Genomic DNA, 288358 nt, shown 5'->3' with positions numbered 1-288358 from the left:
TCCAGTCTTTGAGAGTTTCTGAGTCTTGCTTTTATGATTTTGATAGTTTGGGGCACCTTAGTCAGCTGTTTTGTAGAATATCCTTCAGTTTGTCCTTTTCTGGTATTTTGCTCATAATTATACCATTTTTGTTGTTGTTGTTTGGTTGTTTGGTTTTTGGTGTTTGGGTGGTGTTGTTTTGCTTTGTTTTTCAAGATAGGGTTTCCTCTGTGTAATAGCCCTGGATGTCCTGGACTCACTTTGTAGACCAGGCTGGCCTCGAACTCACAGAGATCCACCTGCCTCTGTCTCCTGAGTGCTGGGATTAAAGGCGTAGCCACCACGCCCGGCTGTAATTATACCATTTTGAGGTCACAAGGGCTGAGCGCAGTTTTGCCCATCACTTCTGTTAGAGCATGCCTACTGTCCATATGACTTGGCAATGGTGGTGCTAACCTTGGCTAACGTGGAGCTTGCCTGCCTTCTCCACTGTGGCATCATTTTTCCTCCCTGTTCTTTAGAAGCAAGTCACTAAGGCCAGCCCAGGCTCAAAGGGAAAATAAGCAGGCTCTACTTCCTAGAGCAGGAAATGTCTACAAATAGGACTTTAAACTTTCTGTGAGGAACTTCTGGTCCATTTCTTTACATATATGTGTTTATTCACTCTATCTTTTGTTTAATAAATATTTTTATACGATGTATACTTATTATTTGATTTAAAACAACATTATTCTTAAATACTTTGGCACTGGAATCATTAAGTTGGCCATGGAGAGCTCTCCTGAGCCACTTCCTGTGGCTTCTCATTGCAGAAACGTATTTAGTAAGTGAGGTTCGCTGCTGAATATTCACTTTGACAGACCGACTCCGTCCATGCAGAGAGCCAGCAAACGCATGTGTGCGTGTGTCGGCATGGCTCTACTGTTGCATACAGAATTGTTCTGTTCATTCCTCAGCAATAAATTCAGAACTTCTCACTCTGATAGAAGCTTGGTTCCAAGTTTAGATTTTTCTACCCTGTGTGAAGGATGGTGTCCATAAACACTTTTTAAAAAATACCTTTGTCTTGGAAAGGTTCAATTAAAACAGTTCTCCTAAGTTACTCAAATATCTCCTGCCCCATTCTCCACCTTCTCTTGGAGGGTGTTTTATATGTTTGAAATAAATGGATTCATTTGTCACTGTTTGAAGTGCATGCTGGAATCCCTAGGCATTCTAACTTGTCTCTTTAGAACCTGCATGCAGAAATGTTCACTATCTGTGATATAGTGCATGTCTGGATTTTGATGAACGTCTAAGTCATGATATTTTATCATGCAGAATAGTTACATTGTCCTAGAAATGTCCTTGCCAATTCCCCTTAGAGTCTGAAACTGCCTTTAAAATACAGTTTCCCGTGCCCCTTTAATTAATTCAGCCATTTACACTGCACAGCTGTTGGGCCAGTGAGATGGCTCAGTGGGTAAAGGCAGTTGCTGCTAAACTGATGACAGCAGGAATTTGATCAGCAGGACTCAGCAGTGGAAAGAGAGAAGTGACTCCCAGAAATGGTCCTCCACTCCATATACGAGCAATGGCATATATTTTACACAAATAAAAACATACACACACACACACACACATAGAACTTTTGGAAAAATGCACAGCTGTTTCTAAATCTTAAGAGATACTTACCGACTTCTCACATGCTCAAGATTCTGTGTAGTCTGTTTTCCAATTTCTAAAAATTTGGAAAGCATACCAATGCTGGTCACTGCCATGTATTAACTAAATAGCTCTCACATGAGAGAAACAAAACAAAACAAAACAGCACTCGGGAGGCAAAGGTAGTAGATCCCTGTGAGTCTGAGGCCAACCTGGTCTACAAAACGAGTCCAGGACAACTAAGGCTACACAGAGAAACCCTGTCTCAAAAAACAAACAAACAAACAAAACCAACTGGAAAAAAACTACAGGGACAAAAATGTTGCCTGAATGTTCTATTTCTGCTGTCACAATTAACAGGAGCTTAGTGACCTAAAGCAATACATATATGTTTTTTTTATAGTTCTGGGGGTCAAGTCTAAGATGGCGTCAGTAGGGCCACATTGCTTCTGGAGCACTAGGAAATGATACCAATCATTGCCAGTAAATGTGTTAGCTGCCGACAAGTTTAATGGCTGAAGGTGTTGCCAGATGCTGTGAAAGTCCCCTTGTGAGGCAACGTGACTCTCAAATGAAATTCCTGTCACCAAGAAATCATGACCGTCCAGTTTTGCTTCATCAGTGACTTATGGCCCTAGCAACACTAAAGTTGTTGTGTAAACACTGGATGTGCTACTGTGAAAAGGAATACTCTGAGGATATTTCCTCCTTCCAAATCGAAGGCTGAAGGACCAGGTCCTCCTAGTCTTTCACTCGCTGCTCGGGGTGGTGGAGTGCGGACTTGGCTTCCCGTCTATGAAGGCTTCCTGATTGGCAGCAGCGAGGATGAGTCAACGCTACTGATTCCCCAAGGTCTTCCTTGTTCAGTTATTTAGCAGATTACCGCTTCCCTGAGAGCCCAGCGCACCAGGGAGTAAGTAATCCCTGAGCCTGGTCAGCGCTGCTTCTAGGGCAATAAAACCCTAGGCCAAAGCTTTGCAGAATGTGCCCTGCTCACCAAGCTAAGCACCCTGGGGCTGGGGTACAGAAGAAACCACCCTTTAGATGCAATGAAATCCCAACTACTCTCGAAATAGCTTTTGCTTCTTTAGAATCTTCTCAAAATACCTGCAAGAAGCAGCGCGCATGGTCTGACTGATGGAGAACTAGCGGACAGGATAGCATCTGGGCTCAGCTGCTCAGGTCTTGATTCTTCAATCCAAAGCGTGAAAGAGTAGGAAGGTGGGAAGAGCCCGGGTTCCTGATGGTAAAAGGTAAACTGTTCAGTCAGCCTTGAAACTGACCATATCTGCAAACTGATTTTCTGAGACTGTCTTCACTATATTAAAAAAAAACAAAAAACAAAAAACAAAGATTTTATTATTCATAACCCAAATCACCCTGATAGGATCAATCACATGATAAAGATATTAAATATTTATTTTTAAATGTATTAAATGTTTTTTTCTCCCCATACCATACCCAAGTGGTACAGGTTTCAAATATTTAAAAAAATAAATCCATTTAAGTCTACAAAATACTATGCACCATCAGTATTGAAGAACAAAAGAAAATGCACATAGATTTATTTATTTATTTTTTGGCATAAGGAAAATTGAGTTATAGCAATTTAACAAAGCAAGATTTCAGATACCAGATAAAAACAACATCAGTAGCTGCGGAGAGCGAGGAAGTAGAGTTAAGGAAACAATTGGAGGGCCAAAATAACACTTTCTTCCAATAAGTTGTGAAACACCTAGCAGAGGATAGCACAACTGAAGATAATTTCCTCTTCCTGCCCACACCCTGTCCTTCCTTCCTTTCTTCTTCTTTGCTGTATATTTATCTTTCCTTCCTTTTTTGGGGGAGGGGGTTTGTTTGGTTTTGGTTTTTTGTTTGTTTGTTTGTTTGATTATTTGAGACAAGGTCTTACATTGTAGCACAAGCTAACCTAGAACTCCCTACATAGCCCAGGCTAACCTCAAACTTTTCATTAACCTTTGCTCATCCTGCCCTTCTGGATGCGGAAGGTGACTTACACAATGGTCTGCGAAGAACCAGAAACCAGGGTGCAGTGATTTAAATGAGAATGCCCCCCATGGTATGGAACATTTGACTACTCAGTCTCCAAACAGGTGGTAATGCTGTTTGGGGGGCAGAGAGTAGGGGGAGGGGCAGAGGGTGGGGAGAGGGAGCTGGGGGGTGTTAAAAGGTGTGGCCTTAGCACTGAAGGTGAGCCACTGGCCTTTGCCATGCCTGCTGCCATGAGGGCCACTACCCTGCAGTGATGAACCTTACGTTTCTGGAATCATAGGCCCAGATAACCCCTCCTTCTACAAATTGCCTTGGCATGGTGTTTCGTTACGGCAATAAGACACAGGGCCAAGCACTCTACCAACTGAGTATAGACCCAGCCTCAAAATAAGATTTGCAACAGTATAGTGACCAGAAAAGAATACTTCTATTAAAGCAATTAGAAATTAGTCATCACAGAGGACAAATAGAAGATTCACTATTGTATTGAAGGAGCAAAAGTAAAGAAGTAGAGAAGGAAAAAATGCATTAAAAGGAGTCAGATGTGAAAATTAAAGGGTCGGTCTTAATCCAGGAAAAAAAAAAGGTGATTGAGTGGAAATGAGACCAAATTAAGGTAAAATTTGAAGATGAATGAATATTATTCAGGCATCTGCACAAAAAAATAATCATTAAGAAGAGAAGCCAGGCATGGTGGAACATGTCTGCAATCCCAGAACCCGGAGAACGGTTGCCATGAGTTCAGAATCAGCCTAGGATACAGCATGAGACCACACACACACACATACACAGAGAGAGAGAGAGAGAGAGAGAGAGAGAGAGAGAGAGAGAGGGAGGGAGGGAGGGAAGGAGAGAGAGAGGGTGGGACAGAGCAGAAGCAAACTGGATTATTCTCTCACTTCTTTCCCCAGCTATATTTAGTGCCAGAAAGAAAAAAAAACCCACAGAGCAATATCTAGGCTAAAAATTTGATACAAGTCTTTCACATCTAAAAGAAATGTAGCCACATCCCTAAGTAATTAGTAAGTCAAGAGTCACAGTAACTAAAAGTCTAGAACAGACGCCTTGAATAATATCCATGAGGTTTCAGTGAAGACAAAGTAAGGTTTAGAATTAATGGTTAATAATAAATACATTCAAATATAGACTCAAACAGCTATGGTAGAGATCTCAAGCAGGGTTTACCAAATATTTATATGATAATGGTGGGTGGTAGTATTTTGACTATTTGTTTTCTCATTAAAATGTTTTATTTCTTCAATGAGTTTCCAGGAATATGCTATATTTCCATGGTTGCAAACATAATAAGAGTAAATTGTGGTATAGCTTAAGTATAAGTAGAAATTTTTAAGGACAGGATTTGGAGAGAGAGAGAGAGAGAGAGAGAGAGAGAGAGAGAGAGAGAGAGAGAGGAGAGAGGAGGAGAGGAGAGAGAGAGGAGGAGGAGAGAGGAGAGAGAGAGAGAGAGAAAGTGCCCGGAGAATGTCACGTGTGCCCTCTATTGTTCTTACTCTTCCTTTGAGGCAGAGTCTCTCCCTGCACATGAGGCTCACTGTTTTCAGGCAGATTAGTAAACCTCAACAGCTCTCTTGTCTCCACCCTCACATCTGTAGTTCTGAGGTTACAGACGTGCACAGGCATGCTCTACTTCTTCTGTGGGGCTGGGCATCTGAACTCAGATCCTTATACTTCCATAGTGAGCACTTTTACCCACAAATCATCTCCCCAGCCTCTTCGCTTGATTTGTGTCTCTTAAATATACAGTGCCTTTTCCTATAAGAACTTCCCCTAGGCCTGGTGTGGTGGTGCACATCTTTAATCCCAGCACTTGGGAGGCAGAGGCAGGCAGATCTCTGTGAGTTCAAGGTCACCCTGGTCTACAAAGTGGGTTCAGGACAGCCAAAGGCTACACAGAGAAACCCTGTTTCAAAAAACCAAAAAGAAAAAAAGAAGAACTTACCTTTTTATATAATAATTTTTTTGAGACAGAGCCTCACTATGTGGCCTAAGCAAGCTCTGAGTTTAAAGTGCTGTGCCAGCCAGACATGGTGGCACACGCCTTTAACCCCAGCACTCGGGAGGCAGAGGCAGGCAGATCGCTGTGAGTTTGAGGCCAGCCTGGTCTACAAAACGAGTCCAGGACAGCCAAGGCTACACAGAGAAACCCTGTCTTGAAAAATAAAATAAAATAAATTAAGTGCTGTGCCTCAGCCTTCTGAGAACTAGGATTAAGCTTGGACAACATATCTCACAACACACACAGCAATTTCCAGACAACTGGAATTACTCAGCAAAAACTGGAATCTCTCATTTTCGTGGCTTTGGTAATATTTCTAAAATTCTTTCCAAATATTTGAAAAGATACAAGGAGAGGACAGACATTATAACCTCTTCTAGGAAGCTGGTATAAACCTGATATCAAAAGGATTTGAAGGGTAAAAGCTATAGGCCAATACTCTTTACAAGTATAGTCCCAGAAATCCTCAACTAGGTCTTAACTGTATGTTGTTGGATATTTAATACAAATCCAGAAGTTCATACAAGACTTACACTCTATGCAAGATTGGTTTAACATAGTAAAATGAAACAATTCAATAAATTACTGATGTAGGAAAGTGAAGAAAACTAAGAAACCATCTCAGTATTTTTGATTAAAGCAGTCAATAAACTATGAATTTAAGGAATTTATTAAGGAGCATCTATTAGGAAAGCTACAAGAACTATCATACTTACTGAAAAACTTGAAGATGTTACTTTAAATGCCAAACAAAGGCAAATAGGTGGCTTCTAAAACTTATACTCAACGTTATCCTGGAAAGTGTGGTCAGGACAAATAAGCAAGAAACAAATGTAAGTGACATACGAATTAACAAGAACAAATAAAACCTACTCTGCTAACAACTTAATCTACTAGGTGTAAAATCTCAAGCAATATATTTAAAAACCACCCAGACTGATGAATTAATTTGTCAAGGTTGCTAGATATTAGCTAAATAGACAAATACCAATTATATTTCTTTCTTTTTGTTTTTTTTGTTTGTTTGGTTTTTGTTTTTTGAGACAGTGTTTCTCTATGTAGCTCTGGCTGTCCTGGAACTCACTTTACAGACCAGGTTGGCCTCGAACTAACAGCGATCCTCTTGCCTCAGCTTCCAGAGTACGGGGATCAAAGGTGTGCACCACCACACCAGGCTCTAATTATATTTCTATAAACCAGTAATGGATTATCTGAAAATAGAACAATGAAAACAATGTGTTTGTAATAACATCCAGAGTAAAATACTTAGACTTAATTTTAAAACTTCAATGGAGAGGACTCCCTGGCCCGGTGGTGGTCAGGTGGCTCGGGCCATCCATGCCATGGGTGTAGCTACCAGGCAAAAGAGGGGCTGCAACAATAGAAGTGTAACAGCAAGTAGAGGGGCCTTCCTGGCCCAGACTTCTGCTCCCTTCCTTGAGCCTCAGAGGCTTTCCAGAGAGGCTCAGAAGCCATATTTCAACAATCTAAAGCCAATTGCACACCTATGTAATGTGACAAGGAAGGTCAGGAAACACCAGCAAATAGAATAGTGGAGCCTGCAAAACAAGACAAGCATCTTGGAAGCAGTTGTGAAAGCCCCAGCTCTGCAGATGTACCCAGTGACATCAAATGACTCTGGACAAACCCAAGCATCAGGATAAGGAAGCACAAGACAAGAACAACAATATTTATTCTAAGAATCTAAAATCTGGACCAAAAAAAAAACAAAAACAAAAACAAAAAACAAAAAACCCCTGAACTTCAGAAAGCATCCACATGGAATTTCTTTTTCTTCACTATTATGTTAACAATCTGTCAAGAAAAGGAAAAAGGGGGGGAAAAGCCCATAACCCTTTAAACAGTTCTGTCCTGTCGAACTGCAGTCAGATGATTCAGAGTTTCAGTATCTGCTGACCTGGGGCCTGTACCCTGTAAAGTTACAAGCTACAAAGAAAACAAACAAAACAAAACCAGGCAAATGTTGTATCTCTTAGTACACGTTGTAACTATAAAAGAAAATCTTTAAGGAAACCATTAAAAAAAAGAAGAAGCCCTTGTAACTTCAGCGGATGAGTGTCCTGTCCCTCGGGACAAGCCGAGCAAGTTCTCTGAAAGAGGGAGTGGGGATTGAAAGGGGGAAGGAGACGGGAAGACGTGGAGCCAAGACAAGAAGTCGTGATCAAGGCTCTACTTTATTTTAGCAGACACGGCTTATATAGCAAAGACACCACAAGCACCTGTACAGACTCACTTCCTCCCCAGCCCCTCAGGCAGGTGGAAAAGAATACACTCCTCTGAATAGTTCTCTGCCGGAACCTCCTCTCAGCGGTAGGCAATCCAACGATCAACAACTCAAAGGGTCGCAGGCATGCAGCCTGAGCACACCGGCCTCTTCCAGCACAGGTCAACAACTCAAAGATCACAGCATGTAGCTTAAGCACAGATCTCCACAGCTGTTTAAAAAAAAAAAAATTGGAAATGATGGGTAACTACACTTCACACCTCAAAAACCTCCATGACACCCAGCTAGTGCTCAACATCCTCAACAGTTCAGGGCTGAGGACCATGATCCCAGCCTCAGGGAGAAGTCATAAGCAGAAAACACATGGACAACTTCTGCGTGGTTACCCCCTGGCCTGTATGTAGGCCAAAGCTGAGTCCTGGTGAGGTAATGTTAGCTATTCCTCAGAGGCACCCCTAAGGATGGCGAGGATGGCCCTGGCCCCCTGTCCAGTTCTCCTCTGAAGCCCTGAGGGACTGGATGAAGCACTCTGAGGTCTGCCAGGAAGATGCGGCTGGCCTTTTCAAAGACAATTGCAAGAAAATTGTCCTTAATCTTTCTAGGCAGCTGTTTGGGGATTGGAAACGCCTGACAAACTGACATTGAGGTCTGGTGCCAAGTTGAACAGTTTCTAAATAAGAGTAGCCTGGGCTGCTACCTAAGGCCATACTGATGTGTGTGCTGCCACTGAGGACCATGTCTGGGTTGGTGGTCTTGCTGAAGCCTGGTCTGTGTTGATGTCTGTGGCCTGTGTTGCGGATGCCTGAGGTCTATGCTGAGGCCTAAAGTCAGGCCATGTTGATGTCAGTGAGAGGGCCTATCGGAGTCTGTGGCCCTACTGCAACCAGGAGCCTGGTTCGTGTCTATGCTGAGGCCACAAACCACATGGAAGCTAACGGTCTGTGCTCTATGGACCCTAAAGAGCAAAAACGCTACTCTGGCAGTTGTATCAATGACTGCAGATACACAGTTGAGAAAAAGAAATATGGAAGGCTTCCATGATACCCCTTACCTGCACCCTAGCCTCCCCCCTCCCCAAAACAGTAACAGCCTAAACAGGAGGTCATGGAAGAGAACTCTTAATTAACTATGGTAGGATGCTGAAGGGTCACTCTCCACCAGCGGGTGTGGAAGGGGAAGGACTCAGCTCTATTTAAGGCGCAGGCCACTGAGAGGTTGACCGTGCTCCAGTGAGTACAGAGATAACACAAATCGGACTTTTTTTTCCCTTCCTGATGAGCAGAGGTCACAAGGGCAGGGGTTTGGGGATTGTGGACGGAAAGACTGGCAAGTGAATACGATACGGGTGTAAGATGTAAAATCCCCTAAGAATCAGTAAAACTATTATGTTGGGGGAAAAGAAAAAAAAAGCCAGTTTCTTTCTTTCCTTCCCTCTGCCCTTTCTTAAGAATAAACTGGCCAGGCATGGTGGCACAAGCCTTTAATCCCAGGACTCGGGAGGCAGAGGCAGGCAGATTGCTGTGAGTTCGAGGCCAGCCTGGTCTACAAAGCAAGTCTAAGACAGCCAAGGCTACACAGAGAAACCCTGTCTCAAAAACAAAAAAACAAAAAAAGAGTAAACTGTAGGTTTTGTATTTAAGAAAGAAAGAAAGAAAGAGGAAGCTGGGCACAGTGGCACACACCTGTAATCCTAACATTTGGGGAGGCAGAGGCAGGTGGATCTCTGTGAGTTTGAGGCCAGGCTGCTCAACAAAGTGAATCCAGGACAGCCAAGGTACACAGAGAAACCTTGAAGAAAGAGGAGAGGGAGGGAGGGAGGGAGGGAGAGAGAGAGAGGGAATTTGAAAGAGAGACATCCACATGCCAAGCAGATACACCACCACTGACCTGACTTCCCAACTTATAATCTGTTTTTTTTTTTAATTTATTTTTATTTTCTGTGCGTTATATGTCTGTGGGTGTCAGATTTTGGAGTTACAGACAGTTGTTAGGTGCCATGTGGGTGCTGGGAGTTGAACCCGGTCCTCCAGAAGAACAGTCAGTGCTTCCAACTGCTGAGCCATCTCTCCAGCCCTTATAATCTGTTTTTATGAGTTGTTTTTACTTCATTCCTTAAAGATCCCCTATTGTTTGCTTTGAGATCTTTATGAAGCATTTTCAGAGATTCTATGTCTGCCAAGTGACACTGTCTTCCCTCATGTGGTCTAGCATTTATTTAATAAAGGTAGCATTTCTAATCTTTGCTATCTTATTGTATGCTTTTCACACTTATTTCACACATCAATAGGTTACAAACATTATACTGTTATCACTCCTGCCTTATGCAACTATGTTTCACATAAATTAAGAGAAATAGTCCATATTTGTCCATTCTTACATATCTTGTTTCCTTCAGGTGGCACCAGATTTCTCGTCTGTATCATTTTTCTTCTGTATAAACATATGTCATCACAATTTCTTTCAAGGGAGATTTATTAGCAATGACTTTCCTAAGAATTCTTTCATATATTTGTTCTCTCGTTTTTTAAACATCCTTATTGTAGTATAATTCATGTCAAATTCAGCCTTTAAATTGAACAATTTCGGGGACATTTTTGGTAAAAAGTTTTATATCAGTCACCAATGTTAAAATACAGCATATTAGCTGGGCAGTGGTGGCGCATGTCTTTAATCCCAGCACTTGGGAAACAGAGGCAGATGGATCCCTGTGAGTTCAAGGCCAGCCTGGTCTACAAAGCGAGTCCAAGACAGCCAAGGCTACACAGAGAAACCCTGTCTCAAAAAACCAAAAAAAAAAAAAAAAAAAAAAAAACCCAAAAAACCAAAAACCAAAAACAACAACAAAAACGAGCATACTTTCATTACACACACACACACACACACACACACACACACACACACACACATACATACACACACACCTCTATGCCGCCTTTGAACGAAATTTTATAGACAAAGATTTGTAATAAGAGTCCCCCACCCCCCCCAATTCCATTTTCTTCTTCATGAATGACTTCTTTTTAAAAAAGAGGACTGAATAAAAGATGAACTGTGGGAGAGGGGGCAGGGATCGGGACAGGGTTTCTCTGTATATCCTTGCCTGTCCTGGGCTTGCTTGGTAGAGCAGGCGGCCTCGAACTCACAGAGATCCACCTACATCTGCCTCCTGAGTGTTGGGACCACAGTAGTGAGCCACTGCACCCGGCTCTAAAAGGTGAATTTTAAAGTTATTCATTGTTATGTGGCTATATGCTAATGGGCCTTGAAATGAGCTTTGTGTACACGAGCGTGTTGTGTGATGGTCTTATCAGAGTGCCTGGCATGTTTACCATCTCAGGCACTCACATTGTACCCAGTTGCAAAAGCCTCTCCTGTAGCGTGTTATTTCCTCCTCAGGATCTGGGAGCTACTCTTCCACTTGCGTGTTCCTTGATGTTGGCTCTTCATAGTCCACATATAAAGGCGTGTCACACCACTCATGCATTCACTTGAGTGGCTTATTTTGGCCGTATTGTGTCCTCCAGTTCTATCCACTGTATGCATGTGTGTATTTAAATCTTGTTCTTTTTTTGACTCCACAAATCTTAATTCAAATAAAAGTATTAATTTAGTTCACATAGTCTTCCCCGTCCTCAGAGAAGCACACATAATGAAGAACTCACATGCGATTGGTCACCTGCCAAACCATTAGCTGAACTTGGGTCTAATGCCTCCTCTCATTATACTGGCGTATAGTCGAGGCAATGTGGTGTCACATGCTATTAGTGTATAATTTATGCGCAAAGAATTATTTACAACAGAAAAAAACAAAAAACAAACAAAAAAAAAAAACCTTCAATGGATCCAGGCGTAGCAGCGCACACCTTTACTCCCAGCACTTGGGAGGCAGAGGCAGCAGGTCTCTGTGAGTTTGAAGCCAGCCAGGTCACATGGTAAGACCCTGTCTAGAAAAACAAGCTTCGATGGAAAATAAAAAATAAGCCAAATAAGAGCTTGTGCTCACAGCCTGGGAGATGGTACCAGTAGTTCTAAGATGGCATTGCTCCTCTACTTGGTCTGCATTGGTAACACAACTGGCCACACCTCCCATCCCAATCCAGCTGCTCTTCTTTTGCAGAAAGCGGTAAGTGGAGAAAACAAACAAACAAAAACAAAAAACAAAAACCAAAACACCATGCACAGGAGGTGACAAGAGTCTAAGAGTACCAAAACAATTGTGAGAAGAATAACATTTTGTTCATGCAAACACGTTTTAAAATGACTTTATTTTGTGTGTATATTTACTTTATGTTTTGGCTGCACACACGCCTGAGCACCATGTGCATGCCTAGTGCCCAGGAAGCCAGAAGAAAGCTGCAGAGCCCCCCAGAACTGGAATTATAGACAACTGTGAGCCACCATGTGGATGTTGGTAGAATTCCACCAAAGTCCAGCTTGAAGAAACAATAAACATATGGGTATGGAATTTAGAATTTGCTTACACAGCACAGATGACGGGTTCCTTACAGGAGCGTGGGTGGCCCTAAAACAGCCCTCACAGTTGCAGAGTCACCCTCAAATTGGTGATTTCTCTATAGTTTTGCCAATGGAGTTTCACTTTTACTAACCTTTCACAGTCTGCACATGCAGGCACCTCCTAAGACCACCAGGCCACACCCTGTAGGGCTACACTATGGGAAATTAGGGCAGAATTGCATACAGATGACTGGCATCTGCAGGAAGGCGTGGCTGGGATGTGAGTCCAGTGACCCTCTCTACCCTTTTCTTCCATGCAAGATTGTCAACAGTCTCCCTCATCTTGGGAGTCTCTTGAAAATCACAGGCTCTCAGATGAAGGTGAGAGCTGTTCTGCTCAGGGCACCGCACTCCGCAAGAGCAGTGGTTAATAAGTATACTCATGGCCACCCTTTTAAAGGGCGAACTTTATGGTATGTGAGTTGCATCTGAGGGTGCATATATTGTCCCCTGTTTGAGCTGTTTCTCTGAGCCACACCAGGCTAAAACATTAACTAAGAAAGTAAATAGGTACAATACAAACCCTTCCCTTTGTACATGGAAAATGCTCCCCATGAGAACGCTAGCCAATAAATCCAAGTATGGTGGTATATGACTGTGGTACAGCACTTGAAAGGCTGAGGCAGTAGGAGTTAAAGGCTAGCCTGACTCATTGAAGACCAAACTTGCTAAGACTATGCCACAAAGCTTTCTTGATTAAAAAAACAAAAACAAAAACAAAATCAGTAAAACCAATGCTACTCAAGAAACCTATTTAGAGGAGGGACTTGTTAATAATTACAAATAAATAAATAAAATGCACCAAAATAAACAAACACACCAAAAGCACTTTTTTTCCTTTAGCAGTCTTCATCAGATTTTTTTGGGGGGGATGGAAGAAACACCATCACCCAAGTAACAGGGAATAACTGGACTGTGGATACCTACAGAAACCAAAAGACAAGAATCACGTTCATATCGGAATGCCTATGAAAACTCAGAAAAGGACCCAAAACCATAATATTCAATTGCTTGGCCAGTTCTTAGTTTAGCTTCCTGATAGTGAACTACCCCCACTTTTTAGCACTCAGTTCATTCAGAATCAAATGCAGCTCTCGGGGTCAGAGAGATGTCTCAGGGGTTAAAAGTGTGTTCTGAGGGACAGACAAGATAGCCCAGTGGTTAGAGCTAAGATACTAATTAATAAAGCAATGGGCTTTTTGGGTTGGCTTGGTTTTTTCCAGAGTTTCTCCGTGTAGCCTTGATAGTCCTGAACTAGCTTTGTTGACCAAGTTAGCCTCAAACTAACAGAGATCTACCTGCCCTGCCTCTCTGAGTGCTGGGATAACAGGCATGAACCACCACGTCGTCGGACAGCCACAGTTTTCTTTAACCCCTCTAGCTCCCAAAATAATTGACCAGGGAGACTGTGCTTTATCTTACACGCTTAAAGCACTAGAGCTGGGCTGACATCAAACCTCTAAGCTATGTAGCTGTCTCTCAGCCACACAACCCAAGTTGTTTTTCAATAAGCCAGGGTTAGGGTTGGGGGTCCTTTCTGGGCTGAATCTGCTCGGTCAGGCCACATCTTCTTTCTCCATCTTCTCTTCATCCTCCCACCTTGTGAGAGGACCCCCTTGCTGATAACAACCCACCAGACCCAAATGCGTTAAAAAAGATAGCTCCTTGCAGACCCTAACCCACACAAAAGGTGTCAAAAGCTGGCTCTTTGAAGAAAAACATATCAAAGGTGCCCTGGAGACAACCCCTCACCCCCAAGTGTCCTGGGAGTGTCTCCTGCTATTCAAGTTTAAAAGTCCAGAGGCTGGAAGGTTTGGGAGCGCAACCTCCATTTCTCCCTGTAGCTCTCTGTCCTTCTCTTTCTTTTATCATTAAGCTTAGTGAATTAAAATCTAGTTCTTTGACTCCTGACTGTCTTTAATTTAATCAAGTGCAGTCTGGCCTTTCACAAGCCAGAGGCCCCCTTGCCCCTCTGGAAGGGACAGAGATTTTTGTTGTCTCAACCCTGGCTGAGCGTGGCTGCCCTGTGCTCCCTCCCTGCCCAGAACGCCTTCTTTGTGACCGGTTCTCAGGACAGAGCCTTCTTCAGCTAGCCTCCAGAAGGCTGAAGAAAACTGTGACCAGATTCTCAGCCCAGTCTCCCCGAGAAAGGAACCCACAGACCCCCAACCTCTGGGAAACTAAACTCTACTACTTCCCTTCTGCCCAGCCAGGCTGTCAGTCTTTATTAGCCAATCAGGGATGATTGGAGAGGGAAGTGACACAGCATCACTTGGTGTAGTGACAATATGCTCCTCTATGGTGTAACCAGATGGGGGGGGGGGGGAGTAATTAGCATTAGAATACATAGCACCAGACCAACCTCCAACAGTTGGGAGTGCTGGCTGATTTTCCAATGAACCTAGGTTCGATTCCCAGCACCACAGGGTGGTTCATAACTCCAGTCCCAGGGGATCTGACACCCTATTCTGGTGTCCTTGGGTACCAAGCATATACATGCATAGACAGAGACAGCACCTATACACATAAATAAAATACATTGAATTTCTTTTTAAGGAGCACATATTACTCTTGCAGAAGTTCAAATACCATTCCCAGTATCCACACCAGGTGGTTCACAACAGCCTGTAACTATCTCCGGGGCATCTGATTCTCTCTTTTGTACTCGATAGACACTGAGTTCATAGATTCACACTTCCACACACAGAGGTGCTCATATGTGCATGCGCGCATGCACACACACACACACACACACACACACACACACACACACACACACACACACTCACTCTGTAAAAATTAAAAATATATATTTTACAAGCAGCTCTAAAGATCCACAGCAGCAAAAACTCAAGAATCATTTCTCTCAATATGTTTTTTTCTTTCTTTTTTCCTTTCTTTTCCTTAATTTATTTGTTTATTCTCTTTACATCCTGATCGCAGCCCCCTCCTTCCTCTCCTCCCAGTCTCACCTTCCCACCCTCTTTCCCCTTCCCACCTCCTCTTCTCCTCAGAAAAGGGGAGCACCCCCACCCTACAAACCCACTCCAGAACATTAGGTCACATCAGCACTAAGCACATCCTCTTCCACTGAGGCCAGACAGCTAAGGGAAAGTGATTCAAAAGCAGGCAACAGATCCATGTCAGAGACAGCCCCTGCTCCACTCTTCAGGGGACCCACGTGAAGACCAAGCTGCCCGTCAGCTACATATATGTAGGGGGCCTACGTCCAGTCCATGCATGCTCTTTGGTTGGTGGTTCATTATTGTCCCTGTGGCCCTGCATTAATTGACTCTGTTGGTCTTCTTCTAAAGTTCTTGTCCCCTCTGTGTCCCTCTTTCCTTCCCCTAACTCTTCCACAAGACTCCGGGAGCTCCACCCAGTGTTTGGCTATGGATCTCTGCATCTTTTTTGCTCTGCTGCTGGGTGGAGCTTCTCAGAGGACAGTTACACTAGTCTACTGTCTGCAAGCATAGCAGACTATCGTTAATCATATCGGGGGATGGCTCTCTCCCAACCGATGGGTCTCCAGTTGGGACAGTCACCGTTTGGCCCTTCCCCCAATCTCTGCCCCATCATAATCCCTGCATAACTTGTAGGCAGGGTAAATTTCCAGCAGAAAGTTTTGTGGGTGGCTTGGTGTCCTTCTCCCTCCACTGAAAGACCTGCCTGGCTATAGGAAGTGGTCACTTCAGTCTCCATATCTCCCACTGCTAGGAGTCTCAGGTAGAGTCACCCCCATATCCTTCCAGGAGCCTACCCTGTGGCAGATCTCCAGCTTGCCTCAGAGACACCATCCACCAGTTTCTCTTCCCTCTCCCCACCCTCTCACATTCCACCCCCACTCTCGCCCACACCCGATTCCCATCCCTTCCCCCCTTCCCACTTCCTCTCCTACACAGTTCTCTCTCCTCGTCCACTTCTGATGTCTATTCTATTTCCCCTTCTGAGGGAGATTCAAACATCCTCCTTTGGGCCCTTTTTGTTACTTAGCTTCCTTGGGTCTGTGCAGTATAGAATGGTTATCCTATATAATATGGATAATATACGTACCATGCGTACACACTGTGTGTTTCTTTCTGGGCCTGGGTTACTTCACTCAGGATAATATTTTCTACTTTCATCCATTTGCCTGAAAATTTCATGATTTACTTGTTAACAACACAGGAGTATTCCATTGTGTAAATATACGACATTTTTCTTATTCTTCAGGTGAGGGACATCTAGGCTGTTCCTAGTTTCTGGCTATTATGAATAAAGCTTCTGTGAACACAGTTGAATAAGTGTCCTTGTAGTAAGATGGACCATCTTTTGGGTACATGCCTAGGAGTGTTACAGCTAGGTCCTGAGGTAGAACTATTCCCAATTTTCTGAGAAACCTCCAGATTGATTTCCAACGTGTCTGTATATGTTTGCATTCCCACCAGCAATGGCGGAGTGTTCCTCTTGTTCCACATCCTCGACAGCGTGTGATGTCACTGGAGTTTTTTATCTTAGCCATTCTGATGGGTGTAAGATGGAATCTCAGAGTTGTTCTGATTTGCATTTCCCTGATGGCTAAGGATGTTGATCATTTCTTTATGTGCTTCTCATCCATTAGAAATTTCTCCATTAAGAATTTTCAGTTTAGTGCCATACCCTATTTTTAATTGTATTGTTTGGTTTGTTGGTGTTTCTTGAGTTCTCTATATATTTTGGATATTAGTCCTCTGTCAGATATAGGGTTGGTGAAGATCTTTTCCCAATCTGTAAGTTGTTGTTTTGTTCTATTGACAGTGTCCTTTGCCTTACAGAAGCTTTTCAGTTTCTTGAGGACTCATTTAATTTTTGTTGATTTTAGTGCCTGCGCTATTGGTGTTCTGTTCATGAAATTGTCTTCTGTACCAATGAGTTTAAGACTCTTCCTCACTCTTCTATCTGATTTATGTTTTATGTTGAAGTCGTTGGTCCACTTGGACTTAAGGTTTGTGCAGATTGATAAATATGGATCTGTTTTCATACTTCCAAATTCAGATATCTAGTTAGACCAGCAGCATTTGTTAAAGATGCTTTCTTTTCTCCACTGTATGGATTTTGCTTCTTTGTCAGAAATCAAGTGTCTGTAGGTGTGTGGGTTTATTTTTAGCTCTTCCATTTGGTTCCATTAATCAAGTGTTTTGTGCCAATATCATTCAGTTTTATTAGTATTGCTTCAGAACACAACTTGAAATCAGGAAAGGTGATCTTTGATTATACAGGACTGTGCTGGCTGTCGTGGATATTTTCATTTTTCCATATGAGTTTGAGAATTGTTCTTTCAATGTCTGTAAAAAATTGTGTTGGTATTTTTATGACTCTGTAGATTGCTTTTAGTAAGATGGCCATTTTAACTATGTTGATCCTACAAATCCATGAGCATGGGAAATCTTTCCACCTTCTGATATCTTCTTTAATTTCTTTCTTCAGAGATTTGAAGTTTTTGTCTTACAGATCTTTCACTTGCTTGGTTAGAGTTATGACAAGGTATTTTACATGTTTTTGGCTATTGTGAAGGGTGTAGTTTCCTGATTTCTTCCTCTGCGCGATTGTCATTTGTATATAGGAAGGCTACTGAAGTTTTTTTGGTTAATTTTGTATCCAGCCACTTTGCTGAAGGTATTTATCAGCTGTAGGAGTTTTCTAGTAGAGTTTTGGGGGTCACTTATGTATATTATCATACCATTTGGGAATAGTGATACTTTGACTTCTTCCTTTCCAATTTGTATCCCCTTAATCACTTTTAGTTGTCTTATTGCACTAGCTAGAACTTCAAGTGCTATGTTGAATAGATAGGAGAAAGTGGACAGCCTTATCTTGTCCCTAATTTTAATGGAATTGCTTTAAGTTTCTCTCCATTTAATTTGATATACGCTATTGGCTTGCAGTATATAGCCTTTATTATGTTTAGGTATGGGCCTTGTATCCCTGATCTCTCCAAGACTTTTATCATAAAAGGGTGTTTGATTTTTCAGCATCTAATGAGATGATCATGTTTATTTTTTTTCTTTTAGTTTGTTTATATGGTGGATTACATTGATGGATTTTCATATGTTGAGTCATCCCTGCATCCCTAGGATGAATACTACTTGACCATGGCGGATGATCTTTTAAATGTGTTCTTGGAATTCAGTTTGTGGGTATTTCATTGAGTATTTTGCATTGGGTCTTTGTGTGATTTAGGTATCAAGGTGATTGTGGCTTCCTAGAATGAGTTTGGCAATGCTCTTTCTGTTTCTGTTTTGCGGAATAGTTTAAGAAGTATTGGTATTAGCTCTTCTTTGAAAGTCTGGTAGAATTCTACACTAACACCACCCTGCCCTGGGATTTATTTATTTGTTTTGGCTGGGAGACTTTTGGTGACTGCTTCTATTTCCTTAGGGATTAGAGGGCTGTTTAAACTGATTGCCTGATCTTGATTTAAGTTTAGTAAGTAAAATCTATCAAGAAAGTCATCCATTTCCTTTAGATTTTCCAATTTTGTGGAATACAGGCTTTTGAACCAAGACCTAATGATTCTTTGGATTTCTTCTGTGTCTTTTGTTATGTCCCCTTTTCATTCCTGATTTTGTTAATTTGGATACTGTCTCTCTGCCTTTAAGTAAATTTGGCTAAGAGTTTGTCTATCTTGTTGATTTTCTCAAAGAATCAGCTCTTTGTCTTATTGATTGCTTGTATTGTTCTCTTTGCTTCTAATTTATAGATCTTAGCCCTAAATTTGATTATTTCCTGCCACCTACTCCTCTAAGGTGTGTTTCCCCCCCCCCCCTCTCTCTCTCTTAATCTAAAGCTTTCAGGTGAGCTGTTAAGTTGCTGGTATGGGATCTCTCCAGTTTCTTTATAAAGGCATTTAGTGCTATGAACTTTGCTCTTAGCACTGCTTCCTTGGTATTCCATAAGTTTAGATATGTTGTACTTTCATTTTCACTGAATTTTAGGAAGGCTTTAATTTATTTATTTCCTCTCTGACCCAGTGATCATTGAACAGGAAGTTGTTCAGTTTCCATGAGTGTGTAGGCCTTTTTTTACTTCTGTTTTTGTTGAAGTACAGCTTTAATCCATGGTGATCTAATAAAGAACAATGGGTTAATTCTCTTTTCTGATATCGGTTGAGGGTTGTTTTGTGAACAACTATAAGGTTGATCTTGGAGAACATTCCATGTGGTGCTGAGAAGAAACTATAGTCATTTGTATTTGGGTGAAAAGTTCTGTAGATATCTATTATGTCCACTTGATTCATGACATCTGTTAGCTTTATTATTTCTGTATTCAGTTTCTGTCTACTAATCATCTCTCCATTCGTGAGAATGGAGTGTTGAAGACTCCCACTATTAATATGTGGGGATCAATGTATGATTTATGCTTTAATAATGTTTTTTTACAAATGTGGGTACCCTTGTATTTGGGGCATAGATGTTCAGGATTGAGATGTCCTCTTGGTGGATTTTTCTTTTGATGAGAATGAAGTGTCCTTACCCATTTTTTAAAATTAATTTTGGTTCAAAGTATATTTTATTAGATATTAGGATTGCTACTCCAACATTTTTCTTGGGTGTGTTTGCTTGGAAAATCTTTTCCCAGCCCTTTACTCTGCGGTAATGTCTGTCTTTGTTGCTGAGGTGTATTTCTTGCATGTAGCAGAATGTTGGTTCTTGTTTATGCATCCATTCTGTTAGCCTGTGTCTTTTTATTGAAGAATTGAGTCCATTGATGTTGAGAGATATTAGTGACCAATGATTGTGATGTTCATTTTGGTAGTCTTCTTTTGATTTTGCCATTGTGAAATTATTTATATCCTGTGTTTTCTTGGATGTAGTTGACCTTGTTGGGTTGGAGTTTTCCTTCTAGTATCTTTTGTAAAACTGAGTTTGTATATAGATATTGTTTAAATTTGGTTTTGTCATGGAATATTTTGCTTTCTCCCTCTATGGAGATTGAAAGCTTTGCTGAGTATAGTAGTCTGAGATGGCATCTGTGTCTCTTAGGGTCTGCATGGCATCTGCGCAGGCCCTTCTGGCTTTCATCATCTCTGTTGAGAAAGCAGATGTGATTCTGATGGGTCTGCCTTTGTATGTTATTGGGCCTTATTCCATTACCAATTTTAGTATTTTTCTTTGTTCTATAGATATAGTGTTTTGATTATTATGTGGCAGTGTTTTGATTATTGTGTGTTTATTATTTCTTTTCTGATCTAGTCTATTTATTGGTCTGTAAGCCTCTGGTATGTTTACTGTCATCTCTTTCTTTAGGTCAAGGAAATTTTCTTGAAAATATTTTCTGATCCTTAGAACTCAGATTCTTCTCCTTCTTATATTTCTATTATTATTAAGTATTTGTCTTTTCATGATGTCCTTGCTTTCTTGGATGTTTTGGGTCAGGAATCTTTTTTATTTAATATTTTCTTTGACAGACGTATTGATTTCTTCAATTGTATCTTTTGTGCCTGAGATTCTTTCCTCTATCTCTTGTATTCTGTTGATGATGCTTACCTCTTTGGTGCCTGTTCTCTTCTCCAAATTTTCCATCTCTGGGATTTCTTCTGTTTGTTTTTCCTTTATTAATTCTACTGTAAGGACCAGAGAAACTCCATTTAGAAAAAGAAACCCCATTTTGTGTTAAACCTAGCCAAGGGCTGAACCCAGATTCCAGAAAAGCCACAAACTAGTCTAAACAGAAAAATATTCCCTAGCAACACAATCAGCTCACCTTGGGAAAGTCCATATATACTCTCTGCTGGTCAAGCTGACCAGCAGGTGATCTGGCCCTATAGCAACAACCAATTAGGAGAAGCCAGGCCAAAGTTCCTAAGGCCCCCATGACTGCTTCAATCAATCTTTTCTGTAGGTCAACTTGCCCCTACACCTATTACCCAACCATGACACATCAAGGCTTGTAACTTCCTCCTTGCAGCTTTTCTGCCTAAATGCCATCCAATCATATACTGTAAAACCTATTTCTTTGTCTAAAACCTATAAAAACTCCTCTCACGTGAGACCCGGGGCTGCTTCCCTGCATCTGCTGTGTCAGTGCATTGGAGGGTGGCCCGGGTTCAAACCTGCATTAAAGACTTCCTTGCCATTGCATTTTGACTCAGCTCTTGGGTGATCTGTTTGGGGAGTCTCTCAAAATTTGGGCACAACACTACTTTCATTTTCAGGTCTTGAATGGTTTTATTCATTTCCTTCACCTCTTTGATTGCATTTTTCTGTATGTCTTTAAAGGCCTGTATCTGTTTGATTGTATTTTCCTGTTTTTTGTTTTTGTTTTTGTTTTTTTTTAGGGATTTGCTCATTTCCTCTTTAAAGCTTCTAATATCTTCATAAGCATAGATGTTTTGTTGTGTTTCAGTTGCATCAGGATATCCAATGTTTTCCGGGGCTTCTAATGAAGCCATATTGCCTTGTTGTTGTTGTCGTTGACTATGTTCTTACACTGGCCTTTAACCATCTGGTTGTCCGTGGCATTGCCTAGTTGTTTCCATACTGGTGGCTTTCTTGGGCATTCAGGAAGAGCCCTAGGTCATGGGCTGAGGGCTTAATCTCCTTCCAAAACCTATAGCTCTGCTCTGCTGGCTGTGTCCCAGTTGGACATATAGTCAGGGAATTGGAGTGTAGTTTTATAACCCATGGGATCCAGTGAGGTCCTGCAGGTCTCCTATGGACAGCCAGTAGAGCCATGAACCCCAAGTTGGATCTGCATATCTCTGGAGCCCAGAGTCATCCCCAGGATGGCATGGGTAGTCAAGAAGTCTGAGGTGGCAATGTTCCTGTCTAGCAGCTGTGATCCCCTCCTCTCTAGGGGAACATGAAAGGATGCTGTTGCTTTGGAACCCACAGCACAGTGGCTTGCTTACCCAGCAGACATTGGGTGCCGCCATCTTGGAATGGGGACCCTGTATGCTCCTATTGTCCAGCCAGTCTCTGCAGGAAAAGGAGTAGAACCACGGACTAGAGACCGTGACCCTGTCACTAGTATCTAGGAGTTCAAGGCAGAAGGAATCTTGGGTCTGGTCACTGGAGCTGTGCATTTCTGGAATTTAGGAGCCATGCCTGAGTAGGCAGAAGGGGCCAGAGGCCACAAGCTCTGGACCATGGGCCAACCCTTGAACCTGAGAGCTATTCATCCCCAATCCCTGAGATGCCTCCTCCTGTCCAAGAAACAGACACTGGTGTTCTGGAATCAGCAGCCAGGTCACTTGCTCAATCTGCAGTCTCTGAGCTTCTGCTACTCAGATATAATATGCACTGGACACTGCCATCTTCTAAATCCCTGATCTCCTGATTTAAATGTCATCTCAGAAGCTTACTACCTCTGTGTGCAAACCTAGGCCTAGTTCTGGAAGCTTCTAGCCTCCATACAATCTTATTTATGCCTGGAATGTTTTCAGCCCTCGGACTTACTGCTGAATAAACTCATCCTTTCTTTCTAAATTCTGGCTGGCTGGTTCAACTCAGCTATCTGGCTCAAAACTCCTCTCCAAGCTGACTGATCTGACTCAAACTGGCTTCTTTCTGCTTGACCTCGAACTAGCTTTGGAAATATATTCTAATCTTTTGGCTCCTTCTCATTCTCTGGCTCATTCTGTCTTCACCTGTGTCTGGCTTATTCTCTCTCTTTTTCTGCAACCTGTTTCTGTACAACTGCCCTGGTAAACTGCCTCTAATTTCTCTCTCTCTCTCTCTCTCTCTCTCTCTCTCTCTCTCTCTCTCTCTCTCTCTCTCTCTTTCTCTCTCTCTCTCTGTGTGTGTGTGTGTGTGTCTCTGTCTCTGTGTGTGTCTCTCTGTGTGTGTCTCTCTCTGTGTCTCTCTGTCTCTCTCTGTCTCTGTCTCTCTCTGTCTCTGTCTCTCTCTCTCTCTGTCTCTCTCTGTCTCTCTCTCTCTCTCTTTCTCTCTCTCTCTCTCTGTCTCTCTCTCTCTCTCTCTCTCTCTCTCTCTCTCTCTTTCTCTCTGAATTGCTTCCTTCCCTAAGTCCTCTTTTTCATGTCTTTTCTGGTGAGAGTTGGGCATAACCTATCCTGACTCATGTCAAATCTTTCTCTGACTCTTCACTTTGTCTCAGTTAGAAATCACTTTCAAAACACCAGTGCTTTCTTCTATAAACTAACTTTACCTTCATTGTTTGTGGTTGAAGATATGTTCTAATGGCATGTCTGCATTGATTTCTTTCCAGAGCAGCCAAATTTCTGGATTAGAATTTTTCCACATAAGAGAGACACTATCAAGGAATAATTGAGATGACAGTTCTGGAATGAGTTGGACTTGGTTTAAGGTGAATCTTCACACAAAAATTGGTAAGTAACCTTTACTTCTCCATGTTTCAGTAAGAGGCACTCATAATGCCCCTTTATATGCAGAACTGAAAATTTTTTTAAATGTTAATTTTTTAAGACTCCATTTAGCATATACCAACCAACCATAAACTGTTGGCTCCCTGAGTATGGTGACTCACACTTTTAATCCCAGCACTTGGGTGACAAAGGCAGGAGGATCTTTGTGAGTTCAAGACCAGCCTGGTCTACAAAGTGAATCTAGGACAGCCAAGGCTACACAGAGAAACCTGTCTCAAAAAACCAAAACAAGCAAACAAACCTGTTAGCTTTTTATTAACCTGCTAGTCTCTTTATCTTCTTGGGTCAAATGGCAACTAAGTGGATCCTTTCTGGAGCTAAGTGAAAGAAGAAATTTATTCCTCTGCTCTTTTTTTTTTTGTTTTGTCTTGTTTTGTTTTGTTTTTCAAAACAAGGTCTCTCTGTCCAGAAACCAGGTCTGTCTGCCCTGGCTGTCCTGAACTCACTTTATAGACATTCCTCAGCTCTTGTGGCTGGACTTTTAATTTATTTTAAAAGGAGGGGGGAAGATATCTTAGTCAATAAAGTGATTGCTTCATAAGCATGAGGGCCTGGGTTCAGTTCCCAGAAGCCAGCTATAAAAGCCAGCTATAAAAGGCAGCTATAAAAGCCATATGTTTGGGATTCATGGTTGTAACCCCAGGATTCAGAAACATAAGGATCCTGAAGGCTTGCTTACCAGGTGGCCTCACCTAATCAGAGAGTTCAGGCCAGTGAGAGACCCTGTCTCAAAACACAAGGTGTTCAGCTTCCTGAGGAATGGGGGCTTCTGAATATATGTGCATGCACACACATGTTCCCAAACACACACAAAGAAAGACAGAAAAATAGACAGGTTGACCTCTAGCCTCTGAATACAAGTGCACACACACACATGTACCCAAGCAAACACACACACACACCGAGAAAGAGATTCAGACATACACACACACACACACATACAAAGACAGACAGACACAGGCACATACAGACACATGGGCAGACAGACAGACAGACAGACAGATACACACACACAGACACACACACACAGACACACACACACCAAAGAAAAGAACACATTCAATTTCCTCACTCCACCCAGAGGCAGTCAGACTTTTCAGTACCTGTAAAGCTAGTTGTTCTTGGACTCCTCACCCAAGGTAAGTTGAAATCTGATTATAACATCCGTGTTGGCAATAATCCCAAGCTAGTCTTAGCATACCCAACTATCATTACCCATTCTCATAAAATGATGATAATGACCTTGACCACAGCCATATTTTACTAGATATGATTAGGCAAGGCATTAACCATATACTAGGTGTAATTACAGTGCTTTTTTGTGTAAGCTCATGTAATCATTAAAAAAGAGTTCTGTAAGGAAACTGAGCTAAAGGAAAGTTGAATAATTTAGGCAAAGCTCAAACATCACTATCAAATAACAGTGTCTGCATTCCTAAACATGCACTGTCTTGAAACAAATTAGGCTTCCCTTATAAGAATATTAGTTATAGCTTTTAGAAATCAAATAACAAGCAGGATCATAGAAAATATAAGGTTAAAGGTCCTTCAGCTAGAGTATGCCATTGGTAGGGGGCAGAACATACATTGGTATAACTATTATGGGTTAAAAACCCAGCATTATCTATTAAAGTTGAGTCTAATCCATGCCTCATGACCTAGTAAATGTGGAAGGTTTCCATCACCATCATGAAGTATTAAAGGTAATTAAGCTGGAAATGAGGAGCATATTTTGGCTCATGGGTTTAGCTTCTTGTGTACAGTTGCTGGACCCACTGCTTTTAGGCCCCTAGAGTAGCCATGGCCAGAAAACAGACTCTGGCATCCCCGTAACATAGTCTCAGTCACCCATCCTCAATAGGCCAACTAAACAAACAAGTTAATAGTGAAATCTACAGATGCAGATTTCTTCAAAGTGAACACACTGGGAGGAGGAGCAAAGATGTTCAGAGTCAGTCATCCCCAAATCACCTTTAGGATCCTGGCATGAGGTTTAAAATAGAAAGAGGAAGGTCTGACTTACCAAGTTGTCTCTGTCAGAGTGAGGCCCTGCCTAGCATGATGTTCTTGGCTCCAGTCACTCTTGAAAGGTGGTCTGGCAATGGTCAGAACTGTGTGGGACCTCTTTCTGCAGGCAGGTCTGCCCCTCTGGATGACATGGGGCCTTTTTCACTCTCCTGTCCTGAGATGCCTAGAGAAATTCCAGTCTCTTGAGCACTCACTGTTTCTCTAGTCTGCTACTCAAAGGGTGAGGATGTCGTGTCACAGTTTCCTCGAAGGTAAAACCATCTCTCTTGGAGGGAAGTACCTGAAGACATAGGGTGTTCTAAAGGGATGTAAAACAACAGGAAACTCTAAGAAGAGATGACACGTTCCATCCTGCAGGGAAGCTCCCGAAACCAGGAAGTTAACAACTCAAAGTCTTCATGAAGTCCCCAAACTGAACACATTCACTAGGTGCTTTTCTCCAGAAGCATATATAAGCAGCAGAATTTCCCATCTCACCTCTTGATAGACACTCTCATACAAGCTTAGAGTTATGGCTGCCCCTTTTAGCACCCACTTGCTCATACTCCTGTAAGTAATCTCAATAAAATGTTGGTTCACCAAGTTGGGTTTTCGCGGTATCCATACTCTGGTCTATTGTTACTTTCCTGTCTGGGAAGAGTTGACATTTACTCATGTCTCCCCAGGTGTGGTGTGGGATAACGTGACGTGGACAGACAGAGAAGCTGGATGAGTTTGGGCAAAGTGAATGCACCACTCTGACTGTGGGTAGCAAGGCAACAAACTGAGGCTGAGCAGCCTGAGGGCAGAGCCTCTGAGGGGCTGAGTGTGGGTGATCCTGGCGTGGCTATCTTTCTCTGCATTGTCTGAGATAGTGCTCTTTCTGTGTTATGTCAGCAGGTCCATAGTCCCTGCAATAGGTACCAAGACAAGCATCCAAGGCTGACTGACTTCTCTACCGAGAGGAAAAATCTGGGTGGGTAGTCCTTGGGGGAAATGCTGATATGGCTACCTCCCCCTACATGGTATACAAGACAGTGCTAGCAGGCCGGTATAGAGTTGCATGGCTATTACTAAGAATACTAGGAGATGTGTCTAAGGTCAAGGTTCAGTGGGCATTTCCTTACATAAGAGAAGGTGAGTCTCTGCATCTGTTTTCATCAGCTGCTGGGTGAAGCCTCAGATGACAGTTATTCTAGTCTCCTGTCTGCAAGTATAGACAGAAACAGATGCAGAGACCCACAGCCAAACATTAGGCGGAGCTTGGGGAATCTTGTGGAAGAGTGGGAGGAAGGATTGAAAGAGCCAGAGAGGTCGAGGACACCACAAGAAAACCCACTGAATCAACTAACCTGGGCCCATAGGGACTCACAGAGACTGAGCCACCAACCAGAGAGCATGCATGGGACGGACCTCGAGCCTCCCTACACAGTGTAACAGATGTACAGCTCCATCCTCATGTGGGACCTCAAACAGCAAGAGTGGGGCTGTCTCTGGCTCTTTTACCTGCCTTTGGGTGCCTTCCCTCTGACTGGATGGTCTTGTCTAGCCTCAATAAAAGAAGGTGTTCCCAGTTCTCCTACAGCTTGATGTGCCAAGAGGATTGCTATCCATGGGAGGGCTCCACTTCTCTGAAGAGAAAAAGAGGAGGGCACAGGGGAGGGGAGAGGGGGAAACTGGGAAGAAAGGAGGGAGGGCAAGCTCCCAATCAGGACATATAGCAAATTAATTAATGAATGAAAAAAGAGAAGGTAAGACAGAAATTCTGTCTTGCTGTTTCTTAAAATTAGCAAGGTATAAGGAAGAAGAGAGATTCAAGAATCAAAACAAGCTTCTTCCTCGGGAAAACACCAAATGGTGGATGACGCCGGTGCAGCCGGAGGGCCCGCAGGACCCGGGGGCCCAGGATTAGGAGGGCAAGGCGGCTTCCGCGGAGGATTCGGCAGCAGTCTTAGGGGCCGCGGTCGTGGCCGAGGCCGTGGCCGTGGCCGAGGCCGTGGTCGAGGCCGCGGGGCTCGTGGAGGAAAAGCCGAAGACAAGGAGTGGATCCCCGTCACCAAGCTTGGCCGCCTGGTTAAGGATATGAAGATCAAGTCCTTGGAGGAGATTTATCTGTTCTCTCTGCCCATTAAGGAATCCGAGATTATTGATTTTTTTCCTGGGCATCCCTAAAGGATGAGGTTCTCAAGATCATGCCAGTGCAGAAGCAGTCACGGGCTGGCCAGCGGACCAGGTTCAAGGCTTTTGTCGCTATTGGGGACTACAATGGTCACGTTGGTCTTGGTGTTAAGTGCTCCAAGGAGGTAGCCACTGCTATCTGAGGGGCCATCATCTTGGCCAAGCTTTCCATCGTCCCTGTGCGGAGAGGCTACTGGGGGAACAAGATTGGCAAGCCACACACTGTTCCATGCAAGGTGACAGGCCGCTGTGGCTCTGTTTTGGTGCGTCTCATCCCTGCCCCCAGAGGCACTGGCATTGTCTCAGCTCCTGTGCCCAAGAAGCTACTGATGATGGCCGGTATTGATGACTGCTACACATCAGCCATGGCTGTACTGCCACCCTGGGCAACTTTGCCAAGGCCACTTTTGATGCCATTTCCAAGACCTACAGCTACCTGGCACCCGATCTCTGGAAAGCAACTGTGTTCACCAAGTCTCCTTATCAGGAATTCACTGATCATCTTGTGAAAACCCACACCAGAGTGTCTGTTCAGAGGACCCAGGCTCCAGCTGTGGCTACCACATAAGGGTTTTTACAAGAAAAATAAAGTGGATTAATTCTGGGGGGGGGGGGGGAAGAAGAACCAAAACAAAAGTTTAACCAAGGTTAAATCTGTGCTAAAGAGCCTTACATAGATTAATCCTTTGATAAGATTTAAACACTTGGGACCCATGGGAAGCACTGAATAGATTTTTAAGTGATAACTGGTGCCTAGTTCACTGGGCCACATGAGATTCTTTTTATTTAACAGTCAAGGACCTTGGGACTGGGAGGGAGCCTTAGTGGCTTTGCTGAGTTCTATGTTAGGCCCTGATCTTTGTAAAATAGAAGAGGTTTTGGCAGACACAAATTATTAGGCCAGCATGATCTTTAAGGTGTTAAAACAAATAAAAACAGATACAAAGAGGGGAAAAAAGCCAAACAAAGGGACCACACCATATCACTTGGAGGCAAATATGGGTAGATTTCTATCAGGCCAGAGTCCCTAGGGAAAAAACTGGTGAGCCTTGGGGAGGCCTTCAGGCCTCACCCCCAGCTTCCCAGCAAGCTCAAAGAACCTGTGAGGATTTCCTGGTGTGATGTGCCTTGCAGGTTCCTCATCCTCTGGGAATTGCTTCTGTCCCTGCTACACCTTTCCCTTGTGCTAGTTAGCTTCTAGACAGTGTCCAAAATAGCGGCGACAAACGGCTTCAGAGAAGAAGGGTTAATTTGGGCCCGTGGATTAGAGAGTTAGCCTATGCTTTGAGCTTGGGATGAGGCAGAAGATCGTGGCATGAACAGCATGGAGGAGAGGCGCTGCCTGCTCACTTCCACCGCAACCAGGAAGCATTGACAAGATCAGAGCCCTCACGATCCAGTTGCTTCCTCAAAAGTCCACCTCTGAAGGGTGCTCTTGGGCACCAAGCCTTCCTCACATAAGCCCTTTGAGGGGACATTTCATCATCCAGCCCATAATAGTCATCACAGTAGTGCTCGCCTCTGGGTTGGGTTATACCTTAGTTATCCTCTCCTTGACTTCACCCCCTGTTTAATTCGTTGTATTAAGCCCCAGCTGTACTGTGACTGCCCAAGCCTGTTTACACTCAGCTCCGTGTGTGCTGGAAGCCAGGCATACCCTATCCTGGGCCACTGGAAGGGGCTGCAGTCCAGCCAAGCTGCCCAGGAACAGCAATGGCGTCGGAGGCAGTGCTTCCGCTTCTGGCAAGAGGGAGGAGTCTACGGACCCTTGGTTAGCACTCAGGACTCAGTCATTCTGCATATGACTGTTTCCTTGTGGATGACGCCCTTCTCTTCCTTTATACGTCCTTGACATAGCTTTTCATTTTGGCACGCCCATGGCTTGTTTTGTTTTTCTAGTCACTTTGTTTTTGTTTCATTCATGTTTTATTGTGGCTCTGTTAACTTCTATCTTTATCTCCTAAAGATCTCATTGACAACATAAGACTATACAGTAGAGCTTGCTTCAGTGAGTGAAACCTTGTTATTGAAGCTCATGTTTTTCATAGCAGATAAGGTCGTTTGTTGTGGTCTATGTTTGGTGGTGTTATTTATAATGAGTCTTAAAACTGCCTTATTTATCTGCTAAGTGTCTCTGTGTGATGGTTTTGATTTTAAATGTTCCAAGGAATCTTGTGTGTTGAAGTTTTTTGTTGTTGTTATTGTTTGGGGTTTTTGTTTGTTTGTTTGTTTGTTGTCCCTAGTTCAGTACTATTCAAAGTTTGGGCCCTTGAAAGACAGACAATGTGGATTGATCTGTTGATGGGTTAATAAGTTAACAGGTTGTTGAGAGGTATTAGCAAAGTAAAGGGCAGAGCCTAGTTGGAACAAGCAGGTCATTCGCCTTTCTATTTCTTTGCTTCCTGGCTTCTGTGAGGTAACAACTTTGCTCCAATTACTTCTGCCACGAGACACTCTTTCACCATAGACCTAAAAGCCACCAAAGCAAGTGATGATGAACACCAACCTCTGAAGCCAGGCCAGAACAAACACGCCCTTCTTTATGTTGATTTCTATCCATCCGTTCGTCACAATGACAGAAAGCTGATGAATGCATTATTGGTCCAGATTCAGAAAGAGCGCCGTCATGTCCAGAAGACAACCTTTGCTGTGTGTACACCTCTCCAACCTCTGACTCTTGCATTCTCTCTGCCTTCTCTTCCACAATTTCCCTGAGCATTGGAGGGGTGATGCAGATGTACCACTTGGGGCCAAGCACTCCGGCATCACTCGTTCTCATTACTTTGGCCACTTGTGTTCCTGAACTAACAACTGCCCACTATAGTGAGATGCTTCTCTGAGGAACGCTGAACGCAGCAATAATTTTAAAGGAATCCCCTGTCCCCACCCGCAAGCTCTGACTCTGTTCCTTAGTGTCCCAGTCTTGCTAATTGATGTACAGAGTAACTTTATGTACTCTGATGCCATCATTGCTTTTATTGGGCTGAGTGGTGGCACATGCCTTTAATACCAACACTCAAAAGCCCAAGATGAGTAGATATTTATGAGATCAAACCCAGCCTGGTCTCCACAGTAAGACCCTTCCTCAAAACAAAACACAATTGTTATTCTCATTATATTTTAACCAATGAGAGTTTTCAAAATTACAAACTTGATAACACTAAGAAAATTATCATTGAGCTATTATCTCCACTGCTAGTTTTTAGTTCTTTATGTATATTTGAATATTTGTAATAACTTTAGTTTTAAAAAAGAAATGATAGTGAAAATATTTTATGTTAAAATTGGGAAGTTCACCAAAAAATGGTAATTAAATGGAAATGTGTGGTCTTGGATGCATCATAAAGTTTGGATGTGCTGAGTTGTGGGGGCGGGGGGTTGCTTTGTAGACCTTACTAACCTGAACTCAAAATCCTTCTGACTTAGCCTCCAAAAGTCTGAGATTATCAGACTCACCAATGTTTTTGATATTTAGGTAAGAATAGAAAATGTATAGAAAAATATTTAACAAAAAGCCTAGAAATCAGAAAACTGATGTAGCTATTAAAGAAATTGAACCTATAATTAAAAACCTTTCTTAGTGAATTCTTCCAGATACTTAAGGAAGAAATTATACCAATCTCACACAAATATGTACACAATATTGGAAGAGGGAGGATGTCTCAAGTCATTTATAAACCTAAGAGTCTCTTAATATCAAAGATATTACATGGAAGAAAGTTGCAGGCCACTTTCATCCATGAACATTTAGGCAAATATCCTAAACAAACTATTAGAAAACTCAGTCTAGAGCTATTTGTGTGAACTAGTAATAAACAAGTAAATAAAAACTTTATGTTGCCGAGCACAGTGGTGCACACTTGTCATCTCAACAGAGGCAGAGGCAGGTAGACCTCTGTGAGTTTGAGGCCATTGAGGCCAGCCTGGTCTACAGAGCAAGTGCAGGCGAGGCAAGACTACACAGAGACACCCTGTCTTGGAAAACAAAAACAAACAAAACAGGAAAACTGTATGTCATATGTTTTTATTTTTAAGTTATAGCCACAGAATACCTAAGAATAAATCTAGCAAACAAGGCACAACAGCATTCTATCACAAACCACAAAACAGGGAGAAAAGCTAATTAAAGCTCAGTCACCCCAGGCTGGAGTAGAGCACAGTGGCAGGGCACTTGTCTTATATGCAAGGTCCTGGGTTAATCCCCAGTACCTCAAAGACAAAAACCCAAATATGCACAGATTGCCATATAAAACATTTTAAAAATATAATTTTCTCCTAAGTGTAATTAATTCAGTTGTAATTAACATGCCAGCATATACATGTGTGCTTGCAGAAATTGACTAGATGAGCCGGGCATGGGGGCACATGCCTATAATCCCAGCACTTAGGGAGGCAGAGGCAGGTGGATCTCTGTGAGTTCGAAGCCAACCTGGTCTACAAAAGGGAGTCCAGGATAGCCAGGACTACACAGAGAAACCCTGTCTCAAAAAAACAACAACAACAAAACAAAAAAAAAAAAAAAAAAGAAAGAAAGAAAGAAAGAAAAGAAATTGACTCATACTGATTTAGATTTTAAAAACATAGTATGAAAGCACACATTACACACATAAAATCCTCTTCTTCTGTAGAGTAGTTAGCTTCTTATAATGTTATAGTAATTCACACCATGCTGAATTATTACAAAAATAGACAAATAGATCAGAGGGATGGAATGAAAGACCCAGGTAGACATAACAATGTGGAATCTTGATATGCAAAGATATTACTGTGGTTAATTAAAAATTGGCCAATTAAATATCAATATCTAATATGTATATGTATTTTGAACTCTAACTTACATGGCACATAAAATAAATTCCAAGTGGCCTGATGATCTGCCTACATGTAGCAAGTAACACTGTAAAGTTTACAGGAGGAAATATTTCTATTATTTTGGAGTTTGCCAATATGTTTGATGAACTGGACTAAAGTTTAAGAACATATATATATATATGACAATATATATGACAAATATATATGTCACAAAAGGACAAGTAAGATAAATGGTCTAGAGCAGGTATTTATAAGTTGTGAAACCCAGAAGCAAGGACTGAAATTCCCTAGAACATGCCCTGGGGGGATGGGAGGCTGGAGAGAGGCCAGTCCAGAACACATCCCAAGCCAGGTGGCCAAGTGTCAGCTAAGATGGAGATAATAGACTCCCAGACACACTCCAAAAGACTGAGTTCTCAGTGTGGGCAGTAGACCACTGTGTCTGCGGAAGTGGAGCACTTAAATGAGGCAAAGGGAAAATGGGTCAATGGATGTGGTAATTTGGATGTGCTTGGCAAAAAACCAGTGTGAGGACGGTGCAAGGGAGGAACCTTTCAACAATTAAGAAATACTCTATCTGGGTTAGATCAAAGGAATTAGTGCAGATGCTAACAACATTGCACAGTGAAGAGAAGTTGGATATACAAGGAGTGCTCAGGATATGTTTCATACTTTGAAAAAGGTCTATTGGACACAGGGCATTTTTGAGGGGGGAGCATGTGAGAGCCCCTCAATGAACTATAGTATCAGTGACAAATGAGTTGAGAAAGATCATCAAATCTGGCTGGTGAGATGGCCCAGTAGATAAAAGTGCTTCCCACTCAAGCCTGATGACTTGAATTTGAATCCCAGAACCCACACAAAAGTCGGACACAGTAGCTTCAGCCTCTGTAATCCCAGACCGCCTACAGGAAGCAGATGTGAAGAAAGGTGAATCCGGAGGCGTGTACAGCTGTGAAGACCCCGTCTTAAACGAGGTGAAAAGGCAGGGACTGTCACCCAAGGGCTGTCCTCTGACCTCCACATGCAAGCTGTGGCACCACCACCCCAGACCACAGTTATTTTAGAAAACATATTTATTTAACTATTATTATTTAAAACCTCTAAGTTTCAGAGAGTCAGAAATTTCCATTGTGACTTTCACGAGTGTCACAACACACATTAAGAGTATTCATAAACAAGTGCATGGCCAGGCGGGCTGGCATACACACGTAGCTCCAGCACTCAGGAGGGAGAGTTCAAGGTCAGTCTGGTCTAGAGAGCTAGTGCCAGGATAGCAGGGCTACACAGAGAAACCATGTCTTGAAAAACAAAACAGAAAACAAGTGTATGCTTTCCAACATCCATGTGCAGGTGCTGTGCTGTACATCTTCACGGAGGGTACCACAAGTAATCCGCTATAAGGAAAAGCTGAGCTCCAAATTCAACTATGGGAAATCAGGGGGTCCAAACAGTCAATGCAAAACAAGCACAAAAAGGAGACTCGATCTGTAGAACTCAGCCTTGCAAACTTTTGAGTCCTGGGTATTGAACTTGGGGCCTTGCACTTACCAGACAAGCTCTCTCCCACTAAGCTCTATCCCAGACCCACCCTTGCCAGTTTCAAAACTTACTAAAAAACTACAGTAATGATGACTTTGGGGTATCAGCATAAAAAGGTGTCGTATAAAGGCATGGGCCAGGGAAGTAGAGTAAGGAGTCCAGGACTAAACCCTTGTGTTTTATAGTCACTATATTTTGTTTCAAATGTTTTTGGACTTATTGTATGTGTGTGTTTTCCCTGCATATGTGTATGTGCACTGCGTGAGTGCCTGGTTCCGCCAGGGTTGAACAGAAGGCGTTAGATCCTCTGGAACTGAGGTAACCGATGGTTGTTAGGCAACATGTGGGTGCTGGAAACCAAAGTTGGGTCCTCTGTGAGAGCAGCCAGTGCTCTTCACCACGGAGACATCTCTAACTCCCAGGCAAAATATTTTTACCAAGCCAAGTTGCTTGAAAAAGAGTAGTCTTTTCAATGTGGTGCTCTGAAACTATGTGCAGAAAACAGCGAATTTGCACAAGATTCATTCATCCGATATTGTTTTTAAATTAGCTGTGTTATCAGTAGGGCCGGCTTGCAATCAATTAAGACACAGACACTTATTATATTTTAAAATAGCCTTAGTTAACCTGGGGCAGGGCAGACATTAATCCTCTAAACTACCTCCCATAGTGGGGCAGGCATGGGATCCCTGCCTCAATCTCATGTCATCTGCGTCTAATAACATCTACCAAGCTACCTCCCATCCATAATCTCAAATTCTTGCTAATGTTCTTCATCTGGGCCAGATTCTCCATCCACACCAGCCATGTGCTTCTCCTCCATCTAACCCATGACAGCCTTCCTCTCTTCCCTTCAGGTCTCTCTCCTTCCTCTTTGTGGCAGTCTTTTTTTTTTTTTTTTTTTTTTTTTTTTTTCTCCCAGAATTCCTCTCTCTCTCTCTCCAAGCCCCACCTATCTCCTTTGCCCTGCCCAGGTGGGATGGCTTTTTATTAAGCAAAAAAAGCAAAAGGTGGGTCACAGAGACTGCAAGCAGTAATTAGCATCAAAATACATCAGACCATCCCCCGGCATCCCAACTTATGCTGGATAAGAGACAAGGCTCCGTAATGAATGAAATATTCTTGCCATTCATCATAAAAGGACAAATAACTCAATTAAAATATAGGCAAAGCATCTAAATAGGCATTTCTCCTTCAGAACATGAACGATTTCGACAAAATAATAGAATATGTGAAATGAATAAGAACAGGTGACTAGCAGTTGGTGAGATGGCTTAGTGGTTAAGAGCACTGACTGCTCTTCCAAAGGGCTCAGGTTCAAATCCCAGCACCCACATGGAAGCTTACCTCTCTGTAACTCCACGATCTGACACCCTCACATAGACACACATGCAGGCAAAATACCAATGCACATAAAATAAAAAATAAATGAATGTGTTTTTGTTTTTGTTTTTTTAAAGAATAGGTGACCAGTCAAGACAAAGAAATCCATAGTCTAAAATAACCTCAGTGGCCTCCTGTATAATCAAGGAGGCTAGGGGAGCTTTCTGTGGAATGCAGATGAGCCATGGAGTCCAGAGTTGGCTGATAGTACTAAGACCAAGACTAAGAATTGCTGCTAACAACAGGGAATTGATCTCTTGTCTAAATACATGAGCAAAGGTGACAGGACATGTCATACCTAAGTGGTCTATTGTGACCTGACCTGTCCCTAGCATCATCGTCAGGAGCTGTGGTGAGGAGTCTGCTCTGAATCCTCTCACCTCCGGGGAACAGCGCTGGCAGCCTGTGCTCTCTGCACCCTTGGCACACCCTCCCAGCCCTGCCTGGGTGTTAGATTTCTGGGGAAGAGCTCCCATGGTCCAGTTCTCCCTGCACTATTTCATCTTGTATTGAGTAGCCTAGGAGTATCTAGGGAAACAAAGTAGCATCTCGGGAAAATCTTACTGGAAGTCAGAAAGACCCAGGGAAAATGTCTCAGCATCCTGCCTTCAGGACAATCATCAGGCCCACTTTATATGGATCTTTAGATCGTCTTGAGGAAGATTGACTATATTTGCCCATGGTGTCCATTAATAATATGTTCATTAGCAGCTAAATTGTCTCCATTTTCTACTCCTGTTTCCTAGGATCATCTTCTGCACCCAAGACCTTGTTTCAGACTTTGTTTTGTGGCAAACTTGAGGGACAGAAAGAAACCTCAGCTTCTCGGGTAGCTAAATTAACTTTTGCGCAAGCTAGGAGCAATGTTTAACAACAGTGGATGCTGATCTAGTTAAAAAGTGAACTGTCCGAAGGCACTCGTGCAAGGATGAATCCGGGCTGCCTCAAGTGAACGGATACCTGCGGGTTTCTATTATCAGAGCAGGTGCCAGTAACCACACATTTTATTCAATCTTCCTTGTGTCAAATTAAATCCTGTGCCAAGGTCAGTGATAAGTCTGTTATCAGACATTCTTCCTAGCTTCCTTATTTTTCTTTATCAGGGTTCTGGGGCTTATTGGCTCCTGCATAAATAGTGTCTGTCATAGTCAGTGCTGGGGACAAGCTCCAGAGCCAGCCTTATTCAGGCTATGAATAGCCACAGGACCGCAGGTCGTTAGAGCTCATTAGAGAGATAACTGGCCTGTGTCCATCAGTCACGACAGCCTTTGCCTTAGATACCCAAAGTACAAGGCTCAGGAGTGTGCCCTGCATTCCTGCAGCCACCTTAAGCTCTGCAAATTCACTGTGCTGGATATTTTTCATTTCTATCACTTAAACTGCTATTTCTCCACTTTCCCACTAGCCTGCTCCAGTTTTTTCCCCAATCAAATTCTCCAGTGATTTGTAGTTTTTATTCTTCCAATATCTCAATCTTTGTTTTTTGGTTTTTTTTAAGGCCACATATGTATACAATATTTTTTTTTATCATATTCGCCACCAGCACTCGGTTTCCTTTCCTATCTCCCTCCCCATCCTCAGATTTCGCTCTTTCCAACACTTTTGCCTCCTGCTTTACTTTCACGTCTTTTTGTTTTGCTTTGTTTTTACTATAACCCATTAAGTTTAGTAACGGCTGCTGGCCGTGGGTATGATGTTATTTACTGGATCAAGGTAACAGTGATCACATCCTTGAAGAAAGATGCCTGTCCTCTCCCAGTAGCCATCCATTGAGAATAATTCCTCGCCAGGGCTGGGATGCTGACAGCTCAGTCTTGCGCAGGTCTCACAGGGACACCTGCAGTGGCTGTGAGCTCACACACACAGGTGCCGTGTCAAGTCCAGAGGACAGTGTTTCACAGTGCCCTCTCCACCCTCCAGCTCTCACACTCTTCCCATCTGAGCCCTCCGTCTCCTGTTCTCAGCACTTCGGCCAGGTCTCTGCACTCACTACTGTCCAGGGCACAAAGAAAGCTGAGCCCGAGGCTGAGAGCCACGCGCTCGTCTGTCTGCTCATCTACAGGTGCAAACATAAAAATATTCAGAAGGCAGTTTGACAACGTGGCCATTCAGCAAAACATCTGTAGTAGGTTCAACCTAGGAGTCAAAACCTCCCCAGCCAAGGGCTTTTGACCAGGTTCACGTTATCAGGCATGAACTCCCTGTTCACTAATTAGCTTACAAAGTGATGGGTTTCCATAAAGCTTTCCATGCATCCTTAGTACTGGTTAACATCCTCTGTCCCCTGCTCTCCACTGTCTCCTTACAGACTTCCTACTACCACAGACTCGTGGAAGGCCGCGTACTGACACCCTCTTCCCTCCTCCCCTGCCCAGTCACATGGTCTCTTTCCAGCTTCCTGATCTCTACAAATCTAATCATGAAAAGCTAGAATCCACATATGAGAAGAGAAAGTATGCATTTGTTTCTGAATTTGGCTGCCTCATTTAATACAATATTTTCCAGTTCCAACCATTTTCTTATTTTCCCTCCATTTTTGTTTTGTTTTGTTTTGTTTCTTGGGGCGGGGGAGTCAGACAGAGGTCAACTTTCTGGTGTTCATCCTTTTACCACTGTGGTTTCAGAAACTAAACTTAAGTCATCAGTCTTGGCAGCAAGAGCCATATCACCAGGCCAGCTCCACCCATTTTCCTGAGAGTTTCGTAATAACTTTCCTTTATAGATGAATGAAATACCATTTTGTGAGTACTACACTCTCGTTATCCATTCATTAGCGAACAGGCATCTAAGCTGACTCCGTTTTTAGCTACTGTGAACAGATCAGCACTGAGCACAGACACGCAAATATCTCTACAGTAGGAAATAGAGTCTGGGATTGTGCTTAAAAGTGGTATAGCTGAGCCAGGAGTAGTGAGTGTCGCATGCCTGTAATCCCAGCACTCAGGGAGGCAGAGGCAGGGGGATCTGAGTTCGAGGCCAGCCTCATCTACAAAGCAAGTCCAAGATAGTCAAGGCTACACAGAAAACCTTGTCTCAAAAACAAAAACAAACAAACAAAAATAAGTGGTATAACCGGAGCCCTAGTTTTCTTTCCACTCTGTCTTTCCTAATGGTTCGACCATGCATTAAAGGCTCTGGGTGTTTGAAATAATGAGAACCCAGCCTTCACACCATAAGAAAAACCATTTTCTGGGAATAAGGTGTCTTTAGAAAATCACCAATAGTCTCCATGCTAAGCCACGTTATTAATTCCATAGCTTGTTCCATTTGATTCTCCACAACATGTTCTGTCTCACTTTTCTCAGTCTAAGTGGCAAAGTTAGTGTTTCCTGGCTAATCCTTCCTCTGTTTCTCCTTGAGAGCAGAAAAGTAACAAGAAGTGGCACCGACCAAGTGAACCTCACATGTTTGCATATGGTACCTCAGTAAACCTAGAAATTCAGAGAGGTCTGGGGAAACAACCTGGCAGAAACTCTCTTCCCTTCCAAATAACTGTCCTACAAGGTTCAGATGACTCCTACTTAGAATTCCCAAGGAAAGACAACTGAGCCTGGCCCAGCCCCAAAGCTCACATAAGTCAAGGACAAGAAAAAATTGAACACAGACATATGGATAATGCTGGCCTGGCAACTCCAGTGCAGTCCCAGCAGAAAAGGTTAGACAAAATCATGTTCTGCCATAAGACCACACTTTGTCAGGCCTCTGCTTTGAGACAGTCAAGGGGAGAATTGCTAAACCCCTGTGGAGAAAGCTTTCAGAAACTTATTTACTGAGATGTGAGATTAAATGTGTAAATAGAAGCTGGGGAAGGTAGCTCAATGGATGAAGCCATCACTGTGCAGGCAGGAGGGCCTGAGTTCAGATTCCAGAACTCACAGGAAGCTGGATGTGGTAGCACACTTGTGTGACCCCCCCCCACCCCTGTGGGGGAGGAAGTGGAGACAGAAAGATCCCCAAAAGCTGTGAGCCAGCCATCCTGGTCTACAGAGCGATAACAACAAGAGCTGTCATGGAAATTGAGGACCAACACCCCAGGTTGTTCTCTGACCTCCACATGAACAGTAGGGAGCACCAATGCCCCTGCCTCATACGTTTAAGAAGTTGAAATGGGATTTATTATTGTAGACTAACGGGGACCAGGGATGATGGAGGGGGAACATCAGAGCAATGGCAGAATTGCAGTATTGGGGGCAGTGTCAGTGCAGGAAGCTACAAGTGTGACTGGGAATGCAGCAGTCCTACAGTGAGAGGGCAGGATGTCCTCCTGCTCTGTGTCAGGTACAGCGTTGGGCTTGGAGAAGCATGACCAGGCCTAGTCAACTATACGAAAATGAAGATTGATTCCAAGATAGGTACAGATCAGAGACAAGCAGATGAACTCAAATAGAAAGTGTTACACATGGCTATGACCTTGCTGTGATTGGCTACCACAAGAGAAAGCAGACACAAAGAGTGGAGAGACATCTTCCCACCTTTGACCTCCTAGGCTCATCCTAAAAGAAATCCAATGAGGGGAAGTAGACTCTGTGGCAGAATTTTCTGAAAGAAATTTCCTGTTTCTTTAACCTTGTTCTGCTGACTGGCTTTATTAACAACCTATTGTTGATGTTATAATTAATATTTTCTTATTTAAAATTTGTCATGACCATTTTCAGAAACCAGGAAAACAATAAATGCAAAAGGTGAGTGCAGAAACTCTCAGAATAGCTCTTTGGAGTTAACTAGTGTTGGTCACATGTGACATCGAAAATGTTTTCTCTTAATAAAATGGAGACACTTGCCGGGCCTCGTGGCACACAGTTTTAATCCCAGCACTTGGAGGCAGAGGCAGGTGAATCTCTGTGCGTTCGAGGCCAGCCTGGTCTACAAAGGGAGTCCAGGATGGCAAAGGCCACACAGAGAAATCCTGTCTCAAAGAAAGAGAGAGAGAGAGAGAGAGAGAGAGAGAGAGAGAGAGAGACTCATCTAGGCATACTTACCAGATCCAGTACAATAAAATGACACCATCTAACATCATCCATTTATTCAGTAATGGACACCTTGATTGATCTCATAGCCTAGCTACTGTAGTCTGAACACACATTTGTCCAAAGAAGACATAGAAATGATCAGTGCATGTTTTGTCCTTTTTTGTTTTTTGTTTTTTAATGCTCAATCCTTTTGATCAGGAAACTACAAACCAAAACCTCAAGAGATTTCTCCTTGCCCCAGTTAGAATGAATATTATCAAAATGACCAAAAAAAAAGTTAGTGAGGCTGCAAGAGAAAGTCAGACATTTTTGGTAGCTGTTGGGGGAGTGGAGGCCAGGTTTCACACTGTACATACTTTTGTGATTTGGCAGTCCTGAAGAACTGGGTTAAGACAAAGCAAATTAAAAAACAAAACTATAAACCAGGCTTCTTATAGTCACAGCAAAGACTCTGATGTTATTTGAAAAACCTCAGTAATCTGGACTGAGTTCTTTGAAGGGCTCCGAAGAATTGACTGTGAATCCAGACTGTTTTTAAGCTCTGTTCTGAGATCAATAAATGAAGTCTCCCAAAAACTCTAGCTTTGAGGAGCTGCATCATAAAATGCAGCTCCCAGCACTCATCACTTTCACAGAGTTCCAGAAGACGGTGCCCAGAGAAGAACAGAGTCGAGGGTCGCCAAGACCAGCAAACCGCTGCTCTGACTACGCCCGCCTGGCTGTTTCCCCACCATGCTGCTTTCTCTCCAGCCTGGTTCCTTTGCTTACTATTATTTCTCTGTGTGTGATGTAGACAGGCTCCCCACCATCCGATTTAATTCTTTGCCTATTCCAGGACTAATCTGCTATAGATTCCCTGTGAGGGCGGGAAGAAAGCTCTGAAACTGCAATGTAGGAAGCTCGGGCCACCGTAAAGCAGTTGCGAGGCCTGATGCCCTGGATGCTGTTTGGCAGAAAAAGGGATGGCAGGGTGGTTCAGTGTGTGGCTTCTGTGGTTCAGAGTGTGGCTTCCGTGGTTCAGAGTGTGGCTTCTGGAGCTGAAGTTGTCCTGGGGCCTCCTTTCTGTTCTGTTGTGTACTGTGTGAACCAGGGCGACCTGTCAACGGGAGAGTTGCTTCACCTCTGTCTGCTTTATTTCCTCATTCAATAAATACAGGTGACTCAGATGATCACTTGCTTCATTCTGCCATTCATGAGGCTTAAATGGACTTGTAGGAGTACTTGGAATATGGCTTGGTCTCAGTGAGCTCTCAATTTTGAGGGTCGCCTATTTCTATTACCTTAAGCACTCTCAGTCGCTCACTGTCCCCCACTCACTGAGGACTTTCCTCTCAAACCCTTTGTCTTCTCCACTCTTCTGCCGTCACAATCGAAACACGCATGCATTTATGTTTCGGTGTGAAAGACAAAAGGACATTTGATCCGCCACAGACCTTAAGACAGTGATGAAACTCTGAGAACCTGCCTCCCACAGAATCGTTCTCAACACCAAGTCTTTAGACCACTTGAAAGAAGGGCCTCTTTCTTAACAGTGACAAAATCTGATGACAGTCTACCTTACTAACCCAGAAGGTAAAGGTGCTCGCCACTGCCGCTGAGGACCTGAGTTCAATCCCCCAGGGCCCATAAGGTGAAAAGTGAGAACTGACTCCTGCAAGTTGCCCTCTGACCTCCACGCGTGGTGATGGTGTAAGATTCTAGATGGCCTGAACTCAGCAGTGGCATTATTAGCTAAGAAAATGGTGTTTCATTAGTAGCTAAGGAAATATAAGATCCCAGGTGGCCTGGACTTAGCCACCATGACAATAGCGTTGTCAGCTGAGCAAACAAGTTAAGAATTGCTGGCCGATTACAAGAACAAAGTAACAGCGAACTGAGAGGGACAAGTTAAAAATTCTCTACTACCCTGCCCCTGGAATTTACTGCCCCTATCTTACCCTACTTAGAGTTTACTACCTTAGACCTCCTATTGTTAGGCCAGCATTCTTTAACTAGCCATTGTCACTAAGTTATGCTTCTGTAAAAGATATTTAAACCCTGAGTTTTTACAAGACAGGCTCTTCCATCTCCTCTGAGCTTGGTGGATCCCAGCACGTCTGCTTAATAAAATTCCTTTGCTTTTGCATCAACTCTGGACTCTGTCTCTCAATTGGGCTTCCAGGAATAGACTCTGACGACCTGAGTCTAGCAATGGCAACTTCTGAACGAATGCTTTTAAAACCCCAGGAGGAACTGGAGAGATGCCTCAGCAGTTGGCTCACAGCCATGTGTAACTCTAGTTCCAGAGGATCCAACGCCCTCTTTGGGCCTCTGCAGGCACCTGCATCCACTTGCACATACACACAAACGTGCCCGTATACACATGAATTCTTTAAGAATAATTTTTTTTTAAATCTCAAGATTCATGCTTCAGCATGTCAAGAATTAGAATTTAGGGCTGGAGAAGTGTGGCTCAGAGGTTAAGATCGCTGCCTGTTCTTCCAGAAGATCCGGATTCAATTCTCAGCACCTACATGGCAGCTAACAGCTGTCTGTCATTCTAGTTCCAAGGGATTACAATACAACACCCCCACAGATATGTATGCAAGCAGAACACCACTGTACATTAAAAAAAATTAATTAAGGAAACAAAGAATTAGAATTTATAGTTTAATTTTTCAGAAACTTCTCTCCAGAAAGTTTTTTTTAGAGGAGGTTTTCCTGTGCTGACCTGCCTGACCTGGAGCTCAATCTCCCTGCCTCTGGCTCCCAAGCGCAGAGATTACAGGCATAAGCCACCACACTGACCTTTGGAAGGAAAACTTTCTGCAGTACCTCAGACATCACTGACCTTTGGATTCCTTCACAAAGAAGTGCCAGTGCTGTTCTAGACAGTGTTCTTCAAGACCAGAGTGTATCCTACATCTTCAGGACCACGCCTCCACTCTAGAAAGAAGAGATACCATTCTAAGTCTTATAGGACACACCGAAAATCTCCCAGGAGGGATGGTATTTGTTAAAGAGATTATCGCCAAGATTACAGACGTCATAGAGGAATGAGGTGGTCTTGTGGTGACAGACGAAGGAGGACAGAGAGGGCACGCAGTGGTTTGAATGAAGATAGTAGCCCCAGAGTCTCACCATTTGAATGTTTTGTCATAAGGGCACTAGTTGAGAAGGATTTGGGGGCGTGGTCTTCTTGGAGTGGGTGTGGCTTTGTTGGAGAAAGTGTTTCATTTGGGGTATGTTTTGAGGTTTCAGAGAGCCTATGCCAGGTCCAGTCCCTCACCCCCTGCCTGTGGGTCAAAACGTAGCTCTCAAGTACTTCTCAACCACCATGCCTGCTGCCATGCTTCCCATCTTGATGGTAATGGACTGAGCCTGTGAAACTGTAAACAAGACCACAGTGAAATGGTTTCTATTATAAAAGCTGCCTTGGAGTCTTGTGGTGTCTTTCTCTCCACAGCAGCAGAACAGAGATTAAGACAGAAGTTGGTAGCAGGGAATGTTCATTGCTGTGGTGGGTCTGGCCATGGTGTTTCTTGGAGGATCATGGAAGACTGGGATTTTGAACTAGAAAAGCAGTTGGACCCTTTGTGCAGGGCTTAATGGGCCATCATAGTCGGTATATGGAAGACAGTGCTTAAGAAGTTTCAGAAGAGAAGAATATTAGTAAGTGGCCTAGAGACAATTCTTGTGAGATCCTGGTGACAAATGTGGCTGTTTGTTTGGGGGTTTTTTTTGGTGGGTTTTTTTTTGTTTTTTGTTTTTGTTTTTTTGTTTTTTTTTTGGTTTTTTCGAGACAGAATCTCTCTGTGTAGCCTTGGCTGTCCTGGACTCACTTTGTAGACCAGGCTGGCCTCGAACGCACAGCAATCCACCAGCCTTTTTTGCCCTCATCCTAAAAATCTGCCTGAGACTAAATTGAAGAGTTTTTGTTGTTGTTGTTGTTTTGTTTTTTACTAATAGCGAATTGTCAAGGGAGATTTCAAGACAGCCTAGTATTGACTGTGTCACGAGGTTATTAGTGGTCACTCTTATGCAGATCTTTAATGAAAAGAAGGTTGGACAAAGAGAAATACAAAATCTACACTTTGAGGTGGAAAGAACTGCTTGCAAGTGTAATGGAGCTAAGTCCAGTGCTCAGGGTATAAAAGCTTTAAAGAAAAGCCCAATGACAGATGGAATAAAGGGAGTGGCGACCTTCTCCAGCTAAGCTTACAATGTTTAAGCAGTCAAGGAGACCAGCAACAGCAGAAAGCTGAGGTAAATGTAACTGAAAGAAGGACAAATGTCCAGCTCCACCAAGCAGTAGAAGTTGGCAGCTTTGGTCACACGGTTCTAGCTTTAGAGTCAAGGACACTAGACAGGGCTTGTAGAATCTCCCCTCATGGCTAAGGAAAGGCTCTGAGGCCAGGTATGTGGCAGGGATGTTCCTGCACAGAGGCCCAGAAAGTCACTGTCTGAAACTGTAAGGGTGAAACTTGGATTGCATGGAAGGTACCACAATGGTAGAGGTGCCAGGGTTGCGGGATACCTGCCAAGAAGAGCTACTGACAGGGTTTGGAACAAGCCCAGGAGAGAGAAGAGTGTTGCAGCCAACAAAGCTACAAGGAGCTGCATATCTGTAAGGTGCTTTGACTTCAGACATGGAGATGCAGAATTTGGAGTTCTCAGTCTCATTTTGGTCTAGTTTTTACTCGCTATGCTCTGTCCCATCCCTTTTGGAATGGTAAATGTCTATCCTGTGCCACCGTATGTTGACAGCGTGTGATGTGCTTTTTGGTTCTGATTTTACAAGGGGTTATGGTCAAGAGATTGTCATGGGTCCCAAAGACTTTGAACTGTTAAACAGTGTTGAGACTGTAATAGATTATAGGGACTTTTGAAGCCAAGACTGAACGCAGTTTTGCATTATGATATGGATACAAGCCTGTGGAGACCACGGAGTGGAATACGGTCATTTGAGTAAGAGTAGCCCCCATAGTCTCATATATTGGAATGGTTATTTACCAGGGAGGCCATTATTTTAGAAGGCTTAGGAGATGTGGCCTTGTAGGAGGAAGTGTCACTGGGGGGTAGGTTTTGAGGTTTCAAAAGCCCATGTCAAACCCAATTTCTCCCCCTCCCTCTCTCTCCCTGCCTACAGGTCAAGATGTAGCTCTCACCCTTTCTCCCTGCCTACAGAATAGGATGTAGCTCTCACCTTCTCTCCCTGCCTACAGGTCAGGACATAGCTCTCACCCTCTCTCCCTGCCTATAGGTCAGGATGTAGCTCTCACCCTCTCTCCCTGCCTACAAGTCAGGATGTAGTTCTCACCCTCTCTCCCTGTCTACAGGTCAGGATGCAGTTCTCACTCTCTGTCCCTGCCTACAGGTCAGGATGTAGCTCTCACCCTCTCTCCCTGCCTACAGAATAGGATGTAGCTCTCACCCTCTCTCCCTGCCTACAGGTCAGGATGTAGCTCTCACCCTCTCTCCCTGCATACAGAATAGGATGTAGCTCTCACCCTCTCTCCCTGCCTACAGGTCAGGATGTAGCTCTCACCCTCTCTCCCTGCATACAGAATAGGATGTAGGTCTCACCCTCTCTTCCTGCCTACAGGTCAGGATGTAGCTCTCACCCTCTCTCCCTGCATACAGAATAGGATGTAGCTCTCACCCTCTCTTCCTGCCTACAGGTCAGGATGTAGCTCTCACCCTCTCTCCCTGCCTACAGGTCAGGATGTAGCTCTCACCCTCTCTCCCTGCCTACAGGTCAGGGTGTAGCTCTCAGCTACTTTCTAGCACTGTGCCTCCTGTGTGCGCTGCCATGCTCCCTAGCCATGATCACAATGGACTAAGCCTCTGAAACTGTCAGACAGCCCATGATGAAATGAAAGTTGTCTCACGGTGTCTCTTCACAGGCATAGAACAGTGACTAACACTGGGTATCAAAGGAGGAAGAGGTAGCCATCGAGGTGATTATAGACTCCTGTACAAGGTCATTTGTGTTCCAGGAGTCTAAGGAGACCCGTGTTTTTTCCCTAAGATCCTGGAGGAGGCTCCCTCAGATCTCCAACTCTATCCTTTTCTGGTTACTTGTCCTTGGAAAGAGGGAAAACAAATCTGAGGGGGACATTGAAAAAACTTAAATTACAGTAGCAAGTGAAAGACATATTTGAGCACCCACAGATGATTTTTAACAAAGCAGCCACATCTGGTGACATTTGACCTGATCTTTCAGGTCTCCTCCTTGTCCATCATCTGTTGCCCACGTGATCAGTGCAGTTCGGTCTGCGTTGACAGCAGTCACATGCTGTTCTGCACAGCCCTGAAAGGATTGGGTCTGGGAAGGACTGCTGGAAATGGATCAAGTCAGCCCAGTTCCTCCTAGAAGAGTTCAGCTCCTCATATAACTTCATGAAGAAGCCCCGTGGTGGCAAAGCACACCACCAACTACTCAGAGAGGCGAGTCTGAGGGACAGTCTTCATTTTATCCCAGTGAAAGAGATCAGGAATCTGTGACATCTGGGAAACTGCAAAAGGCTGTTGAGAGTCTGAAGTGTTCCTACTTGACAGGGATAACGTGAGGGACAAGGAGCCTCCGTGGGAGGAGGGGTAGAGAGAAGGAGGGCAGAGGATGGGCAGAGAGAGCAGGAAACTCTAGGTTACTTCCGTGACAGAGCCTGGACAACAAGCGTAATGACTGATAAGAGAACAGACGCAGAGGATGACAGGCAGGGCAGCTCTCACACTGGGCACAGACTTGGCTTCTGCATATCACAGAACGTAAGACAAAGCATCCAAGTACAAATCCAAAGTTTTACTGAAAAGCAAGAGTAGGTAGACTTCGAGAAGAAAAGGACTTATGAATCGGAAGAGACAAGACATGGAGTAGAAAAAAGGCACTAAAAAAAGAAATGCTAAAACAACACCCAGACACGCCTGTAACCCCAGCACTCGGGAGGCAGAGGCAGGTGGATCGCTGTGAGTTCGAGGCCATCCTGGTCTACAGAGTGAGTCCAGGACAGCCAAGGCTACACAGAGAAACCCTGCCTCAAAAAACCAAAACAAAACAACACTTGCTGCTCTTGCAAAGGGCCTAGATTCAAGTCCCAGCACCCACAGGGCAGCTCACAACCATCTGTAACTCCAGTTCCTGGGAATCTTCTGACTTCTGCAGGTACAAGGCATGTGTGTAGTGTACATACATACATGCAGGCAAAAAAAAAATCATATGTGCAAAAGTAAAGTAAATCTTTTAAAATAAAATAATTCACCGTATGTTAAAATCATACTAAAATAAACTAGGAAATTATGATATACCATATTTGTAACTCCCAACTTAAAAAAAATTTTGTCATGAGTTGTGATTTTCATCTATAGGTTCTAATTCTTCTCTCCACATTTGTTATTGTGTTATTATAAAATAAGCATTAGGGGCTTAGGAGATGGCTCAGAGGTTAGGAGCACTGTCTGTTCTTCCAAAGGTTCTGAGCTCAATTCCCAGCAACCACATGGTGGCTCACAGCCATCTATAATGGTATCTGGTGCCCTCTTCTGGAGTCTAGGTATACATGCAGGCAGAATACTATATGTATAAATAAATAAATAAATATTAAAAAATAAAATAAACATTTGATTTACACACATAAATGTACATACAAATATAGATACACACAAGAATCAAAAATTAATAAACACCTGGAGGAGTATCTGTAATTAGTGTCATAAGCCAAGAGTTAATACCCCTAGAAAGGAGAGGTTCCAAGACATTTGAGAAAACCAGTGTCCACTGTACTAGATAGACAAAGATGGAAATGGATAAGGGTTTATGATGGGACACAGGGTTTATGATGAAAGAAACTCACCTTGCTTTTAACCCTTTGAAAATATGTTCAACACCTTTCACAATTAGGTAAGCACAAAATAAAGTTAAAGCACTAGCATCCACAACTAGACTCCAAAATATGCCAAGATGTGACAGCATTTTATGTTGTGGAGGCTACAGGGGAAAGCCCTGCCTGAAACACCCATTGGAGAGCTAAGCAGCATAAACTCTATGGATGGCAGTTTGCCGTGACTGGCAGCATCAAATGCACATTGTCCAGAAACGGCACTTCTCCAGGGGGCTGAAGAGATTGGTGCGTGGTAGCGTGCATGCCCAGCTTACACAAGCCCCAGGGTCCAACTCACCTCTAGCACCATATGAGGAAAAAACAAAAGGAAGACGCAGCCATCCAACTATACACTGACAGATGTGTCAATTAAAATTCAGACACAGATCCAAAAAGCATAGAAACTTGGAAAAAGGATCAGTGAATTACAGCAAAATCTGCTGCAAGATTTCACCCTAAAAATGTACCCATGCATCAGTGAGTTCGCGTGTGTACAAGATGTTCGGGGAAAGCAGTGTGCAGAGGGCTGGGATTGTGCATAATCTGGAGAGAGGCATGCTCTATAGTTAAGGGCAAAAAGAAAAGCAAGTAGGCTATTTTGTAAGAGAGAAAGAACGTGTGCCGGGCGGTGGTTCCAGCCTTTAGTTCCAGCACTTGGGAGGCAGAGGCAAGCGGATCGCTGTGAGTTTGAGGCCAGCCTAGTCTACATAGCAAGTCCAGAACAGCCAAGGCTCCACAGAGAAACCCTGTCCGGAAAAACCAAAGAGGGAGAGAGAGGGGGTGGGGGGGAAGAACATGGACTAATAGTTCAGTATATCTGTTTAAAGATATTTAAAGAAAACACTAAATGGTGGCCATATATAGGGATGAAGGAAAGGAACTCATATGGCTTCTTTTCATTGCTGTTGTTTTGTTTTTTGTTTGTTTGTAGTCCTGGCTGTCCTAGAGCTCACTATGTAGGCCAGGCTGGCTTCAAACTTACAGAGATCTGACTGCCTGCTCCATCATCACACAGCTCTGAGTACAGCTTCTTTTCTTTTTTTAATTTATTCAGGCTACAACTCAGTTGTTATCCCATCACTTGTATCCTCCCATTCCTCCCTCCCTCCCCCTTTCACCCTATTCCCCTCCCCTAGGTCTATGACCGAGGGGACCTCCTCCCCCACTATATGGTCATAGGCTATCAAGTCTCATCTTGGTAGCCCGCTTATTCTTTGAGTGCCACCAGGCCTCCCCACCAAGGGGAGGGGAGGTGGTCAATGTGTGTGTGTGTGTGTGTGTGTGTGTGTGTGTGTGTGTGTGTGTGTGTGTATTTTATTTTTTTATTTTTTTATTTTTTTTTTAGATCTTTGAGCCAAGTGAATATACTACTTACCTAAAGGACATTAAGCTGCACTTGGGACGTGGCTCAGTTGAGAGAGTGCTTGCCTAGCATGCATGAAGCCCTGGCTTCCATTCCCAGCACCACACACACTGGACATGATGGTGATTCATGCCTGTAACCCCTGCTCTCAGTGGTAGAGGGGGGAGGAACAGACGCTTAAGGTCATCCTCAGCTGCACAACCAGTTTGAAGCTAGCTCACAACATGTGAGATGTTATCTCAAAGTAAAGTTTAGACTAGAGATGGCTCTAAGGCTTACAGTTCCCAGTGGTTTGCAGAGGATCCCAGCTAGGTTCCTGGTACCCACGTTCAGGGGTTCACAAATGTTTGTAACTCTAGGGAATCCAATGCCCTCTTCTGGCCACTATGTGCACTGGACACAAGCCTACACATAACTAAACCATATTTTTTTAAAGTCATCACAATTAAGTTTGTAAAATTTTGTCTGCAGATCCAGGCAGCAGCCGCAGCACTGTTCTCTGTGCCTCTGATTCGCGCTCCCGTTTCTCGTCTGCAGCCTGCTGTGTCCCCTTTTATTCACTCCTCGTTGCAAGGAGATTTCTGCCCACATTATGCAATGAAATCGTTCTTACCTTACGGCCCAGTGACCTCAGCATTGCTAACCCTGATAACGCGGTTCTTACATCACATCACAGCAATGCTTGGCAAAGTCACATCTCCTCCTCTGACTTCACTGCAGCCTCAGTTTCCCTTCCACACACTCACCCGTAGATCCCCGTGTTTCCCTTATCTGTTCCTACTCACCTTCCCTCTTTCCTTCCTCCTCTACCTGATGATTAAACAGTGGGTTTCCCTCAAAACTGTGGTAAATGTATTGTTCTTCAAAAATTTGTTCTGAATACACTCAACACAGAACTACAGACTCAGTTGATAATAGTGACCTCGACACTTACGTTTTCCCAAAGCCATCTAAGGCTGAGGGTTTGATTCCCTGGAATCTCACTCTGGCAGAACAGTGTGTAGACAGAAACTCGACAGCGGAGTTTTAGCAACCCAAACTCCTGAGAATTGTGAGGGGTTGATCTGGAAGGAGCCCCATCGCGAGGAGGTGTGTTACAGATATTTTCTTTCCGTGTGTTCATACCTGCTCATTTTCTTCTTCGTCTCTTGATAATCGATATTTTTAAGTTTTATCAATGCTAATATTTTTCCTTATGTTTACTAAAGATTGAAAATTAATTTTATTATGTAGTGACTACATAAGTTCCGTCTGTGTTAGATAATCATTATTGACTGAATCAGGATGTAATCTCATTTTTCCCACCTTATGCCCTAGCCTAAGAATTGTCATGCTGTTTTCCACAGCAGTGGCAGCATCGTGTAATGTTACCAAGAAGGTACAAGGTTGGCAATTCTACAAGACCTCTGAATACGCCTGTAAGGATATTTACAGAGATTTAGTTGAAGAAGGAAATGCTCACTCTTAACGTGGACAGCACCATTCCATGGTCTGGGGGCCCCAAGTGAATTAAAAGGAGACAAAATAAGCCGGGCGTGGTGGTGCACACCTTTATGCCCAGGCAGAGGCAGGCAGATTTCCATGAGTTTGAGGCCAGCCTGGTCTACAAAGCGAATCCAGGACAGCCAAGGTTACACAGAGAGACCTTGTCTCAAAAAACAAAACAAAAGAGACAAAGTAGAAAGTGACCTGGATGCCAGCAGCCTTTCTCTCCTTCCTGTGGACACAATGTGACAGGCTATCTTATGTCCCTGACTCCACAGCTAGAGAGCCACTTCCACCACCATGCCTTTCCCCACCAGGAGAGTCTGTGCCCTCAAACAGTGAACTAAAATAAACCATTTCTTCCTCAAGTTGATTTTCTCAGGTGTTTTTTTTTAATCCGGCAACAAAATAAATAACTAATAAATGTCCAAGTGCACACTACAAATTACCATCTTTATTTCGTGCATGCATTTGAGGAAAACACTCCAATTTCAGAAATATTAAGCTGTGGAAAAGAACATGCATTCAGAATTGAGAAAATAAGTACTTCTTTTGGTTTCTTATAGCTTCTAACACAACATAGTTTTGTCACATACAGAGTTTTTGAGGTTTAGAAAGGTTGAGCAATTTAACCAAGATTGCAGTTGAATAGGGACAGTGTGACTCCATGCTCACTTTCCTAATCATAAATAATGATGCTGCCTAGCAACCTATGGAGTTAAATCTTACTCCATTTAAAGGTCTTCAGTTCTGCCTACGTGGGGTCAAATTCATCCAATTGTGCGATTCCACACAAACTGAAAACTCATTGTGAAGGCAGACTTTAAACTAGGAGGAAGAGAGTTAGTGCGATGGCTGAACACCTGAATTAAATCCCTAGAACCCAGACTGTGGAATGAGAGAACTGACTCTCTAAAGTTATCATCAGCCAGGCAGGGTGGCGCACATCTATAATCTCCCCTTTGGGGAGGCAGAGGCAGACGGAGCTCAGTGAGTTCGTGGCCAGCCTGGTCACTTACAAAGCAAGTCCAGGACAGCCAAGGCTACACAGAAAAACCCTGTCTTGAAAAAAAAAAAACTGTTGTCTGACCTCCACATTGGGGTAAATGTGCTCCCTCACACTAAATAAACAAATAAACAAAGGTAATTTAGCGAAGCAATAGAATATCGCCTTCTCTGTAATAAGGATGTGCTGTCTTCATGGCCTCCTGAGATCGCCTCACCGGAGTTTCCGGACACCGGGGCACAGGTGTCACTGTGGATGAAGGAACGGAGACTTGGGGTTTCCAAATAGAGATCTATAGCACTCTTGGCTGTAAGGACACAGGGACCTTCACTCAGAATACTCTACATTAAGGAAACTCGTTCTCCCATGTGCCAAATCTACAGAAGCGCCTCTGTGTGCTCTAAACAGTTAATCTTATTTAAACTCCAGAACACAAAAACATACGGATTGTTTCAGATGAAAGGCTCTCTGGCAGAAAGACAGGTAACTTTTCCAAATGAAAGATTTGCAATGTTTCAGGCTGCGAGGGCCGGATAACATCACCCAAACTGCGTTAAAACAATAGGGAAGTGTGTTGTACCTGTCACCTGTACGCTTGACTCTGCAACTCTCCCATTGCTTTACTCAACAATAGATTGCCTTAAATAAGAAGAGGCTGGGGTGGTTCCAGGGCCCGGGCAAGCAGGACAGAGAACATTTTGTTTACCTATCAACTTTAACAATCAAAGTTGTTCAGGAGCTCCCTCTATGGTGACTTTTCATGTTTTGCTGCCAGGATTGCCCCAGTCATATTCTGATTACTAGGAAATGGACAGGCGTTGGAACATCGGATGCATTGCCACATCCACAACACTGATACATCACATAGGAACTTCAGACGCAGTCTATAACTTATAGAACTTTCCTCGTCCTCAAACTGTATAAAACAAACTGAAGATCTCCTCTGTCCCCTAACTAGACCTCTCTCAGGATCCCCTTGAACTGAGAAGTGGAACTACTAGTTCACAAGACACTATTTCTAAAGATGAGCTCAGAGCCATAACAAGCATCAGGTTTATTAAATTTATTTTATTTACGTTTGGGTTTTTTTGAGGAAGGGTTTCTTTCTACAGCCTTGGCTGTCCTGAAAATCACTTTGTAGACCAGGCTGGCCTGGAACTCACAGAGATCATCCTGTCTCTGCCTCTCGAATGCTGGGATTAAAGGCGTGTGTTACCACCTCCCAGCAAAAGTTTGATTTTTTTTTTTTTTTTTTTTTTTTTTTTACTTTGCATGTGATTGTGGGTTTGCACATGCCACAAAGACTGTGTGAAGGTCAGATGACATATTTTAGGACTCAGTTCTTGCTTTCCATGTTGTTTTTGTTTCTTTTAAAAATATTGAATGCTTCTTTTATTTGTTATTATTGTGTGTATGATACGTGTACGCATGGACACTGAGTGGGCATAGGTGGGCCTTGGTACATGTGTGGAGGTCACACGACAACTTTGTGGCGTTGGTTCTTTCTTTCTACCTTATGTAGGTTCTAAGAACTGAACTCAGGTCATCAAGCTTAGGCAGTCCCAGTTTTATTTCTGTTGCTGTAATAGAAAACCCAGACAAAAGCAATATAGGGCGGAGAAGAATTTTAACCCAGCAACATGGCTGCTCTGGCTAGAATACAATCACAGCTATAATCCGAGGAAATACAGGCAAGCAGAGCTCTGAGTTGGCAGTGCTGTTTAGGAAGTTATGGACTATTTAGGAGGTAGAAAATTGCCAGAGGGAGTACATCTCTGGAGGCAGGCTTTGAGCTCAGCCCCACTTGCTGCTTTCTTTCTCAGCTTCCTACATGTGTTTAAGATGTGACCAGCCAGCTTCCTCCTCCAGCCACCTGCTGCGATGGCTTCTCTGCCATTAGAAACTCTCCCTCTGAAACCATAAGCTGAATGAAACTCTTTCTCCTATAAGTGAGTCTAGTCATGGCATTTCATCACAGCAACAGCAAAGGTGATTTTAGGCCATGTGAACTTGACAATTTAAACATCACACCAGACTTCTTCTTTCTTTTTCCCCCTCTGAGGAAGGGTCTCTCTCAGTTCTGCCACTTCACAGCTCGCTGCAACTGACTTAAGGATGTGGAGTACATAAGATTCAGATGATGAGAGAAAGGTGAAACTGCACTGACAAGACACGAGGTACGTGATGACAAGTCATAAGGACTGGACCTGGGAAACAGGTAGACTCGGGTTACAAAGGGCCTCTGTGACATGGAGGGAGTTTGGCTTTCTCTTAGGTTTTTTTTTTTTTTTTATTAATTTTTGTGTGCATTGGTGTTTTGCCTTTATGCACAAGAATGTCAGATTCCCTGGAACTAGAGCTGCAGAGAGTTGTGAGCTGCTATGTGGATGGGGAATTGGAACCCGTCTTCTTTGGAAGAGCAGGTGGTGGTGCTCTTAACCACTGAGCCATCTCTCCATCCTAGGAGCTTGACGTCTCAATGTCTCTGTTCCGTTGCTTGCAAAAGAAACAGAGCAATATTTTAAGAAGGTAACTCGAGAGCTCATGAGGAAGCAAGAAGATTAAGATCTCAGAGTCATCTTTGGATATCTAGCAGGTTTGAGGCCATCCCAGGCTACCCAAAACAACAACAACAAAACCAAAGTTATATTCAACAGGACTAGATGTAGAGTGTTTGTGTGGCATATACAAGGTCCTGGGTTCAATATTGAGCAAGCACATACATAAATCTAATAGTGTAAAAGTAAATTTATAACATCTGTTGATTTATAGATTTCAACAAAATCCATAATGCCTACAACTGAATTTAGATGCCTTCGACATTTTGCAAATTGATCTTGTTTGTAGTCACACATATTGCTGAAAAAGCACTACGAATACAAAAGCATGATTTCCTATATCCATCTCTGTTACATCAAAGAACAGTAGAGTCACAGAATAAGGTGCTTTGCACACACTTATTGTGCCAAATACATGAATCATTCATTTCATGATTATGTAAGAATGATATTCATTTAGTGGTGAAAGATAGTTTTATTAATTCGAAAACCATAAGAGAGTTCCCAGGAAGTTCCAAAGAAAAAAATCTAGTTATCCTTTCTATAAAATAAACAACACAGGCCAGGCGTGGTGGCGCACGCCTTTAATCCCAGCACTTGGGAGGCAGAGGCAGGCAGATCTCTGTGAGTTCAAGGCCAGCCTAGTCTACAGAGTGAGTCCAGGACAGCCAGGGCTAAACAGAGAAAACCTGTCTCGAAAACCTAAAAAATAAAAAATAAAAATAGCCAGGCGGTGGTGGCGCACGCCTTTAATCCCAGCACTTGGGAGGCAGAGGCAGGCGGATCACTGTGAGTTCGAGGCCAGCCTGGTCTACAAAGTGAGTCTAGGACAGCCAAGGCTACACAGAGAGACCCTGTCTCGAAAAACCAAAATAAATAAATAAATAAATAAATAAAATTAAAAAATAAAAATAAAAATAAATAAATAAGCAACACGAGTGCAGTGGATGTAAACATGTTTTTGTTTTGATCCCAAGTGTGGGATGGGAAACAGACTTGTGAGAGAACAGGTGATGTTTATCCACTAGAAGACGAACCACCTCTCCTTCGGGGGCTTTGGTCTTTGCCAGCTGGTAAACACCCTAGTGCTCTGAGAGCCCATATAGATGAGCCCAAAACAAGAATATGGGTCTTTTGGTCTTGGCATCGTTTCCTGTCAGTTGACTGTTCATCACTCCTAGACACTCCTAGAGTGAGACACTCCTAGAGAAAACCACTACAGAGAACGCTTCAAGGTTCCAGGTTCCGGTTGCTACTCTGGTTCCAGCTGCTTCGGTTGCATCCCCTTTGCTGAATTGCTGGTTTGCCGTTTGACGGGTCTTCTGGAATCCTCCCGACTATGCCAGTGGGATTGCTTCCAGGAACTGAGTCTAAGAAAATCTACTTCTCTTGTTCCCATTAACCTCATATCTCTCCTATCTAGGGTAGGTGGGTAAGCACTAAAGAACCCCAAATAAATAGATTTGAAAAAAGTTCCAGTTACACACGAGCAATCCCAGTCCGTCTTCTTAAGTGTAAACTATGAAAGTTTCACCTGTGTTAATATATACACACATGAACTGTTCCAGGATAGAAACAAGTGTAGAAACTAGTTGACACTACTGATCCAGAGTTGGTTTAGTTTGTTTGAATGGGCTTAGAAGGTGTTACCACGGAACTCCTGTTATAAATGAATAGTTACTTATAATTTATAGATAAGCCAAAGTATTCACTCTGGCCATTGTATTCAAATCTACTTCTGAAAAGAATCTACAGAAACAACACATAGACCAGCTATGGTAACACATGCCTATAATCCCTGCACTGGAGAGGCTGAGACAGGGGGATTGCACACAAGTTTGAGACTAGGTTTCTGGTATAGGCAGTGAGTCCCAGGCCAGTCATAAGTATACAGCATGACTCTGGCTTAAAAAAAAAAAAAAAAAGTAAGAATTAATAGGTGCACATTAAGATAAACTAAAAAAACAAAACAAATCTTCCTACACTCTATGACCAAAATACAAAGGCACTCTTGTAGAGGGACACATTGATTTTGTGTGTTTGATATTAATTACTATGAGCACAAATAGGCACATCATAAAACAAGTTCCGAAGATATTTCTAGCTATGCTACAGTGTCTAACATCAAATTGAAGAAAATATTTTAAATTTGATATGAAAAAACTTGAAGTGGAAAAAGAACTCTAACCTCCTATGTTGCATATGTACTAAATGCTAAACTATTCAGGGTCATGAAGGCTTGGGTTGCCAGGCTGGAAGGACAGCTTAGCAATTGTGGTTTGAGTAAGAATGGCCCCCATAGGCCCCTACATCTGAACGCTGTGTCATTAGGGACTGGCAGTGTTTGAGGAGAACTGGCAGGCGTGGCCTTGTTGGAGGGAGTGTATCACCAGGGGTGGGCTTGGAGGTTTCAAAAGCCCACACTAGGCCCAGTATTGCTCTGTCTGCGGATCCGGACGTAACTGTGAACAGGCCCACAGTTAACGTTTCTTTTTTATAAGCGTTGGCTGCCTTGCTCACGCAGTCTCTTCCCAGCACAGAACAGTGCTAAGACAGTGGGCAAGAGCTCCTACTGCTCCTGCAGAGCCAAGTTTGCGTCCCAGCATTCATGGTGAAGGTCTCACAAAAGCCTACAACTCCAGATCCAGGGGGCTCCAAGAATCTCTTCTGGATTCTGTAGTCACCTGCACTCATGTGCACATATCCATACCCAGACATAATGTATACACATACTTAAAAATAATAAAATTAAATCTAGAATAAAAAGGGAAAAAATGTCTCAGCTTGTTTCTTGGGGAACAGAAGACTTTCTGCTGAGGAAATCTGACTCTCCCCAGTTGTGTATCTTCAAAACTCCGTCCCAAGACATGAAGTAGCCATAGTCATTAAATTCTTCCTGTCTGCCACTTTGTACCTGGTACAACCATACGACCTGGGACCTTGTAGTGTCATGCACATGAAAATTGCCTCAACCATTTTGCTCCAGAAGGGCAGGGGACACACAGGTAAAGTCTTCAGGACTGAACAAGCAATGAATACTAATAGAAGGGTTTTGGTTTGGGTTTTTTTTTTTTCTCTCTCTGAGACAAGGTTTCTCTTTCTGTAGCCCTGGCTGTCCTAGAACTCACTTTGTAAACCAGCCTGGCCTTGAACTCACAGAAATCCACCTGCCTCTGCTTCCTGAGAAATGGTACTAAAGATGTGCACCATAAAGCTCAGTTTAGCAGAAGATCTTTTTCTATTTTATTTTTTATTTTTATTTATTTAGGTTTTTCGAGACAGGGTTTCTCTGTGTAGCCTTGGCTGTCCTGGACTCACTTTGTATACCAGGCTGGCCTCATACTCACATTGATCCACCTGCCTCTGCCTCCCAAGTGCTGGGATTAAAGGTGTGTGCCACCATGCCCAGCTAGAAGATTCTTTTAAGAAAAGAAAAAAAAAAAAAAAAGATTTATTTATAGCCGGGTGTGGTGGTGCATGCCTTCAATTGCAGCACTTGGGAGGCAGAGGCAGGCCGATCTCTGTGAGGTCGAGGCCAACCTAGTCTACAGAAAGAGTCTAGGACAGCCAGAACTATTATACAGAGAAACTCTGTCTCGAAAAAGGAATAAAAAAATGTATTTCTTATGCATACAGTGTTTTTGTCTGCATGCAGGCCAGAAGGGGGCATCAGATCTCACTGCAGATGGTTTTAGCTACCATGCGGTTGCTGGGAGTGGAACGCAGGGCCTTGGGAAGAACAGCAGTGCTCTTAGCCTCTGACCCATCTCTGCAGCCCAGCAGAAGAGTCTTACTATAACCCCACAAGAGTTCTATTAACCTAGTGAGCCTTCCGGACTCAAACACTCAGTGGCTTTGTCTTCATCACTGTGGGTTTAACCAGGGTACGCCAGTTATTAGTTTATTTGTAACATTCTTCACTGGACAAGAGTCATGTGGCAAAAGAATTGTCACACAGAAGTAATAAAATCACTGCTAGAGAGTTCACAAAAAAGGGAGAGAACAGTGCTCTGACTACAGGGAGTAAATGGGCGTCTGGTTTTGGACGTTTGGGTTTATTAGGTGTCTTCTCTTTGGTATCAAATAATGAGATGTCTTCAGTGTCATTACTGCCCAATAGTGACATGGCAACCTAGCCCCTTTGAGAGTTGATTCACCATTCCTAGGAAGTACTTTTTGTACCCCTATCATAGTTGGGGTGCTCCGTTGCTCTCCTGAATTCCTTTTGTATTATAGTTATTTTACACATGTATAGTGAACACCACAATTCTCAACTTTATTTCTACGTTTTAAAGATTTATTTATTTGTATGTGCATTGATGTTTTGCCTGCATATATGTCTGTGTGAGGGTGCCAGATCCTCTGGAACTGGAGTTACAGGCAGGGGTGAGCTGCCATGTGGGTGGCCTTTGGAAGAGCAGCCAGTGCTTTTAACCCCTGATCTCCATCCCTATTTCTTCTTTTTAAATTTGGCCAAAAGGGGGCTGGAGAGATGGCTCAGAGGTTAAGAGCACTGACTGCTCTTCCAGAGGTCCTGAGTTCAATTCCCAGCAACCACAAGATGGCTCACAGCAATCTATAAGGAGATGTGGTGCCCTCTTCTGGTGGGCAGGTGTACATGCAGACAAAGCACTGTATGCATAATAACAAATAACTCTTAAATTTGGCCCCCAAAAAAGTGCTTATGAAAACAGCTTGGGCAAAATCTGCATTTATGAGTTTATGTTTCCTCATCTTTAAGATAATAATAGGGGGATGAAGAGATGGCTCAGTGGTTAAGAGCACTGTCTGCTCTTCCTGAGGTCCTGAGTTCAATTCCAGGCCACTACATGGTGGCTCATAGCCATCTATACTGGGATCTGATGCCCTCTTCTGGCCTGCAGGTGTACATGCAAATAGAGCACTCATATACAATAAATAAATAAATCTTAAAAAAAAAAATCCAGGCAGTAGTGGCGCATGCCTTTAATCCCAGCACTCAGGAGGCAGAGGCAGGTGGATCAATGTGAGTTAGAGACCAGCTTGGTCTACAAAGCGAGTCCAGGACAGCCAAGGCTACACAGAGAAACCCTGTCTCAAAAAAAGAGATAATAATACCTACTTATAAATCAAACTGAATAATTTGCATAAAAAGCCCCTGCAAGCCTGACCTTTGTGCAACATTTACTTTTTTACTCTAGAGGGACCTGTTTTCAAACACCTGTTTTTGTGTATCATTCTAGCATGCAGAGAACAGCAGACCTGGAGAGTGCTTGCTGGATTTCATCCAAACTGAACAGATTCTTTATTACACGATCCAGTTGCTGTCTTAAACACAAAAGGTGCAGGCATTTGAGTGGACGAAACATCAAAATAGTCCTTTTATTTGTCGCTGCTGCCACAGAGTTCTCTTTGTCCACTTGATGGCGGCATTGCCCGAGTCACTAACAAGAAGCCACACAAGAAAGCTCCCTTGTTTTTCACAAAGGACACCTTCAAGAACCAGACCGCATCTAAATTCAAATATTTATTCTTGTACAGCACAACGCAAAAAGAGATGAAGAGATGATGCAGTCACAAGCCTGGAAGCATCTTTCGCTTGTCACCTCACTGGCTAAAACTAACTTTTTCAGTCTTTTTTTTTCTTCTTCTTTTTTAATGGAAAGTATTAACTCTCTTGTACTAGAAATTTAAAACCAAAAGACACCTTGTCAGTCAACTGAGGATTCGTAGTATATTATTGATGACAAAGAGGTCATGCTAAGCAGAAAACAAACTTGAGAAGGTAAAAATGTCATTACCAACCAGGAGGTGGTGGTGCACCCCTTAATCCCAGCACTTGGGAGGCAGAGGCAGAAGCAGAGGCGGCTGGATCTTTGTGAGTTCAAGGCCAGCCTGTTCTACAGAGCAAGCTCCAGGACATCCAGGGCTACACAAAGAAACCCTGTGTTCAAAAACCAAAAACCAAGCTCCCCATCCCCCCATCTAAAAAGTAATTACCATGTTCCTGCAGGGACCTGACCTGTCCCAGGCAAGGTGCATTGTGTGACTGAGCACAGTGTGGCACTCCCAACTCTTGAATTGGTCAGGAAGGCAGCCGCACATCAGCAGGTAATATCTTCGCCCCCGCCCTGTGGAGCCAAGCCACCTTTCCACCACCACCATCAGTCCCACCAACAGTTTTGAGGGACAGCAAAGTAATGAGCAGAAACTGCCATCTTTCTGCAGCCAACAATGTTATTATTTCAAACATTATTTTTTAGTCTTTTTAAAAATAAGTCTTGCTATGGAGCAATCTTCATGCCTGTAGGGAGTGGAGGAAGCCCTAAATGAGTGAATTCTGGAATGTGTTACAGGGGTCTTCGGGGGTCCTGCTTGGGGTTTAATTAAAAAGAAAAAAAAAGGCACGAGGAAAGGCATAGTATAAGCTGATTAGGCTTCTTGCTGGGGGCAGTCCCTCAGCTAGCATCTAGACTTGCCTGGACTCCACTGGCACAAGGCTCTCTCTGCCCTACCTCCCTACTTCCCGCCCATTGCCCCACCCCACCCCGCCCCACTCCACCCCAGCACCAGCCTCCAGCTCTTTATTCATCCAAAGCCCTCTCCTTTCTGATACAAAAAAGGTTTATTGGCATAGTGAGAGAGGTTCCACCCCTTACTCTCCCTGAACCAGTCAGCAGCCCGGTCTGCCTTTGAGTGTTGCCTTTTGCCCAGACTGACGGCTCCAAGACCTTCAACTCGGCAGCTTGTTTTTTAACATGATGATCTCAGAGAATTGTTCATCACTCTGTTTGCTTCTTTTTGGGCAGGTGAGGAAGCGACAAACATTTACATATAGAAAGCAGGTCTTGTAAGCTATAGAAATGGTGATACCACATGTCGTGCCAGCAACTGCAGGCACAGCAATTAACAGTTGAAAAACCAGGGGCACACATTTAAAAAACCAGGGGCACACATTTATAGCCAGTCGATACAATATGTGTTGGGGATAAGTGTTGTTAACACAAGCACAGCCGTGTCGAGGACTCCAACACCCCATGGGACTAGCAAAACCTTATCTGGAGAGACACAAGAAGGATGGCAAAGCTTCCCTTGGGAGTAGGCCAGTCAACAGGAGGGACCAGTGTGTGCAAAGACTAGTGACTCCAATTCTTCTTCTCCCCAAATGTCCACAGCCTGAGACTGCTCAGCCCCTGTGCTGTAGCTAATGAACACACTGAGATTCTGGGTTGCTGGAGGTCATAGGTGTGGCTCAACAGTGCTCACGCCCACCAGACCCCAGCTTTTCTGCACATGTGTGTGCTCTTCGTTCCATTATTTCCCCCAGTAAGGGTTACAAGGACCCAAGTCAACTGGTAGCTCCTGATGACAGGTGTGCACTGTCGTGACATATAATGCAGTGAGGGGCTACCTTTGGAGGGCCATGCCAAGGTATGCCCCTGAGAAATTACACCAGGTGACAGATCTGGGGTCAAAGGGGCTTCTGGGAGAGGGGAGAGGAGCAAAGGCCTGGGAAATGGGTAAAGGCAGACAAGTGGGCATGTGGTCAGGCAGGGAAGACAGCCATGAGGGATTTAACTAACTGTGTGAATATGTCCATGTAACTTGAATGCAACACTCGTGTGTGTGTGTGTGTGTGTGTGTGTGTGTGTGTGTGTGTAAATAGCAATCATGTTGGCCACATGGCTTGCAACCTACAGGTGGCTTCACCATCTTAAAATGACCATGCGGGCCCAGCGTGGTGGCATTGCCTTCAATCCCAGGGCTCAGGAGGTAGAGACAGGCAGATCTTTGTGAGTTCTACAAAGTAAGTCCAGGATATAAAACTTCTTAGTCCTAATGAACTTTTTATTTTTATATCCCCTTTTAGACTACAAAAGCAACAACAAGCCAGGCATGGTGGGGCACGCCTTTAATCCTAGCACTTGGGAGGCAGAGGCAGGTGGATCTCTGATTTTGAGGCCAGCCTGGTCTATAAAGTGAGTCCAAAACAGCCAATGCTAAATGCTACATGTACAGACAAACCCTGTCTCAAAAAAAAACATGTCTCAAATATATATATGGTACCAGGCAGCAGATATTATGTTGTAGAGGAGTTTATTAAATGAGCATGGGGGGAGAAGAAAAGGGGGAAGGGGTATCCCAGAGAGAGAGAGAGAGAAGAGAGGGGGGTAAAGGGAGGGAGGGAGAGAGAAAGAGCGGAGGGTCTGCCTTTCATATGGCCCTGGGCAGGGCCATGACCCTGCGGCAGGTAAGTGATGACATCATGGGTAGGCAGACTGAAGCAGAATCCTAACATTCCTACCTTTTCCTATAATTAAAAAATAAGGGCCGGGTGTGGTGGCACACACCTTTAATCCCAGCACTTGTGAGGCAGAGGCAGACAGATCGTTATGAGTTCGAGGCCAGCCTAGTCTACAAAGCTAATCCAAGACAACCAAATATAACAACAGAGAGACTCTGTCTCGAAAAACCAAAAAAATAAAAATTAAATAAAAAATAAAAGCAAGGAACAGTAGATTGTTATTTATTTATTAAATATAGTGTTTTGCCTGCACATACTCCTGCACACCAGAAAAGGGCACCAGATCTCATTTTAAATGGTTGTGAACCACCATGTGGTTGCTGGGAATTGAACTCAAGACCTTTCGAAGAAAAGGCAGTGTTCTTAACCTCTGGGCCATCTCTCCAGCTCTCAGATTGTTTTATATAAGGTAAGTTAACATATATAAATGCAGGTTCATTGGAAGCAGCTTTTGTCTGCCATGTAAAGGGAAATGAGAGAGAGAGAAAAAAGCAATAGCAACAAAATGTCCAGATTATATAGTGAAGGGGAAGGAAAAGTTTTGCCCTGAAAGTTCAAGGCAGAGGGCAGGGCGAGTCAACCATGTCCTGCAGCACACAGGGACCAAAGAGTGCTGGGGGAACCTGGAATTGTCTGTCTTGGGCCTGGAGCACACCATTTCAGCCTTTTGCAAATGGATAAAGGGTGAAGTAATCATCGTCTTAACTACTTCCTGCTGACACTGACAGTAGGGCGGCCATAGGGGATTTAAAAGGCTGAAATGTTGGCCAGGTTCAGGAAGAAAAGGCTGTTGCATTTGCTGTCCAGGGTCTGAGAACGTTGGCAGCTGGGAAGGGCAGTGCAGGTCCAGCTAGGAGGAACAATGCAGGTCCGGCTGGCATGGTTTCTGAGGTTGGACGGGAGCACTTGTGGGTAGCTGCTTTGATGATGTAGGAGGTCTGGCAGGATACTGGAACATGTATGTGGCAGAAGACAAAGTTAGTAGGTTAGGGAGAAAATTCCCTTTAGGTGTACATTTGAAACTCTTGGGAGAGCAAAGAGAAAAGGCTTGAGACAGTGTTGACAATTTGTGAAAATTTTGGGAGAGCAAAGAAAAGGTCTGGATATGGGAGCTTCCTTCCATTTACACAATTGCTTGGATCCATCCAAGGCATGTAAGCTTAGAAGCCCTTAATGTGGGCGTAGAGATTTGAGATTCTCGGAAGGCAACCCAAAGGCATGTTAGGAAGAACGGATGACTGGACATTTCCCATGGGGAGTTAAAGTCAGTAAGCCATTAGGGTGTCCCCCAAAACAGGTAGTGACTCAAGGGACAGGCACGGACAGGTTAGTAGCTCATCAGCACTGACCAGCGACCAACAGTGTAGCTCAACAGATGAGCTAGCCTCAAGTATGCAGCTTCCTGGTGCACCAGGATTTCAAATAAGACAGCAGCTGCCACAGAGCAGTGGAAAAAGCTACGTCAGAAAACTTACCCGATGGGAAGGAGCCCAGCTGGAGGTCAGCAAAGAGGTCGGGCACCTCCGCCACCAGTGAACCAGAGAGATGCCAGCAGTCTCTTGGACAAAGGGAAGCATTTATGCAACTAGGAAGGGGGAATGTAGCTGGTGTTGGGTGCAGAAAGGTGGAAATCAGGGTGTTAGGGAGAGGGGAGCCCCAAAACCAGTGGAAAGGGGGAAGAATCCACCCTTAGAGATAGGTGATAGGTGAGAAACTTAGGCCTGCTTCACAGAAAAGTCTGTGAACTCTTCTGGGCCAGATGGTTGAAGATGGATCCCCACTGACCACAGAGGAGCCTTGGATGACTGTCCAGGCAGTTGGTAAGTCTGTGTCACTTTTAATAAACTCGGAAGCTGCTTGTTCCGCACTTCCTGTTTACTCAGGTGAAATTTATCCTTCTCAGGTCTCTGATGGGTTTGAACACTAGGTTAGTAAAAGATATATCAGTTTAAGCTGGGCAGTGGTGGCACATGCCTTTACTCTCAGCACTGGGGAAGCAGAAGCAGGCAGAGCTCTGAGGTCGAGACCAACCTAGTGTACAGAGTGAGTTCTAGGACAGCCAGGACTACACAGACTTATCATTTTTAACAGCAGAAACCAAGATTTCAGATTCGTTCTCAGTTCTCTTCACATGTGAAATTTAGGCTTCAAGGCCTGGTCTCCTAGAGCTGCCGCTTGTAGGTCTAGACACAGTCTCCCTCCTTGCCAGACTCAGAAAACAGGTTCCAAGGAACCTTCTACAGCTTCTTTAGCTGAAGGAACTCACGTGACAGTGATCAACCACCTGGGTCTAACTAACTAATTGTGCTAACTAACTGAAGAGGGGGAAAAAAGTGTAAAATTGATGTAAGTTCTGAGGATACAGAAGCTTACGTTGTGAGGATCTAAGAAGGTGGTTTTGTTGTTATTGTTGTTGTTGTTGTTTATTTGTTTTTAAAGTTGTTAAATGCAAGCTATGGAAGTTTGAAAATGTGAGCCAGGTGTGGTGGCCTGTCATCCCAGCACTCAGGTCCAGAACAGCCAAGACTACGCACAGAAACCCTGAAAAAAAAAAAAAAAAGAAAGAAAGAAAGTTTGAAAATGTGAATGCTTGGTGAGGCGTGGTAACGCACACCTTTAATGCCAGCACCCAGGAGGCAGAGGCAGGTGGATTGCTGTCCAGGACAGCCAAGGCCACACAGAGAAAACCCTGTCTCAAAAAAAAACAAAAAACAAAACAAAGCAACAACAACAACAACAACAACAAAAGAATGAAAGAAAATGTGAATGCTTAAATAGTGATAAGTGATTTAAGGTATATAAATGAAACTAAAAATGCTTCAGACTTCTTCCTCTTAATATGCTACTGTGATATTAAGACTTCAAAAGTGCAGAGCTTTCATATTAATCAATGGAGTTTTGATCAATTATTAGAGTGACTCTGGTAAAACCTTCCACTATCTGATCCACTGTTATCATTGTCACAAGCTCAAGGTTTTAAATTTCTTTCTGTTGTCTTCTGAGTATAGACTTAAAGTGCTTCTCCTTGAGCTAAATGTATCTGGATAAAAGGGAGGAGTCCTTCCTTCCTGGTTTGTATTCTGCTGAAAATGAAAACCAGGTGACCTTTTGCCCTTCTGCTCCCCGGAAGGTCTCTGTGCTCCCTGAGCTCCGTTTGACAGGTGTACCGCCCCACCCCAACTCCTCACTTGTCACTGTCCCTAGTCCCTGGGCTTTCCTCAGAGAGCTCAGGCTTTTAACCCAAAGCCTCTACAGTGACACAAAGGTGTGAGTCTACTGCCTTCTCCACAACGTGGGTTTCAGTACAGACCGCCAACAGTGCTGTGCCAGCATCTCAGAAACCTCATCTCTTTGTAAACTTAAGTAGATTCTTATAGGCCTCAGGGTAATCCACACGCATCCATCTCTCACAGGTCAGAGGGGCTCCAGACAGATACTGTCAATCAACAGCCTGCTTCCCCACCTGCCTGTTCCAGAGGGTGGGATTCCCTTGACTTTCCCTGGTTTTGGAACTCCCCTCCTCCAACTACCAAGCCCATGGCACATGCTGTACAAAAAAACATATATATGTGTATATTACTTCGTCGTTTCAAAAAGCCCAAGGTGGTTCTGCAAGCTTGTTCGTTAAGTAGTTCTGCTCGCTGGCGTCTGTGTGTTCCAGTTACCCGGGATGCAGCGCGCTTCTTGTCTCCTTAGACGTGGGAAAAGAGGGTCAGAAAGGTTGGTAACTCGCCAGGCAGGCCTGAGGTGGGCTCGGATACAGTTCTGTTAACTCCTGACGTCGGTGCTTCACTACAAGGAGGCTGGCAGGTTGGTTCCTGTGGGGCAGGTCTCATGCTGTCTGACCTTGGGGAGGCGCGGTGCTCCTGGGTAGGTTCTGTCTGACCTTGGGGAGGCGCAGTGCTCCTAGGTAGAGTGAGGAGAAGGCTGGGCACTGGATTCCACAGCCTCGCCTAGGTGGCAGACTATGTAATCATTTACTCTTTTTAAAAATGTATAGATTTGTTTTTTTAACTTATGCGTGGAAGGAAGAAGTGATTTCGTTCCCGGAGCTAGGATTGAGGAAAGCTGTAAGGCGCCACCTGGCGCGAGTGATGGGCATCAAATCCAGGTCCTCTGCAAGAGCAGTTCGTGTTTCTAACCACTGAGCTACCTCTCCAACCAGCAATCATTTAGTCTTTAAAGAGTCATTTATAAAGAGTGTGCTCAGCCCATTACTTAAAAATTTCAGCTTAATAGCAATTACCCATCCTCTTTCCTGTGCAGGTAAATTATTTTCCTACTGAATGTAATAATTTTTCCCAGAATTAGTAATAATTTTATTAATAATGAATAAATATTATATTTATTAGATTTACAAAAAAAGAGTGTGCTTACTGTGCACCAATAGTTATGGCATAATCAATACTAGACAGTGTTATTGTTTATAATGTTCACTTTCTTGTACAAAAGGCATAAAATAAGGAACACCGCCCCCCCACACACACACCTACAAGCAGGCATGTTGAATGTGCAACCAATGGCTCACAGGTTTCCCATGATAACTGCAGTGCAAGCCCAAAACATTTGTGCATGGGAATGTCACGTTACAATGCCAAAAGGCTGGAAGCCCCAATAGTAATTAACTTCTCTAAAGAGATGAAAAAGGCCTCATTATTAAGTGACCAGAAACAGCTACTTTAGATGGCTGCTTTTGAAGTGGTCAAGTTTAATCAAGATGCAAATAACAAAAACCTAATCCTCATCCCAGCCTGGTCTACAAAGCGAGACCAGGGTAGCCAAGGCTACACATAGAAACCCTGTCTCAAAAAAAACAAAAACAGAGCCGGGCGTGGTGGCGCACGTCTTTAATCCCAGCACTCAGGAGGCAGAGGCAGGCGGATCGCTGTGAGTTCGAGGCCAGCCTGGTCTACAAAGTGAGTCCAGGATGGCCAAGGCTACACAGAGAAACCCTGTCTCGAAAAAACAAAAAACAAAAACAGCCACACCTTTAATCCCAGCACTTGGGAGGCTGAGGCAGGTGGATCTCCATGAGTTCAAGGGCAGCCTGGACTACAGAGCAAGTCCCAGGACACAGAGAAACCCTGTCTCAAAAACAAAAACAAGCTAATCCTCATCAAAAGCATTCTAAGCACACATCAAAGTCCCTGAAGCAGAAAGAGACCCCGTGTCTATCCCTCAATCTGACAGAAAGCTGGTGTGACTTGAGTGTCCTGAAAGAAAGGGCAGATGAGCAAGAGCTAGGCCCCAGAATCTGAAGAGCTTTGTCCAAACCACAGTGAGCAGCCATCCAAAGATGCTAAGGCAAAGAGTGTACTGATTTGACTTATCGTTCCTAGAGCTCACTCCGGCTGATGTGTGCAGAATAGACAAAGTAAAAGCAGGACGTTCAGGTAGGAATCAAAGAAAGATGTGTTAGGGTGCGCAGACATCAGTGGAGATAAACAGACAAGTAAACCGGAAATGTATTTTTTGGAAGTGAAAATAACAGGCTGACATTCAAGTTTCTTGCTTCAATAACTCACTGACATGTATGAGCGCACATGCGCACGCATATGCACACACACACACACACAATTAAAAATCATAAAAACAACTTTTTAAAAATAAAAGACATGAACTTGAAGAAAAAAGAAAAGCCGGGCAGTGGTGGCGCATGCCTTTAATTCCAGTACAGAGGCAGAGGCAGGTGGATCCCTGTGAGTTCGAGGCCAGCCTGGTCTACAAAGCAAGTCCAGGACAGCCAAGGCTACACAGAGAAACCCTGTCTTAAAAAAAGAAAGAAAGAAAGAAAGAAAGGCCAGGCGTGGTGACGCACACCTCTAATCCCAGCACTTGGGAGGGAGAGGCAGGCAGTCGTTGTGAGTTCAAAGCCAGGCTGGTCCACAAAGTGACTTCAGGACAGCCAAGGCTACACAGAGAAACCTTGTCTCGAGAGAGAAAGAAAGAAAGAAAGAAAGAAAGAAAGAAAGAAAGAAAGAAAGAAAGAAAAGAAGATAAAGGTTAAAGTCCAGTGACTGCTCTGGTCTAACCTTGTTAGGTGGTTGGAAAGATGAGTGCAGTAACTCATGTAAGCAAGTCTGGTTACACAAATGCAGGTGTGTATCACACATTTGGGCTATATCATGAGTGATCAAATGCGTGGTACTGGGTAATACTGCCTTGCTGACAACTTGTAGTAGCTATGGTTTCTCCTGCACAGGCCAGATCTTGCATCGCTCGGGTAAAGCTGACCGGAGACGAGTGACAGGAAGGACACTGACATGTGTACACTGGGCTCCTGTGTGGGGGAAGCAGCATTCCTCAGAAAGCCCGAGCCTCAGCAGATCCTAACCACGATTATACGTCTGAAGCTAATGGCCACGGCTTGGTTGCGCCGGCTGCAGTTTCTCTGCCATTGAATCCCGGACATATCCGCGCCATCTGTACGTCTTGTACCCTTCGCAGGAAGTTACCTGTCAGCGTTAACCCAAAACCTCAGCAATCCACACCAGGGCTGCTCTGCATTCTCGTGTTATCACACAGACTTGCCACTTCAACAAAATCAGCATTTTTTTTTTCACTCCTTTGCTGCCCTTTTTAGGACAACTCAAATCCTCTCAAGTACCATGTACTTTTGAGTTATCAAACTTTTGTTTCTACAAAGGGTTCTTTGGTCTAGAACATCCCTTCTACCCACCTTCCTGCTTATCTATCATTTATATTATAGGTACAAATAAAATACACATTTTCATTTCTCAAAACAGTAGCTATATGCCAGGTGTGGTGGCGCACACCTTTAATCCCAGAGGCAGGTGGATCTCTGTGAGTTCGAGGCCAGCCTGGTCTACAAAGTTAGTCCAGGACAGCCAAGGCTACACAGAGAAACCCTGTCTCAGGAAAAAAACAAAAACAAACAAGCAAAAAAGTCAGAGAGAGAGAGAGAGAGAGAGAGAGAGAGAGAGAGAGAGAGAGAGAGAGAAATAGCTAGAATTCATTCCATCCTCACTACATTCCCAGTTTACTCTATGTACAAATCAATATACTCACTCAACAAACGTTTATAGAATGACACTAGATAGCTAAACCCTTAGTACGTAAATGACAGAAGCACAAATCCAAGTAGCTGAAACTAGTAAGGCATGATAGATGGTTGTGAGCAATCGTGTGGTTGCTGGGAATTGAACTCAGGACTTCTGGAAGAGCAGATAGATGGTGCTCCTAACCTCTGAGCCATCTCCCCAGTTGTCCTCTGATCTGCACGTGTGTACCATGGCATGGGCACACACACAGAGACACACAGACACACACTAAATAAGTATAATTTAAATTCTAGAAATAAGATTAATGGTTCAAAATGTAGCCAAACCCTTCTTCAAAATCAGTTTTGGATGGTACTTTCTGTTTCCCTGGAAAAGTTAAAAAGAGAAGAATCAGAGTCGGGCATGGTGGCGCATGCTTTTAATCCCAGCACTTGGGAGGCAGAGGCAGGCAGATCTCTGTGAGTTCAAGGCCAGCCTGGTCTACAAGAGTGAGTTCAGGACAGCCAGGGCTACGGAGAGAGACCTTGTCTCAAAACAAAACAAAACAAAACAAAACAAAAACAAAAACAAAAAAGAAAGAAAAGGTAGAGTTTTCAGGACTTTGTTGAGGCCCACTAAGAGAAAGTTATTTCTTTCTGGCTAAAAGATCAGAAAGAATCTGAGTTTTACTTCAGGTCCCCGAATGGAGAGGTAACAGTCTAAATTGTCTCAAACTCTCCATATATTGTCTCCTTCCCTAAGAGTTAATCCAACTGGGCCTGAGGAGACCACTCCTCAGAAAAAAACTGGCTTACCTGAAAATATACAAAAGACACTGAAGGAATAATCATCCCTTAATGAGATAACATCCTTAGATATCCAGTAAATGAAATAAGAAATAAAAAAGAAAGAAAAAGGCATGACTTCTCCTAGGTATGGTGGCAGAGAAAATTCATTGCAGATAAAAGGGAGAGTGCAGCCAGAGGCAGAGGGACATCCGAGAGAGTCTCATGACTCCGCGCCATGAGAGGAGAGGAGAGAAGGGGAGGTAGATGGCAGAGAAGGGAACCAAATGCAATAGCCAGGAGGCCAAAGGTACAAAAAAACATACAAAATGTCTGGACTATATAGAGAAGAGCCTCTGGGGGAAGGTAGCCCAGCCCCTGGGCTGGAGAGTTTAGGGTAGAGGGCAGGGGTACCAGAATACCCTGTAACAGGTAGTGAGGGCCTGAGGGAAGCTGAGAGAACTTGGAGGCCAGATCCTCTTTGATATATTAAATAGGTTCCTCAGCCATTTGTCCTGGGTTTGAAACTTAACATCCAAGCCTTTTTATTGATAATAAATTATAGGGGGTAATCTTCTATGGCTGCTACCTGCTGACATTGGGGAGTGATTGTTTGGGACCAACTATGTTGGCCAAGTCCCTGAAGAGCAGGCTGTTTCACTTGTTGTTCAGGCTCTGCAGGACTATCTGGGGCTAGGGACATGCAGGCAGCATTTGACGCAGTGTGGAGCCTGCTGGAGCATGCAGGCGCACGTGCGCGTGCGCACACGCGCAAACACACACACACACACACACACACACACACTATACCCATATGATATATAACACACATATTAGGGACATAAGGAGTTTAGAAGACATTTTTTTTTTAATATTTATTTATTATGTACACAGTGTTTTACCTGCAGGCCAGAAGAGGGCACCAAATCTCATTATAGATGGTTATGAGTCACCATGTGGTTGCTGGGAATTGAACTCAGGACCTCTGAAAGAGCAGATAGATGGTGCTCTTAACCTCTGAGCCGTCTCTCCAGCCCGGACATTTCTTTCTTAAGTGTACATTTGAAACTTTTAGGCCCATGGTCTAAAAGTCCATGGAGAGGAAAGTCAGTCCCCAGATCAGGAAAACGGAAGAGAACCCACTCTCAGAAATAGGCAGATGGGGAAATGGGCTGTTGATTGACAGTAGTTACCTGAAGTCCATTTGACCTATGAGGATTGGATGCAAGCTGACTCACTGACCCTTCCAAGAATTTTTTTTTTTGAAACAGGGTTTCTCTGTGTAGCCTTGGCTGTCCTGAAATTTTCTTTGTAGACCAGGCTGGCCTCAAACTCACAAGGATCTGCCTGCCTCTGCCTCCTGAGTGTTGGGATTAAAGGAATGCGCCATCACACCTGGCCTTGAGAAATTTTTTTTTTTTTAAGTTTACAAAAAGAAATAAATTTTAGGTCTGTTAACATCACCATTTATAATCCATACAGAAATTCCCATTGGAGAAAGAGCAGTGGACTCACATCTTTGAGTCGCAGTAAAAGCTTGGGAACTCAAAAATGATTTTCGTTTAGAGCATTAACACTATTTTCTCTCCACAGAAGGACAGATTAGCCAGATGCTTTCAGAACAGTAAGAAGCACTTTTAAGTTTATACGCAGAAGACAACCAAAGGAAATTTAAAATCTTGAGCTTATGGCTACAGTAAGAGTGTTTACGAGAGATAGGTTAATAGCTTCTCAGAACTCCATTGATTAATGTTAGAACTCTGATATTTTGAAGTCTTAACATAATAATAGCATTTCAAGGGAAAGAAGTCTGAAGCACTTTCCATTTTTTAAAATATACCTTAAATAATTTTTTTCCCAATTATTTACCATGAGACACAGGTGGCCGATAACTGACAGCAGTCATTGGAAAGCAAGTTACTTTAATAGAGGAATAGTAAAAAGTTACTTTGAGACCTGGTTTTGTGATTTATCGCTTTTCTGAGTCTGGTAACAAGGTAAACTGTGTGTAGACCTAGGAGTAGCTCCAGGAAAGGCTGGCCTGTGACCCGCTTTTCACACGTAAGGAGAACTGAGAAGGCGTCTGAAGCCTTGCCTGGTGCTATTCAAGCTATCACTGGCCTAGTAGCCAATACCATCAGATACCAGCCTGGGTTCATTACTCTGTAGTCACTGGGGACAGCGGCCCCAGGACAGCATCTGTGTTTGGCAGACAGGCCCAGAAGATCTGACAGACTTTCCTGTGGAGAAGGAACTTGGGAAGACCAGCCTACTTGGTCTAGGCAAATCAGGGCGATCTATTCCCCAGTGTCCTTCTAGGCAAATGAGGGCGATCTATTCCCCAGTGTCCTTCCTGCTTGTCCACAGTTTGGAGAGGGTCCTGAAGCAGGTGCAGTTCTTGAGGCCTGCTTAACTTTTGTGTAACTACAGCCCCTCTGCTTCAGTTTTTACCATAACTGTAGTTTTAGTTTTTAGCTCTTTCGTTGACATTTGCTTTCACCTTTACCATAACCGGAGCCATTTTGTCTTTAGTCTTCATTTTGATCATAAGGTGAAATTAATTTAAAGTTCTCAGGCTCAGCCGGGCATAGTGACACACACCTTTAATCCCAGCACTCGGGAGGCAGAGGCAGGCAGATCACTGTGAGTTCAAGGCCAGCCTGGTCTATAAAGTGAGTCCAGGACAGCCAAGGCTACACAAAGAAACCCTGTCTCGAAAGAAAAAAAAAAAAAAACATTTCTCAGGCTCCGCCTTCCAATGATTAATATGCCGACACTTTGTAAGGTCAGAATAATCCCTTGTATTGTTAGGTCTCTTTGGTTTCATTAAAGGTCAGTTAGAAATGCTTTGTTTTGCTAATCAAAATAATGTAATAATGCTGCCCTCCCCATGCTGCCCATACCTGGTTCCCTGGTTGTTACCTGGTTACAGTTTTTCTCATAAAAAGCCTGTCTTAGAAGTAGACTGGCGTCACAGTTTGGCTCCCAAGCCCACTGTGACCCTAACCATGGTCAGTCTCGAGATTTTTGCGTTCAACAAACCGTCCAACTCTGACTGAGATTGGTGTCTGAGTGGTTCGTGCAGCTATTCTCAGACTATAACATAGTGAAGGGCAGCTTTTCACCCCGTGGCTGGCTGCCTTTGCCACATTTAAAGCAAGTTCCAGGTGTGCTTCTTTGGAAGAGATCTTAAGAGTGCTTCGGGGAGCTAACACTTCTCTCTATCATGAAAACTCTTTTTTTTTTTTTTAATTTAAATATTTAAAATGCCATATTCAACAGATCTCTGAAGAGTTTGAGGACCATCATATTCATTGAGTATATCTGATTTAGTTACTTGCTCTAGGCTTAACTTAGAAAATATATACAGGAGGCTAAATAAAGCGCAACCCTGTAATTAATTCAAGTAGTATGTATCATGACTATGGGTATAGTTTTGAACACATTAAAGAATTTGATCATTTATAAGGTGACTATTAACTTGCATGTGTTAATTATCTTTAACAGTTTATAATGAGTTAGTAGCTTTTATAAGATTAGGATTTTATTGCTTTTTCTCTGCTATGTTTGATCCTTAAAAATAACAATTTTTGAATTGGAGCTCTTTTTTATCAAAATAAAACTTTCAGTCATAGATACAGTCATAGGGAGACTGGCAACTTTACTGATCCCTTCATAGTCACCATTATATAAATTGCAGGGTTTTTAAAAATTGTTTTATTTTGGTTTTGTTATGGCTTAATTTAACTAATTGCTAAAGTTTAAAGTGAGCCAAGACAAAGAAGCTAGGCACATATTACTGTGAACCTGAGTAGACTGTAAAAATTTATAAATCTTCTTTATCAAATATCTTATTTATCAACAAATAATAGTTATCAAATATACTTTATTTATTAAACATCTGTTGTTAATTATCTAAACTTTCAAGCAGCTTAGTGTTAAACAGTTAACAAAGAAATAAGTAGACACACATCTTGTTTTGTTTTGTTTTGTTTTTCGAGACAGGGTTTCTCTGTGTATCCTTGGCTGTCCTAGACTCTCTTTGTAGACCAGGTTGGCCTCGAACTCACAGAGATCCATCTGCCTCTGCCTCCCAAGCTCTGGGATTACAGCAGTGCACCACCACACCAGGCTCTTCACTGGCTACTTTAAATGGATAGATTATGGTTACATCTGAATACATTGGAAACAGAAAGGTGTGGTTTTGGCTTCCAGTGGACACTCCTTCTTAGGCTGCTGGCCTTGGACACCACTTCACCGTATCATGACGCTCCCTTAGCTTTATGCAAAGGGTTATGTAGATAAGAACTGAAACCTCCCACCAAAAATCCAGCACCCGCCTCTCAGATGTTAGCTGGAGCAACTTCAGGAATGAATCTTTCAGCCCCAGTCAAGCCTTCATGTGCACACTATAGTCCGGTGCACATTGTCACTGAAGTTCAGTTGGAGCCCTGCCACAGCTGGCCTAAACAGCAGTTTCTGCTATTTGTCTCAATAAGATAATTCAAGTAGCCAAATTAATAGTGAAAAGCAGGTATGTCAACATCGAGCAGGATAAGGAGCTCCAGTAAGATTGCCCCCACCCAAGTCTATCTGTGGGTGCCCCCACCCCAAGTCTATCTGTGAGGCCCTCACCCCAAGTCTGTCTGTGAGGCTCTCACCCCAAGTCTGTCTGTGGGTGCCCCCACCCCAAGTCTGTCTGTGGGTGCCCCCACCCCAAGTCTATCTGTGGAGCCCCCACCCAAGTCTGTCTGTGGGTGCCCCCACCCCAAGTCTATCTGTGGGGTCCCCACCCCAAGTCTGTCTGTGAGGCTCTCACCCCAAGTTTGTCTGTGGGTGCCCCCACCCCAAGTCTGTCTGTGGGTGCCCCCACCCCAAGTCTATCTGTGGAGCCCCCACCCAAGTCTGTCTATGGGTGCCCCCACCCCAAGTCTATCTGTGGAGTCCCCACCCCAAGTCTGTCTGTGAGGCTCTCACCCCAAGTCTGTCTGTGGGTGCCCCCACCCCAAGTCTGTCTGTGGAGCCCCCACTCCAAGTCTGTCTGTGGGTGCCCCCACCCCAAGTCTGTCTGTGGGACCCTACCATGAATGTAAAGTTTACTTATTATTTATTAACTTATTTTGAGGTAGTGTCTCTATTATGTAGTCTGGCTATCCTGGAAATGGTTATGTAGACCAGGCTTACCTATAACTCTCAGAGCTCCACTTGCCCCTGGCTCCCAGAGCTGGGATAAAATGTGTGTGCTCCCCCACACCCAGAAGGAAGGTGATGTTTAAACAGAAGGCAGGTATGTGGTCCTAGTTAAGCCATGGTTCTGCCCATCTCCGTCTCAGCCTCTGGTCTCTGACGAAGCCAATCTCTCCCAAAATTCACCTGACAAGTCCTAAATCTGTAGGGGAGATGAACATGTTTTTGTGTCGATCCCAAGTGTGGGATGCGGAACAGACTTGTGAGAGAGCAGGATGTTTTTCCACTTAGATCAACACTTGGAGAGACGCTCCTAGAGAGAACTGCTTCAAGGCTTTGGGCTCCGGCTGAGGCTCTGGGCCTCGGCTGCTGTTCCAGGTTCCAGCATCAACCTTGGTTGAATTGCGGGTTTGCTGAGGTCCTGCTGACTACGGCAGGAGAATCGTTCCTCAGAACTGATATCCTTAAGGTCTCATTATTGTGTTCTTTAATCTCCTTTTCCTATTGTTTGGGTTAGTGGGGTTGTAAGTGAGATGCGCTCTGTTAGTGAGTTCATAATAAAGTATACTTGTTAAGAAAACACAGCCTACATAAATCTTTCCTATCAATAAGTTTCTTCCATTTGTCCTGTCCTTGGGGCTTCAGCATTTTGTTTTCCTAACACTAAGTTCCTGGGGAAGTTCCGATTTCTTTTGGGGGGGTTGAGACGGGGTTTCTCTGTGTAGCCTTGGCTGTCCTAGACTCACTTTGTAGATCAGGCTGGCCTTGAACTCACAGCGATCCACCTGCCCCTGCCTGCTTCCTGAGTGCTGGGATTAAAGGTGTGCGCCACCGCGCCTTTCTTTAGTCCGTTGTTTCAATGCTCTGGTAGCCAAAAGGAAGGACGAGGTATCGCGATAGCTTTATCTTGGTCAGGCCGGTTACGGTTCCTCAATCTTTGTTTTAACACTCCAATCTTTGGATGGAATATCCCTGAGTCTGAAACAAGTATCACAAACAGAACACAGGTAGACACCACAGATAAAACACTTCCAGTTAGTGTCAGGTGACTTTGCCAAAGAACCATTTCTCCATAACGTATTAGCTCTTATTCATGTTAGGAAGGGCTAGTACCAACGGTTCTGTCTTGTTGGTTTGAGGCGGGCTCTCACTATGGCCCAGGATATATTCTAACTTATGTTTCTCACACCGGACTCACCAAAATTTTCACTGGCACCCTTAAGCCAAACTTGGCTACCCCTGATAGAAAAACCAATTACAAGAGCCAAATTAATAGTGAAAACCTGAACAGGAAAATGTGTTCAATGTAGCCGCATTCAGCAGAGAGAATGAGGTCCCATGGGTGGTACTGTCCTTGGCAAGGTGGTCCTGGTTTGTATATGAAAGCAAGCTGGCCAGGCGTGGTGACACATGTCTTTAATCCCAGCACCCCACAGGCAGAGGCAGCCAGATCTCTGAGTTTGAGGCCAGCCTGGTCTACAAAGCCAGTGCTAGACAGTCAAGGCTATACAGAGAAACCCTGTCTTGAAAACCCAAAAAATAAAAAAATAATAATAATAATAAATAAAAAATAAAAGAGCAAGCTGAGCAATCCATGAAAACAATCCTGCAAGCCATTTCACTATGGCCTCTACTTTCCTGCATTAAATTTCTCCGACTTCCTTTATGATGAGCTGTGATGTGAAAGTTCAAGCTGAAATAAATCCTTTTTCCCCCAAGATGCATTTCATCCCAGCAACAGAAACCCTAAGACATTTACCTATTACCTTGTGAAATTTATACTTTATAATGTCCTCACTATTGAATTGTATTTCTTCTCCCTCTGTGTTTAAAATTTATGTAAGCACCTTCTGAAATGTTGATCTAGCAGTCATAAATTGCCATTTGATTTTATTGAACTGTCTTCATTTTTCCAATTTTAGTAGAAAATTATTTAGGTTCCGCAGTTATTTATTTTAGGGGACTGAAATATATCAGTCCATACCTTCTTGGTTTTTCGGGCTTCTGCTGAGAGGTCAAATGTTTTGACAGATTTGTTATTGTTGCTATTTTTCTCTTGCATCTTTCAGATATAGTTCATTTTGTGCTTTGCCATTTTAACTATAATATGTCACAGGGAGATTTCTCTCTAGCCCTGTCTATTTGGATTTCTAAATGTCTCATGCTTGAATGGCTATTTCTTTCTTAGACTTAAGACATTTTTTGCTATAACTTCATTTAACAGATTTCTGTCCTTTTATGTTTTGAACAATTTGGTTTTGATTTTTTGTTTTTGTTTCTTGGTTTTTTTTGAGACATGGTCTCTCTGTGTAGCCTTGGCTGTACTGGACTCACTTTGTAAACCAGATTGGCCTTGAACTCATATCAATCCGCCTGCCTCTGCCTCCTGAGTGATGGGATTAAATGTGTGCACCACCACCTCCAGCTCAACATTTTGGTTTTTGAATTATTAACATGTATAAATGTTTTGTCTGCATATATGTTTGTGCAGCATTGCATGCCTAGTACCTGAGGAGGCCAGAAGAGGGCACTGGACACCCTGGGACTGGAGTGACGGGCGGTTGACTCTGCCATGGTGGTGCTGGGAATTGAACCCAGTGCTCTTAACTGCTGAGTCATCTCTCAGTCCCTGATTTTAGTTGTTTAACCTCAGCTTCTACCCCACAACTTCTCAGTCCCGATCTCTATCTATTTATTTATTATGTATACAGTGCTATGGCTGCACACCAGACCATGGCATTAGATCACATTACAGATGATTGTGAGCCACCACGTGGTTGCTGGGAATTGAACTCAGGACCTCTGGAACAGCAGTCAGTGCTCTTAACCACTGAGCCATCTCTCCAGCCCAGCCATCTTTTCAAATGGTTTTCACCCCTTAATAAAGTTGATTCTTTTTTTTAAAAAAAAGATTCATTTATTATTTTTTATTATTTATACAGTGTGCTGCCTGCATGTACACCTGCAGGGCAGAAGAGGACATCAGATCCCATCATAAATGGTTGTGAGCCACCATGTGGTTGCTGGGAATTGAACTCAGGACCTCTGGAAGAGCAGTCAGTGTCCTTAACCTCTCAGCCATCTCTCCAGCTCCATAAAGCTGATTCTTTTCCATGGTGATTACTAAATGCTGATCCATCATGGGAACTCGCAAGTTCTCTGTGTGTCATGGTGAAGCATCAAAACTGTTGCCTGGACTGGAGGCAGATGTCACTGTTACAGCACCTGCTTAGCAAACAAAGCCCAGGGGTTGGTTCCCAAAACTGTAAGGGGAGGAAGAGGAAGGAGGAGGAGGAAAAAGAAAACTACAACGCTCCTTTTGTCAGCGGGCAGATAGCAATTTAAGTTTGCTGGTCAAAAGATGACAAAACGGGGCTGTTCAGGTGGCCCAGTGCTTAAAAGCTCATGTGATTTGTTCCAGAGGAATTAGGTTCATTTCTTAGCACCAGCAGCGAGTGACTGTCAACAGCCTGTAGCTCCAGCCTCTCTGGCCTGTGCAGGTACCTTCATTGAAATGCACATGTCTGCCTTCCCCACATGCATACACATAAATAAAAATACACTTACTAAAAAAAAAAAAAAAAGATGAAATGTAACTCTGAGAAACGAGAAGGCAGTTCATGCCATGGAGCATGGGATTACACGCTTCATTAAGTCAGTTTCCAGGAATAGTTGTGAGCATTGTTAACTCTGTACCAGGTCTCCTTCAGGAGCTCAGCTCTCAGTAGTGCTTTTCAGTGAATAAGAGAGAAGCAAGCGGAAGGTGACCACTACGGAAGCAACGTTATAATATGGCTGGAAAACAACTATAAGAACTATTAACAGCAAATTCTGAAAAATAAAATCTGTCAAGGACAGCAACGTCATTAAGAAATTTGAAAGAGGCATGTAATGTAGGTCTTAATGGCTTAGTGCAGGTGAAGAATAAAGTTTTATACAAATACATACCATCCAAACTTTTCTTTTATTTCAATATGCATGTGCACAAATTACTTCAAAAATAATCCAAAGCTAACTAGATGTCCTGGGCTTTTTACTTGCTAATCTGGACAGCTCACTTATGTTCCACACTAAGGCAGTCTAATTCCAAGTTGTACTAATTTCTCCCGTGTCACCATGACAAGATGCTGACCAATGCTGCTTAAAGAAAAGGAAGACCAGTTGTGGCTTTCGGCTTCAGAGAGCTTCAGTCCAGCAAGGTAGTGCAGGCATGGTGCCTGGAAGGAGCATTGTCAGCTGGGACCACGCACAGCACAATGAACCAGGAAACAGACAGTGAGGCTGAGACTCCAAAGGCTCTCCTCCAGTGGACCATCTTGTCATAGTGAAAAGGCATCCAAACATGAGCCTGTAAGGGACATTTCACATCGACACCACAACAAAAGTCTCAAACATGAGCCTGTGAGGGACATTTCACATCCACACCACAACAAAAGTCTTGTGCCCTTTCTACTCTGCCCTGCTCTTTATTTGATTTCATAAAATGCCCAGTCAGCCGACTACATTTTGTTTTGTTTTTGTTTTTCGAGACAGGGTTCCTCTATGTAGCCTTGGCTTTCCTGGACTCTCTCTGTAGACCAGGCTGGCCTCGAACTCACAGCGATCCGCCTGCCTCTGCCTCCCGAGTGCTGGGATTGAAGGTGTGTACCATCATTGCCTGGCTGGTTCTTCTCAGCTTAGAAAATGAAGTCAATATTGTTCTAGAATTTGCCTTTAAAATAGTTGGGTGAGAGCTGGGTGTGGTGGTGCACGCCTTTAATCCCAGCACAGGGGAGGCAGAGGCAGGCAGATCAATATGAGTTCAAGGCCAGCCTGGTCTACTAAGCAAGTCCAGGACAGCCAAGGCTACATAGAGAAACCCTGTCTCAAAAAACCAAAAAATAAAATAAAGAATAGTTGGGTGATGTTTGAAATGCTATGCATGCAATAAGAGTGACATACAAAATTGGGAATAAATTGCATATAAGTCACTTATTTTTTTCTCATCTGGAATAATATCACCTTTTACAGGAGGAATGTAATTTTTATTCAGAAAATGAGTGTCATTATTGTGATTCTAATCAATAATATTAAATCAGTTCACAAAGTAGTTTCACACACAATATTTTATACAATGCTTTCAATAAACCTATGGGATAATTTATATCTAGCTTCTCTGGAAATTAAGAATTTATGTAAATTGACTTATCCTAGAGCATTCAGTTAATAAGAGGCAGAGCTATGAAAATGACACACGTTCCACCCAGATTCTGTGTTTCCACAGAACGGTATTGTCAGGTGGATATGAGGACCTACGTCTAAGGCCATTTATTAACTCCAGGAGGAAGTTAACAGAGTCCTTTCCTTCAGGAGTCCTCCCCTCCCACCCCACCTGCCCCACGCCCGTTACAATGAGCATACATTGCTACTGACAATTCAAAGATACATTTGGCTTCATGTGTTTTACAGTTCGGCCTGCCTCAGAATTCTTTGTACTTCACGGGAGCTAGGCTGACAAATGCGGGGGCCAGAGAACAGATGGAGCTCCACTCTGTTCACTGCTGAGATGCATGGGGAAAGGCGAACCCACTGAGGGATAAACAGGGGGGTATTTCCCCCCTCAAATTTATATTCAGTATACATTTGGGAGAGTACATGTGCTGTGGTGTGTGTGTGTGTGTGTGTGTGTGTGTGTGTGTGTGTGTGTGTGTACACATATACATATGGTGTACGTACCTATGAAGGTCAGCCTCAGGAGTCGTAAGGAGGGAGCCATCTATCTTGGTTTTGGTTGTTTTGTGTGCTTTGGTTTTTTGTTTGTTTGTTTTATTTTTTTGTTGAGGGTTGTTTGTTTTTTGTTTTTGTTTTTTTGAGACAGAGTCTCTCTCTGTCCAGTAGCTTGCTGATTAGGCTTGACTGGCTGGCCAGTGAGTCCAGGGATCCAAGTGTCTCCACCTCCCCAGGCCTGGGATTATAAACCATCATCCGGCTTCTTAATATCTATTTACAGGGTCCTAGGACTTGACTTCAGGTCCTCATGCTTTGCGTGGTAAGCATTTTACCAATTAAGCAATCTCCGTGGTCCTCAGGGTCACTGTAGTGTCCGTAAACCATGCCACCAGGGAATCTGGCATAGGGCTAGAGCAAGGGGGAGATTTGGAGGGGGGCAGGGTTCGAGACAGGGTTTCTCTGTGTAACCTTGACTGGTCTGGACTCACTTTGTAGACCAAGCTGGCCTTAAACTCATAGAGATCTGCCTGCCTCTGCCTCCCCAGTGCTGGCATTATGGGCGTGCGCTACCATGCCCCGCTGAGCAAAGTGGAGATGTATTCTAACCCGGGAAATCTCATTCTTAGTAAAGATTGGCCCCTCCCTGTTCCGTGCCAGTGTGCCCTGGCACATGTAGTCTTGATCCCTGAAGTAGTCATGTAGCCTGGTGCCTGGAAATCTTCTCCACGTGAATAAAACAAGCGCCGCCAGCATCCCAGTCCCAGTGATTGGCACTCCTGAGCCAAGTCTGTTTTTCCACAGTGTTTTAAATACATAAAGGAAAGAATCAAAATCCACAACTCGTTGCCTCCTGTGGCTGGGCAGTGGTGATGCACAGCTCTAATGCCAGCACCCGGGAGATAGAGGCAGGCAGATCTCTAAGTTCAAAGCCAGCCTGGTCTACAGAGTGAGTTCCAGGAAATCCAGGCCTACACAGAGAAACCCTGTCTCAAAAGAACCCAAACAAAAAAACAAAAAAAAAAAAAAAAAAAAAAAAAAAAAAAGGGCTGGAGAGATGGCTCAGAGGTTAAGAGCACTGCTTGCTCTTCCAATCTTCCAAAGGTCACAAGTTCAAATCCCAGCAACCACATAGTGGCTCACAACCATCTATAATAAGATTTGGTGCCCTCTTCAGTGCACAGGCAGAATACTGTATACATAAATTAAATTTAAAAAGAAACACACACACACACACACACACACACAAAGTAAGAGAGAGGGAGAGAGAGAGAAGACAACTGGCTGGAAAGGGATGTGAAAGGCATGTTTTAATTATGTCACATCATGAGGCAGAGGCAGAGGCAGAGGCAGGCGGATCTTCTGAGATCATGTCTTTTCTTCGTTTCCTTAAGAAACCGTGGAGTAGATGAAGTCTGAGGGAAACCTGTGATGAGGAAACATGGTGGGGGCGGGGCACTTTCCATCTTTCCTCTGGTCACAGAGAGAGTTGTGCAGAGGCACCTGCACCACTGCGCCTTGCTTATCCAAGTCATGACTTTCCCGAATGAATCCCGGTTTAAAAAGTGGCAAGACAAAGACAGCCTTGGCTGGAGTAGGGGTGTCCCCTCTCCGGCACCCGGTTTCTCACCATTCCCCTCACTCCCTGGTGCTGAGGAAACGTCTGTCCAAGCAGTGTGGGCCACCTTACCACTCTTCCAGGCCACACGAGCATGCGCGTCAAAGACTGAAGTCACGTGCAGACCTGAATGTTCACTGACAGAAAGGATGAAAGCCACATGTGGTTGCCTGGGTATTTTACCTTGAAACGGTTCTCTGGCTGTGGTGGATAACCAGGATTTGTAGGTTTCATGACTTTGAAAAGATCTATGGTTTATTAAATGCTGCTTTTTAGAGAGACATACTGACAATAGCCATCCAAAAAAAAAGTTTATAGGGCTGGTGTGCCGATGCATGTCATTGAAGGATCTCCGAGTTTGAGGCCAGACTGGACTACATAGCAAGGCCCTATCTCATGTTAAAATTGTGGGGCAAAGGGAACATTAGGAAGGCATGTAGTGCCAGGTGTGATGGCACAGGCCTTTAATCCCAGTACTCGGATGGCAGAGGCGGGAGGATCTCTGTAAGTTCGAAGCCAGCCTGGTCTACAAAGCGAGTCCAGGACAGCCACAACTACACAGAGAAACCTGTCTCGAAAAACTTTCTAAAAAAGGAAGGCATGTAGTACATGTCCGTTGGACTGTGGTGGTAGCTATGCTTGTGTGCACATGTCTAAAATCTTCAAACTGTATATAGTAAGTATATGCAGCTCTTTTTATGCAGCAGCTTTTTTTTTTTTAATTCCAACCAATCTTTTCTTTTAAAAATTGAATGCAGTACAATCTACACACTGCATGGTGTTAGTGGAGTTACAGCTATGGTTTTCCAGCCCCAGAAGCTACTACTCAGTGCTAAGTCCCAAAGCCATAGAAAACCCTAATGAGCGAAAAGAGGGAAACACCACCTCTCTCCACCTAGACATCTCCTGTAAAAGAACACAACACATGGCCCTTTATCTTTCCCAAAATGCAAGGACTATACTAGCTGGGGTATACCTGATTTCAGAGAATTATAGATTTTTTTTTTTTTTTAGATCTGAAGTTTTCAAAGCGAAAACCATTATGCTCAGCTTTTCTCTGTTGCCGTGTCATCAGCTTCCTGTACCCACATAGCCCTTAGCCTTCAAAGCCTCAGTGATGCCCTTCTCCCTTCGGCCTGAGATCCCACAGCCTGATGAGTTAGAAAAATCATGTGTCGAATCTTTGAAGCCATCTCCCTTATTCGTAAGAAATCAAGCCATCCTTTGAAAAACATCTGAAGGACAAAAATCTTGCTAGCGCTCACAGGTTTACAGTGTAGAGAGCACTGAGTGACAGCTCAGCAGCACGGTGCCCTCCACAGTTCTGTAGAGCCACCATTTCCTTTTTCCTCCTCCTCCCACCACCTGCTCAGTCTTCAGTCTTTGTGGCGTCCATGCCTCTGCACGCGATGTTCTATCCTTTCTCACTTTGTCTGGTGGAAAAATCCATCCTCAACCTTGAAAGTACTGCTATGTAAAATAGCCCTCAGAAGTCAGTCACCCCTTCTTGGAGCTTTTTTTGTTGTTGTTGTTTTTCGAGACAGGGTTTCTCGGTGTAGCCTTGGCCATCCTGGACTCACTTTGTAGACCAGGCTGGCCTTGAACTCACAGCGATCCGCCTGCCTCTGCCTCCCGAGTGCTGGGATTAAAGGCCTGCGCCACCACACCCGGCTACTCTTGAAGCTTTTTATAAGCTTTGTTCTGATCTCTAAGGGAACACCTGTCACGTTATGACACAACTACATGATAAATTTAAGGTCAGGGCTACTGTCTTTTTGTTTGTTTGGTTGGTTTTTGGTTTTTGGTTCTTTGAGACAGGGTCTCTCTGTGTAGCCTTGGCTGTCCTGGACTCACTTTGTAGACCAGGCTGGTCTCGAACTCACAGAGATCCACCTGCCTCTTCCTCTCAAGTCTGGGAGTAGCCCAGGGCTACTGTCTTAATCATCTATTGATTAGTATAGTCAATGCATTTTGAATGAGGAATAAGAGTTGTTGTCAAATTGCCTTACGTTTCTGTAAAAATAGCATGATAACATTGTTGCTTTTAGTATGAGTTTCTTTTCTATTAATGTGATAGGAGAAAGAATAACAGCATGATTATGTCAATTACCACAAATTCACCTGAAGAATTGGAGACAAAGTCCTACAATCAGAATGTCAAGTGTGACTTTAGTGGCAAAGGTGTTTCCTTAACTAGGTACCTTTTCAGTTCTCCTTTCTGTCACTGAAGCATAACAGAAAAGTTGTTTGTTTAAATAACTTAGGGAGGGTAAATCTAGGAACTTCTTGCATGGGGATGAGGATATATCCTAAGCCCCAGAAGAATCATTTAAAAAGATTAAAAGAGGGCTGGAGGGATGACTCAGAAGTTAAGAGCACTGGCTGCTCTTCCAAAGGTCCTGAGTTCAATTCCCAGCAATCACATGGTGGCTCACAGCCATCTATAATGAGATCTGGTGCCCTCTTCTGACATGTAGGTGAAACACTGTATATATAATAATCAGTAAATAAACCTTTTTTAAAAAAGATTAAAAGAGCCAGGGCACAGAGGTGGCACACACCTTTAATCCCAGCACTCGGGAGGCAGAGGCAGGTGGATCTCTGTGAGTTCGAGGCCAGCCTGGTCTACAAAGTGAGTCCAGGACAGGCAAGGCTACAGAGAGAAACCCTGTCTCGAAAACAAAACAAAAAGATTAAAAGACAGCTGAAGGTTCAGTGGCAGGCCTCGCACCACAGCGATCTCATCATGGGTGTCCAGCGTAACAAAAAAAAAAAAGAAAACAAGAAGGCTATTACAGTTGAAAGAGACCTCTCAGTTATCAACCCAGTCCTCTACAGTGCATGGATCACTATATAATGCCTGATAAATGCTTAGCTAGCTTTCACTAGAAACTTCCATCGCTGGAAAACACATTACTCAGGCAGGTAGGTATATGATCCCCTATTCTGACAATGATAATGTCTAAATTGAGCCCCAATCACTAGCTGTGACTGAGTCTGTCCATCCTTCCTAATTTCTTTTAAATTTCAGTCTTTGCTTCTTCACCCTGCTCTTCCTGACCCCCAACACCCACCCTCAAAGACAGGGCTTTTCTGTGTAGGCCTGTCTGTCTTGGAACTCGCTCTGTAGACCAGATTGACCTCAAGCTCACAGATCCACCTGCCTTTGCTTCTTAAACCCCAGGGCAAATCCTTCCATACAGAGCTCTGTAAAGAACGGTCTACAGCTGTGTGATCACCCCAAAGCTTTTCCAGTGGTTCTACTCAACCACTTTTTATATTGTTCAACTTTTCCACCAAACTAATTTACGTACTTGGAATACATTCCAATATGTCTCTAATGTTTCTAAAGCGAAGCCTGAAACATACTCCAAGTATCTGTGGACAATTTTCCAGAACAGCACTAACGTATGTTTACTATACCCCTCATCCATTATTCCACACTGTTCAAACTCATCTCGAGTGCAGTTGTACCTTGGCCATGGTTGGCAGCGAGAGGTGGGTAAAGCCTGGGTGTGACTAGAGGTAAGAGAATTGATCTACTTCTGAGAATGGCGCTCTAGCTGAGAGCCAAGCTGTTGCTGCGTCAAGAACACTGATGGGGTCTAAACAGCCGACGAGCAACACTTGACGTGAGGGAAGTGGCAGCATCACCTGCCTATTAGGGTTTGGGACAGGATCTCGGTCACTGGTTGCAGAATCAGGACTGAATCCCCAGCAACAGAGCTGGCAAAGCATGAGACAAAGTAAGTAAAGAAGACTAGAGCGGAAAGGACCACATGTGATAGAGTGGAAAGGACCACATGTGAAGAGGAAACCGAAGTAATAAGAATTGAAGAGTATTAGGAAGTCATAAAGTCATTGAATTCCATCATCTCCACATCTCTGAGTGTAAGATGCTTGTGTAAAAGCTGGAGTAACAACACATCCTCTGGCCGGGCGTGGTGGCACACGCTTTTAATCCCAGCACTCAGGAGGCAGAGGCAGGCAGATCGAAGCCAGGCTGGTCTAAAAAGTGAGTCCAAGACAGCCAAGGCTACACAGAGGAACCCTGTCTCAGGAAAAAAAAAAAAAAAAAAAAAAAAAAAACACCACCAACAACAAAAACAAAAAACCACACCCTCTGAGGGACAACTGTAATAGTTATCAGAATAATGTATACAAAGAAATGTCGCCGGGCAAGGTGGCACACACTGTGATCCCATCACTTGGGGAGGCAGAGGCACGTGGAAGTGGTAAGACCTGGAAGCAAATGTCTTTAATCCCAGCACTCATGAAGCAGAGGCAGGTGGCTGTCTGTGAGTTTTATGCCAGCCTAGTCTCTACACATTGAGCTCCAGGCCAGCCAGGGTTACATAGTGAGGCTCTGTCTCAAATATTTAAAAAATATAAACTCAGTATCATCAATTGTGTCAGAAATTTCTAGGTACTAGCATTTGTTGCAACTCCTTTTGCAGGTCCATTACCAGCACCTTGCTCTTTTTCTTCTATTATCTAATTATCTGAAACTTTGGAGGAGTGGGCACCGCCCAATGAGGGTATGTGGCTGCTCTGGTCCTATGAGAGAGATCCAGGGAACCAGGAGTGACATCATCTGTGGCAATAAAATCCTCTTCTTGGCGAGCAAAAGGCCTACATATGAAACTCAGACTTGAGGCGCTGCAGTCCAACTCCAGCTCAGCCCGGCATCAGTTGGTGGTGCTCCTGAAGGCTCTTCTCTGAAGTCACTGTTTGGTAAGTGTTTTGAAGGAGTCCCTCAACTGCCCTCCTAAGCTCTGTGAGGGTTAGATAATTGAGCAACCTTTTAATACTGCTATTTCCTACCAATATTATGCTATTTTTTTCATTGAAAATGTTAAGGGAAGGTGAATTTTGCTAAATATAAAATGTAGCAAAAAAATTAATTTATGGCAAGAAAGTCATGAATCATCTATTTTTATGATTAAAGTTTCTTGAGATGCCTTATTTTTAAAGCCACCTGAAAGTACAGAAACTTGCTGAACATTGGCATGATACATTTTAGTGGTACCCTTATCAGAAATTTGGAATAAAAAGCAGGCTGGTGGCGAGACAATAATTCTGATGTAAAAAGTCAACAGTAAATTACCACATGGGGTGTATGTCTATTTTCCTGCAGGGTAGATTCTAAGTGATATGGCTTCTAAGGAGCTGAGCCTGCATTCAGCGGTTGAAAATGTTTTTCTTTCCCCATTGAATACTCATTTCTTTTACATAAAGAACCGTATTTTCTAATTTTTAAAAATTTCGTGTGCATCTTAAGGATGTTTTGGTCATTTCAGCTCTTCTTGTGGCATTCCTAGGTAAGAAGTTTAAGCCGGGCGTGGTGGCGCACGCCTTTAATCCCAGCACTCGGGAGGCAGAGGCAGGCGGATCACTGTGAGTTCGAGGCCAGCCTGGTCTACAAAGTGAGTCCAGGACGGCCAAAGCTACACAGAGAAACCCTGTCTCAAAAAAACCAAAAAAAAAAAAAAAAAAAAAAGAAGTTTATCTTCCTCAAAAGAACAAGGAGATAAAGCAAGGATGTCACTAGGTCACCAGGACTACGCTAGGACTAGATGCTCCTGTCCACCAGCTGCCGTGCTTGGGACTGACATAGTGCCCAAGGCTTTGCTACTCCACCTATAGCTTTGCAGTGAGTGCACAGCGAAGAGAAATGGTGCAGGCTGTAAGGTCTCCTATGCTACGCTTAAGGGTGCTGATTCCTCTTAAAAGAGAAACATGCTGGGCGTGGTGGCGCACGCCTTTAATCCCAGCACTCGGGGCGCAGAGGCAGGCAGATTGCTGTGTGTTTGCGGCCATCCTGGTCTACAAAGCGAGTCCAGGACAGCCAAGGCTACACAGAGACCCTGTCTCAAAACGCACCCCTCAAAAAAGGAGAAAGATAATTCTGATTGTGTGTCACTTAAAAAGTAGAATAGTGAGTATTTTTTCAAGGGCTACTATAATAATGTCCGCAGCCATGGACGTGCAGCTTAAGCCAATATGCATATTAATATATGAGCAATAAGAAAGAACTAGAAGTTATACTAAACTATAACTGTTAAGTTGAAGCTAAAAATAAAATCCTACAAATTTGGTATTTCTGGCTGTCGTGCTAGCATCTGAAAACAAGCTTAGTCATGGAAATAGTGTTTGCTAAGTAGGGATTGTTTACCTAATTAGGAGGTTGGTGAATTTCAGGCCTAATATAAGTGTGTAGTTATAGCCAATATAGATATGGGAAGAAACCATCAAAATTGCTCTTCATTAAGCGTGTGTTTTAAGTATCACATGTTAAAATGTGTACAAGAAATCTGGGAAAGCTACCTCAAAAAGTCATGCATCCACCTTCTCTAAGCTATGTGATGTGTCCACGTTACATTACTAAAATATCTCTTATATAAAGAAGCTAACTCCAAAAACTCATGAAAGATAGCTCCGCTCATGGCGGCGACCTCAGCTAAAGACTGCTTGCTGAGGCAGTTATGAGTAAGAACTAATGGTACTGTACTTACATACTTTAGAACACGGACAGTCTTTAGAAAATATCTCAGTGTCGCTTCCCCCTTTTAGGAACGATGACGTCTGCAAAAGCCATGGCTAAAGTGATGATCATCACGCTGGCAGTTTGTCTTCTAACCCACACAGACGGGAAACCTGTCAAGTAAGTGCTGCAGCGCGCCTGCCCTGGGGAGCTTGGACTGGAGGCTTTGCATGCAGTGGGGCTTTGATGCTGTGGGCACGGGGAGCTAATGGAGTGGTCCCGTGTTTCCGTCCTCTCCAGGAAGAGAGCTGTCAGTGAGATCCAGCTCATGCACAGCCTGGGCAAGCACCTGGCCTCCGTGGAGAGGATGCAATGGCTGAGGAAGAAGCTGCAGGATGTACACAGTTTTAAGCCGGGCGTGGTGGCGCACGCCTTTAATCCCAGCACTCGGGAGGCAGAGGCAGGCGGATCACTGTGAGTTCGAGACCAGTCTGGTCTACAAAGTGCGTCCAGGATGGGCCAAGGCTACACAGAGAAACCCTGTCTCGAAAAACCAAAAAAAAAAAAAAAAAAAAAAGAAAGGATGTACACAGTTTTGTCAGTCTCGGAGTTCAAATGGCTGCCAGGGAAGGCAGTTACCAGAGGCCCAGCAAGAAGGAGGAAAACGCCCCGGTGGACGGCAGTCCTAAAAGTCTTGGCGAGGGAGACAAAGCCGATGTGGATGTCTTAGTTAAGACTAAATCTCAGTAAATGCTGGTTTGCTCTAGACCGTGCGGGGCGACGACACTGCATGCTGCTACGGGTTCAAGCTCCATGAAGCTCACCAAGTGCTAATACTTCTAGTGTAACGAAAACCTGGAGATTTTTTTTTTTTTTTAAATTCCACTTTGGCTCCTTTAAGGTCTCTTTCAATGATTCCAGCCCAATGTGTTCTTCTTTCTAAAGCACATTAATGCAGAACCCATGAAAGAATAAAATCTCTCATTTCCACTTTTCTCCTTAAATACAAAATAAAACTTTAACGATCATGAATCAAATGAGCAGTGCTGCTTGCTTGTTAAAACTGTGTCTCAGGGCTGGAGAGCTGGCTCAGAAGTTAACCGTGCGTACTGCTCCCTCAAATGACTCGAGCTCGGTTCCCAAGACTCCATCAGTGGTTCGCAACCACCCAACTCCAGGAGGACCCAGTGCCCCTGGCCCCTGCCAGCGCTTGTACCTGCTCATGTGCGCATACGACATACACTCCCACACATTGATAAGTAATTTAAGACAACAACAACAAAAAATTCTGAAATAAATCCCATGTCTCTTGTCACAATGCACACCCAAATGCTTTTATTGACATGAGTTTGTAAAACAACACAAGGAAAAAAAAATTGTCCTTAACTCAATTACCTCCGGCCAATATTTTGGTCACTGTCAGTTTTTAATTCCAGAGTGCTAGGTTCCCAAACTCACATTAGCTGGTATTTCTCTCACCCTTTATTCAGGAAGCCAAGAGAGATACTTAGGAAATGGACAGAAACCTTTTTTTCTTTCTTTCTTTCTTTCTTTCTTTTTTTTTTTTTTTTTTTTTTTTTTTTTTTTTTTTTTTTTGGTGGCCTGAAACTTGACTGCGAAGCATTTGCCTTCACATAAACTCACAGAGTATATTTGTACTCTGAAGCCCCAACTGTAAGGAATGGAAATATAGTGTTTATCGTTATTTAGTATCCATCATGGGAAATGTACTCATTTCTCTTGTGTTGCACAGACACGGTCCTTGTCTTTGCGGAGGCCTCAGATTTTGGCATTAATTCGTAATAATCTTGAGGAGTTCTAAGTGGGAAAAAATGACCGGGTGTGGTGGCGCACGCCTTTAATCCCAGCACTTGGGAGGCAGAGGCAGGCGAATCGCTGTGAGTTCTGAGGCCAGCCTGGTCTACAAAGTGAGTCCAGGACAGCCAAGGCTACACAGAGAGACCCTGTCTCAAAAAACAAAAAAAAAAAAAAACAAAAAAAAGAAAAAATGAAAAAAGAAAAAGAAAAAATGATAAACTCAGGCAGTGGTGGCGCACGCCTTTAGTCCCAGCACTTGGGAAGCAGAGGCAGGCGGAGCTCTGAAAGTTCGAGGCCAGCCTGGTTTACAGAGTGAGTTCCAGGGCAGCCAAGGCTACACAGAGAAACCCTGTCTCAAAAACAAAAAACAACAGCAGCAGCAACAACAAACCCCACAGCATACTACAGGGGTGCAAAATACAGACCCTACAGGATTTAAATCAGTGACACATGGCAAAATATTATGCAATAATGGAAATATTCCACACTCTGTGCTGTCTGCAGCGATAGTCACATTCATACTCATGTAAAATGTGGCGAATACGGCTGTGAAAACTGATTTAAAATTTGATTAAGTAGCAGCTTGTAATCAGTATTGGGCCTCCAAGCTGGAGGCCCTTCAAACACCTACAGGTTTTCACTTCCAGTCACTTAGTGGCATAAATTAGATATTATAAATGCCTGTTATAAAATCAAACTGATTTGTTGTTTGTTTTCTTTTTAAATACTAAAACAACTTCTTCTTCTTCTTCTTCTTCTTCTTCTTCTTCTTCTTCTTCTTCTTCTTCTTCTTCTTCTTCTTCTTCTTCTTCTTCTTCTTCTTCTTCTTCTTTTCTGGGTTTTCGAGACACAGTCTCTCTGTGAAGCCTTGGCTGTCCTGTACTCACTTTGTAGACCAGGCTGGCCTCGAACTCACAGAGATCCATCTGCCTCTGCCTCCCAAGTACTGGGAATACTAAAACTTACTATTTAAAAGTTTTATTAAAATGTATGCCTGATTTCTTAAAAAAAAATAAGGATAAAAAGTTTGGGTGTAGTGGCATAGGCCTTTGATCCCAGCACTTAGGAGGCAGAGGCAGGCACATCTCTGCAAGCCTGAAGCCAGCTTAGTCTATACGTCAGGGCTACGTGATGAGCGTGTGTCATAAAAATAAAAAAGATGGACAGATACTCCTTATTGTTCAGGTTAAACAGCAGAACTTTCTTGTCAATACCTCTTTGATCACATAACCTATGTTCTACTTCTTCTCTCATATCTAAATATTTTTTATATTTTATATTTATATTTATTTTTTGACTAGTCTAATGTTATATTTTCCAGGTGTTTTTTTTGTTTTGTTTTGTTTTTTGTTTTTTTTGTAAGACATGGAATTCATTTTTTCAGCCTAAGCCCAATCTTCCCATTTTTATTTTCTGTTAGTCAGCATCTAAATTAGTTTGGATAATGAAATTGATATTAGAATGATACAAAGTATTTTCACTTGAATTAACTAGAAACTTCAACTGTCAATTGGTTTTTTGAGACAGGGTAGTTCTATGTGGCTCTGGCTGTCCTGAACTCACTTTGTAGACCAGGCTGGCCTCAAACTCAGAGCAATCCATCTCCTGAGTGCACCACCACACCTGCCTGATATTTTCTTCTTAAAACACAACTGCAATATTTGGGAGGTATGTTAAAGTTACACATTTGTTTTAGCATGAATTATTGTCTTTATTACCTTATCTCATCTAGTCTAGGTGCACTGTAAGGTTCCAAATTGACTCTCATCTCTTTTTTGTTGTTGTTGTTTGTTTGGTTTGTTGGTTGGTTGTTAGCCTTGGCTGTCCTGGACTTGCTTTGTCACAAGCCGGTCTTGAACTCACAACAATTCACCTACCTCTGCCTCCCGAGTGCTGAGATTAAAAGGGAGCACCATGACACCCGGGCCCCTCATCTCTTTTTATTATAGGCTACATTTTTCCTCTGTTTTTTATGCAGCTAATGTTAATTAATAAATACTATATAGATCTGTGTCTATCCTGAAGGGAACCTAAGGTTTTATTATTTTTCTAGTTGATAATATTTTTGTGCAGAAGAATATTCAGTTTTCCCTTACACCAATAATCTTGTTAGGTTCATTTATTAATTAAAATTGTTTATCTTTTGATAAAGTTTTTTCTATACTCTTGATCATACAAATAGTGGCATATTTATCTCTTTTCTCTCTCTTTTTTTTTTTTTTGTTTTTTTTTTTTTTTTTCGAGACAGGGTCTCTCTGTGTAGCCCTTGGCCATCCTGAACTCACTTTGTAGACCAGGCTGGCCTCGAACTCACAGCAATCCGCCTGCCTCTGCCTCCCGAGTGCTGGGATTAAAGGCGTGCGCCACCACGCCCGGCTTCTTTTCTCTCTCTTATTACACATCTTTGTTATAGTTTTATCCAGTACCTATAATATTTATTAATTTATTTATTTAGGTTTTTTGAGACAGGGTTTCTCTGTGTAGCCTTGGCTATCAGAGACTCACTCTGTAGACCAGGCTGGCCTTGAACTCACAGCAATCTTCCTGCCTTTGCCTCTGGAATGCTGGGATTAAAGGTATGTGCCACCATGCCCAGCCCAATTTTTTTTTTTTGTTTTTTTTTGTTTTTAAATTTGAGAGATGTTACAGTTCTTCCTTAATCTATTCTTAGTTTTATTCATTTATTTATTTATTGGTTTTTTGAGACAGGGTTTCTCTGTGTAGCCTTGGCTATCCTGGACTCGCTTTGTAGACCAGGCTGGCCTCAAACTCACAGAGATTCACCTGCCTCTGCCTCCTGAGTGTTGGGATTAAAGGCATGCACCACCACTGCCCAGCGGTGTGTCAATAATTTCTCCAGAAAAGAAGGCTCTTAACATACTATTATAGTCTTTTTCATAACTAGTCTGCAAAAAGCTCTTAGGAAATATAAAGAAGCACTGGACTTTTAAAAATGCCTTCCCTATGAACACATATAATTTTCACTTCTAGTATGTTAATTTCATAAATTAAATATTTTATGTGCTTATAATTAAATTCCACAACACAAATTAGGGTGTGTGGTTTTTTTTTTTTTTTTTTTTTAGCTTTATAATCACTTTATTTATTTCGTTTCGTTTTGTTGTTTTGTTGTTCAAGACAGAGTTTCTCTGTATAGCTTTTAGCTGTCCTGGAACTCTGTAGTTCAAGGCTGGCCTCGAACTCATAGATCCATCTGGCTCTACCTGCTGAGTGCAAGGATTAAAGCATGAGCCATCACACCTGGCTCTTTTGTTTTTTTTTTTTTTAAAGACATGTTTTCTCTGTATAGCCCTGGCTGTCCTGGAACTTGCTCTGTAGAGCAGGCTGGCCTTGAACTTATATAAAAAGATCTGCCTGCCTCTGCTTTCCAAGTGCCAGATTAAAAGTGTACACCACCACCGCAGGGTTTATAGCCACTTTATAACAGAATCCTTGAAATGTAATATGAATTTTATATTTGAGTTTTAATTTTAAGCTAGCAAAGCGTGAAAGCATGACTTTTTCAGGAAGATGGATAGAGAGAGACTGCATCTCACATGCAGGGTATTTGTAGGGCATGACAGGAGAAGAAGAATTGTGATAGGGCAAGAAGAGATCTATAAGAAGGTGTATCAAGGTCCTAACTTCCTCTCCTGCAGTTTCTGCTTGGGTGCTCACAGTCAGAACAAAAAACTCCATCATTGTCTCGAGCCTTTGGCCGGATGCCTTCTTTCAACATTCTTTGTGGGGGAAAGCTCTCCCTGTGTAAATTTCATTAGAGCTCATTGTCAAAGTGAGAAATAGAGAGTTTTAGGAGAAAAGGCAGATTTTAAGGTAGTTTTTACATCTGGACTATATGTAATATTTAAGGGCAGTGGTGATCAGCCAGAGATCTTTGAAATTTTGTCAAGCAAAGCCTCAACCGCTGCTCTGGATGTCTAGAGATCATGCTGGATAATCAGAGGTCTCCGAGACTTTGTCAAGCAAAGCCTCTATGATTTGTCCTCATGTCTGACAGAGGGGGAACAAGAGAAGGTAATGGGCCAGGCAATGGTGGCACACGTCTTTAATCTCAGCACTTAAAAGGCAGTGGCAGTGGGCTGGAGAGATGGCACTGACTGCTCTTCCAGAGATCCTGAGTTCAATTCCCAACAACCACATGGTGGCTCACAACCATCAACAATGTGATCTAAGGCCCTCTTCTGGCCTGCAGGCAGGCAGAACACTATATATATAATAAACAAAATTCTTTTAAAAAATAAAAACAAGAAGAAGGGGGGCAGGCGTGGTGGCGCACACCTTTAATCCTGCGCTCAGGAGGCAGGGGCAGGCAGATCGCTGTGAGTTAGAGGCCAGCCTCATCTACAAAGTGAGTCCAGGACAGCCAAGGCTACACAGGGAGACCTTGTCTTGAAAGAAAAAGAAAAGAAGAAGAGGAAGAAGAAGAAGAAGAAGAAGAAGAAGAAGAAGGAGGAGGAGGAGGAGGAGGAGGAGGAGGAGGAGGAGGAGGAGGAGGAGGCAAAGGCAGGTGGATCTTTATGAGGCCAACCTGCCCTGGGAATGAATTTCAGGACAGCCAAGTGCCCCGGCCAGAAGGGTTCAACTAATGCTCAGGAGAAGAATTTTCCTGTATAGGGACAGAACACAAGTCACGAAGAAGGGGGCAAGTCTGCATTCTGATCAAAACCCCATTTATTGAGAAATTTCACAGAGTTTTTATAAGGCAGAGGGCAGGGAAGCATATTGCTATGACAACCCAGCTGCAGGCTATCTCAAGATGCGAGGAATTCCAAGCAGGTCACAATATCCTGCCACACTGAATATTTTGCTATCTTTATCTAATCTAACTATTAAACTACAACAGGGTGGCTCTGTCTAAACCTTACCTTTAGTCTAACTGCTGAACCACGACAGGGTCAGCTGGTGTCTGGTAAATGGCCGACTGCTGGAGAAATAGGAATCTAGGCTCCGACAAGATGGCTGAACATTGGCTATATAGCCCGTCCCCAACAGCCAAAGCTACACAGAGAAACCCTGTCTCAAATACGAGAGAGAGAGAGAGAGAGAGAGAGAGAGAGAGAGAGAGAGAGAGACTAAATAGACATCTTTTCTTTGTAAATAATGAAGTTTATTGTATGTTTATTACAATCTTATATAAAATATATATGGTTTGTTTAAAAGATTTTGTGTATAAGGGTGTGTATATACCTAGAGGTAAGAGTTACAAGCAATTGCGACCTGCCTGACGTGGGGGCTGGGGTATGAATTCATGTACTCTAGAAGAACAGAAAGTGCTCTTAACTGCCCCACTTAAAACACACACACACACACACACACACACACACACACACACACACACACACAAAAATAAAATTAGCATCCAATTTTTATTCTTTTTAAAAAGATTTATTTATTATGTATACGGTGTCCTGCCTGTATGTACACCAGAGGAGGGCACCAGATCTCATATAGATGGTTATAAGAGACCATGTGTTGCTGGGAATTGAACTCAGGACCTTTGGAAGAGCTGCCAATGCTATTAACCTCTGAGCCATCTCTCCAAGCCCCCAATTTTTATTCTTAATATTATGTAATTGCATACTGCCAGTGTCTTAGAATTCTTTGATCTCACACCATCTTTTTTTTTTTTTTACCATATTCTTACTTTAGTGTTTATCATTATTCTCTTAATTTTTGTTCTATTTAACCACATACATATGCATTTTTAAAAATGGAATTCTAGGGCTAGAGAGATGACTCAGAGGTTAATAGCATTGGCAGCTCTTCCAAAGGTCAATTCCCAGCAACCATATGGTGGCTCACCACTTCCTATAAAGAGATCTGGTGCCCTCTTCTGGAATGCAGGTGTACATGAAGGTAAGACACTGTATACTTAAATAAACCAATCTTTTTTTAAAATGAACTGTCTTTGTCAGTCATGAGTGGCTAAGTCCTCATTTTCCATTTTAAAGTTTTTTGTTGGTCTGCATTTTGCTAGTTAGTATTCAATATAACATAGTCATATATGTGAACAATTTGGAAACTAAGTGGCTATAAGCAGAAAGTCCAAGCCGGGCGTGGTGGCGCATGCCTTTAATCCCAGCACTCGGGAGGCAGAGGCAGTCGGATCGATGTGAGTTCGAGGCCAGCCTGGTCTACAAAGTGAGTCCAGGATGGCCAAGGCTACACAGAGAAACCCTGTCTCGAAAAACCAAAAAAAAAAAAAAAAAAAAAGAAGAAAAAAGAAAAAAGAAAGTCCAGGTTGGGATAAGGCACACAATCTGGTAGATACTTTCCACCAGCTTAATTGCCCTCTCTGCCTTTTAGCTCCCCACCCTCTCCCCAAGGCACAGCTTTGGGTTATGAGGACTCAGTCCCACCTTCCTTCTGTGGAGACAGCTGGACTCTTGGTACATCAGGTTACTTGAATGGACCCTTGAAGGACAAATTCTGTTCTACACTTCAAAGTCAACTTTTCCCACTTGTGGAGTCCTTGTGTTTCTTGACCTCTGTGTCTCAGGGCCACAGACAAGCTAAGCACACTCTCTAAACACCGACAAACGTGCCAAGCTTGGGTATAAACACCGAGTTATACCCCAGTCATGGTCCATTATCTTGATCTCAGGATGTTTATGAAGCAAGACAGTTGGGTTTTTCAGAGTAAGGTGGTAGATTAGACGCTTCCTCTGTGTGAATCTGTGGCCGAGAAGCTGAGAAGAAAAACAAATCACAGACCTTCCTCCTCCTCTTCTTCCTCTCTTCCTCCTCCTTTTTTGTTTTTTGGAGACAGGATTTCTCTGTAGCCTTGGCTGTCCTGGAACTCACTCTGTAGATCAGGCTGGCCTCAAACTCACAGAGATCCACCTGCTTCTGCCTCCCGAGTGCTGGGATTACAGGTGTGCGCCACCACCGCCCAGCACAGATCTTCTTTTAAAGAAGAGGCTGGGGCGGGGCTTCCAGAGCCATCCAGTGTTTGGGTGGGAAAGGGGCACCAGCCGGTCGTGGAGAAGAGCATGGCCAGATGAGGGCATATGCAGCATAAGTTTTGGTTTCTTAAAAAAAAAAAAGGGGGGGGGGGCTGGAGAGATGGCTCAGAGGTTAAGAGTGCTGACTATTCTTCCAAAGGTCATGAGTTCTATTACAAGCAACCACATGGTGGCTCACAACCATCTAGAATGTGATCTAATGCCCTCCTCTGGCCTGTAGGTGTACATGCAGGCAGAGCACTGTATAGATAATAAATAAATAAATAAATAAATAAATAAATAAATAAACAAACAGTTTAAAAAAAACAGTTAATGTTATATTTTTAATGCCAAGTGTGGGATATGGAGCTGCTTTTCATTTATCCACAGATGATAAACGTCTCCTGCAGGCTCAGAGAGAGAGAGAGGTGTGGTCGTTGGCAGCTAAGATCGTCAAACTCTGAGGACTCCAGGAGGGTATAAATACCAGAGCTGGGAGAGAGAAGATGACACTTTAAGAGAAAGCTTCGAGGAGACGCCCTGGGGAAGAAGGCTGCTGATGTTCATCCTGATGCTGTGTTTGCTGTTTGTTGTTTATGTGGCCTGGTAGATATCCTGATGACTGAGACTGGTGTTGCCCCAAAGAACCCTACGACCCGGAAATAGTAAAGAGGCCTACGTCCCCTGTCCCTTCTAACCTTCTTTCTTCCCTACCTAGTGTTGCGGGGTTGGAAGAGAGGTAGAGGCATAAGAAACCCAAATAAAATAGATATAAAAAGTACGCTACGGGGCCGGGCGTGGTGGCGCATGCCTTTAATCCCAGCACTCGGGAGGCAGAGGCAGGCAGATCGCTGTGAGTTCGAGGCCAGCCTGGTCTATAAAGTGAGTCCAGGATGGCCAAGGCTACACAGAGAAACCGTGTCTCGGAAAGAAAAAGAAAAAGAAAAAAAGAAAAAAGAAAAAAAGTATGCTACAGGAATACCAAGAAATTTAGACAGAGAATTTGGGCTGTGAAGGTGCAATAATTCTACTCTTTAAAAAAACCAAGGAATAAACCTGGTAATATGAGGGTAACAGAGAATTATAAGCCTACACCAGTGGTCAGCAAATTGCTCGTTGAAAGCTCTGACCCCAAGCACAGTGGATCACTTGATTTCTGCAGCATCCTCCCTCCCACGGGACATTTGACAGCTGGGTATTTTGGGGTCTGAATATCCAAAACAACCCAAACAGTCACAAGAGTCCAGCAGAGGAAGACCTTTATTTGAAATAGGCAGCAAAGACTGAGCAGCGGGGGAAATGGCACAGACTTGGGAGCTGGCTGCGTCTTTGAATGTTCATCTTAGCAGTTACAAGCGGACGACAAGACTGCATTGTACTCAGAGCTCTACTGTTTGATCAGGGCCATAGAACAGACTTGGGAGCTGAACTGTGACCTAGAGCCATAATGGTACAGCATTTTAAAGCTGGAAATCCACAAACGTCTGTACCAAGTGACAGCCCATTTTCCTACCAATCAGGATTTAGGCACAGCGGGTTTCCTTAGGTGTGGGGAGCCATGCCAAATTCTGCCATGTTAGGAATCTCGTGCTTAGGCTGCACGCTGTGACCTTTTAGTTGCTGACCTTTGCAGGAGGAGGTCTTGTGTTCTAGGCTATCTTTGGACTATTTACCTTTGAAAGAAGTAAGGAAGTCCCTACTGAGAATCACCCAGAAGATCAAGGAAATTCAGCTACTCAGAGAAATAGGAAGTTCTTACAGGGAGCTACTCAGGCCATTGTATTCTTGCCTGGGGGCTGGGGAGAGAGGGATTAGAATTGATCCTATTGACCTTGCAGTAGAAAGTCTTACTCATCTGCATTAAAGAGAGTTGTGATCAGAAATTTCCAGGGGACTCAAAATCTCTCCTGTCTCTGTCCCCCACTTTCAATGCCCACTCCCTCTTTCAGGTGAACCCTGGTTCGATTTGTCCCAGCCTCCCGCAGGCTGGGACACATCACTTAGGAGCATGTCTTTGTGGTACGCTTACCTGGTTCCCATCCCTTGGGTTATTGGATTGCGATGGGGCGCTTGCCTAGCATTCCTGTCTCAACTTTCCAACCAGGATGCAGTTACCCGGGGAGGTCTTGGGAATTTAAACTTTACTTGACCCCTATTCAGTTTGGTTCCTTCTTACAGGAAGAATGTGAAACTGCTGCGATGCCTGAGTGCTGGCTTCTTTCTTTTCTGTCTGAGCAGAACTGAGATCTCTGCTCCACCTGCCCTCTGAGACGCGTAGGAGATACCACATGGCTTATCCACTAGACACCCCTCCACACACAGCTCAGCACTGCTGGTGCACAGCACCAGGCTGAATGGTAGGGAACACAACGGATTCCAGCTAAAAGCAAATGCCTTCACTCAGCAGATTCTAAGACACCCACACAGGAGTTTCTGGGATTCCTTGTTTTAATTAATTTCTCTCACCTTTTGACTTTTTGCTATGTTTTATAAAAATTGTTTTATATTGTTCTTTGGTAATTTTATACATGATTATAAATCATCTTTTTTTTTTTTAAGATTTATTTATTATTTATACAGTATTCTACCCACACGTGTGCCTGCCCACCACAAGAAGGCACCAGATCTGGTTACAGGTGGTTGTGAGCCACCATGTGGTTGCTGGGAATTGAACTTGGGACCTTCAGAAGAGCAGATGGTGCTCTTAAACCTCTGAGCCATCTCTCCAGCCCACATGATTATAAATCATATTCATATTTCACTCTCCCTTAAACTACTCTGGGACCACTCCTATCCTCATTCCAATATCATGTTTTTCTCTTCCTCCTCAGTCCGCCACGGATAACTACTGCTACCATAGGTACGCACGTGGGTAGAGGGTGCCATCTGCTGGACTATGGGTAACCTACGATGGGCTACACCACTGAAAAATTGTCAACTGCCAACAGCTCCTCTTTACTCTGGAGCACTGACTAGGTTGGTTCTGTACTATTTTTCTGCTGGCATCCGCAGGTTCTCTGAGGAGGTCGCAGGCCTCTGGCTCTTCCAACCATTCTCCCTCCCTCTCTTGCAAGGTGCCCTCTGACCTTTCTAAGTGAGAAGGTGAGATATAGATTTGCTGTTCAGGGCCACACATGCCACAGTCATTCACGGCCGTTGGCCTTGTAATTTTCTATATAACCACCATTGTACACAGGAGCGTCTCAGAGGAACAGTGAGAGCTGCATTATCGGTACAGGTATTTAGAAGGCAGTTGACACTGTGTTCCTTTAATAAGATAGCAGTAGTAGGGCCTCTAGGGCCTCTGACCTCCTCAATGTCAGGTTCTTGGCCACATTTATTTATGGTTTTTTGTTGTTGTTGTTGTTGTTTGGTTTTTTTGTTTGTTTGTTTTTGTTTTTTGTTTTTTTGGTTTTTCGAGACAGGGTTTCTCTGTGTAGCCTTGGCTGTCCTAGACTCTCTTTGTAGACCAGGCTGGCCTCGAACTCACAGAGATCTACCTGCCTCTGCCTCCCTGAGTGCTGGGGTCACAGGCATGCACCACTGCACCTGGCTCTTGGCTAGATTTATAACACTACTACACATGAGTTCCCTCACGTACAGTGGGATTTAGGTCCACTTGGGAAGATGTTGGTTGCCTTGTAACATTCACGTCACTTTCGAACCAATGGGCATGCTGTCAGGCCACAGATTACTGGAGTCTGTAGGAATCACAGCTGAGTAAGACTGTTAATTTTTTCCTCTCTCCTAGGAATCTGCAAAACACAACCCAGCACTATGAAAGCTAGCCAGCAAGGATAAGGCATCCAGCCTTTAATCTAGCACTCAGGAGGCAGAGGCAGGAGGATCACTAAGTTCAAGGCCAGCCTGGTCTACAAAGAGTTCCAGGACAGCCAGGGCTATTACATAGAGAAATCCTGTCTTGAAAAACAACAAAAAGGATGCTTCCAGATCAGTATCAACTTAATTTTTTCTATGTTCTGTGATCAAACTGTGTGGTGTCCTCAGCAATAGGGTCTTACTGTCAGACACTAGTGGGTAACCAAGAGCAATGGCTGTTTGTTGTTGTTGTTGTTGCTTTGTAAAGATCTATTTTTTCTTTGTCTTAAATTTTAATCATTTTCATTGTTAAAAAAAAGAAGTTTTTTTTGTTTTTTGTTTATCTTGTGCTTTTCTTTCCTTCACTCATTTCTGAAAAAAAATTTTTTTTCTAGTTGGGCTTGGTGGTACACACCTTTAATCCAAGCACTCAGGAGGCAAAACCAGGCAGATCTCTTGTGATTCCGAGGTCAGTCTGGTCTACAGAGTGAGATATTGTAGACAATATCAGTTGAGGCTGGGCAACCATACAGTGACTTTTTCTCGGCAGCCTGATTGGCTGTGCTTCTCTGTTATCGCCATCTGTTGCAAAGAGAGGTTTCTTTGATGAGGGGTGAGACCTATACTTATCTGTGAGTATAAGGGTAACTATTTAAAATGCACTTTAAAATTATGTTGGCTTAGTAACATGGGAGTTACATGTTCTTCCCCAAGATCCATGACCTCACTAGCCCTCAGTAGTTGGCTGGGTTTCCAATACCTGGCATGATTTCCTCTTATTGATCAGGCCTTTTAAACACGACTTTATTTCATGTAAATAGGGGGGGAAAAACAACTAAGTTTCTTCAAAAGTCAAGCATTGCTCTCAAGTGATGATTATAAACTTAAAAAAAAGGATTTACTAGATTGGTCTACATGATAGGTACTAGGCAACTCATCCCGGGGCTGCTGCTTCTGTGACTGAACCTGCTTCGGCTCTTTTACAGGAAACCTGGTGAGGCTCCTTCCAAAAATTCTGAGAGCCAGGCCCTTGATTGTAAAAGTAACTTTTGTTCTCCTAGCTCAGCTGTTGTCTTAGAAGCTTACTGCCTCCTTCTGTTGTCCTATGCCTAGTCTTGGAAGCTTCTAGCCTCCATACAATCTAACCTAGGCCTAGAATGTTCTAGCTTCTGACACTCACTGCTTAATAAGCTCACCCTTACTTGTTCTTTCTCAGCTCTGGGCTGGCTGGTTCAACCCAGCTGTTCTGGCTCAAACTCCTCTCCCAGCTGATTTATTTAACCTGGCTTCTCTCTCATCCTGGAACTGCTCTGCGTGGCCTCAAACTAACTCAGCATCTGCTCTAATCTTGACTTCTTCTCATTTTCTGGTTCATTCCGTCTTCACCTGAGTTCTCTCTCTCTGCAACCCATCTCTATTACTATCCTGGTAAAAAACTGCCTGCTCTTTCTGTAAAACTGCCTCTTAAGTAGCTTCCCTTTCCTCTCTCTTCTTGTAAGAGTTGGGCGTATCCTAGTCTGTCAAATCTTGACAAATGTCACCTTTTCTGCCACTCAATTAGACATCATTTTTCAAACATGAGTACTTCCTTTCTACAAACTAACTTTACCTTCATTTGGGACTAAAGGTATGTACTACCGCATTTGGACCTAAGCTTTTCTTTACCTGATACTTGCTCTATATCAGGCTGGCCTTGAACTCGGATGTGTTTGCCCCTATCTCCTGGATTAAAAGCGTGTTTGTATTCCAGCTGGATCACACAGACCTAGATCACCTTTGGATGTGATCTCTTGCCAGAACAGCCACATTCTGAATTAATATTCCTCTACACTTAGTAGCATGCTTGGAAGCTGGCTTCTCCTTAACTTGGGAGGAGTCTGTGGGCAAGTTCTACAGAAACCTTCAGCCTTAAAGAAGTCTAGAAATTAGCTGATGGGTACAGCAAGCTAGATGCTTCAGCAATGCCAACATGATGCTGACATACAGGATTCTGGAGAGCTTCAGGCCTTTCATCCACGTTAGAGGGTTGATCAAATTCCTATATTAATTGAGGATGGCAGCAGTAACAGGAAAAGTATACTCTATGTACAACAAGAAGGTGAGCAAAGCGGTGGTGGCGCACGCCTTTAATCCCAGCACTCGGGAGGCAGAGGCAGGCGGATCTCCGTGAGTTTGAGGCCAGCCTGGTCTACAGAGTACAGAGAAACCCTGTCTCGAAAAATCAAAAACAACAACAACAACAACAGAAGCAAAGTTGAATACAGCATTGCTTTCCTCATATCTCTTTACTTCCTAGCTGCTGCAGGAAGTTGACACCCACTTTTGTGGGTAGGTTGTGTGCCCCCCCCCAGCCCCTGTCTCCCCCCCACACCCCACCCCCTTGGAGGAAATGGTCTCACAGACCTGCCTAGAGGCAAGTCTTCTAGTTGATAATCCAGATTCACCTTCACACTTCTTTCTCTTTGTCCAGAAAACAAATCCTTTTATCAAACAAACATCCAAGACCCAAAAAACAAAAGACAGGGGTGGTGGTAGCATATGCCTTTAATCCCAGCACTCTGGAGGCAGTGGCAGACAGATCTCTGAGTTCCAGGCCAGCCTGATCTAAGAGAGTGAATTCCAGGACAGCCAAGGCTCCCCAGAGAAACCCTGTCTCAAAGAAACAAAAACAAAATCCTTTCATCAGGCCCATCTTGTCATTCCTTCTGTCCCAGACAGAGGTTCCTCTCCAGGGGACAAGTAAGATCTCAGGGCTGGTGGTAGAAAGGGATGATGAAGTTTCAGCATAGAGAACTTTGGAGCTGAACTCACAGCAGCTATGTTTATCTGTACACGATGTGGTCTATCACATTCCATCACAGATGGTGGAGAAGCCATGAGAAATTACTGACAGTGGTTGCTAGGGAGAGCAAGTAATTTTCTTCAGTCGTCTAGTAAGTTTCCCTTCTTTACCTGTCTCCTTACCATTTTGTCTGAGATTCTGTGAATGCTACACAAACACTCTTCCACTGAATTCCCCAGCTCTAGAAGTAATCTTTCCTATCTCTGACCTCTCCGTAGCCATTAATTGTTCGCATAACCCAACTCGACACATATGTATCTTGTTTATGCCCCTCATTTTATCAGTGTGTACTAGTAGTGTCTGTGTCTCTCAGTATGCTCACAAGGACCTTGAGCAATAAAAATACAATATTTGCTAAATATGGTTAGAAATCCTTCTGTATTTGTTGGATTTTTCTGCTCTGCCATTAGATATTAGTGTAAAAAATAGTAATATAAAGGTATATATGTATAATTTATATTTGTATATGTGTATATAAATATATGTATTTGTATATATGTATATAAGTGTGTATATATATATATTTAAATGATGCTAGAAAGTGAACATAGGTCACTAAACTACACCTCTACCCCCAAATAGGAAGCTGAGATGCACCTTAGTTGTTAGAGTGCTTGACTGACAGGCATGATGCCCTGGGTTGGCTCTCTAGCACTGCTGCGTAAAGCTGAGTGTTGGCACAGCCTGTAATCTTGTCAATAGCAGTTGTATGGGGAGAAGGTAATCACAAGTTCAAGGCTATTCTTGGACACATAGATCTCAAGGAGCCTGGGATACATAAGACCCTGTGTCAACACCAACCTAAAAATAAAATAGATTCTAAGTTTATGGTTTATCATTTATTTGCCATGCAAACAGGTAGCCTTTGAAACAGTTTTGGCTTAGCAGGATGTTGTAAGGGGAACTGTGGAGATCAGGGTCTACCCTAAAGTTACTCCATTTTAATAAAGTTTCTTTGAACTTTATTCATGACAAACCTCATTAGCTTGCTCTTGTTAGAGAGTTTTAAAAATTAAGGGCAATTTCCAAGAATGTAGAATGTTGGCTATAAAAACTTGGTATATGGCAATAACCTGTTTTCCTTTGGTCTCTGGTATTTAAGTCCTTTCAGGAAGAAAGGATGCTATCAGTCTTTCACTTCAGCTGCTAATGCCCTTAGCATAAATGTTCGCTTGGAAAACATTGGCTACCTCATACAGAATCCAGAGAATTTTTTCTTACAGTGACTAGATTTTTTTTTTTTTTTTTCCTTTTGAGACAGGGTTTCTCTGTGTAGTCATGGCTGTCCTGGACTCATTTGTAAACCAGGCTGGCCTTGAACTCAGAGATTTACCTCTGCTTCCTGAATGGAACGCTGGGATTACAGGCTTGCACCACCACTGCCTGCCTGGCTAGTGACTCGATCTTAAGCAAATCTCTTTTCATACCAAAACACTTAAATCATATCTTCTTTCTCTGTTTTGTTATGGTTCGGGTTATCTGCTGAAGAAAGACCCTAAGGCAGTATGCAAAAACAGAGAGTGTTTTTATTCTAGCATGCTAGGGTCGCCTCTCTCCTCTGGAGGGCGGCCGCGAAATGAGCACGCAGGCTAAATTTATAGATCGTTGGAGGGATCTGTGACGACAGTGTACGAGGGGATTCAGGTCTGGCTATTTGCTTGGTTATTGCGGCCTTTTGAGTCACTGAAGTTTTGGCTCTTACTCAAGAGTTGGCCTTCAATTTGATTGGATGGGGCCCGCTTTTATTATGAAGTAATAAAAACATGGTGTCTAGTCATTTTGTTCTATAAGATGATTAGTTGCCCATAAGCTGTCTGTAACGTGTGGGTTGTTTTGTTTTGTTTCGTTTTCAGAAATTGTTAGAAACTTGGCCTAGTTAGGCAGAGGGGAAAACCTGAAGCCTGTCATGGAGTTGGTCTAGTCAAGCAACGGGGGTCTTTTGGGGCGGGGGCGGGGGCGGGTCCCTGGGGTCAGGTGCTTTCAGTTTATGCCCTTCCCACTCTTCTCAAACTGGGGGAATTCCTACTGATCTTTAAGATTGGCCTCAAATGCCATTCCCGAGTTGCTTGTTTTTTGAGGCAAGATCTCATTGGAGCTCAACTCAATCCTTCTGTTTCTGCCTCCCTCCGAAATCCTAAAACCAGAGGTGTGTGCCGCTGCGCCCGCAGGGGATTTAACTAGATAGATCTGGTCTCAGACCAGGCCCTAGAGCTCACGCACTATAGGGAGCACGTGCCCTAGCAAAAGCCTCATGGGATTATCTGTTCCTCGGTTGAGTCTGAATCCCCGGGAGGTGAGAGTTTCGACAGGCGTCTTTCTCACGTGTCCTCCTCTTTTAGAGCCTAACACGGTAGGTTAAGAGAGTTTTGGGCCGCCAGGAGCTCATGCCATTTAGATGATTCTCCACGTCCCAGAGGTGGCGCCACCGGAGACGTTTCAGGTGATTGCAGGGGTTCCCGCCAACAGAGAGTTTGAAACCAAGCGGCGGCCGCAGGGGACAGGAGGAGAGGGCCCCCCAGAACCACCGCCTCGTGCAGCCGCTCGCCGACCCCGCAGAGGCGACCCTGGTGTGCGCTCTGACCGGAACGCTCTCCTGGAACAGGTCTCCCCTGGCGCTGCGCTTACTGGGCCAGAGACGCTGTCCGTTTTTGCCGAAGGCTGACAGGAAGCGTGGGGAGAAAGTGTGCTCAAGGGTTTAGGGGTGGCCGGAGCCGGGTCCTAGGTGACTGCGCTGCAGAGCGCTCGCACAGACCTCGCACCGCAGCCCGGGCAGCTGAGACCCGATGCTACTCGGCTGCCCCGGGAGCCCCCGGCGCCACGCCCACTGTGGGCGGAGCAACGTCATTTGCGCGAGAACTCGCCTCGCCTCGCTTTTTCCCTAGTGCGAAGTCTCGCGAGAAGCAGCTAAGGGAGCCGCCGGCCTGCAACCTGCCGGGGCGGCTCTGGTAGGCGCAGCTGGTGGAGCGGCCGCTTCACACCTAGCACCGGCGGGGTCCGGCTGAGCGGGCGGAGGGAGCGGAGCGTCGCTCCCGTAGCTTTTCTCCTGGGCCCTCAGTGGGCGTCGCAGGAGCCGGCAGGTGGGTGCGAGCCGGGTGCGGGCGGCTGGGCTTGCGGTGGGAGCCGAGGGCGAGGCTGGCTGCTGTGACCGGGGTCTGGGCGGCTGGGCTGCCGCTCCCGGAGTGCGGGGTGGCGCTCGAGGCTGCCGGCTCCGGCGCCGACCGGGTCGGGAGAGGCGGAGAAGGGTGCTGGGTTTTTGGGTTAGGAGCCCGGAGGCCTTTCCCCGGAGGGAAAAAGGCGATTTTTCTCACACCTCCTTTCCAACCTCCTTTCCAGGGCAGAGTAACCCCGTGCCCCGCCCCTTTCCTGTCATCTTTGGGCCCCCGCGGCGACAACCCTAAGAGGGCGCATCACAATAGGGCGGTGAGTAGAGGCCCCCAGTGTGGGGGTACGGTGGGTGGGTGGGGAGTCGCCCTTCGGGGTGGAGGATGAGACACCTGTAATGTGCTGGGTGGTTTAATCCTGTAATTGTATCAACGATGGTAAAGCTTTGTTTCCCTAACTTGCCCAGAAAGGGTTCTGGTTTATTCTCTAAGACACAAGGCCTCTGGCACCTCTTATTTTTGGGGATGGGGTTGAAGGGAGCTGAGATTTCACTTAGGAGTTTGTTAGTGTGGGCCAGTGTGCCTTACTGGATTCACTCCCCTACCCCCTCTCTTTAGAATTTTGAGCCTTGGCCCCTTACTGGTATTCGGAGCCCATAGCATGCTAAAAAGTTTTCCACTTTGCGCTTAATATATGAAATTATTTTTATAGGCATGCTGTAAGAAGAGTCTGAAGCAGTCCAAAGTATTGATTGGCAGTTGTGTTTTTATCTGCTCTTTCTTCTATCACCACTAATCAAATTTGATCAAAACTCTTTAAGAGAGGGGTTTATGGTCAGGTTTTGAATGAAAGAGACTGTAGAAATTGGAGGAAAAGATACAATAAGGGTAAATGCGGTTCTGTACCGTAGAGTTCATCTAGAACTCAACCCTGGCTGATGCCTGAATATTAAGCAGAAAGCAGTGGAAAGTACTTGAAAGATTATTTAACGGTAGATAACGACGAGTTGATACAGTTTTCAAGGAGAGTTCATTTTGAAAGTTTTAGGCTTAATAATTTTCTCTAACATAGAGCTTAGTGTTTCGCTTTTATTCAAATAGCTGTGGCCTGCTTTGTGGCCTTTCCCATTTAAATGCCGAGTGGAGGATGCACGTGAGCTGGAAGTGCTGTGCGTTCTCAGAGATAGGGATGCTTTCAGTACGAGACAGAGGCGTGTCAATGCATTGGCTTCTCTGTCTGACAGGTATCCATACTGTGTACATGAACGTGGAATCAGCCTTCAGCCTTCATAAAAGAATATAGGAACTCTAGAAATTTAAATGCAAATTTCTGATTTTTAAAATATTGGCAAGTAAAACAAAAATAGCTTCATGTGGAGCTATGTTGTATATCCTGGTCTAGGAACTGTGTTCTGTCAGAATTAATTGTATAACTAGAACCATAGGTTTAAATCAACTATGCCAATTAGTTTGAAATTATAAACATTAAAAAAAATATTTATTTATTTATTATGTATATAGTGCTCTGCCTGCTTGTACCCTGCAGGCCAGAAGAGGGTATCAGATCACATTATAGATGGTTGTGAGCCACCATGTGGTTGCCGGGACTTGAACTCAGGACCTCTGGAAGAGCAGTCAGTGCTCTTAACCACTGAGCCATCTCTCTGGTCCAGAATTATAAACTTTTAAAATAATTGGAAATGTAAAATCTTATTAAAATCAGTAGATTGGTTTAGTACCCTTTAAATACAGTGCTACAAATTAACCAGATACTTTCTACAGTAGTGTCTCCTTGTCCACTTTTGCTTTTTGGAGTTTATTACTGGTTTGAAATCATTAAATGGAAAAAGTCCATAAATAAGCTCGTACATTTTAAATTGCATACTGTGCCAAATACAATGATAAAATTGGGTTTCTCACACTACCCCGCCTAAATCATAAATTACCCCTTTGTCCAGTGGATCTCACCAGAATGTGCTACCCATCCATTTGCTGCTGATTTCACAATGTGATCAAGAACCTTTATTTTATTTAATGATGGCCCACAGCAGAAAAGTAGTGTTTTTACTAATTCATATATGTCCACAAGAAGCCATAACATGCTTCTTGTATGTGAGAAAAGTAAAAGTTCCTAACTTTATAGGGGAAGAAAAGAGGTCATATGCCAAGGTTGCTAAGATGTATAACACTCTAGTCACAAAACTTTTTAGAAGAATATATTGTTAATCATTGTTACTGTGCAGAACCAGTGAAGTGTCCTTATAGGTAAGGGCAACCATAGAATACCTGGGATTCATTTGGTGCTAGTCACAGTTTCAGCCATCATCTGCTAACACTGGAATATGTACTTTAAGAGGAGACTATATTAACATTTTTACTATGGGAATAATTGATGAAAAACTCACTGTTTATTGTTTTATTTATAAGTATCTTAAGAGTATATTGGTTTATATAGAAGCTCTTTAGAATCTTGTAGCTAATATGTAAAGTTAAGTCCAGGATACCATCTACAGCCCATATCAGGATTCCAGTACTTAGTATTTGCTATACCTTACCGCATAGTGTCCCTGGTCATTGACTGTTACCAGAGGAAATAAGGATTCTGTGGCACATGGGGAGAACAGGAAGCTCCACAGTGGGATGAAGAAAACACTCTTGTGTCTCTTCTTTACATTTAGATTAAGTTTTCTAGTAAGAAGACTGGATACTTTGATTAAACTTTGAGCCTAATACATAGTATGACTTAATGGCATTTGAGTCTTGTGGATTAAAACTCATTCACCCATTAGTAGAAAGTATTTTAATCACATAATCTGCTCAACGCTTTGTTGGGCTGTGAGGAAAGGGTGTTCATAGGTTAAAGTCCCAAGAGATGGATCTCGCCAACTCAGGGTCTGTATCTTAGTGGGAAGGCCATGAGAGGCAGTGAGAGAAGGAACAGAGCTTCAAAAAAGAAAAAGAAATAACTAACTAAATACCCCTTTGTTACTGTGCAATTGTACAAACAGGACTGACTTTCAAAATTGAGTTTATTTACTTTTTTTATGTTTTTATTTTTGGTTTTTTGAGATATGGTCAAAACTGAGTTTATTAGAACTTGTATGAATACTGCAAAGGCTGTTATTTTTTTTAAGTCAGGACTTCCTAGGTTATAGATGAGATTTTTGTTACCTCTATCCCTGCCTTTTGTTTTGTTTGGTTTTGTTTGGTTTGGTTTGGTTTTCTGAGACAGAGTTTCACTGTGTAGCTTTGGCTGGCCTGGAGCTCACAGAGACCTGCCTCTGCCTCCCTGAGTGCTAGGACTACAGGGAAGCCCCAGGGCACCTGACTAGCCCTTCTTTTTAAATTTAGCTAGGCTAATATCTCCTCATCAGCTCCCTGCTTCTCTCTAGAGCAAGAGGTGAAAAGAGGAGACATGGGTTATGTTTTTAGGATGTTCCTATTTGAGAGTTTAAAACATTTCTGATTTCTTATTATTCTCATACATTACATCCTGGGCACAGGCCCCCTTCCCTACTCTCCCCCAGTTCCTCCTCCTTTGCCCGGAGCCACTCCTCCTGTTTCCCTTCAGAAAAGGGCAGGCCTCCCAGGGATATCAACCAAACAGGACATTTCAAGTTACAATAAAACTAGGTACATACTGTCCCTCATATTAAGGCTGAACAAAGCAACCCAGTTGAAGGAAAAGGGTCCCAAAGCAGGTAAAAGAATCAGAGACAGCCCCGCTCCCACTGTTAGGAGTCCCTCAAGAAGACCATACTGATGTACGCAGCCGTAAGAGATGTACAGAGGACCTAGGTCAGACTCTACAGGATCCCTAATTGTTGGTTCAGTCTCTGTGAGTCCCTAAGAAGCCCAAGTTAGTAAACTTTTTTTTTCGGGATTTGTCTTATATTTGTGCAGATTATACTTGTTGGTGCAGGGGGTGGGGGTTGAACATAGTTTTCTCCCCATGTTTCTATAGTGACTTATAAAATAGCAAATGCTCTCTTGCAGTTAGCTTTCGCCCCCTCCTTCCACCCTCTGAAATTATTTTCCAAATGAGGGTTAGGAGAAGGGGCTGAATGTGCTTTCCTCAGTGCCTTTGGTTCTGATTTTGGGTCTCCTGATTCTTAGGACACACATTTTCAATCTATTCATCTGTATGGTAGGTTTATCTGAGCAGGCTGGACCTCTGTGAGGGACAAGGAAATGGAACACCTTCATTTCTAACTGGGTAAGTGTCATTTACAATTGAAGTGATTTACAATTTGGCCAGTGATTTTGGTTGTATTTTTAATCCTTATCTAACTCCTTTATTTTGTTTCTGTGTTGGTTTGAAGTGAAATTATGGCCGAGGGAGGCTGTGGGGGCAGAGGCAGTTACAGACGTTTGTAATGGAGGAAGGGTTTAAGTTGGGCATCCCTAACTCCAAAGCTTGAGCTCTGAAATGCTCCAAAATCTGAACCCTCCTGAACACCCACCTGTTCACCAGTCTAAAGGTTTGTTTCATGTGTAAAATTACCGTGTGAGTGTGTGTGTGTGTGTGTAGGGTATTTATAAAATATAAGTGAGCTTTGCGTAAAATAATTTTAAAAAATGAGCTTTGTGTTTACTCTTAGGTCCTGTTCCCAAGATAACTCATATGCAGATATTTCAGAATTTTAGGGGGTAAAATCCTCAAATAACTTGGAATCTGAAATACTTTTGGTCCAGGGCATTTCAGATAAGGGATATTCAACCTGTTTCAGAGTTTTGTTTTTCTCTCTTTAATAGAATGTTTAATAGGGTTCAAGCTAAAGTTGCTGTTTCCTTAATCTGGCCTGCTGGTTTTCTTTGTGGTCCTTGAAACTGATACCTCCTTGCTAAGAAGATAGTGAATGAGAACTCAGAGGCAGAAGGAGAACAGTTAAAATTCAGAGATGCTCTCTAGAGAAAGATCAAAAGGACGATGAGTTGATGTATAGGCAGTGGGCTGCGATGGGTCAAGTAGAGTATTTGGATGTCCGATTTTTGGGTTAGAGTAGGTAGAGTCTGTGATCACATTCTGAAATCTGAGTAACTCCAGAATCTGGAACATTTGTCATCTCAAGCGTTTTTGACTAATGGATAATCATTTGTCATCCCAAGTGTTTTGGTTAATGAGTACTTAGCCTGTATTTCAAGCAGTAAAACATAAAGAAGAAAGAGTTTGTTAAATATGCAACCTTGTCACAGATTTTTGAAGAATGTAAGGAGCTGTTGCTTTATCTCTGCCAATGAAAGCAAAGATACTTTATTAATTTATTCTGTTTAAGAATGTAATATATTGATTGTATGATAGCACTGTCCCATGATAGCCAAGGAGGATTAGTGCTGACCACCTCATGAATAAAAATGCCTTAGATACTTGAACTTTTTCTATAAAATGGAGTAATATTTGTGTATAAGCTACATACAATAAATCCTTTATATATGGTAAGTCATCTTGAAATTATTTAATGCTTAATTCAATATAAATTCTATGCAAATAGTTGTTCTACTGTATTTGGAGAATAGTGACAAAAGCTATACAATCTTAAATTGGTTAAATCTGTGGGTGTTGAACATGAGAATACAGAAAGTAGACTAATTGTTGTAGATGAAAGAAATGATGTATTAGTATTAGGGGACATAAAAAATTAACATTTAGTCCTTGGCTGGGTATGAGATGAGAGTCTGACAGTGATCACTGGATAAAGTACTACTTGATTAGAAACTGAATAAATAAAATAATTTTCTAAGAACATTTAAAATTGTAGTCATACTTTTATTCTTGAATTAGTTAGAATCTTTAGGTTTGAGTTTAAGGCTCACTGTTAGTTCTTTGACATTAAAGTTACTGAGTGTCTTTAATAATTTGTTTCCTCACATGAAAATGTATATAGAGTATAATAGTTAGGGATTTAAAGATGAAAGGAAGAACATTTTAAAATGTTGTAGAATAGTACATCAATATAAATGTTTAGCACTTTGGTTTTTCTTTATTTATGCCCAGAAGATAGCATATTGGCACTGTCGCTCTTACTCCTCTGCCTGCCTACCCATGTGCTTGAAATAGATCCATTCGTCAGTTTATGAACATATTTGCCAATCTCATTCAGAGAGGACAAGTTCATATTTTTATTTACAGCCTTTGACAATACAATTCTTCCACTACAATTACAGTTTTCTTTCTTTCTTTATTCTGATAAACATTGAACAGTAGGAAGCTCTACTTGTTTCAGTGTTGGTATCCATTGTTTGGCATATAATTTGAATGCCAGGAAGAAGAGAAGAGGGGTGGGTATTTTGAAAATTGTTGATATTTTTTTAGAAAACAAAGCATTTGCTAATTTAAATATTTTACTTTGCACTTTAACATCTTTGACTTTTTTTGGGGGGGCAGGGAGTGTTTCAAGACAGGGTTTCTCTGTGTAGCCTTGGCTGTCCTGGACTCACCGTGTAAACCAGGCTGACCTTTAACTCACAGCGATCCACCTTCCTCTGCCTCCTGAGTGCTGGGATTAAAGGCATGCGCCACCCACCTGGCTACATCTCTGACTTTTATTACCTATAATGAGTAAGAACAATCTAGTTTTTTTTTTTGGTTTGGAGACTATACAAAATGCCAACTTAAGAGTAATTTTAAAAATTATTGTTACTGCTGCTGCTAGCTTCTCTTATAAGAAAGAATAGTTAGTTATTAGAGACTAGTGGGACTGTCAGTAATACACAAAGGACTTTAAAATAATTAATGCTCTAAAAATTTTGAAAGAAAACTGAAGCACTCATGGATAGGGCCCCTTCCTTAGCTGGTTAAGGTAGTAAGCTATAGTTAGTAATAGGAAGGCTGAGCCAGTGACAGTTTGCTGAGTGTTTTGTCCCAGTCCCCACTCTAGTGGGTTTCATGTGCTCCTTTATGAGCAGTGTGAAAAATGTTTATTCTGCAATAAGAAGGAGACTTTAGAACTTCTTTTTATTTACATTGGGTTTTACCTCACTTCTTTCTTTTTTAAAGATTTATTTATCATGTACACAGTATTTTTCCTGCACACCAGAAGAGAGCACCAGATCTCACTTTAGATGGCTATGAGCCACCATGTGGTTGCTGGGAACTGAACTCAGGACCTCTAGACTAGCAACCAATGCTTTTAACCTCAGAGCCATCTCTCCTGCTAATTTTATTTTATTTTTATTACTGCATTTGTAATACTGCTATGAAAGGATATGTGGATTATATATATGTGTGCTTTATGTTAATTGAACTTAGAACATAGTAAGAAAGGGTGAAAGCTGCTGTATTTTAGATAGCTTTGCATGCCTAGTGAGTAATATTATTTAGCAGTAGCCTTGAATAGCTGTTAATTTTAAAATTGTTTTTATGAGAAAATTGAAACACTTATAATAAATTGGAGACCCCCCCCCCCGATTTTAAAAGTAATGTGTATGGTATGTAGTTTCTGACATTTAGCAAAGATCAAAGAAGGAAATAGTGCCATAATCCTGTGACTCAGTGATAGTTGTTACTAGCCATAAATATATTAAAACATAGAATTTTCTAAATGCCCCCAAAATTGGAATCATTCTATATGGAATGATTTAAAACTTTTGTTTGAGAAATTAAAAGGAAATTCAAATAACATAATCAGTTCTTTACTTTTGGAAGTTTGGTTTTTTCTCCAGCCCTCTGCCATAAATGCTTTGATGAAAAAAATTATTCTATGAACTTTGTTTGAATTATATGCTAGAATATATGGTAATTACTTTAAAAGTTTATATTGTAAACTTGAGTATCCATTTTTCCAATGTTGGTTGTCATTCAAACACGTCTTTGATAGGTTAAACAGCTGATTTAACATTTTTTCTCTTCCCACTTTTCACTGTATGTGTGTGTGTAAATTGTATGTTTAAGATTAATCCTTTTGTTAGGTTATAAAATTTATATTTTGCTGCCTCTCTTTTTAGTTTAATGTGTTATGTCATCTGATCTGATGCTTCTTGGAAGTCTGTAGTCTTAGCTCCAGTTCCTCATGCCTTCAGTGACTCTGCACTAAAAACGTCAGCACATGGAAACTGATTGTGCTAGAATTGTTCTTATACTAGAATTCTTTGCCTTAGAAGATTGTTGATGCTCCTTTTTTTTTTTTTTTTTTTTTTTTTTTTTTGCAGATTTATTTTAATCATGTTGTGTGCATGTTTCTGTGTCTCTGAGTGTACACATCTGTGCACAGGTATACATACCTGTGTGCACGTGGAGGCCAGATGAGGGTACCACATTCTTCCTAGCTGGATGTAGCAGTATTTGCTGGACGCCTGGCTTCTGTGGGTGCTGAGATCCAGACTCTGGCTCTCATAATTGCTCTAGGAAGTGCTTTTTTTTTTTTTTTTTTTTTTAAAGCTCTTAATCTTGACTGCAGCCCCTCCCTCCTCTCTTCCTGGCCCTGCCCCTGTACCCTCTTCCCCTTTCCTCATAGCAACCCGCCCCAGCAGGCAAGTAGCGTCAGATCTGAGTGCGTCCTCTTCCACGGAGGCCAGGCAAAGCAGCCTGGTAGGGGAAGTGGTCCAAAAGCAGGCAACAGACTCCAAGTTAGTAACAGGCCCTCCCTGCCCCGTGCCCCCGCCCCCTGCCCCCCAACTCCACTTGCTAGGGTACCCAGTGTAGTAAGTACTTTTAACCATCCCAAGTCTTGGAAGTTTTTCTTTTGTTTCATTCTTTCTTTTTTCCTTTCTTTCTTTGTTTTGGTTTTTCAAGACAGGGTTTCTCTGTGTAGCCTTGGCTGTCCTGGACCTGTTTTGTAGACCAGGCTGGCCTTGAACTCACAGAGATCCACCTGCCTCTGCATCCCAAGTGCAGGGATTAAAAGCATGCGCCACCACGCCCAGTTTTTTTTTTTTTTTTCCTTTGTTTGGTTTTTAATTTAAACAAGCTTAGTATAGGGGTTGTGTTTTTTATTCTGAAAATCAGTGTTCACCTGTTGTGTTTTTCCCTTGACTTTGTTTTTATGTTCTATTTTGAGCTTTTTGCTTTCTGGAATTTGGAGGGAAATAAGATAAAATAATAGTAAGAAAGAAAGTCTTTTGTTCTGTTTTAGAATCTTATTTGTCATTTTTTTTTTTCTTACTGTTTTGAAATGCCACCACTTTTTATTTTCTGAGTTTGGTGTTTTGATGAGTTGTGTGTTAAGTCTGAAAGATGGTATAGGATAGTGGAAAATATTACCAAATTTGACTGTAGAGATATGGATCTCAGCTTTAATTGGCTATGTGATAGATGCTAAAGCAAGTTCCTGAGATCTATTTTAGTTTAAAGGTCTTTGAATATAGTATTTCAAAACAGAACACTGCTCAGATCCCTAAGGTATCTAGAAAGTGTTTTGACCTAGGACAGTTAAGAAAAGAAAAAAAAAAATGAATAGGGAAAAATAACTTCCTTTATGAGAAAGATTGTTAATATTTTGCTTCTGTGCTGGCAAATACAGTAGCTACCAGCCACCATGGGCATTCCAGCTGCTCAGCTTCAAGACATAATGGCCATGCTAAATCCCAGAGAAGTAGCTCTGTAACAGAGGCACGTGGTGGCTGTCTAATTTTAAGAGAAAGTTAAAAATCTACTTCATTTATGTATGGTGCCATAGGTCTGGCATCTGAGTACCCAAGAGACTGAGGCAAGCCGATTGAGGTTAGCTTGAGCTACATAGTGAGTTTAAAGCTAGCCTAGATAGATACTGTTAAGTCTTTTTTTTTTTTTTTTTTTTAATTATGTATACAATGTTTTGCTTGCATGTACCCCTGCAGGCCAGAAGAGGGCACCAGATCTCATTAGAGATGGTTATGAACCACCATGTGGTTGCTGGGAATTGAACTCAGGACCTCTGGAAGAGTAGACAAGTCTCTTAACCGCTGAGCCATCTCCCCAGCCCCCGATACTGTTGAGTCTTTTTCTAGAAAAACCAAACTAAATTCTTCAATTGAAATAGACACTATCTTTTTGAGCCAAGTGTGGTACCACACACTTTAATCTCATCACTCAGGAGGTAGAGGCAGGAGGATGTTTGTGAGTTCAAGGTCCCATTTGTCCGTTGGCATCATTTCATGAGTGACTGGGGTGTAATTATAAACTGAGTGCTTGCCTGTACTTTTATCTTGGAGCATTTCCCCCTAGATTTCTCTCTCATATTTTCAGAATTTCAGGTCTTCATTAAGGTCTAATTCACTGGAGTTGATTTCTGTACAAGAGGAAAGATAGAGGTCTGTTTTCCTTTCTACATATGGATATCTACTTTTCCCAGCGTCATTGGAAGAGGCCCCCCCCCCCCGTGTATGTTTTTGGCATCTTTGCCAAAAATCAGGTGGCCTATAGCTATGGGGTTTGCATCTCTGTCTTCCTTCTTTGTTCCACTGATCTGCATGCATATTTTGGTGCTGGTACTGTGGCATTTATTTTGTTACAGTAGCTCTGTAACTTGAGAACCAGATATAGTGATGCTTATAGCATTATTTTTGCTCAGGATTGGTTTGGCTGCCTGGGATCTTTTGTGCTTCCACATGATTTTTAAGGATTTGTTGTCGCTGCTGTTGTTGCTTTTTCTGTTTCTATGTATAACATTGGAATTTTAATGGGAATTACCTTGAATCTGTAGATTGCTCTTTTAATACTCTTCTAATCTACTACGGTGGGAGATGTATCTTGCAGGGTGTGTTATTAGTTTTTTATTGCTGTGACAAAACACCATGGTCAAGGCAACTTACAGAAGGAAGAGTTCACTTGAGTTTATGGTTACAGAGGCCTAAGAGTCCAGCAGCAGCAGCAGGACAGGGAAGCCTGGTTGCAGGTAGGCAGAGTGGCCAGAGCAGCAAGCTGAGAGTTCACTTCTTAAACTACAAACAGGAATACCAAGAGTTTTTTTTTTTTAACTGTTTGTCCAATCTTTAGATATATTTTCTTCAGTAAGCCCACACCTCCTAAACCTCCCCAAACAGTGCCACCAACTAGGGACCAAGTATTCAAACATTTGAACCTATTAGAGATATCTCACTCAAACCAACACATAGAATACTCTTCAATTTTTTAAAGTTTTTATTGTAAGAAAGCCTTTGATTCCTTGGTTGGTTTTATTCCAAGGTGTTTGTGTGTGTTTTCTGAAGTAGTTGTGAACGAGGCTTTCCTCGTGTGCAGGCTGTAATAGTGCCTAGTAGTGCCATAGCCGCTTGTCAGGTATCACAGACTTTAACATTTTTGTTTTCATATAGGCCCTTCTGTTGGAGAGCACTGTAATCTAGAACTTGCATCATGGGGTACTTTCTAGACAAGAAAAAATACAGAAGGAATGAAAGTTGTGAAGGAAATAATAGGTCAAAATAAAGCTGCATTAGTTAAGACTAAAAATGCATAGCACTGGAAAAGATCATGAAAGAAAAAATGTATAAGGTCTTTAGAGGCTTGTTATTTCTTAGAGCTGAATGTGATCTTTGATTTAGGTATTTCGGTAGCTTAGGAATTTTGTTCATCACATGTCAAGGTGTTTTGCTTTGATTTTAAAGTATTTCTGGTTTTGAAGGTAAAACTATGTGGATATAATAAAAGGAAAAAGATAGAATTATAAACATAGAACACTGATGTTTTTAACTTTGTATTTTTTAGTGAGTTTAAGAACTTACAAATGGGGCTGGAGAAATGGCTCAGAGGTTAAGAGCACCATCTGCTTTTTGGAAGGTCCCGAGTTCAATTCCCAGCAACCACATGATGGCTTGCCTGTAATGAGATCTGGTGTCTTCTTGTGGTGGGCAGGCACATGTGTGGGCAGAATACTGTATAAATAATAAATAAATCTTTAAAAAAGAAAAAAAAAAGAACTTACAAATAACTACATAGTATTTGTTCATTTAGTTATTTATAATGCTAACCTAACCATGTTAACAGATGTTTGGAAATACTTTGAATTCAGAAAGATCTTTAACTATTTATTATGATTTTAAAACAAGAATTGAACATTTTCTAAGAAGTATTAGTACTTTAAGAAATACATACTCCGGCCAGGTGTGGTAGCACATACCTTTAATCCTAGCACTCGGGAGGCAGAGGCAGGGGGTTGCTGAGAGTTCGAGGGCAGCCTGGTCTACAAAGTGAGCCTAGGACAGCCAAGGCTATACAGAGAGACTCTGTCTCCAAAAAAAAAAAAAAAAAAAAAAAAGAGAGAGAGACAGACAGACAGACAGACATACACACTCAGGTACACACCGAGAGAAGGAAAAAAGGAACACAAGCTGAGCAATGTAGAATTCATACAGCCGTAGCAGTTTGAAGATAGAAGCCTGATTTTTCAGTACCAGGCTTGTCTGGGACTCATACTAAGACCCTGTCAAGAAAAAAACAAAACAAAGGGAGAGAAAGGGAGGAAGGAAAGGAGAAAGAGAATGAAGAGGAGACACAGGAAGAAAGGCAGAGGATGAAATATGCGAACAAAGTAATTTTAATATAAATTCTATGTAGTAGTTTTCTGGATGGTCAGTTGGTAAATACTTGCCATTCAGTACTGAGGATCTGAATTCAATCCCCAGATCCTCATTTTAAAAAATTACCTGGTGCTGGGTGTGGTGCACATGCCTGTAATGCCAACAGAGGCAGAGGTAGGTGGATCTCTGAGTCTGAGGCCATTGAGGCCAGCCTTGTCTAGAGTTCAGGACAACCAGAGACACACAGAGAAACCCTGTCTCCCAAAACCAAACCAAACAAACAAATAAATTACTAGTTTGAATTTTCAGTGCAAAGAAGCTGAAGACATGGAGCTCTCCGGGGCTTTGCTGGCCAGCCAGTGTAACCTAATGTACAGTTCTAAGCTAACAGAGAGATTGCCTTAAATGAAGTGGAACTGTATCCTGTGGAGCCAGACACAACTTTGAACCTTTATCTTCTGTTAATGCCCAGCTAATGCTCTGGAGAGGGTCCAGGGTAGATTCTCTGGTATTGGATGCAGATGCCCTTCTAGTTCACTTTATCTCTTGGGTGGCCAGAGCTGATGGCTCAGGCAACAGAAGAAAAAGAAAGGAAAGGGAAAAAGAGCCCAAGGTTTCTTCTCTAGGGACTGGCTGTACTGCGGCTGAAGGGAACTTAAACTGGCCACAACTTTCCAATGGCTGAGGCTGTAAAAGCAGCTTCTGGCTAGAAACTGCATGGGGGTCATAAAAAGAGGCTCTTTGATCTGTAGATAGGCCTCTTTGTGGAGATCTCCAATAAGTTGGTGTAAACTTAGGCTTATTAGCCGTAGAAGGCTGATGGCCCTGAGTCTGCTAAATTATTTGCGAATCTACAGAGAAATAAGAAGTAAGAAAGAGATAGAAAATCAACCACTCACCCACATACGTTCAAGAGAAGAGGACCAGGAGAAAAGGTGGATGAAGTCAGGCGTCTTAACTTCAACTGAAGTTAAGCTGCTCAGTCTTTCCTCCTCTGCTCTCCTCCATGTTTATTGTAGACTGTACTTGTACTTCTGAGAAAAGGGAATTACCTCACAGTCAGAAGAGTACAATTAATCACAAAAACAGATGAAATCTAAAATACAACAGGTTACATGTTCTAAATCTAAACATTTCTTTCTTATCTATGTATCCACTACATAAGTTCACGGTGAGTTCAGAATGACGAAGATTGGCAGGGTCTAAGGTTAATAGGGTCTGAAACTTACGAGAGTATACAACTTATCAGGTAGGACGGACCTGACTATACATTATCTATCTCTTAGTTCATTATGGGCTCAGGACAATAATTTTGTCTGTCTTTCATTCTAAGAAACAGAGTAAATTTAGACATCTCTAGGTAACTTCATTCCATATAGGTTCACATGGAGTTTAAACAAATTTGGCTATATTTATGGTCAAATACCAGGATTCGTGGTGCCATCTGCGGTGGAGGCTTATCTGAAGCCACAAATCTGCTGGTAGGCTATCCTGGTGAGGCATCTGGAGGTCCACAAAGGTATTTATTGCAGCCATAAACTAACTTTAACTTTTAAAACTATTTGAATCAAATCAGGAATTCCATAATCAGGGATTAATTCATCTGAATAACAAAAAGTACATCTTCAATAAGATCCTCTAGAAAGTTTGCTCAATCAGAGCCGGTCAGTACCCAGAAAATAACAATTCACACCAATGCCAGATGTATTTACTTTTGGTTTTTCGAGACAGGGTTTCTCTGTGTAATCTTGGCTATCCTGGACTCGCTTTGTAGACCGGGCTGGCCATGAATATAGTCCTGGCTGTCCTGGACTCACTTTGTAGACCAAGCTGGCCTTAGACTCACAGTGATTCACCTGCCTCTGCCTCCCTGGGTGCTGGGATTAAAGGCGTGCGCCACCATGCCCGGCTCTAATGCCAGATTTCAGAGAGATGCAGTAGTGCACAATTGACAGGGTAGGCAGAGGTTGGGAGCAGTTCTGGGGTACATCACAATACAGACCTTGCAAATATCGCATCACCTCCAGAGATCTCTCATGCCTCCTGGACTTCCCCAAATCAATGGCTCCTGACAGCATGTCAGAGGCTGGAAGCAGTTTCGGGGTACATCATGGTATAAGACCTTGCAAACACCAGATCACCTCCTAGACAGCCCACATGCCTAGTGAGCTCCCTAAACAGGGCGGCTCTTGGCAGCCTTCCACATGTACAGTGTGTGCACACACAAAAAGTATAGCTTTGGGGATGAGGATGTTACTCAGTGGTAGAACACTTCTTTTTTTTTTTTTTTTTTTTTTTTGTTTTTCGAGACAGGGTCTCTCTGTGTAGCCTTGGCTGCCCTGGACTTGCTTTGTAGTCCAGGCTGGCCTCGAACTCACAGTGATCCGCCTGCCTCTGCTTCCCGAGTGCTGGGATTAAAGGCGTGCGCCACCACGCCCGGCTGGTAGAACACTTCTTGTCATGCATAAAACTAGCTTTGATCCCTAGCACTGTAAAACTAAACTCTTATTTTGATTGCAAAAAGGTCAGAAAACGCTAAGCTTTGACAATGGAAAGGGCCTAAACAAACAGCCGGGTTGGTGGCACACGCATTTAATCCCAGCACTAGGGAGGCAGAGGCAGGTGGATCTCTGTGAGTTCGAGGCCAGCCTGGTCTACAAAAGAGAGTTCAGGACAGACAGGACTGTTACACAGAGAAACCCTGTCTCAAAAAACTTACAAATAGACAATGGAAAGGGCTTCTGTATAAAGTAAACAATCATTTTTGAGGGATATTGGGGAAAACTTAGGGCTCATTTGCTGTCTTTAAAAATATTTTCAGGGGCTGGAGAGATAGCTCAGAGGTTAAGAGCACTGTTTGCTCTTGAAGAGGTCCTGAGTTCAATTCCCAGCAATCACATGGTGGCTCACAACCATCTATAATGAGATCTGGTACCCGCTTCTGACCTGCAGGTGTACACTGTATACATAATAAATAAATCTTAAAAAAGTTTTTTTTCAGGGAAGCTAGGCATGGTGGCACACACCCATGATCCTAGCACTAAGAGGCAGAGGCAAGCAGATCACTGTGAATTTGAGGCCAGTCTGGTCTACCAAGTCAGCCAAGGCTACACAGAGAAATCCTGTCTTCAGAAACAAAACGGACAAACAATATATATCCCCAGGGGATTTATACTTTCACCCTACATCTCTCCTTTCATCCTATTCTCTCTCTCTCTCTCTCTCTCTCTCTCTCTCTCTCTCTCTCTCTCTCTCTCTCTCTCTCTCTCTCTGCATGTGTGTGTGTGTTGGAAATAGAACCCAGACAAATATGAGCTAGATCCAAAGCTGTAATTCTCCTTCCTTGATCTTTGTTGTTTAAGATCAGGTATTGTTGTTAGAAATTGAATTACAGTTTTCCTCATTAGTGCTCTTTACCATGACTGAATTGTCGGTAGAGTTATATAATTCTCTTTTAAGACAAGCCACTATAAAGCCATCTTATAAATATTTATACTTTGTATTTATGCTTTCCTCTATAATAGTGGATCATATTACACACCCTTCAGGTTCTTTCATCTTAATTAGTTAATTAGAACATTTTATAAATGCTTATATTCAAATTATAGTAAGCTGTACTAAGCTGTGGAGACAAACATGAATTATACTTTGTTCTTGACCTCAAGGATCTTGTCTTATAATGAGGGACACGTTGCAGGAACATTTTTGCTAGTCTGTTACTGTTGATCGTATGTACATAATCAAAACAACTATACGTAAGCAGTTATTAAAGAAGAAAAATACTATTAAAGAAAATTTCTATGACAAAGTCACTTCCAATGATCTTTACAATATTTTGTTAATTTATCATCATACAAGCCATATTTAGAAAATTTAAATACTCTAAGAAAGGATACAATGGAAAATAAATTTTCCCTTTATTTTTACGTGGTATTTCCAGAAATTCTATTAAATCTGGCTTCTCTAAAGCTTTCAATAATAATACATGTGGTGTGTGAGTAGCAGCTCCAAATTCTTAATGTGTTGTGTATGTTATTAGATGTGCCCCAGCTCTTTGCAGCTCTGCTCACTTCTCTTCACTCTTTTTCATTCACTTTTCTCATCTGATTTTTTTTTTTTTTTTTTTTTTTTTGAGACAGGATTTCTCTGTGTAGCCTTGGCTGTCCTGAGCTAGCCTTGTTGACCAGGCTGGCCTCAAACTCCTGTCTCTGCCTCCCCGAGTGCTAGGATTAAAGGCCTGTGCCACGCCTGGCTTACCATCTGCTCTTATCCAGTCTCCCTTTTCTTTTAGTGTTCCTTTTAGCTCAAGCTGAATTTCCATTTTACCTTTTGATTCTTGTCATTTCTCTACTGAGATTGCTTTTTGTTACTTACCAAGATTCTTTTCTTTTTCCACATCTTTGGGTCTGTGGGCCTGTGTTTGAATACATTTATAGAGTACTTTGAGTTTGGTAGCACAATGTCTGGGTCCACATAGTTTTCATCAGATCCCCTTGCCATGTTTCTTGGCATGCCGCAATTTTTAGCTGAAGCTTGGCTGTTAACACTGTTCTCACGAGGATTGTTGTTGTTTTAATGGCTACTATTTTGCCAGGAGTCAGGCAAACTTACCTCCCCTGCACAGTATAGCAGCTCTGTCAGTCTAGTTCTTCCCTTTTCAAACTCATTGGTTTCATATATGGAAGGTGGTGGTAGGGGCAAGTCTGTGGAAGGAATTCCTTTGCACACCTACTGTTATTTTATATTAGTCAAGAACTTGGGCAAAGATTAAGTTACATTTTAAAATTCACCCTTTCTATGTCTTTTGGGGTATGGTGTGGGGTACGATATACCCTTTTTGTTTCCAGCCTATTTGCTAGTGGTCTCTGTGCATGAATAGGAAGTACACTGAGTTAGGAAACATAGATGTTGTGTCATGCGACTTTTGAGGTTAGATTCTTCCTAGGGAAGATTCTTCTGTAGTCTGTTTTTTGTCATATGGTTGGGGTTATCTGGGCTCTGTCTCCCCTGTAAGTGGAACTTGGCAACCAACCAATGATCTGAGCAAGGTTTATGCTTATATTTTGGGTCTTTACCTCTTTCTGTGGGGCTTTTTTTTTTTTTCCTACTTTCAGTGTATCTGCTTTAAATTTCTATTTGTACTTGCAATGTTGATGTTTTCCCATCCACGTTGAGCTGCATAGCTCGCTGGTTTTCATCATCTTATTTGTGAGCGATAACAGAAGACGAGCAAAAACTTTGTAGCTGAACTCAGGCTCTGTTCCTTTTCTTTCACTGTGATTTGCTTTTGAGATTTTGTAATGTTTTAAATAAACTTTAAGTTTTTAAATTTTTATTTTATGTTCTGGATGTTTTGCTTACATGTATGTCTGTGTAACACTTGGGTGCCTGGTGTCATAGAGACCAGAAAAGGACATTGATCCCCTGGAACTGGAGTTACAGATGCTTGTCATCTGTTGGTGACATTTTGATGTTTGAGATTTAACTAGTGTACTTAACACTGAGCCATGTCTCCAGCCCCCACTTTGAAAAATTCAGGTTTAAATTGTTGTTTTCTGGAAAGAAGTTCACCTGGCTACATTTAGACAGAATTCCTTTTTGTTCCTTAGATTTCCATTTGTTTAAAAGTAAGTTTGTGTGCCATGAGTATATGTGCAGCATTCACCCTCAAAAATACTACAGTTCTTGACCCTAAAAGTGACTGCTCAGTTTCTTGTTAATTAATTTATGGATTTATATTACACTCCATGGGTATATTTAAAGTAGGTTTATCAAAAGGAAGAAAATATTTTCAATTTTTGATTTTTTACATTGTCCATTGCTTTGACAAAACACAATGACCGAGGCAACTTAGAAAAGAATGCATTTAATTGGGCTTACAGTTTCAGAGGGTTTGGATGTGAACCAAAGGCACAATGGCAGGAACAGCTGAGAGCTACATCTTGATATGAAAGTAAGAGGCAAAGAACTATCTTTAGAAATGACGAGTCTTTTGAACCCTTGAAGCCTGCTCTCTGTGACACGCCTCCCCCAATGAGGCCATAATATCCAAAACTTGCCAAACAGTTCCATCCATCTGAGACCAAGCACTCAAATATGAACGTGCAGGGATCATTCTCAAAACTACCACATACATGTATTCTGGTTTTTCTGCCTTTTTCCTCCCGGTGTCACCTCTCCATTCCTCTTTCTAGGCTCCATTAAAAAACAAAGACACACACACACACACAGACACACACACACACTACTAACATTTAGGTGTCTTCATTCACTCACTGGAGTAGTCTCTGCTACTATTGGCCATTTTTATATAGAGGTCACTACTGTTCCTTACCAGTCTCAATCACCCACCGCTCTGGTTATTTGTCTTTGTATTTAACTGAAGGTTCCAAGACTTCTATCATTGTTCTCCCTTAAAAAGTAGATTCTTTGTATGTATTTGGGCAGAGTTGGGAGGTATGTGTTTGCTATAGTGTACGTGCGTGTTAGAGTTGTCTTGAGATTTCTGTTATAACTCTCTTTGCCTCCTCTCTATATAACAATATCCGAGAGATAGAAATGTGGAAGTAATTGAACCACCTTTCTCTCAGTTGACTTTTGGTAGTCTCCTAGAAAAGTATACAATCCTAACCAACAGGGCCAGCGTCTGCAATAGAGTATTTCTAAATTGGAACATAGACTATTTATATTGTCTTTAAATATGAACAGGGATGTGTTTTCTTGAAACTCTTTTCAGTACTCCGTTAATTGCTTTTGAAGATCCAACAATAATACACTTCAGTTTGTCTACTGTGACACAGATATTTGGGGTTCAAGTGCCAATTTTTTCTTTTCTAGATAGAGTTTCACTGTGTAACCTTGGCTGTCCTAGACTCATTCTTGTAGACCAGGCTGGCCTTGAATTCACAGCAGTTCCCTGCCTCTGCCTCCCAAGTGCTGGGATTAAAGGCGTGTGTGCCAATTTTTGAAGGAACTTTTTTTTCAAGACAAGGTTTCCTTGTGTAGTTTTGACTGTCTTAGACTAGGTTTTGTAGACCAGGCTGGCCTTGAACTCACAGAGCTCTACTTGCCTCTGCCTTCTTGAGTGCTGAGATCATAGGCGTGCACCGTGTCCCGCCTTGAAAGAACTTTCTGAGCTAAGCAGTTTAGGTATAAGAAATGGAGAGCCATTAAAGGTTGATTTTTTTTTTTTTTTTTTTTAAAAAATTTTTTTTTCACCTAGCATCATATTCATAGGGAAGGGGAATGAGTGAAAGCGGGAGGGAGGGAGGAATGGGAGGATGCACGGGATGGGATAGCAATTGAGATGTAATATGAATGATTTAATTTTTCAATTAAAAAAAAAGTCCTAAAAAAATTTCTTATGTCATTAAATGGTGATAAGGAGTATAGCCAAGAGGCTATTGATAGATGACAAGGCTGATTTAGAATGAAGGCAGGCAGTGGCTTTAAGGATGAAAAGGGAAAGAAGGAACTAAGAAAGTTTTGAAGTAGATTTGGTAAAGGAGGAAAGTGAGAGGTCAAGGATGACTTCAGATTTTTTTTATTTTTTATTTTTACTTTTTAAAGGTTTATTTATTTGTACAGTATTTTGTCTGCATATGTGCCTGCATGCCAGAAGAGGGCACCAGATCTCATTGTAGATGGTTGTGAGCCACCATGTGGTTGCTAGGAATTGAACTCAGGATTTTTGGAAGAACAGGCAGTGCTCTTAACCTCTGAGCCATCTCTCCAGCCCTGACTTCAGATTTTTTTAGCTTAGTGAATAAAGATGAGCCAATTGATATGAGAGTCCAAGATGATGACGCCATATAAAGCCCAGGAACATGTTTTCCCAATGTTGGTATTTGTCTTTAACTTAAAAAATTATTACCATTATCATTAGTGGTAGTGGTTTGTGTGTGAGTCACGCATATGGCGCCGAATGCATGTGAAGGTCAGAAGACAGTCTTCAGGCATCAGTTCTCCCACTCAGGCTGTAAGGCTTGCATGAGTGCTTTTACCCAAGGAGCCATCTCATTGGCCCTGTCTTTGACTTTCGTGGAAAACTTCTACTTATTTCACTCCATCAAATCCAGTTCAGAAATGAGTGTAGAGCGAAAATACTGGAGCCAGTATCAGAAAACCTGGTTCTAATCAGATTTACATAATTTTGCTAAGCAATTTGAACAAAGTAGTATATATTGTATATCATTTAGCTCAATGGTGGTGATGGTATGGGGATGTGTGTGTGTGTAGGGGGAGTTCACAATTTAAGTAAAATCTGATCTATTTTCAAGACCAGGACTATTTTATACATGAAATTCTCATTGTTTTTGTACTCCTACTGCTGATCAGCACTGTAAACTTCAGCAAAATTACCAAAATTCTGAGGTTATTGTCTATTCAATATATGAGATTATAAAGCCAATCTTGCAACATAATTGGAAGATTGAAACTGGATGTGCTTTTTTTGGGGCGGGGGTGTTGAGACAAGGTTTCTTTGTGTAGCACTGGCTATCTTGGACTCGCTTTGTAGACAAGGCTAGCCTCGAGTTCACAGACATCCACCTGCCACCTCTGTCTCCCAAGTGCTAAGATTACAGGCATGCGCCACCACCACCTGGCAAATAAACTTTTAAATGCCTAGTTAAGGTACTGTGTAGAGGCTATTGAATTTCTTTATAACCTTGGTAGATTTAGTAGTCATAACCCTCATATATATGAAAAAATATCGATGAAGCATTTTGTGGTGCTTGCACCGTAAGGATACACTAGGATAGCTACGTACATAACACTTGTCAGCAAAAGTAAGCTTCCCATTCAGCATCTGTGTGGTTAAGGAAATAACATTGTACCAAATGGGGGTGTAGCTTAGTGGTCGAGCACTTGACTAGCCTCCATGAGGTACTAAATTTAATCCCTGATAGAAAAAAAAAAGTATTTATAAGCATCTTAGCTTCTAGCAATTAAGAAATATTCCAAGTGAAAATTTATGTAAAACAATCATTCTATGGATTGTTTTTGTTTTTGGGAGTACTGATTTACGTTTAGAAACATGAGGTATATAGGTAATTGTTGAAGTCTACTTACTCAGTGTAAGTGCTATGTTATGACACTGTTACACAGGGATCGCAAATTTAGCAGACACAGCAAGTGGAAAGTACCTTTAAAAGACTTCTAGGGTTTACTATAGTCTGATTTGTGACATTTTATGTTTAGTATTTTGTGATCTATTTACCACTTTACAAGTACACCACAGTTATAAAATTCTATGGCTGTTTTATTCTGCATGTCATAGATTTGAAGGTCAACACTACTCTTTTATGTAGGTTGTGGGTGCCACATGTGTGCTTTCAGAGCAGTAGTGTGAGGAAACCCGAAGTGGGATGGCAGGACGGCCTCACCCCTATGACAGTAACTCCAGTGATCCAGAGAATGGGGATCGGAAATTGCATAGTAGACCTCGTAAACTTTATAAACATTCAAGGTAGGTAGAAAAAAATACATATTTCCTATATCAAAGCTCTGTTCAATCTGATTATAAAAAGCACTGCCTCCTCCAATTGTGGCAAGTCCTGTCAGGATGTGGCATCATTTACAAAGCACTGTGCATCTGTGTTTCTCCTGAATTAGCTTTTGGAGAAACATGTCTTCCTTTTAATTTTTAAGTAGTTTTGTTTCTTTGAATACATATGCCTCTAGATTATGTTAACATTTTAGTTGACTCCATAATTAGGTGTTATAATTTGATCAGTTTGGAATTCTGACAAGTTAGGTTAGTTCTTAGGCACTTGAAACTAATCGTTTGTTTTTCCATTGAATGCATTATGTGTGCAGGTCTCGGCTGGCAGTTTACATGTTGTGTTAGTGCTTGTCTCAGTACGTCTTAATGTATGCAGTGTGTTCTGTGGGCATACTGATCCAGTGGGAAAATGTGTCCTTCCAGACAGACTCTACTGGCTCATTTTGAGTTTGATGCATGAGACGAAATTGCTCTCAAAAGTTCATTCTTATCTGCATGTCATTTTTTAAACTTTGACTTTGCACTGTGTGATAAGCCTTTCATTTACAATACTTTGTAATCTGACATTTTAAGATGTTAACTGACAGCTAAAAAAAAAATCCCACATATCGCAGGTATGTAAGCATGTTTCATAGATCATTTTCCTTGTAACTATTATGTAGAAGATATTCTGAAGTGTAACTTAGTCAAATAACAAATTCTTCTGATCACTGATAATAATTACAAGGTTGCTTGTAATACTATAACTTTGAAATCCTTTTTGCAATAAAAACAAACAAACAATAAACAAGAACAAACTGGTTTGAGTTCCTTAAAGCTACATATTTAGAAAATATGACTGGTACTTTGTAACTCTCCTGAGAGTTCTATAAATATTGTCTAATTTCATGTGTAATTTTAAATTGTTGTTGATTCCATTAATTTACAAGTACATGCCACACAGTGTAAATATTTTTTGGTTTGTTTTACTCTCTGTGTATATGTCCTTCAAGTAGGACTTTTGTTTATTTCTAGATAATTATCTTGTCCTTATTTTGGAGGCTTTAAAGATTTTATCACTTTAAAGTGTTATCACTGTGGGATTATAGTTGTATTACCATATTGTATATATATGAATTTCAAGTGATTTTTGTTATGTTTTTTAACTATATGTTTCTGCTGATGTGCAAGAGTATATTATTTAATGAAGAAGTGACATGGGCAGAAATGTCACTGTTTGCTTTTAGAAAGGCCTCATGCATTCAGTGGGAAATTTTATAATTGTGATGTTTCCATTTTAGTAACCTTTTTTCCCCCCCTACATCTTAGTGACTTTTTGTTTTTTGTGTTTGTTTTTCGAGACAGGGTTTCTCTGTGTAGCCTTGACTGTCCTGGACTCACTTTATAGACCAGGCTGGCCTCAAACTCTGATCTACCTACCTATGCCTCCCAAGTGCTGGGATTAAAGGCATGCACCACCACCGCCCGGCATGACTGTGTTTTTAATTTCATGTGGCACTAGGGATTGAGTACGGAGCTTTATATATGCTTTTAGAAAAGTACTTTGCTACTAAACTTTTTGTTAGCAACTTTTAAATGCTATTTTTGGGTAAGCTGTAATAATACTTAGGGTTGTTTGAATATAAAACATTAAAGTAAAATAAAAAATATTAGGGCAGGGCAGTGTAGTGGCAGTACCCAGGAGGCAGAAGTAAGCAGGTCTTCTCTGTGAGTTTAAGGCCATTCAGGGCTACAAACCAAGGCCTTGATTTGGAGGGGAAGTAGGGAAGGAAAGGAAGAAATTGGTTTAAATTTCTTTTAAGCCAGATGTAGTCCTAGCATTTGGTGGGTAAAGTTAGGAGGATCAGGAGTTCAAAGTTAGCCAGGGCCATATGAGACCCTGTCTCAAACAACAAAATGTTAATAGGGACTGGAAAGAGAGGCTCTGGTTTCAGTTCTTAGCACCTACATCTCTTCCCATAGTGCCTTCAACTCCAGCCCCAGAGGATCTTGTGTCCCTTGGCCTCTGAGGGCACTTGCATGTGAATGCACATGGTGTACATATACAAACTTTCACAGACATACATGCATATACATAAATAATTTTTTAATGTTAAAAAAGGCCAGGAAGTTCTATGAGTGAATTTATATGAAGTCTCATTTATGGAAAATGTATGACCAAGTGAGTGGCTGGCTTTTAGAAATTTCTTGTCCAGTGATTTTAGAAATTTCACTCATGACACTTAAAAAAAAGGGGGGGGGGAATTGTTTGACTTTTAAAAATGAAACCAAGAAGCTTGCCCTCATTTTCAGGAGGATATTCAAAGGATGTCAGGGTACTGTGGGGACTATTATAGAACACTTGAGTATCCATAAGTGGACTAATTAGAAAATTGTAGGACACATAAATCATGACACTGACTTTTAAAATCAAGTTCAGAGAAAGGGTCATTGTAAGCTTGAGTTAGGGGAAGATAAGATGACTAGTCCTGAGATGCTTAGCGCATTACAGTGAACGACGGTGCCGCTATCCAGACGGTAAGGAGATTACTTGGCCTGGATCTGAGGAAGCTGTTCTGGATAGTGCTACTGTGTCCATTAGGAGATGAAAGAAAGGAGGTTAATAGTCTTGCCCACAACTATCCAGCATGTAATCACAAAGCTCTAATTTATAGACATGACTCATGTATTTTCTTGTTTATTATTTAACTATTTAACTTTTTATTTATTTTTAATTTTTATGTATATTTTCTTTTTATAATTTTAAATGGTTTTCCATTACAGAGAGACCAGGTATAATGAACTCATTTCCTAGTACTCAGACTGGTCACTAACTCATGGCTGTTACTTTAAAATTCTCTTTCTCTACCTATTCTCTCTCTCTCTCTCTCTCTCTCTCTCTCTCTCTCTCTCTCTCTCTCTCTCTCTCTCTTTCTCTCTCTCTCTCTCTCTCCCCACCCCTTTCTCTCTTAAGTATTTTAATACTTGAGTAAAAGCCCCTGTCTTTTAAAGAGATACACAATGCATCTTAGTTGCTTAAGAATATCAGAGTCAAAATCCTCCTATTGGTTTGACTTCCCTCATGACCATAAGGTGATGTGCAGCTCCAGCCATTATCTTCACCTTCTAGGCAACAGGGAATGAGAAAATCAGTATTTTCAAATTTCCAACAGGTATCTGCTTAAATGATATGGCTATCTCTAGATCAGAGAGACAGGGAATAAAGAAATACTGTTTTTAATTTCGGTATGTTGTTGCCTCAAGCAAGATTGGCAACTTATAAATAGTAAAATATAGATTTTATGAATAGTAAGTAGCCAAGCTAGTCTTCATTCAGTTTTAGTAGACAACATACACATTGTCTTATTAAGTGTTAATTTTATGTATATTTTTAAATAGTCTTATATTTTTTAGTACTTAATTCTAATGTCCCCTGCCTTCTTTGGCTATAATCAAATAAGCATGGATTTATAAAAGTAATAATAGTTACTCTTAAGTGTACTGACTCTTCTTCATAGTCAAGGGTGTGGTGTGGGAATCATGATTTCTAGGTAATAAATGTTTTATTTTTGAGATTATAATTTAATTTAAACTTCTCCCTTCAAGCCTTCCCATATATCTTTCCCCAGTCTCCTTTAATCCAAGGCAGCTTTTTTTTTACCAGTTGTTATTGCACGCATATGTAGACTTTCATCATTGTTTTTTGGATGCAGATTAGCTATGGTAGACCTGCAATTTGTGTACAAATAAGTTAGGTTAAAATCAGGGAGCTTTGCTTCTTTGTTACATACATGTGTGTAACTATTATAGTTTGTGATTCTGAAATGTCTGACTAGAAAATACACTAAAAGCTCTTGAGTTTGATAGACTATGACTATGTAAAAACTGCTATCTGCAGTCTGCTCAGGTTTCTAAAGATAAATGCATACATCCACTATCAGACCTTGCCGCAAGGTTTCATTTCTACATAGAAGCACGCATGCTCAGTTTTTGGAGACTACATGAAAAGCGTGCTTTCCAGTTCCCCTTTAATAGTTCCAGCAGCAGTTTAGAATGGGAAAGTTTGGCTCTTAAAAGAATAGTTGGGTGGATTCTTAGGTTGCAGATATTTTCCTTGTGGTTTTAAAGAGCTTACTGTCTACAAGGGATACACAAATACTGGAAGGAAGGAGTTATCTGTATCCTAGTTCCTAAAACCTGGCAAACCGTCAGAGCTAGAATTAGCTTTACAGATGGCATTTGGCAACATGTCTACATAGCTCTAAGCCTTCATCGCCTGCGTTTTCTTCCACCTGCCTATCAATTACAATATCCAATCACTGTTCAGGAATGGAGAAGTGGGCCGATCACAGCTCACACGATGCTGTTTGGTTAGAAACGTCAGTGCTGCACAACCCACGGCTGAGTCAGTGTCTGTGAGAAAATGAGCTGAATTAATATTTAGAGGGGGTTGAATCTCTGAACATTTAAAGCTTAAATATCTGCAACAGCAGGATTACACAGTAGAGAGAGGAAAGCTAAAGGAGGTCTGGACAGGGAGGGAGGAGGACACGGGAAGATTTTCCGATTGTTGAGAAGAATCTTGAGGATGATGGAAATACCAGACGAACCAAAGTTTCCTAGTAATGCCCAAGGATGCTGACCTGGCTTTCAGTGCTGCATTGTTTGAAAAAGCAGAGTCCCTTTACACTCTGATTTCAGATTTTTTTTCTTGTTTTTGTGTATCCACCCTGGCATATACTAAAGGAAGGTGTGTATTCATTTTTTACATGCTATCTCTGGGTTATAACTATATACAAGAATGAATATGAGAGAGGTAGAGAGAAATGTTGGCCTTTGTTTCATAATAGTCATTTACATTTCTAAATGTAAAAGATCATACTTGTTTAAGTAGCACATTTAAAATGAATGGAGTATGTTAGTATTGTTTTCATGGGTTTAGTGCATTGTTATTTCTTGTAACTTGAGGATGCATTATATTTAGTATTAGTATTAGATTTTATGAATGCAAAACTTGGCTAAGGGAGGCAGTTTTATACATTGAAAATAAAATTAAAGATAAAAAAATGAAATAATTACCTAAAGTTGGAACTAAGGAGATTTTTAAATTTTTGCTTTGGAATGAATTAAAGATGAGTGAAAATATTCGTATGTAGTAGTTTTTTCCAAGACTGAATTTGTTTGAATGGAGAAGCTCTGACTGGGTAAGTGACTGTCTAGTCTACAGGGTGTGAGCAGAAGATCTAAGTGCTGCTACTGAGAGAGAGCGCCAGATTTTTTTAGTTAGTGTAATCTAAAGTTAACCCAGATTTAAAAAAAAAGATGTAAGCCAGGATAATTGCTCTTGCTGTGCTGTTTCAAATCTTCACAGGTGACCATGTTTACCTGATTAGGAAATTTTAGCACAATTTAAAATGTTAATAAGTTTTCCTCTGCCTTCATTACCAATTTTATTGTAGGGACTTTTGGTATATTCAGTATATTAAAATTATTTTAATGTAAGTAGTTGTAACATCCTTTTTATCATTTCAGTATTCCTTACTATTTTCATGCCTAGTAAATATATGAATGTATGTGTGTGTGTATATATATATGTATATATGTTATTAGTTATTTATTAAATGTGTGTATATACATAAAATTTTATATTGGAGATATTGGGGCCTAGAAATGATTTTATAAGCTTGCTACTATAATAACATTATAGAAGGAGAACTTCAAGGTTAATCTTCTTACCTTACACTTTGTAGAATACTTTTCTCTGGTTCTGCTGGTTCTTTTCTGATAATAATGTTTATCCTATTATCAAAGTGATACATATTCATTATATAAATTTGGTAAGCACAGAAAAGCATATAGAGGAAATGTTATTTTTCTAGTAAAATCAAGTGCTCTAGACATTTCATACTTAACCAAATGTGAGTGTATACATACACACATATGTACAAATATATATGTCACATGTATACTTAAAATCACTTCCAGATGTTGTTATGTTATATAAGATACAGTCTAAAAATAATGAACATTCTGTAATGGTCATCTGTACATAGTTTGGTTACACAGTGTTTTATATATACTTTGTCATTTAATCAGTGTTCTGAAACTTGACCAGAGAAATGATTAACGTGGCTTCATACTAAAAACTTCTTCAAAAAGGCCTGTCTTAAGGAGTTAGAATAAAAATGCAATTTTTATTTTATTTTTCTGACAGTAAAAAGATCCTTGGTCTGATTTCACCTTGAGCTCCTTAAAGATATATACAGTGTTTTAAATGAAGCAAATAACTGTAAAGTATTTTGTGAAAATAGTTAATATTTAATAAAAATAAAAAAAAAAATGGGGTCCAAATGAGAAGAGACATTAGGAAATAGGAACACTGTCCAAGGGTTTCTTCTGTGACATTTAATGGAAGAAGGTAATCCAGGGACTTGTAACAGTGTAGGAGTGTAACAATGAAGGAGGAAGAGCAAACCACTGTAATGCCAATAGCAAATAATAAAGCAAGCCTTGCTAGGGACAGAGACATGAGGTAGCGGTGCAGATAATGCAAGGAGGGGTTGCATTCAATCAAGGCCTTCAAATTATTGGTAGTTGATGTGATCTTTGAGGATTTGTAACAGGATAATAACCAGTAAAAGAGGCTGGCCGTGGTGGCGCACGCCTGGAATCCCAGCACTCGGGAGGCAGAGGCAGATGGATCTCTTGTAAGTTCAAGGCCAGCCTGGTCTACAAAGTGAGTCCAGGATAGCCAAGGCTACACAGAGAGACCCTGTTTAGAAAAACAAAACAATCAAAAAGAACTGCTAAAAGTTTCTGGGCCTGATTTTGAAGTAGATACAACATTTTGGAACAGAAATGAGGATAATACATAACTAACTTAAGGCAGACCCAATGGAAATGTGAAATGAATATTTAAAAGTAGACCAACTGTAAACTTTATGCAGTCAGTATAATTCGTGCCCTTCGAATATGTTTGGACTTGTTTGCTTTGTTTAGTAGTACCTTTGAATGTAAGATAGGTGAGGGAACTAAATCTAAAGGAATTCCAAGGGTGTATGTATGTCCTTTAAACAGCACTGTGTATGAAAAAGTCCTGAGGGCAGTGGCTAATAAACTTGACAAAGAACAGCAGTGTGGTATGGTGGTTGTCATCCCTCATCCCCCACCACCAGTGTCAATTATAAGGACTCTTACAGTAAGAACTATTTTCAGATATTTGGAGAATTGTAATATGATATTAAAAAAAAAGTTGAACCTGGTTTGAATCAGACTTACTTGAGGCTAGGAGCATGAACTCTGAAATTGAGCTTTGCATCATATATGAGACCTAGGACTGACTGAACTCTGACTTCAGATAACTAGCAAATGAAGTGATTAGATTGTTAGATATACCCTAAATTTTCAGCTACTAAAATATAAGATACACCAGTGTTTGCTTGCTTGCTTGCTTGCTTGTTTTTGTCAGTTTGACCTAGGCTGTCGTGGTCTGGGAAGAGGAACCTCAGCTGAGGAATTGTCTCCATTAGATTTGCCGGTAGACAGGTATTTGATTAGTGATTAAAGTGGGAAGCCTGAGCTCACTGTGAGCAGTAGGGTGCAGGTTGCTTAGGAAAGGCAAAGTGAGCAAGCGCGGGAGCCAGACAGTAACAGCATTCCTTCTTGCCTTCTGCTGTGGTTCTTGTCTCCAAGGTTTTGGCTTGAGTTCCTGCCCTGACTTCCTTTAGGGATGAACTGTGATCAGAATGTATAAGCCAAATAAATTCTTCTCTCCGTGCTTTGATCATGGTGTTTTATCACATAAGAACCTAACTAAGACAGAAGTACTTAAAATGAAGTAAGGTCACTCACTACTGTGTTCTTGTACTAGGTCTCTCTGCTGCATAAGGTCACCGTCTATAAATGAATACCAGTCACACTGTAGATATTATAGTTTTGTGTGTTAACCATTTTCTGATATGAACGTTACTATGTCAGTGATTTCTGAAGTTTTGTTGTCTTAGTTTACTCTCCTCTCTTTTTGTAGGAACTTGTACATTACGTGAATATTGACTTCTTTAATTATTTAATTTTCTTTTCACGTTTTTTCTCTTTTGAGGATATTCCAGATATTTTCTTTCAGTTCTGCTGTAATCTTTTAAAATTTGATATATTATGGTTTTGTGTCTGTGTGTGTGTGGTTTGAATAGAAATGGCTCCCATATGCTCATTTATTTAAAGCTTGGTCCACAGTTGGTAGAACTGGAAATGATTAGGAAGTATGGATTGGAGGAGGTATGTCACTGGGTGTGGCTCTGGAGGTTTTAAAAGTCTATGCCGTTTCCTGTAGTCACTGTCAGTCTCAAAATCAATCAATCTCTCCCTCCCTCTCACCCTTCCTCCCACCCTCTCCTCCTCCCTCCCTCCCTCTCTCCATGGTGCTGTGGATCAGTTGTAAACTACCAGGTACTCCTCAGCATCCTGAATGCCTGCTGGATGACATCCCCCACACTGATGGTCATAGATGCTAACCTTTTGAAAAGCTGAGTTCCAATTAAATGCCTTGTTCGTGGTATTTGTCATGACAATAGAAAAGTAACTAAGACAGTTTTGAATTTGTAAGAGTTCATTATTATTCTTTAATGTGTAATCCCCACACTGTCAGGACACAGAACATCATCCCAGGAAAACTTCCCAACCATTTCTTTGTCAAGCCATAAGTTGTTCCTCCATCATTGTCATTTTTACACCTTTAACTAAGTATACTTAAATAGTACATAAGCTTTTGGGTTTCTCCCCATATAATGCAATGCCCTTGAGATTCATTTACAAAGTTAGGCTTATCAGTAATTTATTACACTTTTTAAAAAGTGATAATTCCATAGTGTAGCTATACCCTGACATATTATCTCTACATATGAATTGGGTTATAAACCTCAAAGTAGGGCTTAAGAGTTGGGCGTTTAAAAATACATTGCCTTTGTATGACAGTTCTGTTGTAGAAATTTGTAGTTTCACTATATAAAACTGAGCCCTTAAATTTCAATTCTTAAGAATTTGCTGTTCATGGAAACTTAGGATTTTTAGATAAATTTACAAGTTATGTGCATAATAAATTCACATTATTTTGGTATGATAAGGTTGGGTGTAATAGAGCCTTGCTTTTATTTAATTTTTTATTTTTTGGTTTTTCAAGGCAGGGTTTCCCTGTGTAGCCTTGGCTATCCTAGACTTCCTTTTTGTAGACCAGGTTGGCCTTGAACTCACAGCAATCCACCCGCCTCTGCCTTGCGAGTGCTGGGATTAAAGGCGTGTACCACCACGGCCCGGTCGAACCTTGCTTTTAAAAGTGATCATATTAGTAAGATTTTTATTTTTTATTTTTTGTATAAATGACCTTTTTTAACATTTGTTTGTTTGTTTATACAGTATTCTACCTCCATGCCAGAAGAGGGCACCAGTTCTCATTATAGATGGTTGTGAGCCACCACGTGGTTGCTGGGAATTGAACTCAGGACCTCTGGAAGAGCAGACTGTACTCTTACAGCCCCTAGTGAGATTTTGAAACCCACCCCCATGCTCCAGCTCTGGGGATTGAACCTTGGGCCTCATACATGCTGAATAAGCACTGTATACCAGTAAGTAGGTTATTTCCTGAGGCCTAGATTTAAACGTTTTTTAAAGACTTTACTACATGAATTTGAAATTAAGTGATTAAATTAGTGGTATATAAAGAAATAAACAGGGATTATAAATTGAAGTTGTAAAAAATTTAAATGCAGGCTGGTATTTTGATTGACTTTATGTGAAGTAGATTTAGTTACATAGCTAGAGGTGGTAGAAATTAATGGTAAAAAATTGTGATCTGGAAGGATTCATGGTGGAGGAACCAAATTCATGATTTGGGTGGACTTGGATTATTGGATAATGTTGGTCTGTGAACTCTGTAGGAGGTGGTCAGTTGGTATAGTTGCTGTTTTTAATCTGGTTGTTGACATAAGTGCTTTTGATTTCTGAGGTTATGAACTACATAGCTATGTACAAGAATCTGTGTAGGCTGATGGGGAAAACGTTAGCTTGCACCAGTGAGAAAACCCTGAGGGAAAGACTGTGGAGAAGACGAGCGTGACGAGCCTCTGTACGTATAGTAAGCATGGCTCAGGAGTGGCCTTCAGGGATGGTAATCTCAAGTGCTGTGATCAAAAAGACAGTTTAGATATAAACCCATAAAACCTCAACTACCATGAGTATACTGGCATATTTCATATCCAAAAGTTTTCAAAGTACCCTTTTCACTTCTCTTCTAGTTGCTGCCCTTTGTGTTTGTGCACCCACCAACCTATTGTCTGTATCTTCCAGAATTTTACATTTGTGTATTTCTTATGTCTATCTTTCACTGGCCATAGTTATTTTGAGATTTACTTCTGCTATTTAACTTGTGAAAAATACTCATGTTTGATTGCATTTTATCAGCTGTTGGGAATATACCACAAGAGTTTATCTACCTGCCCATGGAAATCTAGGTATTTTCAATTTTGAGTGATTACAAATAAAACTTAGAGAAGAGTATTTTTTATATACAGGTTACTTTTTATAGATCCGTGTTTCCCTCTCTTTGGGGAGGTAAAATACAAGATGAAATATCTGGGCTATATGGCTAGTATATACTTTATTTCTTAAGAAACAAGCTGTCTTCCAGAGCCATTTTCAAAGTGGTTACACCATAGCAGCCCTTCCACAGATGCATGTGAGTTGCACTCCATATACATACCCTTATCAGTGCTTGGTATATACTTATTTCTTTTTTTTTTTTCTTTTAAAAACTAGACATTTATTGTAAAGTCAATAAATTTTTATTTAAGGAATAGTCCTTTCTTTTACTGTCCATCCAGGTCACATGTGTTCACATTCAGGATTTCTGAAAACAGCCCTCAAAAATGGCCCAGTGTGCTTTTTTTTCAGCCCTTTATATGTTTATTTCATATGTGCATGTGGAGGTCAGAGGACCTTTCCTGCCACCTCGTGAGATAGATCCTGGGGGCCAAACTCAGATCAGCGGGTTGAAAGAATGCATATGGAGCTGTTGAGTGAGCTGTGATAGGTTTGAATTTGTAAATTTCTCAAGTTCTTGAATTTTTTTTTTTTCTGGAATGAATTTTTTTTTATTATGTTATTAGCTTCTTTGAATTTCATTAGACATTAAACACACCATTTCTGTGACAGTGGCCATTTTGTCTTTCTTGGTCTTTTCCTGTGTGACTCTTGTGGGGGTGTCTTAACTTTACTGATCGTCTCAGCTTTTACTTCATTAGTTTTCTAGATTATCCTGTTTTCTAATTAAACTGATTTTCACTCTGTCCTTTATTAGAAGGATTGTGACCCACAGGTTGAGAACTGCTGCTATAGGGGGTCAGTGCTGAAATTAGCCCCCTAAGGGATACTATACTGTCATGCTAAAGCATGGTTTTTTGACATGTTGGGTGATTTTTAGTTTCTTTGTGTTTTGAATTTTAAAATCTCTCTTTTCATTCTTTTAGATAAAAGTGTTTATTTATTTTCTGAATCTTTATTTTCCAGATGTTTTTAAATTTTAGTTCTGTTGTAGGTGGAAAAATACTTTGTATGATTAAGTTCTTTTAAGTTAATTAAGATTGTTTTATTGCCTAGGATATGGTTTATCATTGTAAATGTTTGCGTGCACATAAAAAAGATGATTTTCCTGCTGTTGTTCTGTGAGGTGTTCTGTATGTCAAGTCAAACCAGTTGATAGTATTATTAAAATCCCATTAATTGATTTCTGTCTATTTCCTGAACTAAATGTTGCAGTAGAGCTGAGAGTAGAGCTCAGAGGTGAAGTGTGCACTTTCACACACGGAGCTCTGAGCTTAGTTCTAAGTACCATAATACAGAAGTAATCAAGTAAGTACAAAAATAATACAAAGGTGTTAAAATCTTTAGTAATTGTAGGGTTAGTTACTTCTTATTTTATCAGTTTTTGTTTTGTATAATTTGGGTCTAGTTGTGAGGCAGAAGAACATTTGTGATAAGTTGTTAATGAATTTACCCACCTTTCCATGTGAAAGAACTTAGTTTTTGAGCTCTGCTTTTGCTGTTACAGTGACCACTGTTGTCTGTCATTATAGCAACGCTAGCATAGTGCCCTAGACCAAATCTTTAGATTTAAAGTGTGTTTCCTGTAGGCAAGGCAGGTAGGGTTGGCTTTTGTGTCCCGTCTTTTATGGTGTAGCCATTTGCATTTCAGTGGCTTACGTAATTTGTACATGATTAAGTCTGTTATCTTGCTATTATATTGTTTTTTTTTCCTCCTCCTATCTTCTGATTTTCCCCCTGTCTTTTGGATCACCTGGTGTGTGTGTGTGTGTGTGTGTGTGTGTGTGTGTGCGCGCGTGTGCGCGCGTGTGCACGCATGCGCACCCACCCACCCCATGCTTTCATTTTAAAAGCATTTATTGTGTAAATGGTTGCTTTAGCATTTACAATATATACTCTTTAAACTATTGTGTAGATCCACATTGTTACTTGGCATTATCTTTTCCTCCTACCAGAATTACTTCCTTTTGTCTTTTGAATAGGTATACTCATGATAAATTTGGCTTTTTGTCTTAAAAATGTCAGTAATCTTTTGATTTTGAAAAATAGTTTTATTCTAGATGAACAGGAGCCTGTAGTTTTCTTCAAAGTGTATTGGTAACTTACTGTACATATTATATTTGTGAACTTTGTAATTTTCATCAAATTTGGGAGAAATCTAGACACTTTTCTTTCATATTTTCTCTTTTCACTCTTCTTCCTTTGTGGATTCCAGGCGGTCATGCTTGAACTTGACCCACACCACACTTAAGCTCTGTTCGCATTGCTTCTTATTTGCGGAGCTGTTTGGAGAGGGAACGACTGCAGTGCTGCTGCTGCCTTGGCTTGAGGCACGTACTAGGAGTGAGCTGTTTCTCTCCTGTGTCAGCTCACACATTATACATTGGGGTTCTGTTTTTTATTTATTTTTATTTTTTGGTGGGTTTGTTGTTGTTGTTTGTTTTGTTTTTTGAGACAGGGTTTCTCTGTGTAGTCTTGGTCACCTTGGGCTCTCTTTGTAGACCAGGCTGGCCTCGAACTCAGAGATCCGCCTGGCTCTGTCTCCCAGAGCACCACCTGTGCTCCCTGTCACCACCGTGGCTGGCCCACATTCTTATAAATGAAGCCTGAAGCAGAGCTTGAACTTGCTTGTTCTTGTTATTTTGCTCCAATTGTTTTATCTTTAGGAGTGTTTTCCTGATCTAAAATTATTTAATCAAATACACTAGAACATAATCTGTCTTCTATAAGACATCTGATTTTTGGAGGCTGTTTGGCTTATAAAGAAAAAAATGGTTGTATATGATAACAGTGTTTGCATTTATTTAACATCTAAGCAGTTTTGAAATGAAGGCAATATTTCAGTAAAACACCTAGCAATGTCTAGTTTTTTTTTAAAAAGCTGAATGGTGTCTTGTAAAAACACTCTTGGCCCTTATTTAAGCTGAACATTTAGGCCTGTGTTTGCCTTAGCCATAGTTGTGACTGGATAATCTATTAAATTACCAGGTCATATTTAGGACATCTGTTTTCTTATTATTCAAAACTTACCAGTGAGAATAATAGAGGGTTTGGGGGTTTTACCACCCCCATATATGACCTTTGTATTAATATGTGCTTTTTCTACTTCAGAAATTCTGATATCCCTATTCTAGTAGAAGAGTCACTTGGTTCTATTTGAAGAAAATGATTATGTTCTAAGAATACAACTGCTCCCCCGCACCCTTCTAGAAGGAACATGGGAGTGGAAAACTCTTTTCTTCTTAAGGCATATGAGACATGACTAATAATAGCTAACAGACTGCCTTTTCCTCCCTAGATTTAACTAAGTCTGCTTTATCTTCTGTACCTGTAATCTCTGTTATAGCAGGGTGATGATTCATTTCCATAGTAAAACAAACCACAAAATAACAAAAGCCTTATAGCTAGCAAACTAACAAAAAGATGATCTTGCGTCACTAAAGGATGTTAAGTCAGCCTTTGGAATTCCTTTCTAACCAGTGTGGTTTGGTCAAAAGAAAGCACTGTAGACTAGAGAGGACATTAGAATGAAACAGGACTCAGGCCACAGTGTTACTGCCATGTCGGCTAGTGTTACATGACTAAACAGACTTGAAGCTTGAACTTTTTTGTCCTCATTTATTATAAACAACTAGATTTAAGAAGTGCACTGTGGCAAGTGCTTTGTTTCTTTGTTTTTTCCAAGATAGGGTTTCTCCGTGTTAGCCTTGGCTGTCCTAGACTCCTTTGTAGACTAGGCTGGCCTTGAACTCACAGCAATCCTCCTACCTCTGCCTTCCCTGGAATTAAAGGTATATGGCACCCCTCTAACCCACCCACCCACCCCAGTTGTGGCAAGTGCTTTGTTAACCCTTTTGTTTATTTGTTTATTTCTAAAATATGTTACAATGTTTTTAAAATTGTAACTCACATATATTAATGTGCTACATTGCTAAATTGTCTTGAGTCTGGCTCTGATTACTATTATTGCTTTTTCTATAACTGGATTATAATCTCAATGTTACTTCTATTGTTTTCACTTTCATTATTAAAATTTTACATATTTTTCAGAAACTTGTGGCTAACTTTAATCTAAAATCTTAAAATTATATTCATCTACCTATTTATTCTTTTTGTGAGGCGTACATATGGAGGTGAGAGAACAGCTTACAGGACATGGCTCTCTCCTTCCACCACGTAGTTTCCAGGGGTCAAACTCAAGTGGTCAGGCCTGGCAGGCCAGTGAGCAGCACGCTCACCTACTAAACCGACTTGTCAGCCCCTAACTTTAATCGATTGGCATTGTCTTTTTAGTTTGAGATTTTATTTTATTTTGAGATTTTAAAGCATTTGTTGTCTGTTACTCATTTGTAGTTATATATTTGTGATGAACATATTTTGCATTTACATGTGAACTATTTACTTACACTTCTCAGTGTGTGTATTATTGATGTATTATTGCTACACAGATAAGCTCTAGAGAGGCTTCTTTTTATTGTCATTTAAACTGGTAAGAACAGGTGTTAATACTAGATCTTAGCACTCTATTGTCATTTAGCACATCATTGTGCCTGTAGTATGCATATTTAATAATATCAGGAGTAAATTCTATTATTAGACTACTTTAGCTAAAGGACGGTATTCTTAGTTACTTCTTATAGTAGAATTTAGTCTGTGTAACATTTTCTAAGATGTTTTAATTCTCTCACTTTCTATAATCAGAAAGTAAAAGTTGAGTGTTTTAAAGAAGGGCTTTTCAAAAAATTTGAATTGTAATAATAATAATAATAATAATTATTATTATTATTATTAATAATAAAAGTTCTCAAAGTGAGTTTATCATGTTTGCTTGGAGACTTGTTTGATAGGGAGACCAATTATTTTATCCAAACCTCAGTTTTTTATTTTTATTCTTTTAGTGTTTTTGAGTTTGGTGCTCTCTCTAAGATTTCCTTTACAAATAAACTTAAAATACCTGTATAACTCCTGTTGCTAAGCATACTGTGTCTTAGAAGTCCGCTGATGCCGGACATGGTAGTGAATGCTGGGTGGTTAGAGAGGCTGGGTCTCTATAAAGCAAAGCAAAATAGTTAACCATTTGGTGTTTTAATTTTTTTCATTTAGAAAACATTGGATTTGGCTCTTATAAGCACATTACTCCAGAATTTATTAAACCTCAAGGTTCAAAGTAAATCAGATTTCAAATAAAAAAGTAACAGTTGATTTTTGAACTTTAAGTATCAGTTGTATGTTAAAGCATGTTTTTACCTAAATCACTTTCTTTTTTCCCTGCTTTTATGATGTATTTTCTTTTCTAACCTATCAGCACTGCCTCACGTGTTGCTAAGGGAGCAGTCGATCACACCAAAATGAGTCTGCATGGTGCTAGTGGAGGACATGAGCGATCGCGAGATAGACGAAGGTCGAGTGACAGGTCACGAGATTCATCTCACGAGAGAGCAGAGTCTCAGCTCACTCCTTGTATTCGAAATGTGACATCACCAACACGACAGCACCATGTTGGTACGTAAGGTCATCTTACCCCCCAGTTCTCAGCAGCAGGCCTTTTACAGTTGTGATGATGTTCAGTTGTGACTAACACTTGAGTTAGGTTTACTTCTTTGTTACAATTCAGTTACTTGTTAACTTAAAAAGACAGTGTATTAAATCAAACATAAAGGTAATATTTTAAGTTTGACAACAATCTTATGAAAGAAGTATTATGAGAGGCCTCTGAAGCTTGACAGTACAGATACTTAAAGGAAAATTTTCAAGTTAATTCTTATTTATTGATGTACATTTATAAAAATAGCTTATTATAAAATCACAGGTAAATTATTGATAGGGCTGTCTTGTTAATTATGCTAACAAATGAAGTAAAAGAATAACCATTGTGGGATTATTTGTTCTGATTTTGACATGTTTCCTAATTTAATAAAGAGACAAAAGAGAAATGTGTTCTACTTTCTTAGTGGCTTGGATCTTTTTCCTTTTTTCTTTTTTTTTACTCACACATGAGCATTATTAACCCAGGACAACACACTGTGACTGTGAGGTCCCAGTCTGACATAAATGCACCTAAGAATTGCTGACATTTTAAATCTCCCTCTAGGGAGGGATAAATGATGAGCTTTGATTTAGGAGTGGTGCGCAGCTCTGTGCTCAGTGTGCTCAGTGTGCTCAGTCTCCACCACCTGTGGGAGTGGGCATGCTTAGGTTGCAGGGATAGGTAGCTTGCTGATAGAGTACACTTTAGTAAGTGTAAGGCTCTTTCCAGCTCCAGCAAGTCCCCTCCCCCCACACTGACAACTATATTTAGTAGTTTCTGGTAATTTGGGGCAAATCAGAATCATTTTGTTAGGACTTATTAGTCAGAGAAATTGACAATACATCTAAGTAGGTCCTTGAAGACAGGCTAATATTTATAAGCCAAATGTGGAGAGAAGTAACAAAAAGAGTTAATAGTCTCTTCCACGTAGTGTTGAGTTTCTGAAAAAAGAGAACAATATAATTATTTTATCACTCCAATAATTTTGCTTTGGGGATGCTACCAGCCTTGTAGAGACAGGAACTAAGGAGGAGGGTGTCAGAATAGCTCTGGAGTTATAGCCAGCCCAATTATACAATCAGCATGCTGCACAGAATGTTCTCAGTAGGCTGAGTCATGAAGAAATTTGGCAAAAACTGATGAGACAGAGGTACATTTTTAGGTCACCTTTAAATTTTAGTGAGCTGGTCTTTAAATAAAACTTACCATGAAATCTTGGTTTTTATTTTCCTTTTATAGGGTATTATAACATCTAAAGAGAATTTTAACTTTTTTCCACCAATAAAAATTATAGGTAATCTTATGTCTAATAGTTTCTATCACTGCTTTACTCTGCAAAAGTGAGGCTGGGAAGAAAATGTTTCAGCTGAGCAGAGTGGTACAGGCCTGTAAACCTAGCACTGGGGAAGAGCAAGGTCATCATCAGCTGCATAATGAATTTGAGGCCAGCCCAGTTTCCATAAGACCCTGTCTAAAACAAAGAAAGTGGTATACTATTAGATGCTAAATTCTTTGGTAGTTAATTAAGTTTTGTGGGGGTGTTTATTTATTTCTTGCTGTCCCTACTGGACTTTTTTCTTTTCTTCTCTCTTCTCCCTCTCTCTCTCTCTCTCTCTGTGTCTCTCTCCCTCTCTCTCTCTTTTTCTCTTGCTCTTTCAAAGATTTATTTATTTATTATATATAGTGTTCTGCCTGCATGTACACTTGCAGGCCAGAAGAGGGCACCAGATCTCATTATAGATGGTTGTGAGTCACCATGTGGTTGCTGGGAATTGACTCAGGACCTCTGGAAGAGCAGTCAGTGCTCTTAACCTCTGAGCCATCTCTCCAGCCCCTCTGGTCTCCTTTTTATGAGAAAAATTACTGATTTCAATGTGATGTTATTAGTACAGTGTGTTTCTACATTTTGTTTGTTTGTTTGTTTGTTTTGAGGCAGGGTTTCTCCGTGTGTAGCACTGGCTGTCCTAGAACTCTGCTTTGTAGATCAGGCTAGCCTTGAACTCAGAGAGATCGCCTGCCTCTGCCTCCCAAATGCTGGGATTAAAGGCGTGCGCCACCAGGCTCAGCTGTGTTTGTACATTTTGTACTTCATGTTCCGAATAATGTTAACCGTTTTTAGTAATTAGGACTGTTTTAAATTATTATTCTCAGGCTGGGGGTTGAGGGCATGTAATCCTAGTACCTTGAAGGCCCAGGTGAGAGGATCATGAGTTTGAGACCAGCCTAGGCCATGTAGCAATACCCTGTCTGAACAAAAGAAGCCAACAACTCTTTCAAATTTGATACTCTTGTTAATCTTTTCTTTGTCTTTAATGTTTTGTTATTTGACTTATGGGAAAATTTTGATGTTTACATATTTTTCACCAGAACAATAATAAGATTTAACATAACTTTGATGTTTGCCTGGGTCAACATCAATTAACTAAAAATAAAATATCTTAGAAAACATTTTCATATTTTGGGTTTATTCTTAGATTTCTTGAAAATGTTACTAGAAATAGGAAAAAAGAATTTTGCAATTAAAAGAACTTGTCTATATTGGATGTTTTAGAAGATACAATTCTTAAGCCTTTTGAAAGAAAATGTATATGACCTTAACATTTTTATTTCAGAACGTGAAAAAGACCATAGTTCGTCTCGTCCAAGCAGTCCTCGACCTCAGCGAGCATCCCCGAACGGCTCCATTAGCAGTGCTGGAAACAGCAGCAGGAACAGCAGCCAGTCGAGCTCGGACGGCAGCTGTAAGGCGTCTGCAGAGATGGTGTTCGTGTATGAGAACGCGAAGGAAGGCTCTCGGAGTGTGAGGACATCGGAGCGAGTGACCTTGATAGTGGACAACACCAGATTTGTTGTGGACCCGGCCATTTTTACTGCACAGCCAAATACAATGTTGGGCAGGTTTGTTTCATTGCTGTTCATTATATTACTAGTTCTAAAGCACTTTTCACAGCCACTTTTTTGGTGGTTAATAAGTTTTACAGTAAAATTTCTGCAGTAGAGAGGATGTAGCGTTCCTATTTTGTAGATGAAAGAACTGGATTTTGGAAGTTAACAAGTTAATACAAGTAGAGTGTGGATAGAGAGAACAAAGCTTGAACTTGGTTTTATTTCTAATAATCTTTTGCGGTCCCAGTAACAATAGAAAATATATTTGTCATTAATGTCAGAATGCTGATAGCTTGAGTCTAACCAGATGAATCTCAGCATTGTTATGTTTCCCACAAGAGTTTCTAAAACCAGTCACCAGGTTTAGAAGGACACGTATCAGCTTTGTTTACAGAAACATTATTTGATTAGCTATAAAGTCAATTTGAATTTCCACTCTGATGTAGATATTTATCAGTTGTTGTAAATATTTAAAGTGAAGAGTGAGGCTACATCTTTGAAAAAGTATAGGAAATACAGTGTAGTTGGTGTTGTCTTCAGTACTTAAAGTTTGCAGTAGTGGGATCCACATTCTCAGGATTTTAGACAGTGTAGAGTTGATCTTTCAACAAGCCTAAATTAGGGTTAAATACTGCAGTGAAGATGAGTATTTATGTCTGTAACTAAAATGGAGAAGGTATAAATGAAACAGACATTGACAGGAGGCAGAAACTCGCAGTATGTTTCTATTTTGTTTGGTGGTGGCTGTAGGGGCTCTAGAGAGGAGGGAGATCGAGGGAGGCTCAGTAGAGAGCAAGGGCTGGTGTTGTGACGCCACATACACGGTGAGTAAATAATTTCTCCAAGTGACGCTGGACTTGAATATGCGTTTCCATGAATATGTATTTTTACTATCATCGATGGTTAGTGGAAGCTAGCTGTTGGGGGGAGGGGACTTGATTTTTACATAAAAATTGAAACAGAAAAGTAGGTGTTGAATTTCACTTCAGCAGTTTTAAAGGTTTTTTGTGTTCACATTGATCTGAAAAGAATAGCATTCCTTTTGTACAGAGTTCAAGCATTTGAGAAGATTGCATGACATTTGATTCCTGATGCTTTTCAGTCAAAGCTTCTGTTCAGGCGGTGACTAAAGCATATTTTGGGGGAGGAAAATTAATATTCATAGGAACTAGAAAACACTTGGCATTCTTTTTAGAAACCTTAAAGAAGCTTTGTTTTTCATGGATTTCTTTGTTATAAATAACAACAAACCATTTAAATTAAAATGCTGGATAAAATACTTGAAAAACTATGTTGACTTTGGAAATAATGGTATCATTGAGCTCGGAGGCACAACTATTTTTAATTACTGATTTTTAAATATTTCTCAGTACTGTTTGAAACTTTTATTGCAAAAGAACATTTTTAAAAAGTTGTCTCTTTCTCAATAGTTAGCAGTAGGGCCAATAATGTCTTTTTTTGTTTTGTTTTGTTTTGTTTTTTGAAACAGGGTCTCTCTGTGTAGCCTTGGCTGTCCTGGACTTGCTTTGTAGACCAGGCTAGCCTCGAACTCACAGCGATCCGCCTGCCTCTGCCTCCCAAGTGCTGGCATTAAAAGCATGTGCCACCACGCCCGGTTCAGTAATGTCTTGAAAAGCATAAAATTCTTGTTTTTAATTCTCCATCATCTGTTTCTGGTTTGTTGTTGGTTTTTTGTTTTTGTTTTGTTTTGGGTTTTTTGTTTGTTTGTTTTTGAGACAAGATCCCACTATGTAGCTCTGGCTGTTGTAGAACTCACTATGTAGACCAGGCTGGTCTTGAACTCAGATCCAAATGTAAAGGTATGCACCATCTTGTTCAGCTCATCCTCTATTTCAATTCTAGGATGCAAGTCTTAAGAATCTTGAGTAGGATTCCTTAAATTTAGAATTTGTGAAATGTTAAATAGTCTAGCTTGTTTATATCACCTTACTTTTTTTTTCCAATTTAGCTTGCTGTATATTCTGTTAATATACCACAACTTTATGGTGAACAGTATTCTCATGGGAAGGGCACAGACTAAACATCTCGCCCCCCTTTTCTCTGGAATGATCATTTGCTTACTTCTATTACTATTGCAGGGGTGGGGAGGCAGTGGGTTGCTCAGGTTCTTGCTGTATAGTTTCAAGGTGGCTTACAATTTCCTGTGTAGCACAGGCCAGCTTTGAATCCGTGGCAGTGCTCTTTCCGCAGTCTTTTGAGTGATAGACTTACACGTGTGAGCCACTGTACCGAGGTCAGATGATAGTGTCCTTGTGTGTCCATGTAAGGCAAGCGTCCTACTATAGAACAGCATCTTCAGCTGCTGATTTTATCATTGCTTAGAAATGATCCATGCTGTTGTTCTTATCAGACCGTCTATGCTCTCTTTATAACGTCTGCCGAAATAAAGTTCTTATGTCTGCTAAAATAGTTATATAGCATAATGCTTCAAGAATATTTTATTTTTGTGTCTATATATAAAGCTGATATTCCTTTTTAAAGTATCCTACTGATATATATCTTAATTACTTAATATCATAGGATGTTTGGATCTGGCCGGGAACATAATTTCACACGTCCCAATGAGAAGGGAGAATATGAGGTGGCAGAGGGAATTGGTTCTACTGTGTTTCGAGCTATTCTGGTGAGTGTTTCTTATATGTGCTAATTAATAGCTTAGACATAAGACCCATCCTCAGAAGTATTTAGATCTCTATTTGAAGACAGACAGGTTATCATTTGCTTTAAGTGCTCTTTAGTTCATACTGTGTTAGTACATAAAGATAAAATGATGTAGACAGGGGAGTCTGTGCCCGTGGGAAGCTAGGATGTGAGGATTCAGCCCTTAGCCCTGTGCAACTGTTTCAGGTGTTAAGCTAACTTTCTGAAGTCATTATTTCTCTTTACAGTTTCTCAGTCAGGTGTGACTTCTTGAACTGTGATTTATTTATTTATTTATTTATTCATTCATTCATTCATTCATTCATTTTTTGAAAAGATTTATTTATTACTTATACAGTATTCTGCCCACACCGGTGCCTGCCCACCACAAGAAGGCACCAGATCCCATTATAGGTGGTTGTGAGCCATCATGTGGTGGCTGGGAATTGAACTCGGGACCTTCAAAAGAGCAGACAGCGCTGTTAAACCTCTGAGCCATCTCTCCAGCCTGAACTGTGATTTATTGCCCCATACTAGCGCTGTGGAAATCTATGAACACCTAAACACTGTCTTAATGATTTACTTTGCTGCTGCTGTTCTTGTTAGCTCTTTACCTGTTGTTTTTCTTCTTCGAAGTCTTAACCCTTTGTTTTAATGAATTTTTATACAAATATTACAGAGTACATATTTGTAATTTTATTTCAGTAAAATTAACTGTATGTCTGGGCCTAAATTATCCTTATAAGTAAAATATTAAAGATTATTAGGTGGTCTTTGGATCCTGTCTAACTTTACTGTTCCATAGTTTTAAAATATCAGGGCACAACCAGGTTTGGTTGTGCACGCCTTTAATCCCAGCACTCATGAGGCACAGGCAGGCAAATCCCTATGAGTCCGAGGCCAGCCTGGTCTACAAAGAAAATTTCAGGACAGCCAAGGCTGTTACATAGAGAAACCCTGTCTCGAAAAACTAAACAAAACAAACAAACAAGCAAAAATCAGGGCACTACTAATTTTGAAAATGCCACCAACCCAGCCTTGATAATGAGTTTGGACTACTTTGTGCTCTGGTACTTAATGCATGTTTCTTATTTTTTTCCCCTCCAGGATTACTATAAGACAGGAATCATCCGCTGTCCCGATGGCATCTCTATTCCTGAGCTGAGAGAAGCATGTGATTACCTTTGTATCTCTTTTGAATACAGTACAATTAAATGTAGAGATCTCAGTAAGTATGAAGTTTGTGTTTAGCAATGTTATGAAGCCTACCTGTGTCATTTACATAGACTTCAGATGTTTGTCTAGTCCAATTATAAAGTGCCCTGGTATTATAAAAACTATTGAACTTTGCAGAGTTCTACATAGTTCTGTTATTTTCTAACTTTTTTTAGCTTTAATAATTTTTTAATGAACTCTTACTGATAATCCTCTTTGGCTATTTATTATATCATTTCTTGTTAATAATACTATTATAATTATTATAAATATTGTTATTATATAATTATTAATATAACCTTGGCTTTTCCTAAAGTTTGACTTATTTCCATTCCTTAAATCATATCTAAAAAATTATCTTTTTATCTCTATGTGAGATAGTATCTTTTTTTGTTTGTTTGTTTTGTTTTGTTTTTTGAGACAAAGTTTCTCTGTGTAGCCTTGGCTGTCCTGGCTTTGTAGACAAGGCTGGCCTCGAACTCACAGCAATCCACCTGCCTCTGTGAAATATGGAATATATAAATAATTTTTACAAGGTATACTTGACATTACAAACCAAAAATTGCATCCTAGACCACATAGATACACAATTGGAAGTTTTAGCTCTCCTGTCCTTCAGACAGTTTTTTTTTTTTTTTTTTTTTTTTATATCATCACTTTTTTCTTCCACAGGCAGGGTCTTATGTAGCTCAAGCTAGCCTCAGTCTCAATATGGCCTGAGGATGGCCTTAGATCCCTGGTTCTCTTGCCTCCATCCTCCAAGTGCTGGCGTTACCCAGATCTGTGACCATGCTCTCTTTTTTTTTCTTTAGAGGTCGGGGGGGGGGGGGGGGTGTCAAAACAGGGTTTCTCTGTTTTAGAGCTCTCTCTCTGTAGACCAGGCTGGCCTTAAACTCCCAGAGATCCACCTGCCTCTACCTCTTGAGTGCTGGAATTAAATGCATATGGCCACCACTGCCCAGCTTCATGCTCCATTCTTTATCATTACTATTAAATATTTTATTTGTAATACAATTCATGATAGGAATTTTTATGTAAAATAAATATAGTAAGGTCTTTTAGATTTTTAATTTATTTATTTCTAAATTACTATAGGTTACTAAATTTTATATATTTTCAAAGACTTTATTGAGAAAGTTTTTTTTAAGATTAAAAGTGATCTTAGAGAAAATATAAAGGAATACTGAAGATATACTTGAGTCAAAAATATTTTTCCTTAAAATATGTGGTTCTATTGAATATTTAGAATCTTTAACTGGCAACAGTTACTTTGCAGAGTTGTTAGGAAGATTAAATAAATAGTACCTGATATACAACTATTAAATGAGGATTTGTTTGAGGGGAAATAAAGAGCAAAAATAGGAATTAAAAAAAAAAAACCTGGAAGTAGAAACACAGGCCTGCAATCCTAGCACCAAAAAGAGGAAGCAAAGAGGCTCAGAAGTTGAAAGTCATCTTCAGCTCTATAGTGGATTTGAAGCCACCTTGAACTGCTTGAGGCACCCTGTCTCAAAAATAAAAGGAAATAAATGTAAAGGAAACTTATCAAAAATCTTACTGGGCCTGGAGAGGTGGCTCAGGTTAAGAGCACTTGTTACTCTTGGAGAAGACCCAGGCTAAGTTCCCAGCGTGTACGTGGCGGCTCACAGCCATCCGTAATGCAGCTCCAGATGAAGCGGCACCTCCTGGTCTCAGTGGACACCAGGCACACATGCAGTGCACAGATTACATGCAGACCAACACTCATACACAGAAAGTAAAATATGTTTTTAAGATAAGAAAGTTATTGAGTTTGTACATTGTGTTTAATTGCCTCACAGAGCCCTGTCTGTGTGCATCATATGTACTCTTAGCAGAGTCTTTTGCTTTTTGCTTTTGCTTTTGCTGATTAGAAGATTATGAGCTGCTAATTTACTGGCAACCCTGGCATTAGGTTTCATTGCTACGTTACCTGAGTGTCTCTGTTAATGCTTCCTCTGTCTCTTAAAACATCCTTCTTTGCTTTTCTGTCTGTCATTCTCTCCCTTGCACCTTGGCCCTTCCCCTGCCGAATATAGCTTCTCTTTACTGTTCTCCTTTTCTTGTCTTTTTTTTTTTTTTTTTTTTTTTTTTTTTTTTTTTTTCTGACTTCATATATGAACTCTTCGGGTAAATTATAAGAGCTGAAGAATTAACAACATATCAGTCTGTCTGATTGTAAAATTGATGCTGACACTTACTCTGGTATTCTTTGTTCTGCTTTTATCAGGCATCCAAAAAAGTCAAGATATTTTTGTGGGTTTCGTTTCAGGTGCCCTTATGCATGAGTTATCAAATGATGGTGCTCGTAGACAATTTGAATTTTATCTCGAAGAAATGATCCTCCCTCTCATGGTAGCAAGTGCTCAGAGTGGGGAACGAGAGTGCCATATCGTGGTGCTCACAGATGATGATGTAGTTGATTGGGATGAGGAGTATCCACCACAGATGGGAGAGGAATATTCACAAAGTAAGTATTTTGGCATGCTTCCATTTCCTGGTTCATTATGTGGATTATATGTATCCTTTAGTAGTAAACAAAGGACAGACTTGTCTCATATAGCAGGGACCAAACTATCTCTGGGGCTTAAATTCATCCCATTGCCTGTTTTATAAAGTTTTCGTATTGCCTATGGCTGCTTTGGTGCTATCATGGCAGAATTGAGTAGTTGCAACAGAGATTGCATGGCTCGCAAAGCCCAGAATATTCACTGTTTGGACCTGTGCAGAAAAAGTGTGCCTACCGCTGCCTGTCACACAGAAGCTGTGTTGCATTTTGTTGACTGGAGAGAACTTTCAGTTCCAAGATTTCTTTTTAAAATCATTTGTGTTTCTGATAGCAACCCTTCCAAAGGATTTATTAACAAACTATAGTTCTCCAGTTGTTTCTTGAGTAGCACTGAGCTCTTTCTTTACTTCCAAACTTTGTGGTTAGAATTCTTTTTTTTTTTTTTTTTTTTTAAGAGTTCTGTTATGGTTCCCCCCCCCCTTTCGTTTTGTTGTTGTTTTGTTTTTGTATTTTTGTTTTTCAAGACAGAGTTTCTCTTGTGTATCCTTGGCTGTCCTAGACTTGCTTTGTAGACCAGGCTGGCCTCAAACTCACAGCGATCCACCTGTCTCTGCCTCCTGAGTGCTGGGATTAAAGGCGTGCGCAGCCGCTGCCACCACCACCACCTGGCTTATTATGTTGTTTTAATGAACCCAGTAATATAAGCATTTTTAAAACAGTGTCATAGGTGAGCTAGCAGCTTTTTGTTTTGTGATCTAGCCTGCTAATCTGGTAAGAGTTAAGACTCCATTGGATTTAAGTAAAAGCTGTCGAATACAGAAAATACAAAAACTCTGATCTCTTATTTTTTCCATTTTATGAGCCATTTTCCAAAAATTAAACAAAGGTCCCAAATGGTCACTTTGCCAGCTTAGGTTTTCTGAAGCTTTTTCTCAGACATGCAAGAGTAGTGCTTCCCAGAGCAGTCAGGTTTTCTCTGTGTCGTAGACTTCAGTGAATGTTGTGATTCTCTTTCAAAATATGTACTAGTTCTTTAAGAATTTCACCCAGTGTCCTGTGATCATGTCCACACCTAGTGTTGTGAGTCTTCTGCAGAGATACAGTAGGCATCTTTATTGCTGTCCCTGACAATGACTTTTCTCAATTATGTGGAATAAAAATTTGAACAAAACAGGAAAAACAAAAAGGTAGCAAAATTCAGAATAAACATACTAAAATTTTTTGCTGTTGTTAAAAAAAGAGCTTATCATTTATATGTTAGCTTTCAATAGGTCCAGCTCTGAGAGGATTTGCAATTACAGGGCAGAGGTGACATTACAGTGGTGACAGAATTATAGTCAGGCCAACTTTTCCTCTTTCACTGTTAATGTTTCCATTTCAATTGCTTGTTTTTTTTCCCTTTGGTTTTTTGTTTTTGTTTTTTTAATCTTGAGTTTATAGCTTAAAGGGAACAAAAGCTCTATTTAGTTTGTCTAAATGAGATTCACTTTGTTTCAAGCTCTTCCAGCCTGAAGAAGATGCATTCAAGGAGGATACAGAGATAGCTTTTTCAGCCAGACTGGTTTTCTAAGGGTGACTCTTATCTTTTCTGAATGGTCAAAACAAAACAACCAAACAAAAGACCTTAAAATATCAGGAGTCTGGAAGCTTTAGTAGTCAGCCCAGACTGACCCCATGGTACCGTTTGTACGCATGTTTCCTTTACTGACTCTTAAGCCAGCGTGTTTGGTTTGTGAGTGTGTTTTTCTTTTTCTGACAAACCTTGCAGTTCACCTTTTAAGGGCGATAACTCCACCAGAAAGAGAGGAGGCGAGGAAGGCCCGTCAGTCTAACTCCCTGAAGTTCCCAGCACGTTTGGAAGACTCAACATGTTGTCAGTGGACTGTCTGCCCTTTGCAAAGCCAGTTTGCTCTAAACAGACTAACCTAGGCAGAACATGCTTGGATCTGCCATTTTTAATCAGTATTAAATGGGACTCTTTGCCTGGATGGAAATCAGTTGTGGGGAGGGGCTTTGCCTTTCGGGAAATTATTAATAGCTGCTCCATCTATGAAGCATAAAATGTGCAGTGCTCTTTGACAAGGCAGTTTCCCCACCTCCAGACTAGGCCATGTAGATATCTTAGTAAAGTTCCTTACTCCGCCTGCTTGATAATAGTGTGTAGTCAGTACCTGCTGGTTGCCTTACTGAACACTGGGACAGATCCCGTTCCAGTAAGTGCACGTGCGTCTTTGAAAAAGAGATCCTTCCTGTGGATTGGGCTACCTGACTGGTCATCAAAGCTTTTTTTGTTTCCACTTAAGTAGACATTTGCTTCTACATTAACTGTACTGAATATTGTCCTGTCATGTTGGCTAGTCTTCCTTTGGCATTAGTGCATCCATTATTTCGGCTTTTAGGGATGTCAGGTCCCTTTGATGATCAAGGTAAATTGAAGTTAATTTCATAAGTACTTTCATGTTAATGTGAAATACTTTTGTCTTCTTGATTCCAGTTATTTATAGCACAAAATTATATAGATTTTTCAAGTACATTGAAAACAGAGATGTGGCCAAATCAGTTCTGAAGGAGAGGGGTCTTAAGAAGATTAGATTGGGAATAGAAGGTAAGATGTTTTCAGTTTATTTTCTTTAAAAATAAATTTTTAAAATATAAATCTGTTTATGTAAGTTTAATTAATTTGTTGGAGAAGAGCACTCTCAAATGGTTACTGAATGATGTTGGGATAAACACATGACAGACACAGGCTTTCTTCGAGAGGACACATGAAAGCCATTAGAAATTAGTATGTGTTCCATAAGATCCCCTGTTGATACAGAAATGTGATTTTTTTTTTTTTTTTTAATCTTCTCATGGCATCCTCTGATTCATTAGCAAAACCCACATGGTATTTGTTGACTCACATGTATAATTCCCATAAAGTTGACAGGGCTGATGGTTTAGTGATGATTAGAGGCCTAATATGTTTTGAAAGCACCTTTTGAAAATGCGTATAGAAGCAATACTTGTCTCACTGTATGCTAGTATTCAAGTTATATACAGTTGCATAGCTTGCTTGCTCATCTCTTAAATGCATATACCTTAGATAGCCTTGATGGATGTTTTTTCCGTTTTAAGATACCCTTAAGACCAAGTATCCCGCCAATTGTAGTGGCGCACACCTTTAATCTCAGCACTTGGGAGGCAGAGGCAGGCTGATTTCTGTAAATTTGAGACCAGCCTGGTCTACAGAGCGAGTTCCAGGACAGACAGTGCTACAAATAGGGCCGGAGACATGGCTCACCAGTTAAGATCACTGGCTGCTCTTCCAGAGGTCTTGAATGTAATTCCCAGCACCCACATACTAGCTCACAGCCATCTATAATATGATCTGATGCTCTCCTCTGGCCTGCAGGTATACATGCAGATAGAGCACTTGTACACATTAAATAAATAAATAAATATTTAAAAACAAGCAAGAACAACAAAATAGCCTTCTTAAAATGTCTGTACTGGATCGTGTGCATAAAGGCTCTGTAGTCAGATTACTTTGGAATGAATTGTTGTGCATCAGCCACAGCACTTAAATCAGCGTGTTTTTCTGGAATTGGGGAACATTAATAAGTACTTTAAATGGCTATTGTAAGGATGAGCTGAGTTAACACAAGAAACACACTCAAAACAGTACCAACAAGTAAATTCTCAGTCTGTGTTTGTGGCGATGACAGTGAAGATGCTTCTGCTAGGTGAGGACCTGGGGAGGTGCCAAAGGATCACAAGAATAGGTTACTTCAACATGTAAAAGAGTACCCAAAACAGGATAGTAAGGGACAGTGAGGGACAGTAGCAGTGTGTCACCTGACTTGGACCAGTGTTCGCCTTTGTCCTTCTGCACTCTCCCCACTGAGCACGGCCTAGTTATCAAAACTCATGGGCAAGCCTTACTGGACCGAGTAACCTCATTAGGAAATAAAAGCACAAGGCATTTTAAGTTCTTTGAAGCTTTTTATCTTTATTAGCTAATATTTTATGAAGTAGAGCTTTTCCCTGTGAAGTCTGCATGATTACACAGCACTTTTCTGCATAAGAGGTTAAGTAAGCTGTTAAAGTTTTCCTGGGAAGACCTGACAAAGCAGGGGTCTGAGTCTAGGACTTTGTGATGTCAGAATCTAAGTACTTCGGAAAACGCTGTATTAAGTGGGGTTTTCTTTCCCCTCAAACAGCCAATATTTAAAACAATACTTGTCCAGACACATTACAGGCTTAGATAAGTTAATCTTGACTTTGGCTAGACAGTAATTACACTCCTCTGCATTTATTTCAATAACTGCTTCGAGATTCTGAAGCTCTGAAGCATCTCTCTTTTTTTTTTTTTTTAAGCATCTCTTTTATAACTGGTTTGTAGACTCTCAGCTTTTCCATCAAGTCTGTGAGTAAGAAGCTGGGCATTGTCACACACACCTGGGAAGGAGGAGGAAGGTCAGGAGCACCAGGCTTCCTTGTCTAGCAAGTTTGAGGCTAGGCTGCCTAAACTTCCTCCCAAACAAAGAAAAGGGAAGAAAATAAACAAGTAAATAGCTTCAATCCTAGGAGTGTTAACCTTTTGTCACCCTGTTCCCTGTACCCACTCTAGCCTTCCCAATTCCAAGTCTCTCAGAAGAAATCTGATTTTGAGGCTTGAATGTGTTGACTTCTTTGAGAGCTGGATTGAGTTGGTGTCTAAGACATGGGGACGATCAGGGAGGATGTGAGTGTGTGAGAGGATGTGAGCACGTGAGAAGGGGTGGTGGGTGTAAGACTAGAGGAGTGCTCAGTCCCATTACCCAGGATCCACACTTATGTGTTGATAGCACTATAGCTAGGCCTGTCTATTAGATGTTACTTAATGATAAACAGATTTTGGGTATTGGTAAGTGATGAGGGTAAGTGAAAAGTATCTTTGCTGGCCACAGTGGCATGTCTGATCCCATCACTTATGAAACTGGACCAATAATAACTACAACAAAAACCTCAGAAGTGTCTGGTATAAAGATGGGAAAATGCAAATAATTTCTGCCTTAAATAATCTCCACACCACAGTTCCAACAAAACATGCATCTTTGAGGGTTGCTTCCTTTATCCTTAATGGGATGTCTGTCAATCTCAAAGAGTTGCGTTCTAGAGTCAGTACAGGGCCACATGAGTTTGCTCCTCTTTCCAACAGGCATAGTCATCATTTGCCTTTTGTTCCGTCATTAGGTGCTGTGCCTGAATTTGGTGGAAAATTAGCTTTGGTCATAGTACTTAACTGAGATTTTTAACAAAGTTTAAAGTTTAAAGCCTAAAACCTAAAGTAGTAGTATTGAAATCATTCCCATAGAATACAAGAAGTTAGCCAAACATGGTGTAGCACACCTGTAATCCCAGCACTCAGGAGGCCAAGGCAGGTAGATGGATCTTTGTGAGTTCAAGGCCAGACTGGTCTACAAAGCCAGTCCAAGACAGTTAAGGCTACATAGAGAAACCCTGTCTATAAAACAAAAACAAAACAAAACAACAACAACAAAATACAGAAAGTTTAAAACTGGGAAACTAATTACATAAGCTTGTGAATTAAATCTGCCTTTTATATTCTGAGCAGGAATGGTAGGATAGTAAAGATTGCATTTGCTTTCTGTATACTTTCATCAAACCAAGCTTGAATATCCTTAGGTTCTTTTTGTTTAATAAGAATATTATTGTGCCAAGCGTGGTGGTACAGACCTTTAATGTCAGCAGGCAGAGGCAGGTGATCTCTGAGTTCGAGGTCAGCAGTCGGCCTGGTCTAAATAGCGAGTCTAGGACAGCCAGGGTTACAGAGACTAACCCTGTCTCGAAAAATGAAAAACAAACAAATAAATAAAGAGTATAATTTAGGGTTGAGAATGTAGCTTAGTGGAAGGATGCTTTCTAGCATGTGCACCATAGGCCCTGGCTTTAATCCTTCATGCAGCAGCAGCAGCAGCAGCAGCAGCAGCAGCAGCAGCAGCAGCATGTATTTAAAGCTCTCCACTGTGGGATCAAATATTACTGGCCATGGTCTTCTAGTACATGCCCTCTATTCCAAGTCTCAGGCGTGTCTCGCATGCTTCTGCATCTGATGGGTATCTCATGCCACTCTCTCTCTCTCTCTGCCTGTGCTTCCCTCTGCTTTTTGCTCATCCATTAAGAGCAAGCACAAGAAAAGTCACCGGAACATGGTTGTGCACACACCATGCGCTTCTTTAGTTGTTGTTGTTGTGACTTTATGTCAAATGTCATTTGCCTTAGGAGAGCATAGACACCTTCAAGGTAGCTGGTACTTTTAAGTTCTTTGATACAATAGCTGTTAAACATTATTGTTCAGTGAAGTGGCCAGAGACAGACTATTTTTTTTAAAGCGAAAAATACTCTAAGAAAGATACATGTCTGGGGCTGGAGAGAGATGGCTTATGAGTTCAGAGCACTGGATATCTCAATACCCGTATCAGGCAGCCTCAACTGCTTTTCACTCCAGTTCTAGAGGATCTGACTCTGGCACCCACATACACACGGTGCACATGCACACATGTACATACACAAACATTTAAAAAGGAAACAGGAAGATACGTGTCTGTGAAAAGGCTGTCACTGTTAGCTCTGGTAGTTATTCATTGTAGGGTCTCTATTGGTTCAGTGCCTGCAGCATATTATGGACTACATTAGGGTATGTTGTACAACACTAGGCTCTGGAGATGCTGGCTCTGCCATGAGAGAACTCTGCTTAGGTAGGAGTCAGACATAACACAAATGGAATTACCATTTAGTGTTGTAGGTACTTTTATGTAACATGAATGCTTTGGAACATAAGAAACAAATTCTTAGCTCAGTGTGGACTGTTAGTGTTTTTGCCAAGAGAGGAAAAAATATTGGAATTGCAGAAGTTCCAGAGGGAATCGAACTCAAGAACAATTTGTGTAAAACCACAAAAGCATATTCAGGAAGAAGGGAAGTCTGTTGTAAGCAGTCTTTTTGAGAGCTTTAGTGTGAGAGGAAATACAGCATGAAGGTAGCTGAGACCGAGTCCGTTTATACAGCTGGGGCAATACATATCGTCTGCCTTGAAGCATCAAACAAGAAGATTAGCAGTTTTAAAGCAGGCATGCATTATGATTCCATTTATGTAGAGGGGATTCTCTATGGAAGAAAGCTGGGAATACAGTCACACAGGAAGTTGAGACTTCTGAAGGTCTAGGAATGATCAAGATCAAGGAAATCCAAAAAGAACCCTTCTGACCTCTGGGGGTGCACCTCCCCATGGCTGGGGACTGAAACTGTGAGATAAAGAAACCTCCTGGCGTTGAGAAGGCGAACGGCTTTGTTTACCATCTCCTAACACCCTTCAGGCCTCCTCACTCCTGTCACACACAGGCTGTACACACCCTAGACAGTACTAACTGATCTTCTACTGTCTGAGGCCTCTCTCTTTCTGATACCATTTTTTTTTTAAATGATACAAAACAAATCCAATATGTTGCCTTTTTAAAAACAGTTTTATTGTAGTCATTTCTTTCTTCTCTGGCTGATTCACTTCACAGTGGCAGTTGGCCAGTTCAATAGAAACCGTATCATTCATAAGATTGAAATATGTACTATAGCCTGTTACAGAAAATTTTGTTTATCTCTAGTTGAGATAAAGATAGAAGATACTGATAGAATGGAGGGATAAGGAAAATACTGTGTATAGTATTTTCTAAGGACTTTATGTCTTTGGAAAAATCTCTTTACTGATAAATAAAAGTTTTCTGAAACTTTGGGTTGTTTTTACTAGTTGTTAATTTTTAGTGACTCTGATTCAGAAAGAGACAGTATAATTAAGGAAAGCTCTTTGCAGATACAAGTTTATGTCACTGCTGAGGCAGTCATAGTAAAATGGTATGAAAGTTCCGCCGTTGCAGAACTAGCTGCAGAATTGAAGAGACGGCTGGAGCACTGAGTATTCTTTGCTACTCAACACAAAGAAATGACAATTCTAAGGCAATATAGAGATGAGACTGATGCTTAAGGAAGCTGGAGGTCTGATGGAGGCAGGAATTGCCTTAGGCCTGGTCATCCTAAGAGGAGAGTGAGTGTTGCCAGTGAACAGAGAGCCTAGATCAGCTGCAGACTCTATACCAGTGTATGGAGACCCACCCTCACCGCTCCACTTTAAAAATGTTTTGTAGTGGTTGAGTTACTGAGTACCTGAAAAGATGGTGACAGGTTTTGTGAATTACGTCTCAGGTTTTAGTTTCCAGCAGTTAACCTGATGGCTGGGTGCATGAATATCTGTTTCTTTATTATAATTGCCATTTGTTCAGGATCTGCACAAGAAAAGCTCCCAACAACTAACTTGGATGAGAAGTTGTGTGTGTGTGTCTTGTCTAAATTTGTCCGTGTCCCTTTTTAAAATTCCTTTCTTTCCTCCAGGATATCCTACCTACAAAGAAAAAGTAAAGAAAAGGCCAGGGGGCCGCCCAGAAGTCATTTACAACTATGTCCAAAGACCCTTTATTCGAATGTCCTGGGAGAAGGAGGAAGGAAAGAGTCGGCATGTAGACTTTCAGTGTGTAAAGAGTAAATCTATCACCAACCTGGCAGCAGCTGCCGCAGACATTCCCCAGGACCAGCTGGTAGTCATGCACCCTACTCCACAGGTGGATGAGCTGGATAGCCTCCCCAGCCACCCTGCCTCGGGCAACAACGACCTCGATCCTGATGCACAGAATCCAATGCTGTGATGCTGATGTTCCTGAAACCATAGCATGCTACTCTTCACAGTGACGTTGTACTCCTCATTCTGCACTGCGAGGCCACTTTTCTTCATTGTGAGATGCACATGTTTAGGATACTGCAGTGTAGGCTTTTTTAAAGACCAAAGGTAGCTGAATGGTTTTTTTTAATGAGTCCAACTTTAGCATCCTGGTTCCAATTCTATAAATGTATTTGTTTACCAGTAGGTTTGTGAAGTTGGTTCTTTGTATGGGGACAGTCCTTTTTCACACATCTAGGTCCTCTCAGAAGTGGTGGGATTTTGGCAGCTGGGGTACTTTCAATGTAGACTGATACTCATCGTGCCCTAGGCAGAATATTACAGAGTTGCACTTTATAGATGGTGGTTAAATGGAGCTGTTGAAGCCATTTTAGAGCTGTGATGCACAGTATAACATAGTGCTTCTATCAGAGTATTCCTCAGTACAGTATGTATAGTTGGCCCACAACAAGCAAAAACATATTTATCTTGGGTTTATTTAAACGATTAGGATGAGACTTGATGCTTATAGTGTTGGTTCACTCATCTCTAGAGCTCTGTAACCCTTTTAGAGTGAGTCACATGCAGGGAGAGTGAAAGTCAAGAGGTGGTTTACTGTCCAGTCTGCCTTACCCTTAATCTGTTCAGATATTTATTAACTGATGCTTTTTTTCTTAAGAGTTATGGGATAGGAAAATGAACTGTTTGCTCATTTACTAAATGATTGTAAACTCAAGTTTTTCATCAAAATAAAATTCCATTGTTTTAATGTTTCTGACTAACTTTATAAATACCTTGGCTAGATTCTGTGTCATGTATGTGTAAGGAAAACTGGAAATCAAAAGGTAGACCAAAGATCTCTCTGGTATATTTGTAAGAGGCACTTAAATTTCCTATAAATTCAGGAAAATCACTATAAATCCAAAGCAGCTGGCCAAGATTTTCAGGGTATGAAAATGGAATGACTACTGTGTTTAGCAGCCCTAAGTCTTAGGGCTAGTTTCTCATTCTTAATTCAGGATTTTTTTCCATCAATCTGTGCTGCTTTGTTCAGCAAATTGGTCTAGAACAAAGAATCATTAGTATTTTTACTGTTTGTAGCCATACAAATAGTATAGGACTGTCCTCTAAGCCAAAACAATTGGGGCCTTGCAGAGTTTAGCTGTGCCTACTTGCCAGAGATCATCCCAGCCAGGCTCCTGGTATAGAGAGTCAACAAGACCCTCTTCCGCCTCCAGTTATGTAACAACTCTTCCCTAAGTGCACGTGGCCTCAGGGAGGCATAAGAGTGTGTGCATGTACGTACACACACACACACACACACACACACACACACACACACACACACACACACACACACACAGACAGACAGACAGACAGACAGACAGGAACACTAGCAAAGGGCTCAAGGCTCCATCATTGTCCCTGCTGGGTAAAGCCTTTGTAGAGTGGCCTATGAGGGTAGGAGCTCCCTTGTAGTAAATTCCTTTACCTATGCTCTATAAGGAAGTCCAGTAATCCCACTGGTTTCTAAAGTAAACTTTAGTTTGGTGGAATCATGCCTCAGTTTGTTGATGGGACCATAGGAGGAGGACAGATGTTGCTTATGTCTCCCCGGGAAGAGGTTTTAGCAGTAACATACAACTGCAGGTCTTAGAGAAGCCAGTTTGTAATCTTGAACTTGCATTCAAAACACTTAAAATTGGAGTTAACATCTTTGTTTTTATGTAAGTTGAGATAGCTACAATTTGGAAATAAACTTTTTTGTAGTGCACCTAAGCTAGCAGCATGGGAGGAATTATGTATTATTCTAAAAGCAAAACAGTATTGTAAACATAATAAATAGCAGGGATATGTTCAAACCACTGTTGAAATAGATGAACCAGCCCTGCAGCATGTAAAGCTTTTCTCACTGATTATCAAAATGGGAACAGTACTTATAGAACAAGGGAAACATTTATTAAAAATATTTAACTGTCTAATACATTATACTTTAACCCATATTTATAGTAAAGGATTCTTACAAGGAAGAATAAACAGCTTTATGATACAATTAGTATAAGAAATATCCACATGGGGGACTTCTTTGTAGTGTAAAAACACCATACATCTGAAATGACCATTTTGCATATAAAAGCTACCAATGATGCTTCTGTGCACAATGATTAAAAAATTCAACACAAACAAAATCCAAAATATACAATTAATGCAAGCTATCCACAGCTAGCCCAAACTCAATGATGAAGAAACACTGGAGCAGGCTTAGTTCCACTTGGTCTGAAGTTACACATGGTGGATTGACTTGTATCAATGGCTCTGAGATGGCTTTTATGGAGTCAGTACATAAAAGCTGCTCTCTCCCTATCCAGTAAGCTTCACACACTGTAAAACTTCACCAGTAATGCACTTTGATACTGTAGCTGTTGCCGAAGCAAAATGTAGTGTCTACAGCGGCCATGGCAAGTCGCTAAAGTCAACAGGACCACCCAGCCCCGCATCTGCTTCCAAGAGGCTCATGATGACAGCCATCGCTGCCTCGTCATTACTGGGACTACTTGATCCTTGGTCATTGTCTATCATATCAATGCCTATGTGGGGGTTCTCACCTGTGGAAAGAAGATAGGCTGGTCAGCAAAAAATACTAAAGCACACTTATAACAAAATCCCTTAACAGGAGTGAGGGGCTATCTTGCGAGGGGGTGGGCTCTATTACCATAATTTTTTTTTGTTACTGCTTTTCAGAACATAGAAAAATTGAAAGCAAAAATGCTTAAAATTCAGTACATGTTACTATTTGAGTTGAGCCCATTAGTATTTTGATAACCAGTTGGTCGATGATTGGTTGTAAAAATGGCAACTAGGAAAGGAGAAGGTAGGAAAACAAATGGGCTGAGAGAAACTGTCCTCACTGGGTGACTCTTAATACCCTCTGAAGCTGCATAGGCTCTCTGAAGAGTATCACACCATGTAGGGAAAACCTCTCTGGACTGCTGCAGAGGCATATAGGTCACTAAAGTATTTAAATATCTCAAACATCCAGTTTGTTCTTACCAACTTGTTTTATGTAATCAGTTCTTAAGACTCTCTTTTTGCTAGAAGTTTTGCAAACTCATTGTCACCGTGACTTACCAAGAACAGAAGAGCTATCAGAGTATGGATAGCCCGGGGCCTCCTGAGCCTGCCCTGGCAGCAGGCCAGCGGAAGGGATGTCTGCAGTCCCTCCATTGAGAATCTGAAAACAAAGGGGGGAAATGTAATGTTTGCCACTCACATAGAAATTTCAATTACTATCATATACACTGCTACTAAGAAAATGAAGGATGCTGAGTGGATGGAGGTTTAAATGTGTTCAACTTCCTTTTTCCTCCCCCCTATCAAACAAGGACCTGTTAGAAAGCAGTCATGACTGGAGGAATAGCCTCTCCCCTAACTATTTTCTCTATCCAGTGCATGCTGATAACAGAAGCTGGGCAAACTGACTGCGTAGGATCACACTCCATGTATTTATTTAAAGCCCAGGCTTGAACACCAGTGAGCCCAGGCTGCCCTGTAAGAGAGTGAGTGGCACATGGCAACAGATACTGCTGAAGTAAGATGCTCTGTTCTTTTGTTACTGTTTTTCAAGACGGTTTCTCTGTGTAGCCCTGGCTGTCCTGGACTCACTTTGTAGACCAGGCTGGCCTCAAACTCACAGAGATCCCCCTGCCTCTGCCTCCCGAGTACTGGGATCACAGGTGTGCCACTGCACCTGGCTGGCTAGGTGTTCTGTTCTTAAAAGGTGATGATGACTGTCACTCCTCCAGCACAGAAATCTGGTCTAGTCTCCACCCACCAAGCTCCCTTGCCCTGGCCCTGGGCTAAGCCTTAGACACAGCGTTGGAGAGGTATTTAGACTGAGTAAGGAAACAGTGGCTGCTGGGTTTCAGAAACACTGATACCAGACCTTGCCAGCAGATGGCACTGCAACTTGTTTCTTCACACCTCATTTTTGCAGTGTGGGAATCCCTGTACATTCTTTCTTAAAAGTGACTGAGTCACCCTAAAAAGACCTGTTTTAGGTAGGCTATATTTATATAACTAACATGATTTTTAAAATATACACTTTATATATTAACACAAATAAAAGCATTTTAATGAAAAACACGTTTGGGGCTGGAGAGATGGCTTAGTGGTTAAGCGTGCTGACTGCTCTTCCAGAAGACCCAGGTTCAAATCCCAGCACCCATATGACAGCTCACACCTATCTGTAACTCCATGATCTGACACTCTCACACAGAACAAAAATAAATAAAAAACCTTTAAAAAAAAAAAAAAGAAAGAAAGAAAAAAGAAAAACACAAGTTAACCAAAACATTTCAATGAAAAATTGCAAATATAAAAAGTTTAAAGTGTGTTAATGTTTTTTAACTTTGCAAATATAACTTGTGGCTTAACAAAGTTCAGATAGATTCTCATACCCTCTCCAGTCTGTAAATGACTTTGAACAGCCAACAAATAAGTGGTTGTATGAGGAAGAAATAGCCTTTTCAACATGTTCATATCCTTTAATAGTGCCTCAGCACTTAAGTATATGCCTCTTAGATGTTCATTACAGTGTGGAATCAAGGCACCCTAGTATGTTAAAAGTCCATGGATATATCTTGGCACTCAGAAAGGATATCCCTTAGATGATTCTGAAACAGCCTGCACTGATCTCTTAGAACGTATTAGTTCACTTAGACTGGATTGGTCTTGAGTGACTTTGAAATAGCTTGCATTGGACACTGTGACACCACCTCTTCCGTGTCAAATGACCCTTTCACGGGGGTTGCATATCAGATATTCTACATACCAGATACTTACAACTCACAGCAACAAACTTATAGTTATAAAGTAGAAACAAAAGTAACTTTTTGGTCATGGGTCACCACCACATGAGGAGCTGCATTGGGGGCCGCAGCCTCAGGAAGAATGAGAAGCACTGCATTAGCCAGTACTGGTGAGTGAGTCAGCAGATCTTTCAAGTTAACACGAGGATATTGCCACTGTGCCTTCTTGTAAGTTTGAGGAAGCTATTTGGGCTCAAAGTAGAAGCTATGACCTTTCTAAAACTCCCAGCCTTGACTGAAAGCCCGAATTTTATCACCGCCACTCGGTTTCCTTCAAGTGACAAGTGTATGGAAAGAGCGGCTGGCTTAGCTTGTGAGACAACTATAATGGTGGGTATGCAGTAAGGTTCCATTGATTTTTCATTTTAATTTTTATACGAGTGTTCTTGCTTATATATAAAAATACGTTGTGTACCACATGTGTGCAGTAGCCTTGGAGGCCAGAAGAGGGGAGCCGACTTCCCTGGACTGGGAGTCACAGGCTGTTGTGAGCTGCTATGTGGGTGCTGGAAATCACACCAGGATTCTCTGCAAGAGCAGCCAGCCCTTTACAGCTGAGCCAGCTCTGCAGCGCCTCCATTAACCATTTCTATTGCTTCAGGGTTAAACTGGCTTACATTTTATTGTGTGTGTGGTAGGGACAAATACAATGACTTTGAACAGTTTGGTGACATGAGTTTTTATAAATAGTGAAAACAAAAGGTAACTTTCTAACATTGTATGAAAACAGTCTTGACCTGGCAAATCCTTGTAAGGGTCTTAAGAGTCTCCTGCTTAATTGAACTTGACTTAGTGTCCCTAGGGGACTAACTCCCCCAGGATCCATGAAACAGCTTCAGGCTAAATGACAAAACTACTGACTTGAAGGGCCACCTTTGCTCAGATTTGCCAAGCCATTTTTTTTTAAAAATATATTTTATTTAACTTTAATCTATGTACATTGGTGTGAGGGTGTCAGATCTTGGAGTTACAGAAGTTGTGAGTTGCCATGTGGGTGCTGGGAATTGAACCCGGGTCCTTCGGAAGAGCAGGCAGTGCTCTTAACCACTGAGCCATCTCTCCAGCCCCTTGCCAAGCCATTTAATGCTGCAGTTATTTTTTAACTCAGACCTGCTTTTCTCTTAAGTCCAGTTGCCAAGGACTTATTTTTTTAAAAAATTCAAATTTTATTCTAGGCTCATTTTAAAAATTCATTGAAGGAGGAAAAAAATTATATAAACACCTCAGAAACACTTCAGGCTTTATGATGTGGGATACGCAGGTTTGTTCTAATTCAGGAGAGCTTGGATTTTTCTGTGTAAGAAGTGAAAAGGCAGATGTGAAAGCTGTCCCGGGGATAAGCGTAGACTAGAATGACAACCAGCTAGCTGAGGGGAACTATGTCCGGGAGACCACCGTAGGGGATAGGATGAGAGCTCAGAGTCCTGCAGGCAAGCAGTAGGTCTGGAGGCCACATTAACCTACTGATGGTATTTTCTTACTCCCTAGCTCCAGGGGCATCCACAGTCACTGTCATATAGCAGAGCCTCAGGGACAGAGACCACTGCTGTCCTACTGGTATCGGCCTCATAATAAGGAAAATGGAGCTTAGAAGATGTGAGCAATTGCGTAACTAGCACACAGCAAAGCCAGGCTCCGCCGCCTTGCTGTGGGCGTGTTCTTACCCGTCAATGGGTTGACTTTTAATAGCCTGGGGGAATCAAGACCCCTTTTCAAATGGAAACTTGCGGAAGTGGAGTAAGTTGCCCTTCCTCCTGTCCCCATCAGATGTCCCCACACTCACCCATCCAGACAGCACCACATCTGGGCACCCTGAGTCTGCAAGGAACTCAGTTTTGAAAAGCTCTGCTTTGCTTGTGGTACTTGTCCCTTGGGAAGCACAACTGAGTTCATTCTTGGTGTCTCTGTGTGTGGCTGGGAGATAGAGGAAGGGAGATTCCACGCGCAGAGCCTCTTGTGCTGTCCTGATCTTGGGTGCTATTAATAGGTTTTTAACTTAGTATAATTACCTAGGTTAGAAAGTTCTCTAGTAAAAAAGGAAAACAAACCTCTTTATAGTGTCATCTTCTAGACAGCTAGCTCTTCGTGAGGGCTGGTGGCTGATGAAGCACTTGTGGCCGTTACTATGGCACCACAGGGACACATCTTGGTGACAGACCTCCTCAAGTGTTCAGCTGTACAGCCTGGCTTGACTTGCAAAGTGTGGCTAAGGCTTTTGATTTTTTTTACTACTGGTACCGGTTCACTTGAAGTTCCTGGCCACAAGGCACTATGGGTCCTCACTAATCCTTCCCAAGGCACTATGGGTCCTCACTAATCCTTCCCTCACGGGAGTCCCTGAATTGTGGCCTCAATTAAAGGGACTGACAATTCCTCTCTCCTCAAAACCGTCTTCCTGCTCCCCTGCACTCACACGGAAGCCTCCCGAGATGTCAGCATGCTTTGTAGCCAGTCTCACACGTTTATTTCAAGGAGGAAACAGTGTCTTGACTTATCCCAGAAACCACTGTAGTTCTGTAGTGCAGCCTCCAGGGTGAGAGAATGTGGTCAGAGGCTCTCTTAGTCTAAGCCGGCATGCTTACCTTCTTGCCTCCGGGAGAGGAGGCGTCAGGGGGAGGCGTACTTGTGATGTTCAGTGGGCTGGAGCCGCAGCTGGAAGGTGACGACCCTCTTATCCTATTAGAGAACAGCTGGTTACAACGCCTTTCAGGGTAGTGGGGGCTGGGGACATGCTAAGGAGTGATAGTAGGGAGAATAAGGAGCTAGGGCAGGGCCTGGCAAATGTCCTGTAAGGGCCAGATGACTCTGGGTTCTGTGGGCTACATGGTCTCTGTCACAACAGTCCACACAAAATACATAATGAGTACAGCTGCCCTCCGATGAAGCTTTATTTTGAAAGCCCAGTGGTTAGCCGACTGGCCTGCATGCCTCTGATCCAGAACAGACTCCAAAGACAGTAACTGTCAAAGTGTTTGCATCAGGGTTTGGAGTCAGGCTGATGAATTTTAAGCGGCCAGCTTTATTTCTTCATACATGACAAGGGAGCTGGAAACCTCAGACGTTTAGCCACCACCTTGGCTACCTTGAGTTGGGTGTACAGCAAGAGCTAAAGCCCTCATTCCCATACACACGCACTAATGAGCGCCCCTAGGGAATACAAGGTCGCAGTGCAGCCCAGCCACACCTAGAAAGGAAACTGATAGAAGGTAGTGGCCTTCCTAGGTGACGAGGGATGAGAGTTAGATCTGGGACTCCCTCAGACTGTCCCCCTAGAGTAGGTTAGGAGGCTCAGAACTGTAACCCTGCCTACACCTGTGAGGCTGGCGAGTCCAGGGAGGGCAGCTGTGGTTGGAGCAGGAGTTCAAGTGCTAGTTAGTTGTGCTTTCATGAGCCCCTGCCTTCGCTCCTGGCATGTTTTGGGGTCATGTCCACGCTGGAGCCAGAGTTTGGGGAATATGGAGGCAGCTGTGTTGCCACCTGGCGTTCAGCTGCTCCGTGATGAACACAGCCTTCTTAGGGCCGCATGGAGACCAGTCTCTAAGCGAAGAAGTGGCTCTTGACCTGCACTTACTTGTGAGAAAATAAGGTTTCTGTCCCCTAGGAAAGGCTCCTCAGATTTAGGATAAAATTCTATTATGTGCAATACCGGAATATGCAGGTGGCTAGGAACTGGTTGCCAGACACTGTGGAGTTTCTCCTAACATTATCTACTTAGGACGTAAGCCTAGGAAGCCACCTTTTCCTCAGGGTGCCCATCCTGGAGTTGTCTTTTCGCCATTCCTATTTTACCTTAGCACCGGGTCCTAAATTGCTGACTTTCCTACAGGCCAGGCCTAGTTCCTGGGTTATCAAGCACCTCCCCCGCCTTGTCTTTTCCTATTCTGCTGAGCTTCCGCAATGCATACCACAGCATTTGGGATGCCTGATCAGCATCCTGCAACCAATGGCATCTTGAAAAATATGTACAGCCCAGACTGGGATTAAGTAGTAGCAGTCTTTAACCCTTTGTAGCTCTGAGCTTCTGTCCTACCCAAAGTCTGGCCAGTCAGATTGCCCCAACAGCATTCACAAGCTCACTCTAGAGTGAACAGTCCTGATTTTCTAGCCGGAGCACCTACCTTTATTGTAAACTTTAGCTGAGACCAAGTTCAAACCCTTCCTTACCTCAATCCATCAATTCCCCACTTGTCCTACTGTCATAAAGAAAATATGTCTCTCAAGGATTTTGAGATCATCCTGGTGAAGGGCCCTGAGGCCATGTTCTGACGGTTCTGCACAGAGCCTGGGCTATGCAGTGGCCGGTCTGAAGCAGACCATACATTCTGTCTCCTCATCTCCCTCCAGGTAGAGGCAAGCAGCCAAGCCCACCACGCCACAGACTGGAGCAGAACTTACTCACATGGGGACTGGAGCCACAGGCTAGACCAAGTCAGCGCCTACGGAGAATACTGGCCTTTCCAGGCTCCCTACCGCTTTCCAACAACTATCCTCCATTAAGTATCTGGTTACCAGCTTCCTGACTCAGGCAGACCTACAAATAACAGCTTCCCTCTCAATGACTATGTTTAAAGATAAGTTTCTGAGTGTTTATTATACATCTCAATCCTAACAGGATCCTTTGGAGAAACATACTTCCTGCAGGCCCAGGACTGAACCCCAGGCAGCTACTGGGGTTCCTTTTCACATAGAAAGGAGGTTCCCTCCCAAGAAAGCTGCTTGGCCTCTAGTATTGACTCTACGTAGCTTGAAGTATTTTTGTTAAGGTCCAAATCACTGGCTGCTCGCAGCTTACTGCAGCCCTGTAATGTCCCTGGACACCTATCCTTACTAGGAAGCTCCGTGGGATACAGTCAAAGTCTTAGGAACTGGGCTTCTTCAAGAGGGTCCTGTCCGGTCTAGCTTCTTTATTTAAGGCACTGGGGCAGAGGAACAGAGCAGCCCTGTGTGGTAAGAGCAGCATCCCTGGGTGATCATCAGTGAGATTCTGCCCAACTATGATGGCCCATTGCGTGTCTATACGTTGTGAAGCGCCTGGGAGGGTGAGCGGGGACGGTGAGCGCCACCGGCTGGAGGGGCAGCCAAGGGGAGACTCACCTGTGGATTTCCATGATTTCCTCTGCAATCATGCGACCTATTTTTCCTGCTCCAGCTCTGGTTCCCCCTGGAATGCCTGGAACAGTGGGATGAGTCCTCTTTGGGCCACCTACGACAAAGGAATCTGAGAGTAGGAAGGGAGAAACACGAGCAAGAAATGGTGTTGTGTGTTAAACGAAAACCTCCCAGTCCACTTGAAGTGGAACATCAAGGTTCTACCTTGTCAGGAAAAATAGTTCTAGGAGGGGAATACTTGAGACTCTATGCAGCATCCAAGGCCAAAGTTTTGACATTAACTAGCTAATTTCAGCTAGAGACAAGACAGCCAAGCGTGAGGAGCTGGGCAGGTAAGCACAGGACACCCAATTCATCCAAGCAGGTGCTGCTTCCTGGACAAGGGGGGGGGGGTGGGCTGAGCCTTCTTGAGAGGTAAGTACAAATTAGCTTGCTGGGTGGCAAAGACAGGAAAGCACCCCAGGCACAGAGCCAGTGTGCAGGACAGAGGCTTGGAAGCCCACAGCACGGTGTTCATGGAGATGACTACAGGATGAGCCTGACACTGGCTTAGACATGGCCATCAGCTCGTGCTGTACTGCTGACACCAGACAGGGTCCACAAGGGGACAAGGGCTAAGGGATTCAGCACAGAAAACGCAGTGGGTGCCAGGTGAGTTACAAAAAGTCCTTCCCCCACCCCCACAGAGCACAAGAGGGAGTTCTGTCACTTAAATGACAGGTATGCAGCCTGAGAAATGTGTCCATAGCTGAGTTTGTCATGGCAATCAAACCTAGACATAATGACCTACAGGATATAAACTATAGGCTATCGGGTGTGGCCTGCTGCTCCTAGGCCACCAACCTATGTTACTGTGCTACAGGTGACCACAGAGGTGGCATTTGTGGCTCTAACAAGTTGGAGGGCAATGTGCTACTTAGACGCCACAATCCTTCTGGCATCAGCAGTAAAATGGCATCTGTGGCTCTCGTGGCCTGATGCTAACCAGAATGTTTGCTGTGCTGTGCCTTGTGTGGAGTGGAGTGTGGGATTGAGAGAGTGAGATTAAAGTTAGGGGACAGTGCTGAGGCGATGGCTGAGCTTAAGGGACAAGGACAGAATGGTGTATCTAGACTGCACAGAGTAAGGGGAGGAGCCAGTGATTCTGGCTTCAACAGGATGAAGGAAGTGCAGAAGATGGGCTTCGGACATTACTTCAGTGCCTCTGTGGTTCTGTCTGAGAGGGAAGAGGGCGTGGGAGTCACGAGTAGAAGGGGCTGGCTGAAGCCACACAAGCGGAAGTGGCCCAGGAAGGACAAGTATGGTACAAGCAAATGCTGAGCCACATGGAAGGAGCCCACTGGATATGCCAGGTTCTCAGCGCCAACAGGCACTTCCTCCTAAACACAGGGGTCAAGGAGTCACCCATGATCAAACCACGGCCTATGGGCAACAAGGAATCAAAGTGGAGAGCACAGAGAAGCAAGGAAGGAGTCTGGGTGGCCCCAGTAAGAGCCGTGCACATTCATAATATCGCAGGGTGGCAGCAGCCTCTCTCCCCACTGGGACTCAGCACATCATGTCAAGGTCTGCTCCACAGAACATGACAACAGGACACCCTGAACTCCTGATGGGAGAATGTCTGGTCATGTGCAGCCTCTCATCGGCAAGCCCCAGTGCCCAAGCAGGACATAGTTACCTTCTCCAGAGGGCAGCATGCTGTCCATGCTGTGGGGGGATGCTGTTAGCTGCGGGAAGCTTGGGTCCCCACCTTCCAGGACATTGGCTCTGTGAACATCCCAGCAATAAGGAAACATGAGTCAGGCTTGCTCAGAACCATGCACCTTTCACCTTGGCCAAGGAGTCCGGTGTCCACTCGGGACCTGGACAGGCCAGAAAATGAAGTGTCTGTCTGAGTGTCTGGACAGGTCTCCTCGCTGTTCTACAGCACAACTGACAACACCCTGGCCTTTGGCCTCCCTGCCTGCCTGTGCCGCCCTAATTCCCTTTTCTTTTCTTTCTTTTTGGTTTTTCAAGCCAGGGTTTCTCTGTGTAGCTAGAACTTACTCTGTACAACAGGCTGGCCTTGAAGTTCAGAGACCTGCCTGCTTCTGCCTCCCAAGTGCTGGGATTAATGGTGTGCACCACCACCGCACAGCTGCCTCCCTAACTTCTATGCAACACAGCTTAGTAGGCGTGGCCATGTTAACCCCTCTCCCCACACAATACTTTCTCTCCTACCTGCCAACAGCACACCAACTCCAGGTCCTGCCTGCCTCTAACTACAGGTGCACAGGTGAGTGAAGGAGGCACAGAAAAAAATCTTGCAAAGGAAGGCTCTTCCTTCTCCGTGCTCCCTTAGCGGGTGGCAGAAGCCTTTGACAGAGTAGCCTGTCTGTCAAGACTTAGGCGACTAGCCTGCTAACCACAGAGACCCACCCATCCTCAACCAAGGCCAGAGAGAGAGCTAGCACCTATGTAAGTAAGTCCTTCCCTCATAGGTGATACCCGCCTCCGCCAGTGAAGTGGACGCCCATGTGTGGGGCTGGGGTTAGGGTTTCCAGGGCTGGCTATTTCCTGGAGCAAGTCTTGCCAGTGGGGCTGGCGTGGGAGGAAGGCCAATGCCTGTTCTTGGTTAACAACCCTTCCTGGCTTCCTCCCATCATGTGACACTAGTCAAGTGATGCTGTCTATTGCCTGTACCCTCTGTTCCAGGTAAGGATCCCAAGGCCCCTCCCTTTGAAGCAAGGGCGCATCGCACAGGAGATACTCACAAAACAACAGTGTTGGTGGAGACAATGTACTCTACTTCCTTGGTCCACGGGTTCATGAAACTGAACCATCGGCTTCGTAGTGTGATGAAGGAACCATCTTTGATCTTAAACTTATAGCAATTAGTCGTGATCTTTTCTCTTGTCTGTAGCACTGGAAGTGCAGAGAAGGCATGGCTGTTGTTGTTTCCTGACAGGAGTCACCAGGTCCCATGCCGTCGTTCTTAAAGCAGGCAGCCCCCAGGGCCTAACTCATAGCCTTCCAGTATATTTCTCAACCTGTCACTCCCCTTCCAGAATCTATGAAAATAAAGGCTTTCAGGAGCGCAGCAGTCAACTCTGACATTACACCAGCCTCGCTCCTTCCTTATGACAACCTAAGTGCAGAACAGTCCTTGGCCAAGTTAGGAGATCTGAGTCAACAGAGGCCACTGACCTGCTTAAATCTTAGCCTTTGAGAAGTGAACATCATGAGCAGTTTGCACGTCCCAAGCATTAGAGACAAAAAGAAGTGGAGTACGACTCCCGCCCTTGGGAGGGGAATGACCTTGCTACTTGATCACACTAGCCAAGAGCAGGAAAGAACCACGCCAAGGCCAAGGGCCTAGCCTGCAGGTGAGAGGGTCACAGATGGAACTAACCTGGGAAGTGAAACCAAGGAACTGAGTGAGGGCCAGGAGGTGGGAGGTGGGAAGTTTGGGACCAGGTCCATGTTAAAAAGTGGCTGGGTTTGAGTCTAAATATTGCAAATTTTTTTTAAAAATGAGAATTTCCCATTAAGCAGGGACGTGATATTATCAGGCTTGATCTACTTAATAGTAAATGAGATAGCTACAGATGATGGACCAGGGTGGGAGGAAGCAGGAGACTCACAAGCGCAAGTGCTTGAGCAACAGTCAAGGCCGTGAGGGTGGTGAATATGGACGGTCTTCATAAACGAGAGTCTGAGGCAACTGAGTAAGTCCAGGGAAGGGAGCCACTGCGGATGTGGTCATGCTAGCTGTGGGGGTCAACTCTGTCACCCTGATACAACCTGGAATCACTTGGGGAGAGAGTCTCAATTGGGCTGGCTTTTGGGCAACGTCTGTTAAGAGAATGTCTTACTAAAGTTAATTTACATGGACGCAGCCCACTGTGAGCAGCACCATTCCCTAGGAGACAGCAAGCAAGCGGTGAGCACTGTGCACACACTCTTCTCTGCTCCAGACTGTGCGTATGATATGTGGTGCGAGCAGCTGCCTTAAGCTCCTGCCACTGTGACATCCCTGGAGCAACGGAGTGTAACCTGGAACTGTGAGGGGACATAAACGCTCTCCCCTAAGTTGCTTTTTTTGTCAGGGTGGTTTGTTTTTTTTTTTTTAAAGATTTATTTATTTATTATGTATACAGTGTTCTGCCCGCATGCCAGAAGAGGGCACTAGATCTCATTATAGATGGCTGTGAGCCACCATGTGGTTGCTGGGAATTGAACTCAGGACCTTTGGAGGAACAGACAGTGCTCTTAACCTCTGAGCCATCTCCCCAGCCCCCTGTCAGGGTGTTTTGTTACAACAATAGAAATAAAACTTGGGACACCATGAATCAAGGAAAATACAGGAGGCAGTGCAGCCTAGTATGGAAAGAAAATCAGATCAGTCCAGGACATACTAAGTCTACAAAGGCTCGGAGTGAATCCTACTCAAGAGATTGCCTCCACAGTCTACAGAGAAAAGCATGGTGCAGTGAGTAGGGGCTGAGCCTCTGCAGGGACAAATGCTTCCAGGAGCTAACAGCCCTTTCTCCTCTCACATGTTTTGGCCTGCAGAGTTCTGGCTGGCTGACTCTCACACAGTAGGGGCACTTTTCTCTGGGAGGGCAACTGAGCCAGAGTAGAAAGCAGGGCACACTTTAGAACATCAGACCCCTCCTGTGGCCCAGCTTACCTTGCCTGTGACATTCTGCAAGATGTCCTATGTCATCTTGATGAAAATACTCATAACATGATGTGCCTAGAAGTTCCTGTGGTAGATATGCCAAAATAGCCGTCGCCCTAAGAGAGAACGAGGCCTTTTTAAATAACGAAAGGCCATTCCTGGGGTGAGCAATGATGCAACTCGAGGGTGAGCAGCCCACTTCTCCCCACCACAGCCTCTAGGAGAACAAGGTCAAAGAAGGCACAACAAGCTAGGTGACTTCCCGAGGACTTACTATGCGGGTGCCCATCCCTCCCAGCCTTCCGATTTGAATCAGGGTTATTAAAAAACAGAGCAAAACAAAGCAAAGACAACTTAAGGGCCTTTGGTCAGAAATCAAATTTCAGAAGGTTTGTAAATGACAACCCTATTATTCGGGTAAAAATAAAACAGAAATCTAAATTCCAGGGCAGGGCTGTTCTTGTTTGACTGCTTACTTATATTAGGGATAGATAAAGCCTAGAGGCTCCTGCAGCTGGGACCACAGAAGCCCTAAAAAGTGGGTGCCCACTCTCCCGGTGTCTTGTGGCTGTCTCTAGTAGCTAGCTATTACTCTGTGAATATTCCTAGCAGAGGCAGCAGCAGCAGAGTGAATTTGGGACATTCAGGTCACAGCCTAGATCTAGCACCAATTAGCTCTGAGTCCAGCAGGAGCTAATCGGCAGGCTAGACCTCATCTGTAAGATAGAAAGAGGTTGGACAAGGACAGTGCTGTTCCACAGAGCTTTCTAAAGCAGTGCAGTGTGTGTACTGCCAACCACACATCAAGTGCTCTGAGAAACTCAAGGTTTGGTTTTAATTAATTACATCCAAATTTAAATACACAGACAAGTCCACCCTGACCAATCTACTGGAAAGTTCGGGTCTAAATAACTGTTTCTAGGTCTTATATCCCACTCAGTGTCATGACCCTGGAACAGTTCATAGCTGTAGGTCATATTTCTGTTTTCTTTCAGAACTGGGTTTCAAATCACCCACTTAACTGTCACTACGTATCAAAGAATACAGAGAAAAATCTGGGTCTTAGCAGAGAACATTCTCACTTCCCTTGCTCTAGGTAGAAATGTGCAGTCGGAGACGAGGTATCGGTAAGAGGGTAGGTGAGGCCTAGAGTCATTTGCCTCAAGTGTTAGGAAAGATTATTCTTATTGATCTTATTACTTAAGACAAGGTCTTATGTAAGGCAAGGCTGTCCTAAGTTCACTGTACAGAGGACAAGGACCCTGGACTTGTGACCCTCCGCGTCTACCACCCAAGCACTGGGACTGAGGTGTAAACCACCACAGCAGCTGCATAAGGTGCTGGGAATGGAGACCAAGGCCTGAGCGTGTGAGGCTGACGCTCCACCAGCTGAGCTACACGCTCATCAAGAATAGTGTTCGCTTAGAAAAGGCAGCTGATGACCCAGTCAGGCTTCTCAGCTTCTCAGCTTAGGGCTGAACGCCTCTGCTGCAGTGCTTCTCAGCCCTCCTAACGCTGCAACCCTTTAATACAGTCCCTCGCACATAATACAGTGATCCCCAACCATAACATTATTTTCTTGCTATTTTATAACTGTAATTTTGCTACTGTTATGAGCGTAATGTAAATATCAGGATATCTGATACGCAGCCCCTGTGAAAGGGTCATTCAACAGCCCCCAGCCCCCACTCTCCTACCCAGCCCCCAGACCCCCACCCACCCCCCCACCCCGGCAAGGGATCGATGCTCTACTGCATTGCTGAAGGGTGAGCTGTAGAGTCTTACCTCTGATCTACAAAAACAAATTTCCCATCTATTGCGTGCCGAGAAACATACTCCATAGATTTCACCCTTATTTCCCCGTTCACTGGTTGTGGAACCACATGCGAATGTAGTCGCCCGATGGCGACGAGGCAGCTGAGGTTACAGCCCTCGTTGTCCGGCTCGTTGTCTTCGTCCAGCCCCATCTTTGTGGGTGGCCAGCTCTTCAGGTAGCCTGTGCTGTGGATTGTGCAGAAGCTTTTCCGATCTGCTGGAAAGCAAAAGGCCATGGTGAGTGTCAGGGCCGGCTTGGCAGTGGGATGCACTCTCAAAAGGTGAACAAAATGAAAGAGGCCTCACTCTCCAGAAGGAGTCACAGACAGAGGTGGAGCAGACAGAAGTGGTCCAGGGTCACCTTTGCTTAGCAGAGCCCATATACCAGGGGCGTCACATAAAGCATGGCCGAGAGGGACAGACAAGCCAGGGACAGGGCTCCCCATGGCCAGTGCTGGAGGTTAGAGTGTGAGTGCTGGCCAGGGGCTGGGGTGTGTCTTTAAAGTGCGCTGGCGAACAAAGGTGCAGACGTGGAGACTGCAGACTGGGTAGGTGGCTCACTGGATAAGAACACTTGCCCGGGTGGCGTATCCTTTTCCTAGCACTCCCACATCAAGCCGGGCACGTCAGTAACAAGGCAGGGCGTCAGCTGGCCTCTCCCTGCCTTCCGTTTGTGTTGCCTCCTTTACTTTGGCTGAAGGCACAAAGGTAAACCACTGCCCTGAGCCTGCGTCACCGTGGGTGTCAGGACAAACGCTAGGGGAACGGTCAACCCCAAATGAGGGAAGCTCCCCATACGGGCAAGACTGCACCCTGGAGCAGAAGGGACTGTCTACCCAATCTTCCCTGCATCTTCACATCACAGTTAGCACAGACTTGGCCCATGGTGTAGGACAGTGCTCACCCAGATACGCCCAGACCACAACTGTAACGGGGTTTGCCCCTTGCTCCAATTCTTCCTCTATTTGATCCTACAGCACAAGTCAGTTCCCCAACACACAGATTCTGGGACACTGCACCCCTTTATTTGCTCCTCTTCCCAGTATGGCCACAGGGAAGACATCTCTCTCTGCTTGTCACCCTCACCTGTCTCTCTGACACGTGACCTAGCCTAGCTCATTGTGGCTGCCGGGGACTCAGCTCTCCTAAAATCTCTGGTTCCATGACTGGGTACTGGATAAACAACTTGGTGGTTAAGTCTCCCCCAACCCCACCCCCGCACAACCCCCCTCCCCCACTGCCCACCTCACTGCTTGTCCCCATGCATGGTGAGCAAGAGCTGCTCCCAGTAAACCTGTATTTATATATACAGAGAGGGAGAGAGAGAGTGGGGGGGCGGGGGGGAACGGGGGACGGGGGCCGTGGAGAAATAGAGAGTGTGCGCACTTGCTGGCCTTTCAGAAGACTGGGGTTTGGTTATAAGGACCCATATGGTGGCTTACAAGTATCTGTAACTCCAGTTCTAGGGGATCCAATGCCATCTTCTGGCCTCTGTGGGTACCAGGCAGCACATGGTACACTGACATTGCACACAAACAAAATACTCATACATAAAATAAAAATAAACAAAATATTTTTTAAAAAACCCTCTGGTTATATCTGGACATAACTAGATACCCTTTAGTGATATGAGCAGGTGGTATAGGTTGGGGCCCCAGAGGCTACTCTGGAGACGCCCCTGAAGCTTACTAGGAAGTACTTGGAATTCAAAATAGATGCCGAGCTAGAAGTGTAAACTCAGGAGTTTTTGACATGTGGGTGGTGTTATCTATAAGTACATCAGTGTAGACAGAGGGGAGCCGCCCCAGGACAGAGAGGAGGGCCAGGAGAGAACTCTGCAAGAAGCAAGACCCATGAAGCGCGACACGTTTAGGACATGAGGTCACTGGGGAAACTGGCCAGGAGGATTCTAGAAGGGCCGGTGCTCAGGAGACAGAACTGTGGCTCTGTGTGCTCTTTTCCAAGCCACATCAGGATAAATGGAAGTTAAGCACAGAAAGCCTATTCACAAACCTGTCCCCATGGCAACGCATCAGGGCTCTGTGGCTCCCCATCCTCCATCCCAGCTGCCCAAGGCTATAAGGTGAGAGGAGGCCTGGCTGCAGGCTGGGGAGCTGATGCTCTTGGCCAGCTGAAAAGCCCTGACACAGGTGAGGCCAGGACGGGCAAGGGCTGCTAACTGTACCTTTCTTCTTTGAGCAGGTAGAGGCGAAGTCCTTGTCTTCCACCTTTACGGAAGGCCTGTTGCACTTCATCCTACAGAAGAAAGAGCGGCGAGCTCCAGAGCACAACCGGGAAGGCCCAGGGGTTATATCTGTTTTAACCGGAAGTCCAGCTGCAAACCAACACAAAATGTGGTGAAACAAGGGCAGAGCTGCCTGTCAGGAGGGGCAACGTGACCTCAAACACAGCCTTTGCTGCCTCACTGTTCTCTCTGTGGGCCCGTTTACAGATGGCCAGCAAGTGCAATAGCACAGGTGGCATGGGCAGGCCGGGGGACGGAAAGAAACACAGCAAAGCGTTCCTGCCCAACAGGAGCGGAAAAAGAGAGGGAAACAGAGGTACACCAAGAGAGGGGGACAGCGGGGAGACGTAAGCAACTGGCTGACACCTGCTTCCCAGCCAAAGGATGCACAGGATTGCCTTAAAATTTCAGCCCGACTGGAGTCAGAATCCCTTGGGGCCTGCTGACTCATCAAGCCTGTTCTAGAAGTGTGCTCCCTGTGACGACCACCAGCTCCGTGCTGCCACTGAACATGGAAAACAGCTCGTCTGAACTGAGAAGGGCTGTGAGTGAAGTACAAGCAGAGCTTCAGAGACAGCACCCTCTGCCCCAAGAAAAAGTTAAAAATTTTGAAATCTTTTGAAATAATTACATTCAAGATAATCTTTTAGATCCATTGTGCTAGGTAAGATATTACAGTTAGCTTTGCATTTATTCTTACTTTTGAATCATGTGGCTAGCCTGACCCCAAAACTAGACCCTGTGGATGGAACCCTGGGCCTCAGGCACAGTAGGAAAGCAGTATACCAAGCTACCATTTTGTTCTGCTGCGCTGGGCTGCAGGTAGAGCAAGGCTACCAGGAGATCCTGGGCGACGCTGACACACGTGCCTGCTTACACTGCTCATCAGTGTGGAAGCCGGGACTACAGGCACCACTGGGGGAGCACCGCAGCCATGCCCAGTGGTGGCTACTGCCCAGGGGTCCTCTCCCCAATGCCTTTCCCACACGGGCTTTGCTAACTTCTCTAGAATGCCAACCCAAGCCTGCCACATTGGTCCAGAGCCCTTCACTGTACCTCTTTGCCTGTACATCCTGCTGTCATGGCAACACACAGGCTATGGGGCTCCACATAGGCACCTGTCCTCACATCATTTCCCCTGCTCACCTCCCTTTTCCTCCTGACACACATTAACTCATCTTTTCAAACGCACCTCAGCTGCCACAGACTCCGTGGTGCCTGCCCTCACAGCCATGCGACATTTACCCACACTCCATGCCTGGCTGCTACTGCTGTTGCTGCAACTATCGTGAAGGGTGTTGCTGTCTCCTGACTATGTGGTGAGAGCCCCAAGGCTAAAATGCCATTCATCTTTTTGTCCTTTGGTCACTGGAAGTTGCTGCAGCCATCCTGCAGGGCAACTGGTACCAGGGTCAATGTGTGCTTTAGTGAAGAAGTGTAACTTCCTGAACAGGTGAAGATCTGAGGGGAGTTCTCTGACACTGCCTCCATCAGCAAGCAACATGGAGAACTGAGAAACAAGAAAGCCATCATGCCAGACTTGCCTGGGCCTAGGCGGCTCCAACAGATGTGCTACACCTGCCACGTGCTGGACACAGTCTTTGTGTAGCAAGTCAACATTGTCAACCTTTTCAACAACCCAATGGAATAGGTATGTTTCACAGGAGGAAACTGAAGCAGACAGGTGAATAACTTCCTCCCAGCCACACACTTAGTGAATGCTGGAGGCGGGATATGTGGCTGTGAGGAACAAGGGCTGCGCCAGAGAAACGCTGGTCCTAGTTTGCCGAGGAAAAGGCAGCCTTGTGAGGAGCTCAGAAACACTGGCATTGTAAGTGTTCTTTGGTTTATCTTCTGAGGTGACATGTGTGCAACTCACGGGGGGAGGGAGGGAACAGGGGGGAGAGGGAAGGGAGGGGAGAGAGAGGGAGAAGGAGATGGAGAAAGATTTGTTCTGGGAGAACAAGATAATACGAGCCTTTTCAGCTCAGGAACATGCTACCAGAAAGTTGTAGAATCTGGGAGCGGGGAAGGGGGGAAGACCAGAAATCAGACAGAATCAAGTCAAATAGTCCCTCCTTCTACTAAGTTTGGATACTGAAACCTCTCTCCTTTAGGTAAACTGTAATGCTAACAAACCCAAGTGACCATGAAAAAGTCCATTAGCCAAGGCAAGCAGCTCTCATGGAGAAACATGGCAGAGAGGCAGGGAGGCTGAGGTAGTGTGGGATAGCCTGGGCAGCCTCCCCTGCACTCACTCTTTGCGTCAATGAGTCGCTCCCGGGGCGCAGTGTCTGAGGAAGACAGCTGCTCTTTGACTTTGGCAATGTCTTTAGGATGCAGGTAGTCAAACAAGCTCTGGCCGATGAGGTCGTTCTGTGGGGATGAAACGTGAATGGATGAGTCAGTACTAATGGGGGAAGACCAGCAGCACGCACAGGCTCATAGCCCAGGCTATATTCTGCATTCTTAAGCCTGGGCATCAAGCAGTATGTGATCCTGCACACACAGCTAGTCCTTTGCCTGGACAGACACCAGGAACAGACACAGGTCCAACACCCATGGATTCCCAGCAGACATTAAAAGCAAAACCTACAGAGAGTGATCTACCTTTCACTCTGACATTAAGCCCCTTTGTTCATTTTTGAGGAGATATTGTTTGTTTCGACATAGCATGTCCCTGTGTAGACCCACCATGCCTGGGACTCTATTCAAATTCATGACCTTCCTAAGTGAGCCACCAAGGAGTACTAGGGCAAGTGCCCAACTAGTCAAGTCGTATCTTTGTGTGCCTTTGCCCCTGCTTCTGCACACAGAGTAACAGGCTTCCCTTTATGAGTGCCCAGAGAAGAAAAATAAAAAAGCAAAAACATCTTGGAAAAGCTGAATTTACATAAATTCTCATTTATAGAAATGCCATTTCGATTAAAATCTTCTGCCTACCAGGCTTCCGAGCAACTACCAAGATGTAAATGAGAAAATGAATTAACACATATTCTGAGGACATAATAGGTGAAGTGACTATTCTAGAAGCTTTCATATGTTCCTCTTATTTAATCCCACAAGCAATCCAAAAAAATTGTGTGCGACAGTTAATGTTAACAGACTGTAGAATCCCCTGGGAGATGGGATTCTGGGCGTGCTGGGGGTGGGGCGGGGTGGGGGGTGTCATCTCAATTGCTGTTTGATGTGGCCAGACCCATCCATCCACTCCGCCAGGCATGGTTCCCTGACTGAGATCCTGGACTGCACAGGTAAAGGGAGGAGGGGTGTTGCGGGTTGGGTTTCTAAGATTCTTACTCTGGGGTGTTGAGTTACTGTCTACCTCTCCCTCCCCTTTCAGACAGCTTCGCCCCCCACTCCTAGCCCACAGATGTGGGATCTTCACTTTGTAGCAAGAAGAAAACTTAAGCTGTCCGTTGGGCAGAGTCAGACATTCCAGTTGGGGGAAATACAGGGCACGGTAAGATTCTTCCTAAGTTTAAATGCGTTTCTCTGTTAAGAAGTTAAGAAGTTTTAGAAGAAGGATTTCGTACGTGACCCATAGACTTTAACCCGTCTGAAACACTGGGTGCTGTTCCTAACTACCATGGGGTGCCCACCGCTCCCAGGAGCTCGCCATTACCTGGCTATAGTTGAGGATCTTGAAGACAGACTCAGAGACAAAGAGAATCTTCCCTCGGTCACATCCTACGACAAACAAAAATCCGTCTGCTGCCTAATCAGGAGAAATGGATAATCAATTTATCACAGGTCAGGACACGTGATCTGAAAGTAAATTAGGGTCACACACTGACACCTTCACTGGTGGTGGCAGAGGAGGGTGCCCGGAGCCAGTACTACAAGAGACCCATGAGACTCCCTTCCACATGGCTCTGCGTGCCGTGCCATCCAATGCTCAGAGAGAAAAGGCCACTCAGAGAATCTGTTTCAGAACAAACTCAGCTTAATCTTCTGGTTGTATGACAGGCCAGAAACATTACCTTCCATTGCTCGAATTACAGTCCCTATGTGTTGCCTAAGTTCAGCTCGCAACTTGACACAGCCTAGCACCACCCAGGAAGAGTTTTAAGGAGGAATCATCTAGATCCGATCCGATTGGCCTGTGGGCATTTCTGTGGTGGACTGTCCTGACTCTTACTTGGTGCAGGAGGACTCAGCCAAGTGTGAGCAGCACCGCTCCCTCAACAGTGTAAGAGAGGAGCAAAGCTGAGAGGAAGCGGGCACATGAGCACGCATCTCGACGGCAGATGTGTCTGCTGGACTTCCCTGTCATGATGGCCGTGTGAGCCATGCAAGCCCGTGCTCATATATGTTGTTTCTTGCCAGGGTATTTTAACACAGAGACAGAAATGAAACCCGAGCAACCACTGTGGAGAACACAGAACCTGAGTCTGCGAGGACCGGTTAGATCAGAATTCTGTCTTTGGTACCTCAGCCGCCATCTGTCCTGAATTTAAACACCCTCATTTATCGGGACGGCTCCAGGCCTTCCAGCTTTACTGTCTAGAGTGGGGTCACGTTGGCTTTTTCACTTTTGCTGATGGCCTGACAGGAAGGTGGGTCACTTGTGTTCCTTTAAACAGCTCCCTCACCCAACACACAAGCTGCCAATGTCCTCAGGTTCAGGAAATACTGCCCTCAACCATTTACTTCTTCATGCAAGCTAAGCTATCTGTGCTGTAAGAGAAACAAAGCAATAGTGGTGATGAGACGCTCGCCTGGCAGGCTCAAGGCCCTGGGTTCAAGTAGCACTTCCTCAGGAGTGGGGGGGGTGGAGGTGGGGGGGGGGAGGGACTGCCTCAGCACACCTTTAATCCCAGCAGAGGCAGGAGGATCTCAGTGAGTTTGAGGCCAGCCTGGCCTACAGAACAAGTTTCAGGACAGCCAAGGCTACACAGAGAAACCCTATCCCCCGCCGCTCCCCCCTCCCCCCGGAAAACAACAACAACAAAGCCTCCTGAAATTCTTCATACCCTTTCTTCAGTTTAAGTGCAGGTGAGCACTAACGTGCCAACAAGGACTAGGTCAGAGACATGTGGTGGAGAGACTGGAGCAGACAGGCGACAGGGAGGGTGGGGTTCGCTGGCTGTGGCCGCACACGTCGGACAGGCGACAGAGAGGGTGGGGTTCGCTGCCTGTGGCTGCACACGTCGGAATCCTACCACTGACTTTCTAGGATCGGCCAGCCTTGTTGGCGATGTGGTAGCGGTGCTCCCACATTTACTTGGTCTTAAGACTCTGCTCCCTGGGTCTGGAGAGAGTCTGAAAGCCAGGCATGGTGGCTCAGGTCCGGAATCCCCGTACCCAGGAGACTGAGGCCTAAGCGGACTGCAAGAATTTGAGGTCAGCCTGGGTTACACAGCGAGTTCCAGGCCAGCCTGAGCTAGGATAAAACCCTTAGTAAAGGCACACAGGAAAGACAGCTTGCACCGGTCACAGGAAGAGAACAGGGATCAACTGCTAATTACTGTAACATTTGTGAGCCTTTGACAAATTCTTAAAAAAAAAGTCTGTCCTTTTTACAAAGAAGACCTTTTGGAATATAGTTTAATTCAAAGAACTGGGGCATGAATTCAAGTCCCCGAATGTAAAAGGCCAACACAGGCAACCGTCCTAGGATGGAAAAGGTGAGCACAAGGTAGGCAGAATCATTCAATATGAGAAGCTGTCAAGCCACCAGCCACAGGACGGAAGCTCAGGTCCCTCAGCTGGCAGGGTGAAGGATGACAGCGTGGGGGAAGTAGCCTTCCTGGCACCATCTGCTGGGAGCCTCATTATGTCAAAAAATGGATATTAATAACTTCCTCATTTGCCTTGCAGACAGTCCCATCTCACAGGAGAAGTGCTTTCAGGGTTTTCACTAAGGTGGTAATGTGGCAAGAAAGGTGCCTGGGAAGAAAGGGACTTGACAGCCTGCTGGGAATGCTGGGCAGAGTCAGGCTTGACCCTGTCTGTGGCTTGAGCAAAGTGTGGCAGAAGCAACATGGATGCGGTCAGCACTGCAGGCTCCAAACGGTGCTGCACTCTGTAAAGCAGACAGCCAAGCAAAGGAGCTGGGCCCGGGGGACAGCTGGGAGCACAGCTTTGTGAGAACACTGTCAGTATCGAAGGCCAGGCGGACAGCCAGACTGGCCCCTTTTCAGGGGACACGGTTGCTAGTAAGCAAGTGATGGGACAGAGTCAGTCTAGAGTTCAAACTGCAGGCAAGTATCTGGACCTCATACGCTGGTCGGGTCAACTGACCCGCACACTTTGTTGAGAGATTCTAAAAGGCAGGCATGGTGGCCCAGGTCTAGAATCCCAGCACCCAGGACACTGAGGCCTAAGAGGACTACAGGTATTTGAGGTCAGCCTGTGCTACATAGGGAGTTCCAGGACAGCCTGGGCTAGAATAAAGACCCTTAGTAAAGGCACATGGGAAAGACAGATTGCACTGGTCACAGAGGGTCGAAGACCACTGTTAATTTACTGTAGCATTGTCTGAATCAGCCCAGACATTGATTGAGAAACGCATAGAATGGATAAAGGGGGAAAGTGTGTGTGTGTGTGTGTGTGTGTGTGTGCGCGCGCGCGCGCGTGTGTGTGTGTGTGTGTGTGTGTGTGTGTGTGTGTGTGTGTGCGCGCGTGCGTGTGTGTGTGTGTGTTTGTGTACATGTCTCATAATGGAATCTTTTATTCAGCTGTAAAGAGACTAAAATTAAGTCATTATTAGGACCAGACTAAAAAAGACAAATATGTTTTCTCTCCTACATGGAATACAGATTTAAAATACATAGACATGTCTACGTGTATAGATGGCATGAAAGTAAAAGATGGAGAAAGGATCTAGTGAGAAACGGGGGGATAAGGCTCCTATTACCCTGCCCACTGAAAACTAAAATAACATAAATATCGTGTGAGTGGAATCTGCCATCTGTTGATGCAAGGTCTTAGCAAGTGCATACCAGGATTGGGCATCAGGTCACAGCCAGCAACATGTTGGAGAAGCAGGATAAGTTAACATGGACGTCTACTGACTACTCAGACCTAGCACAGCCTCTGCTATATGGACCAAATCAGCCAGTGTGCTCACTTAGCCAACTGTGCGAGCAAAGAGGGAGAGCTTGGACCCTGCAGATGTCCAGAGCCACCTCAGCAACCCCACAGGGCCACTCACAACCAGTCGCACGAGACACGGAATCCTGTCTACCATCAGGTCTGTTCCCTGCAGTGGAAACCTTCTGACTCAAGCAGCGCACCCTGAGCCGACAGGCCAGTACAACGTGCCTGGCAGCAAGGTGGACAGAAAAGCGGTGTGAGCTGTCCTGAGCGTTGAGAACTTCAGCTGCAGCCCTACAGGCAGGCGAGGTTGGCCCTGGTTGTGTGGGGGTAAGGGTGGGTATTCTAACTCTTATTTCCAGTTTTCTATTTTCTCTGTTTATACCGTGCTTCTGGGTGCAGTTTTTTCTCTTTCGGTTTCTTAGTTCTTCTTACTCTGCCCAGTAGCATGGAAGCTACAAGTTCCTGTGGTGCCAGCCCGGCTGGCTCTCTGCAGAGAGCTATGCAGACAGAGAGCACAGGCCAAGCAGGTGGGAGCACAGCCCTTCGTGCCTCCTCCTCGGCAGCTTTGGTGTCTGGATGGGCGCTGGTGTGAAGATGTAGCTGGAGCCTCTGTGCCAACGGTTAGGTTCTCACCCACTGCTGGAATCGACCCCCTCTGATTCTTAGCTCATCACCCTCCTTTTTAATGAATTTATTTTATTTTATATGTATGAGGGTTGTGTGTGTGTGTGTGTGTGTGTGTGTGTGTGTGTGTGTGTGTGTGTGTGTGTGTGTGTTGTGTACCATGTGTGCCTGGTGTCTGGGGAGGCCAGAAGAGAACATCAGATCCCTTGGGATAACAGATGGTTGTCAACTGCCATGTGAGTGCTGGGAATCAAACCTGGGTCTTCTACAACAAACAAATGCTCTTGAACCACTGAGCCATCTCTCCAGCCCCTCAACCCCACTTTTAACAAAATCCTTTTCTGGCTTACACTCACACGACCACAGACATTCCCTTCTTTGCCTAAGTGAGGTGACATGACAGGTAGGTGGCTAGTTTCATGAAAGGAATGTGAAATATATCTAAAAACAAGATAAAGTGGGGGGGGGGCAGAGGAGAGAGGAAGTGGGCCCAGGAAACATCAGTGTTGAGGTGCAGGCTCCCTCAAGCTGTACTTTCTAAGAAGGCAATGTTGTGTAAAGGGATCCCCGTGACTGCCACATACCCTGAGAATGAGGTGTTTCAGTTCATCATCGGATAGAAATGTTGGCTTGTAGTTTGCTTCTGTGTATGGGTTCGTGGCACCTTAGGAAGAAAAAGAAAGAGTCTGTAGATTCTTCTACTTGGGCAGTTCATGTGCTCCCCTGCCTGCAATCTGGGCTGAACCTAGCCCTGGGAGCCAGCTCTCCCTACCCCCTCCCTACCCCTGGGAGCCAGCTCTCCCTACCCCCTTTCCCCACCTTCCCCAAAACATGATGGATTTGGCTTGAGACAGTATCCTCTGGTGTCAAAGAAGACTCTCATTGAAAAGAGAACACTGCTGTGCACGAAAGACTCTCAGTTTCTGGAAAACAGCCATGATGGCTCACACCTTCAACCCCAGCATTCAGGAGACAGAGATAGGCAGATCTCCGAGATTGAGGTCAGCCTGGTCTACATAGTGAGTTTTCAGCTAGCCAGAGCTACACAGTGAGACTCTGTCTTAAAAAAAACAAAAACAAACAAACAAAACCCCACAAAAAAAAGCACAGCTCTAGAGCCTCCCAGGAAGGTTCCGAGGACCAGCACGAACAGGCCGTCCCCATTCTGTCACCACTTCACGGGTTCAGAGAAATCGTTTAAGATGGCAGGTCCTGGGTCCACATCCCTGGGCAGGTTAATACGCTTGGCAACCAGGGGGACAGGTCACTCTCATACACACAGCTCAACCCCAGGGCTAAGGGGACCAGACTTAAAAGGCTCTTGATCTGAAATTCTCCAAAGCAATAGCTCAGCAAAGCTAAGTGCCAGCTGCGAATGAATGGAGCACACAGAGTGGTCCAGAGAAGGGCTCTGATGAAGCCCACCTGTAATAAACCAGGCACCATGGGGAAGGATGCCCTTAATGTCAACTAGTAATTCCCTTGAAATTTCCATCCAATTTGTTAACTTTTTTTACTTTTTTTTTTTAATTTTTAATTTATTCACTTTATGTCCCGATTTCCCCCTCCCTCATCTCCCAACCTCTAGTCCTCAGAAAGAGGGAGCCCTCCTCCCCTATCATCTGACTCCAGCCTATCAAGCCTCATCTGGAGAGCCTGTATCCCCTTCCTCTGTGACCTAGTGAGGCTGCCCCGCCAGGGGAAAGTGCTCTACAAGTGGGCACTAGAGTCCATGTCAGAGGCATCCCCCCTCCCCGTATTGCGGGACCCACAAGGAGACTGTGCTGCCTGCCTGTTGACTACATCTGAGCAGGGGGTCTAGGTCCTCACTGCGCATCAGTTTCTGCAGCACCTCCACCCCCCCACTCCCTCCCACTTCCCCACCCCACCCCAGCCGCAGATCTGTTGGCTCCACTGGTCTCCTTGTGGAGCTCCTGTCCCCTCCAGGTCCTTCTATTCCCCAACTCTTCCATTAGACTCCCTGCGCTCCACTCCAAAGTCTGGCTGTGAGTCTCTGCATCTGCTTTGATCCCCCGCTGGGTGGAGTCTTTCAGAGGACATCTATGAACCTGCTAACAAGCAATTAACTATAACCCATCTCTTCTTCACCAACGTCACGTTTCCAATGCCATGCTTCAAGTGCGAGCTTCAGCATTTCTATATTTCTGAATAGGGATCAAAAGTCAGAACAAGAGCAACTTCTTATTTCTAGTGGCCTTACACAGCTACAGGTGTAGCCTCTCACCATGCAGGCCACATGGGGGCCAAGCTCCCTGCCCAATTTTGTCCTAACGCCCAAGACTCCCTGGAAAATTCCAGGAACGACATTCACCAGAATGGGTGACATATTTAGATTCCTCCTGCAGTTCTGCTAAGTTGCTTCCACTTTCCTGCCTCTGTTTTCTCACCCTCCCCACACTTAGGAAAGAAGGAAAATACTGCCTCCCTCACAAAGAGTCAATCTAGTTCGGGAAAATTCCAAGAAGATGAAAATATCATCAATGTTCACTTCTGATGATAAAAACTATCTACCTGTGACTCACTCATCAGAGGAATCAGGACAAGTTTCCTCTTAAGTCAGAGGCTCTTCCCTGCCTTGCCATGTGCTCCTACAGTTCTGATTTTGGTCACTGTAAGGGGTGGGATCAAGACACAGAGGTGACAGTGAGAGGTGTCCTCCCTGGTAGGCAGGAAGCCAGGTGTGTACGGACAGAGGGATCTGAGCTCACATGCTTATGTGCTCTGGGGAGATATGGGTACAAATTACATCTTAATACCCACCTATTAGATCACATTAACCACATTAATTATGAGACTGGCACGCTGCCTACTGTGCTAACAAGGCACCTTAATCACATTAATTAACTGACCACATTAATCACTTGATTTGGTCCCTTATCTGACACTGATGTACAGGTGTATCTCTTAGGGTTACATGTGGAATGAAATCACCACTTGTGTCAGGGGCAGTGCAGGCATTTGTGGTCACATCTGCAGGTGGCGGCATGGAGACAGTAAGGCCTGAGACCTCACCTCTCAATGTTTTCATGTGCTGAACAGCCATCCTCAGCACGGTGAGCTTGTCTAGCTTCCTGGACATGGCGTTGCATGTTGGCACCAAGGAAGCCAGCTCATCGATGAAACTGTTCATTTTGTCCCGACGTCTCTTTTCGATCTGGCTGTGGGCCTCCCTGGGCATGGGAAGGAGAAGGGTTTCACCTGAGACATGGCCAGCACTGAGGAGCACTGACAAAAACAGGAGCTGCGGCCGCATCTGACATTCTCTGACATGGAACATCTCTCTGTAGAACGCTGCAAATTAGACTTTCGGGGTTTTTTGTTTGTTTGTTTGTTTTTTGTTTTGTTTTGTTTTAAAGGTAGAGTTTCTCTATGTAGCACTGGCTGTCCTAAATTTGCTTTGTAGACCAGGCTGGCCTCGAACTCACAGAGATCCACCTACCTCTGTCTCTTGAATGCTGGGATTACAGGTGTGCGCCACCACGCCAGGCTAGACCTTCTTCTTCTTCTTCTTTTTTTTTTTTGAGACAGGGTTTCTCTATGTAGCCTTGACCATCCTGGACTCTCTTTGTAGACCAGGCTGGCCTCGACTCACAAAGATCCACCTGCCTCTGCCTCCCTGAGTGCTGGGATTAAAGGCGTGTGCGCCACCACATTCTGCTTCAAATTAGACTTTTATCTCATCCCCAAATGGTTTCATTAATAACTCAGAATTAGGTAGTTGATTTGGTTTTTTTTCATTTATTTGTTTTTAATGCTTACTCCATCTTTTAATTATGTGTGTGTGTGTGCATGTGTGTGTGAGTGAGTGTGTGTGTGTGCACCCTGTCTCAAAAAACCAAAAAAAAGAAAAGAAAAACTTATGACAACTGTCATTTTAGAACAAACTAAATTGTCTGTTGAATATTTTTCCTCATTGTTCTTTTCTTTAGATTCTGCATGGCCAGGCTTTGGGGTGGTGATGGGAGGAGGAAGAGGGGAGCTAGGAGGTTCTGCATAGCCAAGTACCCAGGTCCCACAGCAAGGGCCTCTGCAGCCTGTGAGCAGCCCAGCGTGTGGCCTGCTGAGGCCATCACCTGGTCTAGTGGAAGTAATTAGCACTAACACCTCTTGGATCAAGCAGGACCTGCCTGGGTGTGACAGATTCTTGGTCTCTTCCTGAGCTTCCTTAGGATGATGTCATATCATACTCCACCCCTGGACTGGCTGCCTGTTTAGGCAGAAGGACACTCCCCTATAAGATCTCCTTGACAGATGTGCACTTGATGTTTTCTGACTATAAGGGAGCATCACCAATGGAGAAGTAGGCACGGAACCACAGAGCCACCTGCATAGGCTGGCCTGCAAGGGAGAAGCTACAAGTCTCAGGTCAGCCAGTGTCTGCAGCTTGCTGGTTCTTTGTGCCATGATACAACCTCAACTCACCCCAGGAGTGATGGCGGGGAAGCATGGAGACCCAACAGCAAGTGTGACTGGGACAAGAAGGACCAAGTTGGATCTCTAGGGAGCAGGTGTGCCCAAGATCTGGCCTTCAGATGCTCCCTGTAGCACAATAAAGGCCCCCGTCAGAGGTGAGGCCCTGCCTTGGAACGGCATCTCAACCGATGTCTTCTGGAGGACCAATGGGTACCGAAGAGGCCGTCTGGGAAGGCTGGGGAGAACAGCCTGGAATGCCTTCCTGCTACCTTCACGGCTTCCTCCAGGTTAGATGTGCAACAAGTCAAGGCTAGTTCAATATAGGAGGAGCTTAAAGAGGCTGGAACCTGCAGCCTCATCCTTAGTCCCTGAGGTGCCTGAGAGAAACGCCACAGACTGGGAACAGCACATGGCGCCTTCTTGGCTGCTCGCCAAGCAACTGAAAGTAGACTGTTTAGCGCTTACCGTGCATTCTTGATCCTCCCCTGGTGTTCTGCATAGTCTAACCTGGAGGGGAGGGCAAGAGAGACAGCTCAGTCTCCTGGATATGGCTGGCAGAGTTACATGTTTCTGTTTTCTCCCCGCCAGACCCCTGCTGCCTCTCTACAGACACACAAGGCTTCTTGGTTAGTAGCCATGCTAGACACTGGGGGGGGGGGGGGTGCAGGGGAGGGACAGTCCTGAGCCTGCATTCAGTGTACAAAGAGAATGGCCGCAAGATGGCTGAAGTTCAAATCACTAGGGTATGGTACCTTCCGTGAGGGTCATCTTTGTCTGTGTCCATACTTTCTCTGCAAAAACAAGAGGAGATGACCGCATGTTAATACAGGTGTGCGGCGTCAACTTCTTATCATACAGCAGGCTTTCATTTATCCAGAAAGCTCAAACAACTGTGATACAGAAAAGGATGTGTAACAGGAACCCGAGCAAGCACAAGCAAGTAGGCCCTGCTATAAAGCCTCCCTGGCATTCCACAGTGCCCAGCAAAGTTATCAACGGGCTCCACGGTGTGCATGTTAAATAAAACTAGCTCACAGTGTGCTGGTTTGAGAGTTGGGACTCCACAGTGTTTACAGAGACTTAGTTAACCACAGTAGCCAGACATTTGTGTCATCTCATTCCTTGGTTGTTCCGGATAGATGAAACATAAAGCTTACTCCATTTCAAAGCACACCAAACACCAAGGACACCAGTGCATGTGTCTGTCTATTTGGGGAGGGGGGGGAACGGGACAGTTAAGTGAGGAGGGGCTAAGGAAAGCACTGACAATAAAGAACAGAGGTGGGGGCACGGGGCAGGGAGCAACTTGAAGGCGTTGCCACTGCAGGCTGCTCCTAAACCAATCCGGCAGCCCCAGGCTCACAAGAAAGCCCGTCTGCTTTTCGTAGACCCCAGAAAACCCGTGTTTATAGTATTTAGCGGTTCAGTAAACACAGACTGAAATCCCCAGAGGAAAGCATTCTAGTCTCTCCTTAGGGTCAGCTCACTCCCTTGTCCAACCCAAACACTCATCAGGAAGGTACTGACTGACTCCTGAACGTCTCTTAGAGGGACTCAGTGTCTCCACTGCCATTTGCCCAAGACAAAGCTTTACAAAAAACGCCCTGGTCTGTGTCGGGGAGTAAGCCCTACGGCAGAAGCCTCGGGTCCTCGCACCCACTCTCCATGCCCTGGCGGTGACTCTTTCCATGATCTGGGATGACTTACACACTAACCACAGCACCTCCTAGGGGGCGTCTGAGCTCCAGTCTCTGTGTTCCTCAAGTCCCACCTGGGGGCTTCAGCAGAGAGGACACCTGCTGGGGGCGGGGGAGGGGCATGCTACCTCCTCGGAGACTTCACACTCAGCTCAACAAAAGAAAAGCTCTTCAACAGACTGTCCCCAGCTGACTCAGCGAAATAAAACCTGCCTCTGACTGTTCATTCTATGGGGCAGGAAAGTGGGTGGTGAGCAGAAAAATGTACTGACTCTTATAAGAAAAGTCACCAAGTCTAAAGAGAGGCAGAAACACTACCTAACAACACAGCTGCATGCTAAGTTAAACAGTGTGGCTGTCCCTAGGCTGTCAGCACGCTCACTCCTAGTCCTCCAGACCCTGTCTTCTTCCTCAACCTGTGTGGTGCTCCCTGACAACCGCCTTCCCAGACCGAGTTCTCCGACTCAGGACTCGGCTTTAAGACTGTTCCTTCCCCCCATGACACGGAACACCCTGGGGACAGTAGGTGGCACAAACACCTCAGCGGTGCTACTGGTCTTCTCTGCTAGTCATCTACGAGCAGATGAAGCCGAACTCAAGCGCACGGCCCTCGGAGAGAATCTTAGCTTTCCACCTCCGGGAACAACGGCAGCTGTGGCCAGGGGCTCCGTGCCCATGCACTGACATGAGCGAATGTCCCAGGGGCCTTACTGGTAGTCGGTGGCGCTGCCTTTCCTCTTGCGGTTACAGTCCACAGCACTGGTGCCCAGGGAGCTGGAGAGCAGGTCAGTGGGGCCCGGAGACATGAAGTCGCTGATTGTTGACGAAATGTCCATCCTCTGGTCCGCCATTGGAAGGAAAGTGCTAAAGGATGACAGGAGAAGGGTTTTCTTTTCTTTTTTTAAAAGATTTGTTTATTTATTATTTATTTGGTATTCTGCTTGCATGCATGCCTGCAGGCCAGAAGAGGGCACGAGATCCCATTATGGATGGTTGTGAGCCACCATGTGGTTGCTAGGAATTGAACTCAGGACCTTAGGAAGAGCACACAGTGCTCTTAACCTCTGAGGCATCTCTCCAGCCCCAGAACGTTTTTCCTTTTAAACACTTTACTTGTAAAGATTTTAAAATTTCAATTATGTGTATGTGTGTGGATACATGGACATGAATATGGTGCCTGTGGAACCATGAGGCATCCAGTCCTCCCAGAGCTGCGGGTACAGCAGTTGCCAGCTGCCCAGCGTGGGTGTTGGGAACTGAATCTGGTCCTCTAGAAGGGCAGCAGTAGCCATCTCCGTAGCTCTGGGAGAGTTGCTTCAATACGCTCTTCTGTGGTATGCAGGGCCCGGGTGGCACTGATGACATGGGTGTGTCACTGCAGTAGCATGCTCATCCAGCAGCCCGGAAGAGGCAGGCAGGGTAGTGGGGAAAGCATTGCACTGGCTGGGAGGGTTTGATTTTGTCATCTGTGAAGACACTACATCTCTGTGCGAGTATCTCTGTGCCCAGGGGCCTTACTGGTTTCTTCTAGGACCTACCCTGGGGAGAATGAGCCAGCCTGAGACTTGGTGAGGTGACCCAAGGTCCCTCATGGACTCAGACACAGGCACCTTCATCTCCTTCTGATCAGTAATTACACAATCCATGAAAGAAACATGATCACAGGCCTTTTGTGTGTTTGTGCATTTGTTATGATTTTTGTTAAAATAAAATGGAAAAGCACAAAATATAAGAGGTGTACAGATAGCTGGGCATGGCGGCTCACAGATCTCTTGGGGGTTGGAAGCAGGGCGATCAAGAGTTGAAGACTAGCCTGGGCTACATTAGTTAAGGCATAGCCTTGACTACCATTCCTCCCCAGAAGTAAAGTCCTACTGCAGAGTTAAGATACTGTGGTTTCTCTCTCTCTTCCCCATCAGCAAGGTCTGCGCAGTCTTCTCTAACCCGCCCTGCCCCCCCACCCCTTTGTTGTCAGCATCTGCTAGCGTAATTAGTGAAGACACTACAAATGAAAGTACAAGCCATTTTCCAAATTCATATTTTATACACAGTGTAAGCTGGTTCAAAAGGAAAAAAAAAAAAGCCATAAATAAGTACCTTGCAAGGGACTTTAACTCCAAGCCCTGGTGAAGAGGGGTTGCCCAGTGGGCCGCCAAGGGCTCCAAGGTCCACAGGATTTGACCGGGGCTGTCACTCCCACCCTCTGGACCCAAGTTCCCACATCTGCAAAGCAAGAGTGTGGAGGTGAGCACTGCTTCCCAAACACACTCTTCTGCCCTCAGGCTAGTGACCAGCCCCTCCTAGCAGGCCAGCGCCAACTTTTACACACGTTCTGTCTCTCTGTCTCTGTCTGTGTCACCCCCACCTCCTGGAAGCTACCCCATTATGCAGGTGTCTCCATTTGTTACCTCTTAGAATTATTTTTGGGAGGAGGACAGCTAGTGGGCAGCTTTGGTCATTTCTGTCCCCCAAAGAGCCCATGTCAGTCTCAAAGGGAGACCTCGCTGTCTCACACCACTTTCCTTTACTTATTACGGGCACTTGCTTCTCCTCTGTAGCATCTGTCTCCCCTCCCCTGGAGTCTGTCTGTATTCAGTCCTCATTTCTCCCAACGTTCACCTGTGCGCTTGAGAAAAAATACACTTCAGGGCTGCCAGCCTTCCTTCACACCCCTGGCCAGAACTGTCCCTCCTGCTCTCGGGGACTTCCTGTTGTCTCTCCTGCCCAACTTCCAACATCCCCCTCACTCTCACTTTAGGTGATAATTTTTCTCCTTTCTCTCTCTCCTTCCCACACCGCCCTCACCCCAGTACTGGAGTCTGAAGCCAAAACTTCAAGCATGCTGCCAAATGCCCTACCGCGGAGCCACACCACCAGCCCTGCTAGCTCAGCTGCTGTAACTCACAGGGTGGCTAACCCACGCAGGTGCTGCAGCTGAGGAGCCCCACACCCGAAGGCCTGCCATGTCGTTCCAGGGCCCCTCCCCCGGCCCCATGCAACACCGTCCGCATCCCCACACCAGCGGGGCATTCTCATCTGATGAACATCAGCCATAGAACTACATCTTGGAGTGGAAAACCCACAACACATTGTTTCTTCCGCCTCATGCGGGTACTGAAACCAGCAAGGCCTCCGCTTGCTGGGCGAGTGTTCTGACTTAGTACTGTGCCATCCCCCATGCCAAGTAGACTGTTTGGGATACCGTCTTCCTACTGTCCCATTTTCTGTCTTCAGCTTTTTCTTGGTTTCTCCATATAATCTAACTCAGGTCAAGATTTTTTTAAATTTCCATTTAACTTTACTTCATTTAATATAGGTGGGTATTTTGCTTGTATGTATGTGTATATACCCACTTATGTACCTGGTGCTAACGGATGCCAGAAAGGGGCACCAGATCTCCTGGGTCTGGAGTCACGGAGGTTGAGAGCCACAGTGTGGCCGCTGGGAATTGAACTCTAGCTCTCTGGAAGGGCAGACAGTGCTCTTAACTTCTGAGCCATCTCTCCAGCTTACAGGTTAGGCTTTATCCCTTTACAATGCCATCATAACACTGGCTGCCCACTAGAGCACACGGCCACCAATGGCTCCTTCCGGGCTACTGTCTCTGGCTTGGAGAAGCTATTTTCCCATAATTCTTCATTTGGTGGAGCCGGTCCTTTTTTTTCTCAACCTGGCTCTTCATCTCCTTCGCCTCTATACTAAGAGCCCCATGGGTGTTTAGGGGCCTTTCCTGTCCACACTCAATCCCTAGAAGCTCTTACTTTGATCGTCTCAAATGCCACCCATCCTGTGATAACCCCAAGCTCCTCTCTCCAGCCTGGCTGTCTCCTGAACTCTAGACTTGTACAACCACCCATATCCCCCGCATCTTCACCTGAGTGCGTGACAGAGACTCCATATTGATACATTTGGTTTCCCTTCCAGCAAGCCTCTCATGCCTCCCTAAGTAGTCAAGTGGCCTCCATCCTTCTGACTCCCAGGCTCTGAGCCAAGACGCTACCTGAGCCCTCCATTTGTCTTCTCACTGGCACAGGACTAAAAACACAGAGCAGTACACTGCTAAATCTCACTTCCTTGGTGCCGTTTCTACTGACATTCTGCTCGATACCTCTGTTTAAGATTTTCTAATCCGTATTTCCCCTGTAACGACCTGCCCTCCCTGTGAGGCACTGAGCACTGGAGAGTAGGGGTGCCGCTCTACTGACTGCCCACCGCTTGGTGTGCAGAGCTCTTACAAAACTCATTTTCTAAACAACACAATACAAATATTCTCCTTTATGCCAATATTTTGTAGCTTTTAATTATTTTATTTTATTGGTTTCTCTAGACAGTTTCTCTGTGTAGCCTTGGCTGTCCTAGACTCACTCTATAGACCAGGCTGGCCTCAAACTAACAGAGATCTGCCTGCCTCTGCCTCTCAAGTGCTGGGATTAAAGGCATGTGCCACCATGCCCGGCTATTTACTTAGTTTTGAGACAGGATCTTGACGCACAGCCCATGCTGGCCTGGAACTCACTGTGTAGCCCAGGCTGGCCTGAAACTCATTGTGTGGCCCAGGCTGGCCTGGAACTCACTGTGTAGCCCAGGCTGGCCTGAAACTCACTGTGTGGCCCAGGCTGGCCTGAAACTCATTGTGTGGCCCAGGCTGGCCTGAAACTCACTGTGTGGCCCAGGCTGGCCTGAAACTCATTGTGTGGCCCAGGCTGGCCTGGAACTCACTGTGTAGCCCAGGCTGGCCTGGAACTCACTGTGTAGCCCAGGCTGGCCTGGAACTCATTGTGTGGCCCAGGCTGGCCTCACACAGTGACCCACATACTTGAGCTTCCCAGTGATAGGGTGATAAGCATGAGCCACCGTACTGGCTTGCACTTTAATGTTCCTCTTGTGTACGCGTGTGCACCTGTGTAGATACGGATGTTCATGCAAGCACAAGTGCAGAGGGTGGGGCTGGCATCGGGTGTCCTCTCCAATCACTGCTCATTGCTTGAGACAGGGTCTCTTACTGAACTCAGAGCTCATAGACTGGGCTAGACTGGCTGCTGGCAAATGCCAGGGATCTACCTGCGTCTACTTCTGCAGCACTGGATTCTAAGTGCATGCCTCTGTACTCAGCTGTAATTTGTTTCTCTCCCTCCCTCCCTCCCTCTTTCTCTTTCTAAGATTTATTTATCATTGTATATACAGTATTATGCCTGCATGTACACCTGCAGGCCAGAAGAGGGCACCAGATCACGTTATGGATGGCTGTGAGCCACCATGTGGTTGCCAGGAATTGAACTCAGGACCTCTGGAAGGGCAGTCAGTGCTCTTGACCTCAGCCATCTCTCCAGACCCCTTAAGTTGTTTTTCAAGGTCTATTCATTTTATGTATATGGATGCTTTCGCCTATACGTGTGTGTATACGCACTACGAGTGGCTGGTACCCCTGGAGGTCAGAAGGCAGCCCTGGATCCGCTGGAACGAGTTACAGAAGGTTGTGAGCCGCCATGTGGGTGGTAGGAATTGAAGCCAGGTCCTCCAGAAGAGCAGCCACGGCTCTAAAACACTGAGCCACTGCTCCACACCCCCTTTTAAACATTTTAAATGATATGTGTGCACGTATCTGTGTACATGTGCAGGTGCCCACAGAGACCAGATGCATTGAATTCTCTAAAGCTAGAGTCAGAGGTGGTTCTGAGCCACGCAAGGCGGGTCTGGGAACCGAACTCAGGACTCATGTAAGAGTAGCATGTGCTCCTTGCTGCTGAGTCAATCTCCAGCCTCCATGCCCAGCCTTTTATGTGAGTCCTAGGATCACACTCTCATGCTTGCCTGGCTAGCCCCGCGTGAGCTGAGCCTTCTCTCTAGACCCCACATTTATTTATTTATTTATTTATTTATTTATTTATTTATTTATTTACAGATCTAATCCTTCTGGCAATTGTTCTGATAGACCATTTAGGCTAGACAATTCTCATGTCCCTGGAGTGGGTGCACAACACCCAGAACTGCTTCTCAAGCCACACTTCCTGTTACCGAACACCTAACGTGGCTCCTCTGCTGACCCTCCACGTCCAGGACTCCCATCCGCCCCCAGCCCCCAATCTGGTTCCTTTAAATCTACTCTCACACGATTCTTATGAGGGTGGCTTCAGAGACCATCCCCATACACAGCAGAACAAATTCTTTCCCTTTATTACTGTCAACGTTCAGAACTGCTTTGGCTATTGTGACTCGATCTTTAGGGAATATATTACAAAAGTCGCAGTGGGTGGCCACTGCTGATGTTCGCCCCAACCTTCAGAGAAGCAGGGAAGAGGCTGAGCACACACCCTGTCCTCCAGGTCTTGGTGGTCTGTAGATCCTTGGCCCCTTGCACATGTCAGACCTGAGGTGCCACCAGTATCTGCCACTCAACAACCGAAGGCCAACAACAGCCATCACCTGCCAGGGGCTTGGGGGGGGGGGGGACTTATTTATTACCTGAAGTTACAGTTCCCAGGCTTCGATCCAGTGTGGGAGGTGCAGGGGACTACACTGCACCTGCTGGTCACCTCAGAGTGATGTTCATGTTTTGTAACTGTCCCCCAGGCAGTCAGCTTCTTCCAGAATCCTACAGTGGAGACCGGAGGGAAGAAACCCCGAGAGTTAGACAGGACAAACATGTCTGGGAGTCTCCTGTGAACTGGGGGGACTGGGGATTGAGAGAGCTCCTGGCTCATGAGGGACAGGCTCCTAGCCCATCTATCTCCACATGCTGGTCACACCCACTGGCCCAGCACTGGCCATCTTTTACATCCCTATGACACCTAAGCTGCAAACGCACAGAGGAATCTGGCAGATGCTTCCTGTGAGAACCATGTCTTCTGAGTATGGATTCTTGGACACATCGTCAGGAAAGGTAGGCAAGTTTTATTGCGTCTCTTACTGGGTTACATAACTGTGAATGTCCAGGTGCTGTTTTACATCAGACATTTACTAACTTACATGGGTTAACTTACAGAAGCTTGACCATCACTCAAGGAGGCAGATACTACCATTGCATGCATTTTATCAAGGGAAGATCCAAGCACCATAAATAGACTATGTTGCAGACAAGAGGATAAGTCATAGAGGCTTTGCTTGACAAAGTTCCAGAGACCTCTGACTGTCCACAATGATCTCTAGACATCCAGAGCAGCTGTTGAGGCTTTGCTTGACAAAGTTCCAAAGATCTCTGGCTGATCACCACTGCCCCTAAATATTATGTATGGTCCAGGTTGTTTAGAAATCTGCTATTTCTCCTAAAACTGTTTTTCCTCTTTATTTCTCAGCCCTAAAGAAAATCATACAGGGAAAACTTTTTCCCACAGAGAATGCTGAAAGTGGGTGTCTGGCCAAAGGCTTGAGACAATGATAGAGTTTTGTTGCTCTAACTGTGAGCACCCAAGCAGAAACTGCATGAAAGAAAGTTAAGACCTAGAAATAACAGTACCTGGCTAGATACTGTTACCTGTAGAACCATTTCTTTAGAATCTGCTTTGAGAGCAATAGAAGGTGGGATTGGAATGTTATACTTTACAGATACTTTACACTAGAGGACCCCTTGGCAGTTAGCCTAGGCTTGGCTAGCACACCTGTTGGTCTGGGACTGGAAGTGGGTCAAGTTTTTTTCTTTAGAGAATATTTAGCTCAAGCTATGTTGCTGTGACCATCTTGTAAACACATTGGCTTTAGCCGGGGAAAGTTATGATTGAACTTTCCTGTGTATTGTTTAAAAAATAACAACCAAGTCATGCTGACCATTGCTTGAAATTTGATTTTTGTTGTAGGTTACAGAACTTTTTGTATTTCCTTGTTACTCTGTTGATTTTTGATTGCCCTAGTGATTGTAAAAGATGAAAAAAAAATTCATGGTGTAATCTGTCAGGAAAAATTTGAACTCATTTCAATAAAATACTGCGATCAGCCCAAGGAGAGGGGGCAAGCAAGCAACAGACATGAGAGAGTAAGCTAGAGTGAGATGGGGAACATCAAGAGAGACGGAGAGACGGGGAACAGTGAGAGAGACGGAGAGATGGGGAACAGCGAGAGAGACGGAGAGATGGGGAACAGCGAGAGAGACGAAGAGACGGGGAACAGCGAGAGAGATAAAAAGGTGGGGAACAACAGCAAGAAAAGAGATAGAAAGATGGGTGACAAGCAAGGAGTCAGACAGACAGTAAGTGAGACAGAGATGGAGACAGGGAGAGAGCCAGAAGAAACGTTCTCCTGCGCTTTAAGACCTTCAGCTTGTACCACAGACTCCTGAGTCTCTGAGTATTTCTTTTTCCTCTGTTCCTCAACATCTAGTTCCTCTATGTAGTTGTTCAACCAATGGTTGGTTTCCCTTAACCAGCTGTTCCCCGTCTGCTCAGTTCTCCCCACTGTGGGTCCACCTCTCTTCTCTCCTCTTTGCCATCCCCAGAGCTGAGCCAAAGTCATGCTGAGAGTTGGGGGCTGTCAGAAGCAACTGACAATATTGTTCAGTTCTAAGCTGGGACTGGTAGCTCATGGTTGTAATCTCACTATTTAGGAGAGAGAGGCAGGAGGATGACAAGGTCAGGGTCATCCTCAGCTATACAGGAAGTTCAATGGCAGAATGAGTTACAGAGTGACCTGTCTCAGAACAACAGAGCGGGACATCGAGCCCTGCAACTGAGATAGCATTCTGCTCTTCCAGAGGACTTGTGCTCAGTTATCAGCAGTCATATGAGGCTGCTCACAAACACCTCTAACTTCAGCCTCAAGGGGTCCAACGCCCTCTTCTGGCCTCTATGGACACTGCACTCATGAGTAGACAGACAGACAGACAGACAGATACACACACACACACACACACACACACACACACACACACACATATTTTTGGGAAAAACAATTGTTCAGCTCTCATTGCAAGTGAGAACTCGGAGGGCTAGAGCAACAGAAAACAATTAGTCCAAACAAATGCCAGCAAGACCAACCCAGGTATTACAGAAAATCCCTGCCAACACCAAGATGTCTGGACACACCCAAAGCTAAGAGGGGAACGATGTCTGCACGGGGCTCATGCCACCTCCTTCTGCCAGGACACAGGCCCTGCAGGCTGCCCCGATCACCAGGGCAGGAAGAGCTGGTGTGAAGGACCACATGGGGCCTTTGCCGTCTGCGTCCATGCTGCCCCGCCTGCAGCGAGCAGGACTGCAGCTGCGAGTGTTCTCCTGATCTTCTGAAGCAAAAGCCTGGCGTTACCCTGGCTGACTCCTGCAGTCTTCGTAAGATGCTGCCTGCGCCCTGCCGGCCCTAAGCTCTTGGAATGGCCATCCACGGCTGGAGCCCCTCTCCACGGACTCTTCCCGCACCCTGGCTCACACTGTTCACAGTCCAGGCACACATACATGTTGTATCTGGAGATCGGGCTCTTCGAGACCCTAAACCGTAGTTGGTCGAAAACAAAAACAAAAAACACAAAAACAAAAAACCAGCAAGTAGTCACACAGTCCCCAGGTTTAACATCCGTAACTCTAACTCCATCTAATTCCCTATACAGCTGGCACACCATCTTCTCAATTCCCAAGTCAGCGAGGCCTTCTCCACTCTAGCCTGCACATTCTCTCCCCTCCACCCCCCCATACACACACACACACACACACACACACACACACACACACACACTCCACCCCAGAGCTCCTCTGGGGGATGGACCTAGCTAGCTACTTCCCTGTTCGCCCTGCCAATGCTCTGTCAGACTGTCAGATGTAACCCTCTCCATCCGCCCCCTCCCACTATGGCCAGTGAGAGAACATCCTCCTCGCTTAGGCCACTCAAAGCCTCATTTTTCCTTAAGTCAGAAAAATCTCAAACTCCATAGCAGGGCGTGCTGGGCCTCACTCGATGCCAGCCCACCCTCTTCACACACTGCCCAGGGGCTCAGGCCAAGAAGAAACATCGAGGAAGCCAGGAGCTGGGTGGTGAAGGAGCACCCTTACTTTGGGACCCACTCTAATCCCTGTAAGGTCTTCACCAGCTGTCCCACTGCCCTCTCACCCCCGCCCCCATCTTCCCTGCTCAACTAGAACCCAGCAATCAGGGCCTCAGTTATGGGCAGCTGATACTGTCCCGTGTCTTACTGCCAGAGTCCCTTCCCCCTCTGTTACTGACTGACAAACCGGGGTCCCTTCCCCCCTCTGTCCCTGACTGACAAGCTGGGGTCCCTTCCCCCCTCTGTCCCTGACCAACAAGGCTTTATTACATTTACATTTCCTTGCTCCACAGGAAATGCCTCCCTTTTATTGACTTTTGTAATATTAAATTTTACTTTAGAGAAAATTTAAGTAATAACTGCTAACTCAGAAGTTGACATTGTCTATATAAGACAAAACTGTGAAGGTTTTTCTTACACGTTAGAAGAGGTGGGGAGGGTGAGGCAGCTATGACGCTTGACATTATTTTTGGAAAACTTTTCTTTCCAAGAAGGTGTTCTCAGATAGAAGAACAATCGAAGGAGCGGGAGATTAAAAAAAAAAAAAAAACAAAAAAAACCAAACAAACAAAAAACAAAGACAAAAGGCCCAGCTTTCTGTGCTACTTGCTTCTGAATGGGGCTTTAGGCAAGGCAGGGAGGGACCTTTGCTGGCAGAGGGCTCAAGGGACTGCCCCTGGCACAAGCAAGCAAATAGCATGTGAAGCTGACCTGTGTCCTGCAGTCCAGGGCTGCTTCTGAGCTGGAGAAAACTAAAAGCACAGCGAAACCTGTGCAGCGTACCTGGAAAGAACACCAGTCTCTCCTGCCCCTGCTCTCAGAGCACAGAGACCCCTGAACTCCATCCAAGAAGCAGAAGGCAGAAGGAATCGTCCCAGCCCAGGCTGCCCCTGCACAGTGGCTGCAGCAGCTGAGAATATGGCAAGGCCAGAGTGTTAGCCACTCGTGGGCACCCAAAGGAAACACAGCGTCTCTCGGAGCAAGGCAAGACAAAGGTAAACTCCAACCTTTAAGAAACCCATCCTGCAGGGCACAGTGGAGCACGCCTTTAATCCTGCATGGGCAGGGGCAGAGGCAGAGGCAGGCAGCTCTGTGAGTTCAAGACCAGCCTGGTCTACATACAAAACAAGTCCAGGGCAACCAGAGCTATTACACAAAGAAACCCAGTCTCAAAACAAACAAACAAACACATCAACAACAAAACAAAAAAGTAGGAGGATGCCATTGTCCACATCCAAGCCCTCCATCTGGACCATGTGTCGACATCCCTTTTCTCTCATCTTTGCCCCAGAGCCCCAGAAGGCTACCTGCAAATTGCATTATGTTCTATCAGTTAGCTGCCTCGTGCTAATGAGACGGGATCAAATCACTTTTAAAATCACTATTAGTGGGTATGGAGGACAGTTCAGTAGGACAGCACTGCCTAGCATGCATGAGGCCCCAGCACTGGGGGCTGGGGGAGATAAGGGGCACTATTACTGTTAGTGATAAGTTCTGCCAACACTCCCAGGGCTCATTTCCCTGTAAATAAGGGAAGAATTGGGGGTAGTGGGCAAAGCTCCCTAATTGGCAGCTTCTAGATGTTTTCATTCCGCACTGGCTACCTTGAGCAAACAGCCGTAAGTAACAGCCGAACAGCAAGCCAGATGACTGGATGCCAGCACTGGCACTTTGGAAGACTCCGTGGATGCCTTAAGGAAACTGCATGATTGCTTCAGTGAACTGCTCTGGATGCTGAAAGCACATCGCCGGCCAGGGCAGCTCCAAACAGTTTGTAGCAGGCTTTTCACTACTACAATCCTTGGTAAACACTAGGTGAACCTGCAGCCATTTCCCTCTAACCCTAGGAAGGAGCACTTCCATGCCAGCCAGGCAGAGGCACAGAATCGGTGGCTGATGCAAACACAAGCTTTCTTGTGTGGAGTTTGCTGTGATTGGTGTAAACACCCTTCTCCAGCCACTTAAAAGTTTGACTAATTGATGAACTAGCTGGGAGTCAGCCCCTGCACAGTGCAGCACTGCGCTACTGCCCTGCCCCGCCCCACTTGCCCTGCCCCTTGCTCTGTCTCTCTCTTGCTGTTAGATGGTACACCATCTTTTCCTACCTACTTTTAGTAGAGTGACTGAGCTGCTACCATGAGCAGTGGAGTGACCACCTATCTGGCATGTGAGCACGAATCACATAGCCAAGCTGCATAAGCAGCCCCGCAGCTGGCTGCGCTCACAGCTGCAAACAAGGCAGGGCCTCAGGCTCAGCAGCCAACAGCAGCGGAAGCAGCAGCAAGAGTGGCCAAAGCCACGGCCCACCAGGGCTCCTGCCATAGCAGCATGGGGCAGTGGGAGGAGAGAGAAGGTGGAGAGCTAAGACTAAAGACAGAAAGCAGCACAGGGCTGGAGAAGAGAAACGGTGGGCCCCGGCCAGCACCAAGGGCTGAGGAGTACTAATACGTAAACCTGCTGCCCAGGGCTGGGGAACCCTGACTTCCTAGGCAGATAGATAAGCCAGCTGCATGGGCAGCTTAGGGCCCCAGAGCTTTATGCCTTCAGGAGCCTACCTGCTGCGGCACCTGCTTGCTACCACAACCAAGGCTGAGAGAGGCCACAGGCTAGAGTGAAGAGCAGCACCTTGCCCACGTAGAACAAAAGACCCTGGCCTGCTGACAGGTAACACTAGCAAGATGGTACACCAGTGCCCTGGTGTCAGGCCTGACTATGTGACTTTTCTGTGCCCTATAATGTGAACAAAGGCCAGAACCTCTAATATAACAGATATACTGGGGTAGCAGGCCCTTTTTGTAGCCAAGGTCCTGGATGGATAGCGCTATATGGAGGGAAAAAAAAAACAAACCCTTTGAGGTTGCTCATCATGAGGGTGACAGCTATGGCTTAAATGTGCGTCACTCCCCACCTCCCTGTCTGACAACACTGTGGGGAAATGGAAACTGAGGAGAAACAACGGGTCATGAAGGCCCTGCTCTTACAACTAAATTACATCATGATGGACTGGGTCAGTTATCACAAGGCTGGGCTTGCTGTAAAAGCAACCTCTACCCCTCTCTACTTCTACCCCGACAGTGCAGGAGCCTTCACCATGCTGCCAGCACCATGACAGTGACCTTCCCAGCTTCCAGAGCTCCAGAAACAAACTTGCTGTCACTATAAAATGCCCTAGCCTGTGGCGTTCTGTGATAGCAACACAAACGAACGAGGCTGACCAACTCATGCGCTGTCTTGTATGATTCCATCTGAGGACTGAAATGTCTGTCTCCCAGAAGACCATCCTGCCCAGAAAACCCACTCAGAGCTGGTTCCATTGTCTGTGCTGCTGCGTGTCTTACGGTGAGGTGATCACTAACAGAAGGAAATAGCTAGGGTCTTAGCGCCACAGGGCAGCCAGGCCCGGGCAAAATTGACCTTTACAACAACTGACGCCCTCACTGTAGCCATGACCCAACTCTCCAAGGAAGGAATAAAGAACTGGTAAGCAGACTCACCTGTTCAGTGTGTGGAGCTAGACGGTGGGGACAGAAAGCCAGCTCGGTATCCGGTTTGTTTTACAGTTGATCCTTCTGCTAAAATCCAGGCCCCAAAAGCAAGATTCAAAAGCAAACACTGAAACCAGCATTCCTGGGGAAGGCATGACGAGAAACCTCGGTTCAGAAAAGCTACTGGACCGGGCAAACATAGTCTTCCTGAGCTCACTGGCAGCCAGGGCAAAGAAAGAAACAGCCTTTGGTGGGTAACACCAGGAAGTCTATGGCCTAGCTCATCAGGACAAGCCCAAGCATGGAAGGGTGTCCTCTGAAGCCATGCTGGAGCGATGTTGCCTGCCCAGTGGTTCTGAGGAAGCAGGCTTTGTAGAGGAGGCAGCTCTCTTTAAAGAGACCCCAGTGAAGGCCCAACTCCCTCTTTTCCCTTGGCGTCACCCACAGAGTGGCAGCTAGACGGAGCTCTGTGAGGCTGCAGGACGTCACTCGGCAATCTTTGATGATGCAGCTTAGTAAATGGCAGGAAAATGTGGATGGCGGATGGCAGCTGTGACAATGCTCTCCACACACCCCCAAGATCCCTACAAGGGCCTACAAGGACAATGTGTTCCTAAAGTGGCCCACCCTCCCCAGCTGGGGCGCAGCAGGTGACCCCCAGCCTTACTCTCCACTGCATGATGTCTGTCCGCCTTGATACTTGCTCAGTTGCCCTGATGTGTTTGGAGGATGGTGGCTTTAAACAGAGACCAGAGGCTGATGGGCCCCATGCCTTCTGCCAGTCCACCCCACCCTGCCCATGGCCCCTGATACTCTGACAGCCTCTGAGGAATTCAGCCACCTTGCTTGGCAGCATTCACCAATTGAAGCCAACGCCCTGAATCTAAGGTAACTAGGGCTACTCAGCAAGTGGTTCTGTCGCCTCTGGCAAAAGCCAGGTCAATACAGACACAATGGAGATCCAAAGTCATCACAGTCAAGACACTTCCAGTATACTTGGAAAGATGGAGTGTTTAAATAATTGTATGACAGCATAGGCAGGGCAACAGGTGACACCTGCCCAGCACACTACCCAACTCCAGGAGGGGCTGGTGCACATAGTGCTATTACAACAAAGTTCCAGCAGGTGGCAGTCCAGTGTCTTGATTCCTCAGGAGCTGACTGGAAGAGAAAATTAGCTTTTTGGGTGTGGGTGGGTGGGTGGGTGTGTGTGTGTGGTGTGTGTGTGTGTGTGTGTGTGTGTGTGTGTGTGTGTGTGTGTGTGTGTGTGTGCGCGCGCGCGCGCGCGCGCGCGCGCGCGCGCCTGCCTGCGTGGCAGGTTATTGAAGGTGGAAGGGGTGGGGCCTAGGACAGGTGTGACTGGGTGGATGCTAAGGAGACAGGGTACTTTATTCTGAAAGGCACTATCGCTGCAGGCCCTGGAGACAGACCACTGTGGCACTTGTATGCCCAGTCCCACCAGCAGCACAAAGTGCTCAGGAACCCTGAGGCTGAACGTAAGTGAGATCACACTTGGAGCTATGAGGCTGGACTTGTGAAGCCAGGGTTCTGAGTGCACAAAGACAAGGCCTCCCTTTGTCAAACAGGCCTCCACTGCAGAGGAAGGGGAAGAGCTCCCAGAACTCCATGTTTGGATGGTGCTGAGGACTAACTCTGAATGGCAGGGCTCTGAGGAAGAGCCATGGCATAGAAGAGCCTCACGGAATATATTGGTCTACAACTTCCCACAAGGCACGCTCCGACAGACATTCCTACAGGAACGTTGCTTCATTTCTCCCTGAGGAGTAAGATGAGAGTAAGCAAGCTATGGTGCCCCAGCCCCACCACAGGCATTTGCAAAGGACTCCTGGTCTGGCTGGAGACGTACAGCTTTCCAGTGACATGGGTGTGGGGAGCCGTCTGGACCCAACAGACAGCTGAGCAGCTGCCCAAAGCCAAGTAGCCCAGGATGAAAGTGGAGCAGACACAACGTCATGATCAAGTAACTGAGTGAGCGAGCAGCCAGAGAGAGGACTCTTTCCTCGGTGTGAGAAAAGGGACCACACAGTGACCTGAGTCTGAGGAACACAAGCTCCCCTTAAGCACTCATGAACCACCTTGTTCTCGGGGTTCTGTGAGAGCAGGATTTAAGGTACACCCTTAGATGGAGACAGAAGTCAGGTTTCAAACCGCAAGCCCATCGGGCATCTGAACCACGGGTCCAACACACACCAGCAGCACAACACTGGGCACTGGGCCTGGCCTCCGTGTGCCATGGCCTCCTGGCCTGCATGGCAAGGATGCCAGCAGGACCGGCACCATCTTCACTGAGCTGTATAAAGTGCTCAGCGTGGCACCTGCCACGTAAAAAGGCCTTTGTGTAAGCCAGTATTTTCATTGATGGCCGTCATGAAAGCTAATGTCCTGGACCCCACGTTACAGAAGAAGGAAGTGAGTCTGAAGGAGTGGCGTGACAAAGGCTGAGGTTTTTACAGGACAGGAGTAACCCTGTGTGCCATAGGAAAGACGAAACGAGGACAAAAGAAGAAAACACACGCGGGCTGCAGAAATGGCTCGTCAGTAGGGTGGATACCGCAAGAACGTGAGGATCTGAGTTTGGATCCCAGAACCCACATAAAAAAGCTGAACATGCTGGGCAGTGGTGGCACACACCTTTAATCTCAACACTAGGGAGGCAGAGGCAGGCAGATCTTTGTCAGCTCCAGGCCAGCCTGGTCTAGAAAGAGAGTTCCAGGACAGCGAAGGCTACACAGAGAAACCCTGTCTTGAAAAACAAACAAGTTGAACATAGTCACACACTATCTGGGGGGACAGTGAGGGACAGCAAGGGGGTGAGTGAGGACGGGCAGATCCTGGGAGCTTGCTGACCAGTCAATCTAGCCCATTAGTGAGCTCCAGGCTGACAGAGAGATCCTGTTTCAAAAATTAAGGTTAAGTGCTCACTTCAGCAGTACATATACTAAAATTGGAACGATCCAGAGAAGATTAGCATGGCCCCTGCGCAAGGATGACATGCAAATTCCTGAAGCGTTTTGTGTGTGTGTGTGTGTGTGTGTGTGTGTGTGTGTGTGTGTGTGTGTGTGTGTGTGTGTTTCAATAGAAGGATCCAGAGGGTCCTAGAAACCTACAAGAAGAACATCATGATGGGTGGATCAGGGCCTCGGGGGCTCTGCTCAAACTATTGCACTAACCAAGGACAATATATGTAGTAAACATTGAACCCCTACTCTGATCTAGCCAATGGACAGGACATTCTCCACAGTTATGTGGAAAGCGGGGACTGACTTTGACATGAACTCTGGTTCCCCATATTTGACCACCTCCTCTGGGTAGGGAGGCCTGAGGGCACTCAAAGAAAGAATAAGCAGGCTACCAAGATGAGACCTGATAGCCTATGGCCATATAGAGGAGGTCCCCCTCGGTCACAGACCTAGGGGAGGGGAATAGGGTGAAAGTGGAGGGAGGAACAGGAGGAGACGAGTGATGGGATAACAACTGAGTTGTAATCTGAGTAAATTAATAAAAAAAAAAAAATTTAAGGTTAAAAAGCAATCAGGGAAGATATCTAATACCAAACTCTAACCTCCACAAGCACATCTCTCTCTCTCTCTCTCTCTCTCTCTCTCTCTCTCTCTCTCTCTTTCTCTCTCTCTCTCTCTCTCACACACACACACACACACACACACATACACACACACATACACACACAAGTTTTTGTTTTTTCTTTACCGAAAATGTACACAAAGACTGACTCAAAACTTCTACAAAGTAGCCCTGGTGAATGGTCTGCCACAAAGCAGGGACTCTGTGGGGCTTTGATGGTGCATGCTGAGTTAAATAGGCAAATTTCTGTTCTGCGGGGATTCTTGGACCTTTAGGGCACCCCTCTCCTTCAGGTCCACCCCTCCAGAGTGTGGGGTCCAGGGACAGTGGAGTCTCTGCTTCTCCAGATGTTTGCATCCACAAACCACATGTAATCTGACAGCCAAGGGTTTGACAGTACGCACTGGAAGAAACTGCTCTATCAAACCACTTGGACTGGAGTCCCCGCCCCTGAAATGCTGCCTCCTCCTGCTATGGATTTCCCCTCCCAGGAAGTACTATTTATCAGCCTTGTGGCTGCTCTGTCATGGCCCAGACTCTGAGGTTCCGGTTCCACCTCTGCACTTGAGAGGTCTCTGGTGGGCACTATGCTTGGCCTCTGGGTATTCACACACTCAGCCCACTCTCAGAGCATCTGAAAGCAGGACTTTGCCCCTCAGCCTTTTCTGCCAGCATGGACCGCAGAGTCGGTCTGTGTGTCCTGGAGAATAGCAATGACACGAAACTGAAAGAAAGGAGCTCCCTTGTGCCTTGTTCTCCACATCCCAGAGCCTGGCATGAGGAGACACCACGGAAGTGCTATCAGCTGCATCCCTCCATCCGTGCCATCTCCTCTCTGGGAATAAGCGACCCCAAGCCAGCCTCACTATGCCAGGTTTGAGGCCTGCTGACTGAAGACCTGTCACCTGACCCCTGCTTTCTTCCTATGCTTTCTGTCTGTTGTTTGCAGTTTTCTTTCTTCCCCCCCCCCCCCCCCTTCCAAGCACTGCAGAGTGTGGTTCTAAAGTCTCCAAGGGAAAAGACTCTTCACCGGGGGAAAAAAACTTACTGCCTGAGGTTGAAGAAAATTCTGGAAAACATCTGCATCTTGTTCTAAGGAAACAAAAGAATGCACTGCTGTTATTTGGTGGCAAAAGAGAGATGCTAGCATGAGGGATAGCAGGCGGGCAAGCCGGAGGCCCTCTGTGTGTCAGGCTGGGGGCTGCTGACTGGTAGGTAGGAGGAATGGGCCTACTAAAGGCTGAGGCTTAGACAACAGAAGGCGCACACTGCCCGTGAGGACCACGTGGGAAGGGTACTTGGCACAACAGTCCTCCCTGGCACAACTACAGAGTGTGCATGGGGGGGCGGGGGAGGTTCCAGAGGACAGGCCCACAAGGGGTTGGGGAGGGCTGTTGAGCAGAAAGCCCAGTGGGAAAAGAGGGAGCAGCAGACTCACAGATGCTGCGTGACAGGAAACACAGGATGGCGGGCAGTGTGGGGCCTCCTGCATCCAATCTCACCTCTGCCACTTGAGGGCTGAGTGTCCTGGGCAAGGTAGGTGGTCACAGGGGGCGTGGTTTCCTCCTCTGTGGGGGGATCTTTCTCCAGCCGGACTTAGCATTAAGAAGGGCACTGGGCGGTCTGGCCACCTTCAGGGTTAGGGGAAGAGCTGGGCTGGGACTCACAGATGCAGACCCACGGAGCGGCTCAGAGCTGGTGAGGATGGAAAGACAGGGGGACGTGGGGCTCTTAAATCTGAAGAGAGTAGGGACGACGAAGTCAAGAAGCCAAGCGGCAGTGGCTGAGGACAACTGTGGGAAGGCTGGAGAGAGAAACCTGGCTCCACAGCAGTATTCCAAATGCGGGCCACTTCTAGAAATAGAAGCAGATGTTTCAAACTCCCCTGAGATTGCCTGAGACAGACAGGAGCCCCTGGAGGCAAGCCAGGACCACAAGAATTAGGAAGCTGGTCAGTGAGTGATGGCTAACAGAATTCTGCAGCTTCTCAGAGAGACAGCAAAGAGCAGTGGGTCCCCAAAGAGGGGCCCGACAGGAAGGAAGGAAGGAAGGAAGGAAGGAAGGAAGGAAGGAAGGAAGGAAGGAAGGAAGGAGAATCCAGAAGACTAATGGCTATGGTGCGGCGGGCTGGAGCCCCCACAGTGGGAAGGGGCTCTGGGTGGTGCAACACCACCATGCCCAGGAAGTGCAAGGTACCCCCTATCGCATCAGCACCCCCAAAACTTCCAGCAAGCTCCACCCCCTACACTGCCTGAGCACCTGCATGAACCATGTGACTTCTGTGGCGACAGGTTTGTTAGAGGAAGCAAGTTTCCCTGTACATACTGCAGGCAGCCACCAAACTTCACCTTGGGGGACTCTGTAACAGTGAAGACACTGTTGGCGTGCTGGACCACGATCAGTCACTCAACGCTCAACAAATATTTGCTGAAAGCATCCAAGTGCCAGGAAGTGCTCTTCACAGTAGTCCTGGGGTGGGGTGGGGATGCCACCCCTTGCCCTCATTTGGCACACATGCTAGCAAGGATGGGAGGCAAAGGAAGTGGGCAATTAAATTATATACTGGATGTTAGGCTGTGGTAAATGTGCTGGGGCAGGGGCTGCCATAAGAGAAGGAGGGCAAGACACCCTGGGGAGGTGAGACAGACAGAAGGAGGTGAGTGGGTGGCCTGAGTGTGTCATAGACAGAAGATAGCAGGCCAGGGGCCACAGCGCTAGGGCAGCCTCAGGGGGTGAGCCGACAGCCTGGCTCGACTCTGAGAAACAACAGGTAGTTCCACTTAGGTCTGGGGACAGGGACAGCTTTTGTTTTGACAGGGTCTCATTCTATTCCTTAGTCTGGCCTGGAACTAGCTCAGGCTGGCTTGAACTTGCGGCAATCCTCCTGCCTCAGTCTCCCAAATGCTGGGACGGCAGGTTTGCACCATCATGTCCAGCAGGCCCACTTAGGCTTTTTAAGTAAGCTTGTAACAGCAAGTGAGAAGGGAGCATTTTCTATTTTGTTGTGGTTTTGATTGTTTTGTTTGGTGTATATGTATTGGGGTGTGTTAAGGTATAGCAGGGCGGTGAGATTGAGAAGGAGGTAGTGAGGTTGGGAGAAGGGTGAGGAAAGGTAGTCCTGTGTACATTTCTGTGCTGGTGCTGATGACAGGGTGAGGGAGGAGGACCAGGGACTGAGCACATGGCGGGCTGGTGACTTCAGTTCTGAGCACATGGCGGGATGGTGACATCAGTTCTGAGTATTCAGGAATATTCCCCAACTGCCTAGACACAGAACCGGTATAGAGGCCTCCAGCCAATGGGGATCCTGGCAGTAAAATCCACCCTGGACTCCATTTGCCAGGAACACACCTATGTGAAAGCTGAAGGAAGAGGTAACTTTTGTCCTCCACCATGAACAACTGGGGCCACTGGTTTAAACTGTCTTACAAGCCTAGATGTCTGAACTGTACCCAGAGCTCACAGTGCCATGTGGAGGTGAAACAGACAAGACACCCGACCCCGTCCCACCATTCTGAGCGGTCACCATCTCCCATCGGGAAGAGCAAGCAGGTACCTAGGCCACGGCCAGCCCTGACATCTCACTGGCCCTCAGGTCATCTGGAGATGGTACTGTTCATCAACAGCACAGAAAACACAGCACTGAGTCAGAGAGGCGAAGCTACCTGCACAAGATCACACCACTAGAAGGGACCGACAGGAACAGGGGCCCAGACATGCCCAGCAGCACAGCCACAACCACACAAGCTTTGGTGACTCAGCAAATCTGAGCTGGCTGAGAACTTTGTCCCAAGTGGAAGAAGTGGGCAGGACAGGCTCACCCCCACCCCTGCCCACGCTGCCAGGCTGCCAGACCCAGGAATCAACTAGGGCACCGGGGAAGAAACAGACCTCTCTGAGGGAACGGTTAACCAAAGGTTAACCAGATTAGCTTTCCACCAGGACACAAGCGGAACTTTCCAGTGTGCACTTGGCTTCTTGCCTGCCCTGCAAGCACAACGTGCGTGTGACCACTGAATCTAACCAAACTCCCAGGGTCTCCTTCTGCCCCAGATCCAACAGGCAGGTCTGAATGAATCCTGACCCTGTGAGTTCCTCTCAAATGAAATGGAAACAGCTTTTTTTCTTTCACTTCTTTCCTTTGAGAGAAACAGGGAGGTGGGGGTTGGGGGAGGAGACAAAGAGCTCTTATGATTTCAGTTTCGTTTTTCTGAGTGTTGGTTACAAACAGCAGGAAAATATTCTGGTTCTAAGGTTCTGTCTGAGCTGTAGTTCTAGCATATTTTTCCAAGAAAATATTGAACACAGGATCACAATGCTGGGCTTTTATTCTGTGTCCTGGAGGAAGCTTCCCCCCAGCAAGCTCAGTAACTGCCTGCTACCCCTCTGCCCAGCAGGGCCTCCAGGACTGACAGACCCTATGTGATAGCTGAAGGAGTGCTCTTTGCTAGAATATCAAAGGACAAAGTAAAACAGATCCTCGGGTCTCTCACAAAGCTACAAAAAGGCAAAAACTTTGATGGGAAAATAAGCAAAGGATAGGAACCAGAAATTACAGACAATAAAATGCGAAGAATAAAAACAGGAAAACACCTTCAGCCTCCTCAGGCCAAAAGAAGCAAGATATCACTTTCTCTGTTTTTTGTTCGTTTTGCTTTTGTTTTTCCGAGACAGGGTTTCTCTGTGTAGCCTTGGCTGTCCTAGAACTCACTCTGTAGACCACGCTGGCCTCAAACTCACAGTGATCCTCCTGCCTCTGCCTCCCGAGTGCTGGGATTAAAGGCGTGCGCTGCCACACCACCACCTAGCCACCTTCTCTGCTTTTATTAGCAAAGGCCGCATCTTAAAGATAAAATTGGTATCAGTGAAGATACGATCAAAAAACAGGCCAAAGGCCAGAGGGATGGCTAAGCAGCTAAGAGCACTTGCTGCTCTCACAATGGACATGGATTCAGTTCCCAGCACCCAGGAATTGCCTGTCTAGAGCTCTATTCCAGGAGATCCAAAACCCGCTCCCAACCTCCATGGGCAGGTACAACATGTATATGGTACACATAATACAAAAAAATAGTTTTCAAAAAGCAGGTCAATCCACCATCAGTCATAATGTAAACAGGTGTGGACTTTTGGGAAGAAATTTGATACTACGTGTATATACTAAGCTTTAAAAAGCATTGTCCCAAGCTAGGTGGATCTCTGTGAGTTCAAGGCCAGCCTGATTTACATAGTGAACTCCAGAACAGCCAAGGCAACACAGAGAGACTCTAAACAATAACAACAAAGGGCTGGAGAGGTGGCTCAGTGGTTAAGAGCATTGTTTGCTCTTCCAGAAGTCCTGAGTTCAATTCCCAGCAACCACATGCTGGTTCACAACCATCTATACTACGATCTGATGCCCTCATCTGGCATGAAAGTGTACATGCAGATAGAGCACTCATCTATATAAAATAAGTACATCTTTTAAAAAAAGAAGAGAAAAGAAAACACAACAACAAAAATGGAGCAGGTGGTGGTACTGGTGGTGTGTCATCTGTTTGCCCAAGTAATTGCTTTTCTTTTCAGACAAGTTTTCACTATGTCTCTTACAGAGATCGGCCTGCCTCTGCTTCCCAAGTGCTAGGATTGAAAGTGTGTGTCACCCTCCACACCCAGGTAACGTGTAAATTGACTGTTGTCTGTGACGATATCACACAGCACAGAGTACTCAGTTAGTAGACACACATCAATGGATGCATAAGGACTTCTTATAGCCTTATAATCAATAATCAAAAGCATCCAAATAGCCACAAAGAGATAGGTTAGTTAAACTTCGGGATATGTGGTTTGAGAGATGGCTCAGCAGTTAAGAGTGTGATATTTTTCCAGGGATCTGAGTTCGGGTCCCAACACCCATGTCAGGCAGCTCACAACTCGGATGCCCTTTTCTGGCCTGGGTACCATACATACACACACAAATTTTTTAAATTATGAGTATATTTAAGATGAGCTATTATAATAGATATTCAAATTACTTCTAAGTCCATAACAACTTGGAGAATACTCCTGTAAATAATAAATTTAAAAGACACAGATTACATATACAGTACTCCTAACCTCATTACATAGCCACATAAAAAAAGATGAGCCTCACCAGGATACTGACCCAATCATTACGAAGACTTGATTTCCCATCTTTGTGTGTTAAACATGAATTATGTATATAGTAACATTTGGAAATGTTAACAGGAATTGTCTTTGGGGCTGAGATCATAAGTACCGATTCCTCCTTTTGGTTTTCTGTCCACTTTGAACCTTTCTCTGGAGTACAGAACAGTAAGCCTTACTACTACGTACTAGAATTAGCTGCAAGCCTGTTGCTATGTAGAGTGTGGAAGCGAAGATGCCAGATAAAACATCAAAGGGCAGAAAACCCTCAAGACCAGCTTGTGGAAAGTTCAGTGCTGTAAATTCTAGAGACCTCAGGCTTTCTGACAGCACGCTTGTGGCCAGAGCTGTCCTCATCACACTGTGGACAAGAGGGTCAGCCGTGACCATGGCGCTGGGCTAGCCTTAGCAGCCCACTTTGCTTTGCTCAGGCATGCACACAGCTCCGAGTCTATGCTGGGATAAAGGCAGAAAGAACCTGAGAAAGACAGAAAAAGCAGGTGGGTCTTCCTTTTGGGGGTGAAGAGGTGGAGTCCACGTGGATGTTACAACATGCACATGGAACAGACATGGCAAAGATGACCAGAGATGAGGTGGGGGCTGTCCCAACCTCGGAGACTGTACGGCTTTAAAGGGTCAGAGATTATCAGAATATGTTTCTCTATAGGTGTACCCAGGAATTCTGAATCCCCTGCTAATCCTTAGTAAAAAGACGTTCCCCAAGAAAAATAAACACATTTCTTTTGATTTCAAGTTTGACCCAAGGCTTCTTCAGTTAATTCATAAACTATGGTAAACTACAGGTACACACACACATAGGCTCACTCTTTCTTTCCCACTTTCAAGGAAGCAATACAAAATTGTGTGTGTGTGTGTGTGTGTGTGTGTGTTGTTTGTTGGTTTGTTTCTTTACTTATTTATTGAGACAGGGTCTTACTAGGTAGGCCAGGCTACTCTGAACTTGTGATCGCCTGCCTTAGCCTTCAAGTGCTGGGATTAACCACATTTGCACAAGTGTTTCCACATGTCTTCCGCTCCCTTGAAACAAAACCTGTCACTAAGATAACCAGGAGAAACACATTTACAGTCAATAATATTCCCTGTCCGTAATACAAGTAAAAAACGAATTAAAGTTGGTTAACAAAATGCTTAAGTCAATATGTGAACACATCCACACACAAGACATTATTAATGCACAACATAACGAGACGCTAGATCTTTTCATAAAGCACCGCTACTCATACACTTGGCAGTGGTATTCTTAGAAAATGCAGTATAAATTAAAAACATGCAGAGACGATTCGCTTCTGTGTAGCATGAAATCTGGTTCCAGGCTCAGATCTTAGCAGACAGGAGTGCCTGCTGCACAGTTGTGTAGATGACAATCCCACCTTCCAGAAGGCTCATCCTTCCCACAGAAGCCCTGGCTACTCACAGCACCTACTAAACCACCTGCACGTTTCCAGTGTGTCCTACAGGGGGCGCTGTGGCCCACACAGAGCTTCATGCTGGAACCCTCTTTTTTTCAACTGACAGAAAAGTCATAGAATTCAGATATTTATCCAAAGCCAAACAGTAGAATCATTAACTGACAGGACCACTGGAGGACGGATGAGAGGAGGAAGAGGAAGAGATGGTGGAGGAAGAAGGAAGTCCCTAAGCTAATATTTACACTCATAACCACCAGGCATTGTGTCAGGCAATTTCCATTGCACCCAGTCTACTCTCTGCTGCAGGGTGGCACCCTTCCCAGCCCATACTTTCAGGTAAAGACACAGCACTTCAGGGAGTTACTCCCCTGCCCTGGGCCCCACTGTAGGGACTGTGGATGAGGCAAGCCTTAGCCAGCCTTTCTGTGCTGCTCGAAAGTGCTTCCCCTCCACACCACGCTTCAGGTCCCCTCCACGCCTCAGGTCCCCTCCATGCCTCAGGTCCCTCACCAGGGCTGATGATTCTATAAATCTGTCTAGAACACAGGGAAAGCAGCTCACCAAGAGAAAGATGGCCTGGTACTGGCCTCTCAGCCTCTGATCCTGAGCACAGGGAATGAAGCTCCCTGGGAAGTGACAGGCTAACTTTACTTACACTCCAGCAGAGCCTGAGTCAGTGGCCGAGCCACTGCAGGAAAAGTACAATTTAGCGTCATATCCCAAATTACGGGATGTATGGATTGGTGACCATCAAATCCCTCTCTGTGTGGACACAGCCGGGTTGTTCCTTGTTAGAGGGTTGTAGACACCGCTCTCTGCTGTCTGCTGTCAGACACTAAAGCTGTGAGTAGGCACTACAACGAGAGGCCCGTTGTACATCTGACATAGTTTGTATCTGTCACCTTGATCTAACCCCATCACTTTAGGAGTCTTTTGAGGCCTGGCTGATGACCCCATTTGCTGCAGAGGCCTCAGCCTATACAGTCCATTCTAGCAAAGCAAACTCTGAAGAGGTTTCGTGGAAAAGGTCTCAACTAGGGCTCCTGTCAAATAAATTCTTGCAAAATTAAGTCAAGCACGGCCGGCCCAAGGCTAATCGTGAACTGATGTGTAGCCGGGCAGAGAAGGCTGTGGGTTACTGGAACAGCAGAGCTCAGGGCACAGGCTCTCAAGTCACTGCCTGGGCCCAACTCTGCTCTGTTGTTTATGCATGTAGCTCTGGACAAGCTCTGATCCCGAGCACCTTCTGTTCCTCGTTGGTAAAACGAGGCTTATGACAACGTATGAAAGTACAAGAATCTGAGGAAGACACTAAGAAACTGACGGCACAAAGGCCACATCCAGTTACCACTCCCCCTTACTAATTTCAGACTGAATGCCGCCATCTGAAGAATGGCTGGAGGCCTGACTCCATTCCCAGACATACACATATACACATATTAAAAAGTGATATATATATCTCCTTTTCAAAGGGATCGGAGCCATGGCTCAGCAGTTAAGAGTACATACTACTGTTTTACAGAGGACCCAAGTTTGGTTCCCAATACCCACACTGGGACTCACAGTTACCCCTAAGTCCAGTGTCCAGTACCCTCTCCTGTCCCCTGCTGGCATTTGCACTCACATGCACATACCCACACAGAGAAACACATATATGAACAGAATTTAAAAATAAGCCATAAAGGGATGGCTGGGTGGAGATATAAGAGGGCCGGGAAGGGGCATGAACCCAGGAGCCGCATTTTCCTGCTTGTGCAGTGGAGCCGTGCCATGCCTACAGATCCTCGTCCTGTGTGGCTACAAGGAGCGTAAGTAGGTCACCGAGGAAACACTGGCAAAAACAGATCGGAGGTCAGAAGAAAGAAGAAACTTGTACATGCCAGAGCTGTCCAGAAGAGGGAGTGGGGTTCTGGTGGTTAGGCCAGGAGATGGCTCATCATGTGCCACACGGGCATGCCTGCGGTGCTCCTTCCACGGAAGCACCTACTGCTGTGATAAACTGAAAAAGTGCTGATAGGCAGGGGTGCGGCTGGCAGGCCTAAGGAAAGAACGGAGGACTTCGGACCGCCGCTGGCACCACAGCCCCCGACTTTCACTTTCCGCTGTCAGAGCACCAGTTAGTGGTAAATGGAGGCGGGCGGCACCAGTGACCAGCTGTGGTGCCAAGAACCAAACACATCTCTAATAACCACTAGGGTGCTGGGGCTGGCCTAGGACACGGTTCTGCTGATGCCCTTCTACTTTGGGGGATTTAAGATCAGCGTCATCTGCCACACTGCTAGGCTGATGGTGGAGAGGGCTCAAGTACAGAGCAGTGGGCCAGCCCACCTCCCACGTGGGGCCTGGCCCTGGTCCTCCCACGTGGGGCCTGGCCCTGGTCCTCTCATGTGGAGCCTGGCCCAGGTCCTCCTACGCTAGGCCTGCCTGGGTCCTCTTATGCGGGGCCTGGCCCAGGTACCCAGGTGGCTGTCTCCATGTGTGTCATCTTCTCTGCAAAGGAGTCACAGTTGTTCGCCCCCTGCTTTCCACCATTGCTTCACCGCACAACCACAGACACACACCCTGACGTGGGTCTTACTAGCGGGTACCCTCTAGGTACCCACCACAAGCACAGTGCAAGCCACTAAGACAGACAAAAGGCCAAGGAGCAAGAGAAGGGAGGGGCAAGAGGAGAGGCCTACTCCAACCTAGGGCACCCAGGGGACACTACTGTCTTTAGAAACTACAAAACTAAAAATAAATTTAGAACTAGGAACTATCTGCCAACAAATACTGTTTGTATTTAAACAATACAATTCAAGAAAAAATATATTTCCTGCAATATCGCTCGTGGGCTATTTTCCAGGTATTTCCTGTGCGTTTGTTTCTGGTCATTCACATGGTCTCGACTCTAAGAACTTGAAAGCGGCTGTGGGTATCAGACATGGAGAGAGAGAGAAAGCACAGAAGCAAGTGACCGTGGGAACACCTGGCTGTTCCGTTTGCTGTCCAGCAACACCTGGTGACAGTAGGAGACCCTCTGGCTAGGCTGGCTGACATCCTATTGAGAATGTACTTAGTCATCCAGACTTAGGCTGCTGGATCTTCCCACAGCTCGATTAGCCCACAACCACCCTCCCAACCCCTGGCAGGGGCAGCTCACCTCCCGCCTTGTCTCTGTCCTTTACTCCTTTTGACTGTACCCAAACACCACCCCCGCACCCTGAGAACCACAGCTCCCTTCCCTGCTCCTCTTCCGACTGCCTGCTAAGGGCTGAATTTAGGCCTTTACCTTCCCCTATGAGGCCTGTTCACGTCCTCTAAGCCACTGGCCTTCAGCCATGTCCACTGGTAAATACACACACACACACACAGTATTCTGCCTGCATGTACACCTGCCTGCCACAAGAAGGCACCGGATCTCATTACAGATGGTTGTGAGCCACCATGTGGTTGCTGGGAATTGAACTCAGGACCTTTGGAAGAGCAGCCGGTGCTCTTAACCTCTGAGCCACCTCTCCAGCCCCGACTGGTGACTCGGGGACAGTTGCCTCCCACACAAAGGTTCCCTGAGGTCCTCCACTCCTCTCAGCCTCAGGGCCCACTCCGCCCAGGACAAGAAAGGGACACAAGTTTCACTTCACACACCGTCCTCTGGCACTGGTGACCAGGAAGAATTATCCTTCCGCCTAGGGTGGGGTAGCAGGGCTGGGAGCACAGCCTGCGTGCTAACCCACAAAGCATCTAACAAAAGGACACTCCATCAGACCCAGAGTGCCTGGCCCTAGCCTGTGCCTAGTCACTTGTTCTCTTCCACATTCCTGTGAAATCCCCTCAGCGACCCCTCATCACAAGCCCCTAAAGTCTCAGGGTCCACTTCTGTACTGTGCTTGCCTCCTCCCTACCCTCAGCAAATGTGCAGCACCTGTTCCTGTGAGAAAGCGTTGCAGCATCCGTAGAGCCGCTCTTGGGGAGGGGGTGTCAAAGGGAGACTGAACTCCCACCCTTGTCACCCCTAGCACATGAATAATCTGTGCACATCTGTAATTCACTCCACTTACCCATGGTAAGTTTTCAACTATCTTAGTGTCTATGTCTTCTTAGACTATGAACCCCAGAGGTGCCAAATGCAAATCTGTCAAGTCTGCTTAATCACCAGTCCTGAGTGTCACACAGTAGGTCTCTGCTGGGAGCTTAGAAAGCTTAGAGCCCCCCAACCCGCATCCTGTCCTGTGTACCCCTTCTGCTGTGACTTATTTTGAGCCTTTGAAGCTCTGGGCAACACACCTCTTGATCTCAGCATCCCACTTACAGCACCGTGCAGCTGAGCCCGAGGGTCTCCGCAGATCCTGCCAGCTCTGTTTTTTGCTTTGTTTTGCTTTTTGCTTTTCATTTTGTTTTTCAAGGCAGGGTTTCTCTGTGTAGCCATGGCTGTCCTGGACTCGCTTATAGACCAGGTTGGCCTTGAACTCACAGCAATCCACCTGCCTCTGCTTCCTGAGTGCTGGAATTAAAGGCATGTGCCACCACATACGGCTTTTTTTGTTTGTTTTCTGTTTTTGATCCTGCCAGCTCTGACACAGCTAAAAATGCACAGGCTTGCTGGGACTATGGGGTAGGTAGCTTTCTCCCAGGGCTGGGCTCAGAAGACAACACAGCAGTAGTGGCTCCTCAGAGTGGCACAGATCCGCTGCTGCAGTGAGCCAAAGTCCTCAAATGGGTAGTTAGAATATGTGTGTGCGCAGCTAAGTATAACAGACAATGAAGAGTGATTTCATCTCCCTCTGAGGACGTATCAGTACACTACTCTATATTTATGCCTTCTGTCTCCTAATTTAGACCAGAACTTTTTTTTTTCTGATCAGCTCTCACTTGCCAATACTTTTACTCTACGGCTAAATGAAAAACTAGAGTCATGTAAGTTCACAGACGGAATGGACGCTGATTTACAAAGCCCCGAGAATGTGGCTGCAGGCCGATACTGGCAACCCCGTAATTAGATTCAGCGTGCCTTGCAGTGATGTATTTTTTTTAACTGTCTTTTTAATAACTCAGTCTTCCTTCTGGGATGAAGGGAAAGATGGAATTTGTTAAAAATAAATTGAGATTTAGTGGCTTTTCAGCCTTCTGCTGCTTGGTGCTCTAAATATTCTATAAATAAGAGAAGCCCTGCCCTATAGTGCACTGTAAACACCCACAGACACTCAGAGCCAAATTCTTCCAATTATGACCCTGTGCCTGTTGCCAAGCGACTGCAGGGACCTACTTGAACGGCAGCCATCTAGGCCATCTCCTGATTAAGCTGCCCTGTAGCGAGGAAGCCGGGCCTGTTGCTCTGGCCTCACAGCCAGTCCCAAAGAACCGTTCTGTGTTCCCGAATTAAGCCTTTTCCTTGTGATAGAATTACAATTCAAAGGCTACTGTGAAACTCACTAGCACCCGGCCTGGGCTGGGTGTCTGTTTAAGATGGAGGGCTGTCACAGTGAGAATTTTTAAATCAGGCAACTGAAGGGCAGTCCCAGCTGCATTTCTAATTGTGTTCAACAAATCAAGGTCAAACAGAAGTAGGTCAGCTGTCAACATAACAGGTGAGTCAGACACTGCCGCCTCTGCTGCCTAGCTGCTTCCTGAACAGCAGGGGGCGCTGCTACCCAGTGCAGAGGCTCAAATGGTCCTTCAACAAGTAAGTCCTCGCCACACCCCAAACGGACAACATGGGTGGCATAGGGTACTGGGCCTACTTATCTGTGGTTCAAACAACAGTGCTTGCTGGCATTCACTGGGACTGTGCGCCCCTTAAGGGACTGCACTCTGAGAAGCAGTCTGTGACTGCCATGTGTCGCTGAGATTACTTCCAGCTCCTTAGAAACCAGGAAGCTCCAAGCAGTGTGAAGGCAAATGAGCTCCAAGCTAGAATAGAAGCAATCTGCCTCCCAACACGGGGCTCCCTGCTCACTGTGGGCTCACCTGAGGTCAGCGAGAACACGGGGCTCCCTGCTCACTGTGGGCTCACCTGAGGCCAGCGAGAACACGGGGCTCCCTGCTCACTGTGGGCTCACCTGAGGCCAGCGAGAACACGGGGCTCCCTGCTCACTGTGGGCTCACCTGAGGCCAGCGAGAACACGGGGCTCCCTGCTCACTGTGGGCTCACCTGAGGCCAGCGAGAACACGGGGCTCCCTGCTCACTGTGGGCTCACCTGAGGTCAGCGAGAACACGGGGCTCCCTGCTCACTGTGGGCTCACCTGAGGCCAGCGAGAACACGGGGCTCCCTGCTCACTGTGGGCTCACCTGAGGCCAACGAGAACACGGGGCTCCCTGCTCACTGTGGGCTCACCTGAGGCCAGCAAGAAGCCCTGGGACCTGGTCCAGCAGCATCCACTCTGCAGCCTATGAGTGAACTGGCACCTCCCAAAGAAGAACAGAGGTGTGCGTGTGGTCCAGCTCCCGAAACTCATAGTTGGGATCTATATAGTTACAGGGACAGGTTTTTTATAAAGTGGACATCCAGGAATGTTGGGAAGCAGGGGTCACAAAGCACTGCACCCCCTCAGGAAGGACTCCATCGACAGTGGTCCTTTCCACTGCTGTCGCATGGAGCAGGGTTCTATTCTTTATTCACTGGTAACACGTACATCCCAGTGTTTGCTCTGCTTAGAGCCTGGGCATTGGGTCAGAGGCCCTCCCTCTGCCTTGCTTTGTTCCCTTGGCAGAGCCGCGGTCACATCACTGGCCCTTAGCAATCACCCCGTGCATACCCTCAGAGGACATGAGTATGTGCACAGACCTCTGCAAGGGTCTGTGACAGCAGAGCCCCCCACGGCAACACTATGAAAGTGGTCCTTCTGTACAATGGGGTAAAGCAAGGCTCAAAGAGGGTGCCTATCTGCTCAAGGGGGCATATTTAGTAAGCAGCGGAGCTGGATTTCAAAGGCAGGCATGCAACATCCCAACCAACCCTGGTTTTGCAATGAGCACCCACTTCTTTCGGAATCTAGAAGTGGCAGAGAGCAACAACTTTTGAGGGGAGCCCACTTATCAGAAAGAACTTTTGCATCAGCCGCCTAATTAATATATGGCAGGCTCAGCTCCTACAACCCAAATCCAAGTCCTATTCCCATCCCCAGAGAGCACTAACAACCGCAGCCGGAGCAGGATAGAGAATTCTGGGCTTTCTCTCGGTGGCAGTGACAGTCATCATAGCCGTCGCTGTTAGCAACGGCAGGCTACTCCACACTTCTCTGGAAAGGTTCCAATAAGAGGCCTGCAAGCAAGTCTGTGCCTAGCAAGTGGTAAGGTCCTTGGAATTTGCCTCTTCCCAAACCATGAACCCAAAACTGGAATAAATAAGATGGAGACAGGGGAGTTTTTAAAAGTGAACTCTCTCAAGTCCTTAAGTTGACAAGTGGAGATTGGGATCGACCTGAATTGAAAGCATTAATCTCTCAGAAGCTAAGTTTAGCCCCATTATAATCTATACACAACACTCCAATCCATCTGATATTTTGGGCCGAGCGCCCCCACGCACACCAGTCTGTCTGCTAGCTGGAGGCTCTGGCTTGAATTCATGTGCAAATAAGCAGGTGCATCTCATCAAAACGGCCAGGCTAGCTCCAGTGTGTGAACCCATTTTCCAATTACGAGAAACAAATGCAAGTAGCAAATGGCATCAGATTGGTATTTCCAAATGCTACCAGGATGTCCTGCAGCCCTTAGATACAAGCATCCTTCAGAAGCTCTAAACCCTCCACAGTTGCCAAGGAGCAAAAACATCAGACAGAAGAGTACACAGCCTGACCCTAGGTGTGGGGGTGTGACTCGAACTGGTAGATTTGAGGACCATGTCTAATGAGAGAGCCAGGCTTGTGGGTATTTTCCCATACTTTTTTCTTTTGGGGACTTGGGTTTATAAACACCACCAGATTCACAAGATAATCACACACACACACACACACACACACATACACACACACACACACACACACACACACACACCATACCCTGCAGGGATAAGAAGCACTAGCTTTTCAGTTGCCACTTCTGTATTACTGAAGACAACCCACCAAGATAAATGACCACACAGGAAGAGCCCTGCTTCTCACAGCCCATGGGTTGACAATGGCTGACATGGGAAATTATGTGAGCTCCTGTGTGGACAATCCAACCATGGAGGATTGTTCAGGCAAAGGCTACACAAGAATGGAGGTGTTGGGGGCTGGAGAGACAGCTCAGTGGTTAAGAGCACTGGCTGCCTGTCCAGAGGTCCTGAGTTCAATTCTCAGCAACCACACGGTGACTCACAACCATATATAATGGGATCTGATGCTCTCTTCTGTCATGCAGGCTTTATATGCAGATAGAGTATACATAAAAGAAAAAAAGAATGGAGATGCTATACAGACTTAGCTTGAGCCCACTGCTATGAGAGGGACAAACAGGAACCCCCTAAAAAAGAACAGGAATGTCAACATGGCGTCCAGAATGTCTCAGACAAGATAAGCTTGGGAGGGACAGTGTGGGACAGGGAAAAGGAAGGCAGGCTGCTACCTGCATTCTAGCTGTGCCATCCCAGGGTACTAATGGTGATGATGATAGTTACATCTGCAGTGTGCTACTAGTGACTGACAGCACAATATTTAACTCGAAGTAAGTGGTAAGTACAGGTTACTTCTTTTCTTTTGTTTTGTTTTTGGTGGGAGGAGTGAAGCAGGACCTTGTGTGGCCTAGGCTGGCACCACACTCACTACACAATCAAGGATGACCCTAAGCTCTCCTGCTCTTCCTGCCTCCACCTGCCAAGCACTGGGGTCACAGGCACACAACCCCCACACCTGGGACATGTCAGTCCATTTAAGGTTCACAGTAACGCTATAGGCCTTCTCTGTATTACATCCATTTTCCAGATCTGGAAAAAGAAAGTTGTCTTAGAGACTTGAGCCGCATTCCCAAGGGCTATGACAAGTTGGGGTTCAATGGGAATCTGTCTGGTTCTGAGTCCATACCCTTAAGGATGGCAAGGACCAGGAGAACGCACATGATCTCTTTCACACCAGGCTTTAGCATCCAGGGAGCACTCAGAGGTAGCTGCTTATGTCACCTCTATGCCATGGGGACCCACAGAAGGAACAGCAGAGGTAACAGGTGGCCTCTAGAGACAGTGGCATCTCGGTTGATGGCACTCACCACTGTAACTGGAGACTTTGGAGCAAGGCCAAAGAAACTGGGGTGCACCCAGGCTCAGAGGTGCAGGCCTGCCAGTCCAGCTACTCAAGAGCCTGTGGCCAGAGTACTCTAAGTTCAAGAGTTAAGTTAAGGGTATGTGCTTACTCAGAGATAAAGGGATTTTCATCAGAACTTGAGAGGATTCTGTAGAGGTGCTTCCCAGAGTGCTCCTTGGAGTGCTCTGCACAGTGCTACCACCCAATGTTCTGCAGAGTGCTCCTTGGGGTAATACTGTTATGTAAAATATAACTGCAGTGTGCGTTTTCACAGTGAGAAAAACAGCAGAGGGAGTTAGTTACCTGCCTCTCTCCACATCAGTCATCCTGGCAGCACCACGTCATCCCAGTACAGACCATAGATCTTCAGAAAGTGTCGGGGTCCTGTCATCTGTACCCTCAGCACAGACTCAGCATCGATTCCCTGGACCATTCTAACAGCCTTTGAACACTTTCTGCCACCTCTATCCCAGTCGGGGGGGGGGGGCCCACACTGCTACCAGCTGGCTTTCTAAAATAAAAGTGTTGACCAACATCACTCACCTCCTCCACCCCCCAAAAAAAGTGTCTGCTGGAACCACAACATGGACAGAAAAGACACCAGGTCTGAGAACACATGCAGGCAGTTGGTAACTCCGCCACAGGCTTATCACAGGCCCCAGAGCAGCGAGAATAATAAATAAGAACATTCCTTATGGATTTCTAGTCTAACATCTATAACACATAGTACACGAGAAGACAAAGTAGTGATGATGACTGTTAACACAAGTAACGCGAAGCGGAAGGACAACAAAGGCTGGCTGGAGTGAGCTGACCAAACAATGTTTTTACAGACAGGTGAGAAATTACTTGAATGGGAACAAGAATGGAGAATTCAGAGTGTAACAGTTTTCTCTGAGATGGAAACAGTGTATCGTGGAGGGAAGCTCCCTAAGCAGGAAGGTAAACAACTCAAAATAGCTTCAGGAAGTCCCTGAAACCAACCAGATTCATTAGGTACCTCCCGCCAGAGTAAACAATAAAAGCTCCCTTTCCGCAGACGCAAACGCAAACTACAAAGAAAGCTCTCAGACAAGCAGAGCTGCAAAGATAAATGAGACCAGACCAGTTGTCTGGAAGACACTCAAAGCAGCCAAGCTGCCTGGAAGAGGTTTAGACCATCTGAAAGACCTAAAAGGACACTGTCCAACCCCTTGAACTGTCTGTAGGATGTGCAGTATGTTCCAGGTTCCCAGCTTTGTGACATATCACCTGTGATGGGGTGGGCTCTGGTGACGATGCAGCTGTCTTTGAGTCATTTCTGTAAGTAAACCCAATAAAACGCATTGGTTCACCAAGTTGGACTTTGATGGTATCCGTACTTTGCTCTGTTATGGGTTCCCTATCTGAGGTGTTGTATTTCCCAGGAAGAATTTTGCCACATAATACTGAGCCAGGAACAAATGTGGGAAAATAGTAAGCAAGGCTGAGGTGAGTTGCGTGCCAAGGCCTGAGGCAAGAAAGAGGACCGGAAAGGAAGATGCAGAGTCTGATGAAAAGTCAGCTAAGCAGAGAGTGCAGAAGGGTGAGATGAAGGGGTGGCAGGCAAGGGCAAGACATTTAGTTTCTATTCCAAGCGTGCCAGAAGGCCACGGGAGAGTCTGGAATAGGAAAGGGGCCTGATGATCTTGCTTGCCCTTGCCTGACTAAGGAACACTGGCAGCAGTAGGACCAGTGTGGCCAGGGTGACTCACTAAGACAAAGAGGGACTGGATGAGGGCAGGAAGGGCTGGTACTTTTCAAGTGTGCTCTGAAGGAAAAACTCTAGGGATCACTGTCAGGCAAACTGAGGAAGGAGAAACCATACACAGTTAATGATGGCATCTGTACTTGGGGCCTGGATGGTTCTGGAGAAGAGGGAGGGCTGAGGAAGAGCAAGGCTGTCTGGGGATCAGTCTTATCTTTTAAAGAACAAATTGAGGCTTTGGGTTAGCTACATTGGTCTGGGATGGCCAGGGCATTGTATAGCATGGCTCAGTGTAAGCATGTGATATGAGGGCCCAGGAGCAAGGTCCAGACTGGCACCAAGACTCAAGGGTAGGGGAGGGTGTGCCTGTGGACTGTGTGTTCACCATGTCACAGCAACCTGAATGCCCCACTGCTGACCTCAGCCCCAGGCATGTCCCCCAGGTCTCACCTGTCTCACCATGGGACAAGCCCCTACCTCTGCCCTGAGACCCCTCTGCTTCAGATACAGGTGGCACACTAGCACTTTCTTTTTCAACTTGCTCTAAAGTCACCTTCGAGGTCCTTATTGCCATCCCCACCCCGTCCTCAAGCCCCTGCAAGGCATGGTGGCAAGCCTTTTCCTCTGGGTCCCACCACCTAACCTAACCTTCACCACAGAGGAGATTTGGGTGAAAGGAATCGGAGCTGCGGAGAGGCACGGAAGAAACCACAGGCAGCAGAGACTTGAAGGCCAGCTGCTGTCTGCACTGGAAAAGGCTGCAAGACAAGACCCTGTGAGTGAAACACTAATAACGCTCAGTGGGGTGGAGTCCTTCCTTCCCTCGAGGGCATTCTAGCAACAAAGGGCTTCAAGAAATCCAAGCGCTGAGCATCTCGGGGGTTGGCAAAGTGTAATAAACATGGTGTCTGGTGAAGCTGTGTAGGCTTCGGCTGCAGAAAACCCAACGAGCTGGCTAGTTTTATGTCAACTTGACACAAACTAGAGTCATCGGAGAGGAGGGAACCTCATTTGAGGAAATTACTCTGTAAGGTCAGGCTGTAGGCAAGCCTGTAGGGCATTTTCTTAATTAGTGATTAATGGGGAAGGGCCCAGCACACCGTGCATGGGGCCACCTCTGGGTACTACAAGAAAACAGGCTGAGAAAATTATGGGGAATAAGCCAGGAAGCAGCACTCCTCCACGGCCTCTGCATCAGCTCCAGTCCCCAGTTTCCTGCACTGTTTGAGTTCCTGTCCTGACTTCCTTTACTGATGGACTAGGATGTGGAAGTATAAGCCAAATAAATCCTTTCCTCCCCAAGTTGCTTTTGGTCACAGTGTTTCATCACAGCAATGTTAACTCTACCTGGGATACCCAATGCGTCCAAAATCAGCACACCAGGAGCCCATGTTGGACCATTTAATTCTCTGAGTGATGCTGGAAAACAGACCTTGGACCTTCTCTACATATGAGGACAGGAAAAGTCAGATGATTTGCTGGAAAGAACAGGATTCATGAACGGGCAATACGGTACCATTGCCACTGCTGACCAGAGCCTAAACCCAGGGCCCTGAAGCAGCCAGTGTTTAGAGGCTAAAGCCAGGTATGGGTCTGAGAAGGGTAGTGCTGACTGAGGATTCCTGAGCAGCTTCCAGTGGAAGAGAAGTGGAATTGAGCCTCCACATCCAGACTGGGCCCTTGTGTTCTCTCCCATACTCACTGGGGCAACCAGTGTCAAAAGTTTGCACCTTCTGCCTACAGCTACCTTAGAAATATGTGAGTGGGGAAGGAAAGTGTGTCATCATGCATGACTTCGGAGCATAACAAATACTCGCAGAGGATTCTGGGACCATAAAAAGGAAGACAGCAGAACAGCAGCCTGCACCAAGCAGGCTGAAAGAGCAGCAGCCCAAATCCAACTCCATGCATGGATGCTGAAGGGAAGGGGCGGGGGCTCTGGGTCTGGACGTCAGCCACTTACTGTGCATACCCACTTACGTTAACCTTTCTAAGCTTCAGCTTCCTTATCCACAGGGAGCAAGGCACAGCCTGTTTCCCAAAGCTGCTGGTATCTGAAAGATACATGCATGTGGCTGGCATACAACAAACATGGGTCAGGGGGCTGGCAGTTCCTTCTTTGCTAAGGCACATAAGCATAGAAAAGTGGTGGACACAGAGGGCTATAGCAAAGTGCAGGTAAAGTGCAAGGATAATAAATAGGAGCTCTGAGGCCTTACCACAGCATAAAGGAACTACTCAAGAAAGAGGCGGGGCTGGGGGGAACTGGGGCTCAAGGCCAGCCCTGGCTCCACAGCAGCCTGAGGGTAGCTAGATGACATGAGACCTTATCAAAAAATGAGGGGGGTGGTTGGCCATGGTGGCCCACGCCTGTAATCCTAGCACTCTGGGAGGCAAGGACAGGCACATCTTTGTGAGTTTGAGGCCAGCCTGGTCTACAAAGAGAGTCCGGGATAGCCAAGGCTACACAGAGAAACTCTACCTCGAAAAAAAGAAAAGAGAAAGAAAGAAAAGAGAGAGAGAGAAAGGAAGGAAGGAAGGAAGGGGTTGGGGGTCGAGTGGGGAGAGAAAAGAAAATTTAAGAAATTCTACATCTCTGCTTTGTGTTTTTGGTTTTTTTAGGATGGGATGGAAGCAGGGGGAAGCATAATGAGAGAAAAGAGGAAGAGCAAGAGATGCACTGACTTTGAATAGATAAACATATTGCAGAAATCAGAGGAAGTCAGCATGCGCACACAAGGAATGATGCTGCTTTAATGGACAGCATTGCCTATGAGTTATTCATGGATTTAATCTCTCTGTCCAGCTCCTAGTCAATCTTCAATACCCTGCTTGCTTGATAACCTTTTCCAACACACCCCTACCTCCTCCTGCAGAGTCATTTTCTTGCTACTGTTGTTTCTAGACAGGGTGTAGCTGTGTAGACCAGACTGCTTTGGGCCTTGTAGTGACTCCTCCTGCTCCTCTTCCCAAATGCCTGACTGGAGGGAAGAGGGAAAGGCAGGCAGAGAAGATAACAGCAGCTATCTGTATCAAATCTGAACGTAGTTACTTACCTAAACTAGACACACTGCTAAGGATGTTTGTTTGTTTGTTTGTTTTCTACCATTTGCTGTTCTTTTCTCTTTTTAAAAAAATTATTTGTTTATGTCTGTCTTCGTGTACATCTGCATTACAGAAGAGGGCATCAGATCACATTACAGATGGTTGTGAACCACCATGTGGTTGCTGGGAATTGAACTCAGGACCTCTGGAAGAACAACCAGTGCTCTTAACCACTGAGCCATCTCTCTCTCTCCAGCCCCCTTTCTTTTTTTCTAGTCCCCAAACTGAAGTCAAGACATTTGTCTAGCAGCAAGTCAAAGGATGGACAAAGGCATGGCTGTCTGAGAGCCGGGCTTCTCAGGTCACACTGCCAGGCATCGCTGTCAGGGAACCCAGAACTTACTATTGGGTATTAAAAAACAACAACAATCCTTCAATAACACAGCAGCCATGGGCATGCTTCTCTATGCCAGGTGCTGTCCAGGCACTTGGCACCCAGGCTGGCCAATGTGGGTCACACAGCCACTGGGCACTAGGCCAGTAAAGGCCTGTCCGACAAAGCTGCCTCAGACAGAAAGATGAAGACCTTAGAGTCAACATCGTAAAACAGCGCTCAGTCACTCTGTCCAAGGCAAAGCAACAGCATATATTAGTCCTGGCAATAATACGGAGGTGTAGCCAGCAATTCACAGTGTGTCACCTCACTGACCTGTCACAGCCTTGACTGCGCTCTGGGGCTTCACGTATCTACTAGTTTTCCCACAGCTACTGCTAACAAGGATACTTCTGGAAACAATGCTGCGATAGCAGAAACTGGATAGTTGGTGTTCCTTACTTGTGAGAATCAAACAAAGGGCACCTCTCTTGTCACAATCCCACCCACAGAATAGGAACAGCATGAGGGTTTGTCTCAGGTCAGGGCACAGCTGACATCCCGAAGCAGGCCTGTCTCCAGACTATGGCCAGGGTGACAAGTGCTCTTTGAAGTAGGCAAGTCTTGGAGGCTCTCTGCACTTTGAGCGCACCTCAGTCTGCAGCGAATAAAGGTGCTGGCTCCCCACCATCACCACCCTTCTCTGCTCCCACTGTCTCCTTTCCCCACCTGATCAGAAGCCATTTCTGTTTTTGTTTTTCTCACTAAATAACAGTGTGAGTCATTTGGACTTGAGCCAGGCTGGCCTTAGAAGGCCCTAACAGCCTGGTAAGGTGCCCTGGGGAACCCCACTTCCTCTGTGGCCCAGCCTCCAAACAGCTGCTCAGAGTCTACATCAAGTTTTCATATCACTGGGCTATGGGAAGAGGGGAGGGTCCTGGTGGTCACATAAGCCAGTGGTCATAGAGTACCAAAGCAGGGGGGAGGGTGCCTTCTGACTGGGCAAGGAGGAAATATTTCTTTAGCCAAGAGCAATGCTATATCTATTATTCAAAGTGGCATATTAGTCCCTAAGAGGAGGAGGTGTAGCTGAGTGATAAATTATGCAAGGAAAACACACAGCCGCAATAGCGGCGGAGGCGGCAGCAGCAGCAGCAGCAGCAGCAGCAGCAGCAGCGGTGTGCACATCTGCACCATGCACATCTGAACCATGAAGCGGCTGCTCTTAGGGAAGTAACTTCAGTTTCTCCCTTACCCTTTCCGCAGAAGCCTGAGTCCACAGGGCTACTCTGGGTCCCGACGGGCTCCAGATGGACAAGGATGGCAGGCACGCAGGTCATTATGAACCACATGGTTGTCATCCTTGGGCATGTCCACATGTCCACACACACTAGTCCCTGTTCTAGGAGGCCCAGTGACCACTTTCATTACAGAAAAACAAAACAAAACAAAAAACAAACAAACAGACAAAAACAAATGACAAGTGGGATCCAGAGTAGACAAAGGACAATGAGAAAAGGCAGACCAAGCCTAGATGCTTCCTTGGCAGACAGCTCCAATGCAGACCCTAGGAAGCGAGGCTTCGGCTAATCCCACCATATAGCTCAAGGCAGTTCCAAGTAAGGAGGGTCGGCCAGGCTCTTTCACAGTCAGCACCCAGACAAGGGGAAGGGAGACTCCACAGGGTGAGTGACTGGTCCCTCAGGCTGCCAGTCAATGCAGTGTGGGGCACCTACTTCAGACTTTTGGGTACTATTGCCATCCTTGGGCTCACGGGGGCTGCCCAAGATGGGAGCAAACAGCCAATAGCCCAACAACACCACGAATAAATGCAAGATGATGTCTGTGCTGAATGCTGGCGAGGAAGAGGAGGGTGGGTTACTGGCACACATGACACAGGACATATTAGAGCAGGCACAAGCACACATGGGCAGCCTGGACTTAGGACTAGCATCCCCACTGCCAGATTCAGCCAAGGCCTTAGTACCTCAGCTGACAAGGTCTGAGCCCCTATATGCAGCAGCTTCCCACCGAGCACTTTGGCAGTGCTTGACACATACAGAGTTGTCAATCAGGGGTGGACAATGACATGTAAAAATCAATGGGTAGACCTAGCCTTCCGAGCTGAGGAGGTGACTCAAGGCTAGAGAGCTTGCCTAGTGTGTGAGGGCTTTAGGCTCAATCCCCAGTACCAAAACCAGGTTCCATTCCACCACCACAACCCCCATGGAAAGGCTAAGCTTCTTTATCAAGGAAGGCTTTCCACTGTATCTGATGAAATGCAAGGAGAGCACAGATGTGGGAGGGGCAAGCAAGGGAAAGTGCTTTCCATTCAGGGTAGGCAGCTGTGGAAAGTCCCTGGGTGGGAAGGCGGCCTGAAAGGAAGGGAAGCGGTGGAAAGCCTGTCCAGGCACCCTGGTCAGCAAGGCACCTCTGGGCCCAGAACAACGCTCTTCTGGGAAGCCTTCCCAGATTGCTGAGAGCGCAAGATAAGAGTTGCATTCCTGGCACACCATCCCAATTCTACACAGAAGAAGGAAGTGAAGGAAACGAGCACGGAGCTGAAGGCCCCCCCCCACAAAAACATGTGCACCGATTTGCTATAAACTCGGTCACTGTGTTAGCTCCTGCAGGGAGTGCACACACTTGCCTGGGACACTTGCATGTTCATGTCACTTCTCAGTACATAGGAAGACGTCACAAGACCCCAGATGTGGTGGCATCTACATCCACAGAGGGGGACGAGGGATCCACGCCCTCCAGCTACCTCACAGGAGTTGGCAAGAATCCATAGTGGGATGGGTGGACTTCATCTAAGAATTCCCTAATGGATGAATCATTCCATTAATGACAGCAAAATGTAATTGAAAGTTGGAGACAAAGACTGTAGAGAATAAATGTCCCTAGAATTTCAGGATATTGGGAAAACACAACAACCAGCCACAAACTCCAGCTTAGAACAGTCTGCCCAGCACCTGACGCTACTAAGAAGGGGACTGGCCCCATGAAATTCAACCACCGACGAACTTCCAACTCTTAAGTATATCTGATCACATTACAAATCTGTTGTTTAGGTGTGCAAACAGATTCTGCTATCCACACTCTTTCAACAAACACTTCCTGAGCCAGGTACACTGTACTAGCTGGGAACGAAGAGGGAGGGATGTGTGTACGTCCGTGTGTGTGTGTGTGTGTGTGTGTGTGTGTGTGTGTGTGTGTGTGTGTGTGTGTGTGTTTTATCCACCCTTAATAAGTTCAGTTTACCGAGCATTATAGATAAGTAAGTCAACAGCTCTCTTGTTAGTGCCTTATGCACCAGAGAGCCATGCAGTGTGCTACGGAGGCAGGAGGAAGGTCAGCTCCAGGTCTGGGGAGGAAATGAGGGGTGTAAAGTAGAACAGGGGGAACTGGAACCTAGGTGGGGAGCAGTGGCCAGGTCACTCCCAGGAGAGAACCCGGAGCTTGCAAAGGTACCGGAAGTAGAGGCCATTGGTGGCCAGGCTGAAGTTGGAACTGTGACAATGTGGCAAGCTCTGAAAGGGCTATAAAGACCTTTACCCTAAAGCCAATGAGGATCGTGCGGAGAGGTTTAAGTAGAAGAAAGCCATACGATATGTGTGAGTTAGAAACATAGTATCAAAGCTGGGCATGGTGGCACATGCCTATAATCCCAGAATTCAGGGAGGCAGAGGCAGGCAGATCTCTGTGAGTTCAAAGCCAGCCTGGTCTACAAGGCCAGTTCAGGACAGCCAAGGCTACACAGAGAAACCTTGTCTCGAAAAAACAAAAAAGAAAGGAAGGAAGGAAGGAAGGAAGGAAGGAAGGAAGGAAGGAAGGAAGGAAGGAAAAGAAACATAGCATTAACAGGAGTGTGAACTAGAATGAAGAAGAAAGATGGATGTGATCACCAATTCATAGGGTTTGGAGGTGTGTGTGCATGAGGTGGGGGAGGGGAGAGAGAGAGAGAGAGAGATGATGATGATGATGAGTCCTAAACAATAGGGTAAGAGAGGACAAATACTTAACAAGGCCAGTGAGACGACTCAGCAGGTAGAGGTGACTGCCACACAGACCTGACAATCTGAGTTGATTCCTCAACCCCATGGAGAGGGGAGAGAAGAGATCCTTTCAAGTTATCCTCTGGCCTCTGCACAAGTGTGTGCATGCACACAAACACACACACAGGTGGGGGTAGAGAGAGGAGAGGCTAAATAAAAATACAATAAAGAGTCCACAAATTATAAGAATATGGGAGGCACTGGAAATGACAGGTGAGGGAAAAGACAAGCCAAGGATGAGTCTAGAAGAGGAGAGGGAGCCAGGCCAGGGGCACCCAGGAGACAAGGGGGACAGCTGTTGGGAGACCTGGCAAGGTCTGGCTGCGAGGTAGATCTGCGGGTCTTCAGGACGCAGGAGTACAGAAGAGCTTGTCCAGGAGAACGGCAGGGAGATGAAGAAGGGGCCTAGCAGAACATGACACTAAAGATGGACGCGCAGGGGTCAAGCAGGCTGAAGAGGGTGAAGGAGAGCCCTTGGAGAGTAGGCCAGGGGGGTGGCCCAGGGCAGGAACACTGAGCACAGCCAGAGACCTTCAGGAGGGTGCCCTTGACTGAGGGAGCAAGGGCAACGCAGTCCTAAGCAAAAGACCAAGAGGAAGTGTGGAGAGCTCAGCTGACAAACCACACCTCCTCCAAGAGCTTCCTGTGCTCCCTCACAGGCTGCCCCTCGGCTTGTAGGAGAGGCCTTCCCTGACCACTCCGCCTGACCCATCGGCCCCTCATCCTCCACTCTACCTCACTTTACAACCTACATGCTGTTGTCTGCCTGGTGATGACAGAGACCCCATCTTGTGTTGCCTCTGTAACTGTGGTACTGAGAGCACAGCCTGTCAGTCACAAAGAGGCTGAGCACTGTGCCTGTGGTGTTTTGAATGAGACTGGCCCCCACAGGCTCACAGAGCTGAAAACCTGGTCCACAGTTGGTGGGAAGGGTTAGCTGTGGCCTTGTAGGAGGAAGTATGTCACGGTAGGTGGGTGGGGGGGAACTTTGAGGTTTCAAAAGCTTATGCTATTCCCAGTTAACTCTCTCAGCCTGGTCGTTGCATGTGAAGACAGAAGTATTCCACTACTGCTCCGGCGCTGTGCCTGCTACCATGTTCCCTGCCATGATGGCTATGGACTCTAACCCTCTGAAACCGTAAGCCCCAAATTAAACACTTTGCTTTATGAGTTGCTTGGTCATTGTGTTCTATCATAGCAATAGAAAAGTAACCAAATCAGTAACCAGTGTCACCTGGCTCACTGGAAAGAACAAGTAATTAGTGAGCATGTGACATACTCCACGCCTGATCATGCTAAACGCTGCGGACATGGTAAGAAAACAAAACTGGACTCTTTCCAGCTTGATGCAGAGATGAACAGAGATGAACACGAAGCATTCACAGGAAAACTGTGACATGATCACCACAGAGCCAGGACTAGAATTCCATTCTCATGTCTTCTGGGGCAGTTCCCCTCCAAACCCAGAGCCAGCACCTTCTTCAACTGAAGGACAACCTTCCTGGGATGTTATTACGTGCTTGAGGTTTGATCATCATCTCTTCCAGGTTCTCAAATGCTTCTCACCTCTTAACAGGCGTCTGAGAAGTGGGAACACTCACTCTACACTCTCAATTGTTCATCTGACTCCTTCTATTTCTACATAAGTGGGAGAAGAGACCCCAGACTTAAATAAGAGAAAGTAAACAGTGCAGGGGTCACACAGCAGTGGGTTCCAATCCCTTGTTGCTCTGGACAGGGGACTCAACTTCTTAGTGATTGGATTTCCTCAGAACTGAAACCAGAACACAACCTCTCCCGGCGGAGGTCATGCAAAGCTGAAATGAATTGATGTACACGGAGGGCTTAGCTCTTTACTTGATATGGGATGAGGACCCAGTCAATGGTGGCTCAATAGGTACACGCCCAGGGCTTCTGTGGTTCGGTCTCTAACTGCTACCTTCATGCAAGCCAAGTCAAAAAGTACTTAGATTTCCAGCCATGGAGCGTACGTCAAGACGCACAGAACACAAACTGGTCAGCGACCTGAGGAATAACCTCAAATCACACACACTTGTCCAGACCTCCACAGTAAGTCTGACTTCAATTTGGTTATTCTATTTTCTCCTATGTTTTACACAAATACAACTATTTCCCCCAACAGATCACATCTCGTCTCATGGCAAGAGTCCAAACCCAGGCTGGATTCCACGGTGCAAGTTGCGGCAGAGTTGGGAACACCACACCTCACAGCTAGCCTAAGAACACAGTCAGAAGCCCAGTGTGCACGCAAGTGCCAACACACTCAGCTCCAAGAAAGGCAAGAGGGACTGGTCACAACGTGCCTGGCTGGCCTCAAAGCTACAGGATAGGCTCTTCTGGCATACAAGTGCCCTTTTCCTTGGCCTCGGGGAGTCTCTCACCTCCTTCCTCCCACCCCAAGTTACTCATGTTTTCTCAAAGCCAGCCCTCTCCACTTACTCCAAACTACTGTGTGGGGCTGGAGAGATGGCTCAGCTGTTAGAGGCTAAGGCTCACAACCCACACTAGGATGTCTAGTCTACATCTCCAGACATCAATCTCGGTCCAGGCGTCAGTCCTGTATCACCAACTGGAAACTGGACAAGTCCTGTGGATGAGTCAATGTCATTTAATTCAACATATCTGAAAACAGTATCAGAAGAGTGGATGGTGCCAAAGCACCATTGTCTGTGAGGTCCATCCACACAGGAGTCCTCCTCCTCTGACCTCAGTCTGCAGCAGTGGTTCTCAACCTTGTTAACGCTGCAACCCTTAAATACAGTTCCTCATGTTGTAGTGACTCCCAGCCACGAAGTGATTTTCATCACTACTTCATAACTATGATTTTGCTGCTGTTAAGAATTGTAATGCAGGGGCGGGAGAGATGGCTCAGTGGTCAAGAGCACTGACTGCTCTTCCAAAGGACCCAGGTTCAAGTCCCAGCACCCACACGGCAGCTTACAAACTGTAACTCTAAGATCTGACACCCTCTCAGACATACATGCAGGCAAAACACCAATGCACATAAAATAAAAGCAAATAAATTATTTTTTTAAAATCGTAATGCAAGTATCCGACATGCAGGATATCTGATATGTGACCCTCATGAGAAGGTCCTTTAATCACCCAAAGGGGCCACAACACACAGGTTGAGAACCACTCATCTGCACCAATCATACAAACCTAGAGTGTGCTTTCACATTCCTATAATACAGACTTCTCTGAGGCTCAGGCTTCATAGCATCCGCGGAGCACCTGCAGTAGCAACAACCTCGCTCTTCATGCCAAACACAACCTCAACTGCATCACTTGGTAAAAAGGCATCAAACAGACTTACCAGCAAAGGCCTAGGGTTCCACATTTGAAACTTTAACTTTGGTTCCAAAAGCATACACTGTAGCCAACACCACCTGAAAGCAAAGAAGCAAAAGTTCAGCTCAAAAGGAAAAACTGATCCTACGCATTAAATTTTGACTAACCATTCTCGAGAATACCAGCTCTGCTTTGTCTAGAAAATTCCAGTTTATCCTGCAAACTCATTGGCCTAGAGGCCTCCCTGACATCCTGGTACCCACCCTCTTAGCCTCCATGGAACACTGGTGACATGTCTATGGTAACACATGACATACCATATATGGCAGGATTTTTTGGGAGGATGGGAGGGTTCTGGACTGCAGGTTTTCCTAGGGATCTGTAGAGTTCACCCTACCCCTTGAACCCACTGTCTACAACACCACATGTGTTTAGATGGCCCTCAAAAACGGTGTACAGTGGGTGGGAAAACAAGCCGTTCAGATCATGACCACATGCGTGGGTTTTAAGAGAAGGTGGTTTTCACCATAGGAATGTATGTCCCAGTCCCACTGCTTTGAATAGGGAACAGTTTGCCAGAAGGATTAATGAGATTAATCCAAAGGCACACCTTGGCAATGACACACCCCTGGGCAGAAACCTTCAGAGGCTCCTGGAATAAAAGCCAGGATGTCATCAGACCTGTATCAACTGGCCCAGCCTCACTTGGCAGCCTCCATTCACCTGAATTCCTCAAATGGACCCTAATGTCCAGACAGACAGTGAATCCCATACACAGAGGCCCCACCAGCACCCCCTCTAGTTGGGTAGCCTCTTCCACCTACTGATGTCATCCACTACAACACTGGAGCCCATACCAGGTTCATAATGTGTGATTTTTCCTTACACTGTGATGACATACATGTAAAATAAAGTTCATAATCTCAGCCATTTGGCAATATACAGCTTGGCAGTATTCACCATGTTCATGTTACACAACCACTGCCACCGTCCACTTCCAGAACTCTCTTCATCTGTACAATGGAAACTGTACCTCAGCCCCTGAGACCAGTGAGCCTTAGCGCAGCATGCATGCATGAACGAATGAGCATGAATACACGGCTGAACACTATCTTGGTACTATATTCACAACTTTTCTAGATGCACTTCTATCCATCTTAAATCACACACACACACACACACACACACACACACACACACACACACACACACTTCCCCCTTGGGGCAGGAATTCAAACATATTTTCAAGGTAAGACTTATCTAAACACAGGACTGTGACTTGTCCTTCGGGCCACTAGAGCCACGGTCAAGCCCTAATCCCCGCCTCCCTTCCCCTTGCTGGACTTGGCCTCAGTTAATCACCACTTTAGCTTGCTGCTCTCCTGCCGGGGCTGGCATGCTTTCTTGGTTTTCCACTCCCCTCACCGGCTCATTCTCTTTGTTTCTTTTTTCTTATCCTGCCAGGTCTTCTACCCTAGGCCTCAGGGACTACCCCTCCTCTCCTCTCTTTGCTATCACTCCCTGCTGGTCTGTCTAGCCTGATTCAAATATCACCTTCGTGCCTAATGCTCACTCAGATTTTTCTCCCAGCCTGGGCTTCTTTGACCAACAGTCAATCGCTAGAGTCAAGGCAGAGGTCAAGTGCGCAGAGCTCTATGTGGACCTTAGTGGGTGTCTCAGCACAAACTCCATCCTCCCCAGACTTGCTCCTGGCAGTGTCAGCAGCTTTTCCAGCTGCCAATCTCAGGTGGTATTTCCCTCCATACCCAATGCTCATCCAAACTCGGCTTCAACATCTACATATTATTAGCAGGGCCGTTTCTCATCCTTTCCTCTGCTGTCACCATTCTAGACTGGTACAACAGCTTCCCAGCGGGATCCTCACTTCTAACCCCAGGGCCGTTCACACCTCTAGCCATAGCTGATTTTCATTAGAGGAAGACGTCCTGCCTATATGAGTCACATCAGGTCACTCTGCTTGAATGCTTCAAAGTCTTCCTGGCAAGGATGCCAGAGGGATTCTAAACCTACAGGGCCCCAGGGCAGGTGGCAGGAAAAACAGGATATCCAGGACATTGCTCCCACCCCAACAAATCTATCATCCCTATCTTGCCTGGCAGTCCTGATACCCTCATATTCTTTGCCTTCCTGAGGAAAGGGAGCATCTCGAAGGGAGCAAGATACAGTCAGTGTCCCCTTCCAGCTATGGTACCAATAAGAAACCAACCACTCAGTGTGGGTGGTGGAAAGCGAGACTCGTGCCAAAACATGAATAAGGAATAGTAGCCAGATGGGCCACTGGCCATGTCAGCCCCTGCTCCAGAGTTCTGCTTCTCTGGTGACCTCCTACACCCCTCTTCCCAGTTACGGACCCTGTGAGAAGTTCCACTTACACCAGTACTAGAAGTGGGCTTTTGCCTCCCTCCCTTTCCTTCCTTTGCTGTACTCCTCAGGTCAATAACAGTTCCCAGAATGTTGTACTCAATCATGTATTAAGTGAATGAAGCAAGTACAGTGGCTCCAGGGCAGAAAGACTGGTGAAGGCCAGCTCTGTCGTTCCTGCCTATGTGATCTGAGGTGAGGCTGTCTAACCTTGTGTGGTGGTTTGAATAGGTCTGCCCCCCATAGACTCCTGTGTTTGAATGTGTGGCCCATAGGGAGGTATGACCTTGTAGGGGGAAGTATGTGACTGCGGGGGTAGGCTTTGAGGTCTCCTATGCTCAAGCTAGGCCCAGTGTGGCACAGTCTCATCTGCTGCCTGCAGATTAAGATGTAGAGCTCTCAGTTCCTTCTCCGGCGCCATGTCTGCCATGCTTCCCACCATGACAATAAAGGAGTAAACCTCTCAAACTGTAAGCCAGCCCCAATTTAATGCTTCCTTTATGAGAGTTGCCTTGGTCATGGTGTCTCTTCACAGCATTAAAACCCTAAGATATCGTGTGTGTGTGTGTGTGTGTGTGTGTGTGTGTGTGTGTGTGTGTGTGTGTGTGTGTACAATTTTCAATGTTGTTCCTCTGGCTCTCATGAACCTTGGTTTTTGGGGCAGGGCCAGCTTGCCACCGGCTCCAAGGAGCTGCCTATCTCCAACTCTGCAGCACTAAGATGAGCATCGGACGCCACCATAACTGGCTTTTCTACATGGATTCTGTGGATCTAACTGGGGTCTTGAAGCACTTTTACCTTCTGAGTTGCCTCCCTGCCCTCTCTAGTCTTTTCCAACTCAGCTTCTCCATAACAGAAGGGATGACACAGTACCTGCTCAGAGGGCTGGGGATGATTAAGATCCTGAGCAGAGCCCGACGTGGTGGTGCACGCCTTTAATCCCAGCACTGGGAGGCAGAGGCAGGCAGATGACTGTGAGTTCGAGGCCAGCCTGGTCTACAAAGTGAGTCCAGGATAGCCAAGGCTACATAGAGAGACCCTGTCTCGAAAAAAACCAAAACCAAACCAAAAAGATCCTGAGCAGAAATCCCTTCCCTGGACACAGCTCAGCCTCCCCAAGTGCTAACTGCTCTTGTTATGAACTCCAGGCCAGAGGCCTACTAGTCTGGACTCAGACCCGCCTAGGTCCGTGAGAGGGTGCCCTAAGAAAGAAAGGAACTCACTGGGTGTTTACAAGCACAAAGTCTCCTGGGAGCAATCAGCCAACATTCAGTGAGATTTGAGAGTTACCTAGAGTTTTCAGTAAATTGCCAACGATCAGAGACCCAAGGCAAGTGGTGGCACAGAAGTGTGTGTAGCTGCAGGAAAGGACTGCCACAGCCAGCGCCACCCAGGTGATGAGAGACACTCTGTGCCTTTTAAGAGCCAATCTTCACAGCAACGCTTGGAGAGATAGAGGAGCTTCGTACATTTCTTACATCGTGGGGACAAGGTAATAAGGCTATAAAAATGGAACCACACAGAACCCACATGGGCCCAATTTTCGAGGAAAAACAGCGATTGTCACAGCGTTTGGGGTGGGGGAGGAGTCACGCTTGGGTCTCAGCAGGAAGAAAACAGCTTTTGAAAGTGATCAGGTTGCAGAGAAGCTCCTGGGTCTGCCTGATGAGCACTGCTGGCGCTCATCTGCCCCACCCCCACCATCCCCACCCCGCAACCCCTCCACACCTCCCCATCCTACTCCCTGCTTTCTACAGAGAACAGGATGGGACCGCGCAGTCCAGAGGCTATGCTTCAAGCGTGCACAGCACAGAAGAAGCCCTGCTGCCCCTCCCCAGTGGCCTCCTTCTTCTCCCTTCTGTCCATACTATGGCTGAGCCTTGCCTGCAACTCTACAATGAATCCGTCTCAGCACCATCTCTGACTTCAGCTCTTGTGACCACTGTTCCGCACATCAGAGCAGGACAGCTTCATGGTTAGCAGCAAGGTTTTGAGGTGTATGGGGGGGGGCGGTCTCCTCTGATCTAGCTGTGTGATTCTGGGCAGTTAACTCACTGCTACACGACTTAGCTTCCTCCTCTGTAAAATGGAGATGCAGGCATGGCTCATTTGAGACCCTGTATGGATGAAATGAGCCAGTTCATATCAGGCTTTAGAATCATGCCTAGAACCAGGTGCACCCGAGAGTTACCTAAAGTACAAGCTGTGAACACTGGGACACATGCCCAAGATTTCAATGGGGCCTCAGCATAGCTCGTGTCCTTATATCTCCTTCTATACCGGGGCCTTCTACATCTCCTGGAAAGGCTCGCCCTGCACCTCAGCCCGCCCTTCAAGGTGGTGACAAAAACCAGCCACCTCCACAACCATCCTGCCTGCCTCCCTGCTCAAGTCTCTTGAGAGGTGGGCCTGCCTTTTAATCTCTTGAGTGAGCTTTAGGCTTGTTGTGTGCGTCCCACTTCCAGGTCACAAACTTCTTGGAAACGGGGTTCTGGGATCTTCCTCCCCCAGTGTTGACTCCCTGCATATGTGGTATGCAGACTCAGTAAACATTTGCCGAATCAAAACGAAACATAAAACCTAGAGGCAAGGTCCACATAGACAGAAAGCAGAGCATGAGCCAGGGGCTGGGGATGTAGCATGTTCGAGGCCCTCGGTTCCTAACCCAGTACTGGAAAATAAGTAAATAACAAAACCAGCAAGGCAGCAGACAAAGGACTCTCCCCAGCACCCGCAAAGCCAGTGCCGAGCTCAGGTGCAACCTGGTACCAGGGGCTAAGTCATGGGTGCCTGCTTGTTGGTTTCACCCTAGTCACCTGCTGACGGCCAACAAAAGCCAAAGTCGAAGCCTTTTACGCATGTGCACTGCCTTCCACCACTTGCTCGCGCAGGGGCCATCTTTTCTTCCCTCTGAAATGCTATTTGCAGCTGGGCCTGGTGCTGCACACTTGCAATCCCAGCACTGGGGACGCTGAGGCGGGAGATCCCAAGGCTGACAAGACCCTGTCTCCAAAAAAACAAAAAACCCAAAACAACAGCAACAAAAAATCCCCCAAAATTCTTGACTTATTTCCTTGTCTTAGGGCAATTCTTAAAGTATCCTTTAGGTAATCCATGTTTTATTTCATAATTATTTTAATCAAAGCATTACGTGTAGGGAGACAAAAGTCATTGGTTTCTACAGGCTGATTGCTCCTTAAGAGGATTTATTGATTCACCTCCCACATAGGCAAATAAATTATGGCCACATCTTGTTTATACCCCCTTTCACATTAGTTATCTGGCTCCTTCACTCATGAAAAATACAACAAAGACTACCTCCAGCATGAAGTACATTTTTAATACATCTTCACAGCATTCTTTTTGAAAAAAGAAAATCCGGCTCTCTGTCGAAGCTTGGGCCATTGCCATTAGCTAGATAAATGCCGACTTAATGAAATGATTCTGTAATACACAAAGATGGCTTAATGCAGCATTAGCTGAAAGAGCAAAAATTAGAAGCAATCTAAAACCTGCTCCATTACAAGCTCCCAGCTCACGGAAGACATCCCCTGGACAGACAGAATAGCACGCAGCCATCTTTAGCAGGCATGAGAAAAAGACTGAAGATACAATGTTGGGAGTGCAGTGGGCAGGTCAGTTCCTGACACGTAGGCTGTCCCAGCTGGGCCAGGACAGGTGCATATTTGAAGTCAAACTCAAGGAAACTGAGAGGAAACTTGCGAGGAAATCTCAGCACATGGGGCTTGGAAGGTAATGCCAATCTAGTGGGTTCTGGTATGACAGTGGGAAAGATGCAGACCAGCCTTCACTGGCTGCTTTGGCTTTTGGTTCCCAGGTCCCAGATGCCCCCAAGCAGGAGCCTGTCCTTCCCCAAGGGCATCAGACCCTGCCAAGCGCCTGTTCCATGGAGGTGCATCTCATCCTCCTAGAAGGCTCTTCTGGGAGCTTTCTGATCTGGCCAGCCATGCCCTGCCCAGGAGATTTGGGCAAGCAGCAAGACACTACCCAAGCTTCAGTCTCCTCCCCTGGGAGCAGCGGCCTGGCTCTCTAGGTCACAGCACATGCCCTGAGCCCACTTCCCTGTTCCGCTCGGATCTGGGGCTAGAAAGATGGCTCAGCAGGAAAGAGTGGTCACTGCTTTTCCAGAGGACCCAAGTTCAGTTCCCAGCATCCATGTAGGGCAGTTCGTAACTTCCTATAATTTCAAGTCCAGAAGATATGACCCCCATTTCTAGCCTTCACACATACCTACATACACACACACACGGGGGGGGTGGGGTGGGAGAGTAGCTACATACACACACACACACATACACACACACACACAGGTGGGGGAGTATCTACATACATACACACGCACGGGGGAGGGGAGTACCTACATACATACACACACATGCAGGGGCAGACAGAGGCAGAGACAGACAGACTCAGGCTTATCTTGGAGCGCACTGGATGCATTTTGCCACATGCTGACCCCAGGAGGGGAAGCCTGAAGGGATGCCTGGGCTGTAAAGACTGTGAACGGCCCATTCCAATCGGGAGCAAAGATATCCAGAAGCTAAACAGCCTCCATGTCCCCGAAACTCGTGGCAATATGCTCACGGTGACCAAAATGGGCTCCAGAGCCCCAGGCAGGAGGCAGCAAGAGGGAGCAAAAGGCTTCCTTCAAGTTGAAGGGGCAGACCCAATGGCTCTCTTCCTGCATACAGTTGAACCCCCAAGTCATCCTGAGAAGTAGAAAGAACTATGAAAGAAAAGCTCAAACCAACCCTAACACATCTGGGCTAGTGAACATTTGAGGAGAAAAAGATCATTTATTGATGGATCGCTCCTCCCCCTCGGTCCTCAGTGAGCTCCTCCTCCACATAGTGACTAGAGATGCACTTTTACCAGAAAACAGGGATGATCAAACACAAATGCCAGCAAACTCCCTCCCCAGGAAAATCAACTGTGCTCAGTAGCAGAGACGTCCAGCCCAGGAGGGAATGACATCATCCCTGCCCAGATGACTTCTAGTCAGAAGTCACAGTAGCTGAATGGAAGGAGATGGGAAGCTCAGACAGTCAAGCGAGTCCTCCTTGGACCTCTTTAAGAGGTGAATAACTAACATTTTCCCTCACTGCATCAAACAGGGCCGAGGCAAGTTTCAAAGGCTTTTTATTCTTTGGCCAGTTAATGCTCATCACTGAGTCTATGGGAGGGAGACTGTTGTATCTCCATACAGCTAAGGAAGGGCCCAAGGGCTTTCTAAGAAACGCAGATGAAAATAGCAGGACAAAGGGCCGAGCTCCAAGGACTGACAGGAAGGGCTAGAAGCCTTCATGAGGACACTGTGCAATCACTCACCTTGGCTAGTCATCAAGTTTTTCTGGGTCAGCTAAAGATCTGCACACAGCAATCTCTGAGCCAGTGCTCAGAATTCAGACAGCCTGGTAACCAGAATTCCAGAAACAACAATTAAAGTGGTATATTCTCTGTTTGAAGGCCTGAGTCTGAGCCACCAGGAGAGGAATTGGGGATAATGAGGAAGTGCAGAGGAGTTCATTAAAAATAGCGCCCCCCGAAGGTACCAGCCAAAATCCTAGCCGAACCTACCTAGCCGCTGAAAATAACGAGAGAGAATATGCAAGCCTGCCTCAGACAAAGCTGCTGCGTGCATTTACCTGGACTCCTACTTCAGGCTGGCTTGTGGGGCTTCAGAAAAGCTGGCTGCTTGCCTGAGGCAGCTCAGAGACAGTCACTTGGAATGACCAAGTGAGCTTGTGCCTGCAACTTCTGCCTCCACCTGCAGGTCCCCAGCCTACGTCAGGCTGCTGAAGGAACTAGTGCTCCTGAGAGCTCTCAAGATCTCAGGCTTCTACACCAGCCGGTCTCAACCTGTGGGCTGCGACCCCTCTGGCAGCTGGACCGATCCTTTCCACAGGGGTCCGACATCAAATACCCTGCATTTCAGATATTTACATCACAGTTTGTAACAGTAGCAAAATCAGTTATGAAGTAACAACGGAAATTATTTTATGGCTGAGGGTCACCACAACATAAGGAGCTGCAGTCAAGGGTTGCCACAACAGGAAGGTCGAGAGCCGCCGCTGTACACCAACAAGCCCCGCGGAAACGGTAAGAGCCAGGCCTTGGAACTAAGAGTCCAGCATTCCTGCCCACACGCTGGTCTCCAGCACTACTATTAACAGACACTTTTTTTTTTTTTTACCTCCCCTGGGGCCAGTCTCACAGTCTGTAATTATCCTCCTCACTGAGCTCCTGGTTAGGCTCCTCTCTAGCCTTGTACCTCAGCTAGCACCTAGAACAGAGACTGCCACACTGCAGGATCTCAATAGTTGAATGACAGCTTAGAAACTGTCTGGCTTCAGACACCAGTCAGACACCTTCAAGAGCCACAGCTGAGCTTGCCATGCCCCGTAAGGGCCAAGTCCCAGAGGGATGGGCAGCCCAATGTCCTCTTGAAGGTCTGTGGCTACTTCAGTGCCTCTTATCCCAGTACCATTCAGGCCACTCACCTGAGCAACAACAAAGAGGAACGGGGAACTGTAGGGAGGTGAGGACCACAACGAATTCTCTTCGGAAGCCACTGCCAGAAAACCAAAGCTGAGCATGAATAGAGAGACCAGTTATAGACTGGACCTGGGAGAGTCCCGGGGGGAGGAGGGGAGGGGGAAGCACCGGCTCCCAACGCAGGAGTCAGGGTGCTGTGATGAGGAAGAACGGGTTGCACAACATAGTGAGAAAAGCAAATAAACAGAAGAGTTGCCCAAGGAACAGGGACTGGGCAGAACTCATCTCTGTACGGCAAGAAGGAATCAGAGCCTGAACAAATCACGGAGTGTGGCTGGACATCTTTCCTCATGCACCCGAGGCCCCACGTCTCCGCTAATGTACAGGAGGAACACCTGTTGCCAAACATGTTCCTTATTGCCCCAGTCAGGGTGGACTCTGGGTCAGTCTGGAAGGATCTCAGGACAGCTGCCAAAACCAAAAAAAATTTTAGTTTGGCTTGCAAGTATGAACTTATTTATTTATAGGATTAATTTTCCCTGCCCTTTTATGATTATGAAAGTGATACACACAGGGTTGAACCAAGGAAATCACACAGTAAGAACAGGAATAAAACTCACCTCTAATCCCACAATATGAGAAGCACTATTAATAATTCTGGTGCCTTTTGTCCTTTTATTAATGAAAACTTAAAGAGATGGGTGCATACTGTGAAGAAATTTCAATAACGCACCCTCATGCAGTAAAACCCATCTGCAAACACTCTACACAGTCCCCAGGGAGATGCTCACCCTCAGGGAATAAGTAATAAAATAAACAGGAGAATAAATTTTGAAAAAAAGCAACAAAATGAATTAATCTAATGAACCCCAATTTCTTTGCCAACAGAAAAAAAATTCACCACTAATTCTAGGAAGAAAATTCTCATCACATAAAAACCATGAGGCTCCTTCGTATATTTTCTTGTCTAGATCTTCTCGTCAAAGAAATAGTTTCTAAAAAAGCCACATGTTCTTCAAATCCAAGGAATTCTATAACTGCATCTGATTATTCTGAAGCAGGAAATCAAGTCTGGGTGGCTTTAGGGGGGTCAGCAGCTCGGCCAAGTCACTGTAAAGACTGGCCCACAACGGTGGACCCCACCTTCGGTCATCCACACAATGGAACAGGCAGGTGAGTGTTGCACCGCTCTGTAGGGATTGGCTCGATGTCTGCCCTGAAACTTGGTGGCTCCTGGGTTTTATGCGTGCGGTCCAGTACTTGGCCAATGAACAGTCTTAGGACCCTCCTTCATGAAGAGGAAGAGTGCAGGATGAAGAGCTCTTTTGCATAAGCCCTTCCCCCCTTACAGTATCCACACTCCTTTCAGCAACTGGCCCATGGCGGGCGCTGGGTGGAGTACTGGGATGCAGGGCTGGACAGACATGCTCCCCACCTGTTCCCGTGCAGCTGCAGGTGCTGAGTGGTCCCCATCTGCTAGCCTCGCTCTCCTCTGGCAGGAAAGGCCATCACAGCTACTCCTCTTTTACAGATGATAAAACAGTTACCGGAATGTTCTACTCAGGACGTAGGTGAAAGGCCAGTTTGAGACACAGGCCTCTGAGTCTAGGCTCTTTTATCATGTCAGTCACATAGGTGAACTTAACTTCCTCTTGCTGCCAAGTTAAGCTTTTTTGGATTGTAACGAGTCCCTTCCAATGCCTGGGTACAAGCTGGCTGCTGAGTTTATGAGCAGTGAACTGCCCTGATCCCTAGATGGCTGTACTTGCCCCGGTTTCATTGGTTACCTAGCTTCTGGTCCTTGACCCAGGAAACATCCCGGCTCTCTTCCACAGAGCCACAGACTCTACCAACCACCTACCACTGCCACCACAATAGCTGACTCCTATCCTCCGCAGTGCCACCTGCCACTGCCACCACAATGGCTGACTCCTATCTTCCGCAGTGCCGCCTGCCACTGCCACCACAATGGCTGACTCCTATCTTCCGCAGTGCCGCCTGCCACTGCCACCACAATGGCTGACTCCTATCTTCCGCAGTGTTTCATCTCCTCTCCACCACTGACCTTACTGGGCACATGGCCTCCCAACTAAGATATTTTCCAGCCTCCTTTGCAGTTATGGATACATATATGCATGTATGCATCATATATATCCATAGGACTAAGATCTGAGCACTGGGGAGAAAGAATTGCTGATTTAAGATCTTCCCCACTATGTGATACGACCCTTCCTACCCTGGGAGAAGGTAAAATGAAGTTTTTATCTTCAGCCACCAAGTGGAAGCCATTTGTTGATGATGCCAGGCCTACACACCCTTCACTCTGGACTGGCACATAAGAAGTTGCCCTCCACCTAGGCTCAGCTATTGTGAGAGTGTGAGGTCTAAGGGTCTCCTTAACAGAGAAACTAGCCCAGATAGCTTGCCCCAGAACAGTTCCACACACCCCAGTAAAGACCACTGAGGACCATTAAACACTTCACAGGGGTGTCCAAACTTGTGTATGAAAGTGTTCATTCCATGTTGTCTCATGGAAAACACTTGAACAAAGGACATCACCAGAACCTCCAAAGCAAGTTCTGCTCAGCTCCAAAGGAAACTGAGAGAACCCAAAAGAATATCAGCTTCCTCCAAAACCAGTAGGGGATCTCGAGAGAGAGGTGAGCTATGCAGCCAGGACTGTCTCCTACAGCAGCTTTCTACCTACCCTCTCAGCAAAGTCACTGTGAGATGAACTGAGGGCCAAGGCTAATGTCTCCATGTAAACTGTTACCACAGGAGCTGTGCTCCTGACCGAGAACTCAATGCTCAACTTTTTAAAGAAATTACATAAACTTCATGTTTTGTCAGCTGTAAAAGCCTTGGGTTTTGTTGTTGTTGTTTGTTTGTTTGTTTGTTTTTTAAAATAGGCAGGCTGCTGGCCCAGGATCTGTGCATCATCTGGGGGAGGTATGTGTCAGCTGAATACAAGACAAGAAGCAGTCATGTGATCTTTTATTTACTGGTTCAGTACAGTATACAGCACAGGAGTTGATCATCCCTGCAGGTCCCTCCAGCTCCTAAATACAGGATACAGAACATTTAAAAACAGCTTTAGCAAACCAGGGGAAAGGGAGAACCTGGGCAGAGTGGACGCTAAAGTCAGAAATGCAGCTTGGAAGTCTGGTTCTCCCGGGACAGCGACTCACGCTCTGCAGACTAGCTCCCAGTCTGCGCATGCAGATGCTTAACACCTGTCTCCCAGGGGCATAAAAGAGACCAAACAAGGCATTGCCTGTGAAAGCTGCTTAGCAAACTGGTTGCGAATGCTGGAGGGCCCTGTAGGAAAAGGCTTTTAAGGGAAGATCCTGATGACCATCACCCAGGAGTATCAGCACACTGGACCCTGCCCAGGCACTCTAAGAGTCTAGAGAAGTCTACTGTGCAATCCTTCCTTATGGACTAGCTGGCATAGCTGGCAACGGTGATCTCTCTGCTGCGTCCATCACTGCCATCCATTTGCTGGCAGGATATCAGTCATGGGCTGCAAAGAAGACAGAGCTGGAGTGAGCTGGAGCCACCGCACGGTGAGAAGGCTATTAGCAAAAAAAGGGGGGGGTTTTGCGTCCCATTGCACCACGAGAAGCCCCCAGACAGTGACAGGAAGCATTCTAAAGTTCAAGAAATAAGAAAGATTGCTGCTGGAAAGAGAGGGAGGGTGGGAGGAGAAAGCAGGCTCTTCACACTGCACACATCATCTGAGGCACTTGTTGAGTTTCAGATTCCCTAACAAGAGAAGGACACCTATGCCACCCACCCCACAGGACTGTCATAAACAGTAAGTGGAAAGGGCAAATCAGCACTTAGCGAGATGCTCGGCATACATCAACAGGCAAAGTCAGGCACCACGGCTGATGCATGCGAATACATATATAACGCTGACAAAGTTAAAGCCAGCAGATCTCCAAGCAAGGTTCTGCTACGCCATAGCAGCAGCAGGCTTTGCAACTGGCTATTACCTGGACAGTGTTGCTGGCTCATTTATTAATCCCAGGCTAATGGAGGTTCTTCTGGATCGCTGCCTAATGCCTGAGGATAGGAAAACCATCCAAGAATGCCTGGCCAGCCAGTTGGCTAGATTCTGACACTTGTTTTTCTGGTTTGGAGAGGCTCATCACTACGCTAAGAGATACTCCCAGAGAACACTATCTGTGTCCTAACTTTTCCATCCACGTCTGGACACAAGGCTCTCCATCTCTGGGTACAGAATGAGTAGCTGTCTTTAAAGCATGGCCCCAGGGCTGGAGATGTAGGTCAGTTGGCAGAGCGCTTGCTCAGCATGCACAAAATCCTTTGCTCAATCCTCAGCGCTGAATAAACAGGGTGGTGGCGCACGCCTATAACCTCACCCCCTCGGAGCTGGGTTCGGGAGGATCGGGAGCTCAAGGTCATCCTCAGCTACATCGAAAATTCGAAGCCACCCTAGGCACATGAGACCCTGTCTCAAAAAACAAAAAACAAAACAAACAAACAAACAAAAAAAACCAAACAAACAAACAAACAAAAAACAACAGCACAAATGCCCACAGCCAACAAAGTAGAATGAGTCAGCACCCATGTGGTGGACAGCGCCACAGCGCCACATCCTCCAGCCAGCCCTGGAGGTGGCTCGGTTTAGCTACAACACCTGTAAAGGCCAGCAGGCTCTCTCAGCTTTGCAGCATTAAGGCCTGCTTCTTCCGTTATCTCCTTCAAGCACCGGACTCATCCATGCTGTCTTGGATAAGAGTTGTTTTACCAGCTCAACAACCAAGCTCAGTCTGAGACATCAGTGACTTGCTTAGGGGGATGACAGAAGCAGTAGAGGTAACCCAGAGTGCAGGTTACTCAATTTCTAATCCAGTGTTCCTTACAGACAAAACATTATTTGGTTTCTTTTAACACTCATCTTCCAACATGGTGCTTAGCCTCTTTAGAACTCATGACAGAGGTATCTGGTCACCGTGCAGTGCAGAGCCACACATGCAGGCAGATGTGTGCATGCTCCAGGATGCCAAAGAGCAACGGGTAAGGGCCACTCCGACTAACACAGCTGTCAGTTAACCTGGGCTCGGGTCCCTCTCTATCTGGCCCACCCAGTGCCCTCCCCTCAGACCTCTACTGCATTTAGCTTGCTATGCTCCTACCGAACAGCAACACTCCACTCACACGGGGCTCATGGGTGAGTACTTAGGGAGGACTATCATGTCATAACAAAACAATCCCATGGCTCTCCACTGCCCACCACTCTACGACTTTGATAGATGTCTCTTTATTTTTCCTATCGCTGTGATTAAAAACAAAAGAAGAAAAACCCAAACAAAGCAAAAAACTCACGAGGAGCCAGTGAGATGGCCCCATGGGAAAAAGCCCCTGCTACCCAATGGCGAAAGCCTGATGACCTGAGGTCAAGCCCGGGGGCCATTTAAAGGTGGAAGTGGAGAGACCTTATTCCACAAAGCTGCCCGCTTCTACTTGCACACCGTGGCACGGGCAATCAAACACAAACACGATAACGGTGGTGGTGGTGGTGAATACACTGACAAAAGCAATTTAAAGTCCAGGGCAGGCCATCATGACAGGGCACTTGAGAGGAGCAGAGAGACATCAGCACTGACGCGCAGTTCCCTTCTTCTTCTTACACAGCTGGGAGCTCCAGCCCACAGAGTGGTCCTGCCCTGTGAGTGGTCCTTCCTTCCTCAGTTCATCTCATCAGCACAAACCCTCCTGCACGAGCCTGCCTCCTGGGAGACTCGAGCTCCACATTAAATATCATTATCACACTGGCTGTTTCTAGTTTCATTTGGTTGCTATGATAAACACCCTCTGGCCAGAAGCAACCTGGGACGGAAAGGGTTTATTACACCTTACACTTTCAGATCATAATCTGTCACTGAAAGAAGTCAGGGCAGGAGGAGCCTGCAGGCAGAAACCACAGAGGCCGTGCTTGTTGGGTCACCCTTCAGCTTCCTTCTGCCTAGGGATGGTCCCCCCAAGATCAGCCATCAATGCACACAAGCCCTCACAGACAAGCCGTGAGCTGACCTGACCCGGGTAATCCCTCAGCAGAGATTCCCCCTTTGAATGACTGTAGGCTGTATGGAGCTGGCAGCTGGATCTAAGTGGTCACTAGAGTCCACTCTGACTTGTCACTGAACTTCCTGTTCCCATCACAAGGTGGGTTAAACACAGCCAGGCCTTGACTAACCCTTCAAAGTTCAATTCCACTTCAGAGGCATCCATTCTAGGCTCCGCCCATCTCTGACTGCAATCTGGCCATTTCCACCTCTGCCCTCTGAATCTTCTGTATTCTGTCCACCTCCCTGGGAAGGATAAGCCTCACCCTCCTCTGTGAGTCTAAATCCTAGGTAAGGTGCTGGCATCTGAACTCAGGTCCTCAAACTTGCTCACCGTGTACTTTACAAATGAGCCATTTCTCCAGGCCATGGGATGTTCTTTAAGGAACTAAGAGTGCAGGCTCCTGGGTCACCAAAAAAAAAAAAAAGAATCACCTCTGCCCTGGGTCCAGCCTGGTGATTGGCATATAGCCCTTCAGACATCTGTTGACTAAATAATGAATGTGCCCAAATAAATATGCAGTAAGTTTCCTTTTAGTTGATGTGGCTCAGCCACTGCTAAGCTGTGCTCTGAAGCCAAGTAAAGACAACACAAAGATGAAGGTCAGCCGAACAGTTAAGTCCTCATGAGTAAAAGGCACTGATCTCTAGCCAACGTGGAGATAGGGAAAAGCACAGATGACCAAAGGAATGGCAACCCAGACTTCTTTCCAAACAAACACAAGAGCAAGTTCTGCACATGCCCTGTAGGGAGGCAGGGGCATCTGGGGTTTTCCACAAAGCTCAATTCACCTGTTGAATAAATAAGCAGGCATTTATTGGGCAGCTGTTCTGTATAGACACCAAGCTGGTTGCTGGTCCTGGGACACAGCAGGAAATAAGCAGGTGACATTCCTGCTCACATTCTGGCACCCAGGGAAAATGAGGCACCAGGCAACTCCCTGCTCCAGGTGACGTCCCCAGCTCAGTGTCTTCTTGTACGAACTCCTTCTATGCCTCCAAGTGAGAGGGCACAAGCGAACACCCTGCTCACAGCTGAGCACACAAGGGCAGGGCTAAAAGCGCCCCGTCACTCAGTGCGGCAGTCCTTCCTCCGGAGCGCACTGAGGACACACAGTACACCATGCTCACATGGGGCATTTTTTTCTTCAACACTGCCAACTGAGCTCAGCCACTAACGTCACTTAAATATCAAATGTCTCAAATGGCACAGTGACCCAAGATGCCAAAAACAGGATTCAGAGGTGGGAAGGGAGAGCTAGAGCTAGGTGAAAGGAGGGCGTTTTCCATCCTCGGCAGAACTCCTTCCTCCTTTGAAGCAGAAGTCGCTTCTATCATCCCCAGCCTTGGGCTCCTTTTTCCCCTCCAGCAGGATACTGAAAATAGATTTGCATTTAACATTTAAAACTGTTTTGGATCCCACACTCTTTTAGCTCTGTTCTCTGCAGCAAGCTCATCTCAGGCCCTGAGGGTTCTCACAAGTGTATTTCACAAGCAAACAAACCAGTCACCATGTTTATCCCTAAGAGTCCAAAGAAAAGGTGATTTACATAATGATAGGGAGATCAGATAACCAAGAATGCACAATTCCTACCTGGCCCGAAGTTCTAGGAAAAAAAATCTTTCAACTCATTTAGAAAGACCGATAAACTCTCATCCTTCAACCACAAACCCCCCCCCCCCATCCCCTGCCCAAAACAGTGTACTTCTAGAAGAATCTGGAGGGTCCCATTTCCATGCAGTTTTGCATGACGAAGACCATGTAATGTTTTCCTGTTACTCTTCAAAAATACAGGATTTTATAACTGAGATGACCCTGAAAAATTAAGGTTCCAAGAGGACTATCCATTCCAAGTGGCTCAGCACACCACCACACTGGCTTACAACACCCTCCTCTCTGAACTCTACTGTCTCATAAAGTGACAGGCCAACTTTTTTTTTTTAATAGAGACAGGGTTTCTCTGTGCAGCCCTGGTTGTCCTGGAACTTGCTCTGTAGACCAAGCTGGCCTTAAACTCAAAAGAGCCTGCCCCTGCCTCCAAAGTGCTGGGATAATGCTTTTTTTTTTTTTTTTTTGACAGACCAACTCCTAAGGACACAAAGGTCAAAAAATAAATAAATCCTTCATAAAGCTTTCTGACAGACTGGAAATATAGTAGAAGTGACTAAGATAAACAGCTAAAGCCAGCAGTAAATAACTGTAATGCAGCACAGATGAGAGCCTCGTGAGCCACAGCTTAATTAACGCTAACACTGCTTTAGAAGAAAGCAATGCAGTTTGGGCTACAGCTGTCCCTAAGTGGCTTTCCTGAGCTTGACAGAGAACTAAACCATTATTTGGTTTGGTTGCTTTTTTATTTATTTTTTTTTAATACAGACAAATTTATACCAAGCTTCCATCAACTGCATTACAAATAAACTTTTAAAACAAAACCTGCCTTTAAGATGTGTGTGTGTGTGTGCATGGCAAACCATATACAAGAGTCTGCACTAAATATAATAAAATTGGTAGCGGTTGGTGACACCTGTCAGCAGTACATTTATGAGGGGCCCCCGCAAACCCTTAATTTGCTTGCATATGACACAGCATATAAACAATGTCTTGTGTTCCGTGAAAGGCCTTCTAAGCAGAAAACAGTGAACCACTAGTTACAGTGTACATAACTAAGAGCATACGAAAACGGTTTAATCCATATTTGCAGGCCTTTGTCTGTGGGCTGAGGTTCCTGAGGAGAGAAAGAAGAGCGAAGGCTTCTGGCCACGGAGACTCTAACGCTTACACAGTTTACTTCCCTTGGCATTCACGCTGCCTCCAACATCAGGACCTTTGTACTAGCCAGACCCTCTTCCTGGCAACGTGTCCCTGGATCTTTCAGAAGCTGAGCTCAGGTCACCCTCTCTGCGGCCCCTGCTAGGCAGTCTCCCTGCTCCCTACTGTTCCACCGCTTCGGTTCTCCCATTGTTTACTGCCCTTCTCCAGGAGGTTCACTGGGTCCCTTCAGAGCTCAAAACTGTGCTGTGCACCTGGGAGCCTCCAAGAAATCCCACTCAATGAACTGCTGCGTGGAGACAGAGCAGGAAGTGAGAAGAAGACAGATCATCAGACAACTGAAAAGTGAGGGAACTGACCATCCTGATTAGGCAGGAGGTGGCGACTTGCCAATTGTTAAATATCACTGCTTTGGAATAAATGACTGGCAAGTGAACGGGGGCGGAGAGAGATGGGGAGGGATTATCATCACAAGAGGCTTTACTGAGAAGAGAGATTCAAGGTAGCCAGAAGCCGGAAGAGGGAGGCCTCTCTGGTCAAGGGATGAAGAGCTACAACATTGAGCACAAGAGAGGATAACAGACAAGCCACATGGAAATTTAGGCACAGGGTACAGTAATGGAGATTGGGGGCAGGGGCAGGGATGGCCTCAAGGGGCAGAGGCAGCCTCGGAGAAGCCCAGAAGATGGGCCACAGAGCATTTGTTCTTAGAAGGCACTCCCTGGTCATGCTGTATGGAGAAAACCCAAAGGAGAGAGCGGAGCAGGAAAGTGGACAACAGGTGATGTTGACGGCCTGTGTGTGAAGAAGTGAGGAGCTCTGACACAAGGGAGACAAAAGTCACCGAGATGTCACTGCGTCTCCTCTCCCAAGAGGCAACTTCCAGCCCCAGCATCCCAGGGCAGACCCAGGCTCACTCCCATTCAGCCTGCTCCAGATCCCCAACAAGGGCAGCAGGGTCCAAAGGAGATTCCCGCAGGCAGAGCATCACTTTCCACCCTTGTGGATCCGAGGCTAATTCTATTCCATAGAGCCGGTGATTATTGTCTTTGGGGGGTATATATCTGAACATTATATAACCCGTTTTTATGTAACAGGTTCTTCACATAAGACAATGTTCCTTTCACTATCTAAATGTATTCAGAGGAAACAACTGGCATTTAAAAACATGCATATCTCCAGCAAGGCTGGGGTAAAGCAGTGGCTTGGCGGCAGTTGCTGGTAGGGGGGGAGATGGGGATGTGGGGGGGATCTTTAGGATAAGGAGGACAAAGCTGACAGACAGACTTCTGAAGTCTCCTCCCTGGGCAGAGCTCCTATGTGTGTATGATGGAACAGTGTCGGAGTTTCTTCAGGAAACTCATCTTCCATGGGGGACCCTACAGAGGAGGAGGCTGAGCACCAGGGGCTTGCATCAGAGCAACACTTCAGAAAGGCGGGAGAAAGCAAGAGATAGCAAGTACACATCACAGCATGTAAGAGGATGCTCACAAGCCCTTGTAACTGCTACTAGGGTAATATCCAAATGTGTGGCCCTCTGGCATGCCATAGCAAGGACACCAGCCCTGCTAGAAGGAGCGTGCACATCATGCTTGCCAACCATTCCCAGCCTCTACAAGCCAGGAAGGCTCCTAGCATGATGCCTAGCGCATGTCATCTAACACCCTAGCCCTCCCAGCAGGGTCTGGAGACCACCAGACCAAAAAATCCTGGCCCGTCCCTTATCAACTGGGTAATCTTGGCCAGTTTACAGAGCTGTCATCTGAAAGATAAGGATGACAGTGCTGACCTCACAAGATAAAGAGTACGTGAAATTAATAAGTCTAAGGTAAGCGAGTGTTTACTGGCACACAGAAAATGCCCAATAAATGCTAGCTACAATTGCCATAATTATTTATTCCTCTTTTGCAGTTGAGCAAAGCTCACTCAAAGAAGCTCACTAATTTGTCTGGTTCACACAAATGAAGCAGCAGTGAAAGGGATAAATACATATAAACGTCTTACTCAATCCATGTCCAAAACAATACCAAGAAGAATAGTAAATCAGACAGACCCATCTTTACTCAGGCTAGACAAATAGAATTTACAGAATTTAAAAGGACAGCATGTACTCAAGTGAACATCTCCCGCACTTGCCAAGTGTTCCCCAATCCCAGGCTTCAGCATTCCCCTGAAGCAAGGACTGAGCACACACACCATCTCTCTATCCCTAACTCAAACTCTGCTTCCATGAGACCACATCACTCAAAGCCACGTACACCCACGACTCTAATACATCCCTCATCCTATATGCCCAGGACCTCTTCGAAGTATGCATCTCTCTGGTCTCCACCTGGGATGGGCACCAGACAAACAAGTCCTGAAGTAAGAGAAAGCAGACACACATCACAGGGTGTAGGAGGCATCTCCTGTGCCTATTATTTGGGAGGAATCAAAGTGAACTCTATCTGAAGCGCTCTGTCTGGACCAGCAGGCCCGAGTCTCAGGGGCAGCTCAACGCGATACAGAACACAGCAGAACCTCCAGGGGTTAGACAGAGAAGGACCAAGAGCTAGGGACACTGCTGCCAAGAATGAGGAAAGTCAAGACGAAGATTATCCCTACAGGTCCAAGGCCGGAGTTAGGACAGAAGACTGGTATGTGGTGACCAGGAGGTGGGAGGACCAGGCCTAGGGCCAGTACATGGGATGGGCTACTTCTCAGCTTGGCTGGACAGTCCTGTGCACACAATAGATGCTGGGCTGGATGGGGAGTGTCCCCCCCCCCACACACACACCAGAGGGAGGAACGGGGCAGAGCAATGAGGAGACCACTGAAGGGAGAAGACCTCGGCATGCGTGCCCAGCATTGAACTCAGTCCACACTGCAGCTCCAGAGCTAGAGGGAGATCCCATCAGGAAGACAGAGAGGAGACAGAGAAAAAGCAAGCTGGCCGTTACTCATGAAGGCTGCAAGCACAGGTTGGGATATGAAAGAGTTGGGGCTCTAAAGCACCTAACAAAAAAACTGCCTGGTCCAAGATCTGGGGGCAAGGAGTGTGAAGGGCTCTAGGCTCTGGGGGGGGGGGGGTTATGCTGAGCCTGGGGGACACTGCTTGAAGATAGGCTGCAAGTCTGTAACCCCACAGGACACTACTGGACCTGTCCATAGCTACGGCAAGATGGGATCCCCGGGGTGGGAGGGGAGGTGGGAGGAGTGTGAGCATCAAAAGGTAGATGCTGACCTTTGGCAGGAAAAGAATCAAGAAAGTAACATGACCTAAAGGTACCAGGAGGAGGTGACTTCCAGAGAATAAAAGACAAATGAGATCTGCAAAGGGACTGAAACAACCTGGAATTCAAGAATTAAAATTTGTTTGTTTGTTTGTTTAAGAAGTCTTGAGAAATATAAAGAAGAAAGTAAGGGGAAAGCCAGAGCAGGAGAGAACGCTCAGCTCTGGGCGAGTGTGGCATCCCACAGTGAGGCAGAGAGACATCCAGACTCAGGGGCACCTAGCATGAACACATGGAAACCGCCCAGTGGACAGGAGGCTCATAATAGGTCTGTTTTTTCCTACTCCTAAATCAAGACAAAGGTTCTACCGAGACCGGTGGGGAGTCATGAGGGCAAACAGTACAAAGGATGTTCTGGGGACAGGAGCCTGGCAGAGGTAGGAGGGAGTGGCAGCTGGCACTGAGGAGAGGCTTCCTGTGTGCTAGGCATTTGACATGCATCGTGTCCTGTCATCTTGGTACAGACTCCAAGAGGCAGGCGCTGTCACTGCACCAGTGGAGGAGCGCTGAGGTCAAAGAAGACACACATCTGCCTAAAGCCACAGGGTTCCAACCCAAGTACTAGCTCCTTCGGCCACCAGAACCCAGGGGTTCCTGCCCATTCAAGAGCTCAGTGGGAAGAGCCACACATGGGGGATGGCGGGGGGGGGGGGGGGGAACAGACAGGGTGTTCTGAATGGGGGACAGGTGCTGAGGAGCATAAGTCATAACAGGTGGATGCAGGGGAGGAGAAAAGCTAGTTTAAAGAGATATTTGGGGGTCAATCTGAGCCTTGTGATGAAGTGGCAGTGACAGAGAAGACTGACAGAAAAGGGCATGCTTGTGTCCCTGAGCTCCTTCTTCAACCTTGAAGTCTGGAAGGGGTTTTGTGTTTTCTAATCCCCTTGCAAATGCCTACTTCAGTTAGCATAACACCCAAGTCACGGTCTGAAAGTGCAGTGCCTGCCAGGGGCAGGGGCTCATTCTCCTACCACAGCAGGGTGATGATGGAACCGTAGGAAGAAAAAAGCTCACAGACAGAAGACAGGCTGTCCACCAGAGACAGATCTGATCATTTTTGCATGCTCATATGCAGCACTGTTAACATGGCCAGGTCTTTCCGTGGCACTCATCCATATATGAATCCCAGAGAGACTGGTGATATGAAGGAATAAACCTGAAAACACGGCCACTTCCTTTTCCTGCCCCGTGGCGTGTAAACCTCTTCTGCAAACAGCAGAGATACGGGTGAATCGCCATCAATTATAAATCATTTGAAATGGATCCTTTTAAACACCATCTGTTGATTTGCTTAACTTTCCCTTGAAAACAGGACTTTTCCCTCAAATGTTCTGACAGCTTCAAGAGATAAATGCCTACCCTGATTCTAATCTATTAAATATTTAGAGGTGTACAGAACCTAAGAGTGGTAGAAACCTTTGACACCCCTTAGTTCAACTGTTTGACTTTCCCACTGAGGTGAGCACTAACTCACGCCAAGTGGCACAGCCAGCCACCACAGTCCCAGCTGCACGCCTCCCAGCTCCCAGGTTGCTGCTCTTCCACACCTTATCAGAGCCTCTCCCATTTTAAGCAGCAGAGATTGGAACAAAGTACAGATTTAACTGCTGTTTTAACATCGTCATTATTCACTGGCGACATCTAAGATAGAACCAAAATGCCGCTGCAGATCCAGCTTCCGCTGATACGCCCAATTTCAAATCTGCCTAGGAAATTTCTAACCCTTCTAAATATGTTCAACAACCCATTTTTAAAAAGATTTAGCAATAATATAAACCCAGGAACAAAGAAGAATCTGAAAGATTAAATTTTGTATTAAAAATATATTTTTGGAACTTCCCTGGTATGGGAATCAAATTTAACAGCAGTGATTCCCCCCCCCCACCCCAGCCCCTTTTCTTTCAAAACTGCTCAAAAGCAGCAACGATTATTTTAAGCTCATGATTCAACTGGTACATTAATTAGAAAATCCACCAACCCAAATTGACAGATCCTGGTATCAATGGGAACTTAATAAAAATAATAACTGTTAAGTAAAAATAGACTGAAAGAGGGCACAGCAGCAAATGTCAGAAGGACAAATGACAAGCCAGATGAGTCAAAAGGGGGCTAAACGCAGTTAATGATCAGTTTTCCTGGGGGGGAAAAAACCCACAACGAAGATCTTGGCAATACTGGTACTGTCAAAAAGTAGTTGGTCATGAATACAGTATCCGATTTTTGGAAGCTGGGTGAGAAAACTTGACTAATAATTTCTTGCTGAAAAGTAACAACTTAAGACAGAAGAGGAGACCAAGCGCAAGGGGTCAAAGGGCCAAAACTAAGCTAGGTGACAGTGAAAGGGCTGGAGAGGACGCATAGGGAACAGGTGCGGGGTGATCACGTCAGCTTGGCCAGCACAAACTTGACAAGGACCGTGCCCAACACAGTCCTTCCTTCCTGGGCAACGATCGAAACCCGCTCCGCGACCCGAGGCGGTAGCTGCCTTGTGCGCCCCGAGTCTGCGGTAAAATTCTACCTTCCATTTATCCCAGCAAAGCCGAGCTCCCCAAGCTGTCATCACTGGGGAGATCTCCAGTGGCAACCTTCCTCTTCCCCGATTATCTGTCAAACCCGCATCTGAGTATTGCCTCACTGCGCCCTACGCGGGTCTCTCGGACCAACACTGGTGCGCCGGGCAGTCTCCACACCATCTGGTACCTGCTCGCAACGCAGACCCAATAGGGAAGACACATCCTCTAAGGCCGCTCAGGTACCGGACGGTGCAGGCCCGACGGCCGTCCGCATACTAGGGTGTGCCTGGTCCGTGCCCGCCAGGGGATTCCCAGGGTCTGCGCCAGCCCCAAAAGAGGCCGAAGGGACGCACGGGTGCGGACGCCCCGACTCGACTGAGACGCCCTCCCAGCCCCCACCCGGCTCCCGAGAGGGAAGTGCAGAGGGGTTGACCAGGCAGGCACCGCATAGCATCGTTCTGCCCGCGTCCCGGCCATCGCCCCGTGGACCCAGAAGCTTCAGGGGACGCATTCCGGAGCTCGTCCCGGGATCAGGTCATCATCGCCACCCCGTACTGCGGTCTCTTTAAGAGGACGCCAGCCGCCCCCTCCCAGGCCAGGTGGTGAAGCCCGCACGGGGAAGGTGGGCGCGCCCGCCGACAGCGTCCCGAGGCCCTCCAGTCCTCCCCCGCCCGCCGCGCAGCCCAGGCGGGGAAGATTGGGGTGCGCGGGCGCGGCGCCTTTAAGGGGCGCAGCCTCCCCGAGGCCGGGTGGGGGCTGGGAGCCGCACGGTCCCTTTAAGGCCGGCAGCGGGCACGTCGGGCAGGGCTCCCGGCGGCCCGGGTGGCGCCGCGGGCGGGGGCGGGGGCGGCGCGCCGGCCCGGGAACTCGCGACCCCCGACGGGACGCCCCGGGACCGCCGCTGCCCGCAGTCGCGCCGACACTCACCGTGGCTCGCCGCGAGCGCCCGCGCCCGCACCAGCACTCGGATCCCGCGGCGGCGGCAGCGGCGGCGGCGGCAAGTCCGGCGCGGGTAAACAGGCACCTCCGTCCCTGACCTACTTTCTGCCTTCCCTAAATGTCGCACCACTAACCTACTTTCCGACCAATCCGCTCCCCGCCGGCCCAGGCCCGGCCCCCCGCCCACCAATCGCTGTGCCCAACCCCCCTTCCCCGCCCACCAATGGAGAAGCCGCGGAGCCCGGATACCTGCCTCTTCCCGCTAGCCAATCGGAGCGCGCGGACGGAGGGGGTCTTGGCAGCCAATCCAAACCAACTCGCGTTCGGCTCCGCGTTGCGCTAGCCAATTGCGTGACCGATAGAGAAGCCGCTGACCAATGGCAAGACGGCAGGGCTGGTTTACCTGCTACTTTCTCTTCGCCAATCATTTGGCGCACAGGAGCGCACGCCCCGAGAAGAGGACCAATCAGCGCGCGCTGTGGATTTCCAGCTCCGAACCCCGGCTTTTCCCCTTCAAGTCTCCGGCTCGCTGCGGCCACTGCGGTGCGGACTCTGCGCGCTCTCCGTCGTCCCCTGTCCCTCTGCCGCGTCCCTGGCTGGTGCCTGCCTCCTAGTTTTCCCTCCTCTTTCATCCCGGTCCTCGCTTGCAAAAGGCAGAGTAAACGCAGCATCTCCTCGCCCATCTCGCTCCAGCTCCATCTAGGAAACTACATTTTAGGAACACAGAGTGGCAGAACCTTTCTGAAACCCCTGGCTTGCCCTAGTCGGAAACACAGCACTAATACATAGCGTTTCTAGAAGACTTTTCCTTCTGACGACTGACGCGACCTCGCGCTCTTTTCGTTTGTCTTGACCTCCAGGAGTCCGGTGGAGCTGTCATTCCCGTTCGAAAGAGAAGGCTCCCGCGGTGGTGGCGCACTATGTAATTCCAACCCTCGAGTAGCTGAGGTAGGGGGATAGTCGCGACGTCTAAGCTAGCCTGGGCCACAGAGTGAGACCTGAGCAAGATTCTATCACAAATGTTACAGGCACAGTCCCAGCAAATCTACTTTCCAAAAGTATCGAAGAAACAGGACAGAAAGAGACTTGCAGAGTTGTTAGTTAGTGGTTTCGTTTGGTTTAGTTTTTGAGGGTTTCTCTGTGTAACGCTGGCTGAACTGGAACTCGCTCTGTAGACCAAGCTGGCCTAGGACTCAGAAGATCTGCGTGCCTCTGCCTCCAGAGTGCTGAGATTAAAGGTGCCAAACTTGGAGATTTTTAAAAGAAGGAAAAAATATTAATATAGCATACAACTTGGACGTTCAAAGTGTAGAGAAGCTGTTTTATTTTCACCTCCCAAGCTCTTATCAGGGAGACCCAAAGAACTGGCAAATCTTCTAAATATTGAACTCCCCGATAACAAGGCCACTGCCTACTTTTGACCCATGCTTTTTCCCTTTTAGCGCCTGGTAGAGTGGTGGGGATGGAGCTGGCTCCAGAAAGTGCTCTGCAAATGTGGGCTTGATCCACAAGCAAATGACATCAAATAAGTCAGCTCAGTTAAGTGGCATGGGCCAGGTCCTATGACTATAGCATAAATTCTTGACAGGCAGGTTCCTGGAACTCAAGACAGCATTTCTTTTTCTTTCTTTTTCCTGTTTTGTTTTGTTTTGTTTTGAGACAGGGTTTCTCTGTGTAACCCTGGCTGTCCCAGAACTCATTCTGTAGAGCAGGCTGGCCTCAAACTCAGATATCCTCCTGCCTCTGCCTCCCAAGTGCTAGGACTAAAGGTTGTACACCACCATTGCCCATGCTTCAAGGCAGCATTTCAATGCTTGTAAAGCATGCTGGGCATGGTGGCGCATGCCTTTGATCCCAGGACTTGGGAGGCAGAGGCAGGTAGATGACTGTGAATTCAAGGCCAGCCTGGTCTACAAATCGAGTTCAGGACAGCCAAGGATACACAGAGAAACCCTTTCTCAAAAAAAATAAAAATCAAGCAAGACACACATTTGTCCAAATGTAGATTGTCTTCAAAACCAAACAACTTCCAGGGTAATTACCAGATTTATTCTGTCTCTGTCCTGTTTTGTGAGGGGACCACTCTGTGGAACTTTAACACAGCATTAGAAAAGATATTACATACAAGATGGAAATGTGGGCTGGATGCTGACCTAATTAAGTGGACTAATAGCCAGCTAAGTATCAGGAACCTGAAGATGCTGGCTGATGCATCCCACAGTATCTCTACTGTGTTGTGTGTGAGGCGCTGTGCTAAAAAGCTTTCCTTGTTTTTCTCCCTGTATCTTGACAACCAGCCTATGAGGAAAGCAGTTCTTACTCCATTCTCCAGATTAGCCTAGCTGGCTGACCCAGGTTCACACAGGAAAGTGTGAGTCACATTTTAAATATGTTTGCTTTGGTTTTCATCCTAAAGGCCCCATATCAGGCCAGTTACCAAAAGATGGTGCAAGGGGGCCGACTAGACCCAGACTCAGGATTTTTACCCACGTCCTGAAAAACCAGGAGCAAGTGCCGAGTCCTATCTCGAGTTCTCAGACAGGGTAGGGCAGAGGTGTCCAAACAGATGCATGAAACAACAAGACAGGGTCCCTAAGTCACAACTCAGTCTGGGTCCACGGGCATTTGTGGCTGCCCAGAGAAAGAATGCTCTCTCAGGACAATCACTAGGAGTCTGATGGAAAGAAAGATGGGCATTAGTGGACTGGCTGTTTCCATCAGTGCCCACATGGAGTACGGTCTAGGATTAAGATTTGGCAAACAAAAATTATCACTGTGTACAAGGAGAAAGGCCAGGATATAATGAGACTAGAAACTATGCCACTCTAGGAAAAATAAAAGGAAACAAATTTTTGCCTCAGGGAATACAAGGTAACTTTCTTCACATATTTGAAGAACTGTCAAATAGAAGAGAAATTAGACTTACTTTTTGGGGCCCAGAGGGATGGAAGGAAAGACACATGGGTAGAAACTCATTGGAATCAACAAAGAGAATTTTATAGTAACTGTAGCCACCTCTGCCTTGTTACACTGTCCTAATGCTGAAAGGGTCCACACAAGGAATGACTGGCCAAATTGGGGGAGGCTCTCTGTTTTAAGACCCTAGCCCACCATGTGCCTTGATTGTCTTATTTTAGGAGTTGTTACTGTGCTTTTCCTATCCTTAGCAGACAAGAGATGGCCTCTCCTTTTGCAGGCCTGTTCTTTCCTATTCAATTATATTTTCCTTAGCATTTTCTTTTCTCTCTTTTGGAAACCCAAACACATTCATCTTCTACTGGCTCCTACTTTGCCACTTATTTCCTACCTTCCAGAATATTCAGTTTGTCAAATTCCTGCAGGACAGCTAAAGTCAAAGTATCATTGCTCTCAATCTAAATTCCCTGAGCATGAATAAAATCACATGACTATTAAGAAAGTAAGTGAGTGTGTGTGTGTGTGTGTGTGTGTGTGTGTGTGTGTGTGTGAAGTTCTATAAACACATTCAACAAGATCCTCATCTCAATCCCAGAAGTTCACATGCCTTCTATGGTGCCTAATCTTGGTTGTCAATTTGATGCAACTGTGAAGGAAGAAGGACCTTGCGTTGAAGTTGCCTCCATTAGATTGGCCTGCGAAGCATTTTCTTGATTGCTAATTGATGTGGAAGGACCCAGCCTACTGTGGGTGGAGCTTCCCTCAGGCGGGTGGGTCTGGACCATAGGAAAAAGGTAGCTGAGAAAGCTGGGAAGAGCAAACCAGTAAGCAGTGCTCCTCGGCGGCCTCTGCTTCAGTTCCTGCGTTCAGGCTCCTGTCTTGAGTTCCTGCCCTGGCTACCCTGGATGACTGACTTTGATGGGTAAGCCAAGCAAGTAAGCCCTTTCTCCTCCAACCATTTTCCGTCGTGGTGTTTACTATACAAACAGAAAAGATAGCTAGAATACCTACCCTCCATACTTGCTGTCTGGACCCTGTAAATCAAACTGATTGGTCTTCGTACTTTAGTTTCCTCCTGTGTGGAAGGGAGCCATTCTGTTATCTACTCTAGAGGGTTGCTGAGAGGTAAGTGAAGTGATATATGGGGATCCCTGGCACTGTCCCAGGGGCATAGAAAGGAGCTGGTTATACTGAGTACCACCACTGACACATATGAGGTGGATGCTGTTCCGGTTTTACTGGTGACATCAGGGATGACGAATAGTCTACTCTGAAGAGGCCTCTAATGCAGTGGCGCAAGCTACCCTACCTGCCAGGGAAGGGTTTCGTAAAAATACAGGATGCTGAGGCTCCATCTGAAAGAATCGAATTCAGCATCTTTAGAATCTGAGATCCAATCGACTTTGGGGCCTGCTGGTCTAACGGAGGATTAGATTCCGAAGCTAAGCACTTAAACTCAAATGCCAGGTCTACTGGGTTGACTGCCGAAGACAATGACAGGACCCAGACAGCACAGAAGCACAAAGGCTGAAGAGTCTTGAGGCTAGCATGTTAAGTTTGTTTTGGGGAAACTGAATGGGTTGGGGCTGCATCAGTGTTTACTGGGGTTGTAGAATGACTCAAGTGTTATTCTAGAAGCCCTGTGTGTATCACCTGCATCAAGGCAGACACACACACACACACACACACACACACCCCATAGCAGTCACTTCTATTCCCATCTTACAGACACAGGCAGGTCCTGAAGGCTCCTTAGGCAATTGGCCTCAGAGTTTGCGCTCTGCTTTGTGAAGCTGCATCTTTACAATGACTTTGGCAATGGTCACTCAGAACAAGAGAGTGTAGATCAAGGAGCCACCGACTGACAGGCGGTGTCACGAGACAACGTCGCCAGTCAACTGTGGGAGAGCTGCTGAATCTACTCCTCAACTTAAGGCCTTAATTGTTACTCACAAGTAAGGTTAATTTTAATTCATTGGTAAAGAATGTTGTACATTGATACAAAATAAGTTTAATTTTGATACATCAAAATTAAATCCAAATTTAATATTATCTTCGCACATTATAGTTCCACTCTAGGACGAGGTATTGTACATATACAATCAATTAACGCACAGTTTACTCCAATAGTCTGTTTAAGATAATTAAGTAACACAAGTCAACTGTTAATCTATTCATAGTCATGTCAAGTATAAAAATATACATGCTAGGTTTAACAGATATGATTCTATAGATAGATATGGTAAAAATAGTTAGATAAGGTCTTCAAAAACCTCAGAGACTATGAAATATGGCATTTAAAAATATTTTTACCGTTTTAAGGACTCTTTGACAATAAGACAGATTAAGTCCTGGCAGCACCCAGCCTCCATAAAGAAGATGATGAGCATTAAAGGACCTTCTTGTAGAGATGGCTTTGAGTGTGGCAAAACAGCCACTGGACAAAAATATCCTTGTTTCTCCCACATACAGAGTTCTGCCTAAAAATGGGCAAGCCTGGATGCAGGCAGAGTCAACGGCCAGACTCTGCCAAGACAGGGTAAACAAGTCCTCAATAGTTCCTGCCTCACATCTATGTCTGTCAGATATACTGGGCCAGAAGGCCAAAGATGATGCTCGGACGTTAGAGAGAGTGTTGGATGTCTGTTCAGGCAGTGAACTGTCTCTCTGTCTCTGCCATGTTTTTCATTTTGGAAGCTGCTAACCTGCACTTCACTTTTACTCAGTTAGTTAAATTTATTCCTTTTCAAGTCTCTGATGGGGTTGAAGACCAGATAGTTAATTTTAAAATTAAGCTTAGTTGTTTAGGAATTAAAAAGATACTTTTAAGTCTAGATAAATACTTTTAGGTTAATAGATTTGAGCCTTAATAGATGTTGATTTAGGTTCAAAACTTTAGATTTACCAAGATAAAATAGATAATATTTTCTATAAGGTTGCCAAATACATTTTGATTAAAAATTATGTGTATAAGTCTTACCTATTGATTTTTTATAAATTTTCATAATTGTACTTACTGTATATAAAAAATGGCCTTTTTTATTTAGACAGAAAAGAGGAGATGTTGGGGGATGGTCTGATGTATTTTGATGCTAATTACTGCTTGCTGTCTGTGTGACCCACCTTTTGCTTAATAAAAAGCCATCCCACCTGGGCAGGACAAAGGAGATAGGTAGGGCTAGGAGAGAGAGGAATTCTGGGAAGAAGAGAGACCACCATGAGGAGAAAGGAGAGGAACCTGAAGGGAAGAGAGGAAGGCCGTCATGGGTTAGAAGGAGGAGACACATGGCCCACGGCATGGATAGAGAATCCAGCCCAGATGAAGAACATTAGCAAGTATTTGGGATTATGGATGGGAGGTAGCTTGATAGACATCATTAGAAGCAGATGGCATGGGATTGAGGCAGGAATCCCACGCCTGCCACACTATGGGAGGTAGTTTAGAGGATTGATATCTGCCCTGCCCCAGGTTAACTAAGGCTATTTTAAAATATTACAAGTGTCTGTGTCTTGATTGATTATTAGCTGTGCCTACAGGTAATACAGATAATTTTTTAAAAAAACAATAGAGAGCAAAGGAGAAGAGGCAGGATGAGGTCTCAGGAGTGAGATGGGCAGAGGGGAGGCTTCCGGGAAAGGGTGTGGCAGCTTGTGAAATCCTGCAGTGAGAGGCACAGCAAGTCCCGGTAGAGACCTGAGCTGCTACTCTTCTGAGTGCCTCACCCTCCACCCCAACAGGCAGAGCCTTCGTGAATGTGCTCTGCCATAGCCAGAACAAGAGTGCCTGGGCAGCCATCCAATAGGGAGCCCAGGCTGAGCCATGCTCCCTAAATGTCAGAGGAAGCAAAAGAAAAGTCACAACAGGAGAAAATGGTGGTAAGAGCGAAAGAAGAAACCAGAAGGCAAAGAGGCTGGCTGTGGAAAACTGCAGGGAAGGAAAAAAAAAAAAGACTCAATAGACAAGCTTAGAAGCGAGGAGAGCACTATCCTGGAGGAAAGGGTTTTGGTTAGATCAAAGGGACACCGAGCTGCCCTTGAGCAAGCTGAGATTCCTAAACCAGAGAGGAGAGGCAGAAATGAGGAAAGGCAATGCTGCACCAGGAACAGACAGATGCCATGGCTGGAGGATGCTTATTATTTAAGGGGAATTTAGAAAATGATTAGTTACCTCTTTTTTCTGCTGACCAGGTGGAAAGTGGTGTGTGTGTGTGTGTGTGTGTGTGTGTGTGTGTGTGTGTGTGTGTGTTTCAGAAACCAGAAACAGAGAGGGAGGGAAAGAGGGAGGGAGGAATGGAGGGGAGAAGAGAGAAAAAGAATCGGATTACATTTTAAGCCGAGGTTGACATCTGACCATACAAAAATGAGCTTTTGGGTTTCATTTGTTTGGTTTGGTTTGATTTGGATCTTGGTTTGGTTGTTTGTTTGAGACCGACATGTAGCCCTGGCTGGCCTGGAATTCATTCACTCTATAGAGGAGACTAGCCTTGAACTCACAGAGGCCTGGCTCTGCCTCCCGAGTGCTTAGATTTAAAAGTATGTACCACCATGCCCAGCCTTAAACATGAGATCTGAGACCTCAGGCAGTCACAGGTTAACAGGTGTTGGCAGCTGTCTCAGAGGCTTCCCCAGAGGCCTTCCCTGGCTCCTTTTTGAATGGAATGATCTAGCAGCACAGACCTGGACAGCCATACTACCTCATTTGGAATGTATCCTAGACTGTGTAATGGGGCTGAAGATCAGGTCTTGCTTGAAGCTCTGGCCAAGATGCCCCAGCTTTCGGTGCTGCAATGTGAGAGGGGCTCTGCCGTGTGGCCAGAAGACACTGATGTACCCTCAGCCACCTCACTGCTCCACAGAAGTTCTGCATCACTGTCTTGAGAACAAGAGCGAGCTTGCACAGCTCTCCACAACAGAAAGAAAGGAAGGATATTAGCACAGCAAAGAGAAGTGTTCAGCCACGTAAGAACTGTAGCAACACAAAAACATAAAATTGTGTGAGTTTTTGTTGTTGTTGTTGTTGTTGTTTGTTTGGTTGGTTTGGTTTTGTGAGACAGGGTTTCTCTGTGTAGCCTTGGCTGTCCTGGACTCACTTTGTAGACCAGGCTGGCCTCAAACTTACAAAGATCTGCCTGCCTCTGCCTCCCCGAGTGCTGGGATTAAAGGTATGAGCCACCACGCCCGGCTAAAATTGTGTTTTGGGGGGCAAAAAAGGCTGAAGGTATTTGACCTGATACATTCTCAAAGCAAAATACAAAGAAGTGGTGATTAGCCAGATTTAATGGCACAGGCCTGTAATCCAAGTTATGTAGGAGTCTGGTGTACTCATGTAGAGGGTTCAAGGCCAGCCTGGGCTACAGAGTGAGTTCAAGGCTAGCCTGGACAACTGTCTCAAAAAAAAAAAAAAAAAGTAAAAAAAAAGGTTGGAGCTAAATGGTAGAAAGCATAGTCAGTAGGCGGATGCCCTGGGTTCAAGCCCTATAACCAACAAATAATACAATAAACAGAAGTGATTAAAATAGTCACACTAACATAAAAACAGACCATTGGATGGATCTAGGAATAGACCCAAAGTACACAAAAATTAAATATATAATAAATTTTAAATTGTTTTTTAAAAGATGGGTTTTCTTTTTTCTTTTTTTCTTTTTCTTTTTCTTTTCTTTTTTGTTTTGTTTTGTTTTTGTTTGTTTGTTTGTTTTGGGTTTTGGTTTTGGCTGTCCTGGACTCATTTTGTAGACCAGACTGGCCTCGAACTCACAGCTATCCACCTGCCTCTACCTCCTGAGTGCTGGGATTAAAGGTGTGCACCACCATACCCGACAAGATGGGTTTTCGATATATGCTATTGAAATAACTAGCTAGCCATATGGAAACCCACGAAAACTTGTTCCTAACCCTATCTCTGTACTAAAATGGAACCCACAGGTACTTAGAATTTAATTTATAAGAAATAGGTCCAGTAATATGACTCTGCAGGTAAAGCCTCTTACTGCCAAACTTGAGGACCTGAGTTCAATGCCTGGAACCTACATGGTAGGAGGAAAGAACTAATTCCTGAAGATGTCATCTGACCTCCATGAGCAGGTACACACACCACACACACACACACATATACATACACACTTACACACACACATACACACACACCATACAAACAAGCAAGCCACTCAGAAAGCACCATGCACATTTTGATTAAAAAGCTAGAAGTTGGGAGTGACAGCAGGTGGTGTCTGTCTCTAAGGCCTTTACTTGAACCTGTCCATCACACAGAATTACTTTTTGCAAAGAGTTACTCTTTATAAAGTTCTTCTGCTCTTTGGCCCTCTCTTTTCGTGTTATAAAATAAAATCAGCAGCTAGTGTGGTATTGCACTCCCAGAAGTTCAAGGCCTCCCTTCTTTACTTACCGAGTTAAAGGCCACCCTGAGCTACATGAGAACCTCCCTCAAAACAAGCAGATAAACAGAGAGAGCTTGAGAGATAGCTTGGTCGTATCAGTTCCCAGCATCCTCAGCAGATGTCTCAGGCCCCTTGTAAGTCCAGCTTCATGGGATCTGATACCCCTGGTCTCTAAGCCACTTGCACTCATACCACCCACACCTACACTCACACCCACACACACATAATTAAAAATAAAATAGACACTAAGAAACAGATAAATAGCTGGGCAGTCATGGCGCACACCTTTAATCCCAGCACATGGGAGGGAGAAGCAAGGCCGGCCTGGTCTACAGAGTGGGTCCAGGACAGCCAAGGCTACACAGAAATCCTGTCTGGAAAACAAAACAAAACAAAACAAAAACAGAGAAAGAGAAAAAAAAAACAGATAAATAAAATGAAAGTAACAAAGCCTCTTTGGACCCTGTTCAGGGAGTTGGTTCCTTATTGTTTGCAGATAAAAGGAATCAGGTCAGACACTAAAGAGCTGGAGATGTGGCAGGGCCAGCACTTGATCAGCATGCTACCCTAAATTTGATCCTAAGCACCACAAAGCAAAAGTTCCACTTAACCCTCTCCTTTCGATAGACAACCAGACAACACTGGAATATCTATTACTCTTATCCACACAATATAAATCCAACGCACATCTGTGACAAAAAGGTTGGAAAACACAAACATGACGAAGAAAAATAATATGTAATTTCATGGAATTGGAATAATCTCTAGAAAAATACATTGCCAAGTTTGGTTTGTAATTATGTGTTTTGAACTAATTTTATCACATTGACATTTTACTTGATACCTCGATCTTTTTTTAAAAAGGAATCTACCTGCCTCTGCCTCCTGGGTGCTGGGATTAAAGGCGTGCGCTGCCACCACCCGGCTTTTTTTTTTAGATGGAGTCTTCCTGCATAGCTTGGGCTAGCCTCACTTTTGTGGGGACCCTCCTGTTTTAGTCTCTGGTGTGCTGGGATTACAGGTGCAGACCATCAAACCCAGTTTTAAAACTTTAACTTATTGTGAACAGTATCGATGACGCTAAGCCTTCTTCTGCAACATTGCATCTAGTGTCTGCAGCAAACTTTCCTATATAGGGAAACCATATACATGAAAATACTTACATTGTTTCCATTTTGTCTTTATTATCAGCTCACTGTCCAGGACAACCAAGGCTTATTTGCGTGCATATATTTGGCAGGTGTGCCACAGCACACATGTGGAGGTCAGAAGACAACTTTGTGCAGTTTGATTCTTCTTTCACCTTTCTATGGAGTCTGAGGATTGAACTCAAGTTGCCAGGCTTTTGTGACAAGTACCTTTACCACTGAGCCACATCACCAGACCATGTAAACTGTGTGTTTTATTTTATTTTATTTATTTTGTGTGTCTCTCTGTGTGTGTGTGTGTGTGTGTGTGTGTGTGTGTGTGTGTGTGTGTGTGTGTGTTTGGATCTCCTGGAGCTGGAGTGATAGGCTGTTGTAAGCTGCTTGAAGCAGGTGCTTAGAACTGAACTCAGGTCCTCTGGAAAAACCAGCAAACACTCTTAAGCTCTGAGCATCTCTCCAGTCTCCCTATAAACAGCTTCAAAATGGCCAGTGTTAGGAATGTTTGAATCTCTGGGTGTTTTGTGTATGGTATAGGCTGCTAGAACTGGCCCCAGCTTTCCCACCCCACACCCTACCAGCCTTGGGGGTCAAAGAATTAATTTGCAAACATGGTGATGAAACTTATATTTATTGAGAAGTCTCTCTCTTTCTACCCTCACTCCCTCCCGCCTCTCTCTCTCTCTCTCTCTCTCTCTCTCTCTCTCTCTCCTTCTCTCCCTCTCTTTCCCCCTCTCTCTCCCCCCCTCTCTTTGTGATATGCCATATTTTAGAAACAAAACATTAAATGAATTTTCATTCAATATCAAACCAGAACTGACAAGTTTTGGTAAGTGGTCCTTGGGGACTTTGTGACCCCAGGTCTGTGTATAAGAGAGAATTCCTGCTAGCAGAAGGACATACATACAGTAAAGCCGAGTGTGGATGCAGATTTCCAGATCTCAAGAGTGAGGAGAACCATGCTGATGTGCTTCTGTCATCCCTCTTATTAGCACCTGGCTGGGCCTCCCCTTTTTCGTGAATATTGCTAAGTCATAGATTTGTGAAACTGCCAGAAATGCAAAGAAATGTCTTGCAGTAACCCTGTTCTTGGCCTTGGAAGACAGAATGGTTAGCAAAGTCTAAAGTTAACCAGCAGACACAGTGTTACTTACTGAGCCCCTCTGCTTAAAAGAGACCCCACCATAAAATAAATGTATATGTACAAAAATAAAATAATTTTAAAAAAACAACGACCCCACCCCTGCACGCCTTTGTGGGCTCACACCCGCTTTCATGCCAAAGGCCGCTTGCTCAGTGAACCTCTGACCTCTCCTTGTAAAACTCCTCCCCTGAGCACCCTGCACCTTCCTCTTTCCAGACGCCAGCACTGTCAGCTCTTGTCCCTCAGACTCTCTGAGGCCGGTCTGTCCACACAGGAACTGGGTCTCTCAGTCTGTACCTCCCATAGCAACCAAAATATGACACATGCGCAAAAGTCAATATTGTTTGAATGCACAAATAAGAAAAAAAACAGTGAAGGGGTGTGAAAGCAAGCTGTGTAGGGAACCAAGCATGTTCCCCCCACTCCCCGAACTCCCTCCCCACCCCACCCCCCACAGCTGAGGAGACTTCTGGGCCTTCCTCTTCTAAAACAGCTGCCCTGTCATTTTATCATACCCCGTTATTCTCTCTTTTTTTGAGAATCTAAGTCTGTGTCAACTGGATAAAGCATTATGCCATCCTTTAAAATCTTAAATATGGGATTGGGGAAATGGCCCAATTTCTAATGGCTTCTTCTGGTCTCTGAGGGTACCCACCCACATACATACATACATACATACACACACACACACCCATAAGTAAAGGGAAAAATAATAAACTTTAAAAGTCTTAAAATACAGCTGGAAGCAGTGGTGCCTTTAATCCCAGCACCTGGGAGGCAGAGGAAAATGGATCTTGCTGAGTTTGAGGCCAGCCTAGTCTACATAGTTTGTTCCAGTACAGCCAGAGCTACATCATGAGACCTTGTCTCATAAAACTACTACTACTAATAGTAATAATAATAATAGTATAGAAATAATCACAGAATAATATAATAATAAATGTTTTGAGAAAGCAAGGCTCCTGTCATCAACCGGCTTACAGCCTTGTGAGGAAGATGTAGACATGAGGAGAAATCTGTAGGAATCTCTAAGGCTATTTCAATAGTGGCATTTTATTGAAGAGGTTATGAGATAAGCCTTCTGCGCAGTTGTTTATAATAAAAATAATCATAAGAGGAAACAAAGAGAGCCAAGTGTCCCAGAACACCCCTTGTGTTTTCTGGCACCACTTCGTGTTATTCTGGTTTTTCTCTCTTTAAAGTCACTAGTTATCCGCCCTCCAGCTGGACAGCTCTGAGATGACTTGCCTTGGTGTGGCTGTGTTCCCTGGAAAATTCCAAGGAGATTTGTTCTAAGCCTCAGAAGTCCCTCTTACCTCAGTGGACTGCTTGAGAAACACCAAGAACTGTATTGTGAATTTCTAAGTCCGAGATAAGTTCGAGGTGGCAGCAGTCTGTGGAGCTTGGCACGGTTGCCACGTTCAGTTACTCCTTAGCTTGAAGACCCTGTGGCCTGGGAGCACGCAGAGCTAAGCACCCTCTATCCTAGTGCACCGCACTCTATCCCCTCTCTAGGGCCCCAGTCTGGGCCCAATGAGGAAGAATACATTATCCCCTGAAGCCAACGTCTTAACGCCTTTCTGCTTCTCAAGGTCAGCAGGTTCTGAGGAAAACGAGGCTAGACTAGTCCTCCTCATGCAGCTCCCACCTTGGCCACAGGTCTGGTCCTTTTCCCTTATGTAGAGGGCCATAGAGTCATTTTTGGAAGATTGGCCTTGCCTCCTGTTTAACATGAGAGTTAAGTATTAACTTCTAGTTAAGTAAAAGAATTAGCAACTTCTGTCTTAAAAGACAATTTCTTTTCCATACCCGGCTTAATCCCAGGAATAAAAACACAGTTGATGGACAACAATTTGATTGTGCCAGGGGGAGAGACTCCATTAAGAGTCTTGCTGTGTTGAATACTTCAGACCAGATTTTAAGCACCGAGCTGTCTTCATTTGCAAGGCATCAAATATTTTCATATTCCACAAATGGGGCTATTGAGCAATGCTATGTGAATGAAGGGTAATGCAGCTATTTTTAGTATGGTAATTGTAATTAAAAAGCAGTGGAAGAATAATCCTGCCCCAGCACGTCTGAGATCTCCCTTTCATTCCTCAAAACAATGCTTTCTATGTCTGGCTGCAGAGACTTGTAGCTTGTTTTCCTTCTGGTGAAAAATAGGCAACACTTGACATTCTTTCTACGCCAAGGGAAGAGCGTGTGTGAAGCTGTCGTTTGGGCTAGACTGGATCCTTTCTTTCTTCTCCGTGTTTCCATTTACTTAATTGAAATTTCTTTTCCATATGTACTGTTGAATGGCGCTGGGTCTGCCCTCACCTGTCTGTTATCTACCGATGCGGTTAGCTCGCTCAGTTTTAAACTCAGGGTAGTTGTTTAAGAAGAGCCACAGAGGAGCTGGAGAAACAGCGCATCAGTAAAGAGCACTTGCTGCCCCGGCAGAGGACATGAGTTCAGTGCCCAGCACATACACCAGGCAGCGCACAACTGCTTGCAGACTTAGTCTCAATGATCTCAGGCCTCTTCTTGTCTCCAATGGCACCTGCTCACACACATGCATATAGTCACACACACACACACACACACACACACACACACAGAGGATTTAAAAATAAAATTGTTTTTTAAAGTGCTACTAATTTCTGCTTATAAATATTTTTATCCATACTACTTTAATTCCTACTAATTCCTATTAATATTATTCCTACTTGCTTTCCTCCTACAAGCAAAAAAAAAAAAAAAAAAAAAAAAAAAAGTAACTTAAAAGAATGTTCTTTCTATATTAGAATGTGTTTCCGAGCTTCCAGAAAGTCACTTTGCAAGTGGTTATTCACAATGTGTTACATTTGAAAGTTACAGATAATCACAATTAGAAAATAGGATCTAAAGTTGGGTATGGGGAAGCATTGGAGAGACTGAGGCAGGAGGATTGTGTGTTTGGGGTCAACCTAGGAGCCACAGCAAGACCATGCCTCAAAATTCAATAAAAGAAAAAGAGAAACAGAGACAGAGAGACACAGACATTGGAGGTAGAGCCGGGAGATCGGGAGTTCAAGGCTAGACACATAGTGTGTTTTGGGGCAACCTGGAATATGTGAGACCCTCTATCAGAGAAAGAGAGGGCAGGGGGAAAAGAAAAGAGGGCCAGGGGAGATGGCTCAGTGGGTTAGGAATGTTTGCTCTGCAAGGATGAGGACCTGAGTTCAAATCCCAACAATCACATACAAAGCATGGCATGGCTGTGCCTGACTATAAGCCAACCATTGATAGGCAGAGATGTGTAGATCTCCAGAGCTTGCTAGCTAGCCAGTTTAGGCAAAATAGTAAGCTTCTAGTTTATGAGAGACTTTGCCTCAAAGTAATAACATAGTGAGTGATGGGAGGGGACACCCAACATCCTTAGTGTAGACTTTGTACCTGTCTGAGTGAACACATATACCACAGACATACATGCAGCGCGCTCTCTCACACACACACATACACACACACCCCAAAATAAAATAGAATAGAGACTGGAGAGGCGACTTAGCTGTTAAGAATACATATTGCTCTTCCAGAGGACCTGAGTTTGATTCTCAACACCCACAACAGGTGGCTTACAACTACCTGTAACTCTGTTTCCAGATCTGGCACCTCTAACATCCACAGGCACCCACACTCATGGCCACACGGGCACATACTCCCCTTCCCCATCCCATACACGTATACACAAACACAAACGTGTGATTAAGCATAAATCTTTTAAAATAAAGTAGAAAAAGAGAAATCCGATTTGACACTGAAGTCATAGCCTTTCGAAAATGCAGACAAACGTTCTGTTTCGTTTCTTACGATGCAAAGAGAAAAACAAGCTATCGGTTTGGCTGATCTTGAAAAATGCATTTTCTCCTTAAAAAACAAAAACAAAAACAAAAGCAAGTCATAAATTACACTGTGGGTCATTCTCTCGCTTACTGTGTAAGCCTGCTTCTAACCGCAACACAGAAGCCTTGCCCCTCAGCTGGAAGCTTCTTCCGACTCCAAGCACCCATCTGCAGGCTGGGCCTGGTGTGGGGGGGCCGTGGGGGGGCTGCACAGAAGAGGCCAGCTGGAGAAGCAATCTGAAGATTAAGTCTCCCTTAAAGTCAAGCAGTCTACTGAGCTTTCCACAGAAGGCCACGGTATAGCACGTCACTCACATGTTTCTCTCCAGATGAAGATCCAGGCGGCCTCCGGTTTATTATTGTTGTTGCCCCTCCCCCCGTTTATTATTATTGTTGTTGCCCCTCCCCCCCATTTAATTATTATTGTTGTTTCCCCTCCCCCCGTTTATTATTATTATTGTTGGTGTTGGTTGTTGTCGTCATCGCCGTCGTTTTTGCTTCCGCACGTTTGAAGCTGAAATGTGATTTTCGTGCTCAGCAGTAATGAGGACTTTGCTGTGCTTTGAGCTTTGCTGTCATCCTGTTTCCTGTGTGTTCCTGTTTTTTTGAGACCAATTCAGCAACTACAAGTGATGCCTGCTCTCTGTCCTGCCCGGGGTCATCAGAACTTGATTTATTAATAGTTCTTTCCCGCTGCACAAGGGTGTTGCCTGTTTTAAAATATTTGCCCTTTAAAGTAGCTTCAATTTTAAAATAGAAACATTGTGATCTTTGAAAGAAAACACTCGGAATTTTTAAGGGAAGAGAGAGAGAGAAAGAGAGAGAGAGAGAGAGAGAGAGAGAGAGAGAGAGAGAGGGACCACTTGGGAGGCCATCCCCAATAGAGCCACCCACAGACCGCTGAGAAATCACAGCTGTCTCTGTAAGAACACCTGGCAGTGCACGCCTGTATTGTCAGTCCCTGAGAGGCAGAAGCAGGTCCCCAACGTCTAGGCCAGCAAAGGCTACAGAGCTAAACGTTGTCTTAACCAAACAAATAAACAAGTAACAAGAACAGAACCAAAGCAATGAAAACAAACTCTTAAAAAGGATACCTGGTAGCCGGGCATGGTGGCACACACCTTTAATCCCAGCACTCAGGAGGCAGAGGCAGAGGCAGGCACATAGCTGTGAGTTTGAGGCCAGCCTGCCATAGGACAGCCAAGGCTACAGAGAGAAACCCTGTCTCGAAAAACCAAAAAAAAAAAAAAAAGATACCTGGTATTTGGCATTAAGATCCTTTTAAATGTGGTAAACATTGGGAACCTTTTTAAAAATAAATATTCATTAGCAAAGTTGATTTGTCTTTCTTTCACCTTATTTTTTAGCACACGTTTCAAAAAAAGAAAATCTGTCATTGCGGTCCCATGCTACAGACTCTGAGATCCTTCCGTATTCTTAGGTACCCTTTTCCTGAAAAGAGTATTTTAAAAGTCAACAGAGAGCTGCTAAACACTGACTGGAAGGCTTTTCCTTGGTGCTCAGTCTCCAGGACTGGAGAGCAGGAGTGAGCATAATGCTGGTGATATAACCATCAAAATTAATTTGACATGTATTAAGTGATCGGCAAATACAATTTGCTACTTAGTCATAGGCCATAAATATTAAGCAAGCATTGTAAATAGCTTTAATTGATGGTGTTTAATTTACTCAGCCCAATCAGTTTCCATTTCCCAATTCTTCTTTTTCCTTTATCCTAGCATAAATCTAATTTTATTTCATCTAACATTTTCTAGGCCGGGCGCGCCTTTAATCCCAGCACTTGGGAGGCAGAGGCAAGAGGATCTCTGTGAGTTTGAGGCCAGCCTGGTCTACAAAGCAAGTCCACGACAGCCAAGGCTACACAGAGAAACTTTGTCTTGAAAACAAAAACAAAAACATTTTCTAGTGTCAGTATAATGTTAAATTTTTATATTTATAATTTCATTTAATCCTCACATATATGCAAAGATTGTTCTTAAACTAGAGGTATAGTTCTGTGGTAGAGTGTTTGCCTAGCCATGTGTGAGTTTGGTCCTCAGCACCGAAAAAGAAAAGAAATCCATTGTCATCTTCATCTATGGTGATAGGAAAACTATTAACTTCAACTCCAGGGATCCAGAATTCTTTTCTGCCCACTGTCAGTACTGCACTCACCCGGTGCACATACATACCCGAAGGCAAACACTCATACACATTTTAAAACTCACGTTGTATATCTGAGTATTTGCTCCACACAATGCGGAAGGAATTGTAGGAGTGATTTATCCAAGACTGCATGGCTAATATAGAGCAGAGACCAACTCTTCTTTGTCAGACAAGAAACCACTTGATTCCAATTGCACACGCAGGATCAACGTTGATAGTTCGTCCCTGTATCACATATTTTAATATTCACTAAGTACTCACTTATCCAATCACTTATTCTAGCAGTCAATAAACATTTAAGTCTTAAATAATATAGAGGACAGACCCACTGATGAAAGAATTCATGGCCCAATGGGGAATATAGGTCGATACATGCATTAATAGTCCAGGGACATAGTTATTGTAGTGAAGAGATGCATGAAACACTGTGGGAGAAAGAATAGGCAAACTCTGTCTGTGTAGGGGAGAAAAGAATGGCTTCTATCGGAGTCAAGATCTGAAGGAAGGAAGAGAGGAAATGGGTTGAAATCCCAGGTTTCAGCAGGTGAGGTCCGGCCTGGTCCCTAACGTTCGTGTGTTGAAATGCCTGGTATCTGGCTGATGGCACTGCCTCACGAGGTTTTGGAGCCTTGGAAGGTGAAGCCTAGCTGGAGGAATGGGGTTGTTTGGTGGCAAGCCTGGATTTAGAGCCCCACATCCATTTTCCAGTTCCCTCCCTGTCTAATGGCTAGTGTGTGAGCAAGCTCCACCCGCCAAGCTGCAAGCCACCCCCACCGTGATGTCATCCTCACCCGTGACGGACTGTGCCCTACCAAACCATGAGCCGAAGTAAGCCCTTTCTTCTTTAATTTGCTTCCTTGAAAAGACAAAAGCAAGTGAGAAATAAGTGAGAAAGGACTTATTTTTAGCTCAAGGTCAGGTACAGTCCGTTGAGGTCAGAGAGGGCAGCAGGAGGTTGAAGCAGCTGGTCACATCACAGCCATAAGCAAGAAACAGAGACGGCAGGAATGCTTGCCTGCTTGCCTGTGCCCAGCTCAATTACTCCACTTTGCAGGGCTCAGGATCTCCTGCCCAGGAGGAGGTCCCACCCACAGTTAAGAAGGGTCTTTTCACATCAGTTAATGGAATCAAGATAATCTTCTCAAAAACATTCTCAGAGACTAGTTTTAATCTAGATAACCCTTCCGAGGAGGCTCAGCATTCTGTCAGGTTGACAGCTCTACCACAGAGATGCTTTCTCAAAAGACAAACAAAACAAAAATCAGCATAATAAACCAAAATAACAAAAATCTCTTCCCTTGCTCCTCTATTGCTAAGCTTGCGTCTCCAAGTGTGCACCTTGGGCCACGCACAGCCCCTGCTGGGAACTGGAAGTTTCTAGGGCCGCTTCACATATCCAGAGTGAGAAAATGTGAGCGTGCCTGACCATGGATTTCAGATGAGTGCTCCGAGGGATTCTGACCTCAGGGAGTCCAGGAGCTCCTGCCGTAAGCAAGCCCCAGACAACAGTACAGAAGGGAAGCATGGATGAAGGGTACATGTCCTAAGCACCCTGTGCTCCCCCATAGCTCTCCCAAAATGGACGCATGGTCAGTGTTCAACAAATAGCTGCAGAAATAGCCTACCCATCGAGCTGCCTTATCTCCAACAGCTCAGCGTATAGAGGAAACGCTCCCCAGTGGTTTTTTTTTTTTTTCCTTTTCTTTTCAAGATGGGGTTTCTCCCTGTAGCCTTGGCTGCTCTTGACTCTCTTTGTAGACCAGGCTGGCTTCGAACTCACAGAGATCCACCTGCCTCTGCCTCCCTGAGTGCTGGGATTACAGGTGTGCACCACTGCATCCAGCTGAGCCCCCCAGTATTAAGAAGGAAGAGTCTTTCATGCTCCATCAGGGCTAGAGGCGAAGGGCATCTGGGCTTCTCTAGGCCCAGGTGTCTACAGACCCTCCATAATTTGTAAAATATGTTCAGTGCTCAGACTGTTCCCAACTATTATTTGGTAAGAGTGGAATAATCTTGATTAACCCAATTTTGTTTTTGAGACAGGGTCTCACTGCGTAGCCTTGGCTGGCCTGGAACTTACTGTGTAGAACAGGCTGACCTGGATCTCACAGAGATCTACCTGCATCTGCCTTCCTAATGCTGGATTTAAAGACATGTGTTACCCAGCCTGGCCAAACAGATTTTTAAACCATTTGTTTATTTTTAGTTTACATATATGTGTGTGTGTGTGTGTGTGTGTGTGTGTGTGTGTGTGTGTGTGTGTGTGTGTGCGCGCGCGCGCACGTGCATGCAGTACCCGTGGAGGCCAGAAGAGGGCATTAGATCTCATGATCTAGAGTTAGAGCTGCCATCTGGGTGTTCAGAACAAACTCAGTTCTCTGCAGGAGCAGCAATGCTCACATCCATGGAGCCATCTCTTTACCCCACTAAACAAATCTCAATAGTTGAGAGAATATATTTTTATGGAAACGGTGAAGGAATAAATTATAAATGCATTTCACAGGCATTTAGTAAGTTCTTCACACCAATGTCCTTAGAAGGGCAAATATTCCTCCTCTGGTTTTCAGTAAGAGCAGGAAACAAGAGTGCGTGGCGGCTGAGAACGAATACTTTTCAAGCACTGTATGTTACTTTCTTTTCAAAGATTTCCCAGAATCTTCAGGGTGGCCTGAGAGGCAATGTTGTCATGTAGGCTGAGAAAGGGACGAGTCCCAGGGTCAGGTAACTTAGATTCAGGGCCCTCTAGCTCCAAAGCCCTTTCTGGTTTTCCTCAGCCCCGTGCCTCTCAC

The 288358-nt window shown here is 44.7% G+C and overlaps 3 protein-coding genes, 1 non-coding gene and 1 pseudogene across 8 annotated transcripts; 4 read left to right on the top strand and 1 right to left on the bottom strand.

Annotated features, from left to right (window-relative positions):
* Window positions 1-27636: 27636 nt before the first annotated feature.
* On the top strand, window positions 27637-28568 carry LOC127191890 (40S ribosomal protein S2-like; annotated as a pseudogene).
* Window positions 28569-90097: 61529 nt separating this feature from the next.
* Window positions 90098-90753, top strand: Pth (parathyroid hormone). Its single transcript, XM_051149249.1, has 3 exons — window positions 90098-90183; window positions 90304-90393; window positions 90582-90753. The coding sequence occupies exons 1-3, from the start codon at window positions 90098-90100 to the stop codon at window positions 90751-90753; spliced, it is 348 nt and encodes a 115-aa protein (XP_051005206.1).
* Window positions 90754-108334: 17581 nt separating this feature from the next.
* Window positions 108335-165385, top strand: Btbd10 (BTB domain containing 10). Of its 5 annotated transcripts, none has more exons than XM_051149243.1 (10): window positions 108335-108524; window positions 108781-108867; window positions 112700-112764; window positions 146360-146556; window positions 149194-149479; window positions 152009-152111; window positions 153236-153356; window positions 155634-155831; window positions 158365-158475; window positions 164295-165385. In XM_051149243.1, the coding sequence occupies exons 4-10, from the start codon at window positions 146403-146405 to the stop codon at window positions 164603-164605; spliced, it is 1284 nt and encodes a 427-aa protein (XP_051005200.1). In that variant the 5' UTR covers window positions 108335-108524; window positions 108781-108867; window positions 112700-112764; window positions 146360-146402; the 3' UTR covers window positions 164606-165385. The 5 variants fall into 5 exon arrangements, with proteins under 5 accessions (XP_051005200.1, XP_051005199.1, XP_051005201.1 ...); XM_051149242.1 differs by having other exon boundaries at window positions 112665-112764; XM_051149244.1 differs by lacking the exon at window positions 112700-112764.
* A 1513-nt stretch (window positions 165386-166898) lies between these two features.
* Window positions 166899-215228, bottom strand: Bmal1 (basic helix-loop-helix ARNT like 1). The gene is made up of 19 exons (XM_051149251.1): window positions 215213-215228; window positions 203578-203707; window positions 199213-199338; window positions 197827-197979; window positions 196171-196209; window positions 195884-195925; window positions 194018-194175; window positions 191569-191648; window positions 186942-187034; window positions 185575-185692; window positions 183257-183406; window positions 181042-181288; window positions 179266-179372; window positions 177347-177497; window positions 176272-176360; window positions 174579-174687; window positions 172067-172160; window positions 167746-167848; window positions 166899-167222 (listed from the first exon to the last, which is right to left on the bottom strand). Exons 4-19 carry the CDS (start codon window positions 197964-197966, stop codon window positions 167062-167064), a joined length of 1881 nt encoding a protein of 626 aa, XP_051005208.1. The 5' UTR covers window positions 197967-197979; window positions 199213-199338; window positions 203578-203707; window positions 215213-215228; the 3' UTR covers window positions 166899-167061.
* LOC127192569 (U6 spliceosomal RNA) lies at window positions 213497-213603 on the top strand. The gene has a single exon (XR_007831035.1). It is a non-coding gene; the product is annotated as a U6 spliceosomal RNA (small nuclear RNA).
* Window positions 215229-288358: the final 73130 nt, after the last annotated feature.

This window comes from Acomys russatus, chromosome 7 (assembly GCF_903995435.1).
Source record: "Acomys russatus chromosome 7, mAcoRus1.1, whole genome shotgun sequence".
NCBI classification, from domain to species: domain Eukaryota; kingdom Metazoa; phylum Chordata; class Mammalia; order Rodentia; family Muridae; genus Acomys; species Acomys russatus.
This window is presented reverse-complemented; position numbering and strand designations above follow the sequence as displayed.

Coding starts and splice junctions, on each gene's coding strand:
- Btbd10 (XM_051149241.1), top strand. CDS start 135,090: ATGCCCAAGGATGCTGACCTGGCTTTCAGTGCTGCATTGTTTGAAAAA. Junction 149,480..152,008: donor CCAAATACAATGTTGGGCAG/GTTTGTTTCATT, acceptor TTAATATCATAG/GATGTTTGGATCTGGCCGGG. Junction 155,832..158,364: donor GGGAGAGGAATATTCACAAA/GTAAGTATTTTG, acceptor TCTTGATTCCAG/TTATTTATAGCACAAAATTA.
- Bmal1 (XM_051149251.1), bottom strand. CDS start 197,966: ATGGCGGACCAGAGGATGGACATTTCGTCAACAATCAGCGACTTCATG. Junction 172,161..174,578: donor GAAATCATGGAAATCCACAG/GTGAGTCTCCCC, acceptor GTTCTCTAATAG/GATAAGAGGGTCGTCACCTT. Junction 167,849..172,066: donor CCTCTCCCGGAGGCAAGAAG/GTAAGCATGCCG, acceptor CTTTGTTTTCAG/ATTCTCAATGGAGGGACTGC.
- Pth (XM_051149249.1), top strand. CDS start 90,098: ATGACGTCTGCAAAAGCCATGGCTAAAGTGATGATCATCACGCTGGCA. Junction 90,184..90,303: donor ACAGACGGGAAACCTGTCAA/GTAAGTGCTGCA, acceptor CGTCCTCTCCAG/GAAGAGAGCTGTCAGTGAGA. Junction 90,394..90,581: donor CAATGGCTGAGGAAGAAGCT/GCAGGATGTACA, acceptor AAAAAAAAAAAG/AAAGGATGTACACAGTTTTG.